The sequence below is a fragment of the Melospiza melodia genome, chromosome 6 (genome assembly GCF_035770615.1).
Source record: "Melospiza melodia melodia isolate bMelMel2 chromosome 6, bMelMel2.pri, whole genome shotgun sequence".
In the NCBI taxonomy this organism is placed as follows: Eukaryota; Metazoa; Chordata; class Aves; order Passeriformes; family Passerellidae; genus Melospiza; species Melospiza melodia.
The window spans coordinates 64,417,039-64,701,783 of record NC_086199.1 but is presented as its reverse complement, the minus strand read 5'-3'; the positions used below and the strand labels follow the sequence as shown (position 1 = coordinate 64,701,783).

At 45.3% G+C, this 284,745-nt stretch overlaps 5 protein-coding genes, 1 long non-coding RNA gene and 1 other non-coding gene across 18 annotated transcripts; 3 read left to right on the top strand and 4 right to left on the bottom strand.

The window, feature by feature from the left end:
- The first annotated feature begins 38,805 nt into the window (after positions 1–38,805).
- KMT5B (lysine methyltransferase 5B) lies at positions 38,806–66,184 on the top strand. 6 transcript variants are annotated; one of them, XM_063158746.1, is made up of 10 exons: positions 38,806–39,380; positions 46,023–46,259; positions 46,909–47,056; positions 55,723–55,888; positions 57,095–57,204; positions 58,963–59,129; positions 59,779–59,798; positions 59,959–60,095; positions 61,829–62,025; positions 63,375–66,184. In XM_063158746.1, exons 2-10 carry the CDS (start codon positions 46,106–46,108, stop codon positions 64,838–64,840), a joined length of 2,565 nt encoding a protein of 854 aa, XP_063014816.1. In that variant the 5' UTR covers positions 38,806–39,380; positions 46,023–46,105; the 3' UTR covers positions 64,841–66,184. The 6 variants fall into 6 exon arrangements, with proteins under 6 accessions (XP_063014816.1, XP_063014819.1, XP_063014817.1 ...); XM_063158749.1 differs by having other exon boundaries at positions 38,808–39,380; positions 61,829–62,016; XM_063158747.1 differs by having other exon boundaries at positions 39,365–39,380; positions 46,020–46,259.
- A 17,006-nt stretch (positions 66,185–83,190) lies between these two features.
- Positions 83,191–95,422, bottom strand: LOC134419864 (uncharacterized). Its single transcript, XR_010028179.1, has 3 exons — positions 95,342–95,422; positions 89,929–90,013; positions 83,191–84,819 (listed from the first exon to the last, which is right to left on the bottom strand). It is a non-coding gene; the product is annotated as an uncharacterized LOC134419864 (long non-coding RNA).
- Positions 95,423–95,666: 244 nt separating this feature from the next.
- Positions 95,667–118,016, top strand: CHKA (choline kinase alpha). 2 transcript variants are annotated; one of them, XM_063158744.1, is made up of 12 exons: positions 95,669–96,020; positions 99,300–99,411; positions 106,299–106,352; positions 110,070–110,183; positions 110,807–110,940; positions 111,193–111,297; positions 111,659–111,717; positions 113,754–113,841; positions 114,748–114,856; positions 115,333–115,439; positions 115,773–115,854; positions 116,625–118,016. In XM_063158744.1, the coding sequence occupies exons 1-12, from the start codon at positions 95,710–95,712 to the stop codon at positions 116,682–116,684; spliced, it is 1,335 nt and encodes a 444-aa protein (XP_063014814.1). In that variant the 5' UTR covers positions 95,669–95,709; the 3' UTR covers positions 116,685–118,016. The 2 variants fall into 2 exon arrangements, with proteins under 2 accessions (XP_063014815.1, XP_063014814.1); XM_063158745.1 differs by lacking the exon at positions 106,299–106,352 and having other exon boundaries at positions 95,667–96,020.
- A 24,673-nt stretch (positions 118,017–142,689) lies between these two features.
- On the bottom strand, positions 142,690–155,520 carry RNH1 (ribonuclease/angiogenin inhibitor 1). 2 transcript variants are annotated; one of them, XM_063158742.1, is made up of 10 exons: positions 155,383–155,520; positions 151,933–152,038; positions 150,153–150,323; positions 148,120–148,290; positions 147,302–147,472; positions 146,362–146,532; positions 145,695–145,865; positions 144,593–144,763; positions 143,683–143,853; positions 142,690–143,480 (listed from the first exon to the last, which is right to left on the bottom strand). In XM_063158742.1, exons 2-10 carry the CDS (start codon positions 152,016–152,018, stop codon positions 143,393–143,395), a joined length of 1,371 nt encoding a protein of 456 aa, XP_063014812.1. In that variant the 5' UTR covers positions 152,019–152,038; positions 155,383–155,520; the 3' UTR covers positions 142,690–143,392. The 2 variants fall into 2 exon arrangements, with proteins under 2 accessions (XP_063014812.1, XP_063014813.1); XM_063158743.1 differs by lacking the exon at positions 155,383–155,520 and adding an exon at positions 153,604–153,649.
- Positions 155,521–160,820: 5,300 nt separating this feature from the next.
- TRNAA-AGC (transfer RNA alanine (anticodon AGC)) lies at positions 160,821–160,893 on the bottom strand. The gene has a single exon. It is a non-coding gene; the product is annotated as a tRNA-Ala (tRNA).
- Positions 160,894–160,995: 102 nt separating this feature from the next.
- Positions 160,996–236,737, top strand: LOC134419488 (USP6 N-terminal-like protein). Of its 5 annotated transcripts, XM_063158738.1 has the most exons (17): positions 161,050–161,070; positions 168,484–168,658; positions 173,074–173,155; positions 206,102–206,382; positions 211,426–211,499; positions 212,027–212,112; positions 212,954–212,993; positions 213,731–213,811; positions 221,627–221,734; positions 224,737–224,846; positions 225,432–225,480; positions 226,536–226,656; positions 227,526–227,620; positions 229,128–229,193; positions 230,576–230,675; positions 231,891–232,043; positions 232,234–236,737. In XM_063158738.1, exons 5-17 carry the CDS (start codon positions 211,434–211,436, stop codon positions 233,571–233,573), a joined length of 2,415 nt encoding a protein of 804 aa, XP_063014808.1. In that variant the 5' UTR covers positions 161,050–161,070; positions 168,484–168,658; positions 173,074–173,155; positions 206,102–206,382; positions 211,426–211,433; the 3' UTR covers positions 233,574–236,737. The 5 variants fall into 5 exon arrangements, with proteins under 5 accessions (XP_063014807.1, XP_063014808.1, XP_063014810.1 ...); XM_063158737.1 differs by lacking the exon at positions 168,484–168,658 and having other exon boundaries at positions 160,996–161,070; XM_063158740.1 differs by lacking the exons at positions 161,050–161,070; positions 168,484–168,658 and adding an exon at positions 161,977–161,999.
- A 7,193-nt stretch (positions 236,738–243,930) lies between these two features.
- On the bottom strand, positions 243,931–283,740 carry HRAS (HRas proto-oncogene, GTPase). Its single transcript, XM_063158735.1, has 6 exons — positions 283,538–283,740; positions 254,199–254,352; positions 249,503–249,681; positions 247,121–247,280; positions 246,287–246,411; positions 243,931–244,234 (listed from the first exon to the last, which is right to left on the bottom strand). Exons 2-5 carry the CDS (start codon positions 254,307–254,309, stop codon positions 246,292–246,294), a joined length of 570 nt encoding a protein of 189 aa, XP_063014805.1. The 5' UTR covers positions 254,310–254,352; positions 283,538–283,740; the 3' UTR covers positions 243,931–244,234; positions 246,287–246,291.
- Positions 283,741–284,745: the final 1,005 nt, after the last annotated feature.

Sequence of the window (284,745 nt, the reverse complement as noted above, 5' to 3'; positions counted from 1 at the left end):
AGCGATATTCTGTCAGGATTTTTTTGTTATAAAACATGTATCAGTATGTATTTGTTGTTTTGATTTGCTTGATTTTCCCTAAAATAATTATTATTGTCATCATACTGGTTGAAAAACTTTGCCACAGATAGAAGTTTTGAGAAATGGTAACAAAACTGAAGTAAATTACAGTATATCTGTAATGAGCAACTGTAATTGTAGCATTTTGCAAACAGTGATGGCTATATTATGGGAGGAACTCTCATGATACTGAGTTTATATGCATTTATTTTTAAATGATTAACTGAATACCTGCTAGGTTTGTGGCCATCATTAGATTTTGGGATTAATGGCTGCACCAAGTGCATGAGTGGAAGCTGGGGGTGTGAGGTGGGATGTGCAGATGCCCTGGCTGTGTGCAGCAGTGTCCTGCCTGCTGCTGGAGCCAGCAGCCAGCTCAGCACAGCAAACAGCCCAGCTGCACAGCAGACAGGACGAGATGGGAGCTGCAGATGGTCCTGTCACCCTGTGATGGGTACAGAAGGTAGGAGACATTGCTGCCCTAGGGACACTGAGTGATGAGATGTCCCTTTTCTGTCACAGTGCAGAGCTGCACTGTGTCTCACCTGGGCCAAGGAGCCCCAGGTCCAGCGCTCCCATGGTCACAACATGATCCCAGAGGATGAAGTGCCAGCCAGTGCCTGTGATGGGGGAGAAGGAAGTCTGCAAGGCAATTTATGGATGAGTAAGAGCCCTGCCTATATATTCCTGTGGAGCAAAGGCAGTCGAGGTTTTGTGTGAACATGTCTCCTCTGCAGGGCCAGGAAGTCAGTAGTTCATTTTTCTCTCTCAGCTCCTTTTTTATATGTATGTATTTGTTTAATAATGTTTGAGAATTAAAAGCAGGAGAAACCACAGTCCATTTTCTGCTGCCAATGAGCCAGTGACTTACCTGTAATTAAAGAGGAGGTAAACTCATTTATTTGTTGATTCAGGTTGGGCAGGGAGGAGTACATTGACTCTTCCCTGCCCAAAGTAGAATTGGGTAAACCTCATTCACTCCAGTGGATAGAAAAATCACTCTTATATCTTCATTTAAACTGTAAAAACACAACCAGTCCCATAAAACAGATAACATCTAGGAAAGCTCTGAGTAGAAAAATTCTACTCTTTGCAGCATTAAGTCACAATGTGTTGTTTCTTCCACCCTCAGCAGGGGGGGAAGTCTGCCCTACAAATCAAAATTCTTACAGGCTTAATCCTTAATACCACAAGGCAGTCTCCATCACGTGAATCTTTGGTCCAAGGAATATGCAGTACTGCAGATAAAGACAGAGAGATCCTATTAAAAGTTAAATCCCCTACTGTTCCCTGCTGTGCTCTGGGTAGAGGACATGCAAAGTGGCAGCAGTGTAAGTGGACAAGGCTGAGGCAGAATCTGGGGTCTTGAGGGTTCATTTAGGAGAGGGTTAGCAAGCAGCCTTTGGGACTCAGAAGCTCCCTTGTTCTCTTATAAGCTGTCAGTGTAACACATCAATCCATGATTCTTCCCCCTGGAGAGCCTGACTGTAAGAGGTCCTGGAAGGTATAGTCAGGAGGCTCAGGTCACATCACTGCAACCTCCCCATTTCACTGGAAATATGTCCACCACTGGAAAAGGTTGGAGAAGGCTGGTGTTGACCAGTTCTGTCAGTTTTGGTTTAGAGAAAAAAATAAATCTTGTATATAAACACTACTGCTCTGTCTCTCCCATTCCTGCTCGTGTTTCCAGCTTTGAATGGAGCACACCTTTCTCCTCAATCCCCACACATTCCTGTAAGGAAGGCCACACTGCAGACCCAACCCAAGAACATGCAGCAGGTGGGTGTGACAGATGGGGGAGAGCAAGGGAACAGTGAGATAATTAGGATTAGAACCATAAACAGCAGCGGCGGCAGACACTATGAGAGACACTTGAAAATTAAAATTGGATGTTTGCTTATGAAGAGTTCATTGCTTCCTGCCTGTTTTCACCAAAAAAACCAAGTTGCTTTGACATCACAGTTAGTTGCTATGGAAATGCTGATGCTACCAAAGATAGGACTGCGCTGGAGGGCTATAAAAAGTCCTGGAGACCCAGCTGAGTCTGTACATATTTAGGAAAAGCCAGCACAGCATTTATTTTTGGCAGTGGCACAACAGCCCATTCATGTGACAGAATGTGACACCAGAAGTGGATAAGGGGACATCACAATACAACAGAGTGCCATGATGCTGAGGTGGGGAGGGAGGGGTCAGAGTTAGGCCTATGGGGAAAGTAGAGTACTTAAATCAGTACCACCCTGGCAGTAAAGAATAAAGCTCCCCCAAAAAATACAAAGTAAATTTTAGAAAGAGGAACTGCTAGAAATGGAACTTCTCTGTTCCCACAAACAGTTGTCATAGGCTTTAACAACCTTGTGAGAGATATCTCCCAGTAATTTTAAATCTCAGTAAACACAGAATCATAGAATCATGTAGGTTGGAAAAGACTCCTGAGATCATCAAGTTCAAAGCTAATGCTGCCAAATCCACCACTAAACCATGTCCCTAAGTGCCACAAGTACATGTCTTTTAAATACTACCAGGAATGGTGATTCCACAACTTCCCTTGGCAGCTTGTTCCAAAGCTTGATGACCCTTCCAGTGAAGTATTTTTTCCCTAATATCCAATCTAAACCACCTCTGGTGCAGCTCCATCCTGGAGGCTGGATTTACATTGTGTTATCACTTGTTGCCAGGGGGAAGAGACTGGCCCCCACCCAGATACACCCTCCTTTCAGCAGTTGTAGAGAGTGATGAGCTCCCCCCCAGCCTCCTTTTCTTCAGGCTAAAGAACTTCAGCTCCCTCAGCTGCTCCTCTTAAGATTTGACTTTGCTAACAAATACTATAGCTGTTGTTTGCAGCTGGGATCATCATCCTCCTCATCATCATGAATAATTATACACCTGGTTAAATTTTTTTTTCCCTTTTCAACCCTCCTTTTTCTAACTCAATTTTTTTTTTAACAATAGCTGAGCTTTTCTGCCTCTCAGTTGTTGAAAAAGGAGAAATGATAGCCTGAGCAAAATTTATCTGACATCGTTGTCATCTCTCTGAGGGAGATGGATACAGAAGCATTGTCCCTATGAGAGAAGGACTTCACCACAAACCAGCTGCTCACCAAGATTGTTAGGATACAGAGTTACATCACAGGCAGAATGGACAGGTCCACCAGAGACATTTCTGTGCCCAGGAGTCTCTCCCTGTCTGCCACACTGCTGAGGTCTGTCTGTGGATGACAGCTGGAAGCATGCAGGAAGTCTCTGGGGCACTGCTCTGGCAGGCCAGGTGGGCTGTGCAGTGGGTCAGCTCAGGTTTCACTTGATGCTTTTGAAATCTATGTCATGATTGTGGCTTTCAGTGTAAAACATTTTTCAGAGGAGCTTTGACTCCTGGCCAAATGCTCCTTTACCCACTTGGTAAAGGCTTCATTTGGGCTCCTATCTGTATTCCTGTTCCAGAAACCAAATGGAAGATTTGCTGCCACAAAGCCTAATGCCAGCAGCATTTTCATCCTCCATTAAATACCCCCAGGCTGTGGATATCAGCCAGTAGTAATGAGTGCTCCTTCCCCTCCCAGCACAGCTCTAACACTTCAGCAGTCACAGAGTCTTTACTCATGTTGTACTGTTCAGAAAGCAGGACAACACTTTCTTCAGACACCACTCTGTCCAGCACTGAATGAAAAGGGGCATAAGAACAGAAAACACTCCTTGGGCTTGCAAGCACTGTCCCCAGTTTCACAGGCAAATCCATCACACCCATCCATACTCCTTTTAGGCTTCCTTTAAACTAGGCAAAACCAGGGAGAAATGCTATGCTCACAAAGGATGTTTTTGTCATCCATAAAGCTACACTGTCTGTGATGTGACTGAGCAGTTATGATAGGGACGCTGCAGAAAGGCTCCTCTGGTCTTCCCTTTGCTTTGTTTGATGCCACAGCAATTTAGCAAGGGCAGAAATTACTCTCCACCCCTGCAAGCTCAAGAGAGACCTGTAGCACTTGTATAGAAATGGAGAGTCTGGGGGGAAAAAAGGCAAGAAGAAAACAAGCTAGATTAAAATCCAGTTTCTTCATTTAAGAAATTGTTGCATCAGTCTAAGATGAAATCTTGTAGAAACAGAAGTCAGAGAACACAAATTGCTCCAGTGCATGTCTTTGCTGGTAATGTTTTAGGACATGTGCCCTCACTTCTCAGGGAAAGACAAATACTGCCTTTGTTGTAGACTCTGGAAAGAAAAGCAAAGGCTTTTATTCTAAAGCTGCCCAGCAGCTGAGACATCCCTGAAACAGCTAAAAGCCTTCTAACTTCTTGCTTAAATTTAGACATACTCCTATATTCCCAAATAAATGTGTTAGATTTTGTACCAACATGTGTCATTATTTTCTCTCTTCTCAGTTAATGCATACATAGATGCAGGATTTACAGATAGGAATCATCTCTCTTCCTCCATTCCTGATTACCTAGCTGAACAGCCACAGCCTTTCTGATTTATTCATGTAAGAGAGGATCTTCACTCCTTGATCATCTCAGTAACCTTTTCTTGTGCACACTCATTACAGCCTGAATTAATCCTTCTTGGGAGAGTGGAGTGGTGGGGGGACTGTGCCTTCACACAACTGTGTATCTTTCTTTGCTTCCTGCACCCTTAGAAATAACTGCCCAGGGATCAAGAATCACTCTCCTCACCTTATTCTAAGGACTGGAATGTTTCCAAGCCAGTCACACCACTTCTTACAGGGGCAGGTAAAGATTCCTGGTTGGGCAAAGGCAAACGCTGCTGGCAATCATTAGCCACAGATGTGCTGTCATGATGATTTGGTGGCATAGACAGACCTTATTTTATTGCTTCTGTTTCAGAATTGCAGTAAATCATTCAGAATGAAAAATGGGAGGGTCCTGATTTAAGCAGGAACCTGTATCACTGAAGCAGAGAGAGAAACAGGTCTGAAATGAAGCTGTGAGTTGCAGTGGTTTTTTTCTCCTCCACTTTCTCTCCTTTCCCTGTCCTGTTGACCTATGAATTACAGAATTACAGGATATGCAGAGTTGGAAGGGACCCACAAGGATCACCAAATTCAGCTCCCATCCCTGCATAGCACCACCCCCAGGAGTCACAGCATGTGCCCAAGAGCATTGTCCAAAAGCTTCTTGAGCTCTGTCAGGTGCTGTGACTGCTTCCCTGGGGAGCCTGTTCCAGGGCCCAAACACCCACTGGTGAAGAACCTTTTTCTAATGTCTAAACCAAACCTCCCCTGAAAATTCAGGCCATTCCCTTTGGTCCTGTCACTGTCACCACATGAAGTCACACCATACAAGTCTATTTATTGCTTGGTCCCATTTGCTGTCAAGCCTTCTTGCCTTTTAGGTGATGCACAAGCCAGGTAACAGCATTGCAATTTCTAAAGTATGCTTGTTTAAACAGGAGCAGTAGGAACTGTCAACTCAAGAGCAGCTCAGCCAAGTGTACAGCACCTTGTCTACCCCTGATCTGGCTGGCCATAATCTCCTCACCACCAGGTCAGGCCCAGAGGCTCCAGGGAAAGCTGCAGGACCCCCTGCCTGCTGTTAGCAGAAAATTCATCTTCCTAACACAGTCCTGAGCAACTCCGCCCATCCTGGCAGAACCAAACCACACGCTTATATTTACTAAGTCCACACAAAGAAATCCCTGAAACACCCAGCAAAGACAGCATGGGCTCCCTTTTGAGGGAAAACTCCCTGCAGAAGCAGCACACAGGGGGCTGCTCTCTCCAGCAGTGGCAGCCCTTCCGTGTCCCCGCTGCCAGGCACGGAGGGCAGGAGGAAGGGTGTGTTGGAGATACAACCAGAGGCTCTTTCCAGCAGAGGAAGGGCTTGCAACTCCACCCATGCATCTCTCGTGCCAGAGTTTTTTCTGCAACGAAGCACTAAACAAGATGCTTCTTGTGTCCAGTGTGGATTCCTACTCTCCAAATCTCTCTCAACTCCCCCTTGTAGCTCCTTCTGCCTTTAGATGGAGAAGTGACCCACGTCTGGTGCTGCTAATTGAAAGGATCTCCCAGCTTTGGCCAAAAAGAGGCAGGCCTTTTTGTCTCAGAGGCATACAGGGATGCACAGAGTAGGCAGAGGAAGACACTGTTCAGCAGGCTTATGGCTCACTGATCTGAGATAGGCCTAAAGGATCCTAATTTAGGGATGTACAATAATTTTCTTCCAGCAATCTTCACAGAAATCCAAATACACACACACACACCATTTACATGATCAAATCTTTATCTTTTAATATTTACTTCTGGTACCTCGTGATTTGGTTATTTCATACAGAAGCCCCCTGGGTTTTTTTTGAACAATGCAAAAGTTTCTTATGTGTGTAATGGCCATGTTGCTATTGCTTCTGCAATTCTTTTTATGAAAAAATTTGTGCAAGTTTTACCAGCAGTAGGGAAGTGTGCCTTACACCCTGGCTCCCCTGAGAACCAGAAAGCTTGTTAACTTCATCCTGTTAACTTCCACTCTGCTGTTCACAAGGTATAAAGATATAACCAAAATAATTCAGCTTCACAAGTTCAAGAACCTTTAATTCAGCTCCTTGGATGTGAAGCTTTCTTTTTCTGCAGCTTGGTGTGTCACACCATAACAACATAAAGCTTTAGAAAGGTAAAGTCCTAGACGGGAAATCTGACATCATGCAACAGCTCAGCAGCCCAGTGTGCCAAGCAGAGCACATAAAAATGCAGAGAATTTCACCAGAGAGAGCCAAGTGAGTCTCAACAGGCTCTTTTAAAGTCATTAGCACTGTATTTCATGGTGCACAGACCCCAGTACTGTGATGTTGAAATGTCACAAGTGATGTTTGCTTAACAGACAAGACTGATCTCAGATGAACCTTTAACTAAAAGTAGAAATCACATGCAAAATAAACTAACAAAAACTTCCACCAATTTTGTATTTAAAACTTGAAATGTGTTCTGTACCTCCCCAGTCTTCCCTTGCCAGCACAAGGTTTTACCAGATTTTCAATCCCACGCTGTCCTGTCAGCATGCAAAACTTCCCCCCTCAAATCAGGTTCCCCACCCACCCCTTAAGTGTATAACACAATACTTGAGGTTCTTGGGACAAGCACTTGCCATTGTGCTCATGTGTCATTGGTTTTTGTCATTGTGCCAGGTCATATGAAAACAAAGCAATTTTAAGTACAGTGGGTGCAATTGTTACAAAAATAGTTGAATGGGCTATTATAGGCACAGTGGTTTCTTTTAAAATACATTCTTGAGATACATTGTAGGATGTTTCTAAATTTGAGGTGATTTTCCCAGTCTGAATACGTGGGAATATGTTGTGTGGGTTTTAAAGAAAATAAACTGATAATGCTTTGCAGCCTACCTCCTGATGTCTCATAGACAACAGATTAAAAACTAGTGTTCTATAACAAACCATACCACTTTTTAGAACCCATTTGAAATTTCCTTTCTTACTTAAAAACCTGTAAAGATAGCAACCTGTAAAAGACAAAATATGGTAAGCCTTCAGGCTGCTCGAAAATCATGGTAAGTGTGGCACTTTCTGGAATTTCAGTCAATCTTACTAAGCTGCTGTTATGTAACTTTTTTTTAGATAAATCCATACTAGCAACAGATTGTTCAGCTTTGGAACTAACAAGGAAATAATTCAGTGAATAATTTCCAACCTCTGAATCTGATCTCAATTTCCTTGTCCTGGGCATGCACTCACATTGTGTAGAGTTCATTTTTTCACCTTTTTTTTATGACTCTGAGCAAGAGGCAAGGGGCCACATGAGCAAGCTGATATCCATATGTCTGTTGACAGTATCTGTCATTCCCAATACTGGATGTGACTGCCAGGGATAGGCTGGGCACATATGTTGTCTCAGGAAGAAGACAGGCTCTTACACACCCACTCCTGGCTGACCTGCTGATATGTCTCAACATCTCCAACATCTCCTACATGTCCTCCATCAGTCAAGTGTCATCCACTCCAGTCCCATCCCATGGTCTCTCACAAGATACAGACACAGGGTGGTCACATCCTCACAAAATTCTAACTTTCTCCCTGAAATTGAAAATTGTCCACTGAGCAATCTCAGTCCTTTCTCCTAAAATTCTCTGCTTTTCTGGGCTGGTCCATACTTTATGCTTGTCTTGCATTTCTGTTGTGCCTTCATTGATCCATGTACAAAACAGAACTTCTCTGCCTCTTTCTTTCAGATATAGTAATTGCTCTTCTGCTTTTCAGTCCAGTAATTTCTCATCACATGACCAGAGCAATCAGGGCTATCACAGGATATTTTGGCTGCCAGTTTAGTGTTGTGCTCTTCCCTGACAATTAGGCACAGGAACAATCTCTGAACATAAATGGGGAAAGCATGGTCAGTGCCCCTTGGCCTTCCTTGAGGGTTTGTGCACCTGCCTCTCATTTTCACAGTAGAAAAATGAAAGATTAAGGGGTGAAGCCTTGTCTCCTTTCTTAACCTGTAGCACACCTGAAGCCTTTTTATTTCTACATGATTCACACTGGAGACCCCTATGGCCAGAGAACAGAGATACAGTGGCCTTATCATGGGTGTGAAATGTCTGATGCACACAATGTGATTGTGCACTGACAGATGGAGCATGAACTGTCACACATAGTTAGGTGACTTACATCACCACACTAGATGATTTACATCTTAATTTTCTAACCTTTTCCCTTTCTCAGGGCATGCTCTGCCAGCTCAGGCACAGTTCTTCCCAACAGGAGTTCATTGCAGCTTTCTTTGTAACCTTTCCATTTTGACATACACCTCACACTGACCGTGACATTGCCAGTAATGGTATGTTTGCAACTCTTAATTGAAAAATCCTTTTCCAGTTTGATGCACTGTGTTACAATCCAAAGAACATCTTTCATGATGTAGGAATCTCTATGCACAGTTTTCCTGTGTTTTGTAAATGTTTTAACAGTGACCTGGGTCTGTTACAAGTTCTACACATTTCTTGCATCATTTGCACTGATTGCCACACCACTGATATTGTTTTCTGCGTCTCATATTTCTGCCCTCCATCAAGTTTAATTCTGTTAACTTTTTCCTAATACAGACAGTTATGAGCATCAAGTGATCTTTTCAGCACCTTTATCTATAGAAAAGACAGAGCATCCAGCATCTATTCAGTCAGTAAACTTTTTAATATCCCTTAATGATAGAAGTAACCTCTTAGTCCTGAATAACTCACTGTATTTTTTTCCCTTTGCTGTCACCTTGAGTCCTTCCATGGTAAATGACTTTTTTTTTTTTTTTTGGCAAGAATACTTTAGCACTTCCAGACTTTTCACAAAATGTCCTGCCTTGCTTCCACACTCCATCACGCAGTGTGGCAGTCTCATGTCACACATCTGGGTCTGCACTGTTGAGCAGTCTTTCCTGCTCCTCCAGATCATTGTCACAGAAACATTTAATTTCCATTTTCCACAACCACACATCGTTTGTGTATCCCATGATTCTCAAGGCTGCTCAGGCTCAAGAGTATCTTTCAATATTACCTTTCTTTCCAGGTCTCTCACATTTTGTACTGCTGCTTTCTTGATGAGCAAGACAGGTTTCATGATAAATCCTTCATGACAAATGAAAACAATGAATAGAATAAGATTTTTTTTCAAATATCTGCTCTTTCCTCGATGTAGACTGTCACCATACTCTGTCCCTGTGCTCTTTAGTTTGACATTTAGCAGCCTGGTGTGCTAAGAGACACACTTGAAGCCTACCCATATGCCACAGCTGGATCTCTGCAGAGCTTGTCATCAAACATGTGCATCTCATTAAGTTTCAGGTTTCAGTGCAAACACACTCTTTCACTCGATTATCTGAAACCTGCTCACTTTCAGAAGCTTTTGGCTTGATTGGAGTGATAACTTCAAGTGAAAGTAATGAAAAATTTGAAAGTTTTGCTTGGATTTGCCCCAGTTTGACCCCCAAAAGCTCAATTCTAGGCTGAATCCTAAAGGATTTAGGATAAAGCACAGTCATCTGGACTCATGTGACATTAGAGATTTCCAGTAATGGAATAACACTTGAAGCTTCATCATGTATATGTCACTGTAATTCTGCTCTCCTCATGTAGTTGCAGATTGCTTTATAACCAAATATAAACATATACATTTTCCAGCAGTACTTAATAATGAAATTCTGAACTGATAGCTCACACTTGAAGAAACTGTTATTATCAAATGACTGCAATTCTACCTTTTCAGATTGACTATTGGGACTGGCCCTTGCAATATTGTGCTCAGCCAGTTCATCTTGTTGATATAAATCTGATTTCACTCAGTGACACATCCACTGACTTTGCACCCCTCATACACAAGAAAGAAGAAAAAAAATCTTCCATCTTTGAGACTTTTTTCTATCTTTGCTGTATCAAATAGGTCTGTGTGTCAGAGTGTTCCATGAATAAAACCTTCACCCAGTGCCATCCTGTCTCTGTTTAAAGTCAATATCTACATGCTCATGGCTAAGGTCTCCAGGAAGAGTGCTGCCATTCTGAACACAGTTTGCAGCATCAAAAGATTTCTGCATGGTTGAAAATTTTCTCTACTCCAGGAATTTTGTTGTAACACAAGTGTGGATCTGTCAAACCAGCTCTGCCTCTCCTTTAGCATATCAGTGTCCAAACACCAATCTTGGTAAAATACAAGCCAGTGTCAACAAAGCTCAGAGCTGAAGAACTAGCCTTCCTCCCCTCATCCTGGCCTGCAGCCATGCTACTGCTGCCTGTGCTCTGGTCACACACAGTTCTGTGTCCTCAGGAGGGGCAGCAGGGCTGCTAACTCACACAAAACTCAACTGCTGGGGAGCCACAGGGGTTTTGTGGAAACAGGGGTTTTTAGGCTCAGCCTATGTTTCATTCCCTGTGAATTTCACTCTCCATGTAATTTCCATTTCACTCTACAATACCAATGACACCAAGTTAAACAATAATGAGGGCAATCTTTTAGTCATGCTGAACTGGATGAACAGTGGAGTTACTAGAGATCTCATGCCACCCTTACCAATGGAGAGGATTATCCCTGGGCTACAATCAGTCCCCCCATTGAAGTTGGCTTCTGCTTCCTACTGTCTCTCCTGCTCTGGTATCTTCATTTCCCCATTTACAAATCTGTGTGTAACACTGAGGGTCCAAGGAACACCAGTGCCAGGGCATTAGTAAATCTGTGTGCAGGAGGAAGGGGGGGCAGAGCACTTCCAATTTCCAGAGTGCTTCCAGATCAGTGTGTGGCAAGTAAGATGTACATTTAACACTGCTTATATATGCACACATATGTATGTGGGCAATCCTGGATGCACAGACAGGCTGGGAATGAGAGGCTGCAAAGCAGCACTGTGGAAAGGGCCCTGGGGGTCCTGTTTGTGGGAAGCTGGATCTGAGCCAGCAGGGCCCTGGCAGCCAGAAGGGCCAACCCTGTCCTGGGGGCATCAGGGGCAGCATCACCAGCCAGAAAAGGGAGGGGATTGTCCTGCTCTGCACTGGGGCAGCCTCACCTCCAGTGCTGGGGGCAGTTTTGGGTGCCACAATGTGATAAAAATGACATGAAGCTGTTAGAGAGGGTCCAAAGGAGGGCCATGAGGATGGTGAAGGGCCTTGAGGGGAAGCTGTGTGAGGAGCAGCTGAGGTCACTTGGTCTGTCCAGCATGGAGGAGACTGAGGTGAAATTTCATTGCAGTTTCAACTTCCTCCTGAGAGGAAGAGGAGGGGCAGACACTGATCTGTTCTCTCTGGTAACAGTGACAGGACTCAAGGAAATGACCTGAAGTTGCATCAGGGGATGTTTAGGTTGGAAATTTAGAAAAGGTTTTTCACTCAGAGGGTGGCTGGGCACTGGAACAGGCTCCTCAGGGAAGTGACCACAGCACCAAACTTGACAGAGCTCAAGAAGTGTCTGGACAATGCTCTCAAGGTCCATGATGGGATTCTTTGGGTGTCCCATGCAGGGCCAGGAGCTGGACTTGATGACCCTTGGGGTCCCTTCCAACTTGGTATATTCTGTGATTCTGTGCTGTATATGCACATACCTGAATGCAAGGTCCATATCCTCTCATTTATGTGGCTATTCTCATCTTCAGACTATCTCACAGTAATAAAAACATCCTTCTGAGTTAGGACAAAGGGGCATGTTCCCTTTCTAATATGCTACAGAACATAGAGGTATGAACTTTATCTACAAGGATAAGTCTCCCCAGCCTAATTTGTAAGTATTGAATGAAACAGAACAATTAAAACCACTGTAGAAATTTTATAGAGGCAAATTTATGGACTCAGGTGAGCAAAATTGATGAATTCTTCCTGGGGCAGCCTACTATACCAGCATGCTTAGGTTTGTGCTAGCCCTGCTGCAGCAGGAGCACACCTTGCAGCACAGTTGGCAGAATGGGAGAAGCTGCCAGGTGCTGCAGTTCATGGACTCATGTCTCAGTTCAAAGTCTCCTTTACCCGTGGCTAAAGCTGAAATGTTTGTCTGTGAACAAGGGGCAGATATACACTCCATGCCTGCATTTGGGGCAATGGACAGTCCCATCCAGCAGCCACACATTCAGAGTTAGTGTTCTCTGAATCCTGTGTGGGCAAACATAGGTCAGGACCTCATGTGGGATATCCATGATGATTAGACTCTGGAGCTATGCTAGAAGCAGGGTGTTTCTGGACACCAGATTGGACTGTGATCCATGAGGACCTCCCATGGCTATCCCTCAGGGCAGGGGATTTTCACCAGGCAGCATTATGAACCTCTCTGGCTTCAGAAAACTAGACAGCTGGACTTCTGCACTGACCAGCTCTGTAGAGTAAGTTATTTTGCACTTCACTGCCACGGTTTCCTTACCTCTAAAGCTAAGTGCCCCTCATGGTATGTGCTGCCAGGCAGACAAATACACAAATACACTCCTCATTCACAGCTCAATGCAAAAAGTCAACAGCATTCTGGTTGTTGCATCCACATGAGGACATAACCACAAGCAACAGAGCAGCAGCCCCACCTTCCTCCTCTCCCTTCCTCCCATCTAACTGTGCTCAGTAATAAAATTTACAGTCTTAGTATTTGGAAAGGCCCCAAATGCCTTTCCCTTGGATATCACGTGCAAACTGAATTAGTTTAAGAATGTTGTTAAGAAATTTAACAGCTCTGCAGAAACAAGTGCAAATCACTCAGTTCCTTCTTTCCCCAGTCATTGGGACAGTCATAAAAGTACAAGTACATGAAGAACCAAATCTGCTGTAGTCCCTCTGGATGGAATTCAAATTTTGGAGACAACACTTCAAAAATGCAAAGGCTTCATTAACCAAGGAAGACTCAACAAGCAGGGATGAGCGACAACAAGATCCCCATAGCTAATGATAAGGTTTGTGTTTGGAGATCACTGGTGTAAAAAGGAGCCCAAAGCCCACATTAATTTTTGCACAGCTTGCACCTGACAGCAATAAGGGATCAAACTATGGCAATCTGCTTTTTCACCTTGGCTTCCTACTTGTCTGCTAGAAAGTCTCTGTGGCCAACAAGAGCTATGATTCAGGTTGTCCCCTGTTCCCGGAGAAACTTTTTTTGGAAGCCTTTTGGGCTAGGGCAAATGAGTCCGTGATTTTTCTGTCATCCTGTTAATGATAAGAAGTGACAGAGCCAATCCATGGATTCAAATTCTTAGGTTTTCAAGGCAAGGTTTTAAGGCTTGAGTGGAAATCTGAGCATGCCTTAAACTGCCATGGAAACTCAACAACTTGTCAGCTCAGGAAGGATCACTGCTACTGTGTGGAGGCTGAGCTCGTGCCTGATGACATTTATGCTGCCTGTCCATGAGTAGCTCACTTCCCAGAGACCCAGTCCTCTCCAAATCCCTGAAGGCACGGGGATGGGCTGAGTTTCAATGAGGGCTGAAATAAGCACATACTTCCCAGCTCACCCCAAGGGTCACTGAACTTTCTGAGGTTTGGCACAAACCGTCGCATTCCCGCAGGTAAGGGGAATTTACATTATCAACTTCACCTTATCAACTTCTTAACAAGGAACACCTCTTTGCAAAGGGCGTTATAATATGAGATTAATATTTCTGTCTGAGGGCCCTGAAAAAGAGAGTGAGTCACACATCCTTTTTCTATCATGCTCTGCAAGATGATGCAATATGACTTCAAGCATCACAAAAAAATACTCTTCTTTCTCCTCTTAAAGAAAAATGTTTATTTTTCTTTCATAAAGAAGACTGAAGCTTTGGGTCATGGCAAGCTGAGCTCCTTGTGAAAAGTAAGAGGCCAGCATGACTGTTTTTCAAAGGATAAAACTAAACCCAGTGTTAAATAAAGTTTATTGCTAGTCCTAAAACTAAAACCATGTTAGTCAATGCTCTGATTTTGTCAATGAATAGACTGTTTTCCTACAATGGTTCTCCAGGTTAGATTGATTCTGTAATTGAAAATAAAATGTTGCAGAGAAAAGTCAATGACTCATCTACAAGGTCTGGTACTATCACCACCCTGTGTCAGTCAACACCATTTTGGTTTCACCGTTCAGTTAAAACTGGGATCCTATTGGCAGAGCTTGTGTTGTCTAGGAGTGTTCTAGGAACATGGCTATGTGATTTTATTTTTGATAATGTGCAAGGGAAGAAGAAGGCTGGAATATGCCCCTGGGCCAAATTCAGTTCAGTCATTTTCACCGCAGGCACAGCAGATTTCCCTTTTGCCTAGAAGACCACACATGTTGGTACTTGGGAAGATTTTGAACTTGTGCACACCTGTGAAATAAACTCCAAAAGACTATGTTGCAATCAAGATATGTCATAAAAATACTAATAGAGTCTAGAATTGCTGATGTTCAGAGATTCTTGAAAGAATAATGCTTTTCCAGTTTAAATATTAAAATAAAAACTCAGACCTTGTTACCCACACAGGGCCAAGTGGTGAGATGACTTTGTTACATGAAAAGCACAGTGCAGGCTGCTGTGTGCACCCACAGTCATTCTGCAAAATAGGGAGTTCCAGGTGCAGCATGTGCTAGATGTGAAAATGGACAAAAACCTCCTACCTGCACTTTTCAAGGGAGTGAGGGGTTATTTGCTTAGGACAGATGTTGTGGGTAAGTCTGCACAAGGTAAGGATAGATCATAATGTGTACACTGGCATGATGGACTTCAGCAACTTCCAGATTTTTATACTGAGATCTTTATGCAGTACCATTCCTGTTTCTTGTCAGGAAAAAGCTCATGTCAAAATCCAAAATATTATGATTAACACCCTATCTACAATTTTGCAAGGAAAATATTATATCATTTGCCTTTGAAGTGTTAATTACTTTAGCACCTAAGAAAATATGATTCTAGGGAAAACACACTGCTGATCTGATCCAGAATTTGTTCTGCTACCCTCTCTTGGTGGAGACAGGTATCTAGGCAATTCTATTCTTCAGCCAAAAGTTAAAAGATCTAACTCAAGACTTCCAGCAAGAAGCTTTGTGTCCTCTGTTAGATGGGAAAGGTGGAGCTAGGCAATAACCGTGATCCTTTCTGATTTAAGTTTGTAACTGTGCCTTTCTGCAGCAGCCCCATGGGAACAATCACACACATCTCTGAAAGCAGCAGAGCTCATAAAAGAAGAAGTAGTGGGAAGGCAGGATGATCCTCATGGCAGAGCTGACAGTGGTGGCGGCTGTTGCTTAGGAATGCACAGAAGCAGCAGAATTACAGAGTCTGGGAGTGCTTTCAAGAAAGCAATGGCTGAGGCCCTGCCACAGAGACTTAAAAAGCTGAATCCTTAGGGAAGAGGAAAGCAAACTGCTAGCATACACTAAATAAACCCTTTTATAAGTGGTTTTGGTTTTGAGGGGTTTTTTGGTTTGGGGGGTTTTTTTGTGGTTTTTTTTTTTTTTTTTTTGGGTCTTTGCTTTTGGTTTTGGGGGTGTTTTGGTTTTGTTTGGTTTGTTGTTTTTTGTGTTTTTTTTTTTTTGGGGGGGGGGGGAGGGTGGTTCGGGGTTTTTTTGTCATTTAAAAAGCAAATCGCCTGAGTTTTGGAGCAGGTGTTGTTCGTGCAATCAGGGAGCTGCTCCATCGGCAGCTCAGCCCGAGCACTACAGTGCAGCAACAACAGAGGACTTGAGGAGAAAATAGCGGGGAGGAGGCACAGTCTGACTGCACAGAGATTAACTCCTTCCCTCCACTTCCAATCTCTCCGCAAAATTCTGCCGGAGGGGGAAAACTCAATTTCTGTCACCTCCCCTCCTGTAACTGGCCAGGAGCACGCTATGCTGTGGCTGATATGGGACCTTCTATGGAGGGACCTGCTGGTCCCGTCCTCACCTCCGGACATCCTGCCATGAAACCGGTCACTTGCGGCGGAGATGAGCATGCAGTGCTCGGAAACACCAGCCGGGTTTTCCTTTCAGCTCTCATCTGATGCTGCTCGGTCCCCTTAATTCTTTGGGTTAGTTCCCGTTTTCATTATCTCTGCCTTTGTCTTGCTGATGGTGGCTGCATCTCGGTCCAGCTGAACCTGGGCTGCGCAGAGCATGATGCCATCCCAGCCACAAAGGTTTTGAAGTTGTTTCTTTCAAAAGCGGACAGGAAAGTATTTCTCATTCAAAGGAAAAAGCTCGGGAGGCGAAAAGCAGATCAGGTGATTCTGCCGTTTAACTCTTTTTCTAGATGGATGAAGAAATATTAATGTAAATTAAACACCAGTGTTCACACACACATCCCCACCCCAAGCCCACGCTTCTTGTTTGCCCTTCCTAAGCACTTTGTTCCAAAGGTTTTTGTTTAGCCGGGATGCTCGGGAATGGCAGCATTTCTTACCAATAGCTGCATACTGATACAATCAGAGCAGAAACAAAGGAACTGCCTCTTACTCTTACTAGAGTCTTCACGGATTAAAACGAAAACCCAAACCAACAGCTATCCAGGACACCCAGAACAGGAACAAACCCTCAGCTAACTGGTTATTTCCACAGCTCTGAATTCTTGGTCTCACTTTCTCCTGTCATTCTCCGCGCTGTGTTTTTTAAGAGCAAGTTTGCAAGAACAAAGCACTGCAGAGAAGCAGATTATATGCACATACAGTGCCTTCTACTTGGCACCCAAAACACAAGTTTTTCTCCAGGCTGTACTGGGATAATAGTAATGTACAGAGATTAGTCAACCCATGATACCAAAAGCAACTTGAACATGCTAAAACAACTTCCTAGAGAACAAAGTAAAAAGATAAGTAAAAATTGCACATTTTGCTTAACAGCTGCAGCAATAACATCAAACCCATCAGCAAGTATGAGATTTAATAGCCAGGGCATTATCTCTTTCAATAAGCAGCATGAATATGTATCAATTGGCAGGCTCAGGATAGAATTCCTTGAGTTGGGGCAGCAGGGGTCTAAAACAGAGGAAGGTCAGCACTTGAGCCTTCTCCAGTTGCTTCAGTTCATCTTGAGCGTAGCAATTCCTTATGCTGTACAGGCCAGATTTGGTACAGGTCCTGTGGGACCCAGGGTTTATGCAGGGCTGTAGATTATGCATTCCTGCCAATGATTTGGTGGGATTGCCCCTGCTGTGTTCCCCACAGAATTCTTCTGCATCATACTATTGAGTATAATCTGACTGCACAAGGCACAATTAAAGGATGGTATGAACCTTGACTACCGCACATTCAGCTTCAGCTTTCAATGTGTGCATGTGTGCAGGTGTGGGCTGATTTCTGAAATAAATGGAAAGTGAGAAAGTGCAAATAATTAATCACCATTTCTTGCCATTCCTGCCCCTCTGTAGGAAAAGTGATGCAGAACTAGGACCGCACATTTTCACTTTTTCCATATGAAAATCACAGGTCTCAGTGTAACATAAGAGAAATCTGAGAAGGCTAGAGGAAAACAGAAGAATTAGCAGGTAGATCCTGTGAGAAAGTGAGACCTTTTCTATCCTGTCTCTGTAATCTAGCTGGAGCATCTGCTATCCAAGTTGACATCAGCAGTCTGGCTAAAGAGAAATGCCTCCTGTCCCTTTACAGCTCCTGATGTGTTGCATCAAATGCTGTCAGTTCAAATTAAGCACTGCTGTTTTCTCCCTGTGCCCTGCTTGCTGCCTGACTTGTTGCACTTCTGCATGCATGCACCCTGGCAGAGGCTGGTAACTGCCCTTGCTCCCTCCATAGTTTGAGGAAGCAGCATGGCCAAGTTGGCAAATCACCATAGTAAGGATCAGACTTACTCAGCTCTGCACATCTCTGAAACTGGTCCTTTCCCTCCCTGTTTAACTCCCACGTTTTGTTTAGACAGAAAGATTGCAGTCTAGCAGCCATTCAGAACAGGAGCCTTGTGCTTGTGCAGCCCTCAGAAAACAGATTTCCAGACTCTGCTAAGTACATTGTCTCAAATGAAATGGAACAGCAATGAAAATAAGTGCAGTGCACCCAGCTTCTGCTGTACTGTATATTTAATAGTGTTCCATATGCAGATGCTTCTACTTTCTCCAAAGACCAGTTTTCTACTGAAACATCAACAGGGACCATTCAAAAAGTACAAATAGATATGATACTGAAGCAAGGATTTTTGGAGAAGATAAAAAAATCTCAAGCTGTGAAGATGTAAAATTATATTCTTCTGAAAACTGGAATATACAAAACCCGTATAATTTTTTTGGACCCTCTGGCTTGTCCTCCCCATTCTTAGCTTAAATATCTTTTTGGATCTGAGACTGTCATGAGACACCAGCTGGCAACTCAGCCAGACAGAGCCACTCACTCGATCCCCCACAGCAGGATGGGGCAGAGAATCAGAACGGTAAAAGCAAGAAAACTTGTGGGTTGGGATAAAGGCAGTTTAATAGGGAAAGCAAAAGCCACGTGCATACAAGCAAAATAAAAGGGGTAATTAAATCACTTCCCATGGGCAGGTGTTCAGCCTTTCCCAGGAAAAGAGGGCTCCATCATGTATAATGTGACTTGGGAAACATCATCCAGCCCTTCCTTGTTCTTCCCCCAGCTTTATGTGCTGAGCACAATGCCATGGTCTGGAATATCCCTTTGGTCAGCTGGGGTCAGCTGCCCTGGCTCTGTGCCTTCCCAGCTCCTTGTGCACCCCCAGCCTCCTCCTCCAGCTGGTGGAGTGGTGTGAGAAGCAGGAAAGGCCTTGACTCTGTGTAAGAACAGCTCAGTGATAACTGAAACATCCCTGAATTTCCAGAGCTGTTTCCAGAACAAATCCAAAGCACAGGCCCCCACTACCTATTGAGAAAAAAAATACCTCTACCCCAACAAAATCAGCACAAAGACCAAACACTCTTCATTTCCTCTCATCTCTTAAATGACATCACTGGACTGTTGAGCAAGAGAGACTAGATCACAGCAAACATAAATTTTCTCTCATAACACACTGAAGATCAGCTTTGACACCATGCCAGACTCTTAAAGGCTACCAAATTAATGTTCTGTTTGACCTCCACAGACTAGCCCTGGGATCCCAGGCTTTTAGAAGCCTTGTGGACAAGGTTTCACATGGACTACTTCAGGAAGATAAGTGTGGGTCAGAGAAAAACTTTTGCTTTGCTGTGGGTTGGAAAAACACTTTTATCTCTCCTGATTTTAGAGATCTTCCTTTTCCAGATGCTCCAATAACATTTTAGGGCTTCATCTGTTGGACAAAATGATTTGCACAGTCTAAGCTTTCTTCCTATGTTCATCCTGGAGATGTTGCTTTTTCAGACATCCTGCCTAATGTAGCCATTGACTCCAGCTGCCATTATGCCCCTAGGTCCATGGGGGATGGGAATGTCTTCCCTACACCCATCTCATTGGAGCAATTCCTTGCCAGGGCGTATTTTTGATTTGTCAAGACACACACTTCACTGCAGAGCTGTCCTTTGTTGAGCAATAAAGGAGGCTGCCTTCTCTTGCTAGTACAAAACAAGTGTCTCAGAAGGAAATATCTCACAATTTATTCAAAAAGCCTGCCCAAAAGAAAAACAACAGGCAGAAAAAGTACAAGTTTAGGTCCCTTAAAGTGTCCTGAGGATTATATATACTCTCAACTTGATTAGACTATAGTGTGATATAGTGGGAAACACCACTGGAGCCATAATGAACCCACAGGACATCCTGACAAGTTCCCAGACTAAACATGAAACCACAGTCTCCTGACTGTTTAATTTGTGTTTCTTTCTCCCTTGCATTTCTTCTCTGGTTCCCAGTGCATTAATTTATCTTGTCCACAGACCTGAAAATCTTCTAAATACTGTGAATACTGTGTTCTCTGCCTGCTGCCTCTCAGGCAGAGCATTGCCTTACTACTGAAGACTTCAAGAAGGTTTCTAGCCAGGTAAAGAAGTGCAACTGGCACTTGCTGGGACTTGCACATACAACCACACCCTTTCAAACCCTTTGGAAGGAGTGTCTCAGAGCAAGTTTTCCCACTGAGAGACATGATCTTCCACCTGTTGACCTCTGGAATGAAAATTAAGAAGGAATGTGTCTCAGTAGACCATGTAAATGTTGGGAGAAATCCTGCTCCTGATACTGCTGAGAAAATCCTCTACTCCTCTTTTCTTTCAACCCTTCTTCCCAAATGGAAGAAACACTTCTCATTTGACATGTCTATTAAATTCAGAGACACCCTGCTGCATAAGAAAGGCTGATGCAATGAAGGATTCTGCAGTCTCTTTCCAGCACATCACGGTGCTAAAACAAATACCAGACATTCACCATGGAAGATCAAACAGGTGAGCACAACCCAGCTCAAAGTGGTCATGCCACAGGGAAAACCTCACTTACAGCAACATGGAAATTGAAAACTGGTGGGCTTCCAATAACATCATGGCATGGAGCCTTAAAAAGAGCTGAAAACCCTACAGCATATGCAGCAGAAAGATTCATACAGGCTAATTTACACCTGCTGCTCTGCAGTTAGTTTGATTATCTCCATGGAGTTTTCCTGAAGGCAAACACAGAGAGAAAGAATGTCAAAAATTTAACATTAATTGCAGTGTTTACTATAAGGACGACTAACAGTGATCCCTCTGTGATCATACAGCAGAATAAATAGATTGAAAAGAGCAGTCAAGAAGTATTTGCTAAAGCAAAGAATCTATTGAACTTCATTCTACCCTCCAATTTTTGCACAGTTTTGGCACTTTTATGTAGCAAGTGTTGCAGTGCCTCTCACTGAACAAGAATTAGGTGTTAGAATAAGATTCTGCCAATAATGCTGACTAAACACTTGTGATGCTGAGCAGATGGAGGAATGCAGCTGAGTGGCATCCACATGCATTTTATTAATTTCCCTTTTATTCTTCTTTTACCCTATTCCTAACCCAAGTCTCCACTGCTGAAATAAAGATTGCTGAATCTACTGAGTCCTCCCCCATATAGGGTCAATATCCAATTGCCTCTGTAATATGGTCTACAGCTTTATCAGTCCAGTCTTACATGTGTCATAACAATGCTTTCCTCATTTTCTTTGTGAGATAATTCATCAGTCTCCTAGACAACATGACAGTAGTGCATAGGTCCGAAAATTAGGCAAGAGAAGCCGTATTCTAATTCCTCTGTAAGACATCTGGTAAACAAACCTGGCTCCACAACTTCTCTCTTCCCGTATTTCAACTACCACTAGATAGTTATCAAACCTCTGTAGCACAGCCAAGTTCTTCTTTCTTGAGTCTTTTTTTCCCCCTTATTGTCTTGTTTGAACGTAGATGCAATGCTGGTTAGACGCGGTAGCTGAGTACTGTCACTAGGTAATGTTTAGTGTTGTTCCATACACATTGAAGTAACCAAACATTTCATTTAAATCCAGATGTTCACAGTTCTTTATTGAAAGTTGCTAAGGTAGGTTTGGCACATTTTTCTAACCACTTCAAGTTGTTCTGTTTTCTCCTAATTTCCCGTGGAGATCTTTCTCATTGAATAAACCCCTTCCTGTGGCAGAATAAAGTATGTTGGATCAGACGTTCATTTTTTTAATGCCTGGCACTTGTCTTTGTTAGAACAGAAATCAAACAAATCCATATAGAGGATTCCTAATTGTGTAATAAATGGTCCTTGTTTAACCCAAGGTTGTTCGTACGAGCAGAGGCTTCTACAGAGCTGAAGCTGCAACATGCTTTAGTTTGCCAGTAACCACACATTTGCTGGAAGTCTTCAGTGACATCTACACGAAGGCCCAAATCCTATGAGTTTGCTTAAGCAACCAAGTGGAAATTAGAAATCCTGTTACTCATGGGTTTGCAATGAAATAACTCATTCAAAGTCATGACCAGGACATGCATTCAGCAACTCTGAAATGCAGCCATGCTCAGGAACTTCAGGCCAAACTCTATTATAAAACAGGGTGAATCCTGATGAATACAACTGCCTTGAAGGTCTCCTAGAGACCACTGGGAGCTTGCCACACCTGTGCAGCAATAATCAAAAGTAGATCCATCTTTGTCAAGATTTGAACTGGAACTCTGTCATATATGAAACTTGAAGTTAGTTGATAATTATTTCTGTAGGCAAACAGCAGTGTGTAAAAATTTTGTAATATGGGGACTGGAATCAACATAATAGGAAGAAGTAGCAACTAAAAAGAAAATTCAGCAAAGAATTTTGAGGGAATACCTTTTCTCATATATTACTTATTACTGAAAGAAATGCACCAGCACAGGCTGGGGGCTGAGCTCTTGGAAAGCAGCTCTGTGGAGAAGGACCTGGGGGTCCTGGTGGAACACAAGCTGTCCATGAGCAGCAGTGGCCGAGAAGGCCAATGGGATCCTGGGGTGCATTTGCAGCAGCATTGCCAGCAGGCCGAGGGAAACGATCCTGCTCCTCTGCTCAGCCCTGGTGAGGCACATCTGGAATTCTGTGTCCAGTTCTGGGCTCCTCAGGACAAGAGAGACTTGGAGCTCCTGCAACAAGTCCAGTGGAGGGCAACAAAGAGGGTTAAGGGACTGAAGCATCTCACAAGGAAATGCTGAAGGATCTGGGCCTTCAGCCTCAAGAAGAGAAGACTGAGAGGAGACCTCATCAATGTTAATAAGGATGTGAAGTGAGAGTGCCAAGAGGAGGGAGCCAAGCAATAGAACACAAGGCAGTGGGCAGAAAGTGATGCAGAGGAAGTTTATCTGAACACAAGAAGGAACTTCTTTCATGTGTGGGTGATCACACGCTGGACTGGCCAGAGAGAGTGTGGAATGGTCCTCACTGGAGATATTCAGGACCTATCAGGACACAATCCTGCGCCATGTGCCCTGCTTAATCAGGGAGGTTGGATCAGATCACCGTGGTCTCTTCCAACCTGACCCATTCTGTGATTCTGTGAAATGGCCCCAAACAGACAAATATGGTCCTAGACTTATGATATTTTGGATTTAAAGAAACTGAGATTCAGTGCTAAAGCATGAATCTGTAACACAAAATGCTTTTTAGGTAGAATTAAGTGCAATATTTTGCTAAAACGGGAAGCTAAGTGCCTGACTGTTAACTTTGAAATGTTTCCATCACCTTTTTAAGAAAGAAAATTTAATATCTTACTGATTCCCCCTACTCCTGAAACACTTTTCTTCTTATTTAAATGGGCCATCACTGCTAAATGCTCAGAGATGTACAAGGAATGCACAAAGTAAGAAATGGTGTAATGCAAGCACATGTTTTGTTCTCCCTTTAAAACATACTACTATTAAAGATAAGAAAACACATATCATAGTTTAGCTCCAGACCATTCAGAGATGGGTGAAAAATTCATTCAGAAATTCAGGAATAAGTTCATGTACAAGAGGGGAGAACAAATGCTGTTGCTGAAGGGAATAAAAAAAGGGAGGGGGATCTTAGATATAAAACATAATATTCCTCAGGCTATTGTGGTACCCACTTGTGTTAACATCCAATATTTCTTCTTTTAAATTGCAAATTGTATGCCCTGTATTTTAAGGCACCAAATTATACTGCCATATTGAGGATTATTTAAACAATCCCAGTAAGTAGGTCAGTCAGTAATTTACTCTTGGTTTATTAGAGGGTGCTAAAAGAGCAACACCGTTATTTGTTAAATGAACAGCTGGACCCAAATTGTTGGGGGAGAAAAAGGCATTAGTTGAGGAAGTGTTTTGCTAAGATTTCTAGCATAATGAAAAGTATGGCAAAACCTTTGTTTACCACAAAAATGTGTGTAGGGAGCAAACACAATTAGAGCAACCTCCTTTGCACAGCAGGTTGGATTAAGCATCAGGAGGAACAAAGCAAAGAAGAGTTCTGATGACCCAGGGGACCAAGATGGGGGATGTGTTTGGTCTTGTGCAGCCTCATTAGACCAGGTTTTTCCACAACCAGAGTGGAAAGACTCTAGAAGCTGCTACTGAGTGAAAAAAGGTGAAAAATAACTCAGTCAAATTTCTTTAGAATCACAAGCAAGAATTATTCAGTTATGATTTTGACATACACAAAGGCAAAAAATTGTTAAATTGTGCTTATGAAACCAGAACAACCTTCTGGCACCAAACCTCAGATATTTACTTGGTAACTAATCTCTAATTTCCCAGTGTTCCCACTGGAAATTCTCTCCAGTACTGTAATGCATCAAATGAATTCTAAAGAGAAGGTATTGATTTTGATGTGTGACTGTAGGTAATATATAAGGCTAGAATAAAGCTATTAAAAGCCACTAGCTGAAAGGCATAGAAGGGGTGAAAAGGGCAAAAATTTGGTCTTAAGGCTGATAGAACAAGGCCTTGACACTCATTCTTCCTTCTGAAAGCAGCATCAGCAACTCCTCCATGTGAATACTGTGTGGTGAGGGATTTTCATGGCTTTGGATAGAGATAGTGGTGATGTCCTGCCTGTGCATCATCATCCTCACCACCACCCAGAATGGGCAATTGTGTGCACTAATATGTAGCATTCATAACAGAGGTAAATGGTAATTTTTTTGGCTCAGTTATTTCACATCAGTATAACTGTGCCTGGGCTGTGGTAATAAACCAAAAGTTTTGCTGATGTTGGCCTCAAGAGCTTCCTTGAATGCTAGCTCTCAATTACAGTTTGTCTTTTCCTTTGCTTAGAAACCTTGCTCCATAAAAACAAGTTTTATTCATGAACCTAGCTCTAGCTGGCCTTCCTCAGTACAAGAGACTGATTTCAAAAGTTCAGCTCCCTTTCCCTCCCTCACAAAGAAATTTCTTTTCATAAGCTCTGAAGCAAAAACATAATTAAATTTCCAAATCACTGCTACAGGATTTTATGGGAGGCTTAACTTTCCAGAAGAGTCTGCAATAAATCAGAAAGGCTTTATTAAGAGCTAATTTAAAATATCCTGGTAATTTTTTTGCCCTTACAGAAACATAGAGATCAAGTAAGATCATTACATTGTTCCGTTATAGAAAAGAAGTCATTTGGGGCAGTGAACAAGAAATGGGTAGTCAGAAGGTCAGTACTGGGACAATCCCTGGTCTCTATTTAGTTCTCAGTTTTCTAAGTTCATAGCCTGTGGAGGGTAACAGGATCTCCCTATTAAATACTGGAGAATGTTAAGCAGTTACAGAATACAATTTTTGAACTTATTACAAGAAGCAGCTTTCCACAGAAGTCCAAGTCCCCACTGTTCATAGCACTGGGAAACTTTGGACAAATGCATACACACAGGCATCTGCATTTTTAAGGGCTCAGGAAAACAAGTATAGACACAAAATATGAACTAAAAGTCAATAAATTAGGGTACCAGCCTGATGGGGAAAAAAACATTTCATCAGAAATTCATTATGAAGGAAAACCCTAGATTCTTCTCTGGCACCTGTCTTGTGGCTGAAGAGTTCATTAGCCCAGATACCTCAGACAGTCTTGCAAGCAGCAGTATCAGTTCCTCTTCTCCAGGTAACCAGGAATCAATCCATTTTGGACATCATGCATCACATTTCATCTGGCAATCCAGAAGCCAGCAAAAATTGCACAGCACAAAGAGTTGTTTCCTGAAGAAAACACTCTGCCTACTGACTCTTGAAGCCCATGGCTAATCCTGAGGCACAAGCAGTGTGAAGAGCACAGAGTTCATGTGGAATCCTTCAGGTGGCACAAGCATGGACTGCTGTTTTCTCCAAATTCCAAACCTACATTCATTCCTGACACCTGTGGTGACCTGATGTGTGTCCAGCCCCCATGTCCTGTCAGCAGGATAATGACTAAACAAACCCGAACAAGAAATTCAACACGTTGCAGATGGCATGGCCTGCATGGTCTCACTGTTACCTTGAAATGGCTGTAGCACTGCAGAGAGGCTGACAGAAAAACTGACAATTCTCAATTCACTTTGAGGTGAGGAGGATGACAGAGTCAAAACAGGTAAGCCAAGCTTACCAGTGTCTTTTGCCATTACAGAACATGTGTGTCCCTCCCACAATGTCTAAGCATGTCAGTATTTCCAGAGTCAAGGGAATCAGAGAGAGATGACCCAAAAGGATCAAATGTTGACCACAGGAAGCCACAAAACTAATGCAGTCACCCAAGTTTGTACAGGGTACACAAACTATCCAGGCTCCAGAGAGTCAGAGGAGTCAGGCATCATGAGTGATGAATCACCTTCTTCACAATTCTCTCCTAAAATAGGAGGACTAACAGCAGACTCAAAAATAAGACTGCAAACAGCAGGAGAGCAAACAAGGATCCAGTAATCCCTTGTCTGAAAGCAAGCTTTACTCTGTGCTGCCCTGGCCCCCACAAAAATGGCCTTGTCAGTCTGTCCTGTCTATACCTACCATCTCACCACAAGAGGTTACAGACGCACAATGCATTAACAGACTTCCTCAGCAAAATTACACTTCAAAAATATTTTACTTGAAAAGAAACTGAAAATTCACATAAAAATTAGATCATCTGGCCCACTAGACAAGAGAAAACAATCCACAACAAGAAGATGAACAGCTAGACTAAGGCAGCAGGATTTTGCAAGATGCCTGCTCTATAATGTCTGGCTGATATAATGAATCAATAGATTACTGGCTTATGACCTGTGGAGTTTCCCCTCCCTTGCAGAGCAGAGAGGAATATGGGCTAGCACATGCTCCAGCAGAACAACTCAGTAATACAGCACTTAGGCATTAGCTACAAAATGCTGATGAAAAATACACCAAAAGTAGAGCTCCTCCTGGAAATTCCACTTACTAGTATTTTAACCAAACATATTTTTATGCCTTGAGTAAACAAACATATGAGGAAAAAATGAACAACTGAGAGAGGTTTGGAATTTTTTTTTTTTCATTTTTAAAGCAACAAATAGCTGGCTTCTACACTGATGACTTCTCATTTATGAGGTGCCATTTGGTTCTTAAAAGCTTCACAGAGACTGTAACTAGACCACTGCTGCTTGTCAGATTTGTAATCTAAAATTCCATCCCCAACACAAAGCAATTGGAAGAATGCAAAAAAGTGTTTGCATTTCTGTGTGAATGCAGAAGGTATGGCCCCAAATGCACACCCAGAGGTGCAGCAGCCTCGTGAGGGGTGCCCACTGCTCATGCTGAGCATGGCCAGAGCAGCTCTGATGCCATGCCGGGGGGAGGGGGCCTCACAGGGAAATGGCCTCGTTGGGGCAAGGATGGTGAGACTGGCCAACCCTGTCCTACGAGCTCTGCCTGCTGCACCTAATGGAAGGATACTGGATGAAAAGGGTAACAGTCTAGAGAACAGGCTAATGGTTATTATGGGGTGTAACTGGACTGCCAGACTGGGGATCATACACAGACTGTAGCCTCACAAAGAAGCTGAGGCAGGGTAGGATCTTGTAAGCTAGAATCCTGGAGTTTATTTCCATATTAAAAAAAAAAAAAAAAAAAAAAAAAAAAACCCACAACAAAATACATAATTGAAAGCATTTATCTGTTCTATGTATCTATACTTTCAGGACAAAAAAAGATAGCAGAAACCAAAAGCATACCTATATTAGATGTTAGGTGTTACTATGAAAAAGTTAAAGTAAATTTATATTATTTAACCATAATGAAAAGACCAAGACCTGTAAGGGAGCTATAATAAAGAACAAGTTCTGATTTCAGTTGTGGAATCCTTTAAAGACATTGCTCTTACATACCAGGTCTAAGGCTTTCTTGAAGAGAGGAACACACTACCAAAAGCAAAGTTGGATAGGGAAAAGGAAGGTTATTCTTCTGTACTTCTCAGTTTCAGCACAGAAGCTGTTTCAAAGCAAAGAATAAAGTCGCTGTATTTCTTGAGGCAGCTGAGGAAAACCTTCAGGGTTTGCTGTGAAGGTGCAGTAATCTCTGCATTCAGCACAACACTGCACATGCAGCAACATCTTTGGCAGCTGGGCCTTACACACTGTACCCTTTATGCACAGGAACACAAGGCAGTCCTTAATGCCTGATCTCAAGCCTGGAATTCTGTCCATAAGACAGAGTCTATCAGACTACTTAGACATTAATAAGACATTGCTCTTACCCTTAAGGTTCCTCAGTGAAACCAGGGCCTTCCCACTGACTTCAGCTTTCCCTGAAAAATCACTGCATCCTGCAACCACCTAGAAAGCAGTTCCCTGCCAGCCCCCTGAATGTCACCTACAGATTTGAACCTAGCAGCCTTTTCTTGGGACTAACTATTTATTAGCTGCCAGCAAGTAGCTATTTTGCCAGAGTAGTTGGGATATGAAGAAGCTGTATTGACAAACTGGGCTCTGAGGCCCTGAGAGAGCAGCCTCTTTCTGCTCATGGCAGGAGAGGCAGATATGACCTCTCATGCTGGCAGGCATCTGTTGGGGAAGCAGCTTTCTGACATGATGGCACATCATGTTCCTCTTTGTGTGAAGGAAAAAAAAACCAACACTGATTAGAAAAGCCAGAGCTCCTTAAAAGAGTGTTCCCATCAATATTCAGAAGAATCAAGAAAAATTTCCCTTCTCATCAGATGTTCTCTTGCATTCAGATAATGGGAATGAGAAAGGATAGCAAAGCAGGAGAAGCAAAACTGATTTGCTTTATGTAGATGCATCTATCTGATCACTCCATCCATGTTCTCACTAACTCTGAACAGGGATATTCCCTGTTTCTCCTGGTGTGACACTGGCCAAGTTTCCCTGTTTGTCTCCACCTCTCCTCAGAGGCATCTTGGAATTCTTCAAAGAGGTGAATGGGTTTGGCATTCAGATGACTGGCCTTCAGCTACAGACTCAGCACCTGAATCACAAGAGCCAGACCTCCCTCAGTCCTGGAGCCCAGGCTGATTATTTGTCAAAGCTCCATTAAAGCAGCATTTGCACACTGGGCCCCCCTTGCTCCTGCTGGTGGAACTGTACCCTCCTAGCGAGCTGATCCAGGTCTTCAAAACCCACAGGAATTTCAAGAAAGCCAAAATTGCCAATCAGCCTTCATCTTGCAAGACCTAGCACTGCACTGCCATGACCATGGTTACTTTTGGCAGAAGGCTGAGAAGGAATGTCAGAAACTTACAGCAAATCAAAAAGAACTTTTTTTCTAGCTCATCTAGAAAGCTGGATACAAGTTAATTCTTCCTCTAAATAAATGGAAAGGAGGAGAATGTGAAAGGCTGAATTTCAGGAGGATCTTTTACTTCACTACAATGCAATTTTTAAACACTCTTAAGTCACATAGCAAACCTTTGAGGTAGACTTCATTAACTTACTGATAGGGTATAAGAAAGAAGATTAGAAGGACAAATAACAGAGGGAGACAGGAGATTAGTGAAATGTTTCACATGCAAAACTAGAACTGCATTGAGGAATCTGTCATCCTAGCCTTTCCCTCTCCTCTAATGGCACCATTTCCAGTGAAGGAGTTTGTGTTTTCATTATGCTCCCTCTGTAAACTAGTAGTGAAGTGTTACAACTAAGAAGAAAAGCAGACAGACAGCAGTCTGACCAAGGGGAAGGTGCTGTCTGCAGAAAAACAAACTCAGGAGAATAGGCAGGCATGTCTAGAACACATTACATCCCTTCTTTTCTGATTCTATCCTTCTGTCATTTAAAAGTACTGGCCCACTCACCAACTTCAGAGCTTGCAATCCTGCCTCTTGCATCTACCACTTTATGGTTTCACACAAATGCCAAAGTCATCAGGATGGAGTCTGTAAAGGAGAAAAAAAAGAAAACAAAAAAACCCAAAAAACAACCAAACCAAACCCTGTCAAGCCAAAAAATGCCCTTGTTGCCAAGGCAAAGCCCAATCCAGATGTGTTGGTAATTTCTCACTTCCCTGTATGAAAAAATGACTACAGATTAAATTTCCATCTCTTGCCTTCCATTCTGCTTCCAGGAATAACACAGTCTTTCCATACCTTAGAATAGAGGCATCAAGCCTCCTCCATGAACATCCACGGCAGTAACCAATTTTTTTTCCATGCTTCAGTCCCAGACAAAGCTGAGAGGAGAGTGAAAAGGCTTTTTACAATAATATATTTCAATGTGCTTTACAGCCACAAGGAAGCAGGTCAATTATGACTGTTCCTGAAGTGATAACAACTGAGGCAGATTTACTGCATTGCTCTTTGGAGTCCAGCAAGACTTTCTATCATATTAAGGAAGACATCTTATCAAAGTTGTAATTCCATTGCACTGAGATACACATACCTATCACAAGCACACTGAGGGAAAGCCTCAATAGTAAGCACAGACAAATGATCTATTTTTCTTTCACTCTGAGTAAACAAATTATTTATCACAGAGACTTTAGCAGAACTCACCATTACATGAACAAAGTAGGCAACTGGGCATTATGACCAAAATTTTGAAAAGCAGACAGTGTCCACTTTGTGATATTTTACAGCGATCTCTGATTGCCAAAAGAGCAGAGCAACAATCTCTCTCAATCAGCCTAAGCTTGGCACTTTAAATGTATAACGATTTTGAAAAACCAAAGGGAAAGTCACTGAAATTCCACCTCTACAGAGTGAAATTCCCTTGGACCTTCACAAACCTCTCCTGAGGCTGATCAAGTAGTTTTAGGGCCAATGTCATGGCAAATGGTGTGACACTCCCATCTGCAAACTGTAAGGGTGATACAGCAAAGCAGGTATGATACACTCCAGAGTTGAATCACCAGAGGAACACCAAGGCTCCCGTATGTCTTTCAACATCAAATAAAACCAGAGTGGTTTTTCCCATATAACTGATAGCTGGTACTGTATCCAAATGTCTAACAAAAATTGGCTGGCTTTGAAAGAGATTTTTTCTGGCTTCCTTCCAAACTGCTCTCAAAACTACCTCCATAAGATGCAAGCCTCCAATGTAACAGACATGCAAGGAAAAAAGATGCTCAGTAGTTGCATATATTAAATCCTGAGACATTTTCCATTGTTGCAGGTGTTGATAGATCACCTGGTCCAAACTTAGCCCAGATTTTTTATTCTTTCCCAAAATACATAAATGAAGGGAAAAAGGACAGAATTTCTTTTAAACTCCTCATCCTTCCATTCCCAAAATTAATCTCTTGCCTTCTTCCAAAATGTGTAATCAAATGGTAGAAGACATTTTTCCCCTTTCTGAGCAAGTAGTGAACAAGTAGACTCCATCTTGCTGCAGAGATGCACTCATTTTTTGTCACTTTACAGAAATTCTCTAATTTTTCCTTTTTTTTTTTTCAAGAAGAGGAAAAATTCTTGTGCCAGCCCTGGGATATGAAACCAAAATTACAAGAACACAAATTATCCATGCCACTGCACCACTGCTGGGTAAGGCAGCCTCTCTGGAAACAATAGCTGGGGCTTGAGGTATCCACAGGGAAAAGAGAACATTGTGCTTGATTTATTGCCCTTCTCATGGGATTTACTCTTGGCAAAGTGCCTGTGTGGTTTATGTCAGAAGAGATACATGATTTGCAAGTGCATCCAGTGCTCACTCTGAGGTAACTCGTGCTGATGGAGCGTACCAAGAAAAAAAAAAAAACAAAAAACAAAACCCAACCAAAAACCCACCTGAGAACCATCCTCCATCAGGAAAAGCCAAAGGCCTGACAGACTCTGGTAAGAGAGGGAGAAAGATGAATACCCACAATATCTCTCCAACAAATCAAAAAGTGATGAGAAGAAATTACTGTTAGATTTTGTAATTAGATAACAGCAGAACAACGTGAGTGCATGAAAATCTGCAACAAGAACATGAAACAGGCACATTTCTGGATCATTTTTGCCCTTTTTCTGCTGTTTGGATCATTTTAGAAACAGACACTATTTTTTCCAGGTGTGTATTAGTACAAGTAATGTAGATAAATATAGATGGACAAATAACACTTTGATCAACATATTCAGGTGGAATCAGATCAGTATCCATCAGAAATATTCCATGGTCCTGTACATTTAAAAACAAAACAAACAAAACAAACAAAAAACCCCCTCAAAACGAAAACAACTCCATCCAAGAAAAGAAAAGCACTCACCCATTTTTTTTACAAGAACAAAGCTTGCAATGTGAAATCTGTGGTTTTGCTCTATCACTTGACACAAAGGTTCCTGCCGCTGTTCACTTGGCTGGAGACTGCTCAGTGACAGAACTGCACATATCATCTCTTTGGCTTCAGCAGTCTCTAATGGATGAAGGAAATTCCTTCCTCCCTTCCAACAGGTGTGGTCAGGCAGCCCAAAGAGCCTGCAGAGCAGAACCTGGTTCACTACTATTTGCCATGCGAGATAGTAAGCAGTCCATTGTTTCTTCTGGTGGCCACTCAGGGTTAGGTCAGCTGTAACAACTACCTCTGCTTTGTCTCTATTTTAGAGGGCTTGGGGGACTGACAGCACCAGGAATCTTGCTGTTGTTTGGGGAAGAAATTTTCTCAGAACTTGCAAAATAATCAGGATCTGTATCCTGTATCATAACTCTTTGGGACTCTGTAGTCTTGCACTGATTTGCCTGTCTGTGCAGGGAGGAAAAGGCTGATTATAATAAAAATATACAGAATTAACAGCCTTTCTTGTTGGTTTGACAAAAGAAAATTAAAAACTCAAGCCAATATAATGAATTTCTGAGTAACAATTCCTCCCTCCAAAGCATGAAAATCACAGAGATCAATACAGCCTAAGGGAGACACTTTCTAAGCTCTCAAAGTTTTTGCATAGCAGCCTTCATTCAAACTGTATCCAAAGTGAGCAAGCAAAGCAAAGACACACAGAGACAAGGAAAAGCAACCCCAAACAACCTAAGCTGAGTCTGAAAAAAAAAAAAAAAAAAAAAAAAGGGGATGGATTCAGGTCCAATTCAAGAATGCTTTTGCAACTGCCCTGAAAGTTGCAAATCATGGGCTGGCTGTGGTCCAGCTGTCACCTGCTGTATGTACAGCTCCTATGAAGCTAAAGGTGAGCCAGGAGAGTAAAGCTTCCAGAGATGTGCTACTATAAAATCATAAGCAATTTTAAAAGCAATCCAGCAATCTTTATTTGAAATACTTTTTTGATACCTTTCTGTACATTTGTATAATAACTAAATTTGTGGGTCCCTGATGTGACTGGGCTTTGTCCATGACACTGTAAGAGCAATAAGAGGCTTACTGAAATTAGTAAATTCATAATGAACTGGAAGGACTTTGCCTCAAGGCTGTGAACAATACCTAGAGCCTGTTTTTCTTTAAGTTCCAACCTTTGTTTTCTGTACAAATACCGCCTTCCTTCTACTGGTACCTCTTACACAGAGACAGGTCAGACAGACAAGGGAAGGGAAGCAGGAACAAAGCAGTATTTGCTCAATAGCAAATCAGCATTCCTTTCTGAGAACAATAACTGCAGCATTCTTCCAAGGACTGGTGAAATCCAACTATCAACAAACAAAACTAATCCCAGAGAAGAGAGGAAAGAGAGAAAACCAGAAGGTTTTCACTGGGTTCTAACTGGCATCCAAACGTTTGCTGGGAGTTCTCTCAAGAAATTCTGCATCTTTAGCAAATGTAATGTGCACAGTTATTTGCAAATGAATTCTGACTGTTCCTTCCTGCCATGCAATTCTTCATAATTTATTCTCATCTCCCTTTTCCTCTTCCTCTACAACTCGAATTACATTTTGGAAATGCATCCCTTGTTTGAGAAACAGGATTTAATATCACCCTAATCAGCTCCAATTTTTTGGGGAGAAGGAAAAAAGAAATTGAAATTATTATTGTTTCATTTGCTTGCATATCTTCATATATTAGAAGGGTGCGATAAATCTAGGATCCAGATTCAGAAAAATTTTATTTTCACCATTTTTATGGGAGAAAGGAAGGTTTTCTCCCTGAACATGCAGAACCTCCTCCCTGTACACAAAGACTTTTGGTTTCCAGGCACCTTCTCTAGCCCTCTATGTCCATTGCCTTCTTTCTAAACTGCAAAATCCAGTTATTATTAGAGATAGCAGTTCCAGTGAAACTCCTCAACCCTCTCCCAGCTTTTTGTGCTGGACACAGCCCAATGTGCACAGAGGCTGTGACTACAACACTGAGTGACAGAGGTTCCTGTACCTGAACATAATGACATTGTTTATATTTGATGGTGGGGGGAAACAAAACCAAAAACAGGACTTATGTAAACCTCTACAGATTAGCTGATCTCAAAAATAAAGAAAAGGGATGCTGTTGATATGCAGCAGTGGAGAAAATCTGCCTTTAATCATGGGCAGGCATCTGAGCTTTTATAGTCAGCATTTCTTCACCGTGCCCCCGTACTGGAGTCACAGAAGAGATCCCCAGAAGCATCAAGAAATTCAAATCTACACATTTTAGAAATAAAAATCTGCAGACCCTAAGTGAATACAAGGATGTAATTCAGCCTAGGAATTCTGCAGCTGTTAATAAATCACTCAAGCTGCACTCTGGCAGCTTATGACATCAGCAGATCCCCTCAAGTGAATTACAGCCATTAATTTACACAGAGGAGGCCATCTATCATCTATTATTGACCATCTGCTACTAAGAATACGTACATTTTTGATAAATTAATAAGACTTTGGCGGGAAACATCTTTTATTTTCTTCCTGACTAGAGTCACTTGTGAAATCCACCTTTGGGTTTGTGACTGTCAGTCAAAACCAACTTGTGGCATCAGCCAGAGGTGGTCACACCTTGATGGCCTGGGCCCACCTGCAGCACCTCAGGTAAGGCTCAGTGGCTGGTGCTTAACATTCTGCTCCTGCACAGAGGGAAGGGACCAATCCTCTCACAGCTCCCACAGCAAGGTATTTACTCACCCAGCACACAAAGGAAACAAATTCTCAGTGCGACCATGCCAACAGAAGAGTGTTGTTTGCAATGTGAAACCTGTTACCTCTTTGCACATCATTTCCTCCCAGTAGTGAAAGTGATGGCTACAGAGCAACTCCTTGCCCTGCACAGAATATAGAAAAACCACCATAAATGAAAGATCAGGCTCATTAAATCTGATTATATCCTTTGGCTCCTTCCTTGTAACACTCTCTGCTTCTGCACACTTCACCTCTACTTGCTGATACTGTTGGGCTCCTAAGACTGTCAGAACTCATGGTAAGGATTTGGGCACAGTGTTTCCAGTTTAGAATTCCAACACAAGTTTTACATTAGACATAGCACAAGTCATAGTGTGCTTTAAAACCTTTATGGCATGAGGGTGCCTCAGAGCCTGGCAGGCGTGCTAAAGAGCCAGAACATACATGACAACTCAGCTCTGACACTGGCACAGGAACACTCCCAGATGTCTGTGTCACAGCTGCTGATGCTGGGGCTCTGTAAAAGCACTGCACAATAAAAGTCAGAAATAAAACCCCAACGCCTGCATGGCAGAGCAGAACTGTCAAGCAGGTGATGGACTTTTCAGTCGTGGTTGTATGTTTGCAGTTCTCTAAATCACCCACTGCCACAGCCCGTGAATCAGGTTTGCAAATAAAGCCAGAGTGGGCACACAGGCACAGAACACCATTTGCTCAGCTAGAGCTGTATCTTCTTCAGCTTAAGCTGGATTTGGCTTCATGTCAATGGCAAGCTTTTGTTGCAGGGGTGGTTTGGAAGAGGGAGGCTCAGGGCTGCATTCTGACCCTGCAGCCATGGGCAGAGGTCTGGCCCACACAAAGCCCCAGAGGCCACAGTGCAGCAGCAGCTTCTACATGCAACTCAAGTCTAAAGTTCACCCTTTCCTTCTTAAAAGATATGGCTTGTACAAAGCCACTCATCACATTAATATTTTACTAACTACAAATTTCCAGTTAAGACTGGATGACCAAAAATGTTTATGATATTAGAGCTGTGCTGTCATAGCATATATGGGATGCTGAAAAGGTAAAAACTATTCCCAAAGTGGGAACACCTAGAAAATCTGCAAAAACTAGATTTTTTATAACTAACAATTTAGGAAGACTATTTTGGGAATTTAAAAGTACTGATTCTTTCCAATGCACACTGAAACATATGTGGGTCTTGGTAGATGCTGAAAATCTCTTGGTCTAATAGTACCAGAAAAAAAAAATCTCAGAAGTCACAAAATCAACACTGAGCTCTTTAGTAACATGTGACTGAAATTTTTACACCTTTAAGGATTGATTCCATCATTCCTATCCTTTGATAACTAAGTAGAAACAACAGAGGTTTATTACCTGAGATTTTTTCATGTTCTAATGAGGGTCTAGGCTGATGTGGTAACATTAACTTAGAAAGCAAGACTAATGTTGAAACTAACCTAAACAGTTTCTAAACTGAAGTCTGAACATACTACACAAAATGTAATAAATTACCCAAATCACATTTAGTGAGAGATAGTTGCCAAGTATCTGCTGGTTTCCAAAAAAATAAAAACAAAACACCCAAACAACACAAAACAAAACAACAAAAAAAAAAACCACAAAAACCTCCAACCCAACAACAACAAAAAACCAAAAGGCACATTTAACATAGTAAACTTATTCTTGAAGAATCCTGTCATAATTGGACCATGATTTGAACACCCAGCTTTCTTATTTTTAAAGACAGTATTTTGTTCTATTGAATCAAAGGCCTACAATGCAAAAACACTACAATGCAGAAGAAATAACAAACTGTAATTGAACTGGAAATAGTGATTATTTTTTTGTTAAACTTTTGTCATTGTTACCAGAAGAAATAAGTCTCAGATAAAATAATTCTGGGGGGAAAAAATTGCTCTTTCAGATGTAGCCAGAGCTTTGTCACCAGATCACCTGCTGGAAAGGATGTAAATAGAGGGGGTTTGTGTGCTGCTTTCAGCCAGGATTCACCAGCCATTGCCAGAACTATGGAAAACTCTTGTTGCCATGAAGACTGAAGCCAGTGTCTTCCAATCTAGCAATGTCCAACCTTCCAAGAGGACTGTAGCCATTCCCATAAACCTGCAGAGCAAGCAGGTGCACTACAAAGCAATATACACACGTTGTTACTAATATTATCACAGTGCTACTGCTTGCAATGCTGCTGACAGCCCATTCTGGTTTGAATTAAATATTTTAGACGTTTAGAATTCACCTGTAAAAGTCTATGTTAACCCGGTTTAGCAACTGGGCAGGCAAAATCTCAGCTTCAGAGGTAATTTCTTGTTATCAAATTAGAGTAAAATCAATTTGCCTAGCAATTTGGCTTGTTGAGACACATGGCATTTCCAAATATCATCTCACTGGTATTATTAAAGCAAAATTAAACAAAGTCACATGCAAGATTATGTTCAATTGAAAACCTTTAGCATCCTAGTATGCATAAAGCTGAGAATTTGGTATTCTGGGTGAGTAGCTGTTGACAGGATAGATGTTACATGAAAAAGCTTTCCTCTTCCACAGACGTTTCTGGTTAGAAACGAGTGCAAACAATATAAAAGCTTTGGGAAACTTATAAAAATAAAGCTCCTATTCGAGAATACTTTGTACTGCCCAAGCTTATTGTACAAGAAAATACAGAATACGCAGCATGAGACATCACGCACATCAGAGAATTCCTGAACTTCCAGCAGGAAAACGCTGGCCTCCGAGCTTTTGCAAGCCCTGCCACTGTGGTACCGCTCAACAGCTACTGCACTAACAAGCTTTTTTGCCTACAAGCGCTGTAATCCTGCCCGTTCCTGCCCTCGGGCGCTATCGCAGCCGTCCTTCCCCGCCCCGCTATCGCGACAGGGCGCGACAGTGGCGCCGCCGCCTTTGTTCGGGCGCGGGGGGCAGGGCCGGGCCCCGCCACCGGGGGGCGCTCCCGCCGCCACCGCTCCGTGCGGGCCGCGGCCACCGCCCGCCGCCGCTGCCCTCGGCGCTGAGGGGAGGGGAGGGGAAGGGAGGGAGGGAGGTGCCGTCCCAGCCCCTCCGGCCCACGGGGGCCATTTTTAAATGCCTCTGTCAGGCAGCGGGGCGGGGGGGAAGCAGGTGCCGGAAGAGCTGAGTTTGCGGTCCCACTCCCCTCTCACGCGGGGCAGGCCGAACTGTCGCCTCCCAGACCCCCCGGGGCCAGCACGGCAAGGCACTCGTGAGGCGCCACAAGAAACGCATCCCGGCTCCGTCCCGGTGCGCACCCCGCGGCGGGGAGTCCCCCGCGTTTAAAGGGCAGCACCGCGCGGAGGGATCCCGGAGTGGGACTTCTTCCCGCACACACGGCCGTGCGGGGCGGCCCGGCCCTCGTTCCCCTCCCTCGGCGGAATCCCTCCGCCGTGCCGGGCGGTCATGGGCCCCGCGGCCGCCGCCGTTCCCGCTCCGCGGGCGGACGCGCTGCCCCGACTGCCCCCGCGCCTCCCGCGGTGAAGCGGCGGCGGGAGGAGGCGGCGGCGGGGAGCGGCGCGGCTGGGGGCGGGCTGTGTTTCCCTGCGAGAGGTGTATCCTTCCGCGGCGGCGGGAGTGCGCGGCGGCGGGTGTCCGCGGTGTCCCTCCGCCGCCGGGAGCGCAGGGGCACTCGGCGTCTCCCCGGACGGGGCGAGGAGGTCGCGGGCTCCGCCGGGAGGAACAAGAAGAAACTTCGGGGCGCGGCGGCCAGCGCGGCGCTCGCCTGGCTCGGCAGGGCGGCGGAACGAGGGCTCCCCGCAGGGAAAGAGGAGAAGGACGAGGAAGCGGCGGCCGGTCCGCGCCGCCACCCCGCGGGGTCTCTGCGGGGGAGCCCGGGGGACTCTTTCTCGCGGGGCGCGGCGGAGGGATCTCCAGGCAGCTCTCCCCTCCGCCTCCCCTCTGCGCCGCTCGCCCCTCGGCGCCGCCATCTTGGATTTTAATCCGCCATTTTTTTTCCTCCCCCCACTTGGAATTATTTTTTATCACTATCGCCGCTTTTTTTTTTTTCTCCCCTCTTCCTTAGTTTTTCTCCCCACTCCGCCCCTCCCTGGCTCGGTCTCCACTTTCCCCCCTTCAGCTTCCTCCCTTTCCCTTCCCCCCCCCCCCCTCCCGCACCCTTGCCTTTGATGATTCATTTTCCCCCGGTGGCAGCGGGGGCAGCGCCGGCGGCGGGGGACCCCAGCGCGGGGCGGTGAGTTTGGGTCTCTGGGGAGGGTCTGTGTGTGCTCTGTGGGGCAGGGGAGGCGCCGGGGCCGTGAGAGGGCTGCGCCCCTGAGCGCGGGGGGGCCGTGAGGAACCGCGCCCGGGGTCCGGCAGCGTGCGGGGCCGCCGCGGGCCGGGCGGGGGCGGCCGTCGGGGCGCTGACAGCGGCGGGCGCAGCGGGGACCCGCGGGCGGAGGGGCGGCCGCGGGCGGGGCCGGGCCCCGGGGCCGGGGGCGGTGGGGGCCGCGCGGGGCCGGGGCGCGCGGCGGCGCCGGCGCGCGGAGAACGCCAGGGGGCAGCAGCGGGCGCGGGGGCGGCGCCGCCCGGGCCGGAGCCGGTCCCGCTCCCCTTTCCGCCGGGCCGGCCCTGCGCTCCGGGCCGGGAGTGTCTGCCCGTTCCAGTAGCTCTGCCTCTGGGTTGATGGCTTTAGTGACCCGCTCGATCTTGCCGCGGTTTGATGGAACGGCCAGACTAGTTGCCTTGGGGGTTTTATGGTATGTTTTTTTGGTGGGGGTTGTTTTTTGTGGATTTTTATCGGATGATACGTGCCATTAGGGAAGGAGTAAAAGGCACGTATTTGCCCAATATCTGTATCTGAAACTTTAAAGGGAAGTTACCTTTAAGACGTTATTCTCGGAATCGCGAAAACCGGTGAGTGAGAGGGAGAGTGCGTGGTGTTTTGTCAGGGTGTGTCCAGGCAGTGTGAGAACCTGAAGTGTAGAACTTTGTGGAGTTTTCTGGTGCGTTAAATTCAGTGCTGAGAAACATGTCTCAGGACAAGACGACAGTCTTAAGTTGTGCCGGGGGAGGTTTAGCTTGGACATCAAGAAGAATTTCTTCACAGAAGGGGTGATTAGACATTGGAATGGGCTGCTCAGCGAGGTGGCGGAGTCACCGTCCCTGGAGGTGTTTAAGGAAAGACTGGACGTGGCAATTAGTGCCATGGTCTAGTTGAAAGGGTGGTGTTCACTCACAGATTGGACTCGGTGATCTCAGAGGTCTTTCCCAGCCTAATTGATTGTGTGATATGAGACGGCAATATGATCAGTGTTTAATAGTGTCACTATAAATACACACTGGCAGGTTTTTATCAATGAGGTTAAAATTGTAGGATAAGTTCTCATAGAGCCATGCCTTGTTTCCATAATCTGACCACTATAACTACAGATGCAGCTGCTTCAATTTTCATTAATACTGAACTGTTCAGTTCTTTGCTTTCTTCCTTGCAAGTAACAATATGGGAGGAAATCAAGACTTACTTGGTTGAAAAGTTGGATGTTATTGTTTCTTTGTCAGGCCGTTTTCTTATTAGGACCAGATAGACACAGACATCTCTGCTTTATGCTCACTGGAGCTCACAAACTGGAAATTCAGACTTATTTAAAGCACTTGCTTAATGTATTGCATTTAAATGAATGAGTGGGATGATGTATCCTTGTATACTCAGTAACAGGACTGATTAGGCTCTTGAATGCTTTTTTTGCTCTGTTAGCACTGTCCTATTCCAGGACTACATTTCCCAGCATGCTGTTCCCTGCAAACGGCACATGCTTTCAGGCAACAGACTGTTGCCCAAGTCAGCATACTAAGTGTCAGGTGCGATACTCTTGTGCCAAAACAGAGCTGTGGTTTGAGGATGCAAAGAAGTCTCAGCTGAAGTACTCCTGACCACTTCCCTGACCTTGCGTGCTCCCTCTGCCCCATAACATCCACTCTTGGTTCAAGCCTGCCGGTTCAGATTTGTCTGGTAACTCCCCTGATTCAGCGACTGAATCATTCAGGTCACTTGGCTCTGCATTTGTTTCACTGGCACAGAGGGGGGATGGCATGGAAGAGGGCACAAGCAGCTGGTGGAGCAGCAGTGCTCCTTTTGGAGTTACACTGGTTTGGAGCCTTCATTGAACTGTTTGACCCAGCCGTGGTGGGGCTGCCCCAAACTGAGCCTGAACCTGTGTAAGTCACATAGCTGCACACACACAGAGCTAATTTGGGTCATGGAGAAGTCCACGGAGCGCTGGCATTGGTGGAAGTGTTTGTGTGAATTGGCAAGTGGGAGGAAGGAGGTTCTCCCTCTCCTGGAAGCAGCTGAGCTTTTCTATTGTCTCTGTGAGTGCTGAACGCTGGAGTCGTTGCAGTGACTTGAGGGAATCACACAGGCTTTGGGGAGCTGCTCAGCCCCACCCTGAGAGAGCACCCCGTGGAGGACACGGCAGAGCAGAGGAGGAGGGGCAGGAGCTGCTCAAGTGTCATTTGCTCTTTGTCACTCATTTTGTGCTGCTACTGGATTGCTGCTGTGCCTGTGCTGTGCTTGGATTAGTATCCAAATTGACACACAAAAATCGTGTGGCTGCACAAGAAAAAAAGGGGAATGAATGTACAGGCCAAGCTATTGGTGGGAGACCGGAGCCTGGGTTTGGGTCAGTTTTGGATCCAGGTGTGCTCTCCCAAACCTGCATCCTGGGGCTGCAGTTCTGCAACAGCCTGGACTGACCTGAGTCAGTTTTGACACAGTACTACAGACTCCCTGTGCCATTATTAATACGTGTCCAGTTCTGCACTGATCTTATTCTCAGCACTAATGAGCTGAAGAGAGCCACTCAAAAACATTTTCTGAACCTTCAGATTCAGTACTCTCAGGTCTTCTCAACAAGACTTGAGACTGTTCTGAATAGCTCCTTAAAGCTGTGCAAGTTTTCCTTCAGCTTTGATTTTGATCAGTCATTTTTATTCTGGTGATCCCATAGGAAAACTAGTTGCACAGTTTTGCTCTGCTTCCCAAATTCCAAGGTCTGTTTACTTTTTGTAGGGTTACCAATATTGAAACCTTTGTCTTTTCTCTTGATACCTCTGATTTGTCCAGAAGAGCTGAGACTGGGTTGTTTGTTTTTGGTTTTGGTTTTTTGGTTTTGTTTTTTGTGTGTGCATTTCTTATATTTGTTTTAGGTCACTGTCTTGTTGAGGAAAACTCTCTTGCAGCTATTGTTAATTAAAAAAAAAAAAAAGACAAGCAAGCCAAACTGTAGGTGTTTGAGTGCTTAAAAATAATTTTTTTAAAAATCCATAAGCTGTATTTTAAAGAAGGTCTGTTGTCTGTCTGTACTAATTGTGTTTGTGCTTCAGTTTTCATTTTTAAGGGTACTGTTGCAATGAAATGCCAGATACCTCAGTGAGAGGTACCAAATGCAATTGAGCTATATTTTGGCATTTGAGGAAATGTGCCTGTCAAACTAGCATAATACAATTGCTAAAGGCAGTGTGATTTAAAGAGTAGTGGTGTTATTAATAAAGGGTTAAAGCAGCATTGTGGTCATTTATATTGAAATGCCAAAGGTCCCTTGGAAGCTCTAATTGTGCTGGTAAACTTCATGGTCATAGTAAACCTGAAGTCCTAAGTGGTCCAGGTGCAGTGTTAGGTTTTGATGGCAGAGCTCTGTGGCAACAGTATGTGATGGTGTAAGTATATTTGAGTGTTTTCTTGAATGGGAAAATAGTGTTCATCTCCCTTTTCTCCCTCAGTTCCTAAAGGACTTGTCAGTATGAATCTGATGTAGAAAGCAGTGAGAACAAATCATGTCAGAAGGTATCAGTACCACACGGTGGTGGTTAGTGGTGCATCTCTTCCTTCCTTTCAGGTTTTCTGTTGGCATTAGCAGCTGAGATATTCATGGGGAAAGGAATCCTTGCTGTTGTTTCTGGCTTTTGGTATCATGTCTGGAAAGGTGGTTTTGGGTACTGGGAGAAGGAATCACAGAGTCACAGAATGGGTCAGGCTGGAAGGGACCTCAGTGGGTCCTCTGGCCCAACTCCCTGCTCAGGCTGGGCCATCCCAGAGCACACGGCACAGAGCTGTGTCCAAATGGATCCTGGATACCTCCAGTGAGGGAGACTCCACACCCTCTCTGGGCAGCCTGTTCCACTGCTTGTTCACCTGCACAGTAAAGATGTTCCTCCTTGTATTCAGGTGGAACTTCTGTGCATCTCTTTCTGCCCACTGCCTCTTGTCCCATTGAGTAGTGGCTGAAGAAGCACACTTGCAGTCTCTAAGTTTGTCATTTGGCTGATACTAGAAAATAGAGGCAGCAGTAGATTGAGACAGAGGTTTTCTTGCTCATTAGGCTGATGAGCCCAAACTAATAATGATTTTTTTAACCAGAATTTTGCTATGCATCACTAAATGGCCTGATTTTGTTTGAGGAGGACTTATGTTGCTGTCTATATCAATCTCTTTTGGAGCAGAACAAAGTGTTTTTCCTAATGTTTAGTACAGTTTGAGTATCATTCTGTGGCCACGTTGCTGCTTACCTTTGCAGTGGTCCCTTCCTTGTCTTTGCTGTTCCTGGGTAAGCAGAAGTGAGTGAGCACAGGCAGTACTCACCCTGCCCAGAGGGCCCTTGTGAGAGGTGCAGAGAAGTCTCTCCATGCAGGGAACGCCTTTCCTTCACCCACTGTGGCTGCTGCACCTGGGGACTGTCAGAAAGTACCACAGTAAGCATTTCCCCCACACTGCTGGATGCAATGCAGCATTCACCCACACTGACTTCATGGGCGTTTCATTCCCCTGTCCTGCTTTTGGGCTGTAGCCAGCACAGTGTGGAGTTCAGTCCTAGTGTACAAAGACACCGAGACTGAGTTTCATGCAGCTCTTTAATGTAGTTTCTGTTCTAACGCTTTTCATTACCAATGTTACGAAAGCATGGCAGAATGGGGGTTAATTAGAGTATATAGACCTGTAAAATTAATAGTTTGAGATGTAAGAAAAGAGAAGTTTGAGAGTTGACATCAGAGTCAGTCAGTGGCAGAGCTTCACAGAGTTGCTCTTCTGACAGGTGGGATGTTTAACAAGGAAGTTTAAGGGTGTTGTTTGGTTGTTTTTGAAGTGTTGTTGGGTTGGGTTTTTTTTCAGATGTATGATATGATATGATTATTATAAGTTATGATAAACTTACACGTGTATGTTATCAGGAAGCTCTGTGAAATAAAAAAAAGCCTATCCAAGGGTGTTTTGGTGGTACCTTGTAAAAGAGCTAGGTCTACCTATAGTTGAATGAATAGAATTAATCTTGAAGTTAAAGAAAATCCCTTCTATTACTGGGAGCAAGAAAATTCTTTGTCCACTGAAACTATTTCAATTCTTTTTCTTGATATTGATGCAGTAACTGAGCCAGTTTTTGCTCAGTGTGATTCTGTTACACTTTGTTGATAGTCTTTACTGCCCTTCTTTATCAATTTGTAAAAGGTTCTAAAACCTGTCCAGATCTGGGTGATATGTTCTGGTAAGATGCTTGAGCCAATGTGTCTGTTAATATACAACAGAGTCTTTACTGTGTTTCCTTAATTGCTTCAATCTTCTGCATCTTTGTAAATAACTTAATTACAAATCATCTGGCCATAAACATTTCTTTAGGTAGCTGGATCACATAAGTGGCTAACAGAAATCTAGTAATTTACTGCTCTTACCTGATAAAAAGCAGAATTTCTACAAAACACAGTATTTCTAACATCTCTTAGTTTGTTTTTCCCTTTCTTCCATCAGATTGAAATGTGTGTTGCAATGGCCTGTTACCAGCTGTGAGCAGAGCAGTGCTTTTTTATATAATTGCAGTAAAGTGAAAAGGCATAATTTATTTCTTTGTGAGGAAGCAGTAGGGAGAAGGGTGAATTAAAATCAAGAGAATCAATTACTAATGTGTAAGTGCAATTGTAAAATAATTTTGTAAATCGGATCTTTTCCTGCAAGTTATACATAGTGAGACACAACTGTGTACAAAAACATTATTAGCTTTCTTATAATTATTTATGTAAAAGACATTGAGACTACAGGCAAAAACTAGCATGTGCTGTGCTGTACTGTAAAATTGCAACTCTGCTTGTGACCCCACTTAGTACTGGCACGTTGAACCGGGTGTGTTGTGACTGGTTTGTTTTGTAAAATGGAATAGTAAGAATAGTAGCCTGGGTTCTCTAGGTCATCATTGAGGGTTTCTTGAGCTCTGATTTTTGAATAAAGATGTAAGATCTTTCCCCTAACCCCATTCCAAAAATGTTTATTTTGTGGTTGGGTTTTTTCCTTTGTTCTTCTAAACTGTGCTCATCTTTAGTTCTTGGAGGATGCATGTGAAATGGTCTTTGCTGTAGAGTTCCCAGTAGGTTATGAGTTTTATGAATTAGGAGATAGAATCTTTATTGGATGTGTATTTTAAAATCCTCTGGGTCTGGAGTCACATAGCTGTGGCACGTAAACCCACGTGTACGTATGCTAGTACAGGTATATCTGTGGGGATAGTCCATTGCTAATGGCAGCTTAAAAATGAGCTGCCATTAGCAATTGATCAGCTCCAGGATTCTGTCCTTGCTGCCAGATGCCATTGTAAGCTGTAGGACGGTCCTTCACCTGTTCACAGTTCTGTGTACTGATGCTAATGAATGGCTTTTCTTTCTTCCTGATGCAAATGCAGATTGCCATCTTTTCTCCCACCTTTCCCCACTTTCTCTTCGGGGGATGAGGGTGTGTTTCAGTTTTCTTTTACTACTACTATTATTATTGTTGGGGTATTATTACTATTTTTTTAACTCTGTGTCTTGAAAACAGTTTCCCAGTAAGTTCTAATCATGTTTGTTTTACTTCCAGTAGGAATTGGAACTGAATTTATTCATCCACTTCTCCACGCCTTTTGAAAAGTGACTAAATGCAACTGAGTCAGATTGTCTGTGGGTATGAAGTGGCTGGGAGAATCCAAGAACATGGTAGTGAATGGCCGGAGAAGTGGAAGCAAGTCGTCTAATGACCACGCACAGACCAAACTGCAGCATGCAGGAAAGGAGAATCCAAAGACGGGCAAAAATGGAGTTGAGAGAAGATCAAGCAGATGTATGTACATGTTTCTGCTGCTTAGTGCTATGATTCCCTTCCTAGTGTGCCAGCCAGGCTTCTGTCTTACCTAACTCATGAGGGAGATCTGCAGTCAGCATGGAGCTAACATAAAAATATTAGTTATTATGGGTTTTCTGGATATGTGAACTCCCTTCAGGAATATAGATTTCTTCAAATCACTTTAAAAGTCAAGTAAGAATAACTGGGTGTAAATTAATTTTGAACTGTTGTAATTATAAAATGCATGATTGGCACTAAGTGACAACTAGTATGATTTGAAGTGGATAACATCTTTTGAAGTCCTTGCCCAGCTTTCAGTGAATACACTTGTAGAAGTAAACCCCATTTTTTAATCAAGTCACATCATTAGCCATTCTGCAGCAATTCTCTTTAAAACCTTATAAAAGGTTTTAAGGAATATGGATTCTTATTTTGCTATTGGTCTGGGATGGAGGATTAAATGCAAATTAGTCCTTTATTCAGATGTCCTTTACAGTCCTTTATTCTGCTTCTCCAAGTACTTTGTTGTCTTCCTCAACTGTTCTGTATTTTTTGCCTCAAGCCTGTGTGTCTGTCTCTCCCCAAATGTAGCTGGGCTCTATAACAACCCTTAAGTGATATCTAATTTGTGCTCTCTTATTTGCAGGTAGCGGTGCTTCAGGATTTGAGGGACAAAGTCGTTATGTGCCTTCCTCTGGAATGTCTGCCAAGGAACTCTGTGAAAATGATGACTTAGCAACTAGTTTGGTTCTTGATCCCTATTTAGGTTTTCAGACACACAAAATGAATACTAGGTAACTTGTCTTTATTTTTCTAGAAAAGAATTCATCCTCTTAGTTGATGTAAATCAGCAAAACCGTGGAATTTTGTGCATGTTTTAAGAAAGTGAAAGAACGCAAATTTGTGAGTAGCTTCTGCCTTTAAAATGGTGTTGCATGTGGGTCTGGAACTCAGCACTACAAATGCAGCCTCTCACAGTGCTCCATCATAGGGCTTTCCATTAGTCTCGTGTATTTGTGCTGTAGAACTGGTTGGTAATAGGCACCGTTTTCTAGCTTAAACAGTAAACTAATTGTAAGTTTGAAACCAGTCATTTGAAAGTATTCAAAGGCAGAAGCCAGTGGTTGGTAACTCTTCTGTTTATTCCATGTGCTGGATGCTTTATTTTTCCTTCCTTACTCTTAAACAACGGAAGAAAGATGTAGCTCCTGAGCCAGTTCAGTGTTGGTGCTACTGGATCTGAAGTTCTGGCAGACCCCTGCTGAAGGGATGGCTCCTCAGATGTGTCTGTATGGATGAGATCAATGAGTGTGCCAGCTGGAAACTTGCTTACCAGAGTTGCCCCTACTTTTGCACTGTTACGCATCCGTGTGAATGCTTTGATTGTGAATTCTGTGTGGTCTCAGGGTTTAGCAGTTTGTGCTTCTCCCTCTGTTACAGATGTATCACTGATGATAACTGTGTTCTATAGATCTCTCTTAAGCTTGTCTGCATGTAAGATCTGTATTGATTGCACAATGGAGAAACTCTAAGTTTCTAAGGACTTGTATTGCAATAATACATAGTGCAATAATAAGAGCTGGAGTTTCCTGGCAGCGCATCACGGGAAACAGACTCTCAGCCCTTCAAACTGTTGCTGGGACTATTTTTAAAGGACAGTTCACCTGTGCAGCACAGTCACATGCATATAGTATCAGTTAAGCAAATTGCATGTATGCAATGAACTGATCGATTCAAAAATGACTGCTGGATTTATTTCTGTTGTCATATAACATAAATAGTTGTTGGTATAGCCTGAAAGCATCAGCTGCACATGAAATTGAAGCAGTGTGGTCCTAATAACTGTAAAGACTTACCCCAAAGAGATCTTTCCTTTTTGCTGGAGAGTGCAATATCCACCTTTAAGAAGAATATTGGAGTTTTTTCTCTTCCCTCCCTGCTGTTGGTTACAGTAGCACAGTCCAGGTAGATATTCTTACAGTTCCGCTTGAAGTGTCTTTGTATTTTCATCAGTTAATCAAGCTAAGAATATATGCTGAAAGGATTTTTTTTTGTTCTGTTGCATGAATGATAGTCTGCAGGTTTTGCACAGGTTGTTAGTTCTTAGGCTTTTTGTTGTGGAAATCATGCAGTCATTGTTTAATAGTTGGAGAAGCTACTTTCATGAATGGTGTTTTATGTTGATAGGTTATCTACTAAAATACTTATTTAATTACTATTTTGAACCAAAAAGCTACACAGAGGCCATCACGTATTTCTTCCTTTCTCAGATTTGTGAAACAGTCTTCAGGGACAGTAGTTAATAATCTTGGAGCACTATGGGAAGTACTTAGGTGAGGCTTCCAATTCCTACCAGATGCACGCCTTCTGCCTCTATCATACTGTCCTATTGAGAAAGTTTCTGATGTTGTAGTAATTGAAGTCCAGGCATCAGCATAGTTCTTGTTTATCTTTTTGGTGCAGTGATGACACATGCTTGTTACTGTGGCTGTGATGCTTAGATTACCTTTTTCCATCTAGTAAACTGTAGTCTTTCTAGTGCTCCTTACTGTTGTTTTAATGGCTTTGAGGGAAGGTGAGGGGAAAGCAGGTGTGAAAAAACTACTGCTTCCAAAATGCTATGTGCTAGTACCCAAATATTATGATGAAGTAGAATTGAAGATTTGCAGCTTATGTTTGGGCATCTTCTGCTTGAGTGCCATGGAGTCATATTAGTTACATAGTTTGTGTGTGGAGGTATGCTTAAAATACAACAGCCAGTTATGGTGGCAAGCAAAGATTTCCTGTTCCCTTGTTCTGATTTGTTTGAAGATGCCCTGTGAAAGTGTCTGTGCCACTGTTCTGCTGTGCTGTGTTGGAAACATGTAAGAGGTTTGCATTTTTGCAGCCCATTGCAGGTTGATGATCACTTACTGAAGTTCTTCCCCTTACCTTGGAAGCCAGGTCTGTACTTTTATATGCATGAGTGTCTTCTCTGTAAGTGCTTTTTCCCAGAGAAAGCAGGATGTTTTCAGAGTTTCCAACCCTTTTTACAGTCGCAGTTGTCATTCTTTCATCAATTTTGTAGCTCTTACCTCAACAGAATAGCAGCTTAGCAGTTAATAAAAGAAACCCCATGTCTTAGAAAGTATGTTCTTGTCAAGTATCACTGCTCTAAAAGGTTTTGTTGTTTTCAAATCCTGTTATATCAGCCTTTGTTAGTTTGTTCTGGTAAAAAACAAAACTCATTTTGCAAGCTACACTTCCTGGGTTGAAAGTTTACAAACACTAAAGATTAAAACTGACACTTGTAAAATGCCAAGTGAGTTCTTGCCTGTTTTATCATTTCTTATTTTTGGGTGCTTTTCCCGAGGCTGAGCACTGAATCTTGAAGTCACATGCCTTAGTGGCTAATCTGCTCTTTATCCTATCTCACATACCAAGGTGTTACTGTTCAAACCTGAAGCCAGACTCCCAATCATGTGCTCCTGTTACCAGTCAGTGTTGTTTCCTGGTTCCCTAAAGCACCAGCATCATGCTAGGGGATACTGAGAGCACTTCCAGTGCGTCTCCAGATCTGCAAATGGTTTAGGAAGTCGGATATGTTGTGCTCTGTTTGCTGCTCTTAGTGAAGTTACAAGCAGGTGTGTGATGTGGGTGGTTTTGTCTGATTACATGGGACTAAAGGACCAAGCCTTCAGAATTTCTGTTTTCCATTGGAAACATTAAGTGCTTGGGGATGATGTACAGGAAGCTGCTTCTCTCGACACTGCCTCAGGAGCAGTCACTGACTTAGGTGACCAAACTTGACAGGGTACATCACTTTTCATCCCTTAGAGTCACCACCAGGCAGTAGAGACAAAAAGCACAAAGCAGAAGCCTGTGCTGAATCTCCCCTGCGTTCTTCGGCTCATTTCAGTATAATAATTGAAGAGTTCAGTGTTCATCTTGAGTAAGGTCTGGAGGCTGAAAAAGTGATGTGGGTTCTGCTAATTAAGGTTATGTGGCCATACAGTTCAGCTTCAATGTTGTAGTGCTGTGGAGATAGTGGATTCAAGGTACACAACTCTTATGTAGTGGTAACCTGGTTCAAAGTGAAGCTTTTACATTCTTCAGACCTCAGTGTCTGTGTACTTTACAAAATTGTTTTTGACTTCTGCATAAAATCTGATGTTGCCATTTTTTCTAGATTATTTTCACCGATAGCTTAATTCAGTAAAGTCCTTTACCTTGCTCCTGATTGTCTTCCTTCATTGTATATAAATCACACAGTGATTGCATTGGAACCAACTGTTTTGCTGTTCCTGAATGTTTTTAATTTAAAAAAAAAAAAATCACAGCCAAAGAAACACACTAAACAACCATGGCCTGCCTCTCAAACCAACACCCACCACCCTACTTTTACAGTTTTTTACTTCTAGCTTCAACAAAAAGTGTTACATCTTCAAAACGTGGAATGGCTTGCATCCAGTGGTCATGTTAACTGCTAAATTAAATTTACCATGTGGAGTGGCAGAACAGGATTAGAGGACAGTGCTAGGTTGTTGGTTTGGGGGGTTTCTTGTCTTCCCCATATTTATTTTTTAAAAGTACTTCTTTGCTAAATTGTGAGAATTTTATTTCTGTTCTCAGCTATATTGGAATTTTGACCACAGTGGTGTGTGTTTAATGTCAGTTCAAGAAATTTAGTAATGTGGATTACCTTTTTCATTAAAAGTGCTGTTTTGAAATTTGGCCTTTAAAGAACATTAGTTTTTTTCTGTATGAAAACACTGGCAATAAATGCTGAACAAGTTGATCATAACTTGTATAACCAGCTCTGAGGAAAAAATGCTCACACTACAGGCTTGGGCAGGGAGGAAGCCAAAATCTATGCTAAGTAAGTTTATGCTTATTTTAAATAGATGATTTTCAATTCTTGTTCTGCTATCTTGAATGCTTAGCAGGCTTGCAGTTTCAGCTTTTGTGCTCAATCTCTGGTACTAGGTGGACATAAGCTTGCTGTTTTCCAGAGTTGCTTAAATAGAAATACCATCCAGACAAGGTGCCAGTTGTTCAAAGGCTAATGGGTTGATATGGTTTTGATAAATTCACTCTTCTTGATGTTCCCTAGTCAGAAGTTAAGAAAGAGGGTTTGGAAGTAAAACTCTTTATCATGCACTGATAAGCTGTTTGGAGTTCCATACTGGATCTCTTGCAGGACCAATTTATCCTTTTTGTTCAAACTCACTGCTCTCAGTGACTGAGACTGAGCGAGGTGCTGTGCTTCTGAACTTACCAGAAACTCTCCTTTAACTTCCTTTATAGGCAAGCATCTCACTGACCTTTGGCTTTATACCTTGGAGTTCCAAGAGTCTTTAAGTACTCCTGAGGTAAGAGAAACTTGAGAGAGAAAGAGCTTTGCTTCCCCAAGCCATTTTCCTACGTCTTCCTTTTTGACACCATGTCAGTTTGTCCTTAATTGGGACGAGATCTTCTATCTGATTTTGAAACTGCAGTGGCCGCAGCTTTATCAGATCTCGTTGACTAGGAAAAAAAAGTATTTTCTAGAGAAGTGTGAGAAGTTTCTGTTCTGCAGGTTGTCAGGAAGAAGGGCTGATACTGTTTCTTTAAAGACCGTGTAGTAGCTGAGGTTTTCATTCCTTGCTCACTTCTAACACCTGACTGTCTTGCAGCAGGCCTCATGTCCTGTGAGACCTGACCTGTGAAGCTGCTCGTAGGGTGGCTCAAGGAGTCTGTGTCAGTGAGCAGATTCAAACAGCAACGTGTCTTGTTCAGTTTCCATGATGGAATTTAATAAGGGTACTGTTCAGAGGAGGAAACCAAGAGTCTGGATAAACAATTCTGATTTTAATTGCCTTTTTTTTTCCCAGAGACTGGGTTGGCTAGTTTGTTCTGTTGGTTTCCTTGTGCTCTTTCTATCTCTCTTCTTTGAACTAGTCACTTGTTTTACTGATACTTAAAAGTCAGTTTCTTTGGCTCATTTTATATGTATACATTTAGCTGTGGGGCCTTAGGCTCTTTTCATGGTGGAGTTCAGAAACAGTGTATAGATTCTTCCAGCAGATGTATAGGTTTTTGGGTTTTTTTTTTTTAATATCATGAGTAAATGTGGAAGCCCTCTAACACCAAAGGGTAATATACAAGGTTGCTTCTCAAAATCAATTGGCATTTTGGCTGCAAAAAGCTAATGAATAAACTAATTAATTATACTCCTGGGAGAAATGAAGTATCTATCAGCAGACCCAAATTCTTAAGGAACATTGGACTTCTGGGGTTTCTTGGTTTCTTCAGCATCTCAAATGAGAAGGTACCTTTTAAAGTATATATGGAGATACACCTGTGAAAGACTAAAGCTTTCATGAGGACTGTAGTATTCTGAATTTGCTTATAAACTTCATGTGCTCTCAGTGCAACTTACATGTGCTGTTGAACTGTGAAGAGCCCTCCAGCTCAGGCTCAGAGTGCACAGTGTCATTCTGTTTCATATGTTTGGGAACCCTTGGAGTGAAATGTTAAACATAATATTGGTTTCCAGCATCTTTCCCTGAACTTGTGGATACTTCTTGCTTGTTTGGATTCCTGTTTATCTTTTCTCATTATCTCTGTCTTGTCACTGTGTAAGAACAACTTTTTGACAGAGGTGCTGCAGAGAGTCCTTGGTATTAATCTTTGAGCCCCTGGGTGCAGAGAGTGATGTTCTTTGAAAAACCTAGTTCCTGTTTGAAATGCCTGCCATGCTGTCCAGCATTCATCTGACCGTGTCATTGTCTTGGGGCTTCTACCATCTCTTCATCCCTTTCTTGGTCCCAGCCATCTTTTTGGCCTTTGAAGGTCTTGGGCATACACTGACTATTGTACCTCGCAGGAATGGCATTACAAAAGTTTCTGCTAATGGCTTAAATTAATTCCACCAGCAGTATGGTGCATGAGACAAGGATCCATAGGGACACCTGCTGAATGTGACCCTTGGAGGTGTGCCAGTGACCTTCAGGGGCTGGGGCCAGGTCCCAAGCTACCTGAGGTAGCTGGGCAGGTAGACATCGAGTCAACCTCTGAGAATGTGTTGTGAAACACCTAAAATATGAGCTCTTGGGGCTGTAAGGTTTGCTTTGAATTGCTAGAAAATAGAGCGTGTTGATTCTTTAGGTCTTGAGACACTGTTAAGCTTAGCATCTGCTCTCCTTTTTTTATCTGTATTTCTTTCCCACACTGGTGGTTCAGTTGGGATCCTGCTTTCTTAGCTAGCCTAGAGCAGGCTTCTTGGTGATGAATAAGTATGATGATGTCTATCAGCACATACATTACTGTCTCAGGTGCTAATGCAATTTTGAATGTGATGGCTTTTCCACCCATCTTTGCTCCAGCAGGTCACTTAGCTAAAAAATTGTGTATTTCAACACGTGAAATACAGTGTAACAGAGAGGGCAGTTATTCATGTAGCCCAGCAAGAACAGACATAGCTGAAGACCAATTCTAACTGGAAATCCTGTAGGTTTTTCTCTTGTGTAATGTTTGCAGATAGAGGTGTAAGCAACATATTACTGTTACATGTTTGTGCAGATTGGTGAGCTCTCTACTTCTTCTAGTGTAAGTGCAGTTGGCTCCTTGCTGGGAAAGTTGTTTCTGGTTGAAATTGAAAGTGAGTGTGGGTCCTGTTCTGAAGCTAGTCAGTTCAGTTCACACTACATGATTTTAAATTCTACTCATGCATGAGGAAGCTCTGTGAGTTATGACTATCAAATCTGGGCAAAGTCTTTCCAGTTTTGGGAGAGCAGAGATACTTGTATGTGTGACTGGCAAGTTGGGGAAGACTTTGATGTGCTGCAGAACAAAAATAATGATTGTGGCATCTCTAGTTTTAGGGGAGTTTTCTTGCATGATAAGGTCTCATCAGCTTGTTAGGTAGTTAGCTTTTTGGGATGACAGGACAAGTATAATCTTTATTAAAGAGCTTGATTTGAAACTTCACGGCATGGTATGTGCTACAGTTGTAAGCAGGCATCTGTTTCTTAAATGATTCCTGCTGCCTTGTTCAATGTCATATCCCAGCCAGAAGTGAACTGAACCTGATGTCTGCTCCTTACTCACCATGTCCTCTGAAAGCCCACAGGTTTATGCTGATAAATTTTGCTGGATTCAAAAAGGTCTAAAAGGATGCTTAGTTATTATGTCACAAGGAAGTGTTTCAGATGGAGATTTGAGAGATTTATAAAAGCAGTAGCATGGAACGCTGAGAACCTGCTGAAAGTGATTCTGGGCTTAGGAGATCTGTCTTCATTGTATCAGGTGCATAAATACAGTCTTCCTTCTAAGGAAGGAAACTGAATCCTCATGGTTGTTACTTAGTTCTAATTAGACCCTTAGTATTTTAGTGAAACAAAATCAGGAGGTAACACTTTTTTGTTTCCTTTATACGAGTTGCATGGAAGAGGCAAATCTTCTGTAGTCATATTAAAATAAGTTACTTGTAACATTCAGCGGTCTAAGGTGACAGTAAGCCAGTTCATATGGCAGTTTAAAAAACAGGGTATCAGTGAGTAAGTTGATTGAGGTTTCCTTCCATCAACTTCAAGAATTCTTTTCCCCCTTGTTTACTTTTGTAATGAAATACAGATTTCATTTGGTAAGTAAGAGGAAATAAAATCAGCATAGTAATGCACTTCCAGCAAAAAGTAACAGGACTTACTCTTACATGTTTGCTCAAAACTCTTAGTTTGTTTAGCACTTCTGTCATATGCTCTGTAAGCAGAACATTCCAGTTGTAAAAAGAGCTGCAGAAAACTGTTTCTCATGATCCTGGTAAATTTTTATCTTTGTAAAGAGTCCCCTGGGGTGTGGCATGTATTTAAGAATACCCACACCCCACCTCTGCCCTAAAGTAGAGCATATAAGGGTATGTGCTCAGTCAAAGGCAATTTATAGGGATTTGGCAAAATACCTAAGTGTTGCTTTCTCTTGGTGGTTTTGTAGCTCAAAAATGGAGCTTCCACTTCTGGCAGTCATGCAGGTTTTTTTCTGTTACTTTTTCTCACTGAAGATACGAAGGGTAGCTTTTCGTAAATCTCAAGCTTTGGGAAGAAGGCAGAATTCTCTGCTGACGTACAGGTGTTAGTTTTCATATTTACATGCCCAAGATTTCCTGTGTGGGGGGAAAAAAATTTATGATTGCACTAACTTTTGGAACCTTAATCTTCCACAGATGTAGCATCTGCCATGCGTTAGTATTTGTAGACACTTCTTGTGTTGCCATTAAGAGCTGTATTTTGTATGAATGCACATGTTGAGTTTGCAATCCACATAAACCCATGTAGTGAATTCATCAGTATAAAAAGACTTTGGGTTTGGCAGTGGTTGGTCAGTGTCTTTATGCAGGGAGTTAAATATTTATATGGGTAGCAAAAGAGCTGTGTGCTGTAACTGAGAAAGAATTGAGAATGACTGATGGTGGACTGGAATAGTTTTATTTTTTTTATTTCAGATTTCGACCTATTAAAGGAAGGCAAGAAGAACTCAAAGAGGTGATTGAACGTTTTAAGAAAGATGAGCACTTAGAAAAAGCCTTCAAGTCCTTGACGTCAGGTGACTGGGCCCGGCACTATTTTCTTAACAAGAACAAAATGCAGGAAAGGTTATTCAAGGAACATGTAGGTGTATTTGTAATTAATGTGCTTTTTCAGATGGTTGAAAGGCAAAGAAAAAGTAAAATTTTCTTAAGTATACTATTAGCTATAGTAAAGCAATCAAGTGCTCTGTTATATGTTGTTTTACTGTTTTTTAAGAGAAACTTCCTTTGATTTTTAAAGCCTAACTAGACACACCCTTCTTTTTTTCTCCCTTGTTAACTTGCATTGCTTCATTAATAGAGTATAGAAAGGAAGGGGTTTTTTCCCCCCTTCATCATTTGTTTGTATTGTGGTTTGTTAGGGGGTTTTGTTTTTTTGGGGGGGGTTTTGGGGTTTGTTTTAGGGTTTTCTTACTTACAACTGGGTGATGATCAAATTGGGTGACAAAGGAAGATAAAGGAAAAGGGAGTAGCCTTGTTACCTCAAAATACCCCATTTGTTACAGGTGTAGGGGCTATACCCATAAGGGTTGTTCCTCCTCCGCTTCCCACACCCCAAATCTATTTTGTATGTAGCATAACAGTTTTTGATTCTCAAAGTTGAAAGGAAAAAAAATCATAGTACTGTTTACTTAACAAAAAAAGCTGCTTCTTCAAGAATGAGTCTGTTGTTTCAAGGTACAACCAAAAAGAATGAGGCCTCCTTTAAAATGCACCAAATGTAGTAATGCAAGAAAGATTTGGCAGAAAAAGTTCTGCTTTGTTAGAGTAGTTTTTAGAGTAACACAGTCACACCTCAACTTAAAAAAAAATTCAGCAGTCCCTGAATTCAGCATCTAGGTTTGTTGTGGAAGTAATATCATTTTTCAGAACTTCAAACAATAAAATGGATTTCTAGAGATTATTAGGTCTCAGTCGTTCTTAAAGATATGAACAGATTTCTTGAATGCAGCTATTCAGTGATTTTAAGAAAAAAAATTATTGATTTTCAGTAGTTGGACCAATTTTGGTCCAGGTATCTTTAATTTTCTTAAACTTTTTGGATAATCTCAATACCTGTGTGAGGATTACTGCAAGTCACTGTGAAGAAATAAGACCAACATAATATGTATGGCTTAAATGTATAGAAACATTATAAAACCTAGAAATGCATTTCAGCAGACAGCATCCTGCTCTAGTATCCATTTTGTGTGTGTTTTTGTACAGTTCACTTTCATTATTTATATAAGAAGTTCCTCACTGCTTTCATTTTACGGATAACAGACAAGTACTGGGTTTTTCATTGCAGGTGTTTATTTATTTACGAATGTTTGCAACTGACAGTGGGTTTGAGATACTGCCTTGTAATCGGTATTCTTCTGAGCAAAATGGAGCCAAAATCGTTGCAACAAAAGAATGGTAAGATTACTGTTGTGTTCTGTTTCTGTGAATTATTTGAAAGAATATATAAAAATATATTTTCAAGTGTGATTTAAAATTAAAACTGCAACCAGTGAAATAGATAGCAAAAACAGAGAGAAAATTCACTTTTCAAGTAACAATACAAAACTAAGTACTTAATACAGGATCTATGCCTCTGGAAGGTAGTCCTTTGTATGTTTGGGTTTGTGCATATAGTGTTCATTATACTTTTTTTTTTAATCTTGTTTTCAGTCAGGTAATTTTTTTTCTCTTTTCAGGAGTTGTTAGACTTCCATGAGAAACATGACATTATGGCAGATTTGTGACACAGCAAATAATTGTGTGGGAAATGATTTTTTTGCCATTTTTAAACGAGTGTTGTTTGCATATTTTGATTATGCAAGATAGATCTCTCCTGGAAGCACAAGGCTGGAATCTTAGTGTGCCCCATCTCACTTTGGCACATCTGAGTTTCGTTATAAGCATGTGTGTGGCAGCACCAGCAGATTCTGGCTTAATTCAGATTTTAAAGTCACTTCAAATATAGACACCAATTGTATGAGCTTTGCTTTGTGGCAGTACCTGTTCATAGCAGCACACCTGAGGTGAGGAATTGAGGTTGTGTTCACACTGGGATTGAGTGGCTGGACACCCTGCTGGTAGCAGCACAGCCTCCGCGTGTTGTAGAACCTTTAAATACGCTGAGGACTCCAGCTCTTCATGACCAGAGCTGAGGGTTCCACGATCATGATACAACCCAAAAAATACTGATTGGGTTTTGGGGTTTTTTGGGTTTGTTTGTATGTTTGTTTGGGGTTTTTTTTTGTTGTTGATGATGTTGTTTGAGTTCATCCCTTGACTGATTCTTTGTGGTAGAAGCTTTGCATGTAGGTGTGTTGAAAATAGATTAACTTTTCAAGCTCAAAATTTAGAGTAGCCTGAAAAGTGAGCAAGACAGGAGGGCAGCATCTTAACCCTGCTGATATCTGGAAACCTGTCAAGAATCAAAACTAGAGATTAGAGTTCTCAGTGCTCTCTGTCAAAGGAAAAATTTGCACTTAAAAAGCTTTGCTTTTAGTTTGTGTCCTTCATATACATTTAGTATCTCCATGGTCATCTCTGTCAGAGTAATGTGGAATGGCCACTGAGCAGTGGAAACAATGCCCACGCAAGAAAATGGAAACTGTGCTTCCACTAGACTGAGCATTCAGTGCCTCTGCACTGCTCTAGTCATGATGGCACATGGGCTGTCTGCACACAAAGGCTTCGTGGTTTTTTTGATTTTTGTAGGTGTCATTCCCCCTCCTCGCTCTATTTTAAGGGCCAACTTCACGCTGAAGAACTACTCATGAGTGAACATCTTGCTTGAATTTCTGCCTTTGTTAGAGTCACTAGTGGGCCTCATTTAATACGCCATGGAGCTTTAAGCATTTTCATTATGCTGGGTTTTCCTGGTCACAGGAAGAAGTTTAGGAAACACAAGCTAGAGCAGCTGGAGGAAGTCAAAATTTCTCAAGTGGTGATGGGGAGGGAGTGTACACAAATGAAAAGATCTTGCTTTTGGTTTTAACAATTGCAGAAGCTGAAGTAATCACCTCTTGCAAGGAGCCTCAGGAAATTGTAGAAACAATGGTCGTAATTGTTTCTGACGTCAGATTTGATGTAATTGATTCTATAACAACTTTTCTTTCCATGAAATTGTTTTGTAATTTTGGCACGTGTAGTCTTATTTCTGCTACTCTTTTTACATTAAAGGAAGCGAAATGATAAAATAGAATTACTTGTGGGCTGTATTGCTGAACTATCAGAAATGGAAGAAAACATGCTGCTGAGACATGGGGAAAATGACTTCAGTGTCATGTATTCCACACGAAAAAACTGTGCACAACTATGGCTTGGTCCTGCTGCATTTATCAATCATGGTGAGTAGTAAGTATAGGAAGCTTGTTGAAGAGCATAAGAAATTCAGAAGTGTTGTATATGAGCCAAACAGCACAAGAACTTGGAGAGAAATGTCCAAATCTGGCATACTGTATTAATGTAGGACAAAATCATACTGGGATTTTCCCAGCCAGAGCTGATCAGTTGTGAAACTCAGAGAAGGCTCTAGGAAGCAATGCTGTCTTCCTTGAAAGAGACATTGGAAGTAGCAGCTAAATTAGTGGAGCATATTGTGGGTTACCTTGAATTCTTTGTGAACTCAGTCAGCAGTAACATCTTTATTAGGTCAGCTTCTTATGGCTTTTTAACCTTTTGCAGAAACTTAGCTGATTGTGTTGCATTTGTGTACCAAAGGAAGAGCAGGTAGGAATTAAGATGAAACTGTTTACTCTAAAGAGGAGGGAAACTGGACATTTGTGATAGCATAGGGAAGAGCTCAGAAATGCAGCTATACAAAAGCAGGAATCTTTTGATGTATGGCTTTGTGCAGTACTAACTTAACTCCGAGTATTTAGTTGAGATTCTACAGTCTTTGAAGTCAAAGTGAATCCTTACTTTAGATATCTACAACTATTCATGTTTCAGGTCTTATCCACAGTTAATTGACTTTATCTTTTGGACCTTTTTCAGATTGCAGACCTAACTGTAAGGTAAGCAAGAAATTATAAATAAATAAAGTACCCTATTTTTTATTTCTTTGTCCTTCCAACTTTTCTTCCCCAACTGTTTTAGTTTTATTTCTTACTCAGATACTGTGCAGCCTTAATGATTAGCCTTTTTTTTCCCCCTTCCTGTCATCTGCTTCTCCAGTTCGTATCAACAGGCAGAGATACAGCATGTGTGAAAGCTCTAAGAGATATTGAACCTGGAGAAGAAATCTCTTGTTACTATGGAGATGGGTTTTTTGGAGAAAACAATGAATACTGCGAATGTTACACCTGTGAAAGGTATGCATGGATGTAAATGGCTTTCAAATAGAATTGGGCATATTCATGATCTATTTTGTGAAAGTGAAAGTCCTTTATTTATGAATACTCAGATTTTTGGACACAAAATAATTGCTTCCTACCTGTTTGCTATAATGTTTTTTTGTGTTGTTACAGAATGGTGATGATCCCTGAGAACTCTTGTGTTCTCTTAATCTGTTGATTCTGTTCTGGAGATTAGCTCAAACTAAGGCAGAACAAAACAGGGGTGTAGATTCTTAAAAATACTTGTACTGAATAAAGTAGAATTGGAAAGAAAAGCAGTTACAGCTTCTGCAAGACCATTGTGAACTGATCCCCAACTTTTGCTCTTCTTTGCGCTTGATAAAGCAAATTCCATTAATGTTTTATTTGCGGACCTGAAGTTCTCTTCTGCTGAGAATGGGCAAAGTAGTTTCTCACTCAGTGTTGTTAGAACTTGGGGGTTGTGTATTTGTAAATGTCTACTGGTTTGGACAGTATTTGCTTCTCTTTGTTCATCATTCAATATTTGTTTTTCACACGTGCTGTCCCAACCTGGTTTCTTCACATCGGTCAAAAGAATTCCATAGTTGGTTTTTGCCATGTTGAAACTTCTGCTCACTGTGAGTAGGGAGGATCAGCATCATCTGAGAGAGCTTCACTCAGTTCCAAGGGGACCTGCACAGAACTCACTGTTCTGTTTGATCCAACTGTAGGAAGAAAAACCTTATAAAGGACAAAATATTGTTCATATTGAGAAATAGCCTAGTGCACCTGCATACAAATAGTTTAATAATCCTACTTTCATTTTTGTTGGCTACTTTGGTCACTAACAAATCTTGAAATTAAAGAGAAAACGCTCTGGCATGGGCCTCCAAGCTCATGTGATGTTATGTCATTCCAAGTGAAGGGTGCAGCTGAGAGCTGCTAGTAGAAAAGTACTTCAGTCCTGGAGATTGTAAAGTGTTGAATAAATAGGCACCAGAATTGTTCTTCCCTTGATACATGGAGTGATGTGGGGTTTTTCTCAAGTGCTTTTGATCATTGATTTCAGTGTAATATGAGCATACTTTCTTTTTCAGGACAAACTAATGTCTGAACATTTTCATTAATTTGTTTTTGTATTTTAAGTACATGAAAATGTTATTTTTTAAAGCTAATGTTTGGGTAATTCTAACTTTAGGCATCTGCTTTTCAGTTACAAAGCTGTAGCAGAGGCAGTGAAATAAATAAGATTTTATTTTGGGGGGCATTAGTAAGGACTCATTTTTTGCTTGTTTCAAGATTGATGAGGCAAGAGTCACTTTGTATACCACAAAAAATTAATATTTAAGTGTCTTCATTTTAACTGTGCTGTAAAGAGTGTTAATTTGCAATGTTAAAACGGTGGGTTCTAAGGATCTGTGGGTATGTTTGGAGCAGTAGGAGATTTGGCACAGTACAATTTCTTTCAAGCCTCCACAAGTCATCACCAGGAAGATTTGCATCTCTCTGCATATGTCCATGTACTCTTCCTAGGTGATCAATCCTGCTCTTCTTGCTGGCCAGCTGAGGCATTTAGGCACCCAAGATGACAGGTAGAAGACAAAACAGCCCACAAAATGCTAACCAGTTTTGTGGCTATTGGTATCATTGATCCAGACACACTTGGGATCCAAAGTACTGTATATGAAACAAAGCTCTAAGTTTACATGAAGATTTATTAATACCTTGTGTCTTCTTTTTATTTGTAGACGTGGAACTGGTGCTTTTAAATCAAGAGTGGGATTGCCAGCACCTACTCCTGTGATTAACAGTAAATATGGACTGAGGGAAACAGACAAACGATTGAACAGACTTAAAAAGTTGGGTGACAGCAGCAAGAATTCAGACAGCCAGTCTGTCAGCTCTAACACTGATGCAGATACCACTCAGGAAAAAGGTAATGCAAGTAAGTAAGGGGAAAAGCTTGGAGTCTCTAAAGGCTTCACAAACACATGGAAAACTTCCACAGTGATGGAATTCCTCTCAGTGTTGAGGTGCTTCTCACATACTAGTCACTAAAACTAATTTATTCAAGAATCTGAAGGCAATTTAAACAATAAATTCATGGTTTTCCACAAGTGTTTGAAGAACAATAGGTGGTATGTTCTTTTGTTTTCTTTTTTTTTTTTATATCAAAGGGAAATATTTATAAACACGTCAGTTAAAGTCCTGCCAATAATTTCTGTATTTCAAAATGCAGTAAACTACCACAGGCAGTAGTATGGTTTAGGAAAGATAACTTACATAGTTTGAATTCTTAGGAAAAGAATTTTTAAGTAAATACTCTTAGTAGATATTGCTAAACAAATAGTTGTTTCCTTTAGACATCTTTTAAATTGAGCAGCTCTTCCCTTTCCACATCCAGAATTGATAGTTCAGGCACCTCTTGTGCAGTGAAAGTGCACAGTTAGTAATTTCAGAAGAAGAAACTGGAAAGGATTTTTGTTTGTAATCTTCCTGCAAAACTTCTCTCCATGGAGTAGGGAGTATGATTTATTTGGTTTCCCCACCTCCACCAACCTCAGTATGGGCAAAATACAAATAATTTAAACTTTGACTTAACTGATAAACAGGTTTGGAGCTATGTAAAATACTGCAGTTCCGTCTGTCTCCTGTTTGCTGCTGTGACATTAAAATAATGAAACACAGAAACAAAACACAAAACCCAACCAACCAATGGAAAAAAAACCTAAAAAATGTCCCTAAAATGTCCCTAAATCTTTTTAAGATCGCTAATTACCAGTATTTAGAGTTGCACCTCTGCTGAGCAGACAGAACTTCTTTGCTTGCCACAGTATGCAGTAGTTTCACCTGAAATTGAAACCATTACATTAGATAAAAGTATTTGGGTTTTTTTTCCTCCTTCTCCATGAAAAAAATCCTGGAGATAATGTTAGATCATGCTGACCATCAGATTTTATTGGAATAATACTCAGCAAAAGCTGTGGATAATGTCAAAGAGATTTTTTTTTTAATTGGTAGAAGAAGAATTTCAGTAAAAAGACAGCTTGGTATACTGTGGGTAGAGAAGGGGAAGTGTATCTGGAAATGCTGATGTACTTGTGGCCTGTTTAGCAATTCCTTTCATGTGTTGAGTTGCAAGTTAAGCAGTCTCATTCCCTACTACATACTGTCTGTTCTGTCTCATGGATTATTTTGAGGTTCCCCAAATAAATAAAATAACTGCAGTATTTGGGAGTGGGAAATTCAGGATACAAGTAGTATCGTAACAAAACTGCTTTTTTTTTTTTTCAGCTAACAGAAAATCTTCAATCGGCGTAAAAAAGAACAGCAAAAATAGAACATTAACCAGACAGTCTATATCAAGAATTCCAGCATCATCAAACTCTACCTCATCTAAACTAACTCATATAAATAATTCCAGGGTACCAAAGAGACTGAAAAAGCCTGCAAAGCCTTTACTTTCAAAGATAAAGTTGAGAAATCAGTGCAAAAGGCCAGAGCAAAAGAATGCTTCTCGAAAGCTTGAAATGGGAAATTTAGTTCTCAAAGAGCCTAAAGTAGTTTTGTATAAAAACTTGCCCATTAAAAAGGATAAAGAATTGGAGGGACCAGTCAAAGTTGCAGTCTCTAGCGGATGCTTAACGAGGCATGCAGCGAGAGAACATAAACTGAATTCTGTGAAAGGTGCTTATGAGCAGGGTGATATTGCACCCTGCACGTACATCACGAGGAGGTCGATGAGAACAAGGATGAGTTTGAAGGAGACCTCTGACACAAAGCTTGAACCAAATACATTGGATAGCTATAAGAGTAACTTGACTGGAACACAATCGGACACTGCAGAGCAGCAGTCTCGTGCGTTAAACGACAACGATGTGGCTCACGGACCATCACATAAAGGAGAGGGTCGGTGCCAGAAAAGTGATGCAGGCACATCAAAAAAGAAATCTCGACAAGGAAAGCTTGTGAAAGCATCTTCAAAAACAGAGGAAACTGATACTATGCACAACACGCCTATGAAGGATGAAGTACCAGATTTAATTAGTTCTCAATCAGAACTCGAAGACAGGAATAATGTGGTGGACACACCTGTTGGGTTCAAAGACTGTATCCCTGGATCTGGTGGCTGCTCCGTAACAACTGACAATTTTAAAGCAAAAGACAGCTTTAGAACTGCAAAAAGTAAAAAGAAAAGACGAATCACAAGGTATGATGCACAACTTATCCTTGAAAATAGCTCTGGGATCCCTAAACTGACTCTTCGTAGGCGCCATGATAGCAGCAGCAAGGCAAATGATCAAGAGTGTGATGGAATGAATTCTTCAAAAATAAGCATAAAATTAAGTAAAGACCATGAAAAAGATAATAATTTATATGTAGCAAAGCTAAATAATGGGTTTAACTCAGGATCAGGCAATAGTTCAACAAAATTAAAAATACAGCTAAAACGAGAGGACGAAAACAGAGGCACATACCCAGAGGACCTTCATGAAAATGGTGTGTGTTGTAGTGAAACTCTTTCCCTTTTGGAGTCAAGAATGGAAGTAGATGATTATGGTCACTATGAAGAGGAAACAGCAGATGAATCTTCATCAGAAGAGGACGATGAGGAGGAAGATGACTATGATGATGAATTTGATGACTTTATTCCTCTTCCTCCAGCGAAGAGATTAAGGCTTATTGTTGGCAAGGATTCAATAGATATTGATATTTCTTCCAGGAGGAGAGAAGATCAGTCTTTAAGGCTCAATGCATAAGCTTATAGGTCTTAAACTGACCTGGATGTCATTTCTAAAAAAAATTTAAAAATAATAAAAAAAAAAAATAGAAAACCCAACAAAAATTCCATTTGAATATTCCTCAACTAAAGAACTTTCTGAAAAACTTAGTGGCAGCACTTCTTTATTCACCTATCAGCGTAATATTGTAGAAAGTGTACAGCATACTGACTCTTCTTAAGTCTGATTTGTGCAGATTTTTATTGTACTTTTTAATAGCCTTCTTATGTGCAATTCCAAGTTAGAGGTAATGCTCTGTTGTAAAATAAAGGCTCAAGCAAAGTTACGAAATTGCATCAGATCTTTCCATGCAGGACAATGAGAATACAGTGTGGCTACAAAATTATTTTTGATCAGTAGGAGCGTTAGTTTGCTCTTACAATATTTGACTAAACAATTTACAAAATCATAGTAGCAGCATATTAAGGTTTTCTAGTATATGTTAACATCACCAGCAATGATCTACAGCTTTCCAATTTATTTGCTAGATGGTTTTTCCCCCCTTGGAGTTTGTCAGTTTTAACACTGTATGCTGTCCCAGACGTACTGTTTGTGGCCTTTGTTATAGTAGCAAACCGTTGGTTGGAAGTCAAATTGATTTCTTTAAAAAAAGAGAAAAAAAATATGAAAAGGTGTTGACAATTTGCTGACTTTTTAGTACATTATATGTACAAGGGTAGCAGTATGCAGAATAAAGTTTGGATATGGTGTATTTATTGCTTGTTACGTAAATTAAACACCTTGTATTTAACACTTTTCAATACTTTTAGATAAAATTGTTCTTTGCAAGAATGATTGGTGCTTATTTTTTCAAGAATTTGCTGTGAAATAATGTGATTACGACGGGCAACATTTATCCAATGAACTGCAGCTATCCTAAATTGGTTCTTCATATTTTTCTGTTGCACTTGTAAAATGCTACAAGGAATTTAAAGAAAAATCTATTCACTTTAACTTATGATAGTTTTATCAAATTAAAAACAACTAAGTCACAGCTTTTGTTCTGTGGTAACCTAAGAATTGTTTGTCTTTTAAGAACCAGTTGTAAAAGAATGAAAAAATATGTATATGTTGTAAATATTTGTGTGTTGTGAGAAATTTTGTCATAAGAAATTGAGATAACTTGCCAGAAAGGTTTTTAAGTTTAGAAATACATCCATGCCAATAAAATAGGAAACTGTAAACCTAGTTTTAAACTCTGCATCAGTTGGAGTTCTTTGCTCATACATAATTCACTTAATACTTCAGAGTCTGCTTTATAACAATGAAGAGCATCAGGGCGATCTTTGGCTCTTTGGTTTTTAATAAAAGAATGTTAGGAAACTTCTGGGCACAATGGATTGTTTGTATGTATGAATCAGCTTTCTAAGCCATTTTTTTCAAACAGGTCTGAAACATCAGAGTTGACATAACTGCGTATTGCTTTGGTCTGTAGTATTTGTATTTCTTCTCCACTGTGGATTAAGGTTTCAAGTTTTTGTGTCTAGGGATGTAGAAACACAAGTTTCATGCTAAAACAGCTGCTGTTGGCTCAGCTGAATCCACTGTTGGCTGCTCAGGATGTCAAGTCCAGCTCTCTCTGTCCTGAAGATCAAGAGCTTGATTTACACAGCCACTGTGTTACCCAGTGGTGAAAGCTTTAGTGGAGAGAATTAAGTGTAGAATTGAACCTAATACTTGTAACTTTGTCAGTCTTTGGGAAAGGCCTTGTGTCTTGCCAGGGTGTGTATGTTTTTAGAATGTGGGTGGGTCCCTCTGTGCAGTCCATGGCTCATACTGTCACACCTTGGCCTTCAGTTCAGGGAAGACCTTTAGACAGTGTGCTCACAGCTGTGGTGACTTATCTTGTGGGGTCTTTATTGTACTGTCATAAAATGGGTTAAAGGAGAGAGAGCTGCGTTAGTAAGGGCTTGCCTTAAAGTCAGAAGTGTCCAGGAAGCAGCTGTTGACAAATTACACTCTTAATAATAATACAGCTCTTGCTTCTAGAATTCACAGGCATTGTGACTGGATGCTGTGCTCTACAAGCATTTCTGGCTGAATGAGCAAAAGCTGAACATAGTCTCTGCATGCTTTTACTGCAGCCCTTCTGTGCCCTGCTGCTCCTGCTTGGAGATTCATACTCAGTGCTCCTCTGGCAGCCTCAGTGGGTGTAGGGCTGGGGGGTTGGTTTGCAGAAATGTCATTCACATGGACGTGTGAGGGAAAGGGAGTCCACACAGCAACTAAACAGTGCCCACCATTGTAGGCATTTATGATCAGTATGCTTGAGAGTGAGGTTAGAGCTTGCTAAACTAGCATCAACCAAGAAGAGCAGATGATGAAACAAGAAATCATAAGTGAATCCTGCCCTTAGGGGAACAAGCTGTTTTCCTGGAGTGGATGATCCTCCTAACTTGTAGTTCAGCCAACCACTTAATGAGAGCTGCTTTCCTTTTCCTTTAGTGTGAAGGTAAGTACAAGTAACTCCGAGCATCAGCATCTCTGGGTTGGTCTTGTTCACTGAACAACCTTCCTGTCTTAGAGAATCTGGAACAAAAGTTCCTAGTTATTTCCATGGTCCTGCTGTACAGATGTTTGTGTTGCAGATACCTTGAAAACAATTAAATGTGTCTCCCCAAGTGGGGCAGTTGGGCAGGGCTTCCACAACTCCAATTGTGCCCCCTTCCCCTGATGCTGAAAGTGGGCATTTTTTTCTTTATTCATCTATAGGTGAATTGGTGGATCTCAATGTTTCCATAACCTTAGTAGCAGGGGAAGGTGTATGTCTGTCACCTGCATGAAAACCTGCCAACCTGGCCGTGTTTCTTGTCTAGATTGCAAAGCACTGTGGAGCTTGTAGTGGTTTGACTGTCAGGGATCCTGTTTAGCCTTGACATCTCATTGCCCAGGATACTGGTTAAGAAAAGATGCCACAGCTGAGTAGGTTTGGGGTGACCACAGCACCTTTTAGCAGATTGAGGAACTGGAGGAAGTGTATGAGCTTTGGCAGCTCATTGTGTGTTACGTGTAATGGGTTGTTCAGCTATAAAAGAAATGTCCCAACCACTCTGAAAATGACAGGCTGGCTGGCGCAGATTTGGGAGCGTCCTGTCACGTGCAGTTCTGCTGCCAACCCCTTACATAGCCAAAGGATGCTCATGTCTCCTTTTGACTGGGTTTTTTTTTTCTGGTTTCTTGTGCATTTTGCCTAGTACTGCCAGTTTACCTCCTTTAAAATCAGCTCAGAAGCAGAATTTCTTTGCTGCCCATATTTGTATGGTTCGTTGCCCTGTTTAGAATGAAAGGTTGAAGGCTTGGGAGCTGCGCAGAATGAGACCTACTGAAAGTCAGCTAAATTTGCACTGTATCTTCCAGTATCATGCCTATTCCTAAATCCCCCTCCCCTGTGAGTATTCTCTTGTTTGGGTTGGGTCTTAAGTAAACCTATGGCCTCTACTGTACTGTCATAAGATCCCACCTGGAGTGCTGTGTCCAGAGCTGGAGTGCTCAGCACAGGAAACAGACAGGTCCAGAGGAAGGGCACAGAGATGTCAGAGAGAGACCATGAGGATAGGCTGAGAGAGCTGGGGTTGCTCAGCTTGGAGAAGAGTCACAGAGACCTTAAGCACCTTCCAGCACTGCAAGGGGGCCTGCAGGAAGGCTTGACAGGGACTTTTCACAAGTGAGAGGATAAGGGGCAATGGCTATAAACTGCAAGGCAGGAGGTTTAGATTAGATGTTAGGAAGAAATTCTTTACTGTGAGGGTTGTGAGACACTGGATCAGGTTGCCCAGAGAAGTTATGGATGCCCCATCCCTGTCAGTATACTCATGTGTTCATGCATCCTGCCCCTTTGGCAGGATACTCACACACTGTTTCTTTCCAAGAGAATTCTTACCTTGCTACAGAAATATTTTTCAAAATGCTTCTCTTTTCCTCCTTTGAGTTTGCAAAGAAACCCTGAGGTGAATAAAACTCATGACAATAATGTCTAAAATTCCATAGCCAACTTGCAAAAACATTCCAAGTGCTAAAAAGATAAAACTTAACTGATCAACAGCAGTGCAAAATATTTGCAAGTGACTTTGAAATACAACTTTTTACAAAATAGTAACATCTCATTTTTTAATAAACTAACAAATAAAACCATGAGGCTGACTATGCTGAAGCTCCCCTAAAACTCAGTGTAAAGAAGCAGGCATTTTCAGAAGTTCAAATTTGACCAGATGGAATTTAACCCATCTTTAGAGTAAAGTCTCAAAATAATTTTAAAAGAAACAAATAAGAAATTCAAGCCCTGCTTTTATATCCCCCAAGGAAGCCAGCTGGCTCGTCTCACCTGAGCATTGGTTTAGGATAGCAGTATTTTGCATCTGGAAATTGCTCTGTAAAATGCTTGTTGCATTCTACTGGTTCATCTTCCACACCTGCACTACGTATGGGTTTACCTGTTGCAAACCAGGCTCCAGAAGGCATGCCAGTAATACTCAGCAAAATTTTCCTGTCTGAGATGACACCATGTTTCTCCCTGGACTTGCCTGTGCTGGCATCTGCCAGCTGCAGCTATGTGTGCACAGTTACAGCAGAGGTGTGACTCAGAGCCGCTGTCTGGGGTCAGGGCAAACCTGCAAAAGTTGTTCGCTATAGCCCACCCGTCCCTTAATAAAAGGACTCTACAGCGGGATCTTGGGAGTAGTGCTGGTTTGTACCAAGAGGAAAGATCTCCAAAAGCCCAAACACTTAATGCAGCTTTGCTCCAACGAGGGCATCTCCTGCCCTTTCTCTCCTTCACTGTTCTGGACAAGCTCTTTTATCCATGACTGTTACTGTTCCCAGCACAAGGTGGCACTAGGATTCCAAGAGAGGGACTTCCCAACCATGCAGCCCTGCTCCCGGTTACGAGACCAGTGTGCATTAGTTTCAAGTTGTTTGGCCATTTATTGTTTGTATGTGAGGTATCCCGGAGTGCATCTGAGCATTCCATGGGGGAAGGAGACAACCAGCCATGCTCGGCAAGGACAGTTTGGGAATAACTTGGTGCTGAATGCTGCCGTGCTCTTGCCGGTTTGAATCGTTTTGCCTTCCACCAGGAGTTTCCCCTTCAGCATTTTCCAGCCTTCTCCATGCCCGTCTCTCGAGTTTCCTCTGTTTCCATTGGTCAGAGCAGCTCCTGCCAAGAGCAGGCATGTGCTGCTGTGCCCTGCATCCTGCTGGGAGCCGCTTGCCACTGTGTTAAAGGTCCTTGTGCAAGGGGCACTACAAGCACAGGAGCAGTGGGGCATGAGGGGAAAGGAGTGGAAAAAAGCAAGCAGCGTATCATCCTCCCCTTGTCCCCTGAGTCTATAGGAATTCTTTCTTGGTCGAGATCCAGTATTAACACTTGCCTCAGGAATGCCATAAGGGCTCTTGAGGGGGAAGGGTTGTTGGCTGGTCTTGCAGCTCCCAAAATCAAGTGAGAGTAAGTTGGCTGCTGCCTGTCCTGTTGCTATGCAGTACTTTTAAATTAGTGTTAGCTATGGGGTTGTACCTCCATGCTATGTGCCAGTAGCTGCAGGAAGATCCTGGCCATCTATCTAGGCAGCATCTCTTTCTGGAATACTGAACTCTCTCATGTTTGGTTTTCTTGCTATTCTCCCCCACACAGTGAGATATTTATTATCTGAGCAGACGTGGTAGAATAATTTCTGTGAAGTCTTAACAAAAATGATGGATGAATACAAAAAATGAAAAATGTAGCTGAACACTACCTGACCTTCCTTCAACCTAGGCTATGCGGCCGGTTTTCTTTGTTCTGCAGCCCTGCCTTGCTGCTCTCAGAGAAACCATGGGGTTTAGTCTACAGACTCTTACTTTTGCCCATACCTTTTTTTAGATGAAGAATTACCCAGAACAATGCAGCAACAGTCTACCACATATCCCAAAGGTCTTGAAGGAGATCAGAGTTACAGTTAGCAGTTAGTTCCTTAAGGGAACAGAGCAGTGACACATCTTGAAATAGCATTGATCTCCTGAACACTGATTAAAGTGCAGAGAAAAGACATTCTGTAGAGGTTTAAGAATTCCCTGACTGACTGGGACATCCAGTCAGGGGTGACAATGGTCAGGGATGCAGGAAATCTTGGTTGGCTGTTATAAGTTGCTTGTGTGCCTTTGAACTGGGTTCCAGAATCAAAATTTTACTTGTTTAGTAAAAGCAGAACAACATCTAAAAGTCTGGCTTAGGTTGAGTGCTCCAGAAAGTCAAATTGATTCACAGAAGGGAAGGTGAGAAGATAGGAGGCTCTACCAAATCTATAACATCTATCAAAACAGCATATTAAATGCTTTTAATCAGTGACTGAGTAGTAACAGTTATCAGTGGGTTAGGGGCCCTGAGAACTGAGTTTTTCCACAACTTACTGGGAAATACCTCTGCCAGAGCTAGCAAGCTGGGGAGACAGAAGGGGATTTGCCCCCTCACTGCAGCCCTCCCAGTCTGCACACATGATCAGTGGTCAAGGTGAGTTGGTGACAAGCACAGTGCTGTGCACTACGGAGTCTGAGCCATCCCATGCTGCAGTCCCAGCAACAGAGGGCAGTCTCTGGAGGAAAGGAGCAGTTTGTTTGAGTGCCTGGGAATCAAGACCTCTTGGCTGCATCGCTCAGGGAAGATTGCAATGGGTATTCTTTTGTGTTGTCCTGAATTTTTCCACCTTATTACTTCTGTTCTGGTGCTTCCTTCAGACTCGCCTTACTAGACTTGCCTTACACATCACCAAAGCATTTTAAGTCTGGCTCCTCATCTGTGATCTGTCTGCAGAACAGAGATGATCTTGCCCATCACCTAATAAAGCCTCTAAGTCCAATAAAGCCATAAGCTCCTCAGAACAAGGACTTTTCCTAGTTATGCAAATTTTGATGTATGTAGTATGAGACTTGAATTGGGTACCTGTATCTCACATAGTTAGAACAGTAAAATTATTAGAACACCTCTTTTTTTTTTTTTTAGATTGTAGAAGATATAGGGCAACAGTGACTTTCCTACACTCCTTTTTATCTTTTGGAAAAGCTGTTACCTTTGCCCTAACCTACCATATCTGTACAAGTGAGACTTGCACCTCTTTTATGTTGCCAAGCAGATGCAGCTGCAGCCAATAAGAATCCATTTAGACTAAATAAATGTTGCAAAGCCATTATGGTTCTCTTGTTGGCACCCGTAGACACAAAAAAATTATGTGCCCCTTACAGGGTCTGCCTTATGGCAGGGCTTCCCAGTGCTTGGCAGGCAGGAGTGCAGCTGCACTTGACTTCAAAATGGTGTAAGAAGGAGGAGTCTTGGCTGTGGAAAGCAGCTGTAAAGCCAGGAGGAATGGCTGCGTGTCTTGTGACCTTTGCTGATTGCGTGATTGCCTGACGTGGTATCATATGATAACTCTCAGGGACCATTGAGAATCAAGCAAGGTTCTCTCACCAGGATAAAAGGTTCCACAAAGCTGTCACAGCACGTGCAAGTACACAAGGTGGATGACTTTGGTCAAACTCCAGGGATTCAGAAAGTGTTCTTTTGTTTCTTTTTCTTACACCCTGTCACTGCTTCTGTTTACAGGCAAGCCTGTCCCCCTCTCTGTAAAATGGAAATAATTCTTTTCTCATTTTTAATTGTGTGCATTTAAATCATCACTTTTCCACACCACTACTCATATCTCAGTGTCAGCCAGTATGGTATATACTCATGAGCTGTTACGCTCAGCAGAGCCTTTCACCTCTCTAGGGCTGGTTCATGTGGGTATTTACTGGCTGCAGTAACATGCCATTTTTCACCAGCTGGTTCTAATCTTATTGCAAGATCTTCTGAGCTAGCTTCACTGCAAAGATTTTAACTGGACTTTGGAATCCTAAAGCAGCAAAGATTAAGTAAGTGGTGAATATTTCTCACCATGAGAGTATGTTTCAAGGTCATTCTTCCACTTCCTCACTCACAGACTCTAAAATTTATTGCTCTGGCTAGAAATTGTCAATCCTTACCAGCACTAAAGACTGGAACTGGGGATTTCTGTCCAATTCCCAGCAAAGAGGAAATTGTACTCCAGCATTCACTCTGAAAAGGGCTTGCAAGCACTGTTCCCTGGATCCTTGCCTGCTGTGCCACTGAACCACTCCAGTGGTTTGAGGGTGGAAGATGGTCTGGGTGGTGCTTGGAAGCAGCACCAAGCAGGGAGAAGACAGAGTTGCTGTTGTCTGCACAGGCTGGAGCAGTGCTTGGCTGTGCAGGAGTCTGGAGGTCACAGCTGGCTTCACCAGCTCAGGCTCCTGTAGCCAGGACACAGACTGTTTGGAAGGGCAGCACGGGGGTCTTGCACCTTGCCCTCTCCAACTTGAACCTGGAAGCAGGGGACCTGTCTGCCTGTAAACTCTGGGGGTGCGTTGTTTGCTTAAGGACTGGTTTGGGTTGTGATTTTTTTTTGGGTCAAGTTTTCCCCAGGAGAGGGAGCAGTCCACACAAATGATGTCAAAGGGAATGAATCTGCTTATTCCAGCTCCAGTTTAACCGTGTCTGCTGTATTGCTGTCAATGCCTTCTTTCCTCATGCTCCTCACTATCAACTTTTTTTGTTTCACCTTCTGACTCCTCTGGTAACCTTGCAACAGCTCCGGCAGTGCTTCGAGGTCCCTTGGAGGCTGGCATTCCGGGCAGGAATTGCACCTCTCTGCTCTGTAGCCCCCCCTCCCACCACGGCACGCCCTAGGCTGCTCCCAGTGTCTGGTGCCGCAGCCCACATCTGCCTAACCGGGCCCTGAGTCAAAGTCACTTCGTTCCCAGCACAGCGTCCCGCTTGCCTCCGTCCCAAGCCACAGGGCAGTGGCTCGGCAGCAGCACCTCTGGTCACTATGGTGACAGTGGTCAGGCAAAGGAGGACATTGGTTAATTCAGGAATTCAGGGCTGCTTTGCTGACAATCTCCTTTTTATTCTAGCAATAGTAACTTCCAGAGGCTTGCTGCTGCTTAGATATCCATTTGGAGGTTGACTGCTTCCCTAGCAGATGATTATATTTCCAGTAACATATGCATAGAAAAACAGAGGAAAGTTGGGGGTTGTGGAGTTCAAAACCACTGCTGCCAAAGTTTCTGTCTTCATGGTGTCTTTTATTGTGTCAGGAAAAGTTCCAAAGCCCAGTAGCCTGGTTACCACTTAAGGAATGGATTGTGGTTTTTTGTTGACTTACTTCACTATTTATTCCTTCCTTTTCTTCTTCCTTTTTTAAATAACCAAGGTGGGGGATGTAACAGAGCTAACTTTGTGATACTGAAGCCTCTGCTGCATTGTATCCCAGTGCACCTGATTTAAAACCACCTATGATGCGTGCTGTGATTCTTAGCACTGCTGTAAGCTGAACCACTCTGGGAAAATTTCCAAGGAATAATGGGTGGAATTCTCAAGGACAAGATGAGGAGGACAGCACAAGGTATCTGTTCAACAGCATTCCTGGGAAACCAGTGTGCCAGGGAGGCTGTCACAGCACTGACTGGCATGAATAATAGTATTACTCTTTATTTTGGTGTGCCACTGGAAAGATTGAAGAGGTTTTGTGTATGGACGACCCTCAAATTAAGGGCAAAACTTGAGGAGGGGGTTTTGCAGCAAAGACTTGAAGTTATAAAGCTGTTAGGGGAATAAACTGTTTTCACTGGATGAGATCTGCAGCTGCCAGCTTAGAGATGGTCATCTCTGGTAAAGATATTCCCTGGGATAGATGCAGTCTTTTAAGAGCACATAGCTGCAACAATTGCATCTCTGCAGTGAGCTATCTGAATGTCTGATACAAAGACTACAGACACATGCTGTGATTTTTAATGCTACTGTCAGCTGAACCACTGGGAAATTTTCCAGGGAGCATCGGGCAGAGTTCTGAAGGACAGATTGAGGGCAGCGCAAGGTATCGGTGCTAGCAGCACTCCTAGGAGACTGCTGTTCCAGAGCCATAGCCTGAAACAGGGTAAACTTTTCAGAGTTTAGCCTCTTTTAAGTTGGTACAAGCAGCCATGCTGAAGCACCTGCAAAAAGCTTGTGTTGTGAGCAGCCCCCTCTACTCCCATTTAACGGTATGTAGGCCATGCTTATGTGCCCTTTTCTGTACATGAGCACAGTGGGACTGGAGATGTGAAGCTGTGTGTGCCCTTTCTTTGGGTGGAGGGGTATATTACACCTGAGCAGTGCTGCAGTTCATGAGGCACTGGGTGGAGTATCACAGTTTGCTCTGTCTCTGTTGGTGAGTGTTATCAGAACCATCAGATCATGTAGTTCATGTTGATTTTGCAGCCTGGAGGGTGACACTACACAACAGTCAGGGTAAACATTTCACACAGCAGCCAAAGTTCACTCTTGCAGGTCTGAGTTGTCATCTCTGTTTCCAGGTTGCATTGACAAAACGGAATAAAAAAGGAAGGAGGTAAGTGGAAATGGGTAAGGCAGTTTAACTCATATCATTGATGTGTCCATTCAAAGTGCAACATCAGTCAGCTGAGCATAAGTAAATTGCCATTTATGAAGGCCTGACCTTAGACTCTGGACCTCCACAGCTGAAGAATCACTATAGGGCGATAGAATTACATTTTTATTGAAAAAAGCATGAAGCATGATATGAATGTCAATATAAATACTATCTCCACCTCATCCTTGTAATGTGCTCTGAGATAACAGCATGTATTACTTCATTTTGCCATCTCAGCATAGACCTGTTGGCTGGTACCACCCAAGGGACAAGACTCTTAAAACAGTTTATAATCTCAGTTTTATAATCTTTTCGTTCAGAAGACATCCCTAGGCAAGGAATTCCTGCTTCCTGTTAAGGCTGGGTGTGCAGCAGATTTTGTCTGTTGATGTTGGCCAGTCTCTTTAGGCTTAGAGTCTTTTTAGCTCTTTGCTTCCATGCTTCATTACTTCAATTGTGTGTCTTAAGTTTTAAAGTTATTTTCAGATGTTCCTTCCACTTGCTGGCATTGCAGTGCTGGGATATGTCTGTATGCAAAAGCACAACAGTGATGCCTAAACTGTGACAGTCATGCATAGTGGGTCTCCCAGGATTTTCATTGTGTCCCTTTTTACTTGAGTCTGGGTATTTATTTAAACATGGAGAAAAACTACCAAACAGGATAGGTTCTTGCAAGAAGCCAAGTTCAACTGAAGTTTTGGATGTGGCCTTAGATGAATTCTGACAACTTTTACTCGCGTAAAAATCTATGTAGGGAAGTTCCTGTTTAAAGGGTTGTGATTTTGTCAGTTTGTGTAGGAGTCTGGTTAAAGGGCACATTCCCAAGTGCTATTAAGAAGAAGGAAGAAAAGGACATCTGTTTAGATAGCTCTTCTCTACTGCCCATCATCTCCACAGTGCTGCAGATGAAAGATTTTTCAATTCTACTGTGGGATAGAGAAAGCAGCCCAAGTTCACAGAGCCCAGGGGTGGCATTTTTCAATAGTACCAGCTGCTTCACAAGCCAGCGGCTGATTCGACCCTGACCTCCATGGTAGTGGCACCAGGCCAACACTGTATGCTCCAGCAAATCATTCCCTCAGGCTCTGTAAATCCTGTGCTATTGTCCTGCTTCTGGGGCACTGAGAGGACACCCTATGTCACTCATGCACTGAGAGCAAACTATGCAGCAAGAGTGGTGACAGTGCTTTAAGCTGCTGCACTCAGCATGCAGGGATGGAGCTGAATCCCTAATTTTGGAATATGAATGGCCAGACCACTGCCAGTGAGTGAGCATCACTTGTCTGCTTTGGCATTTGCAGAAGTGCACGTGCCACGCTACCTGCTGAACATGTAGAAAACAGAGGCCTGCTGAACATGTGGAAAATAGAGGCCTCCTGAGCTGTGAATCAGAAATAGAGCAGCTGACACCATGGACTGCCCTCATTCCCAGCTGGAAGTACTATTTGCTGCAGTTCAAACTGACACAGCCTCCCAGCCCTTCCTGCTCTGCCTCTCCTCTGCCCTTACAGTCAGCATGTACAAACCTTTTTGTCAAACTGAGATGCTGTGTGAGAACACAATGTCTTCACCCAGAGCAGAAAGGCAAAGTCTCTTTGCAAAGACTTCCACTTATGAGGGACAGCAGAAACATTGGTCCTGTAGCCATTTTTGAAAGCTGTTGTTTCTCCTATTTCTACCAATGTCCTGCCTTTCAGCTGCTCTGGAAAGGGATAAAGACTATATGAGTTAGCAAGAGACAACAGAGAAGGTGAGTGGCATTTGCATGAAAGATGGCAACAAGAGAAAGGGGAAAAGGTAGAAAGAATGGAACAAGCACAGAGGTAAGAGTGACCTTGGCAGGAGAGAATAGCAGACAGTGATGGCCCAGGAGAAGGAAGGGCAACAGACAGTGGAAAGGGGAGACCTTGGAAAGATTAATGAGACTCAACTGTGCTGAGGCAGAAGGACCTTGCACTGAGATTTCCAGACAACTGTGCAACCATCTTCTCATGCAGTGAAAGACATAAACAATCACACCATGTGGTAGAAAGCAGAAATACAAGAGTAAGGGATTTTTCTGTTTCCTCTCCCAGTTTGGTGAAAAATTTTGCCCTTTCTCCACAGCTGGGCTTTCTTCTAGAAGCCATTTCCTCAGAAGACATGATGAATTTTGCAGTTCCCCAGAGTCTGGACTTTAGCTGTACATACAGTATAATGCACTGTTTGAAGTAGTGTCATGCACAAACAGAAATCTGAGATTTTATGAGTGGTAGACTGATAATGATTTAAAGGAAATTCTTCTCTCTGTACAAGTTAAGACATGTTAAATTACCTCCTCCTCTAACATTTGTGGCACCTTCCATGCAAACTAGTCTGAGCAGGTAACATTTTTCCTCTTCTTTGAAGTTCTAGTCAGTGACAGACCCACTGAGAGACTGAGTGAAATTTGTCCTACCAACTCCACCACACACTTGGCAGGTATGTTCAACAAAGCCTGTAGTGTGGATGTCAGTGCACTGTTGAGTTAATAAAACCTTGAAACTGCCCTAATTTTGCTGATGTAACTCTCTCTTGAGCCCCAGAAGTGGTATGCAAGAGCTCAGGTGGCTGTTTCTTACCTTTATCTTCAAGTTCATTCCAGTGTACATGGAGGACAGGCCCTACTTTTCCTTTAGCAATCTAGGCAGGGCCCCATTACTCAGCTTTGCTTCAGCGAAACGTTGAGGATGGATTCTCTTGCCCACAGGAGTACAAAGTGAATAGGAAGCACCTGACTGGGCTCTGCCCATCCTGTTGCAGTTCAGAGCTTCTCTAGATGTGTCCTTGGCATATGGGTTTCTCCCTTTGCTCAGGATTTGTGTGTGACACTGGGTCCCAGAGGAGTAGCTGCAGCACAACAGTGGTGCTCTCTGTGCAGGGCATGCTCTGTACAGTCTGTCTCTGAGTACAGCATTTGGGAAACCTGGCCAAGGCAGCTTGCCTGGCACACTACAGTCCTGGATGTTCCAGCTGGCAGTGCCACCCACCTGTCAGCAGTGCTGGGGCTGCAGCTCTGTAGTCTCTAAGTGCACACTGGAGGATCCCCAGCCCCATGGCTTTGGCAGAGCCCCTGTCCTGCTGAGCCCCAGGCAGCAGCAGCTTGTCTCAGGTGTGCTTTCACGATCCTCCAGTGGAGGCATCCTATCCAACAAGCCTTTCCAAATGCCCTACATGCCTGGGAAGGATTGAGCTGCCCTCTGCTAGTGCTATAGGTCAACAGTGACAACAATGGGTTGAACATTGGAGGAATCTCTCCTTTGAAAATCAAGATTATTGGATTTTAGTAGATTGCCAGCATAGAGAAAATCAGAATTAAGTAAATTTATTTCTCCTTTCCTCTCATATTTATATGTTAAATTAATATTTTATATTCAGCAAGTCAATTGACTGTGCCTTCAACTGTGTATGAAACACCAAAATTTGCTTTAATTCTTCCTTCAGAAGACTCTGCACATCCTGCCTGTGTACAAGATATGTACCTACAGCTTACTTAGGAGACTTTTATTTGCACAGGGTGACTAAAAAGTATTTGAGAATAGCTGGTTCAGTTGTCCCTGGTCATGTGTTCCTAACTCAAATCTCATTAATGGGGCAGATGGTGGTATAGAACCTCAAGTATTTGATTTGGTTGGTGGCATCTTGTTTCAAGTAATGCAAGTGAACCTGGAGACAAGAAAGGAGATGTTATTGACTGGTGTTTTTCCAGAGGTTTGCACTGCTAAGTTGTCAACTAGCCCTGCCTTCCTTTCCCCTCAAATTGACACCTCTACCCTTCCTGTCAATTTAAGTGCCAGCTACAGTGATTTACATTCTTCCTTTCTAGAAGTGAAGTTTCTTAACCAATTATGAATGAGCAAAATATGTTTCTTGACAGTCATTTTATCTGTTCAGAAATGATAATAATTAATTCAATGGACAGAGGTATTTCACAGTTAAATAGTTCAGGAAGGTTTTTAGGATGTATTAAAGAGGGCTCCATACTGTATCTCCTTTCCCACAACAGCCCTAGACACTGGAAAGAAAGTCCTTGATATGCTGGGCTGGTGATTAGTGTGGTAGGGACAAAGGTCTTTTACCAAGCACTGGTTTGCAGAGTTTTAAAGATATGGGAAATCAGAGGAGTGTTCATCAGAAAATTTAACTCCTAGTGTCTGCAAAGTGTTTCAGTGTTGGATAAGTAGGGGAAGATGGAGACAGCATAGGAAAGATTATTACAAAAAGCAGAGATGGTCTTTAAATGATAGCTTTTCTTGCCTGAAACAGGTAGATGAGCAACTTCTTTTTCTGGCTGTTGGAAGCTGTTGGGTTGAAAGCAATTTGGCCCCACAGCTATGGAGGGGATCATTCTCTACAATGATCCAGGCTGCCTTCCAAGGTTGTATCCACACCCACAGCATGTTTAGAAAGACACTGGTATGTTGCTGATTTGTGGAATTTTTGTTTCCCATGGTGATTTTGCCTCACAAAGGGGAGCTGGGGTTAACACTGGGGCTGGAGAGAAAATTTTGGTTTGTGCGGGACTTGGAGGGGAGAAGAGGGAGCCCACTGTTACTGTCTCAGAGGGGCAGTGGGCTGGGGGATTACTTCTATGAGAAGTGCAGGCATTTCCTAGAGAAGGATCTCTGAAGTACCTGCTGACTGAAACATTCCAGGCATTCCTGCACTGTGCTGCTAAGCTCCCACAGCAGCAGCTCATGCTGCTCAGGCTGCAGCAGCCTGGCCTCGGCAAGCACGTCCTGCTCAGGGACTGACATACAACTCTCATTAGTAAATTTGCTGTGTGGAGCAGCACTGTAAGTTGTGAATCTGCAGCTGCAAGAGAAGATGGATGAGATTTTAGTGAGCTGCTGTTGTGAACAGACCTGCCAGGAGCAGGTGAAGGGCTTGCAGTGGGCTACCAACCACGGAGTTTTCTCCAAAGATTCCCTGGGTGCTTTGTGCACAGGCTGGGAACTGTACTTCTCTGCAGCCCTTACCCTTCCTGTAGCTGCTCTTTCAAGTTGTGCTTGCATCTCTTGCATCTACTTAAGGGGCAGAAACTCACACCATCTCAGTGTCAACAAGCTTGTAAATCATCTACTTAATAGTCACAGGTGAGATAACATATTAAATACTAAAGGCACTAAAAACCTTTCCCACCTCACTCACCCTCCCCTCCAAGTACTGAATCTTGTCCAAAGCTGCACAAACAGGATTCTAAGATAAAGACCTTGGGTAAGAATTACTAAAACAAACAGAGCGTGGCACGGTTTGTTAAGGGACTGGCTTCTCAAGGCCAAAGGGTGGGTGTGCACACCACACACCTCTCAGAGAGGAAAGCTAAGAACATTTAAAAAGTACATCTTGGAACACAGCCCTCCTCAGAAGTCTGTAATATTTTAAGTAAGTTGATATGGCAGGGGAGGAGAATCATACAAGTACAATGCAAAACATATTGTCTGTGATTTCAGTAGCTAGCAGCACAAAAGCTTTCTAAGAAGTAGAGGGATTCTATTCTGCTGAGCATGATGCAGTGGAGTTATTCAGTTAATGCAGTTCTAGCAAGGAAACTACATGCTCCAAGCTACATTTCTGTGTTTCCTTGAAGAATGCTTTGAAAGACTTTACCATTCAGCTGCCAACTACCTGATTCTGAACATAAATAAAAGAGCAGTAATTTCCCAGCTTACTTCTTGCCTGCCCTGCCATGTGCAGGAAACCTCTCCATAGCAGGACAGCTCCTGGGGGCATGTTAGATCAGCCACCATGCTGTGCCTGCCTATTGATGGCTGGCTCAGTGTCAGGGTTTCTTTCCTATTTTTGTTGTTGCACTGATGAAATCCACTGCTAGAGCATTATCTGCTATTGACAGGGGATACATTCTGATCTAAAGGCAAAAAACTTCATGTCTGTGATCCTGCTAGCCCATGCCCAGCACCTGGGGGAGATATTTGAAGGTGGAATATGATGAGCCACAGGACTACAGTTTTAACTGAGTAACACCTCAAAACTTGTTCCTTTTGCAGGTTGACTTTTTTCCCCAGAAGAAAATTTGGTCTATAACTTTAGTCAGCACCTAGGGGTAATGTCTAGATCCCCTTGACTCAAGGCCTGTTTAACTTTCCTATGCTCCTGCAGAGCTATTGTTAGTTTGCAGATAAGGAAGTGTTATCATTTTAGCACAGTCTAAGAGAAAATTATAGGAGAGAGAAATTAGATTCTCTCCTGTGTTACTCTCTATCTGGTGGCAGGGCTGTCCTTCACACTGATCTCTCAAATGTGGTAATAATAACAGTAAAGTTTTATTTTTACTGGTTATCAGCCAAAAGCAACAACTAGGCTAAACCAGAAAATACCATCCTTTCTGCCTTTACAGCATGTGTGCTCAATCTCTGTGCTGATGCTGATACTTCTCCAGCTCTTTTCTGAAGAAACAAGGAGACACAGACACCTTCATCCCTCCCCAAACAACCTGGTCTGCCTAATCCTGGCCATCATCTAAAAACAGGCCCTCTGCCCTCTTCCCAGCAGGCCAACACACATTCCCACCCTCCCAGTGCAAATCTGCAACAGCTCCCTTCTGTCCTAGCTTGCTTCTGCCATTAAGACATAGTAGACTTTTCACAGCTAAGTGTTGCTGCCTCTAGCAGCTGCCTCTTCTTCATCTGTATGTGCACGACAGTCTTCTCTTGTTTCCAGAGGGCTTTATCACAAACAAATTGCCAACTTTGGAACCAAGGAAGACAAATGATGTGTCTGACCAAAAAGCCCCTGTAAGGGCCAGAACTGGGAAAATACATGGACTGATCCTTTTGCCAGCACTTTGCATCTCTCTGGAGTGCAAATGCTCTTAAAGGACAAAACAGAGACTGTCTCACATAAGGTATTGAGGAATATACAGAATTGAGGTGGCTCTAATCTCATATATTTCTCCTTTAAAAGAAAGAAACCTTTCTGCAAAGGTTACAAACCAAAAGGAAGTTTGGCCCTCTTGGTGGAAAAAAAGAGCATTCTCCTGGCATGCTTAGCTTTCCCTTCATTTGTGTGAACAGTGAGAATATAATCAGGAGGGTAAATCCTGTTCAGAAAGAATTCAGAGTCACTTTGCATGGTGTACATCATCATTCTAGATATTTGTGAAGTAGAGGCGTACACCAAGCTAGCCACTCTGAGTTCCTTTAATAGCCAAAGGAAAGAAACTAGCAGTTGTTTGAAGAACTTTCAGGTTAAGTGAACCTTGCCCTTGGTGCTGTTGAGTGCCCACAGGAGTTTGGGCTGAGCTGAGACACAGGTGTCTGTGGTGAAATCCCACCCTTGGTGTAATAAAATCCCAGAGGAGATCCTAACACCCAAGTCATTCTGCACTGTGAAAGAAAGATGTAGATCACAATAAAACTCTAAATGAAAAACCTATTAAGAAAAAAAAATCCTTTTCAGGTTGTGACTCTACCAGCTTATCACAAAGATGGATGGTTTTTCAATAGGGAAAAATGGGGGTAACATGGGTGAAGCCTGTAGGCTTCAGTGTGGGAGACTAAACATTGCAGGCAGCAAGTCATCCATTTCAGGGCTGGCTTGTTGGACTCTGTGGCCTTACAAAACTGAGGCTCCTGTGAGGCTTGCCAGTAGGTGCAAATGATGGAAATTGAATTTTCTAGGAAGGCAGGTGATGACTGCAGAGCACTTCTATTTTTGTTTTTTGAGGTCACCCTATTTGTTTTGAAGTCATTCTAATCCAGGACAGGAAGGGACCAGGAGCTGTTTTTTTTTGGCTACAAACTCAGATTGAACTTTAACTGAGCAGTGTCTTACTGTGGCATGCAGCCATGCAGCCACCAGGAGCAATTTTGAAGGGCAGCAAGAGGCAGGATTGGCAGCAAGAGGCAGGATTGGCAGCGTCCCTCAGGCTGCACTGACAGACTGGTCATGCACAAGTGCCAGAATGGCCTGACCCAACCTGGTGCCATCACTGCTGGACCTCTGCCTCTCACCTCCTTGGGATAACAGGACTGCTGGGGCTGTGCCAGGGAACAGCAATGGCCAGGCAGGTAAGGGGACACTGGTGTCCTTCTAAAGACAAATATAGGATGTCCCAAGCCAAACAGGTTGATAACAGGGAAGAGGTGGCCTGGTTCTGCTCTTGTGTTGACACACTATGTGGCTGTGGTTTTGTTGTCATGTTCTCAACAGTGAACCTCCAGGAGGAGGGGAATTGTCCTCTTGTACAATTTTCTAGTCACAAGACAAGAAGATAGCTGCACAGTCCAAACATTCTGCATGGGGAGTACCTTCCTGACATCCTGCACACCCTGTCAGTGAGCTAAGCAACTTATCCATCCCTGAATCAAACCCTTCTTAGCAATAGCCTTGGCAGCCATAGTCTTGGCATGCACAAGTGAAAGAAGCAAACCTCTTACAAAGGTTTAAATAGGCTTTTTCATTATTCCACAAGGAAAAAAAAAATCTTATCCACTAGCTCTTCATTTAGCATAAATGCAGGTTTCAAAGAGCCTTGCAAAACAATGTGTGGCAAAATCTATGTGTAGGAATAAGAAAACAAATTTAGGACTGTTGTTTGGAAGAGCTTATTCTCCTTTGAATGCTCTGTAAATAGTCCTAAAACCTCCGAGTGACAGGAATCTTACAGATATTGTACTTGGAGTCAAAATTAAGTAGGCCTTTTTCCTGTTCTAGTGCAAACCTGGAATTACAAAAATTTTTGCTTTAAATGGTTGATGATCTAGAATTATTTCTCATAGCAGAGCCAATTGCTGAGATAGAGCATTTTGATACTTTGCATGCCCAGAAGGCACACTACTCTTATATGCTATTGTTGAGAAGCTGGGAGAAAATCCTCTACATAAAGTAATGGTTGTGTCACTGGTGCAAAATTGCCCGCTTGAACCCAGCACTAGAGAAGGGGGGAGAGGAAATGACACAACAATCAATCACACCTTGCTTACAATACTTTCATGGCTCTCGTGTGGTGCTGAGAAATGCAAAGCAGCTCAGGAGATCTTTTGTTTTTCTCAGCAGAAAAGGTGCACATGGGGTCCAGAGCAGCACTTCCTGAAGTTAGTTCCTAAATTAGTTGTTTCAGCATTTGCCTAATGTAGCTGTGATTCTATTGGGTACCATGCAGCTTTGGTTCTCCAAGCTGCTGCTGAATCTGCTGCTGGCATTTCTCCAAGTGGCAGCACAGCTTTCCCAGGCGCTGGGGCACAGATCCCACAGTGATATGCAGAGGAATGAGTGCTGTGGTCACTCTCATCCTCCTGCCCAGATGCAGCAATGAATCACTCCATGCACCATCAGATGTCTGGCTGTGAGGCACGGCATGTTTTGATGAGCTGTATAGCTGAGATTCCTGATGTCCTACTGGAATTCGCGACAGAGAGGTCCCATATGCTGCTGCTGGAGGTCCTTTGCTCTTCCAAGGTGGTGGGTTTGCCAGGAACATGATGAAGTTTCAAGAGAAGCTCAGGCAGATATCCACCTGGCCAAATCCTGTCCCAAAAAGGAAGCTCATTTTGAAGAGGACTGGCAAACTGAATTCCTGTGACTGATATAGGGGAAAAAACATGACTACAACAAGCTGGGAACCACCATGTTTGTTTCAGCTGCAGAGGCTGGATTGCAGTGGCAAAAATGACCCTTAACACCTCACTAGTTTGTCAACCAATGGACAAAGGAACCGATTGTGCAATTCGTGCATAGATATTGTGCAGAGCAATCTCACAACTACACTTGTAAGGAAGGGGTTTAAAATTGCACAACGTGCTGAGGAATGATACATGTAGGCATTTTGTCTTACAGCTATTGGCAATTAGAAGGAATGGAGGGATAACTGAATTTGCTTTGTTCTTCATTCCATGGAGTGTAGGGAGGCTCAACCACAGCAGATACTGCAGGCCAAAAGTATTCAGTTCGGCATGCATGGGATGTGTCCATGGCAAGGAGAGTCTGCACAGAGTTCCAGGGACAATTTTCTGCTCAGTGCTATGGCACTGTGGAAAGCATATCACAGTAAAGATGCCACCTAGAGAATGTTTTGTTGGGCTAGTTAGATATTAGAAAAAATTTTTCACTGAAGGGGTGCTTAAGCACTGGAACAGGCTTCCCAGAGAAGTGGCCATGGCACCAAGCCTGTTGCTACTCAAGCAGCATTTGGGCAACACGCTTAGATTGTTCAGCCTTTTTAAAGGTTGCTCTGCATGCAGTCAGAAGTTGGATTTTATGATTCTCATGAGTCCCTTCCAGCTCAGCATATTCTATTATTTTAATTAGCCTGAATTCAGTGACTAGTTAGGTATTATTTACTTCCAAATGTTATAATTTTCATTGTGTCTTATGTGGTGCAATGCTCTAAGCATTGATTCCAACAGAGTTGTTAAAAATATTATTAAGAAAACAGTGTCAGTCTGAAAGCCACGATAATGCATAGAATTATTTTCTGTGCCTTTAAATAATAGAAACAATGAGCTATTCTAAGAGATAGAAGTAGGCCAGGTTGAGCTGTTTTTATGTAAATGTACCTATCTGAAATTGCTCAGAAGAGGATCTTCATTTTTGTGTTATAAACCTTTTTCTTAGCAACTTATTTAGTCAATACTGCAATTACAGAGCCACTCTTTAAAAGTGTATCTACAACACATGAAGATTTAGAGCACTGGCTTATGTTATTCATAGTCCACTGATTCAGACTGGTTTGAATGGAATATACATGCTTTTTCCTCTAACTGCTGCCTAAGGACTTGCCAAGACAGCAGTGCCCAAGAGACTGGGGAGACTGGGGAAACTCATTCTCGTTTAGATCTCTAACTGTGAAACGTATCCAAAAGGATCTGTGCTTGCCCTCCTCAGAAGAACAATTGGGACTCAAGGCTAAGCAAGGGAAACCACTGTATTGCAATGGAAGAGCAGATTGTCTGTGTAGATGTGACTCTTGTTAGAGTACCTCTTGTTAGAGCAAAAACCAGTTGGATGCTGCACTCCTTTTCCCTTCCAACTGCTTGGAGCTTGGAGCTTCCTCCAACTGATGAGAGACTCCTATTTTCCAAAGTGTTGAAGGTAGTTTTTCATTTTGATGTTCAATGTTTTCTTAACTTCACATTCCTTTTTCTGCTTGTGCGTTTGGTTTTGTGTAGCAAAACATATAAGCAGGAATCTATAAGCAGGAAAAGGTACCTGCATGTCCCCGTCCCTTCCTGCTTTTAGTGCCCCGTAAAGAATAACCTCTTGTGTCTCACTCTCCTCTTCCCAGATGTTACATCTCTCTGGAGTGTAAATAACTGAATAACTTAGTACTTAAACATGATGTGATAGCTTTGATTTTAGCACATCAAAACTAGGTTCTGATAGAGAGTGTCAGTATCAAAAGTGAAGGCAAACGCTCTGTTCTTGTGAATTCAAACTGAAGTGAGCACTTTGATGTCAATCTCAAATGAGCATGGAGGGAGCAATCCCCTCTGAAGTGGTTCAGTCAGCACCTGTAACCTCTTCAACTGCAGCCCCTATCTCTCATGGGAATCAATATTTGAACCAATATTGACTTAGGACTCAGGCATGATTTATATGGCAGTCTTGGTGTTGCAACAACTGCTGTGTTACTCAATCAGATTCCCAGATGACGGGTTAATACATAACAAACCGGATTTGCAAATTCAGTCAGCACGTGTTATCATCAGAATGGAAAGGGGAAATTCATTCTGTCATGTTGCATTTAATTAATAAATCTGTCAAATACCTGTAACTGAGTACTATGTGCTCTGCCTAAAGAGGCAGTGGGTTTCATTCTGTTTTCAGAGGGTTTCTAACCTGGATTAATGTCTTGGTGACCAGTACTTCATAGTTATCATGAGTAATTGTTATAATGAGTGTTTCAAAATGGAAACAAATTAGGATTAATTTAGTTACTTAAAAAAATTCACATTAAAAAGCTCTGTAGTGTTCAGCACTATTCTGGTAATAATTAACAGTCAGCTTAATTCTGGGGTCAAAAACCAGTCTACAGCTGTTACGTTTAGGTAGTTTAGGCATATCATCACAATAGCACTCTGGCTGTCTATGAAGTTACCCTCACCTCCCAGGCATTATCAGTGACTGCTTCTGAAGGAAGGCCATTCATCTGAATGATTTTGAGTGCTTCACACAAAAATCCACTCCACTCATTTTATGCCAATATAGCAATCAAATATTATTGAAAGTCTAAAGACCTGTACAATAACAAGATATTGTTAGTCAAAGATACTAGGTCAGAGGACTGACTTTAAAAATGTTATTTGCTCTTTTGAGAGAATTTAAACTTATATATATATAAAAAATAGATGAGCGCAGAAAATTTAGAATGATGTGTTTCCTCCTTTAAATAGCAATATGACTTACACCCCATCAGATAGCTAAGAAATTGTCAGTGTCTATGTAAAACAGACAAGACCTGTAGTTTTCTAGGTTTCAGGCTAGCACTGTGTGTGCATGTGTGTGAGGAAGAACACGGCCAGCCCCTGAAATGCTCAAACCTCTTTGTTTTGGTGACCCTCCTGTGTTTACCCTGTCTGCCCTCCACGTGTGCGCTCCAAGTCCAGTGACCTAGTCTTTGGCAGTCAGTTCACCATGAATAATCACACTGCGTCTATTTGGAATAATTTTCCAACTCAATGACCTTTCTTTAACCTGACACTGCTAATTGTTATCCCTGGCAAGGAACAAATGGGTCTGAGTGAGGTGAATAGGTGAAGCTCTTGCCTAGAACATGTGTCTTGCCCCAGGCAGAGTTCCACTACTACCACTGCTGCAGGCTTGGCTCCCCAAAGATTCCAAAACTTCCCTCTGCCACCTCCTTATGCTGACTGTTAGAGGTTTAATGGCCCATGAGGAAATAACCAGCTAGAAACCATTCTTTGTCTTAAATGGGAAACTGCCAGGATGCCATAAATGCAGTGCCAATTGCTTAAGTATAATCAGTACCTGAGTCAAAACTACGGTGTCTGGAAACCATATCTGGAATCCATCTTTTTACATCCTAACACAGGGGGAAACTGCACCTTGCTTGAATAACCAGCAGTACTGGAGTTGCAAGTTCCATCACAAATCAGTTATTTCAGCTTGCTATTAGTCCATTGCTATGCATGCTTAGCATAGTGAATTGTTGCATAACAAGCAAAAACAGAGTGGAAAAAAAGATATTTTAGAAGTCCAAATCATTCTAAGATTAGTCAGTGACCTACCTCATCATTTGGATCAATAATAAATTTTGAAATGTTTTAGAAATGTATGCACATTTCTATTTTACTACTGGCTGTTGTTCAAGCAACATATTGATGTGGGTGTGTTCTGGAATCTTTTTATTGTGTTGTACTTAAATATAGAACATTTACTATCATGGTAATGGCAGCTACATGAAGATGAGAAGGAAGTCTTCTAGTTGGCTTGCTCCTGCCTAGTCTGTCCCAGTCAATGCTTTTGGGTCCTTCACACAGACTCTGAGCATTTAACCCAAGCAGTGACAGTGCCTGGTGCCTTGTAATAGTGCACTACCTGCTCTGTCCTACATGATTCTCTGCAGCCTTTTATGAGTGGCCATAGCTACATCTACAGTAGTTATTTCTGTGGCTTTTTTCTCCCTCCCTAGTCACCACATCATACCCTCCTGAGCCCGCTTGCTGTCAGGGGAGCGCGCCCCACCTTGTGCAGGCAATTTGTCCATGTTGCACAGGCAGAACTAGAGGTGGGTCTGGAATGTTATTCCTTGCAGCAGGTTTGTTTGGCTCCCAGCTATACACTTCCACAAGGGAATTCATAATGCACAAAAGTATTAGTCTAATGCCTGGCCACAGCAGACATATTGGAAAAGATACAATTTAGCATAGTTTAGAATTTTCTCAGTGTTCTCCAGTAATTTTTAACCCTAGGAAGAGTTGCAAAACTGTGCTATCAAAGAAAAGAAACTGTATTCAGTTTCTTTTTCCACTGAAATGTATCCCAGTGAGGCTACAAAGGATGTGCAAGGAAGGTACAGAAGGCAAGTGGCAGGTCTGTTCTTGGACAAGATAGCAGTAGGGTTCCAGCACAAGCTGGGGCAGGAAGGGGAAGCAAAGCGCCTGTCCCTCTGCAGCTCATGTGACTCTGTCACAAAGGCCAGGGCTGGCAACCCTCACACAGGACATTCTTCAGCAGGCAAAGTTTGCAAGCAAAACCACCTGATGGGTGAGGACCCCCTGCCCCCACCAGTGCCTTCCACACATTCCTCCAGCCTGCAGAACCAAGCACAGCCCTGACCTGACAAGCTGCTTCTCGCTCAGAACTAATAAAACCACAGAAGATTAAGAGGGTAGAGAGAGCCAATTCCGTGCAGGTAGAGAACTGGTTACTATAGCAACTCTTCTTCTTTGAGCATAGGCTGGGAGGGACTCCCTCGCAAGGGGATTTCTGTGCAGTCCCCAGGCTGGGGAGGGAGGCTGCCACAAGAATCTCGTTTGACAGAGGTTTCGTGGCTGCACTCTTGAACTCTGTTGGGATCGTCGGGGGGCGGTGCTGGGATAGGGCCGTAGAAGAGTTTGACTCTTGTCCAAAAGTGAAGCAGATGTTGGAGAGCCTGCATTTAAAAGTGATACTCACGTCATGGTGCATTGTTCTGTGGGTTGCAGCTACATCTGAAGCCGGTGTTGCACCACAGGACATGTCACAACCAGGAGTTTCCAGGCTACAGTTGTTAAAAGACATAAGAGAATATTTAGCTTATTACTACTGGATTTTTAAATCTGAGATCCTAAGAAAGTTTCCCAGATATATTTCTTCAATAAGCCCAAATTAGTGCAGAGTAAGAAATTAAGCATCTTGTAATATAATAAAGGCTTGGTCAATTTGACTCTGGGAAAAGTCATCTGGGACTAGGGCCAGGTAATGTTATCTTAGTGTACTGCTGGAGTACCTGGCACTGTACAAGCTCTAGATCTCTGTGGTTACCTTAGACCAACACAGCAAATGAATGAGCATATTATCCTTTCCTAGGGCTGCTTTCTGGTGGAACACACCCCTTGCATTCACAGGAGACACAAACAGCAAGCAGTGCCTAGGGTAAATCCCTCCCCTTTACCCTCCTTAACCCTGTGTGCTCTGGCAGGTATACTTCAAGGGCCAAAGCTACACCTCGGTTTTTTGCTAGTATTTTGTGCTGGAAACTAAAAAACACAGCAGGATAATGAAACAACCTATGATTGTCTCAAATTTAGTCCTGAAGTTCTCTGTCTCACAGAGTCAAAGCACAGAAGATGCATATTCTTTTGGGAAGGGACAAGCAAAGGGGGATTTGGGTGAAATATTATGCTCCCCTATTCTCCCTAGATTGCTTATTTTCTACTTTTCCATGCACTATTTTTGCAGGAGACACAGATCTAGGAGAATGTTGTCTGCCATGATCCCACCACCCTTCCTACTGAGGAAGAGGAAAGGGGCACAGCTGTGCAGCCTCTGTCTTGCAGCTGCATCTTGTCTAGGTGTCTAACACAGCTGCAAACCTGCAAACCTTCCAAATCCATGTCTTTCAAAGCAGCATTTTTTTGGCTGTTGATACAGGGAATAAGAAACAGCAGCCCTCAATTTTGTTTTAAATTCAGCAAGTGTTTTACCAGATGTAGAACCAAGGAATTGAAAAACAAAAGCAGGCTCCCTGCTCCAAGTGCAACCTGAATGCAGGACTAGTCTGGGAGTACTTTGTTATGGCAAAGTGCACTGAGGAGGTAAGCCAAGAGGCAGAGGGACTCAAGGACAGCCCCAAACTCTCACCCAGACTGGAACAACTGCACAGTTGCCATGTCTAAGTCTTGGGCTCAGCCTAGCTTCAAAAACTGAGTATCAACCTGCTACTGGTCCATAAAGAATCAACAATTTATCAACAACTACCATTATGATGCCTGCAAGCTTTTCAGCTGAAAGAAGTATCTGCACTCTGTCATTCTCTCTATGCCATGTGGCAGATCTGGCCTTAGATGGCATTTGATCTTGCCAGTAAAATCTGCTGCTGCTTGGAATAAAAGAGAGAGACTTGTGACAGAAAGTTGAGTGCTTTATGGGTCAGAATTGTAGACTTAGCTTTTTTGTGAGCAATAAGAAATATCTGCTGTAACAATGCAATTGATGTGAATAAAATCACATGAAATTGCATCAATCCAACAGCAGTTCCCTTTGCTGCAGGTATATAAGTTTTACAGAAAAAATGGGGAAAAATATTCCAATAAGCTTTACTGAATTACAAATTAATAAATTAACAAAAGGCTCATATTATAGTGTCATAGACAAGAGACATGATTGACTATTTCCTGAGATTAAGGCCACACTCACAGGCAATGAAAACTAGGAATTTCCTTCAAGACTTGCAGAAGTGTCTCCATTACTTCAAAGGACAGAGTGGATTCACCGACAGTTAAATTCTGTTCAGCCATTGAAGTAACAGATTAAAGGCTCATGGTATGGAGTTGAAGGCAAAGTAAATGACAGAGAAAGAAAATGTGTTTTACTGTGTGAGAGGAGGAGATTTCTGTGATGAGCACTTTTGTCTCCCTCCATGCTGACAGCAGAGGTCATACAAAGTCTCAAGGCTCTGCTTACACAAGAAGAGGGAGCTCAGTCCAGCCTGTGCCTTGCTTACAGCCGAATCAGTCATTATGTGTTTGTCTGGAGCCTAACCTCCCTTATCTCAGCTACTTCCTGCACAGGCTTTAAAGCCAGGTTATCCAGGGGATACAGGCAGCTGAGGAATTATTCTCTTTATAGGTCTCATTTATTAGATGCTACATCAAATCAACCTATGAGATTGAGGTAGAAGTTGAACATAAATACAGAACACACGTCTGCTACGAAAGTGTGCTAATGCAGCTTGGTTGCCATGGTGTAAAATGCAACATAAGGATCATGAAGACACGTTTGCCTTTCCCCATTACTGAAGAAGATGGCTGAGTGATTGACTAATCCATGGGATAGGATATTGCATTGGTCCTAACAACAATGTGCTTCCAAATGGAAACAGACATCAGACATCATTGCTGCTGAGAATGTAGGTAATCAGGCTTCACGAGCCCAAGTTCAGTCTTGGAGCTTCTGAGCCACTAATTCAGTACTTAATTCTCTCCTTTAAGGTTTTTGGGGTTTTTTGGGGTCTTTTTTGGTTTTTTTTTCTGATGTCTTTTAGGTTTCAATACATTCTGAAGTTAGCAGAAGCCTTGGTTTTGTTAAATTTGATTACAAGTATTACCTAAGTGTAATTGATTCCTCCTCAGGAGCAGAAAAATATTGCACATATAAGTAGAAAAAATGGTTTTGTTTTCTTTTTTTTTTTTTTCTTTTTTTCCTAACTGTTTTATTTGAATGTGGACTTAAAACTTAGGACAAGTACATGCCAGTAGGTCTCTAAGGAGAGTACTCACTTTGTTGATCTGTCTAATGCATACTGCACTAAGAAGAGCAATATAAATTTCTGGTGCATTGCCCCTCCTGAATGCTTTGAGCCAAACTGGGGAAGTTCTTGGATAACAGCAGAAAATTTTCTTGGATAAGAGCAGATTTCTTTTCCTAACTTTCCACATACTCTGCTGAGTTTTGGATCATGATTTCAGACCATGGACTTCATATCTCTGGCACTGCTGCCTAGGACTTCAGTCAGAGCAAGCTTGTGCCACAGGTGCCACATTGCTTCCTGCCCACTCCAGCCAACCACACTGGAAATGTACAATGCAGGGTACCTGGCTAAAAGAACTCCTACCCACAATGTAAACATGAGCATAATCTTAAGCAATAACCAATATTTACTTTTAGACATAATGAAATAAAAATAATTTTGGCAAGTAACATATCTATTTGCCTTCAGATCAACTAAACCAGCAGTCTCTTATGATTATTCACCCTATGCATGTCACAGATTCTCTTAGGAGTATCTTGTTCTCTCTTAGGAGTATCTTGTTCTTGCCTCTGTTGTGCTGTCCACTCTCGTGGCTCCCCAGGAGAGAGCCCGTGTTTGTTGGAAAACACAGCCAACTGTTTTCAAGTGAGTTACACCCTTTCTGCAAAATCAACAATGAATGGCTGTGAGCTGCTCACTGCTAAGAAAACATGAAACCAATAAAAGGTGTCATGAGCAGAGCAAAAGTCTAAAGGGAACACGCATGTGGCCCTCACATGGATCCAGGGTCCTTATCAAAAGGGAAGTCATTAAAGGACTGAAACCCGAGCTAAACTTACACTAAGAAAGGGTGTGTTGTAATAAAAAGGTTATTAAAAATTGTTCATAATTTTCCTATCTCCTTTTAAATTCTCTGATATATTGGAAGAGATTATTGGAGGTTTTGAAGCAAAGCTTTTGGACAACTGTCAGTGAAATGGCAGTAGCAACAAGATGTAGTTTTCTTGTCTAATAAAAGTAGGTAGATTTCTCTATATCCAGGAAAAACAAATGTTTCTTTTCTCTGATTTTACTGCCTTTTCTTTTTACTGTCTGTTCTGATAGTAATCTAGAAAAAAAAAATCAGTCAAATAACTCTAATTAGGAAAAAAACCCAAGTCTGTTATTCATGCCATCATGACAAACCAGTGTGAAGCTCGAGCACTTGGAAACAGAAGGGCCTGTGTGTAAGGCAATTTATTTGCTATTTTCACCACTTCTTCTCACATGTTATTTTCTGTTTAGCTATTCAACATCAGTAATGTTGACAGGTACTTGAACCAGGCCCTGAAAAAGAAAGGACTCCTCTGCAGTCCTGAGTTGCCATCTCCAGCAGTAACTGCATGTCTCCTCTCCAGCATCCTAATCTGTGCCTGAGTTAAAGGATTTTATTTCATAAATGAAGAGCCGAGGTATAAAGACAAAAGAAATCTCTGTCTTTTCTGTCCCACCTTGGCATCCCTAACTCATACATCACTCTTCCTCTTAACTAGGGTCGGGTATACCTCAGCCAAACAGCTTTGGTTATGCTGAAGCTGCTTTGCCAGCACAAAACCTGTTCCAAAGCCAGTTCTGGAGGTTTCCTACCATTTCCTAGAAAATCCATAGTCTCCTTGGGGGTTTTCCAGCACTAGAGTGCTGAAGAGAAGCATGCAACAAAATGAGAGAAGCATGCAACAAAATGAGAGAGCAGCCTGTTCGGTGAAATAGACTGGGGAAGGGTGAGGGAAGGAGCCCATCAGGAGCTCCCTCACAACCCAGCAATCCCCACATTTAACAATGATCACCACAATAACGGCAACTTTTATTACAAAAGGCTGCAAGTCTCTCGCATACAGAAAAAGACCGTCAAGGGTGAACAGTCAAAGGGAAAAAAAAAAAATCAGGGAAGCGCAGAGGTAGTTCAAGGCTTGAAGGGATTTATTGCTTTACTGCTCATTTATGACGAGGTGATATAAGATATTAGGCGACAATCCCAGCCGCTCCGCTGGAGGGGCGGGACAGCCGCGGTTCCTCCAGCGGGCGATGACATCAGCGCTCCCACACTCGGGTGCCGCGGGGGAAGGACCGTAAGGCAGGTGCTGGCGTTTCCCAAACAGGAAACCGTATTTCCAATGCCAAAACGATAAGGAACTCAGCTCGGAAACACTGCATGTAGACATTATTCTTGCTCCCGTAGCTTTACCCTTCTGTTCAGGCGCGATCCTCTCCCGTGCCACGAGAGACCAGTTTACCATGAGGGCATGTGCCGGCCTTCACACAGTAACTAAGTAACTCGGTAACTTTCAGTAAGGAGCGGACTTTAAATAAGCGTATTGTTGGTTGCCGCGACCCACTTCGCACCGTGCGGAGATTTCCCACATATTTTGGTGTCACGTCACGGAGCGAATAACACCGGCGCGTTGCGCAGCCCTAAGTAAGGGCAGCCCTGCTTGAGGGGGTGCCGGCTCCATCCAGCACCGCATCACCGCGGGCCCAGTGGTGGCAGCTCCACGGCACAGAGCACCGTGAGGTGTCCCCTCTCTCCCTCTCTCCTTTTTTTCGTTCCTTGCCTTTCTCCCTCCCTCCTTTTTATCGTTCCTTCCCCCTCTCTCTCACCTTCCCTCAGCGCTCCCCTCAGGCTCAGCCCCCGCCCGGCGGGCGAGCGCCTCGTGCTCCCCTCGCGTGCGCGCACCAATCACAGACGCCCGGAGGGGCCGCGAGCCGGGTGCGCGCGCCCGCCCTCTCCCTTTCCTACCCACCCCCGCTCCAAGGGCGGAACCGAGAGCCCGCTCCAGCCAATCACAGGCAAACGGTCCTGAAGCGTGAGGCGCGAGCGGGCCCGCGTGCCGAGACGCCGTATAAAAAGGGGGCCGGGCACGAGCGCCGGGCTCACTCGCCGCCGGCGCTGACGGCGGAGGGACGTACGCGAGCTGCCGCCCCCGCCCGCCGCCCTAACGGCCGCCGCGCCCCCCCCACGCCGCGCCATGAAAACCAAGTTCTGTAACGGCGACGCCGACCCGTCCCCGCTCGGGCTCCTCCTTGGCCGCGGGTCCGCCGCGACCGGGCAGCCGCCCTCGCCGCTGGCTCACCCCGACCCCGAGGGGAAGGACCCCACCGTGGCGAGTAGAGTCGTTGGTGTCGCGACCCCGCCCCCAGCGCTGCCTCCGCCGCTCGAGGAGGAGTCGCCGCCGCTCGACCCCCGGACGCGGCGCCGGGCGTATCTGTGGTGCAAGGAGTTCCTGCCGGGGGCCTGGCGGGGGCTGCGGGAGGAGCAGCTGCGCATCAGCCCCATCAGGTCAGCGCGGAGGGGGAGGTGGCCCACCCAGGGGGCGGGGACGGGGGCGCGCCGCGGGTCCGAGCCCACACCGGCGGGGGAGGCGAGGGGGCTCCGTCTTTAATTTCATTTCATTTCATTCTTTTAAATCTCTCCCGGATTGGGCTTAGTGGGCGGCGGGAGCGGGCCGGTGGGTGCGGGGGTCCCGGGGGCGGCGCGGGCTGCGCTGCCGCGCCCCCGGCCCGGAGCGGGCGGCGGTGCGGGGAGGCGGCGGCTGCTGCTGCTGCATCGCCATGGCCCCGTCTCGGCCCGCGCCGGGGGAGGGGCCCCGCGCCCGGCCGGGAGAGGGATGGAGCCGGCAGGGACCGCTGCACCGAGCTCCCTGCCGGGGAAAAGGGCCTGATGGGCTGGCCCTGGCTGCTCCGCACTGAGAAGTCATCAGGTAAACGCGGTGTACCGGCGATGTGAGTCATCTACAGCACACAGTAACGAGTGCTTGTGACTCAGCACGTTGGCAGCAGAAATATGTAAATTGGGGACGTTCTGGAAGCCATATGATGTAATGTGTTGGAGATCTGTGCCTTCTTTGCAGAATTAAATAGCATCTTTATTTTGCTCTAACTAAACCAACGTTACTTTAGAGTTTCCCCTTTATGGACTGCTTGTCTCACATCTTCCAGACCGATCGTTCTACTTGATCCAACATAGAGTCGAGGACAATTTCAAAGGATACTGTTATCAGTTTGCTTTTCCTATCTTTCTACTTTTGTCCTACACAAATCATGCACACGTGTACCCTAGGTACCTAAGGGAGCATACACAGTTGACAAAGCTCTGATGTGTAAAAGTGTGGTTAGAACACATCCTGCTCATTTCTAAATTTATTTTAAAAGCCTTATTGAAAAAACTTAGACACTCACTGAGACCCAGTGCAGGTAGTATTGTTTTTCTAGGTTGTTTCCCCTCACTTGACATGATCATAAGGAGTTAATGAAGGGAGAGAACTTTTTACAAAACCAATACAATTCCTAAACAATAGACTAGTCTGATATGCCTAGTTTGAGTTGCTTAATTAAATTTTCATCTGTATTCACGTGTGTTGCTGACTTTGGTTCTTACTTTCTAAAGCCTTACATTTTAGCAGTTATCTTTGTATTTCTTGGAAACCTCTCATGTGAGACAACACTTCAGAATGGCTTGGGGGTTTCCACATTTGGCAGAAGAGCAGATGAGCTGAAACTTAAGAACATATAAAGCCATGCTAATTGGTAGTTGGGATTTTTTTGGCAAAAGTCTTCTCACCACTTTCATTTCTGGAAGATGCATCATATTGGTTTTGCTGATTGTGGTTTCACTCAGTGTGCATTCTCCAGTGTGTCCATTAATATTGCAAAATCATGCTCTTGTACAGCTGTCAGTTAAGTAGCTGTATGTGTATGAGTGAGATGTGCCCTTTTGACCTTTAAACAAGCTGTTGAGTCAACTGACCTTCCAGAAGAACGGTGCCTTTTATTATGCTCCTGTATGGATTTCCTTGATAACTTTTCCAGGTAACCTTTGAAGTCTTAAATGCTATAGTGAACTTAATCTACAGTGAAACTTCTGTTAAATGGAGTTCAGCATCACTAAGGCACTCCACTTAGCTTGTCTGGGCTTTCACATGCTGTGCAAGCTGAGCATTTAGGTCATGTAACTATACAGATTCTTGAGCTTTAGTCCAGTATTTCTTGTAAAGTATTGTTCAGTGTGCTTAGTTCTTCTCTTTAATTATTTATATTTTCACCGAAGTTTCTGTCAGAGACTTAGAAAAGGCAGCAAATGTTTTTTGTTTTGTTTTGTTTTCCACAAAAACCTGTCTAGCAGAGTTCAGATAAAGCCAGAAGTGTAGTTAGTATAACTAACCAATTTTTGGATTGTCTTTGAGAGCTGACTCTGCTCTTTCTTTGATATCCTTTCCATCTGTCTCTTGGGTTTTTTTCCAACCTGTTCACCTTCATGGTTCAAAGTTACTTCATATCTTGTCTCTAAATATCCTTTTTTGGGTGCCTGCCAAGCCACCTGGTTCTTTTCTGTCTCCTTTCTTAAGCATATTGTGCAGCTGCTGTTTTACCCTGTTTTCTTGAGATTTTTTTTCTTCTCCATTGTTGACTTTGGGTATGTAGGCCAGCCCCTGTCTCCTTCTTGGAGCCTTTTTTTCCAGAAAGTTTTTTCTGCTTCCCCACTGTGTTGAAAGAGAGCCCAGAAGAATATTTGAAAAAGCATTGAAAGGAATGTCAGGTTAGGACTGAGAACTGCAGTTTAGCCACTACATTTTGGATCTGCTGTGGATTCTTGTAATCCAAGATCACTGCAAGGTATTGTATCTTATAGGCAAAATCACTTGCAGGAGGAAAATTTGAAAATTTCATTCATGAACATAATGATAATTAAAATATTGCAGAAAGGCAAAGCAGTAAAGAAAATGTGGTTTGAGTGGATGGGTATTCTTAAGAGCCGCAAGAACCTCAAGAAACTCAGCATCCCATCAAGATAAACACAAATTAGGGTAATCTGTGCTTCAGTCATTCAGATGAGACACAGGCATGCTGAGTTTTTTACATAATTACTGTTTAACAACAGCATTTTTACAGGAAGAAGTCACAGCATTTATTTTGATGTCCACAGCTTTATAGATCTAGATAGATACTAGATGAGAGAAACTGAGTGTGATTTGAGATTTGACCAATTCATGAGCAGCTTATTTCAAATAACTGCTTTAACTGTAAAATTCAAAATTGAAAATGCATCCCTAAGAAAGATAGCAGAAGTGAGACTTCCATCAGCAATGCTGTAGCACAGGTATTCAGGTTAAAACTTTATAGCTGATTTTGTAGCTGCCAATCCCAGTGATAGCAGCTCTTAATTCAAGTTTGGAGTTTTATAGTCACTGCATGATTTTCAACTTTTTCTGCCATTGCTTTGCTTGTGCAGCCAAGTCTATCTGACAAGACTCCAGCCAGCATCACTGAAAATAATTTACTTAGCTCTACATAGTTGTTTGTTGCATTTTACATCCATTTGTTAATAGCTTGAGCTGTAATTTGGATCAATAGCTCTGGGTGGTGATCTGTACACCAAAAAGCACGAAGCTGCCATTTCTTTATCGAAGCCTTATATGAGTTATTGGTACTGTTGGAAAACTTTCTTGTTAGACTAGACCAATTAATCACACCAGAAGGATGTTTACTGCACCTGTAATGTGTTGAAAACAAAAGGTGTGCTTTTCCAAGTTAGCTAATCAATGTATTTCTGTGTCTGCAGAGGGGGCCTCAGCAACATGCTGTTTCAGTGCTCGCTACCCGACACCATTGAGGCAGTTGCAGATGAGCCACGGACGGTTCTCCTGCGTCTGTACGGTGCAATCCTGCAGATGGTGAGTACATACAGGGCTTTGGGAGTGGGAGGGCTTCTGTAGCTTCACTCTCATGTTTGGAGTTCTTCATTTGTGACACTATGCAGCTTTCTCCTTTAGGGAGTGGTTCTGTGGTGGGGGGTAGATTGCAAGTTGAAAGCAGTTTTCTTTATGGTTTGTTATTGTCTAGAACTTACACTCCTTTCTACACAGATCCCGACTGGCGTGAATTAGCTGAAGGCTCATTTGCTGTTTGTTTGGGCACTAATGTGTTGTTTATGGTCTTAAGTTTGGACTGTGGTGTTTCAGAAAAATATACTTCTGTACAGAATATAGGACTTTGACATAACTAGCTAGATTGCAAGAGACTAAACTGCTTAATTTTAATCTTGATAGCACTTACCAATCTTGGAGATTAGTTGAAGGTTTTGTCAACCTTATACACTGCTCAAGCATTTTATTAGATATTATATGGGTACTTGTGCTGCTAGAAAATTTGATCTGTAGTTTTAGACTAAGAATGAAGCGTGAACATCAATACTGTACAGTCATCTCATTCCAAAACATGCTTTCCTCAATGTGTGAAATGCCTTATAGCTGGCACAGAAACTTAACCAGATGTTTTGTTGAACTCTCTTAATGTTACTTTTATTTGGTTAGTTAAATGTAAATAGTATTGAAATTTGTCACACCTTAAGTGAAGTGGTTGGCAAATCTGTTTCAAATAGTAACATTTAAAAGCAAGACTATTTTGTAGTCTTGTAAAGGTCTCTTCTAAAGCTGACAGCCTGTTACTCTAGCACTGTACAGCAGATCTTCTCTTATCCATCTCTGCTACGTACTTGATTATATTGTAAATAAGCGATCATAACGTAAGTGTTTAACCTTATGAAAAATTGCAGCTTCATAACATTACATCTGTATGTTGGCATTTGTTTCTGTTTGACTTAGAGGGTCTGGTTTTATTATCAATTAATTTTATATTTTCCAGTACTCAGTCACTTGCTTTGAACAACTGATCCAATATCTGCAGAAGATTTTCTGTTCCTGAAATTTCAGCCCATTCTTCCTGCTTCTGCTGTCTTGACCAAACTTACTGTTAAAAGTCTCATTAGATACTGTTGCTTTACTGACTTTGAAGTGCTCCTTTATTATGTTGTGTGAGTTGTTAACTTTCCTGTGGTAACAAACTTTACCAGAAATATGTAAAATATCCCAGTGGTTTGGAATAGCATGAATTGCTTGGCTACAGCACCATATGTGTGTTGGGAAAGTTAAACAAGAAAAGTGTGTAGAAGTTCAGTAATTTAAGCTTAAGTAGTTTTTAGTTTCACTCTCAGTAAAAGCAGAGTGAAAAAAAGGGGAGTGTGAAACTTTGTTTCCAAAATGACTCCTAGGATTGATGCTAAGTTGGGGTTATTTTTAAGAATTATTACTGCTTTCAATTAATGCGGAGTTAATATAATATGTAGAAAGCTTGAGTAGGAACATGGGCTGTAAAACTATTGTAGTGGTAGAGCTTCTGTTTCCCAAGAGCTGTAAAGAAATATGGCCTTTCCTTTATTTTTCAAAGTGAAAATAAAATGGACTCTAGAATTTGGCTGCCCTCTTCTTCCCTCAGGATATTTTTTAATTTGCCTCTTCTCTGCCCCTATCCACTGAAGAAATCAAAATAAATTTTTGGGCTCTAAAATCAGAACTAATTTGGTTTGAAAATTGAAAGTGTGTTCATAACTTTCTAACCTTTCTGCTCTTGGTATTGAAGGATCTTTTGAGATGTCTAACTTCCTTTATTTCCATAGTGGCAGTGAAATGACTGCTCTTGTTGGTGCAGTTCACTAATGGTTAAGTAAGCAGAGAAAGTCCCAAGGTAAAACTTTGATTGCATTGAGGTTCACAATTTTTGTCAACAAACATTTGTCTCTTCCAGCCCCTATACCTTAAATGCAAGTTAAAATATAAGCAAACTGTTTTATTGGGTATTTTGAAAACCTCACATAGGATTTCTGAGTTTCTGGGTGGCATAAGCAGAATGTTATGACAAGCCTGTTAAGTGGGAGTAATTTGATATTTTTAGTGAAGTTGCTTAAGTTAAAAACCCTGTAGGAATTAAGGAACACTGCTTAAGTAAGTTGAGTTTTGAGACCTTATGCTAAAATCACAACTTAATTCCCAATGACTTTATTGTAACTGCCACTGGGTATTAGTAGTTACCACTTGTTTGTTTGAGCCTTTGTAGCATGTTTTAACTCTTGTCCATTTTACTTTCTGTTGAAATTGGAGCACAAACCAGTGATATCAGTTCTTTATCCCGGTACTGTAAATACTGTGTATCTATAGCAACCTGCACCAAATTATTGGATGTACAGAAGACAAGTTTAAGTTAAAATTTTGAATACAAGTGAAAAATCCATCTCTCATTACTAACTTAAGAAGGAATGATACTGGCACCATAATTCTTTGAGCCACCTTTTAAAGGAACCTTTTTTGCTGTTTGAAAATAGCTCCAGTTTGCTTATTATGACTCTTGGAAGACACAAATGTCAGTACATGAAACTCATCCAATATAAACCATGCCAGCTGGCTAAAGCTGCCACACAGGGAAGGCTTTGTGCCTTCCTCTGTCATAGCTGATATGTTTAAGCCAATTTTGTGTGCATGACTGTTTTGGGGGGAGCTGGGTGGAGATAAACTGTGCTGGCTCGGCCATTATTATGAATGGTCGCACTGGCATGGATGTTTATAAATCAAGGACTTCTCTTGAGTATATCCTTGAGCAGAACTTTTTTTTTAAGACAAGTATTGTACTTGTGACAGGTTAAAGTACTAACCACATTAAAACTCCAATGTTTGAGGCACAATGCAGATATGTCCTACACTGAAAAAAGGGAAATGTCTTACTCTGCTTCACTTACTCTTGCTCCAGCTTAGTTGCTAAATTTAAAGGGGAGCATTGAAAGTAAAACTTGTGGCAAAATATCTTTAACTGTTGATTGTATTAGTGTAAACAACTAAAACTAAAGGTTATCCAACAATTGCCATTTAATGTCCAGATTTTAAAATTGGTTTTCATATTCATATCACTAAAGTGTTTCTACTTAAATTCAAAATAGCATCTTGAGAATGCTAATAGGATTTCAACATAAGGTGCATCAACACAAAATAAGCTCAAATCAAGGTGAAATTTAAGTTCACCCATCAAAAGGTAACTTGGATTGATTCCCATTCTTTTACACGTGTTAAAAGACCCTTGAACTCTGACTCACTGGGACTCTGTTACCTTTACAACAGCCAAAAACAAAATCTTGTATACAAACGAGGAAAAACAAACCAGGATACCTAATGTTCCTTTCTGGTCTCTCAATTTCTATGTGAACAGATGCAAAATGATTATAAATTATAAATGGCTGCCACGGTTCTGTGGTAAATCTTTTTCCATACCTGCCTTGCTGCCTTTTATTTTGTCTAACTAAATAAAATGCAGACTGCTGTGTAACTGTAATGATCAACGTCTTCTGTGGTTGTTGGTGTCCATGTCTGTTTGTAGCATGGAGTAACTACAAATCCCTGGCACTGGCAGACGGCTTGAAAGAAACCAAGCACCTCTTACGGGGATATATTTGTGTTGGGTGGCATTAAGGGTGTTCTGGGGTAATGTACCACTTTAGTTGTATATGCATGTGTTCTCTGCTGCAGGCTTGCCCATGCGATCGTGCCTAGAGCACTCTGGTTTCCAGGTGACAGACACGATTCACGGTATAGTATGAGATCTCTGAAGTGGAGCATTCTCTACAGCTTTCATTTTCTTTAGTCCTGGATTTCATTGTTTAAAAGTAAGCCTTAAGTAGCACCAGCTACTGTCTGTGCATCTGAATGTTTACAGAAATAACAGAATATCAAAAACTTGTCCCTTCCTTTTCTCTGCTCCCTCATAACAGAATGGTAACTTGAAATGTAGAGGATTGGAGTTGTGGCTTTTGTAGAGCTTGAATTGGGAATTCTTCACATGCTAGATTTTTAGGACTTCAGCAAATTAGCATTGGTTCCTTCAGATCTGACAGGGATAAGTGATCAATGGCAGATCCTTAGAAGCAGCAATGGTTATTACTAAACCTAAAGCTGGTTTTGTTCCATACACTGGAGTTCAAATTGACATCTGCCGATGGCTTCTAGAAAAGTTTCCCCTGCTCAGGTCACCTCTAACCTCTGAGGCAATTCATTGTGATGTTGTGATTTAAGATTTGAATTCTTAGGGATTTATCTGATTCAAAGTATTGCAGTATTTTGATTGAAAACTAAAGCTGAGTAAGCTCAGGAAAAATGAGTTATATTTTATTTAAATTTGTGAGCAGAACTCAAAAGTTATATATGAAAAAAAAAGTTCCTTTTCTGTACAGAATGGTCAAGCATCAATTGGGTTTTTTGGTGAGACACATGATCTTTCAGCTACAGAAGAAATTGGGAGCATTAGGAAGAAAATGTTGAACTCAATTTTCTGTATCAAATTGCCAGATGTATAAATACTGTCTGGTCATCTGAGCAAAGATCAATGTGTACTGTTTCCCATTCAATTTACATGATCACAAATTAGACTCTAAACAACTTCTCTTGAGTATAGTTGTCCTTCCTTACTAAAACTGTAGTGAACTTTCTCAGGGCTTTGAGAATAAATCTTCCCACAATAAAAGCTCTGAACAAATATTTGAAAAAATCTTGAAGCTGTAGAAGACATGTTGTTTTCTAGTTAGCTTCCATGTAGAGAGAGCAAATTTAAAAGCTCTAGCAGTTACTCAGCGATTCTCTTTTTGAGGTAATTGAAATCACCTCATTTTTGTTGATGTAAATAGCTCCCAGAATTGGACATTAGTTGGAGTGGTATATTAAGAGTTATGGAAAAAGTGAACTTGTTTGATTTCACCAAGAACAAGTGAGTTAAATAGGTTGATCAAATTATTAGACGCCTTATTTTGAACCACTGTTCTCAGAGGTGAGTGTGGAATCAGGAAATAATCAAATTCTACTACTTTAATCTGTTAAACTCCTAAATTTCTGATACATAATATTGCATCCTGCAAACTTTGTTCTCCTTGCCCATGTATAGTGAAGAATTTCCTAATCCTAGGCTGTGTACATGGCCGCTTGTGAAGTCTGATCCTCTCCAAGCTCCCATTCATATTTGCAAGTTATTTACATATTTGTATTCATTTTCTTCTGGAAACTAATGCTTCATGCTGAGGGAACAGAAAAGAGGGAAGGGATGTTGCAGAAGTCTCCTCTTTTGATGACTGCAGTAAAGCCCTAACTGTCCCTTTCTAATGGCAGAATGCCAGATGCCATTAGGCTGTCTCCAACACCGATTTGAGGTGGACTTTTGGAACTGGCTAGCTCTTTATACAGTATGACCTCTGGAAAGCAGATGCCAGTTCAGGTTTTAGGGAAAAGTCTAATGTGCTTACCTTCTGATTGAACTGAACCATTCTGAGAGCACCATTTATCAGGAAAGACTCCTGAATGGTGAGTAACTTTCTGACTGTTTCAGAAAAATCTGAGTGGTATTGATGTAGACCATGCTTGTTCAGAGAAGCCCTTTCTAAATGATTTTAATGCTATTGAGTAGTTACACATTTAGCTGTCGTGAATATGTTTGGACTTCATTAATTTCCTTGAAAGCAATATAAAGTAATAGTAGTTTCCATATTGTCTTGTTTTAAACGCACATAGTAGTGTTATGGGAAGTACTTGCTGCAAGACCATGGATTGTTGTTAACTACCCTTCTTCTATAGCTTCTGAAATACTGTAACTGCAGAGCTTGTTGTACTGTACTTAAGGCAGCTGGTGTTGCTTAACTGTATTCCATTAAGTTCATATTTCCACCCTTGTTTTGGACATGTTAGAGCTTTGGAACAGGAAGGTGTGCACATGGTTCTGTGAATGCAGTGTTTGTGTTCAGAAGGTGGAGATGCAGGCTGCCTTTATGGGCCTCTAAAGCTAGTCTGGTTTAAACAGTCTATGGTGGAATTGCAACATAAATAGCAGCCACAAACTGTCACTAATTCTAAGCAGATATTTGCTTTCTCTTCTCCTTACCTTCAAGCCCTTTAAAGGACAAGGTTTTTAATACATCTTGTATTTTTAAATGTGCAGCTCTATTAAAAGCATGTGCCATTGAGGGTTCAGTTGCTGAGGGTATGGTTTAATGTTCTGTAACTGCTTTATAATGACTCTTAACAACCCTAGCACAATATGTTATGCATGGAACTTGTTAAAGTTTTGCTGCTATACTGTGGTCCCTACTGAGACACCTTTAGCTTACATGGGCAATTCATTCCAAGAACAGTCTTGGATTTGCACAGCCAGTGGTACACTGGACATACAGCCAAGACAGCACGCTCTAAATAAGAAAATTCTAGCCACAAGACATTTGGAAAATAAGGTAATAAGCAAACAAAAGTGCTTTGCAACCTTCATAACATGACTCTTCCAATAGTCCTTGTAAGACTTTTATGTAATCTGTAATGCATCTCAAGTGCTTTGGCTGGAAGAATCTCATCCCAGATGTCATGCAGAGGGACTTAATTTTCTCTTAATTAAAAACATTCCTCTGAGCTTATGGTGCATTGAAATCTTGTTTTGAAAGACTGGGAAACAATAAAAATAAGTGAAAATCAGGTATTTACATGAGTGGCTTGGTCTCAGTGGCACATCCTTTTGAAAGATTTTGGAATTGTTGGAAGTGTGGTGGTCAGAGGTCAGATGGATACTAGTGCTGTAGCTGTCACAGGTCTGAGACAGTGTTGAGACTTTTAGTTAACTGTAGCTGGTACTTCTACTCCCTTTGTTCTGGTGGCTGCAGGTTAATAACTTGAAATTTCATCTTCTCATTGTGTTTGCTTTTTCTCATTCATAGAGGTCCTGTAATAAGGGGGAGTCTGTACAGTCTCAGAAGGAAAATGACTTGCAAGTGAGTAAATAAATTTGCTTATTTCACAGAATTTTGTAGATTATAGGGAAATATGGTGATCCTGCTTGTTTTAAACCAGTAGTTATTCCACCTGGACTATGTCTAGAAAATGTAAAAAGTAATGAAGGAAAGAAATTTATTTGCTCACAGAAGCATCATTATGTGAGTGTCTGGACAGAGTTTGGAAAGGTTCAAGCATTCCACATTTTGAAGCATCCCCAATTCTACCCCAATTCTACCCTAAACCTAAATGGTTTCTTATCATTTTCAATATTGGTATCAGTACTGCTATTTCTAGTTTTAGACTCTTCTTAAGTAGATGAACATCAGTTCTCTGCTTTACCTAATCCCTAATTTTTTAATACATTGATGAACTCTGAGGAAAGTACATGGAACTGGAGAGAACTTGCTCTTGGACATGAAGTGTTCCGGATTAGCACTGTGCTTGGATCATCTCTGCTCTGCAAACTTTCAAGTTCTTGCATTTGGAATAATTTCTTCTCCTGCAGCATAATGTTTAGCTGAGTGTATCTTTTCCTAAAGTCATCTGAACAGGATTTGGTGATTTAGATTTCCATCCTGGCAGTGTTTTTTTCAGAAAGGGATAACAATGCAGCATGCTAGCCAGATGCCTTGGTTGTTATGTACTGTTTTCAGCTCATAATGATTTTGGCAGTGACTAGGGAAAAGTACATTTTACTCAATTGATAAGTGCTGCTTTTCTCCCCTTTTGTTTTTGCCTTCTGGGAATGCCATCTGAAATGTTTTCAAGCATTTGTTTGGTTTTGTTTTGTTTTCTTTCCTAGTGAGTTGAAACTGGTTTTAAATTTTTTGTTGTTGAATGACTGCTTTTGAAGTTTTGCTGAACTTTGTTTGGCTTACTGGAAACAGCTTCAATCAGTTGAACCAAGATTGAACTGAAAAATGCACTGGTTTGATACCTCAATTTTTTTTTCAAAGATGAAAAATGGAGATGGCTTGATTTCTCCTCTACCACAATCATGTAGAAAAAGAGTTAAAGTTCTAAAAAACCCTGAAAGTCCAAATGAGCCCCACCCTGGTGACAGAAGCTCATAGAAGTTTTGCAGTACAGGAAACAAGGTTTTGAACTTCAGAACTTCATTTTGTGGTATTTGTTGCTTGAAAATACTGATTCTCTGCTGATAGGTTTTCTGCTATTAATCTCATAGTGCTGAAATTTCACTGTTGAATCAGTGTTTTCAAGAATTACTGTCAGGATGGATTTGTTAATTCTCATGTGTCTAGGTTATGGGAGGAGATGATATTCTTTAGAGACAATAAAATTCTCTGAGTTCACTAACAAAGTCATTGTAGCTTCTGAGCTGCCTGGTGTGTGACAACTGTGTCCAGACATTGGATAGTCTTCTGTCAGCTCATAAGGCCTCTTGACAGGAATTTGTTTTACTTTGGTTTTGCTATAATTGGCAGTAATTTTCCTTAGAATATGACTACTTTATGTATTTTACAGTTAAATTTTTCTTAAGGCAGAAAAAAAAGCAGAAGCTTCAGTTCCAACTGAAGTGTATAACGGCTCTCTGTATGGGAGTTGCATGCTGGGAAAGTCTTGTAAAAATGTCTATAATTGCTAGGTTTGAAATAAAACATTATCTCTTAAGTATTCATTTAAAAACATGAGTGGTCCAATCTTTAGAAAGGTAAATACAAGTGCTTATGGATTAATCTCTGAAACTGGTCAAAATTGAGAGCTTTAGAACTTAAAATATTGTCTTGGCACCATAAGTATATTGCAAAGTGTTTGAAAGCATTGAGGTATGTAATGTCCTTGGCTACAGTGCTTGATCCTTTGAAGTCATCAGGTGAGCATTAATCTGAAGAGTCATGTACCCAGATTTGTTCAGTGTCCATATGAAGTATGCTATAGAATTTCTGTCATGTCTCCTTTAGTGGCTTATTTCCACACCTGCCCTGTGTTTGACAGTAGTGTATGGAGTGGAGACTTGGTAAAAGGTCCCTTGGGTATTATGAAGGAGAGGCCTTTGTGCCTGAGATTACATGGATGGTATTGTTCCAAAACTTATTGGTCTTGTGTTCAAATAACCATTTGGTTTCAGTAGAGGAAAGTTCTCCTAGTGCTTGTCACTTCTGATGCATGAAGAGATGTCTTAATAAATAACAGGGGCTTTTTGTACTTTGCTATCCAAGAATAGCGAGTTGCTTTTCAGTAAGATATGGAAATAAGGAACTGATACCTTAATGGGAACAGACCTAAAAACTCCTGGTGTTGTACCAGGCACAGTCAAAGTCAGTGTTGGTTAATAATAGAGTGGACATTCAGTAGCTTGTAACTAATTTCCTTCTTGGTGTTTCGCATTAGATTTCAGAACTGAATGGAAAGAGTTCAGACCTGTGATGGTGAGGGCATGTGAAATGATTAAAAACATTTTTTTGGTGTGTTAGTGGATAAAGCATTTGATGCTTTGAGGAACTGCGATGAAAAAATGGTGGAGAACATAGATGCAATACTTTAATATGTAAATTGTCTTAAAGTCTCAGTGCTGCAGAACACAGTTACATGAGTCTTTACTACACTTCAATATGAAACATTAGAATTTATTGAAGATCTCAGAATAATGTGTGGGACAATAATAAAAATAATTTATCATTGGTGCTGCCTGGAGTGTACTCAAGAGTGGAACTTTAGTATAGAGTTATATACTGTCTGATATTGTGTTGACTGCAATAATGCAAAAGGATCTGTGGTCAGAAATACCTGAGAGGTTTCTTAATGTCGTGATCTTCACACTTAGACTTTTAAGTGTTATGGGCCTGACTCTGAGATGAACTGCTCAAAAGTAGGCAGATGCTTGGCTGGTCTTTAGGATTTGAGTAGAGCTGGATTCTGATGAACATAATTGCTAGAAGTAGATATTTATAATGTGACCTCTGTACTTACTTACAGATAATCTTACCCATCCAGAAAGCTACACTTCAGTGATTTTTAACTGTGTTTTTAAGACTAAATATTTCATATTTCTATTAACTTTTAAATTCATATTAAAAAGTTGTCTGCTTGTTGTTGCTATGAACCAAGCCTATTGATGTATGAAAACCTTAGAGAAAAGTTACTGAAACTTGAGGTATGCTTGGTGGTAGAAAGGGAAGAACATTTATTCACACACATATTCCTTAGCAGGAGCTTAAATTACTTCCTCACTTCAAAAAAAAAAAAACCAAGCAACTTAGGATTTCCTTCCATTAAGCACATTCTAAGTCGATCTTCTAAATGAGAAGTGTTGTTCAGTTCATTCACTTGTGTAGCTAAAATGCTCTTTTGAGAGGTAGTGTTCTGAAGAGTATTAAAATAGTTGATATAGGATAATATTTGTAGTTCCTGTGTTGTGTTTCAGTGGCATGAGCTTCTCCAGGAAATGAATTTGCAGAGTTCTCGCAGGGTTAGAGAGGAGAGGGTGTTTTGGTTTTTGCAGTTTTCCTTTGACCTGGCCCACCAAAATGAAGTAATACAGGTTTTCTTCCCCAGCTTTAAACTTGAAAGCAAAATATTTGTATTGCTCCCATGCTGACTAAAAGTTATTAGTCAAGAAACTTTGATTAGTAGAATGTCGAGTCTTTTCAAAGCTAGCCCTAAAATTTCTCACTTGGTAACAGTTTAGCTGTTGCACACACCCACGTTATTTGCTGTGCCAGCACCAACTAATGCTTTGATTTCTTTGGCAGGGAGCAGAAGCCATGGTTCTGGAAAGTGTTATGTTTGCCATTCTTGCAGAGAGAGCGCTCGGCCCAAAGCTCTATGGAATCTTCCCACAAGGGCGACTGGAGGAATTCATTCCCGTAAGTCCTGCTCACAATTAGTTACTGGGCTGCTGGAAGCTGTTGTAATTGTTCATGACAAGAAGGTCTCTGGACTGCCCAGAAAAGCAGGGATGTGGGAATGGAATACTTGGCTGCCTGTAGTAATTGCTGTCTGTAATTTGATACAGTTAGAGTGGGTGTTGGAGAGCCCCATTGTAGCTCTTGCCAGGGGGAGATATCTAAAAACTCTTCGACTCTAGCAGAGGAGAATAAATGAAGATAAAAAGCCTATTAGATACCAAACATAGCATGGGGAAGCTGTGGAGTAACACTTCCCTTTAACAGCAACAAGAGCAGACGCTTTTGATGTTCTTAAATATTTATACTTGATCTGCTCTGAAGATATTCTTAGTGTGAGATGTGATACTCCCCAGGTCTTGAATCTAGAAGTGAATTGATTAAGTTGTTAGTAGGGCTGGCTAACAACTTTGTAAAGGCAGCAACTTTGTAAGTTCATCTGAGAGCAAAAAAGGGTATTGCTTGAGTACTACACTAGTATTTCACAGTAAACTGCAAGGAACCTAATGCTGGTGTTTATAAATAATCACAGTTCTGTAACGCATCAATTAACTGTATTGTAAGACTACTGTATTTTATTACAGAGCAGGAAACTGAGCACTGAGGAACTAAGCATACCTGACATATCTGCTGAAATAGCTGAGAAGATGGCCAGATTTCATGGCATGAAAATGCCATTTAATAAGGAACCTAAGTGGCTTTTTGGAACAATGGAAAAGTAAGTTGTGCAATACTTTATGGGGGAAAAAAAGGTGACCCATTGTAATTTTGATAAGCAGATCATTCTTCCTGAATGTCTGAGAACACAAGCTTTCACTGTACCCAGAAACTATCACATGAAGGACTTCAGTTACCTTGAAGAACAGTAATGTTTTCTTCAGTAACTCTTTCAAACTTCCTTGATCATAGTATGGGAAGAATAATATACTTGTCATTACAAATCCTTTATTATTGTGTCTTCTCTTACCAGGTATCTAAATCAAGTGATGAGAATTAAATTCACCAGAGAATCCCAAACCAGAAAACTGAACAAACTTCTCAGTTACAATCTCCCCCAGGAAATGCAAAATCTAAGGTCGGCTTACTTTGTCTATTACTATCTTCTAATCTCCACAGTTTCTGGATGGATTTTTATATACTTGTTCAGACATGTTATACAGTATAACACTTCATCTTACTTTGCAAGCTGGGGGTTCTTTTTGGTTCTGTGACCAACCTGAGTCTCATACAAATACAAAATTCTATGATGAAACTGCTGATCTGATGTACTGATCATGAAATCAAACTTTATTGTGCTGATGTTTTGTTCCTAATTAAGAAAATAGGCTGTTGCTGGGAGGAAATAGTGTTTCAAATTCTTACAACAAAATTACCTGGAAGTGGAACTGAACTTAGTGATTTGTTACTTAAAAGATGCTCTGTCGCTTTTTTTCTAGAGCTATGCTTGAAGCTACTTCTTCACCAGTTGTATTTTGCCACAATGATTGTCAGGAGGGTAAGCTGCTAATATTTCCATATTGCTCAGTCATTTACTGTTGAGCCTTTTCTGGTGACTTGTTGGCTTCTCTGAGAGGTAGCCACGTTGTGGAGGTACTGCCCTGACTGGTGTGCTCCAGTACCAAAGCAAAGTATGGGTTCTGCAGCCCTTCAGGCTTTTTCAGAGAACTCTGGTGTTGTGACTGGGTTAAGCCAAGAATGTACTCATGCTCTGGTAGCACAGGTCAGTTGATGATGGGAGCCTTATGTGTTTTGTGTTTAGACCATCCCTTACTTTGCTGCAATACACATGATCAGAGTAGGGTATACTGGAGTCATTCTAAAAGAAAGATGCCTAAGAAGTGCAGTGAGTGGTGAAATGGAGAGTAGGGCAGTTTGACATGGCAGTTTTTAATTTCTACTGATAAGAAACATTAGGAAAACCTTATCCACCTTATTTTAGTGTTGTCTGGGAGTCATGGAAGGAATAACAATTTTCCTGAAAAAGATGAGGAGGAAGCAAGGCTGAAGGTGTGTTGGGTATGCTGTGTCACCTGAACAGTGGGTAAGCTGGGCTGAGCTGGAAGGATGCTCTAGTGGGACTGTGTGCAGGGCTGTTGTTGTCACTGGTCCCAGCTTTGGCTGAGGAACTGCCCTGCAGGGTGGACACAAGGATAGGCAGCAGAAGTGGAAAGGCCACTAACCTGAGATGTCAGTGGAGGTCTCCTTGCTGATGTGGCAAGGTGCACTGCTGGAGGAGTCAGAGCATAATAGGGCTGAGGCAAGATGAGGAGCCTAAAGCTCCAAGGGGTTTGGGGGATGTGTGTGAAATACTGTGCTCTGTGCTGCTGTTTCTGTTGGTGCAAGAGTGTGGCATGGAGAACAGATGGACCTGCAGAGTCTCACTCCTGCAGAACTTGACATTGCTCTACATTTGTTTACTATCTGCTACTTGACAGAGGCAGACTTGATGTCTTTTAGATGAATCATAGTGACTGTGTGACTTGAAAGACACATAAGCAATTGCCTGAACTTTCTATATAGATACTGGTTGTGCCACGTATTAGAACAGCGGAGTGATCAAACTGCTGAAAAACAATTTCTGTCCCAAATGTTGCATGATCAGTGATAGTCCTGTGCTGATTGGAGAGATGCTGTGAAATTTATAGATCTCAAGCTGTGCAAAGAAACAATGCAGGAAGGACCGGTAAGGCTGACAGGACCACCTGAGCCAGCTGCAAGCTGAACTGGGCAAAGAGGATCCTTGGGAGAACAAATTTGCCTCTCCCTGTACAGAAAAAAATTCCTTGCTTTCAGCTTTACAAGGTAAAGCTATATATCTCAACTTCCAGAGAGCTGGTGAACAGCCAGTGCAACTTGGCTTTAACTAAACCCAGCTGGCAACTCAGCCCCACAGAGCCACTCAGTCTTCCCAGTGAGATTGGGAAGAGAATTGGATGGGTAAAGTGAGAGCTCACAGGCTGAGATAAAGGCAGTTAATTAGGGAAAGCAAAAGCTGCTCACACAAGCAAAGTAAACAAAGAAATTAATTCACTGCTACCCACAGGCAGGCAGGTGTTCAGCCATCCCCAGGAGAGCAGGGCCCCATCACACACACCAGTGACTTGGGAAGACAAACACCATCACTCCAAACATCCCCTCTTCCTCCTTCTTCCCACTCTACATAGTGAGCATACAGTATGGAATATTCCTTTGGTCAGCTGTTCAGCTGTATCTCCTCACAACTCTGCCTGCACCCTGGTCCCTTTTTGGGCTGGGCTGTGAAGCAGAAAAGACCTTGACTCTACAGAAGCACTTGCTCTGCAATAACAAAAACATCCCTGTGTTATCAACACCACAAATCCAAACACAGCCCTGTGCCAGCTACTGTGAAGAAAGTGAACTACCCCTGCCAAAGCCAGCACACCTATAACTTTTCAGTGCAGATATAAGGGATAACTAGGATTAGCTAAACAATGTTCCTTGAGATACACAGTATTGCTTTTTTCTGATTTTCCTGCATTATTAAATATGCAGTATTATCTTAATTTTCAGGTAATATCTTACTTCTGGAAGGCAGAGAGAGTTCAGAAAACCAGAAGCTGATGCTCATTGACTTTGAATACAGCAGCTATAATTACCGGTAAACACTTTATTTTCTCTTCAGCCTGGGAGTGTGTTCCTTTCTGCATGCTGCAGGGAGGCCAAGTGCTGCATTGCTGATTGCTTGTCTGTTTTAGTGAATTGTGTTCTGCTTTGATAGTGGTGGTTAGCAAATATAACTAATCAAAACAGTTCTGTTCTGATGCTGTTGAGTTTAGCAGAGGCAAAGTTGTTGTGGCTTCTTGATTGTTCAGATTAGAGGGTTTGTTATGCACAAATGGCTTCTTGCTTGCATGTCAAAATTTCTTTCTAGTGGGAAGCTGAAAAAAAAGGGTAGATTTTGTGTGCATATGTATGTAGGGCAGCTTTGCTTCATGTTTATTTCTGTCCTTTCTAATGGCTTTTTCATCTAAGCCGATGAGAATACAAGTTTTTCACTACATGGTTATGCAACATGCTTGTTTTTCTTCCCTCAGACATGTAGTTAAGTGTTTTTAAGGATGATCTAAGTGTATATAGTCACTGGGATTAAACACCACCATAGCAGGAACATAATAAAACAGTGAATTCCAATAATGTAAAAGTGGAATATGTTGAAAACTTTGAATATGATCTCTTTGCCTGCAAGAATGCCAATGTTAGAGATGTCTGACTTCATACTGACATGTACTACATATTCAAGTATTTTTCCTGTGTCTATTGGTATAAAGTTTGGTAGCAAAGTCTAATATTTTCATGTAGCTGATAGCTTTCATTCTTAACTGCCCCTCTTTGCTGTTTTATAGTAACTTGCAAAAAGTTGTTTGCTGGTTATCAATTCTCTACCTCCAGGAAAACTGCAGTAAATTCTGAGTAGCGCAGTGCTTTTAAACTTGATTTTGGGTTTGCTTAAAAAATACCCAGATTGCTAGTTTGCAAATAATGAGGTACTTTGTTTCTTTTTCAGAGGATTTGACATTGGAAATCACTTCTGTGAATGGATGTATGATTATTCATATGAGAAGTACCCATTCTTCAAAGCCAGTGTTCTTAAATATCCTTCGAAGAAACAGCAGGTAGACACAGAAGTCATAGTTAAATGCCAGTGTCCAGTCTTCGTATGCTGACTCTTTTTCAGTTCCTTTTTGGACTTACTGAGTCCCAAGATATTTCCTCCATGACTTCAAGTGTAATAATTTGTCTAATCTTGACTAGCTTTGCTTTAAAAATCATAGTAACTTAATAGCTATTCAGGACAGAATATTTACTATGTGTGGTATACCCATCTACCACAAAAAAGTCCAGTAGTTGTAGACTGCAGCTGTGAAATTAGTTGGCAGTAGCAATATACTGCCTGTCCTAACATGATAACTTTTCTTAAACCAGACTTTGAAGCAATTGTTAGGAGCCCCATTAATCTTAAAGGTAACTCCAACACTGGATGGTTGGAAAAAAATAAATGCCAATTTATTAGAAGGTCTGCCTAGGCCTGAAAGAAACCAGTATATCTTGAGATGAAAAGTTGTAACTCAGTTGTTTACTTGCCTTTCAGCTTCATTTCCTCTCCAGTTACCTGTCTGCATTCCATGATGGCTTTGAAAATCTGAGCAATGAAGAGAAGTCTGAACTAGAAGAAGTAGTGTTGGTAGAAGTTAACAGGTAACTTGCCTTGCACAACTGTATGTTCAGACTTCCACTGTGGTACCTATCCTTGTACATACCTCACTGGTGAGGAATTTGAGCCAAGAGAGATTGAAAGCTGTTTATATGTGCTAAAGAATGATCTGTCCACTGTAACATTAGATATGTGATATACACTAATAGTGAAGTAAACAGAATACTACTCAATGGGGCATTATTTTTGTAGAACCATAGTTGAAGAAAAAGTGTGGATATCCCCAAACTAGGGAATAATGTTGTAAGAGGATATGGAAATAAGGTGGTGTGACTTAGCTAGACATTTATTTCAATAACATAGCCTTGTAATTTCAGGTTTGCCCTTGCATCACACTTCTTCTGGGGTCTGTGGTCTATTATACAAGCAAAGATCTCATCCATTGAGTTTGGGTACCTGGTAAGTTTTATAATTGTAGTTTTACACTACTGAAAACAAATAATCTAAATAACCTGCAGTACATTGTTGAAAATGCAATGGAATGGCCTCTCACAGCAACCAGTATCTTCTAAGTGGTGTGAAATTTTAAAAAATCCTTTTGTTACTAGTTTGTGCTCTTTCCTTAAGAATGTACACAACATCTAAGATCACAAAAACTTCATAAATTGTTCCCATGGTTATGTAGGAAGTGTACAGCCTTGTGTCCAGCAGCATTATTCTGCAATAAGACATCCCAGGCAAGAGAGAGGCCAACATGCAGTGAGAATTTCAAACTAGGTGCAAACTCAAAGTGCACATGCTGTCCCTTGGTGATGTTCAGTGTGCAGCAATATCTGTGCCAGGTAGCAGCTTGTACTTGAGAAAGGGATCAGCCCAGCTCTTGGTCTGTGCTCAGTGTACTGCAAAGTGATAGGACTGGCAGGTAGATGGAATACCAAACTGGAAGTGTTGCAGGAGCCAGCCTTTTCAGTCAAGTCCTGGCCTTTTTAATAACTGTTTTTTTCTGACATTTTGGCAGCAGCTAATTGTGTTAGAGTGGAAACCAAACTGGAGGAAATTTTGAGAAGCCAGAACACCTCTGTAGAGATTATCCTTCTGAATAAAGCTAATTAGTGCATTGAGATGATGGATTAGGAAAGTAACACAGTTAATACCTCATTGTTTCCCCATCCCAAAAAAGAAAACAGCTGTTTACTGTATTGAATACTGAATGTCCCTTATTTCTTCAGGAATATGCATTATCCAGATTTGATGCCTACTTTGATCAGAAGAGGAAGCTGAAGGTGTGAATGTGGGAGGAGTGGACTGTTGGGTACTGTATGAAGAGGGCAGCTGAACAGAACTTTCACTGTGCTTAGGCTACTGTATCTCTAATGAAGGTGTCACTGAATTCCAGTTCCTGGAAATGCAGGTGTACAGTACTGAGGACTATAAAAATTACTTGTTTACAGTTCCATAAATAGTTGGAAAGAGACTGGGAGGCAAAAGTAAAATACAACCATGCAATATCTTTAAATCTTTTCAGTCTAGGAGCTATTTTGTATTATGGGAGAAGCTTAAAATTAGGTGTCAATACCACATGCATCAGAGCAAACTTGCTGTGGGTACATTTTGGGGGGATGTTGGCATTCTGGTTTGTGTTGTAAGCAGAACAGCTGTAAAAGCTGATTTGTTGTAGGCACTGCCTCTTGAGGAAAAGGAGAAGTGAAGGAGACAGCTGCTAAACTGTGAAGTAGGCTTAAGAACTTACTGTGAGTTTAGGTTCACCATGCCCCAAGAACACTATCCTCAAAGCTGCTGATACCTTACACCACTTTAACCAGAAGCAACTAAACACATTGGAGCAGTGTGCTTTAAAGTGTGAGTGACACACACATGAATGTTTCTCTAGGCTGGTGTGCCTGGGAAGTGAAGTATGAATGAGCTTTGAACTGGACATTCTGAAGGAGTTTTTGAACTGTTTGTTCCATGTCATTCAAGAACATGCCTGGTTCTCTTAAAATGCTGTGTCCTGCACAGGGAGTTCTGTGGGCTGGCAGCACTGGGAAGAGTGCCTTGAATTGCTCTAGCAGCTCCCCAGATAACTGGATTGGCATTGACAGTACTGCTAATTGAGGCCCATCTCTCTTCTCACGTTGCCACAGTATATGGCTATAATAGAGCCAAAGACTGTGGAGAGCACTTCAGGAAATTGCTGTTCTGCCCATCCAGTTCTTATGTGGCTTGAGAGGTGCTTTTCTTGCACCTTCAATTCTCATCATGTTCCAGGAATCCAGTAAAGTGGAGCATCTTGTGGGGAACAATAACATGTATATTGAAACTTGAGTATAATCTCTGTACATGCCATCTAAAGACTTCTTTTGATTTTTTGGGAGCTTGTTTATTTTGAATGTTATTTGTTTGTGCTTTCTAACACACTGTATTATAAATAAACTTCTAAGTTTACCCTTTTTGACTTGTATAGCAACTACTGTTTGAAGCGGCTGAAAAAATGTGCAGCATTTCATGTACTGTATAGCAGAACTTGTAAAAGCTGTCATGTTACTCTCTTGTACAGAGAATCATTTTCCATACATTCAGTTATTAATACTTTATAATAAATATAAAGCACTTAAAAACACTGTTGTTGAGATTCTTGAGTCTCTGTTACAGCTGCAGGATAAAGTAGATGCCATTTCTGGCCTTAATCTCTGTTGAGTCCTTGCAAAGGCAGACTGAGATACAGGCTTAGTGCTCTGGGATATATCTTCTACTTAAATGTGTCTTCAGCATGTATTGTATAATTGAATTCTAATAAGAAAGGTATTTAAAGTAAGCAATGAAGGGCAGACTGGACATCAGTTTCTAAGTCTATAGCTTTAGAGGTGGGAAGAGTTTTGGTTTAAGCACTTCACTCTATCTGCCCTATTGACTACCCTCAAAGAAAAGCTAAAAAGTACCAGCACACATGGAATTTTACTACAAACACTTCATGTGGTGTGCAAGTGTGAACAGTCAGGTCTTTTCTTTAGGCTGCTGAAGGCTTCATTTACAGTATTGCTGCACCCAGCAAACCCAGTGGAAATGGCAGTACAGGGAAAGGGGTGGGAACAAACAGTTCAGAATGAGGCTTTGCAGATAGTTAAAAAGATTATTGATATGTAATAGGTGTCTGGAAACTTGGAAAAGTAGTCCAAGGGTAAATTCAAGTTCTTGAGAAACCACCCATGAATACCGACTCATCACTTCACATTTCTCAGAACCAAATAGGGAAGGGGACTCAGTCACACTAGTGCTGACTGTAATTGGAGGTCACCCCCCTTTTTCAGTCTTGCCTTCTGTTTTCTTGGAGAACTTAGAGTAGACAAAGGACCTGGAGTAAAACCTTCTCTTACTCATAGTCACTGAATGTTGAAGGTGATTTATAGGCTGATAAAGCAGCTATTTAAATGTGCTGGCACTTCATAAGACCTAGTTAAGGTAGGTAGTTAAGTATTAGTTTTTCTGATTTGCTTTTCAGAAAGGCAGTTTAAAAACTACTGATTGATCCTCCTTTCAGCTGATTTGTAAAAACAATTTGTGCTTGAGCTCTTCTTGCCTGAAACTGCTGGGTTTTATTTCCACTTTGTGAATTCTTGTCTCTGGACCTGGTATGAACTGGTGAAAATGTGACTTTTACTATAAGAGTTAAAAGAACATTTGTTACTTTTAAAGGATTCTGTTGTTTGCCTAGCCAGACAGCTCATCTCAGCCACCACTTGGAGGTAATTCAGTGGGTAATTGGTTTAGTGTGTATCCCCATCACTCCTACAACTACTTACGTGCTCCAAGTGCCTCACTACATCTCTTTAAGGATTTTCCCTGCACAGTCTTAGGGGCTTCTCTTAACTGGAAAAGCAGGTATTTCTGGGCTGAATTGCATACAATCAATCAGTAAATTAAACATCTTTGAATGACAGTAGTTTTGGAGTTGCTGTTCTCCACAGAAGTGATAAGGGAAAGAGTTTATTTCCAGCTCTTCCTCAGGGTACACACTCAGCAAGGAGAAACTGGCAAAAAGCAACAGCAGCTTTTGCTCTCTGTGACTCTGGGCCTTTCCACCAAATGCAAAGGTACTTGGCACAATGGGAAGAAGCTGAGATTTACCAGTATTTTGATCTTGCTGCTTGAGTACTGCTGTGTTTTCAATGCTAGGCTTTGTCACTTATGGGTCAGAAGTTACTTTGGAAAGCCCCTGTTCCCCAGCACTGAACATGCTTCTGGGAAAATGTCACTGGGATTGTTTGGTGTTTTTCTTCACAGCAGCTTGGAGAAGTGATGTGTGTTCTGAAAAACATGGAAATGTGCAAATCAACTCTCTTTCACTGAAAATTTGCTACTATCAATAAGAATTTCTACTTTTTCCTGCATATTGACTTGGCTGAGGTTGCACTGCAGCTTCAATGGAATCAGCTGGGTTTCACTCCTCGAGGTGGATGTAATTATTTCTCCTCAGTGATTATGGCTGTGGAAGCCCCTCAAAGGCACTGGGGCTTGCAGCCATGTTGTTCAGGAACCTAGTATGTCCTGCAATTTTATTAGACATTTTGATGGGGAGGCAGGAACCTGGCTTAATTCTGCAAGAGTCTCTAGGACTTGGAACTGAAGAATGAATCCTCTGATTTGCCATAGAAAATGAGAAAGCAAATTCATTCCCAGAATAAAGAAAGATGATTGCCCTTGGCCCAAGTGCCAGCACCTCAGCTTTGTACATTCTGCTCTCCAGCTGCAGTGCTGTGAGTTCCTGAGGTTCAGCTGAACCTGATGAGTGAGGCTGTGTTAATACACACTGAATCTGCTGGTGTGTCAAGACACCAGCCTTGTCTTGTCTGCAGACTACATCAGCCAGTCATCACAGCTTTTCCAGGCTGCTAAAATCCCAAGTCCTGCAGTCTCTGCTGCTGTTTCTCCACCCCAGTTCAGCTACCCCACTTGATACAGCCAGCAACTTCTGGGCAGCACAGCCTTGCATTCTTTCTGTGCCTTCAGAAAAGCAGGTAGGTGAAGGATCACTGTTTTCTGGGCCTTACCAAGACAATAAAGCTTTTGAGAGTTCAAATCCTCCCCTGAAAGATCCTTGACACACTCTTGGGCAAGTTCCCTCACCAGGCAGGGAGGATTGTCCCTGATGCCAGCCTGGGTCTATGTGAAGCAGCAAATGGAGCACTTCTGTGCAGATGGATAAATGGCCATAATGGCTCTGGACTGAAATAAAATACAGCATACTCTTACAGGCTCCTGGCAAGAAGCAAAAAGGAGCTTCTGTACTTGGTACCCAGGCAACAAAGCTGATCACTAAAAAACAGGCTACTTGTTTTTTCCTAATGCAAGATTCACTTTCTGTGGCTTTCATTTTCAAAGTATGCAGAGCTCCTATTACCTCAGCATTAAGTGCTATTGTATTATAATGCACAAACAAGGTTCTCTGTGTGTATATATATATACATGACTTCTTACCAGTCTCATTAAACAGGGATTAGCTAATAAATTCTGAATGCAGTCCAGTCTGCCTTGCATGAATACACTGAGTCCTGCCTTTGGAGGAAACATCCTGAGCAGAAGCTGTTTGAGATATGGTACCAGCACTGGAGTGCTTGTCTGAGGAATGGTGCTAGAAAAGGCAGGAGAGCAAGCAGAGGTGAGGGGTTTGTTACAGGTCACAGGCATGCTCTGGCAGAGCCAGGAACAGCACACAGCACTTGAATTCCAGCCCAGCATGCTGGACTAAATATCTTCTCAGAAAGCCATACAGATGCTGCCTCTGCTGCCAGTCCTAGGGGATGTTACTTTTATTTATTGTTTCCTTCTTATGAAAATAAAATATGCCTTGGGAATCAGCCATCCTTCCTGATTTTCAAAGCTGAAACAATTCTGAAGGTCCTTTAAAGCCAGGGCTGGCAACTGCTGTCTAAAGAGTTCTGACATTCTGTGAAGGCATCCATAAGAAACTCCCAGCTCCCACCAAGTGAGAGATAAAGCAGAGCCAAAAGGCACAGCCTTGAAGAGAGCTGAAGCATTACTAGCTGCCTGTGCCCTGCCTCAAGATAGAGATCTCCTCCCCAGCAGGACGCTCAGCCTTTGGTTGGGCAGAGGAAAAGCTCTGCCTGCAATCATCTCAAACATTTGCTGACCTCTGCTCTGGTGTTTGCCATCTGGAAACTCTCAGAGCTTCCTCTCTGCTTGTGCTTTTTTCTCCCTGCTGCTGCACTTCCTCCTACAGCCTGTGTTTGTCTACATATGTGTATTGAAGGCAAAGGGTATTGCAGTTTCTGTACTAAAACCCGAATCTTCCATGCTGAATAATCCCTCCAAGCTGTGTCCTTTGCTTCTTGCTGCATCTTACTGAAGAATAATACACTGGAAAGCAGCAGACTGTGGCCCTAGGAACCCATTGCAAATGTACATAAAGAGAACAAGGAATGGAAAGGAGGAATGAAGCCTGCTGTAATTACCCAACATAAAGAACACTAAATAATACAATCATTTCCTCAGGAAGAGATTATAGAGGATTTTGTGTAATGTCTCAGGTCTGAAGGGTTTAAAAATTCACCTTAGAATGAAACTCTAATTAGGAGACTACAGCTGCAAAGACAAATGGTTATTTCACAAATCCCTCATTAGAGTTGTTTGGAAAAATACTAGGTTGTCTTTAGAAATAAGATGAATCATTTTCTCATTTTTTAATCACAATTCATTTACACTGAATTATGTTTTGGATGAAGGCTCAAGACAAACTTCAGATTTTGAAATTCTTGGAGGTCTTTTCAGTCTGAAAGCATGAGCAACCTAAAGTAAAATGGAAGTTTATCCTAATGTCTTCATTTATTTTCCTTTCTGACCTCTGCCAACTAGATTTGATTTTTTTCTATATTTTTGCTTAATTTAATTAGAAATGTGCAGGCTTTTGTAAAATATTTATATTAAAAGTATTTGTACACCTATAAAAGTATTGAGTAACTGACAGGTAGTGATGCTTTCTGAGGAGCAAGTGGATCTCATGGTTATGATCCCTTCTACTGTTCAATTTAATCAAAAGACAAAATAAGAACTAGTAAGTTATACTTAAGCAGAAGTTTCCATGGTTGAATGCTGTGTTATATGTGAAACCACACTTGGTGTCACAATTTCTGTTCTCACTTTCCAAGAAAGGAAAGACAAAAAGAGGAAGAGATGGAAAAGAAAGAAAAAACTGGAGAGGTTGTAAATAGCAGTTTTAAAATGCCCTTGTTGCACAAGTCCCTGGTTTTCGCTGGGCATCCTCAGGGCCTTGCTCTGCCAAGGCCCCCGCAGGGCACCGTGAGCTGTGCTCTGCACCAGAGCAAGGTGGTAATACAGAAGCATGGATCTTTCAGGGAAGGGGCTTCCCAACTCAGCTCAGGCTGCTTCTGCTTTTGCCTGGCTGCCTCATGGCTCACAGCCTCCCATGCTGTGAGCTGGGCACTGTGCCAAGAGCTGCCAACAGAAGAGAGTGGCTTCAAATGAACCTGGGATGCTGGAGTGGGCATGTCCAGCAGAGGTCCTGCAGGCAGGAATGGCCTGAGGAAGGGGATGCCAGCACCCTCACTGCCTTCAGACACCCAAACCAGGCCTCTTGCTTTCACTTGCTGCTCAATGTAAGAATGCAGCCCCCAGAGCACTAACAAAGCTGCAGTCTCCCACTGAAATATTTATGTATTGCAAAGAGTTCCTATCTCAGATGTCAGACCTCCTGGTAATGTTTCACTTTTATCTTCACCTGTGGGAGAGACCCAGGCTTTCAGAATTCAGCTGTAAATAAAGTCTCTGGATACAGCTTTTTCAGTTGGACTCCTCCAGTATGGGTTTGCATCAGACACATTTTAGCACTCCTGCCTTTGGCATAACAAGCAAGTTCACACTACCTTGAGAACCTTATGTTCTTCTGTCAAGTCTTGGACTCCTCATGTCAAGTCTAAGCCATCACTGAACAGTGCAGTGGACTAGAAATCTTGGCAGACATCTGACCAAATCTGTAAGTTAATTACTTTCTGTTCTCCCAGAGTATTCTGCTCCAGGACTAACCTTACCTCCAGTACTTGTGTGTCACAGGTTGCTTCAGTGGCAGTGCAAGGCTGGCATTGTGCATCTACTGAACAAGTTTTGTTTTGGAAAGCTGCTGGTATTGCATCACTGCATGGGCTCTGGAAAAACTGGATGCTCTGTGAGTACAAGCTTGCTGACCTCTGAAAAATGTAATGGAATGATGTGTTTGGCTCAAGAAACACGTGTGAAGTTGCAAAGGCACTGGGCAGGAGATGCAGGAAGTGGGGCTTTAAAAGCTCATCTCCACTGGGTCAAACCAGAGATGATCCTGTGGATCTTGGTATGCTGCCAGCTGAAGCAGCAGTTGGTGACAATTCCTAAAGAAGCTACTTTAAAAGCTCTAAGTGGTGTTCACCAGAACCTGACCTGAGGGAGCAGGACTCAGGGTCTAGTGGAGCTCACTACTTGGTTTATTCTCTTGTTGTAGAAGAGTTCAGTGGGTGAAGAGCATATTTACACATTTTTGACCCAGAAATTGCAACATAACACTGCTTATCCTGACTCTGATCCTTCCCCAGGGGAAGCTTTAGTTATAAGCTTCTCTTACAGTTCCCAGAGGCTTTCAGGTCACTGGGAGCGAACTCATTGGTCGTCTCTGCATCCTCCCTGAAGAATGAGGGGTTCCCTGAAAAAACAGGACCAGGCAGTTGATGTAAAGGCCAACTGCCCTTTGTGTAGGATTTCTAATCCTACAGAAGGATAATACAGAAGATGAGGATGTCACTCAGAAAGGGAAAGGTTATTTTAATAGTGCTTTGTCCTCAAGCCCTAGCTAAATTACAGATTTCTTGCCTTAACTGTTACCTGCCACCAATACAGAGCAGAAGACTGGTCACTGCCCTTGTCACCAATGCATTCATATTTTTATTACATCAAGATTTCTGTGAACAGTGCAAGTACTGATGAGTTACTGAAAAGCTGTTCAGCCCTGTCTCCTCTTTCGAGGACAAAGTTGTTTGGACACTGCATTAAGGTATAGGGAAAGGACTGCACAAGCTCTGTAACCATATGATAAAATAGAACATTTCTGGCCCAATAACCTGAACCTGTTATTCTTTCAGCTCTTGTGTGCCTGGTGATGGCTGCAGACTTTGCCTTTTCTTTTTCCATGCCAATTTCCCCCTCCTGTTGCCGGAAACCCTGGGAATCTTCCGTTGATGGCCCAATTTTGTTTACAAAGCGTGTCCTGTGTACACACATACATAAAAAGAAACCAACCATCTCTTTCCAGGCCATTCAGTACCTGGATGTCCTTTTCAGCAACTGATTTTGGCATCATTATTTGAAAGCAAATACTCTGTTTGTGGAGCGAGCCCGACCGACTGGACCCGGAGCGTTTGTGGAGCAGCTGATAAAGACGCTGGGCTGACAAAGGGAGGCGATCAGGCCCTGGGGCAGCTGCCTTGCAAGGCAAACCACCAGCGTGACTTCTGTGCCTCCAGCTCGCAGTGGCTCCCCTGTGCTCAGCCTTAAGGAAATCAAAGCAAATTCTGCCTTCCAAGGCCACCTGGGTTTCACTTTTTTCACACAGTGCAGCTTCCCTACACTTGCACAAGGCTACTGGAATATCTGACTATATAACAAAAACAAACACCAAAACAAAACCCCCTCCACCAACGAATTAGCTTGGGGATGCCTTGATTAAAAACTTCTTGACTTTTTGTGAGCCTAGTTGCTCCTTTTGGGGTTGACCTGAACTCTCCCTCCTGCATGCTAGAGAGCAGATCTGAAAACTGCTGAACATGAGAACAGCTCAGCAATGTCTGGATGCTTTTGATTAAAATGGGATGATAGGAGGAATCCAGGGGAGAGAACTCTTTTTAAGCTGTAAAGAGGCCAAACTAAAGGCCGCCTGGGATGTATATTGGAGTTCAGTCCTGTGCTTGCTGCAGATCAGTGACTGGGGGGAACACCTTCAGTCCATGTAAGCAATAATACAGCATGGGCTGTGAGTGGTCCCTGCTCAGCGCCCTCCCAGGCACTGGAGCTGAGATGTTTCCTGATGGCCCTTAACGAGATCTCCATCTAAAGCCCTGCTCTCTAAGCTGCAGGGAAATTGTGCAGTTCATGGTTAATGATTAAGGTGCTCTTCTGGGAGCCGTGACTCTGCTTGGAGGCACTGGTTTGTTCATTAACACACATTTAAAAACAGATGTCAAGGACATTCCCCAGAAGGCACACGTTTAGTGTGGTTTTGACCCAAAGACACAAGTCTCTATTTCTCTTAGGGAAGGAATAGTTTCACTTCCAGTGTGTGAGAACAGCAAGTTTTCAGACTGCATTCTGAGGGTATTTTCTCAAATTCCCAAAATGCATCACTTAGGAAAATGGCTCAGTACCACACAGAGCTATGAAGGAGATGAGAATGATAAAAGGGACATCTCCAAAATGTCCCTCCAAAACTCCTGAACACTTGAGTCCCCATGCAGAAAGCCTTTTTAAAAAGGCACAAAGGTACCATTTCCCTATTAAACAACGTGGAGACTGGGATGATAGGGCTTAATCTTAAGTAAACAAAGAGAAACTATTGCACAAATTGGGCAGCAAACAATCTGGGGCACCAGCACCGTAGTTATTTCTAAAAACTTCTATTTCTAAACCCTGTGTGCACACAGGGCATGCTGCAATCTGTACCACCTGAATTCATTTCAGGATTCCTCTTATTTATAGTTTTCAGTGCTCACTGAAATGTGAGCATTTCCAACTGCCAGTCTTGCTTTACTAAAATAAAAAAAAAAAAAAAACAAACTTGTTAAATTGCTGCCCTTGAAAATAAGGGTGCAAGAAACATTTGCAGGCTTCTTTTGCGTTAGAGTAAGGAAAATTCAACATACAGTCAGATGCACAAACATGCCACTCTGGTGGGGCTTGAGTTTTCCAGGATGTACTCAAAATTTGTAAGAAATTAGGTACCCTTATGATGGGATCTTTAACTGCTGGGGCACCAAAAAACAGATTTAATTTTTTCTCTCACCCGTGCCCAGCTGTCTCTGGATGGCAAAGCTTCCCTGTAGGAGCAGAGGTGGCTCCAGGAGAGGGCAACAGAAGGGTTTGTTGCCAAAGGCCTTTGGGTCATGGTCTGGGTGAACCAGTGTTTTTATCTCTCTTCAAAGAACAACAGTGAAGTCAGTGCTTGGCCGGATCCATGGCACAAGAAGAAGCCCTCTCCCTGCAGACTCATTTGGCTCACCATAGCATTTCCTCCTTGTGCTTACATTGCTTCTTCCTCTCCCCACCTCAGCCCCCACACGTGTCTTTTTTCTAGTGCAGTTTTTCCTGCCACGTTGTTATCCCCATCGGGACCACAGCAAGATACAGCTTGAGCCAGAAGCTGAATGGTGCATGCATCCCATTCAGAAATCCCTTCCCTTTGGCCAGAGGAGATGTTGCCCTTGTTGTCTGAGCTCCACTGTGCTCACTGCAGCCAGGCAGGGCCAGCAGGGCCGTCTGGAGGGCGGGTGCTGGGCTCCCCCTGCCTGGGCAGGAAGAGGAAGCTGCGGGAGTGAGTGTGAGATTTTCACATCGGCGCGGGCAGAAAGCCAGACTCGGCTCACTGGGGATGCTCACAGTGGCTCCTCAGCAGAGAAAAGCTGAGCCTTGGCTCTCCTCAGGGTGGTGTGCAGGGAGACAAGGCTACAGACTGAGCAACATGGGCCAAGCAGACTGCCCTTGATCCCTGTGCCAAATCTTAGAGGCATAAGGAACTCAGACTTCTGTTTCTCCAACCTGTTATTCCCCCTGCCACTTTCCCAATCTCCTGGGTTTTTTTAGAAACCCCTAATTTTAACCCAGGATTGGAAATGTTATGCTACTACCAAGTAGAACCTTTCATCTCCTCATTTCTGCCTCAGCCACAGGTGGTTGGATAAAATGGTTTCCTAGCAGGGTCTTTGGAGAGAAATGGTTTGTAGGGAGATGAGCTGCACTACCACATGGAGTAAAGCTTCTGCCTGCAGCTAATGAGCAATACCAGAGCTCCACAGGTTTAAATTCTCTTCCTTCTTTACAGCAAGCTTTCTAGGTGAGTTCAATCAATGTGCCCTTATCTCTAGCATGAAATAATACTCACCTCCCAGCCAGTTTGTTGTAAAAGGTAAATCAGTCATGAAGCCTCTTAGCTCCAGTGATGAGAGCCTTGGAGAAGGAGATAAGTGCTGTGTGGGGAAGCAGATGCTTATCTAGAGCCAAGCAGACCTCGGAGGCTGCCGGGTCAGGCTGCTGCTGTGTTCTCCAGGGGAACCGACTGCTCCTCCTTTGAAAGGTTGTTGTCTTGGTGATGCTGCTGTAGGCCCTGCAAGAGCTGACACAGTGACACAGCCATGACACCTGGTTCCCTGCCAGATCCCTGCAGTTTGTTTTTTTAAACACATATTTGCATTTTGTTTCTGTGGGGTAAATACAGGGGGAAGGAGGCACAAATTCTGACTGCTGGCTGTCAGTACAACTCCCGGGTTTGCTTGCCTGGGTGGGCCCTGGGCCGCCACCACCTGATGAGACTGGGTGAGGATCATATGACAGCAGTGTGACATCACACGAGGAAGCAGACACAGAGCTGTCCCAAGCACACACTGCTTCTGTACTTCTGCAAGCACAGAAAGAATCTTAAAACGCACAGAGAAGCTCCCAGAGGGATCATATCCCCATGCAGAGTGTGTGAGTGGTGTATGGGGGGACACAGCTGCATGGGGGCAGGCAAAGCTCGGGGTGCTTCCTGACTCCCCGTTTTTGACCTCTCACTGCTTGTGAAGGTTTACTCCTGTCTGGGACTCCAGTTTGAGTGGGAGATGTTGTCCAGCATCAGGCCCTGTGTGTCAAAGGCAAAGTTTGGCATTTCTGGAGAAGTAGGGTGCTGTATTCATAGGAAATACCTCTGAAGGAATATTGGTGCAGCTGAGAACGGTTGTCAGGGACAGCAGCTTCTGTCCAAGGTGATCAGGAACATTCCTGATGAGGGATTGTTCTTATCAGGACTGCTTTGGCTAGGTCGGATTAGAAACAATCCCATGCTCGTTACTTCCAGAGAAGATGCATCTCTGTTCCCAGCAGCAGCCACCAGCACACAGGGATGGTGGGGAAGCCTGGGGACAAGCAAGTGGGCTGCTCCACCTCACCAGCAACCACCACTGTACCATCACTGTCATGATGCTCATCCAGGAAGGTTAGAACCATCCTGGACTTGATTTTTCAAATCAACAGCAAGGAAGAAACAGCAGCCAGATCTGGTTTGGTCCTCAGGAGGTTTCACCAGCTCCTGAAGATGCCCACCTGTGCTGGGGAGGGTAGCTGAGGGTGCACAGGCAGGCAAGCAGGGCAAGTCTCAGCACTTCCGACTCCTTCCCATGAGAGCCCATCACAAACTGGCACTTTGAAAGATCCCCACTCCCCAGTCCAGCAGCTGCCACTGTCCCCAAGGACAGCTGCACAGGCCAGGAAGGGGGGACCCCAGCAGGGGACAGGGCAGGGAGCTGCCAGCCTGGCTGCTGCAGGCAGGGCAGGGAGGACTCACATTTGGCAGAGATTTTGGGTGGCTTTTGTTTACCCAAAGGGCCCGTGTGGGGCATGAGAAGCACAGTCAGGAATGACTTTAGGGTCATGGTGGGAGAGCTGCCAAAGGCCCAGCGGTATGGAGAGCATGGGAATGGTGGGGGAGATGCCTGGGCTCGAAGCACAGCTCATTTTCTGGGCAGCTGCCTTTTGTCTCTTCCTTTCAGCTGAGGAGACACGTCTGGAGAGCAGGACTTGCACTGCACAATGACTGGGCTGGCAGGAATGGGAGAGCCAGGGCTCCACTCCCTCCCTTGCCATGGAAAGCAGGTGCTTAGAGAGCAGGAGGGAGGGAAGGGTGGGTGTGGGAGGTTTGCCAGGCACCAAAGCAGCTGGGAGATCCTGGGGAGGAGACACGTGGCACGTGTGGGCAGATTAACAAGTTGAGCCGATCAAAGGCTGCTCAATCCTGCATCCATGTGCCTGGGCTGGCTGCCAGCACCTCTGAAATTATTTTTCCTGGCCAGCATCTCAAGGAAGGTGCCATTCAATGTGGCAAATCCATAACAATTTTGTTTCTACCAGCCAAGCCTTGTCTGAAGACTCTCCTGGCTGAGACCAAGTCTTGGATGCCAGAGCTCTCAGTGTTCAGTGGCACCTCCTGGCTACCTTCAGAGTTCTCTCCATGGCAGCACAGCACAGGACACTGTGGCTTAGGGGACTTGTAACTAAGTGCTGAATTGGTTTGACCCCAAAATTTGTCTCAAGAGATGAATCTCAGATTTACCATAGTCTGAGGAGATCTAACATGAGTGCAGAACAAAAGGGATCTAAGAACTTTGGTGGTCAAGTGTGCTTGAACTGGACACAGTTGCTTCAAGTCCACTTACATGGTGTTTTGCCAGGGCCACATAAACATTAAATAAAGAAGGTCCCTTCAGGCTTGTTTTTAACAGAAAAGCAAAGTGTGTGACACTTCTGTCCCTCAGGCAACTACAGGAACTCAAGGTGAGACATCTCCCTCCCTCAGTCCCTCCCTCCCAGCTATTTGTAGGGAAGAGCTTGTTTTCATTGCAATGCATGAAGTCTCTGGAGAGAAACCCTGGTGCTGGGGGCTTCTGCTGGCCCCAGGCTGAACTTGCACTGGGCCCCTGGAGCTCCAGAAAAGCAGCTGTGCATTGAGCTCACACAAATCTGCTGGTACCTGCATGGGAGCCCAGCACTACAAAGCCAAGTTTGGAGAAGGAAGCACAAACCCTGGAAAAGGTAATTAAGGCCTCTTGCTGAAGCAACCCAGATCAAAGGGAAAGCCTTCACATCTCTATTCTGTGCTGCTTTCAAACAGTTCCCACCCCCTGTGTGTTTCCTGGGACTCTCCAGTGCATCACCAAAACATTTTTTGCTATTTCAGTAGGGCATTCTGCTTTACAATCCCAAGAACATCATTGCCTGTAGTTACTACAGGCAGGCAGGAGAATCTGTGTAAGGACTCGACCCTGCAACTCACTGTCAGAGCTATCCCAGGCACTCCCAAAGCAGTTGGACACAGCCAGGACAGGCAATTGTACAGGAATGAAGCTCCAATTCACATTAATAGCTCCCAACCTAAAATTGCCAGAGGCTAATTATGGAAGCTTTGAGACTTTGAGGAGTAAAATTATCTTAATAGTTTAACTGTATAAACACACTGACTCATTATATTGAGGGTGGAATAACAGTCTCCTGAGAGTTTTCACCTGTGAGCCAAAAGCTGGCTTCTTCTCCACACCTTTGCCTTGAGATAGGGAAATCTGCATCAGGAAGAAAGGAAAGTTATGGCTCTGTGGTAGTACTTTGCTCCAGTGATATTCTCCTGGCAGATTTTACAGAGCTATTTGCCCAACTGTCTGTACTTCTGCCCGAATTTAAACATTTTTTTTTTTATTACATAACAATATATATTTATATAGAGATACCAGGTTTTTAGTTATAAGCCTCTTTTTTCTTCCTCAATTCAGCATCCCCTGGCTGCATCTGGAATCATACCTGTTGCCCATTCATGCTCACTCATGTGAAGGCAGCACAGCACCAGACCCGGGGAGTAAATTTCAAGTGAAATCTAATATTCTGTGTTTGGGAGAGAAAAATCGTCCACTGTAGAACACCTGAGCGAGTGGTTGTCTTGGGGTGATGAATGGTGATGATCTATTCCATGACCTGCCGCTCTGTGCCCCAAAGCGGCTGTCGGACCTTTAAGGTGTGCGGCCGGGGGAGGCGGTAGCCTTGAGCCTTACGGCGGCTTTTTCTAATCCTCACTCCCCAAAACCAAAGTGCGGTGCAGTCTGCTTTTGCTTGCCTAGCTTGGTTTTGTTAGCCCAGGCAAGAAGCTTTTCCCTTCCCTGGCCCTGGAGAAGCAGCAATTCTTCAGCTGTCTGAGGTGAACTGGCAGCCCGTCAGTCCGAGGGCAGAGACACGGCACTGCGGCACAGGGGCCGCTCCGCTCCGGCCCCACACCGCGGGAAGCCGAGCCGGGGAGAGAAAGGAAACCAAGAGGCTCCAGCCCAGCTGCTTCCTCTGCCGTGGAGAGGAGACGCTAGAGAGTCACCAGGTTTTCATCTGTTGCCCGCACTGCTGCGTGAAGCTCCTGTTTGTTTGGGTTTTTTCCCTGAGGGAGACGCCGGCGCCATCTTGTACCGCGGGTCACCTCGTGAGCAGGTGCTTTCCCTCGCACTTTGGGGTTTCGTTCCGGTGTGTGGGCGGGGGATGAGATCTGACAGTTTAATATCTAGCATTTCTTGACTTTCTTTTTTCCCTTGCCTTTTGGGCATTCTGATTGTTAATAATTGTTGGGTTGGTTTTCTGCTCCCCACGTTCAGCCATTAATATTCATTTCCTGTTGGTGGAAAGGGATTGTTGGAACCTTTTAGAGAGACGACTCATTCGAGACTGTCTTCTCCTGCACTTGTCTCTAAACTCAGACAGTGGTACATCCTCAGAGAGGCCAGAGAAAGCCTCTGCCCCAGAGTGGCAGTCAGGGTGACGGCCATCAAGGAACGCTGCTGCTCCCTGGACAGCTCTGGAGATTGGAGCCTACGAGGGCTGAAGTGGCCATGGGTGAAAGGAGGAGGAGCCCAAAGATAATCAAATTACATTTGGCCTCTGCAGGAGGGGGGTGGACAGAGGATGACTGAAAGAGTTCTTACTTTCTGTTTTCTCCTTGCAGCTCTAAATTCCTGTTTACCTGGAAAGCTTCCACCACCCAGGAGCCAACCTCCTGCAAGCAGCCCTGAGCTGTCACCCACCACCATGGCCCTGCCTGGCCTTTGCACCTTGGAGAGCTGGACACTGGGGACACCTCAGCTCAACTCCAGAGAGCTGGACACTGGCCTCTGGGGACACCCCATCCCAGGTGACACAGCCCCCTCCAGCCTGCAGTGCACCACAGCCTTCCTCCTCAGAGCTTCCTTCTTCCTGCCTGCACAGGACCCGGGAGCCAGGCCTGTGCTGCCACCCAAAGACATTCTGTAGGGCAAGCAAACACGAGAGGAACTCTGCAAAGATGGGGATGGCTGCAGGGTCACCCATTTCAACTCAGCACCTCCCCTTCCCTCCCCTTTTCCACTGGCCTCCTTTTACTTGCTTTCCATGCCAACATAGGCCTCTGTGACCTTACTCTTTTATTTTTGTGATGCTCTATGCAAAACCCATCCACGCATTTAACAGATTTCTCAAAACCCATGCATACATTTAACAGATTTCCTGGAAGGTGAAATCTTATATGTCTTGTGACTAGGGCATAGTGGCAGGATTTTTAAGCAGTGCCACTAAGAAAAAATGCAAAACAAAGGAAGACTGGCGTTCCAACCCACATCTCTATAGACAAGTCAGAGGATGGTTCTTTTATGAGGGAATCTGCCACTTTGAAAGCCTGGGAAATCAGTCACAAGACAGGCTGGGAATATAGGAAATGATAAATGGGTCTCTCTTATCACATCATGACAGTGAAACAGGTGAAAGGAAATTTTAAACTGTGGAAATCTATTTTTCCTAATTTATTTTTCCCTATGACATGAAATAAGCGTGCCCCAGAAATTCCTGAGGGCATAGATACATCAAGATTCAGAGGAAGACTAAATAGATACAGACAGCAAGAATATCAGGATTCATTAGAATTAATGTCACTAAAAATGTCATCAGGTGTATTAAACTCCCTGCTTCAGGGTGCAGAAAACATTTGAGCCATTAGATCTAGCTGGAGTGGGGAGAAGAAGGGTGGGGAGGCAGATCCAGCTGCAGCCCTCCCTGCGGATCCATGCCAGGTTCCTGCAGCAGGAGGAGGATGTGACATAGGCACATGTCTGGTGTGTCTCACACTGGTGTTCCCTTGGACAATTTCATTTCAATATCTCCAGTCTCTGTTTTCACTCTTACTGTAACAAATTTGGAAGTCCTAATAAGCCAAGCCTGGCAGGCTAGTAGGAAAAAAAATGGTGATGGCTTTCTGAGCTGCTGGAGAGGATCTCAATAGGAATTCAAGCTCCCAGCTACATTTCTTTTTGAGATTAGACAAATCAATCTTTTAGTGTCTTTTTGTCTCCTTATTGTGCATCCATATGGTACACAGCTGAACTCATTCAAGGGATGCTACCTGCCTTTAGGGCCTGTGTTCATGTGTTTCTGTTCACAGTCATGGGCCTTTGGGGAAGTCAAGATTGGGCTCTTATGCTAGCAAAGGGGCTGGTGTCAAGAAGGGAAATTCAGGTGCTTTCTTTCAGTGGTATCACCCTGAAAACCTCTTCTGCTGTGGTTCCACCTACCTCATGGCTAGTGCTTTTGAACATCAAGTGGCATTGAGTCACCCTGTCCCCTTTCTCAGACTGCCCTGAGCAGGCTGTGTGGAGGCCATGACCCCTCTGACCTTGCTGAGTCCTGCCCTTCCTCCATGCAAGGTTTGCCAGGGCTGTGTGGAAGGCTGGGAATGCTGGAATTGCCTTGCACAAGGGCATGAACTCTGCCAGCTGCCCACACTTGCTCTGTGGTGGCTTGGGGCTGTCACTGCACGTGCTCACACATGGCTTCAGCCCTCAGTCACCTCTTTGTGTCCCCCTCCACAGCTGTTTCTCCAGCATGCAGCCATTTCCCACATCCAGTCCAACCTCCCTGGGTTTCTGCTTGCTACCCCAGGAAAACTTAGGGGTCAAATCAAAGAGGCTTTGAAATAATATGCAACTGAACACTTGTCAAGGAACATGATATCTGTGGCAACAAGTGGGAACTGCCACTCAGGTTCAGAGCCTCGAGCCATCCAGTCCAGCAGCTCTTTCAGGACCAGTAATTGCTCCAAAATTGCCAGCAGTTGCTGGCTGCTCCTGCAAGGAGCAAATATGGCTAAGATCAGAAAAGGATTATGTGGGCCTAGGAAAGCCATCAATCCTTGGCTGGTTACACCCCTAGCTACCACCTGGAGAACTGTGAGCTTGCACCAGCTCTGTAGTGGCAGCTTGTCTTTATCCTGCTGGTGGTGCAATGTAGGGAGATACAGTATGGCTAGATGAAGGTGGCATAGAATGTAACCTTATCCCCTAAAGAGTTGCAGCTGAACCAATTACCAACGATTAGGAGCAGGCCTGATGTTATCAGGCCACACCTGTAGCCAATAAGAAGAGTGTTGTAAAAGAGTGGGTTGGTGGGAACTGGAGTTAGTTGGCTACTGTGAGGATGAGTCAGTGCCTAGAGGAACTGCCTACAAGAAACATCAAGGAGGTACAAAACTCCAGGAATATGGAACCCTTGCACTATAATGACAACAGTGCAACTCCAGATTTCTGGGTGACCCCCTTCCCTCTACCTCCACCTGAGGTCCTGGGCACCATGGCATAATGTGGAAAGGGCTTCAAAGTACAAAGCCTTCAGTTTCATGTACTTTCTTATTTCTAGCCCATGATGTCTGCAGATTGTGTGTAGGGAATAGCTGGTTAAAAAATGAAACAGATTTTGGGAAGATCAGTTCCCCCCCACTACAACAATAATGCAGAGCCCAAAAATAAAATGCCCAAGAAGTTGGTAGGGTACCGCTTTGAAAGCTAAAACATTTTGGGGGTTCTGGGCTATCTGATTGGTTCTGAGTCTTCTGATTGCTGATGGCAGTTTTGGGGTCTTATTCATGTTGCAAAGGGCCAGCCTCTCATCTGGCTGTACTGTGAGGCCTGGTGACTGCCCCACTCTGTTCCTCAGGTGGGTAAGAGAAGGAGTTGTCTCCAGAAGCCACTGCACATTTCTTCTCTGGGCAAGGCACCCTTCCTTATGGCTACTGAGCTCACACCCTGTCTCACTTCCCACTTCAGAGTGTTTTTCTCTATCTTAGCATCCTGCAGGGAGCACAGTGATCCCAAAGACTGGTCTGCTGCAGTTCATCACCATTCATTTTTGCCCTTCTGGACCACACACTGGAGTCTGGGGATGTGGATGAGACCTGCCTCAGCAGCTGGATCCAGATGGGAAGGCCGGCAGGAAGGGTGAGCTGGTTCTGGTAGTAGGGCAGAAGTCCTGGATTCATGCTGCTGAGGTTCTTGGTCCTGTTGAAGAAGGAGATGGAGCAAGAGCATGGCTTGTTCAGCTCAGTTTGTGACAACTCTACCTAAGGAAAATGAACACAAGAGGAAAAGAGAGGTATGGATCTTTCATAGTCTGGTCGTGTTGAACTTCTCTTCTGTTCCTACAGTGAGAGTAAGAAAAGAAGGTTTGTTTAGACCTGGTGCCTTTGCAGTAGAGCCAGGGGGGTTATGAGGGGTTGTGTGGTACAGCCAGGACTCCTGGCATAACATAAGCATCTAGTCCTGGTTCAGGCAGTGGGAAGAAAGAGCATGGCCTTGCTCAGGAGCTGCGTGTTAGCTCAGGCTGGGCAGTGAATAAAATGCACAGCCCAGCCTGTGCTGCAAGAGGGAGAGTAAGCATTGGCTACTTCCCTCACCCCCGGCCATGCAGGACAGGCTCTTTCAGATTTAATCCCCCTCTTGCTGTGCTTTTCTTTCTGCCCCTGTCTCTTAATCAGAGAGGAGCAGCTGCAGCCCTCTAATAGCCTCTAATAGTTTGTCTTAGCAGCTGTCAGTGGTATTTTGGTGCTGCCTCCTCTCTCCTGTTGCTGAGGTGGCTATTTCCCCACTGGAGAGCTGCTTGCCTGGGCTTTCTCCTCCCCAGTGGGCCATGGCCAGCTGCAGGAAGGTCACTGGGGACTTGAGGAATTAATTTTACTGGAAACCGCATCCAGTAACCAAGACAGTCTGGAGTGGGAGAAGAAACTAGATCCGTGTGGTCATAGGGGAAGAAAAAGTGTGGGAAAGGTTTGCAATTGCTTTTTCTCAGTGAAAATTTAAGATATGGGTAAAGGAGAAGGAAGTAAATTAAACTCTGGATAAGGTGAGAGGAGGGATTTTACAACAGTTTATCTGGGAAACTTGTCTGCTAGTGTTTTCACTTCTCTTAGTCTTGTACTTCAAAAGCTCTGGAGCTCCCCTTAATGCACAAGGAAACAAACCAAGGACCCTGTCCCAAGCTGTGATACCTCTCCACCATGTTTTGCTTGCATCCCAAAGAGCTCATCTCCTCACTTCCCTGTTGTGCATCACTCTGACTGGTCTAGTCCTGGCCCCAGTGCACACATGGGAAGACCTTTTGTTGGATTGAAAAACCAAGATTTTCTGATACTTGGATATAAATGGAAGTGCAATGCTGCATGTAAAATATCTTGTGTTGTGTTTTGCTCCGTTCTGTTCTAGGTAATTCTATTCTACTTTGCATCTCTAGTATTTTTGGACTCTTGCACAGGTGGTGCGCACCTGGGAAGAACTTCTGCTGGAGTGAAAGGGGAATATTTTCTATTACTATGATATAAATTGAATGTAGGAAGGGCTTATATTTGAGGGAAGGAGGAGGATTTGATATTACTGGGATAGAAATGGAAGTGAAATGTTCTGTAGAAAATATATTGTCTTGGGTTCCTCTCTTTTGAGAATAAATTCCAGAAAAGGTCTGCCACTTGACTGTGTGCCAAATAAGATGGTAACTTTTGGGTTGTGATAAGGTGGTTTAGTAAAGCAAAAAAAAAGGGAAACAAAAGTTTTCCTGTACATAAGCAAAGGGAAACATTAATCTCTAATTCCCATCAGGGAGGATGGTCTGGAAGGCACACTGTAGAATAACAATGCCCCGTATTCCTTCTCCCTCCCTTAGCTTTTATATCTGAGCTGATGTCATATAGGTATGGGATATCCCTTTGGTTGCTTTGGGTCAGCTGGCCTGGATGTGTCCTCTCCCAGGACCTTCATGGGGAAGAAGGAATGCCACTGGGGCAGTGCTGCTCAGCAGTAGCCAAAATGCAAGTTTTGTCAACTCCCAGCTCCCATAGCCTCTCTCATTCTCTGGTAACTCGTATGGTGGTGCTTCTTGGACCCAAGCTACCTTCTCAGGCACTGTTTCAAAATCTCAGCCTTCTGGCCAGCTCCTAATCTCTTCTGGGATTCCTAGGAAATGGGGTTTTCCCATTCGGGCTCCTTCTGTAGTCAGTGCTACCCACTTACTCCATCTAGCGCTGGTTATGTGATGTGTTGAGGGCATGTTTCCTTGGAACATCCATTGTAGGACAGGCAGTTGTGGTGCCAAAAGGAGATGCTTCTGTCCCAACAACTCCTGAGGTGGCTTGAACTCCCTCATAGGCTGCTAATTTCTCTTTTTTGGTGGGAGTATAGTGGGCTTCTGGTCCTCGATAACTCCAGCTCCAAAACTGTAATGGTTGACCTTGGGTTTCTCCTGAGGTCCTTTGCCAGAGGCCCCAGGTAAGCCCCTGCTCCCTGGCTGCAGTAGGGTGTGTTTTGAACATCTCCATCTCTGCAGCAGACACTTTCATTCCAAACAAACTCATTAACTCACTGTCATTCACCAGAGAGAAGTCACTCAGCAAGATGGGAGCCAGTGTTGATGAATCCAGGTCAGAACAGGACAAACATGGGGAAGGAACAAGGTGGAGAGGCTGCTGCTTCATTAACTCCAGTTTTGGGTGCCTGCTTGGAGAATCCAGCTATCAGAGTCACAATGAGAGCTGCTCCATACCTGCTGCCTTGCAGGTGCTGGGAGAGGCCCAGCAAGCACCAGGCAGGACATGAAGGAAAAGGCTGAGCTCTTGAGGGGCTTGCAGGAGAGTAATTCCAACCCCTTGCTGGACTTGGTGACACCAATCCATGGTGACTAGTGAAGTCCTTCCAGTGCTGCAAGCCCTTCATGGGCACAGCAAAAATGAATACTCCAAGAGTATGTGCTTTCCACCTGCTTTTGCTTTGCAGTTGTTTTAAATCTGCTTTCTCTATCCAATGCAGAAGGGTTTGGTTTTTTGTTAGGATAAATATATCCTGTAGCAGCTTGATGCCAGCAGTGAATACTCTGTAATCTTTACACACACACTTCTGGAGCTGGATCCATAGTCTCAGAAGCACCAAAGCCATCCCATACCCTTTCAGTTCTGCCAGGCCTAAAATCCAGGAACCTAGAAAGGCTTGAAATGCTTAGCAGCAATGAGCCATCTGAATAGCAGGAATAGTTCTCTCTTTCAGAAGATGATGCTAAATTACATGGAGATTACAGGGCCAAGAACTCTGGAGGGAGGTGAGGAAAGATAGAGAACACCATCCTCCAGTGCCTTCCTTCCTCCCTTATCTGGTTTTCACTCCTTATCCCACCTGGGCTTTGATGGACTTCCCTGAGAAGTCTTGGGTTGGTCCCATTTTCTCTCTCCAGCCTTGGAAGCTTACTTGCTTTCTCTCAAGTGATCCAAACCCAGCCAGATTTCCTCCCCAGAGCATTCATTAGGTGACTCTCACCCATGTCAGTGGAATTACAGCTATCTTTGATCCTGCTGTAGTTGGGAGGCAGGGCTGCATGTCGTGTAGTGTGTCTAATTTAGATTTGCTTTGCATCCTGTGGCACTGAACTGGGAATGGATCCCCTGGGAGCCTGATGTGTAGAAAGCAACAAGTCCCCACTGGAGTCAGGGATGAAGAAAACAGTTTTCTTTTCCCTCTTTATGGGAAGTGCCATGGAGCAAACTCTTTGGTGCTTTATATTCTGATTATCTCCAAGTGCAGCCTCGTGCCTTGGTTTGCAGTTGTGGCACATGAGAGGTGAGCTGACCCCTCTAACCTGACTAGGAGGAGCTGGTTCAGCTGAGCTGCACCCAGAAGTGATGGAGGCAGGCCATACTTCCCAGACAATCCCAGTGTGGCCTGCAGAGCTCTTCTGTACCCAGGAGCAAAGAGGTGCTTTAATCATCTGCCAAGCATAATTGGGTCTGAGTGTTTCTGTGACTTGTAGGCAAGGCAGAAGCAACACAGAGGGGATGGAAAGGAGTTGGGGTGGGCAGTGCTAAGTCTGTGCATTGTGCCCATGGCACCGGGCTGTTCCTGGCATGTGATAATCACCAGTGAAGTAGGAAATGGAGCAGCAGGAGAGGATTTGCCTGAGCTGCATGTAGGGGTGCCTGTGCAAGTGACAGCTGTGCTGCTACTTTATCTCCCTCTGTGGATATTATGGGCTGCTGTGCACCAGCCTGAGGGCAGCACAGCCTGGCTTAGGACTTTTCCTGAGTGTTTGCTCTGGAACATCTTCCAGGGCTTGAGGAGGTGCCAACAATTCACCTCTCTCACTGCATACCTGCCTCTAATTGCAAACCAGATAGGCTCTGACACGGTATTGGCCAATTAAAGTTTCCATACCCCCCCAGCCACATGGTCCTGCACCCCACATGCCACCGATTTGCCCTCTGGCTTGGAAAGGTTTATCATCATCTGTGCAGTCATCTGACCCAGCACAGTTTCTTCCTCTGGCTGGGGGCTGTGTTTCCTCTCAGTGGATGCAGCTGGCTTTAGCTGAGAGAAGCAAGACTAACCTCACATATTCATCAACCTGCCAGTTTGCAAGTCCTTGCCAAGCTGGGAGCACACTGGACTGACTGGTGTTTGTGTGTGAGTGCCAGAGGAGTGGGCATCACTCAGGAGGGGCTGTGATGCTCTGCCCCGAGAGGAGAAATTTCCATGGCTCATTTGCAGCTGTGGGGAGGGGAATGGGTAAAGTAGATCCAAATTCTTCTCACCTTATGGGGAGAGGGATTTTCCTGCCTAGTGATTTGTTTGGGGTTTTTTCCCATGTTTTTTCCCCTTTAGTAAAAGATGAAATAGAGGTGTAGTGGAGGAAGCAATGACTGATGAAATCAGCACACAGAAAGGAGAAAATATATTGTAAATGATAGCTGAAAGTCACAGTGATCTGTGCAAAAGAAGAATTCAGGAGACAAGTAAGTCCCTTTTAGATTATTTTAGTAGAGGTTTGGGAGTGACTCAGATGGCAAGCACTGTTTTCAAAGCAGGGAGCTGTGTGTGGTTAGCTCTTCAAACACAGTGGGCCTGACTTCCCCTTTCAGACTCAAGTGGAGCTCTAATTGCTGGTAGCATCACTGTTATTTGAAGCTGGTACCTGGGGCCTTGTTGTGCTGGAACTCCTTTCCAAAAAGCCCAGGTACCAAGAGAACAGACAGGATATCAGGGCAGCCATGACTTGATATTCCAAAGCAAGTAGGAGGTTTGGTTGGGGTACAAACTGCAAGGACAGTAATATTTGTTTAACTGCTTCTGGCAATGTTAACTGGAATGCTGTGACCTCCCAGCTCAAGATCAGATGCTGTGATGAATAAAAAATTACATTTCATGTAGAATCTGAAACTACTAGCAGAAACCTGAAGTTTTACTATACCCTAAACCACTGTTGCTGTTACTGAAGTCCAAAATACAAACCTGTTTTCTCTGAATTGAAGATCTCTGGGACATGTCTTTTCAAGTTCTAGTATTTGCTTAAAGTGAAAGTCATACTTGAATTTCTTAATCTTCTATTTTGGCTGCATAATTTTGTCCTAAATCTTCACTATATGAGGTGAAACTCAGCCATACTTACTGGTAGAAAGTCAGTACTTGCAAACCACTGAATCAGGGGGTCCAAGTATTTGCCCTGAGAACCAGGATGTGACTGCAATGTCCCAGGAACTGCTGAGATCTCCAGCTGTGATCTTGGTATGAGTAAGGCTTTGCCCACCAGCCTACTACCTACTCCACATGAAAGGTTTGTGACTCAGTTCCTGACTGCTTTAGTTTAAAATGCTGGCTGCCCACACATCTAAACTGCAGAAGCAAATTCCTGTGTCTTTCAGCTCTCCCAAGTTCACAATTGTGACAAGGTTTGAAGTGAGCTGGACTAACAAATAGATGAACAAAAAAAAGTTTTTAGGAGTAGAAATCCTTGCTTGAGTCTTGTTCAGGAGCACAAGTGTCTCTTGCTAAACTGGCTTGCTCCTGGTTCCTGGGATTTCTACCTGCATTTTAGAGCCAAGCACAGGACCTGAGGTTGTCTTAAAGCACAGCAGAGGTTCTGAGTGCACAGATTTATCCCCATACTGGGGAACTGTAGAGCTCTACCAGGCTGGCCTGGCCTGAGATGCCCTGAGCTCATGAGGAAGCAAAATATGGCTCTTGTGGTTTTCCTTGCTGTGGCTGGCAGCTGAAGAGACTGCCATTTGTGCATTGTGGCATTTGCTGCAGAGACTTTTCCAAGTTCTGTCTGCATTCTTGGAAGAAATGCAAACCACTCTGGGATCAAAGGCAGGCATGGACTTCACCCCTGGTGGGAGCAGGCTGTGCCAGGCTGAACGCCCCAGTGCAGCCATGGTGGCAGCAGATCCTTCCCAATGCTCATCTGCTGAGGGGAGGAACAGGAGCCATTTCCAGGCATTGCAGCTGCAGTGCAAGAGCAGAGTGCCCCCCCTTGGGTAGCCAGGATGGGGAAAATCCACTTCTGTTTGCTGTGTCTTTTTACAGGGCTGGTTTTACACCCTCCCAGATGCCTGATTTTTCTGGCTCTCCCTACACATCTCTTTGCTCTTTGGAGCCCTGTCTCCTCCCCCAGCATGAAATTAATCTGGGCACCTGTGCATGCCAAATCCAGGACAGACCATGAACTGAAAAGTCTGTTTATGAGCCCCTTAGAATGGGTAAGTTTTTAATTCATGGAGAAGACCAAAGCCAAAAGGAGTGGGTTTTTAGCATTTTGGGTAGCTATGAGAGACATGCCTTTAGGGAAAAAAACAAATCCTGTCCTTCACACCTGCCTGAAGACACAAGTAAACTATTTCTCATGCACCATTTTAGGTTTGTGAAGGCTACTGTAGAAACTGCTGAGGTCAAATCTTCTAGGACAAAGAAAAGCCAGCTGTGACCTCTACAGGATGAATGTGAGCAGCAAAAAGCAAAGCCTAGAGAACACCTTTACCCCTTAGGTGCCACACAGAATTTGCCAGTGAAGGAAACACCAAGTAACCACTTCAGGAAGACACGTTGGGGAATGGGATTTTTTTTGGCATTCATCCTGCAAGGCCAGCCAAGGACAATGCCAGGCTTGCCTTGTCTATTTTTAAATCCATATTCATTCTTTTGTGGTTTAGGTGTGCAGCAGCTGCATTTTCTGTAGGAACAAGGGTTTGTTACAACTCTGGGCATGAAACCCCAGTGTCCCCTGAAAACTGAAATGTCTTCTAGGCTTGTTCTTTACCTAAAGCCTTGACTAAGATCTTCTCCTGGCATGTTTCAGCTAGGGACTTACCAAAAACAAACAAGTAAACCAAGGTGTTGGTAGTGTTGCAGTTCACAAATAACTACATTGGTCTTAAAGGAGAAATATACAGATATATTTATTTTTATAAGTAGAAAAATTAAGTATAAAGTTCCTGTAGAACTACTCTTTGCCAGATCAAACATATCAATCATTAAATCATTTCCCATACTAGCAGAAATGCACACAGCATCTTTTGTTTGTAGGAAAATCACTTTTCAAAGGACATGAATTTTGACATTGCACAGCTGAACAGCTGCTCATTTCTTTTTTCTCTAGTGCCTTGGCCACCACTGCTTTTCCAAGAACTCTTTTAGGGAAAGACAGGGGAGAGCTCAATTTTAGATTAAAACATGTAGGTTTTTTTGAAAGCCTTCCCCAAAGACCTATCAAAAGCACCACCCAGTAACAATCCAGTGGGTAGTTCTCTTGCCTTGGGAAGGAGCTCTCTTTAAAGCCCAACTAATTCGTTAGAAGGGATTATAGGATTAAAGAGCTCCTAAGGGCTAGAGACCCACTTCTACAAGACAGTAATTGTTTATTTCAAGGCTAGTGATGCTGCAGCTTTCATGGGTCTCACAGTTAGTACATCCAGAGACGCAGAGAAGGCTGATCAGCTCCCCAGACACCCACTCAGGGAATCCACAAATGGTTTTGGTACAAGAAAATTCCCTATTAAGTTAATTAGTTTTACGTATGGAAAGTTCAGATTAAGAAGAGGACATTGCTTTGACGTTGTTCTGCAGGCAGTCACCACTCATGAAATGATCTTCACTTCAGGCTTGGACTCTTCCAAGGCTCTCAGTTCATCATCCACTTCAGAACTCCACAAAATGTCATACAAACTACACCAAAACAAAAAGGCAAGCGAGATTTAGTGAGCATCCTCCTGTTAAGGGAAGAGTCAGAGGCACAACTGGCCAGGATGGGAAGGTCATATGCCAGGCAGGGCCCTTCTAGCTTTAAGAGCAGCCAAAAATTGGCTTTACAGCCCAGGACCCCCTTAGTCCCTGACCAGCAGCAGCCAGGGCTACCACCATCACTCACATTAACTGCTGCACATTGCAGCTGGGCTTCTTCAAGGCTTCGCAGATCTTCCTGATGCCTTCATCTTCCAGAGGGTTGTAGCTGAGGTCCAGCTCAGTGAGGCACTGCTTGGTGGCCATGACGGTGGCGAGGGTGGCACAGCAGCCTGCTGTCAGGTCACAGTTCCCCAGCCTGCAGGGAGAGGAGGGAGAGGCCAGCACAGTGAGCCCTGGCTCCAGGAAACCCTGCCCACACCCGGGCAGCAGGTGTGGACATCCCAACATGGACCAGAGATCCTGGCAAAGATGGCATCTCTGAGACATCAGCAGGGGCTGGCCTGTGGTCTTGCCACAGAGACAGCTGCCCTCGTGGTGACTGCTGAACACCTCAAAGGCCTCCCTAAAGCAGAACAGTGTGTGGCTATGGGCACAGGAGGAACCCACTGAAGTTATTCCCAAATTCACCATCATGCATCATCTTCTCTTATCACTATACCTGAGACTTGCAACCACCTCTCTAAAGAGGGCAACTGAGCCCTCTCAGTTGATGACCAAGTAGCTTTAAGTGGTCAAAAGACACTTTCTGGGACAGACTTGTAAGTCTTACTGATGTCTCCCATGACCCATCTGCTTCATTCACTCACTGTGAATTCAGGCATCAGAGCACAGCTCCAGCTTCTGTCCAACAGCATGGAGAGAACAAGCACTGAGCATCACACAGCCCAGAGGTGGGCCCAGCTGGGAAGGGAACAGGCTCATGGGGAAGGCAAATTCCACCCCAGGGCTGGAGGTGATGCTCCAGCTGGCTGCCTGCTCCTTCTAGTGAGGCTGGACCAGCACTTGTGCTGGCACCCATAAGGACCATGGAAGTAGAAGACAAAGGGTGAATTCAGATAGCAAGAGAGAAGACAACTTCTGAGAGTGCAGCTTACCAGAGGGACTGGATGTTGCAGTTGGGGTGCATCAGCCCTTCACACAGGAGCTCCACACCTGCATCTCCCAGCTTGTTCTCACCTATGTGCAGTACTTTCAGGTGCTTGTTGGTGCTGAGGGCAGAGCTGACAGCCTTGCAGCAAGCAGCGGTGAGCCCACACTCCCTAACCCTGCAAGGCAAAAGTGAGATGAGATCCAGGTGGGTCACCTAGAGACTATCAGGCACCGTTCAACTTCTTTACATTTGTTTAACAGGAGCCCAGACAGTGGGAACAGAGGAACCAGGGCTTTCCTGCAATCACTGTACTCCTCTCAATGTCTGTCTGCTCAGTCCTTTCTAGGCAGCACCTCTCCCACTCTTTATGTGGGATGTCTGTCTTGGAGCATGCACCTAGGAAAGGCACCTGCCCAAGAAGCACAGGAACAAGCAAGGATGAAGTGTGCTGCTCTAACAGTCACTGGTGGCTCCACTGTGCACTCCTGAGGCACCCCATTGACTTCCAGGCCACCAGGGCAAGAACTCAGCTAGGGGCAGGAGCTGAATCTGCAATGTAGGAAAATTCAGGTTCTAAGTGAAAGAACAAATTTCCCCTCCTATACCATCCTAGCCTAAAAGGTAAGAAAGTTAACAGGACAGGATGATGAGAATTGTTTAATGTCACTAGAGCTTTCTTTTGACTCATTAGTGAGAGAGTTTAGCTCCAGTGGAGAACCTGAGATATCTGATCACAGCACTCATTTTGCTATTTCATCAGGCCTTTCAGACTTCAAAAGTCTCTTAACTGTCATTTGCTGCATGATAAAACAATTAATTAGAAGCTCTGCAAGTGATGCTTGGTCTCCTTTCAGTTGTAACAGGATAACTGTGATGGGGCACATCTTCAAAGTGTCTGAGTTTAGAAATACAAATCCTTTTAAATCTTTAAGTCTAGAAAAGCCCTTTTTAACTCTATAAATCCATTCAATAACAACCAGCAGGAGTTGCTTATGGAACCATTGCAACTGAGGATCTATGTGGGTGGGCATTACTTCACCTTACATCGTTCTTCAGTGAGGCCTCCAAAGAAGGCAGTAGATATGTGAAACTTGACAGCAGCTCACCATAGCTCCTGAAGTTTAGATTTGGGATCCTTGAGTGCCTGACAGAGCATTTCCATCCCTGAGTCTCTCAGGTTATTGTCTATCAGACTGATCTCTGTGAGGGTCTCCTTTGTACTGATGAGTCTGGAGAGATCTTTACAGCTAGCACTTGTGAGATCACAATCCCATAACCTGCAGGGAAGAACAAAATGTTATTTTCTCCCAAGAATGACTGAGATTAGAAAACAGAGTCCTGTTTTAGTATTCTGAATTTCTGGTTACAATGTCTTATTTTCTTGTATCCTTTCATACATCATACCACACAGCTTCCTCCTTTCCTTACTTTCCACTTGCTGCACCAAAAGTTCTGCTTGTAACACACGAAAAAAGAAACAGAAATATGCAATTCTAGTAGACAGCTAACTCAACTGGAAGCCAAGACAATGCCATCATAAACTTCAATTTGCCCTCTCACCAGAATTTGATCCAAGCAATTTCAGTGTGGTCCTACTTGTTCATGGTGTTCTCCACCCAGTTTTTGGGAATGAACTGATTTGCAGCTGAGACTTTTTTTTTTTTTTTTATCATAAAGGGTAAATGAAAAATTTCCACTTTGGAGCAAACCAGCAGCACAACCTAAACCTCAGAGGCTGCAGAAGGGATATAAGAAACCTCTGCCCACCCTTACCACAACTTCTGGATTTTGCAGCTAGGATGCATCAGTCCCTGGCACAGCAGAGCCAGACCGGAGTCCCCGATCTTGTTGTCCCCCACAGAAAGATCCATCAGAGATGACTTGTTCCTGAGAACAGCACTAATGTCCACACAGCTGTCGCTGGTAATGCCACAGTTCTCCAGGCTGCAGGAAAAAGCACAGGTGGAGTTGCTGCTCCAGACCCACCCGTGTTAGATACACCCCAATACCCCAGGTCAGACTGAGAAGGGTCCTTGCTGCAAACCAGTGCAGCTCAGCCAGGCACTGCTACATCCTGCAAGGTTAAGAGAAGATACAGATATCCAAGATGGGAGTATGGGTGAGGCAACACACTGCTTCTGCATTTCATGAGGCTGCAGGGCACTTTGACCCAGCCATTCATATGCATTAATGCAAGGATGATTCTTGCCAAACTTCCCTTTTGATCAGTTATCCTTTTTAAGAGGAACTTTTGGCAGCATCACACAGTGAGTCCCTGCTGAGCCAACCCCTGCTGAACCTCAGGGGCAAGATAAAATGAATTGTGCTTTTCCCAGAAAGCCCTTCATGGGCTTTACCACAGAAATGAGGCCAAACCCAGCACCTTTGTTTTGAAGCAAAAAAGGGCTCTGAATAAGTATACTCAACAGGCTGGTAATTCCAGTTTAAGAACTAGAGCCACTGAGGGTGATTGTTCCTCTGCTCTGAGACACAGGTGAGCAGTCTCCCTTAGTAAGTGGTGGTTTAACCTGGAGTGCCAAAAACCCCAAAACTGAAAGCCCCAGACCTTTATGTGCAGTTTCCAGTTACATAAATCTGAGCCAGCCAAAAACCTGGCCTACATTTCAAGCACTCCTGACAATTTTTCCTGTCTATGGATGGGGTGACTAGCAGCAGCACTAGCTGCCATTGGAGATGAGCAGCTCTTCCTTACTGTAGTAGCTCCAGGTTGCAGCTTGCCTCCACCAGGCCCCGGCACAGCTGCTTCACAGCTGTATCTCCCAGTGTGTTGTTGCTCAGGCTGAGCTCCTTCAGGGTGGGCTTGCTTTGCAGAGCAGCATTGAGAGCTTCCACAATATCAGCTGTGAGTTCACAGTACTCCAGCCTGCAAGAAGAAAAGAAGTCCAGGCAAAAAGACAACCCTCCTTACACATCCTGCTACCAAGAACAATCAGCTGAGCCTGGTGTGTGTTAGCCAGGGCAGAAAACGTGCCAATATGAGTTGAGATCAGGCAATGCATAAACCAGACATAACTGTAAGCTTTTAACAGCATCTCTCTGCTCATTCCAGGAAGCATTAATTCTTAAACTAGATCCCAGAGGACCCTAGCAAGACCAATTTTTACACTAGGCCTCCACTGAATCAGTGTACAGGCAGCTTGGAGCACAGGGCTGAGCTCTGCACTGCAACACCATCAAGAGCCTCAACTCTGGGCCTGCCCAGGGGGAGCTGGGGGCTGCAAATACACCCAGGTCCTGCTCAGTCATGAAATAAGGACCAAGGGCAGCAGAATCTGATGTTCCCTGGGCATCTGAGAGGTCTTGCATTTACAGCCACCACTGCCAGAAGGGCTAAACAAAGCCTATGGGAACAGACACCTGACTTCTAAACCCACAAGATCCACCTGCATGAATAAATATGACAATTTCAGGTAAAACAAGAACATATCCACACCTGGCAGCAAAACTCCTGCTTGTGCCAAGGGAAAAGCAAGCATGTATGATGACTGAAAAAGCCCAGTGACTACTTACTGCAGCTTCTGCAGCTTACAGCTGGGGTTCATCATGCCTTGGCACAGCACCTTCACTCCAGCAGTTCCCAGCCTGTTATCCCCTACATGCAGCTCTGTCAGGGATGGCTGGGCACTGAGGACGGAGCGCAGGGTCTCGCAGCTGGCACTCGTCAGGTTGCAGTTTTGCAGCCTGCAGGAGAGAGGGAAATGCACTCAGAATTACAGAGGTTCTTCTCAGAGAGCTTTATCTGCTGAGGTTGGAGCTCAGAAAGGACAACACAGCTCTGATGGTGTGCAAGTGGTTTGTCCAGGTTAAGTACCATTATTTTGCAGGTGTGTCATAATATTTTATCTACTACACTATGCCATAAACAATAGCTTGCATGCTTCCTTCAGAGTAATCACTCCTACAGCATCTCCAGCAGAATAAGGATTCATCCTAAACCACTTATGGAAGTGGTTTAAATATCAGGAGGCTGACCCCAGAGGTAAAGCAAAGGCATCTTATGATTTCTTGCCCCCTCTAGAAATGTGATCCAGAGTTGGTAGAAGTTAAAATCTCATCCAACCATGGATATAATTTAGTTTAATGGTATAGTACAAGAAAGATCTATGAAGGTGATCCTTCAGCACTCAGGCTTGGAGACGTAGCATAGGAACTGTGCTGATATTGCTATGGGTTGTTTATAGAATTATTGGATAAGACTTTGGAGCAATACAGAGATGTTGTGCAGGGAGGTTTGACTTGGGTTTGCTTGCTCTTTTAATTCCTCTTATTCCTCTTATTCATTCCTCTTTATATTCCTCTTCCTTTTATTTCCTTTTTATATGATTTCTCTTTTATTTAAGGCACCTTATCACAATACCAAAAATGGACAATGTTTTTCTACAGAACTGAAAACCCCAGGCTGTTACTTGAGCATATGGAGAAATCTAAAGCCTAGGGCAAACTCTCTGAAAATTTACTTAAGTCTTCCAGTACAGAGTACCACAGTTACTTCTTGAAGGTCCATCAGAGAGCTGCAGTTTCATCAGCTTCACAGTCAACTTTCTTCCTATTTGCCTGATTCCTCATTGCAGGCGGCACAGGGACTTCAATATCTGAACCAAAAGTCATATTATTCTTACAAGTTTGTGTTTTGAGGATCCCAGATTCCTCTTGGGAGCTGGAGGAGTCCTGTACCCTGCAGAAGAGATGCTGAACAGAGAAGGCAGAAGCCCTCTTTGAGGGCTTCTGAGGAGCACAGGCAGCAGCCACTGGCTCTGACTACAGCTCTTGCACCAGGGTTGCTGAGGGAAGCCCGCTAATGCTATAGTGTGGTGGGGTGCCTCCATAAAATGCCTCCCAGAGCCAGGGAACCCTCCAGTTTGCTGCATTCTGAGGATCGCTGAAGGATGACAGATCCTGGGCTGGCACCCCCACTGCCTGAGGTTCAGCCTCAAAGGCACCTGATGTGAGTCCTTCATTGAATTTGAGGGGAATTTTCCACAGGTGAGCACCTTGTACATTCTCCTTTAGGTCTGTGTGCTTGTGAGTGGGAATATACTGTACCAAGTGGACTGTGACTGTTACTGTCCTAGATTATTAAGTACTTTGGACATATAAGTTAGGCCTGTGCATTATAGTAAATTCTATATGAACCTTTGTTAAATTGTTTAACCCAAGCTATTAATGAAGTGCTGTTAAGTTTAAGTGCTGTTAAAACTTTAAGGCCTAAAGTATTGGTCCAGTTCAGAACTCAGTTTAGCAAAGATTCTGAACCTTGAAATTCAAAAGGACTGTCTTCTTTAGTCACCTTTTCCTGTCCTCACCCTTCCCCCTTCTCCCAGCCTCCATGTAGATAATTCTGCAGTTGACATTGGTTATTGACTTTAGATTTTTGTTTGCTTTTTCTCTATGTGCTTTAACCATCTAGTAAGTAGTAGAGTGAACCTTGTCAACAAATTGTTGTGCTTTCACTTTTATAGTAAACCTGCCTTTGATTGTTTAAGAGACCTCAAAACACTCATCTGTGACAGTATGATAGAGCAAGACAATCAGGGGAGCTTTACCATAACTTCTGTAGGCTACAGCTTGGGGTCAGCAACCCTTTACAAAGGTATTCAACACCTTCATCTCCCAGCTCATTGTTGTTCAGCTTCAGCTCTGTGAGGGATGGATTTGTATTGATGATGGAAGAGAGATCCTCGCAGTTACTGCTGGAGAGATTGCAGTCATCCAACCTGAAAGACAAGGACAGAAGGAGCACTTTAGTCCTCAGAGTTGCTCTGCTCTCCTGGGCTGGAGCACTGCTCATGAAAGCAGAGTGGGCAGTGCTCCTGCAGTTCCTGGGATGCCTCCATAGTATGTGCAGGGCCTGCTGGGTCAAACCAAGATGTGTTCTGGGCTGCACCACAGGATGGGCTGGAGGGCAGCTTCCCAAGCCTTGCTCCTCCTCTGTGCTGCACAAAAGTGGGCACAAATCATCCTCCTACAGCTGGAGGAAGCACCTCCACTAAAACAGTGACAGTGACAAACCACCTGCCAGCTTACAGGTGTCAGACTGGTTCTGCACTGAGAACTGCAGCCAGCCCAGAGACACTCAGCAGCAGGTTGGTGTCTTGCAGGTGAGTCATGCTGGTTTGCACCATCTCCCTCCAGCAGGAATCTCAGCACACAAACCCTGAGTTTGCAGTTTGGCAGCAGCTTCCCCCACAGGATATGAGCATTCTTCTAGGTGCTACTAAATGGATGAGGATGAATTTAATTGAAAGGAAAGCAAAGGAAAGGAGCACAGGACAGCCAGGGGAGGTATAGAGGGAGGCAGAAAAGAACAGAGCAAAAAGAAGGTGTCATTGAGAACCATACAGTCCCAGGCACAGCCACAGCCAGGAGTGCCAAAATTTGCCTGGTCATTTCTCCTTACACAACAGTAGGAAACTGAGGCTCTATGAGGGTTCTCCTTCCCTCCCCCAGCAAGAAGAAATGGATTCCAATGATATCATGCTCAACACTGATGAAACAACCCCTGCAGCAGTCAGCCTTATCCACTGCCTCTGGAGCAGCCGGGCCTCTGCCAGGAGACAACCATCCCACTGCTTTCTGCCACCCAAGGCAGGCCTTGGGAAGTCAAGGCCAGGCCCATGAAGCTTTGCCTGCTTTGCAAAACAAAAGGAAGTTGCCCTCACCAAATCCAATGCCCTCCGAGGCACTGCTGGCATGAAGTGGCCCATCCTCTCCAGCCCCAGCAGGATGATGCCATCCCATGAAGTGTGAGTTCCCAAACAGGAGAGGGGAAAGATTGCAGTAGCAACTCTTCTGGGCCCTGTCCTACACCTTAGACCCCAGGAGATGGTTCCCTCCCATTGTTTGCTCAACAAACAAGGCTGGTACTTCTGAAGATCAAGTGCAGAATTAAAAGCTGATGGCACACGGCTTGTACCTGACTACTGAAGCCAAAATCACTTAACAGCATCAAGCCTGCAACCCAAAGAGTGTGCAACCCAATAAGCACAGAGAGATGTCTTCCCCCTCTTGAGAGGCAAAGGCAGAATAACCAAAATGGTGGTCAAATATTTAAATCACATTACCTAGCTGAGCCCTATGGCACACCAAGAAACAGGGCAACATTACTTCATAACAAAGGATATTTATCTGTAGTTGATAAAGCTTTGCAAGAGGATGGGGATTTATTCACCCTTTAAATTAACTTTCTGGACAAAAATAGGTAGACTCATTCCTGTTGCTGTGCAATTTCTAAGTTCCAGGTCAAACAGTTCTGAAGATGAAAAGCACAGGAGAGAAATGCAACAGTTCTTACTCAAAAGAGAGAATACACAACACTTTACTTACCTGATGGTTTTGCAGGATTTCATTGTGGTCAGAAGTTCAGCCCATCTAGATGGGCTCATCTCTTCACACTGGATGTCAAGCTCCATTTTGACAGCTGAGATAAGACCTGAAAATTAAAACAAGATAAAATCACCTTTTTTTTTTTTTAATTGACTGAGAAGCAACAATGTTCTTCCATCCCCCCCAGCTCTCAGCCATAAGCCATACTGTGCAAAGGGGACAGATTATAATTTTCCAAAACCTGCAAACACCAGTACAAGGTCAGGAGAGTTGGTTTTGTCTGGGACTTGGGAAGGCCTTCCTCTGAGAGGAAAAAAGCACAGGAATCCTCAAGAGATATGGCAAAAGCCTGTTATCTGGAGGCTGCTTGTATGAGAATAAGACATTCCCCTTCCCCCTCCAAGGGAGCTTAACCAGAAGGAGCTTTATAGAGACACTGGTGCTACTCACTACTGCACTGCTGAGCCACACAGACACCCATTCCACCAGCATGGCACACCTGACCCACTGTGGACCCTCAAGCTGTACTTAAAACTGGGGTATTTTTGAGGGAATTTGGGTGAATGAGGATGATGAGCATGAGAACTGCCTGGGCTCAAATTAAAAATCCTGCTGGACATGTGTCTGTATGTGAGAAGTGAAACTTGCATGGATGGGAGAAGTGTTCCTCCACAAATTGATATCCAAGGTTTGAAAGACCACTCTGGTTGGGCAAATCCAAGTACAGACAAGCTGGTAAGCAGATTTTTTTTTTTTTTTTTGTCTGCAAACTGCATTTCTGAAGTGATGTAAACAGAGTGCTGTGCAGAACAGCTCCAGACAAACGTGCACAAAAGCATGCCAAGGCTGAGCCCTAGGTTTACTCTACAAGGGATGGGGTTAAAGAAGGCAGCGCTGTAGTAGGTGACAAAATGCAGCCTTGGTCGGCTGGTTTGCCCAGCATGACTCAGACTACGGAGCATGAAAAAGAAATAATCCCTGAGCTATCCCATCGGAATGTGAGCTGCAGGCAGTTCCCATCGTCTTCCCTCCTCGCAGTCCCTTCGTGCCGCCGTAACATCGCGGGGACCCCAAAGCGGCGTTTCCCGGCGGCCGGCCCGGTGCCAGCGCTGCCGTCAGGTCGCGCCCACAACAAACGCGGCACCCACGTGGGGCGGGGCGGGGCGGCCTCGGCAGCGGCGGCCGGACCGGGACACGGTGCCAGCGGCACCGGGAGCTCGGGACGCGCTCGGCCGCTGCCCTTCCCTTCCCAACGCGAGCGCTGCCGGGAATCCCGGCCCACGGCCTCCGTGGGATCGCACCACAGCCCCACGTGTCGCGGGGTGATGGGGATCGGGGCCAGCGGCGACACGCGAGGGGACAGTGGCAGCCGGACTGTCACAGCCCTCCCTCCCCGCGTCGCTCGGGCACTCTCCCGTTCTACCCCCGCCCCCATCGACAGAGAGTTCTTCCCCCGGCCCCGAGTTCTGCACCTTCCTGCGAGCCAAGGGGGGATCCTGTTCGGAGTCCCGGGCAGCGGCCCGGTCCTATCCCGGGGCACCGCCGCCACCGCCCCTGCCCGGTTCCCCCCGCGCCGCCGCCTCCCGCACCGCCAGCAGCGCTTCTCCCTCCCAGGCTTTCTGCCCTGCCTGCTCCCCCCGGCCCGGCCCGGCCCGGCTCCCCAGCTCCTACCGCCGTGCCGCCACCGCGCAGCTGCCGCCGGCTCCGGCCCGGCTCCGCCTCGTATCGCGGCGGGGAGGAGCAGGATCTGTCCCTCCTCCCCTTTTTCCCTTTCTTCCCCCTTTTCCTCTTTCTCTCCCCTTTTCTTACTCTTTTCCTTCCGTTTCCCCCCTCTCCCTTTTTTCCTGCCCTCTCTGACACTTAACGCTTTTTACCCTCTCTTTTCCATTTGTCTTTCCCTTTCTTAATTTTTCCTGACTTCTCCCTGCTTCCCTCTCCCCCTCTTTTCTGATCTTCTTTCCCTCTTTCCCCTTCTTTCTTTCCCCCTCCACTCTCCTTTATCTGTTTCCTTCATATCTCCTTCCTTTTTCCTCACTTCTTTTTTTTCTTTTTCCCTTTTTACTTTCTGTTTTCCTCTAATTTCCTTCCTTCCTTCCTTCCTTCCTTCCTTCCTTCCTTCCTTCCTTCCTTCCTTCCTTCCTTCCTTCCTTCCTTCCTTCCTTCCTTCCTTCCTTCCTTCCTTCCTTCCTTCCTTCCTTCCTTCCTTCCTTCCTTCCTTCCTTCCTTCCTTCCTTCCTTCCTTCCTTCCTTCCTTCCTTCCTTCCTTTTTCTACCCTCCTTTTTTCTGCTATCTCTCCTCTTACTCTGAATTTCCTCTTTTTCATCTCACCAGCTTCTCTATTTTTGTCCTCTTTTCCTCCCTTTCCTTTTTTCCTATCTCCTGTTGCCCTTTTTTCCACATCCACCCTGGTCTCCCTGATGCTCTTTCCGCTGAGCAGGAGCACTGGGATACACAGGAAACAAGGCAGGAGAAGGAGAAATCCCTGTAATGAGGGGATGCATACAGGGTGGGAGTATCAAACATAAAATGAGGCAGTGTACCAACCTCTGCTGTGTGCCGGGACCTGCAGCAAGATGGGAATGCAGGCAGGTCACCCGGGGCAGAGGCACCGGGGCAAGGTCTCTGCTAGGGGAGACGGGACTTCCCCAGAGAGCCCAGAGCTAGGAATTGTGTGAACTGGAAACAAAAATATCCTCAGTGGTCTCCCTGACTTCCAGTTTACAGACAGCTGTGCCTGGGGGCCAGCTTGGAGGGCCTGGGAAGTGCCTGCTCCCTATCCCTGTCACCAGTCCTATCCAGGACGCGTTCCCTCCGTAGTGCAACACGCCGGGCAGGGAGCTGCACGTCGCTGGCACAAAGGCCCCTCTCTCTTTCTGAGCTCTTTGGAACGGAGCTGTGACAGCAGTGGAGGATGGGCGCCCCGGGCCTGTGCAGTGCCAGGCCTGCTGCCCTGCCGGGCTGTCCCCGTGTCACCGCCCCCAGCCCACCCCAGTGACCAGCGGCTGTCCCCACAGCCGCCCCAGGCAGGGCGAGGGTGGCAGCGCTTGCTCAGGGCTGGAAGGCATTCGTCATCCCTTGGCTCCCTTCCTCCTCCGCCTGCCGGCTACTCCCTGCCTCCCTCCCTATTGTTCCCCGGTAGTTTTAGCCCCGGTAAAAGCTCATTCAGATTTTCACAAGACGGAACAAAGAAAGGTTTTGAAGTGCCGAGAGGCACTAGGCAACACCCCGACTTGCCTTTCTCCCTCCACTCCCAAAATCTCAGCATCTCCCCCAGATTTTTCTTCCTACCAACACCCTCTTCCCATAACCCTGGCTCACACAACAGTTCAACTAAGCTCAACCAGCTGTTCCCCACAAAGCACGGCTTTAAAATGGTTCCGTGCTCCTCCCCGGGCAGCAGGAGGGAAAGTTTCGGGAGTTTCAGAGCCGCCTTTGCCGCTGGTACGTACCTTGCTGTTGTCGGTTCTGTGCGGGAGCGAGGGGGCCGAGCTGGCGCCTTCCTGCTGCCGTTACCACGCAACCTCTGCTGTCGTACACACGGTGCCTGCTAGAGGGAGGGAAACAGTTTTGGGCTCTGACGGCTTTTTTCCTCCCGTGGCAGCTCTTCAGGGCCTTGCAGAGCAAGCGCTGTGCACACAATTGTGTCTGGCTTGTGATGAAGCAAATGTTGCAAAAAGCTCCTGATGATGACAAGAGGCAGCTTTTACTTCTCACACCGGATCATGTGGCCACTCGCCATTGTTTAGCCCAGAGCAAGGGAGTAGTTGCCACTGAAGGATCCATCTGAAAATGAGGCCACAGCAGTGTTGAAGTGTGCGTAGAGATGATGGAGTTTGTGTAGTCTCTCCATTCTCCAGGCAAGCCTGTCCTGCCAGGCCCAGGAGTGATGCTGAGCACATTACTGCCTACCTGTCACCTTACCTGGGGGTTCTGCATCCCTCTTCCCAGCAGGGGCTGGGACACAGGCAGCTCCCTGCTTCTGCTCAAGCTGAATGCTCACACTGCCTGAAATGGTCCCTTGGGCACAGCCCTGGTTGTGTCTCCCTAAAACTGCCCCTCAGCAGCAAGCTTGGACCTCACTCCTATACCTCCATCTCCTAAATTCCCACTGGTTCTTCTCCTGCTCAAGGAAAACCCTGCCATCACTCCAGCTGCGTTGCACAATAGCTGTGGGTTGAGGTAACCTGCCTTCTTCCCCCATTCTCAGTGGTGTGATGATGAATTAATGTTTCAATAGCCAGCAAATGATCCAGCAGCAGGACAGATTTGTCTTTCCCTCCTGTAGCTGCAGATGCTGACAGAGATGATGGTAGAGTGATGACCTGGGAAACAGAGCCTTTGTTGAGCCACAGGAGAAACACTAGAGGCTCTCCCTCCAGCTGCTTTTATTACCCTTCTTCTGGAGGAGATGGGAACCAATCACCAGGAGAGCCCAATGAGCAAAAACCCACCTTTCTCAGTGCCCAGAAGAGAGTTGAAAGCCAAAGAATTCACCTCTTCCCTATTCCCTCTCAGGGAAATCCACACAAAGAATTTGCTAGAACAGTCCTTGTGCTTCTGGGTCTGACCTGAAACCTGCTGAAGCACGGGCAAGATCTTGGGGATGGCCCGACCTCCTGGCTTTGGTGTTTGTTGGATGCTCCCTGGCAGGAAATGAAGGGGATGCTGAGGCTGGTGCAGGATGTCTCTGCCCTTTTTGCTTGGCACGATGGTTTCAGGAAGACCACCAGTGTTAGGAAAAAAGTTTATGCTGACAGGAGATCTCCCAGTCAATCAGGCAATTTGGAGTCGATGCCTGTCATTCAGCCCAGCAGCAAAGGTGTCATTGCCTATCCAGCCACTGCTGGCATCTCTCTGCTCTTGGTTCCCGCTTCACTGCACTTATCAGGAGTCTCTAAAGGCCAAAGTCTAGTGTTTGTTAGAGATTTCAGAGAGGTTCATGTCACGTGGGCCTTCTGTAGACCTCCTGCCCTGGGCAAAGCACCCAATACCCTCTGGTCTGTGTTGGTGAAATATTAGATTTATAGGCCAAACAGCCATGCCAAAAGGTTATGTGCTTCTGTCTCCCTGTCAACCCTTTGGCTGCCCTCACTGTAGGGACAACAAAAAGCATTTCTGGAAAAATCTATTGCCCTTTTTCCAGGTAGCAGGACAGGCCATCCTGCTCATTGAGATACACACAGATCCAGAGGAAATGATACAAAATGGGGCTGAGAAAGCCAACAGCAAACACCAGTAAGAAATACCTGTGTGTGTGTTGCCACAGAAACAGTGGAAGACTCCTGGCATGGAACCATGTGGTTATTTGTACAGACTCAGGCTGATTCCTTAAAGATGCCTTCAGGAGTGTGGCAGTGACATCTGCCCTGTGCTCCCCTCTTTATCACAGTTTCCCATTATCCTTTCTGAGTTCATTCAAATTTATCTCCTCTTTTTTTAGATCCTCTCCCTCTTTTGGTCTTTGTAGCAGGGAGGGAGAGCACAGTGATGCCCATCTTGCCCCTGCTGCCTTTGGGCACAGCTGGCTTGAAAGCATGGAGTGCAGGTCCTGGGATCTGAGGAAGTTGACATGTGTCTCTGCATTTAAGATTACTTCATTGTAAAACTAAATTTATGCACGTAACTCTAGAGTAAACTTACAAAAGAATACTTAAATTAAGGCCATTAGTGTAAACTGAAAACTCTGCCTCTTCCCCTTCTAGTAGTTTCCTGTTCTGTCCTCTCTGCTCTTATGATGCCTCTGTGCATATACTTAATGGTAATTAAAGACAATAAACTTCTAAGAGTAGTGACAGATCTTTTTCTAACTTGACTCTGTGATCTCTACCAGAAAATTCATTCCATAAATTCAGCTGTGGAGATCAAAACAGCAAGCTGTAAGCATGTGCCCAGCTCCATTTGTTGCAGTGAGTGATTTGTTTATATCCTACTTGATCCATTGCTGGAAGCCATTTGTTCCTTGAGCTTGTGTGCAAACTTGAAGTAAGGCTTTGTAGGGTGAGGAAATGCAAAACTTGGGTCATTCCTGAAGAGTCAGTGGGGTGATTAAGCACTGGGGAGCAAAGTATCTGTGGAGCTAGAGTGGAGAACCTGACACTGTGGCTTAACTGATACTTCAGGAGCTAAAAAAAAATATTAAAAAAAATATAAAAGGAGGTCAATAATCAGGTGTTGGTAGCAAGCCGTTAGTGAGGTGGCTGAGCAAGGTTTGGGTTTTTCAGCAAATACAGGCAATAGCTCACCCTGACTTGCATGCGTGCACACACACATAGGGATGTTCCATACTGTGGCACGTCATTATAGATTCCCACAAGAAAACCATTAGGGAGGAAATTCTTACTGTTCTGATGTGGTTGCCTTGTTCTTGTAAGAGAAAAGCTGTTGTTTCCATGTTGCACTGGTTTTGTTGTTTTGGGAGTGGAGAGGATTATAATGAAATAGTTCTGTGAGTGTATGTGTAATATTTTATCCCTGTGGATACAGTCTTTCACCGTGGGTCCAGCGAAAATGGAGCCCCCAAAAAATGGAGCTCCCCAGATATGTTCATCAACCAACACACCTGCAGAAAAAATACTGTCAGAGGAATTTTTCTCACATCCCTGCTTTTCTTCACCTTCTGTCTCAGCCTGCCGCAGTGTTTGCCTGCCCGTCTGCAGAGGGCGATGCAGCATCAGTTTGACCAGACTTATGGTCCTCTGGTTTTCCCTCATGCCGAAGTTGCCCTTGGTCACCAAGACATTGCAGGGGTTGAGGGCTGAGATGGGGCCACAGCTAGAGGGAAAAACGAGAGGAGCAGAGCAGAAACAAAGGTGTATTTGACAGCACAGTCTCTTCATGCCAGCTGTGCAGCAGCTGATGAAATTGGAGACTGCAATGGTTTTCACTTTCCTGTTAAATCCTGCTGCACAGGAAGACTTGAATAATTTGCTGAAACTTTGAAGGCCACTGTAGGGACAGCTGGTTATTTCATTAGTTTGTATAGGACTCAGAAGTGTAAGTTTAAATCAGCTTTAAAAGGCAAGAATGAAATCTTGAAGTGAAAAGAACCCCAACAGCCATATACTTATCTGGTTTTCAGACTTCAGTTTGCATGTTAGCACATATTCCTTTTTGCAGAAAGGAATAGTAGATGTCCTCTGCCAGTTAGAGGCATCTCTCTCTAATCTCCAGGAGAATACCCATGAGAATTCATGGGTATTTGCACCCCAAAAAATCACTTTGTATCCTAGAGTCGCGATGGTTGGGAAAGACCTCAAAATGATCATGTAAATCCATTAGCCCAGCATCACCGTGTTCATCACTAAACCATAGCTCAGAATTACATCCACATGCCTTTTGAACACTTCCAGGGATGGGGATTCCAACACTTACCTGGGGCAGCCTGTTCCAATGCCTGACCATCCTTTCAGAGAATAGTTTTTTTCCTAATATCCTATCTAAACCTCCCATGACACAACTTGAGGCCATTTCCACTCATCCTCTAACTTGTCACCTGTGAGAAGAGACCCCTTCACCTCACTAAAACTCCTTTCATGTAGTTGTAGAAGTGATGGGGTCTCCTGAGCTTCATTTTCCCCAGACTAAACAACTCCAGTTCCCTCAGCTGCTTCCCATAAGATTTGTACCGTAAGGCCCCCCCCCCCCCCCCCCCACATCCTCTCTTTAATCCAGTTCTTCCTTGGATTATCAGAATTAATTTGCTGCAAAGGCATGGGGGTGGGATATTTTGGAGTCTCCTCAGGTATAGGCTGGGGTTGGTGAGCAGTTGAAAGCTGAATTTCGTTCTTTGTCATTGAAATTTGCCAGAAAGGTAATTTCCTTATGCATGTAACTGAGGAAAGTGGTCAGAATTGTTTTATTCCCAGTTCAGTTTGTGGTAGGGATGGAAATCCTGCCAGTTGAGTTTAATCCTGTTTTTTTCCATGATACACGATCAGTTTTTAAAAACAGCTTCTCTTTTTTTAAAAGCTTTTGGTTGTTTGTTGTGGCTTGTTGTGGTAGAATAGAAGCAGAATGTGAAGCACTTGCTTGAACTTTGCACCTGGATAAATTCAGGGAGCAAGGTCTCGACCTTTTTGTTAATAAATGGCACCTACATCAATGACTCCTTGAGGTTTTTTGATTTTTTCCTAAATTTACAGAAGACAAACAGGTGTTTTGGCTCTAGCAGAGGCCTCCAGGTGAAGCGATCTCCAAATACTTTCCTGCTCTGGGTGGGATGAGAGAGAGAGGGCTGGGGCCAGAGCTGTGGGAAGAACTGGATGCAGTGGGTGCTGCTCGCTGTCGTGGCCTTGTCCAATGTTCAGTAAGGAAACAAAAGACCCTCTTGCAGTGCCAGGAATACACAGGCAGTGTTCTGCCTGCCTTAAGCATGGGATGGGCAAAGGTATCTGTGTAGCTGTACGGGGAGCAGGTGAGGTCACTCCTCCACTCTGTCGAGCCTGTGCAGTTCCAGCTTTCTTGTGAGGGGAAGAGGAGGGGCAGACACTGGTGTCCTCTCTCTGCTGCCCAGTGACAGGAGCCAAGGGAATGGCCTGAAGCTGTGTCAGGGCAGGTTTAGGCTGGATAGTAGATAGTAGATAGTTTCCCTGGGCACTGAAAAGGACTCCCCAGGGAAGTGGTCATGGCACCAAGCCTGACAGATTTAAAAAAGCATTTGGACAATGCTCGGGGGCACAGGGTGTGCCTCTTGTGGAGTCCTGTGCTGGGCCGAGAGTTGGACTCGATGATCCTTGTGGGTCCCTTCCAACCTGGCATATTCTGTGGTCTTTAAAAATGTCAAGGAAGCAAATAAGAATATGAGGAATTTAAAAAGGCAAAACCACTACAGCTGCGGCTTGCACTGGAAGCAGGGAGTGGGCTGGCGACCGAGGCCACGAAAAGAAACTGGAGAATGCGGGCATCGATCCCGCTACCTCTCGCATGCTAAGCGAGCGCTCTACCATTTGAGCTAATTCCCCGCGGTGGCTGTTTTGCTACCCAGCGCAGACATATTGACTTCTCGCGAGACGCCGTGCGCCGCCGGCTGTTACACGTCCCGGCCGGTGGTCCCAGTGCGCCTGCGCGGGAGCGCGACGGCCGGGGCTCGGCGGCGGGCCGGGCTGGGCGCGCACCGGGAGAGGAGGATGCGCCCCGCGGTGAGACATGGAGCGGGAACGGGGCGGGAAAGGGAGTGGGAACGGGAACGGGAACGGGGCGGGAATGGGAACGAGATGGCAGTGGGAACGGGAATGGCGAGGGGCTGCCAAGGGCTGTGTGTTTGGCGGGCAGGATGCGTACGGCTGTGTGTGTGTGGGGCGGCGGTGCCTGCGGAGGTCAGAGCAGGGGCTGGAGCGCCCGGCATGGGCTCTGCCAGGGCCTGGGCTGGTCTTTGAGTGGCGGCGGGGCTGCGCTGAGGTCAAAACAGAAGGAAACAACAAAACAAACCCCCTCTCCCTCCGCCCCATAAATTATGGAGCCCCCAGCCGCCCCCCTGCTGATGAAGGGCGCAGGAGCTGCCCGGATGAGCCCGGTCACTGCCCAGGGACGCTTCGCCTGCCCGGCAGCTCCTCACGGCCCTCGGGGCACCGAGCCCGCTCTCCCCCTGCGGGGGCTCGGGGTGACACTCGGCCTGGCCGGGCGGCCCGGGAGCCCCCGGTGCCGGCTGCCATCCATGCTGGGACATCCCGGGTTGGGCCCTGAGCGTGACTGCGACAGCCGGGATGCCCAAGAGCCTGGGTGAGCAAACCTGCTGCGGGCAGTTGGTTCTCCCCGCCTTGCCTTGCAATGTCTCCTTTGAAAACAACACCCACAGAAGGGAAATCTGGCACCGTGGTGAATTGTGAGGTCTTTTTCTCCAAGAAATAGTTCCATTTGCTCTTGTGCTCCAGCTGGAGTAGAGTTAAAGGCTGGACAAGGAAAGAGATGCTGGCTCTTGAGCAGGGAACTTCAGGTGCCTGTTGAAATGGCAGATGGGGGCATGTGCTGGAGTCTTCTGGGGAGCTGCACTGACCAGATGGGATTTTGGTGCCCAGTTTGGATACAGGAAAAGGAGATGCCCTCAATCAAGGGGTGCGTAGCAAAGCAGGTGAGAGCATCGGGTCATTTCTCTGTGAGCGCTATGCTGAGGAAGACAAAGCTATTGGTGGGCTTGCAGTGTTTAATTCAAGCTGTGTTCAGCAATAGCAATATCCAAGACTCAGTCAAAAACCTGTCATTCTGGTAAATATCTTCCCTTGTGCTGGATCACACTTCTTCCCCTCTGATGATGACGAGACAAAACCCAAAAAGCATTGATGGCCAGTGCAAAATACTTTCTGAACCGAGGTGATTACAGAATAACCTTGTTGTATAACCTTGGTGGTGGCTGCTTAACGCCTAGCTGTGTGGAGAGCAGCAGAGTCCTGCTGAGCTGGCCGGGCTGCACGCAGTGATCCTGGTCACCAAGTCACTGCAATTCACTGAGCCAGCAGGGAATTTGGTGAAAGTGATGGGATTTGCTGTGGCTTTTGCTCTGTCGAGTTCCTGGGTGCTTTACACGTTGCTTTCCTGCAGTACTTTTCTGCTTCTACCTTGGTTGTGTTCAAGCCATCGTTCTGTTGGTTTCAAAACCATTCCCTGCTCAATTTTACACCCTTCTTGTGGGATTTGCCTTAGTTCTGCCTGTGAGATACAAGTTACTTTTTCTGGATGAATTTGCTGAGCTATCCTCCTCCAGACTATGAATTTCTGATTAAACACTCCTATATATCAACAGCTTTGCAAATGAAATAGGTGCAAAACATTTTTTATTTATTTCACTTGACAGGTTTTGGGCTCTGTGAATGAGGTCTGCTTCTTGCAGAGTTTGCTTAATAGGTTCTCTGAATGATATTTTATTGAAATATTTGGAATTTTAAATTTACTCCTCTTTTGTTCTTTTTGATGTGTTGCATCTTACTTTAAAGGGCCAGTGAAGCATGACCTCAGAACTCTTCTGAAACTCTCCTGTCTCTCATTTATCGTTTTCACGGTTGTGAGCTTCCTTCTGTGGAGGTTTTTTTTTTTTTTGTCAGAGAGAAGATTGGCCAACAAACATGTTCTGAAAGACATGTTTATCTTTAAGAAAAAACCCAACAGCAACCAAACAAGCAAGCAGCCGCACCCATCCAGCAGTATGATTTCTTATCTTGGAGCTTGACTCATAATTTTGATGGCTCCTTACCCTTATTGGTTTTTTTGAAAAGAAAGTAGTTTTTGTAGCTATTCCCCTGGGTGCCACACTGGAGAGCACTGCACTTGTGTAATTTTTTTTTCTTGTGTCCTCCTGTCTCTTTTACATTGCCCTGAGCTGCAGAACCCCACAATCTTACCCTAACTCTCTTTTTTTTTTTTTTCTCCCTTTTTTCTGATATGGAGTAAACCAGGAGATGCTTGAGAGTCTCTCCTGCTGAGGAATCTTACCTTCAATGCACACTACAGCGTTTCAGCAGCTTGCCTTTGCTAAGTATCAAGCTGGCTCTGTGGAGCTGGAAAATGTGTTTCAGGCTGTGTTTTGCATAGATGCTCTCAGATGTGAGGTTTCACTGCCTGGGTGTTATATGTGTTTTTCCTGTCACGGGGCAGTCTGCCTCTGAATCATGTTGCTGGGAGCTCCTGGCAGAGCAAATGCAGGGGCAGGGGGAAAAGAGGCTTGTCTTCAGCCTTGCTTCATCAACCCAGCCACAGCCTCCCTCATTTGTGCCTTGTTTGGTTTAATAACGGGGTTGTACAGCAGCTTTTCCCACAGCAAAACCTCTTTTCTCCTTTTCTTTAGAACTAAAATCGCTGCAAAGAATGTGTGTCAAGGTGGACTTTGACACTCAAAGCTTGTCAGTCCTTCACAATCATGCTGGAGTAATTCCTGTGCTTTCCTCTCCTTCATTTTAATTACAGGGGAGAGTATTCAGCTCCCACAGCTCAAGCTGTTGAGGATATGTCTGTGCTCTGCAAATAAATAAACTTTGTGCTTGCTTTCCCCCTTCTGTCTTCCACTTGCTTTGGCAGAGCTGTGCTCCTGAACAATGCTGGGCAAGTATTGTTCAGGTTTTGGTGGATCTGTTTTGTCCTTGTGCTCCATCCATGCTGAGATGATAGAAGTTGCCTTGCAGGTGACTGGGAATGTGGCACCTAGAGGAGCCTACAGCTGCTCTGTGTGAAGAACAGCCCCCAGAGATGCTGAAGTTGCAGAGCTATCAGTGCAGCTTTGTGGGAGGTTGCTGTATCTCCTTCGGCTCTCGGCAGCCTGGGACGTCCCAGCTGGCCATTTTACTGGGTAGTGCAGGGGTTCTTTAAGGGGCAGGCTCATGCCACGCTGCAGGTAGCTCAGCATGGCCCTGCAAGAGCTGCTGTATGGTGGAAGGCAGATTTCTAGAATGTGCACGATACTCTGGTGTGCTGAGGGTAGCAGTCTCGGCTGCTCTGCTACCATACAACCTCCCTGTTTGAAGCAGCAGTGGGTATTTCTGAAGCAAGTATTCAGACTGGAGTGCTTGCTCTGATTTTCTAGGTGGGTGGGTGCTCTCTGTAGCTGTGGGTTTGCTTTGACACCTCAGCTGAAGGTACTTGTAGAGGGCCTGGTGCGGATTGTCCCTAAGTGTCCCTTAGTGCCAGGCGGCTCCGCATCCCGCCGGGCTGCTCCTGCGCGTGCCATCCCCCCCTGCACTGCAGAAGAGCTAAATCGGGGTTGCGAGAAAGCTGGCGGGAAGCCTGGATGTTCCTAGAAAGATATTGATTGCCCTGGACAGTTCGGGGTTGTTCCTTTTGTTTCCCTGCCTCTCGTCACGGGGTCGGGCTCGTTCGGGCGGCAGCTCACTGGAGGATGGAGAAACAGTGCCGGCTTTGCGGGCTGAGGCTGGAGCGGCGCCATCCCAGCCCGCCTCTCTCAAGTGTTAAGTCTGAAGCAGCCTGCCTGGTAATTCCATTAATGAGAGCCTAGTGCCAGAGAGATAAATGTAATTCCACGGTAAAGCTAAGGTCGGGCTCAAATGGAGAGGATTTGCTGGTTCTGCCGTGTGCACTGCTGTGACTAATGTACTCCAGTATTACCCACAGACCGTGTTTAAAGTCTCCATGTCGCTGCAAAAAGTGGGCAGTGATAAAAAAATCTGCTGCTAAATCTTCATGTGAGGAAATCCTTGGTTCTAGAGTGTAGCTGTCTCTTTGCAATGGGTTTTACAGGGAATAAAAGTTTCCTGCTTAACTCCTGACATGCAGGATGGCACCGTGCTAACCAGCCAGGAGACAGCTTGCATGGGCTTTGGCCAGAACGAGCTCTCTGTGTGTAATCAGTGCAGAACAGAAATTATATACTCTTTGTGTGTCACACCAGAAAGCTTGCAAGCATTTTAGAGCCAGCCACCACAATTGCAAGTAGCACAAGCTTCTCTGCATTTTTGGCCATGAGGTCCATGCTTGAATTCAGAGCTTACAGTCCTGGCTAGCTTGCTTTGATTTCTTTTTGAAGTAATTTTTTTCTGATTTTTACTTTTCTTAGTTTGATTTGCAGATCACCTCTTCTTGTTTGCAGTTGTATAATACCCTTGTGGCACATCATCAAGTCTTGTGTTGAAAAGAAATGGTTAATTGGGACATTTTTAGCTCTCCTTGTGGCTTGGATCCTGGAAATCAAACACAGGAGCCAGCACCATTCAGCTTCCTGCAGAGGAGTTCCCTGCTGCAGGCAGCAGCTGAGCACTTGTGTCTGACAGGGTGGGAGCTCACAGTGCCAGTGAGCCCCAGTGCTGTGGTGCCCCAAAGTTCAAGCAAACAAATTACTTGCTTCATCTTTTGGAGCTTAGTGAAGGATTTTCCTTGTCATTAGTCCAAGGTGGGGAAAAAAAGTTCAGTGAAGAAGAAGCAGGTGCTGGGGATGCTCAGCCCCTTCTATGTGCCCATCACTCCAGCTTTGCCTGAGTGTCCATCAGTGGGTATCTGATCTCCTTAGGTAGGACTTGAGCCCCTGCTGGAGTCCTGACAGCAGAACTGAAGCCAGCTTGCTCAAAATGCTGCTTGTTGGTGTGTTCAGCAGCTTGCTGGTGCCTCTTGCTGCGGGAGGTGTGGGGACAGTGGCTGGTGGAGCACAGTGAGGTGTGTGCTTTGCTGGTGACCCAGCAGCAGCAGGGACAGCAGCCTAAGTCTGCAGCCTGCTCCTGCATCTCTTACTTCTCTTTGCAGCAGCTGTGCAGACATGCCTGCCTTCTTCTTGCACATGCTGTGGGCCAATTCACTCTCCAGAAATCAGGATCAAAAGCAGATTGTCCTGAGTTTTTAAATCTCCTGCCTCCCCTAGCCTACAGTGCTGTCATTAATCAGTGAGGGCCATGCGTGTGAGAGCCGTATCTGCCGCTCACCACAGCCGTGGCAGGATGTTGGGGGGATACAGTATCAGTCACAGCTACTGCAGTTGCTCTTTAAAAAAAAACTTCTGTTTGAATCATAGCTGACTGCAAAAGTTTTAGCTTAGTAGTGTGGTTTTCTCACCCCAAGTTAAATTTTTTGAGTGTCTCCTTTCCTTCTTTTAAAGCTCTGACATCTGATGGGCTTGAGTGGAGCAAGGTAGCACTGATAGTGAGTTATGTGTCCTGTCAAACATTTCAATAGAGTAGATGAAGGAGAAGGTAGGAAAATGACCTGCATATTTAGAAATTCAGTTTCTTGAAAAACTGTGGTGCCTTGTACTTACAGTATCTCTCCTCCCTCCCCCTTCAGTTCCATGAGTCAAAAGTGATCATGAGAGTGTTGATATACGGCTGGGGGGATTTATCAGGAAGGATGTAATGTGCTCGTTCCTCTGGTGGTAACAAAGTGGGTCAGAAGTGTTACCTGTGCTGTTGCTGCTGCTAACCAGATCAACTGAAATTAGTTCAAAACCTCTCTATTTGCTTTGCTCCATACTTGCTGTATAAGTTTCACTGGGAAACCTGTATCTGACCTGCAAGGCATTAATTTGTTTGGTGGCTCTTGTGGCTTAGAGTTGAGCCACCTTGGTGCTGCCAGTCTAGGTGGTCTGGCACTGGATTTTTTTCTTTACCAATGTATTTTTGAGCCACATCTGCATTGCCATCAGGTTTGCTGCAGAGCTGACCAGGTTGACAGTAGCTATGGTAGACAGACACCCACCACTTGGCTCCCTTGGACAAAGGGCTGGTGGGATCATCACTTGACCTCCCAGAGATGCTCCGAATGTCTGGAGGCTGAGCAGAGCCTGATGCATTGTCCTTCTGCCTGCCCTGAGCTTATGGTGTAAATCCCCCAGCAGTCTCTGCAGGGTGACCCGATGGCTGTGCTCTGATACCTCTGTGTGGTACAGAGATCTGGCTGGGGTTTGCTCAGGGCTTCCTGTGCTGGGAGAGAAAGATGCCACGGGGTGCCACGTGTGGAACTTGAAGTTGAATTGGGAGTGGGAAGGGGGCATATGTAACATATAGCTGAGAAAACCAATAAGCTTCACAAGATCTTAACCACTGAAGGGGCTGAACTTGTTTCCCGTTGATGTGATTAGTCACCTCCTAAAGCAGGGTGCTGTAATCCAGTTTCTGTGGAAAAAATTGCACCATACGTGTGTCAATACAAGGGGCGGACTCAGCAAGTGTGTGTGCTTTCAGGCTGGTCTATAAATCCCTTCAGTTGTTCTAGCCCTCTATAAACTTGTGGGAACTCAGGGAGTTTTCTTTCCTGCAGCCTTGCCCTCGCCATGATTTTAACATCTGAAAGTCTGGATGGAAATTGTTGTCATCTCACTCTCTTGTGTCCCAGCACTCAGTCAGATGGCTGGCAGAGGCTTCATGGCAGCCAGAGCTTTTCCTTCCAGCAGACTGGAGGGAACAGGAGGGAGAAGGGGCAGGGGGCTGTTATCAGCCTCCTGTGTGTCCAAGGAAACAGTTTTTCAAGGTTTTTGTCTGGATTTTACAGGGATCTCTTCCCTTACTGCTTTCCTGCCTTGGGCACGGATGCCAGCTGAATTTCCACTGACCTCATCCTGTGGCACATCCAAGCAGATCAGTACTTGGGAGACTGCACATCACCTACAGCAGGGTGCTGGATCTGGCGTGGGGACAGCTGAATGGACAGAGAGGTCCATCCCCAGAGAGGCTGGCCAGGAGGGGCATTTGCCCCTGGGAAATGCATCCCTGGGCTTTAGTTTGTGGCTCAAACAGTGTTTCTACTGCTGGAAATGGCAGACTGAAATGAAAAGATTGGGTTAGCCAGTACCCTGCCAGAGCTCAGAGAGAATGAATTTAGCTGTTCTTGTTTGATTTCAAGAAACTGCAGTAAAATGAGCAAAGAGGCTGTGCACCAGAGCTGCTTCCGCTGCAGGCATGTGCTTGCAGAGCTGTGTTGCAGAGGATTCCTGCTGGTGCTGCAGAGCTGCTGGGGAGAGCAGAGCTGTGGCACAGCCAGGAGAGCTCTGTGGAGCTGCAGCTGAAGGGCTCGGCTCGCTTGATTGCTTTGGCAGCTCGTCTCCACTGAGAAACAGGTGTGGGCAGTGCTTGCATCTGTTGTCAGTGGTCACTGGTGTCTGGGTGAGTGCAATGAGCTGCTTTTCCCTGCAGGCTGAGGAGCCATGCTCTGCTCCAGGTCCCTGCTGCTGGGAGGTGGCAGACAGCTGGAAGGTCCCCAGCCTGAATGTTGGATGTGTGACACGATGGACGTGATGGCTCTTGTGTCCTGCCTCACGTGAGCTCTGTGGTTACACCAAGCTGCAGCTGACTTCTGAAGCTCTTCTTGGTAAAAACTGACCTGAATTGATCCGTTGTGGTTTGTTTATTTATATTTAAACTAAGATGCATTTCTGCAGAGGTGAAAGCTTGAGCTTTATTACAAAGTCCATGATTTTCTTAAGGATGCTTTGGGATATTTGGGGGGTGTGCATGTGGTCTGTGTGGTAACAGTTATCAGAAAAACTGGGAATGGGTCAGTTGGAGATGTGTAGCTGCTTAATTGGTTTTAATGCCATGGAAATTCAATTCGAGTAACTGGGTGCTTTTCCTGGTGGGGGGAAAAATAGAACTGTGTTAAGTGGAGGGGCAGCTTTGGGTATTTCTGTGAAACACGTGTAAAGGAGGCTCGAATGTGAGTTTTTGAACTGTGCTTGTCTGTTCCTGTCAAGAGTTGGTAGTATAAGGGGGAGCACACAGCAACCATGGAAGGCAAGGCTTGCCTGGGGGCCCTGGGGCAGAAGCCTGTGTGACTAATGTTGTGTAACTCAGAAAAACAAGGCAGGATTACTGTACCTCCTCCCCCTCTGTAAGGAGCTAGTGCTGGGGAGCTCTGTCAGACTGCTGCTGGGATGCTCGGGTGGGACCTCTGGGCAAGCTGATGGATTGGCTCCCTCCACTCAGTGCAGCTTTGCAGCATGTACTTTTCAGCTGGGGACTGTGCCTCTTGCTGGTGCTGGAGGTGAGGTGACTGGCTGGCATGTGAAGGCTGGTGCTGGCAGCCCCTCTGATAGGTACCCTGAGCTGCACCTGTGTCTGCTGTAGCCCCTCCATCCACACCTGTGCCAGAGGAGAGGCACGGTGGGGGCTGAGGGCGCTCAGGCATCCCGGTGCTGGGGACAAGGCAGCCTGTGGGGACCATGCAGGGCTGTGTTCTGCTCCCCCTGCACTCCTGGTGCTGTTGGAGTTGGTCACGTGTTGGGATGGAGGTCTGGCTTAGAGTTCAAGCCTGTGCTTCTACTTTTCCATCATTATTTTCCAGGGTTTCTGTGCAAGGAATTGGAAAATGCCCTCTGTGGGCTGCTGTGACAGCCTTAGAGCTATCCAGATGGATTTGAACTTCGGTGCTGCAAAGGGCTCTGCGTATTTATTTTCAGCTTCCTGCTGTCTGCTTTGCTTAAGAGCTTTTGCTAGATCCTTTGCATATGCTTGTCCTTGCTCCTCTGCTCCTTGAAACCATTTGAGAACACCCTTCAGCTGTGACAAAATACCCCCCTCCTCTCCCCCCCAAAAAATTCCCAATCCTCTTGGAGGAATTTTATTTTACTGCGGTGCCTTGGTAAGCTGCAAGGCTTGCACATCTGTGGTGTGTTGCTTTTTGGGTGCATCAGCCTGGTTTGGAGACCTCAGAAGGCAAATCACTGGGCTGTTTTGGATGGGTCTTTACAACAGTGAGTGACAGAGCATGCTCAGTAGTGAATGGAGCTGTTAAACTGATTTTACATTACTTACCCCTGTGCAAACACAAATATATGACAGGTTGAAGCCTCATCTTGGTTTCCACATGTACCACTGTGCCTTTCTGAGGTCATGCTTTTCATCAGCTTTAGCTGATCTCAGGCTCTTCTCCTGCCAGAAATTCTTCCCCTTTATTTTCTTATTTCTGAGATGGCTTCCAGTTGAATTAAGCAAATGATGGTTGCTACCTCTATTGTAGAGATGTGTAGAAGTGAGGGGAGAGAAAAGGTAGGACTGCCTGTTGTGGCAGCAGAGGGTACTTTTGGATCAGCCGAGCTGATAAGCCTGTGGGAGTGGGCATGGCTTGCTGAAGAGCAGCTGTGTAGCCCCTGGTAGAACAATGTCCTGCTTCTACTCCAGTTTCCTTCCATGTAAGAGGGTGGCAAGGATTGCTAAGTGCATTAATATTTCTGGGAGGCTACAGTGTTGGAAGAGTCCTTTGTGGGGCACTGCTGACTGATGGCTTCGTGTACATGCTGCCAGGGTTTGGCTTCCTGCTTAACCCAGGGGAGGTTTCCCTCTCGGAGGATTTTGAGCTTTTAAATAAAGCTTTCTGCTGAATGTATCAAGGAGAATATTAGATTGAATATAAGGGAGAAGTTTTCTGTGATGAAGGTGGTGACGCACTGGAACAGGTTGCTCCCAAAAGTTGTGGATGCCCCATCTTTGTAGTCACCCAGTATCACTCAGTCCTCTGCTGCCTTGCTTCATAACCTTTTTATAAACTCTGGTGAATCTTTGTGTCCTGCTTTAGATGAAACAAAAGGTTATTGTGTTTCTGCAGCACTACCTCAGTCTGCAACAAGCAAGGAGTCATCGTGGCCAAGGCCACAGAGGGTCTGCTGGGGTGGTGGCACTGAGAAATAGATATTTTGGTGGACAAGTTGGAGCTGCAGGAAGGCGGCAGAGGAGCTCAGCTGTCATGTGTCATCCGTGCTCTGCGTTGCCTGGAGCCTGGTGGTGTCTTGGGGAGGAGCAGCCCTAGGACAAGTGACTGCTGGGCACTGGGAGAAGGAAGTTTGGGAACCAAGGGAGAGGCTGAGCTCTCTGATTCCCTGGCACTCCGCTGTGTTTCCAGTATATTTGTCTGTTGTGGGACAACATGCTTTTTCTGAGAGCTGCAGTTGCTTTGGGAGGGCAAGCAGGCCATCTTCATATGGCTTTGATTAAATCCAGCAGCACTTAAGAAAGCTTCAGGCATCTCTTTTTGCCTTGCTCGGCAGTATTGGGAAGTGAGGACTTAGAACTTTGCCAGTGATGTTTCTGCAGCGTTGTATAAGAGTAGGAGTCGAGTTGAGAAAGTTGTTAAATGGAAAAGGAACTGGAGGAGGGAGGGAGAAAAGGTTCTCTGTATGGCTGCCATGTTGATACTCCCCACGTGCTGAGCCCTGGTGCAGGCATGGGTCAGTACCAGTGCAGATGAAGTCCTATGAAGGTAAGGCAGCCCTCCTTCAGATTTAAGCCATGTGAAGTTAAGGTATGAATTCCCTTTCTTTCCGTACCTTGATATGTAAGCTACCACCGAAGATTATTGGCCAGGTTGGATTTGTCCTGTTACTTCTGTCCTTGTAGAGCTGCTGAATAGTGTTCATTTACTGGCTTCAAAAGAACAGCAAAAGACCCTCCTGGAGGTACATAACAGAAGTAAGTAACTCCTGTGTTTTGGTTAATGTAGAGCAACAGGGTGATGGGAAATTTGTGATTGAGGCTGGAGTCCAAGGTCTGTGCTGTGGTCTTGTGGACTTCAGCATTTTTTTCATGCTTAGAAATGCCTTCAGCCCTTCCTTAATAGGAAAGGAGAGAGGGGAAAATGAGTGAGAGGGAGCCACAAATGGATTAGACTTTTCTCAGTTCTTTAAATACCAGTTGGCAATGACAGTTTGCTGAATCACCTGCAGAGACTGGGGAAAGCAAGCAAGTCTCTCCTCCTCAGTCCAAGGTAAACTGATGTGCTGCATGAGTAAGTTTTCTCACAGTACATAATGAGGTCCAGTTGGCAGGAAGCACATGAGACATTGTCAGGCTGATTCTGCACCTTCCTCTTGCTGGTTTAGTGTTTTGACTAGAGATGTCTCTCTATTTCCTTACCTCCCTCAGCTTCCAGATGCTCTCTGTGTTACAGTGTGTCTGAGGATGGTCCCTCAGCCACCATGTTCCTTGCTATCCCTGAGCCATTGCACGAACAGGATGGAAAAAGTAAAATTACATTAGATGTGGTGACCTTTGCTTCAGTAGTATTATCAGAAAAACTTCTCCTTGTGGCTGCTTAGAATTGTTTCCAGTAAAACATTTCTGGTATCTTTTCTTTGGCATGCAGCAGGCACTTCACGTGTCTGAAGTGAGGTGTTTTTGTAGCCTGCAGAGGTGACTTTTGTCACAGCTCTTTCTCAGTGCTGGTTAAATGTCTTCTGTGTGACTGAGGTACAAAAGCTTTATACAGCCATCAGTGGAAATTATAAAGCCTTTTTTGTTATGAAACTATAATGATTAATCAATGATGACGATGAAGAAATGGAAGTGGCCTGGCTCTGTCATGTGGGATTTGCCTCCTCTGCAAACTAGAAGAAATTGCCCAGGTGCTGTGAAGCAGATCTTCAGCAGCATCTCAGGGAGCACAGCAGGGGCACTGTAGGTGATCCCTTCCATCCCATTTACCAGCCTCTTTTCTGCCCCTGCATGTTGGTGTTATCTTCATTGCACTGGCTGTTGAGGAGGCTTTACTGGATGAACAGCCTTGGTTTGGGACTCATCATCTTGTCTTTTGCTTTGGCTTCCTTCTGTGATTTTGGAGAAGTCCCCTGACAGCCTCATGCCATGTACCTCTGCCACGATGCCAGGGCTGGCAGGAGTGTGTTCAGGGCAGGGACCTACCACCTTCCTGATTCTCGTGAGATTGCTTTGGCATCCTTCCTTTTCACCAGGCAGCTCATTAATGGCACTAATTGCTATTCTCTCTAATGCTTACAGGATTTGCCAGTTCCTGTATGCCCATGGGAATCGTGTTCTGGCTCCTTGACAGTGCTAGAGGAGAAGCTGATGCCCTGAGCAGGTATGTTTGTCACGTTCCTGGTGAGGGAAAGAGGGGCTGCATATGGCCAGGGTGAAATGTGTGCAGGGTTTGCCTGATGGGTGTGGAATGGATCCTGTGGTGCAGACTGCTCTGCAGTGAATAGTTGATTTTTCCATGCAGAGGTTTTGTGAAAACACAGGCAGAAGATAAGGTTTGCATTTAGCCTTGCTGACAGCCCTCTGAGGAGAGGGCTGGAAAGCAGCATTGCTGCAGAGCAGCCCGTGGGAGGCCGTGCTCCCTGCTAGCACAGGCACTGCCTTTTCCTTCCCGGAGCTCCAGCTGGGGAATCCCGGCCGCGGGGCTGCTGTGCCTCCTGCTCAGCCGCCCTCTGGCAGCTCCCCCGCGGGGAGGGAGGGAGCTGTGTGCCTCTCGGTATCCAACCATGAACAAATCTGCTGTTGTTTTCTTAATGGATGGCAAGAACGGCCTGTAGCAGCTTATTCCTCCCTGGATAATTACTGCTCTGCTCTGCCACTCATTGCTCTCAGGAGCAGTGGAGTAGTGCCTCCCCTGCGCCGCCCTGTGCATCCTTTTGCCTGAGTTATTTGGTTTGTTATTGCTTTAAGGCATCAGTGCTCAAATGAAAAATCTAATCTGCGCTCTTTGCAGCTGTTTGGCATTCTAAGTGCATTGCCTAAGTCAGTTGAAGTCCCTGAGATGCCAAACGTGCTTTCAGTGATGCCCCTTGCTATGCTACAAGCAGATTTCAATTTCAATTTCTGGATTACTTTGAGGAGGGAAAAATATAGGAGTGGGTTGCAGTCTACTGTTGTATTATCTGGAATTGTGTTCACAGCTGATCAGGTGTGTGTGCAACTGGAACTGGAGTGGAATATTCAGCCATCTGTGGTTGCTCGGGGGAGGTCTGAAAAGCAGGTGCATGATCCTGCTGTGGGAGTGTTAATGGGCAAGGAGGGTTGGCTTGGCACGCTGAACTGAAACCTTCAGCTTGCCCTAGGAGCAGAAGCAGCTCCTTCTGCAAACATCTGTCCCTCGAGGATCTCATAAAAATGGCATTGCCGTGCATTTAACTTGCCTGAATGGCCCATGTGATTGTATAAGGATATAATCACAACTTGCTGCATAATGCTTTCTTGATTCCTAAAATAAAAAAGTGAAATGGATTCATTATGGAAAGGTATCTTTCTTGAAAACCTGGTTCATCCAGGACTGTCTGGGTGGTGCTGCAGACGTGTAGAGGAGTAGGAGTCAGGGTGGAGCTGTTTCCACCTAATTCTCCTGTATTTCCCAGGGTTTATCACAGCAAGCAAGCAAATGTGCCCTCTTTGGATCTAAAAGCACAGCTGCTTAGTTGAGCACTGCCTGTGCTTCCCAGGCCAGTCTTCTCCTTATGCTTTCCTTTTCTTAGTTAATTTTCTGCTGTAAAAGGCCTCTTCTTAGAGGGAAAACCACAATAAGAAGGGGAACAGCAAAGGTAGGAGTGCCTCTGTTTGCTAGCAAGCTGCCGCAGGTGTGTCTGAGTCAGGAGAGCCAGCACTGAGTCAGTGTCCCAGACTCCTGGTGACTCAGGTGGCAAAATCCCAGATCATTCTCTTCTCATGCCTGAATTGCGGTGGATTTCCTGTAACAAACTCTCACCTTCTGTAGTGACCATGCAGGGAATGCCATCCCCTCCCTCCCAAATGGGTTATGACCAGCTTGGTTCACCGGGGATGCAGGCATGTGGTGATGGTGGCACTTCTCTTCCTGCCACCACAGGTGGAAAGTTGATTTATCTCAGCATCCTCAACCTTACCTCACTCCTTTCACCAGACACCCCCCCCTTCCCTTGTTCTTTGTTAAGATGGGATAAGTCACAGGAGTTGCAGCTGTCTATTGAGCTTGAGGAGATTCTTATGCAAATCTGGAGGCTGTGTTCTCCTGGCAGATCTGCATGCATGCATTATCCACTACTTCATTGTACTGGAAGGAGGTCTATTTTCTGAAACATGGTTTATTTTTAGTCAAGATTTTCCCTGTCTAACTGGTAAAAGTTCAGCGTTTGCAGTGGGATTTGCAAAAGAAGCAATTTTGCCAAATCCTTGGACTGGGGGAAGGGAGAGGAAATGTTACATTAGCCAGCAAAAAAGCTAAATGCTGACTTGAAAAACAGCTCAGGATACTGCTGTGAGAGCATAGGGGCTGGGGCTGGGTTGCTCTTGCTTTTCCTTTTGATGGCTGCCACAGAGGTTAACCAGCAGTGGGTGGGGAGTGCTGCTCAGGGGCAGGTGGTCAATGAGCCAACCTTTTGAGCTGACCCTGAGCAGTGAATTGGCAAAGTCACCTTATCCACAGCATCCATGGAAAAGTTCTGTCCCTGCAGAGCATTGCACTGTCCTGTTGCAGCCCCGTTTGGGGCCACTGCAGACTTGCAGAGGGTTGAGCTTTTTGATGATGTGGAATGTATCATGCCCGTGTCTGAGTGCCCTTGTCAGATACCCTGAAATGAATAGGGTGGCACATGGGATGTCCTGGGGCAGTGCTGCAGCTGTCCTCTCCTCTCTTCCCCAGCTGCTGCTCCAGGGACAAACTGTCTTCACATGCCTCATTGCTTTCACCAACTGCTTCTAACTACTCTGGGTCTTGTACTGGTTTCTCACATGAGCAGCAACCTTTCAGGGGTGAAGGGCTATTTTCTTCTTGGTCTTGCATCTCCTCAGACATTTCCACCACTCCTTTTACAGAGTAATCTTTGTTACCATTAGCTGGTAGTGCTGCAAGCACCACACATCAGAGAATGAGCCCAGAGAGTCAATGACTGTGCAAAGCCTTTGGTACTTACTCCTCTGAAAAAATGAGTTGATTCCATATGTGAGCCTGTAAATTATTTGTTTCCTGCTGCAGGTTAACTCCAGCAGTTTGCTTTATCTTTCTTTTTCTTCCTGCCCCAATTCCCCAACAGACAATTGCATAGCAACTTTGTCATGGTTACATTAAGAAAACAAGGAGAAATACTTCCAATTTTTTTTGAATGTTTGGAAACCAGAAAAAAAAGAGAGGAAGTAATACTAAGAATTTAGGTGTATTCTACATTTGGAACAAGTGGGTATATGTTTCTTGCAGGTAACAGACCTGCAGGTCTTTGTGAAACGATTGGGGATGAAACAAAATTTTTAAGTGCTATTTCAGTCATTGGCATAGAAGCACCATGAGAATCAAGGTAGGAGTACTCATCATCTGCCTAGAGCAGTAATCTTCCTGAAGGAATTAATCTAATTTAATCTGATAAAAGAATTTATGCAGTGGAGGAAGTCTCTACCATTTCCTGCCAAGCTTCCTGAGAAGTCTAGGAAAAAGTAGAGTGCCAAAATGACACTCTTCTCTCCATGGGGGAGAGGGCTTATGTCTTCCTAAGGCCTGTTGTATCTTTCTGTTAAAAACCATCTGTGTTAGCTGGCAGATCAGGATTGTTTTAGCTATTCAATTTTCCCTAGTTCCCTGGGGACTTCCTAGTTGCAAACCTATTTGCAAATCCCCTGTCCATCTGGGATGCAGATGATCTTGTGTGCCCCAGTGTTTATGCAGAAGTAGGCCCCATGCTTGCCATACACCTGGTGGCCTGTGGATGTAGAGACTTCATAGGTTTGAAGCTGTTCCTTAGGGAAAGTTTGTGGGTGGTTGGGTTTTGTGGTTTTTCCTTACATTGTTAATTATTTCAGGGAAATTCCTATCTTATTAGTGCTTTCTCCCCAAAAGCAATTCTTTTCCTCTCTGTCTCTTGTTCTCTGAGGCTGGAAAAACACTGATATGTTAGGAAAGCCAGTCTCTGTTTTAAATGGCCTTAAGCATGTCAATATTCAGCTCAAATTCCTCTTAGAGCGGCTTGCTAGAAAATGAGCAGGAATCTCAGGGCACCCCTGGGTCAGCTTTCTTTCTGATGCTCAGGAAGGTTTTGTTCCAGACGGGTGAGTTCATGGAGGAGGAGATGTCCACCTCGAGTTTTGCGGACTCTGATAGGAAAATATTTTTTCTATCAGTGAATTTTTGCTGATATCATCGAACTATGCTTGAAGTATGTGGGCATATGTTGTAATCTGCTGGCAAAGACACTGAAAATCACTGTTCTGGGTTGGCCCAAAGATTCATGTAAACTGCTAATGTCTGAATCAATACCCTGTCTCCAGTGGTGTAACAGGAGCTGCTCTGGAAGGGCTTGGATAGAGGCTGAGCAGCCGAATTGAGCATTCCATCTGCTCTAGCTTGACCCTGTGCCTTGCAAATGTGCTGTTTTAAGCAGGCTGAGAGCTGAACTTGGCTGGCAGCCTCCAGGTCCTGGGGCAGGTGAGGAGCTGCCGTGTCTGTGGCTGAGTGCTGGAACCCACATGTGCACGGGAGGGTGCAGCAGTGGGAATCCCAGCAGTCTCTGGGTTACCTGCAGCAAAGAAAGAAGCTGACTCCAGACTGCTGTTTTAAAAACCTCTCTTTGGTGCAGGTGAGCAGTTCTGTGGGCATTCCACAGTTGGTGCTTACCCAGCCCTCCTAGCAGAGCTGTGCCAGGGTCCTCAGTTTGGTTTCACAAGCAGAGACCTCATGCAGCCCTCATGGAGGGTCAGCATTTGGTGACTGCCTGAACTGCTGCTTATCCCCAAAGGTGCTTCTGCTCTGCTTTGCTCTGTAATCGCTTGCCACACGTTGTGTCCTCCCCAGCAGCTTTCCCCATGGTTTTGAAAAGGGAAAATAAGGAAGAGTGGACAGATGGACATCTGGGAGGACTGCTGGTAGTGGCAGGGGGAGTGGTTTTAGCCCTGGTACTTGCATGCAGCATACTCTCCAGGCAGATCCCACTGTGATTCTTGATGAAGTTTCCCTTTTCTTGGCTGGCTCATTGGAAAACCCTTTTCACTCCAAGTTTTGTTTGGAAAGAGAGATGCCCACACAGATGGCTGCTCTTCAGTTGTCATTCATGTTGGGATTTTTATGTTCCTTTTTGCATTACCCTCAGGTGAAATCCAGGCTTACAAAAAAAAACTTATCCCGAATTTAGAAAGAAACTAAATGGTAAGAATATTCTGCTTCTTCTCTCTAAGCTGGGGATGCAGTGGGCTATCTCATATTTTATCAGTTCACAAGAGATTGTGTTATTTTTTCTTTTTAGCTGAGCTTCCTTGTAGTTCACTTGTTAGTGTTCCTCAGAGAAAAGGTACAGCTTTCATTAAGGATGGTTTTGGCTATGTTTTGCTCCTTCCTTGAGACTGTCTGAGTGGTTCCACTTTTTCCAGACAAGTACCAACGCTCTACTTTGGAGTCCTGCTGGTCTCATCTGATAAGGATTGGAGTGTTTTTTCCTCCTAAGGGCTCTCAGAATTGCTAGATTGATAAATAATAAGTGGTTTTAGGTCATTGAGATACTGTGGCAGAGGGGAAGGGGAGGAGAACAATAGCATTGCTGGAAAACACGGGTTTGGTATGCTGGTGATTTATGAGACTGAAGTTACAGCCTCTTGCTTGGACCCCTTGCTGGGTTCCAGGATGCTGTGGATGGTGCAGTCCATAAAACCTGAGTGGTCTTGCATTGCTCCTGGCCTTTTAGCTGTAGAGAAGAAGCAGAGTTAAGTCACAGCTGGCCATTGTGCAGCTATGGTTGGGCTTCAAGTGCCCTGGAGAGGATGCTGGAGGGTCCCACACCAGGGTGCAGGAAGAAGAGGCTGAGAAAAAAAGGTAGAAATGGCAACCTGAAATGGCAAAGGTTTCTGGTAGGTTTCTAGAACTGTGGCTTGCTGTCCATTTCCTTCGTTATTTATCTAACCTTGCAAAATTGCTGTGGCAGGGCTGGTGGTAGGCTTTGGGAGGCTGGAAAAATGCCAGTACAAGGAGGTGGCTAGTGCTTCCTTCCAAGTGTATTAACTCATTCCTGAAATATGCATTTCTTCTAAAAAAATAATTTCTAGGGTAGCTGTTTTTGGAGCCTCAGTGCTCATGCTTTGAGTGGAAGTGAGACTGTCAAAGGGTTCTTCAGGAGGGCAGGGCCAGGCACATGCATAGCCTTCAATGGTGCTGACAGTGCTGCCCCACGTTTCCAGACCTCCATGTTGCATGGAGCACACCAAGGAGAAGTGTGGTTCCCCAGGGATTTAGCAGGTTTTATCTATATCAAAGAGGATTTTTAAGGGATTGACAAGCAATCCTCCACTCCTTGTTTTTTTGCCCTGGCATGGTGCCAGCAGCCCAGGTGTGGTGGCTGGGCTTGTCGTGCATCCAGGTGGAAGCTGTGGGAGCATTGCAGTGGGGAGGATCAGGGGGTGGAACCCTGCATTCTGTAAGTGCCAGCAGCTGCCAAAATCCCTGTGCCAGTTTTCTACTCAGTGCAGTCCTGGATTAAACTAAGTAGAAACCAGGCTAATGGGAGCCAGGATAAATGGCTTGACCATGGTGATTTTCTTTTAGGTCTTTATTTCCTAGCATGCAATTGCTGTAATTCTTCTGTGTTACTTTCATAATTTTTGACTTCTGAAAGTATGTTTTCCTTGTTTTGTTCTTTTCCTGAGGGTTTTGGGCAGTGTTTTCCTAAGCTATTGTGGTGGGTATTTCCCCTTCTCTCTCAGAAGCAGCTTTCATTTTGGAATGAATAGCTCAGCATTGTTCACATTATATCCATTTTTATGGGCTTTTTTCCCCTTTGGACTTTGACAAAAGGGGAAAGCAGTCTCCGAAATACTTCTGAAGTCTTTTGGGTCACTTTGCAGAAAATATTTCTTTCCTGTTATAGAGGGCCTCATATTCAAAAGCTCCAGGCAGGAAAGCTGTTTGCAGCACTCACATTGGAGTTTCTGAAAGCGTGGTTCTTGCATAGCTTTTGCTTGGTTTTGGCCAGTTTCAGTTAAGATTGTGCTGAATTCACCTTTGAGCAGGACTTTGTGACCTTGTGGGAGTTAACTTTCATTGAAACATTTCTAGCAACATAACCAGCCACTACTGGTTTCTACAGAGCATCCCACTTGTTAAACCTGTTCCACTCTTCCAGACCAATGCCTGTTTTCAAACTCCCCCAATTCCCTGCAGAAATACCAGGTTATTAATAGGATCTTTATGCATATGTTTACCAGGCTTGACATAGCTTTGCACCAAAGTGTCTCTTTACCTACATTGCACTCAGAAGCTGAACCCTGTGGTCAGCATGGTGTACATCTGCAAACCTCCCTTGGTTTGTTCAGAGCACGATGATCTGGCTGTGCAAACACTTAAATTTGCTTCCCTAATTTAAAATGAGTTGCAATAAAGAATTTATCCACTCAGGTTCTTATGGAACTAAATACTGTTTATTTGAGATGGTGATTGGTTTGCATTTTTGGGTTTTCCCCCTTCCACTGCAATAGCAGTGAACAGCTTTGGGTTACATCAGTCCTGGTATATGGTACTTGTAGCACAGCAGTGATGTCTCCTAGGATGTGTCTGACTTCTTCCCCTCTCTTTTAATGATCATTGGTCTTGTTGAGTGGGCACAAGGTCTCCTGGCCTGTTGGGTCCCAGGAGTCTGCTGATCCACCAGCCAGAGGGCTGTGGTGAGCCAGCTGCAGGGGCAGGATGTGAGGCACCAACCACAGCAAGTCACTACGATCTTCTCAGCTGCCACTGGTTACCATGACCTTGCAGCATCTGCAGTGTGTGATCTGATGCTCAGGAGATAGGTTTCCTGAGTGCTAACTGCCTGAACATGCAGTGCCAGGATTTGCTGCTGCTGACCAGCCAAGTTGGATATGCTCTGACAAACAGTCAGAGCCATAGTTCCCCTTTAGATGGTGGGGGGAAAATAGAGGGTGGAGGCAGAGAATGGAGCACATGTAGAGATTAACAGCCTCTTCTCAAGTCCTTGTCCTCTTTCATCCTTTGAATTAGCTTTTTTCCACCTAGTGTGACAACAGAGTTTTGTAATAAAATCCACATGGGAGAAACCAGTGGTGTGTTTTCTAGTCAAAACAGCCTCCATGACATCTGACTATTCAAATGGCAATAGAGAAGTGTTTGGATTAAGAGACTAGAGGTTGAATGCATGTTGAATGAATTAGTCTCTCCCCTTTAATGATGTAATGGTGATGCTGTTAGAGAAACCACAAAAGAAGAACGTTTCTCAGAGCATCTTTTCTGAGTTTGTGTGTATAAACTGCAAATTCAAGTCCTTTTAATCTCAGTTAAAACCGTTGGGGTTTTTTGGGAGATGCTTTTTCTTGGTTGGTTTTTGTGGTGGGACAGCAGTATGTGCTTGCTGCTGGCAATGGGTTGGTCTCAGAGCAGAGGAGCTTGTGTTCCTTTTTCAGCCCTTGTTCTCCTTTCAAGTCATGCCATGCTGTATCAACCCCTCTGAGGAGATTGGTGATAGATGTGGATGGACAGTAATTATTTATCTTCAAAACAATGTTGAAGTATGAAGTACAAAGAAGACAATTTTCTTCACAACTGTTTGCTTATGTTGACCTGGAGTAATATTCCAAGCATGGTGATGATTTTTATTTCCATAGGAAAAGATGCATTTTCTTTCCTTCTTTAATTCAGTTTCCCTTAAGGTTGCTTGAAGCAGCTGTTCCTTTGGCTGTTTTCAGATACCAGCCAAAAACACTGGTGTTCAGCCTTCAGGAGGCTTTATGTGTAGGTTAAATGAAGGGGTAATTTACTAAAGGACCTAGCCCTGGCATGGCAGCATCCCTTAGGTAGGTGTAGTCATCATTACCTAAAAATGCCTAAGGTATAACAAGAACTTGGTGATGCCCCTACTTGAAAAATCTGGTTAGAATTAGAGGTCAATTTAGAAAATGTAATTTTCAGAAGGCCTCATATTTTACATTTTGAATATTATTTGTGAGTGAAAATGCTGTTTCCTTCTCTTTCTGGCACTGAGAGGGAGATCCCCTTCAGGCCTCCAAGGCAAGAGGACTAGTAGCCATCTCCATGCTGCAGTGGTTTCTCTCTTTGGCTCTTTTTGCCTGGTGTATTAAAATCCCTGCAGATAGCCTGGGTTGTGTTTAAATTAGCTTATTCTCTAACTACAAAGCTCTCTTGAATATTTTTACTGTTAGTACTGAGAGAGAATGTTTCTGTAAGTAGCCTGATGCCAAGGCTATCGGTGTGTTAATTGTGAGTAAAAGAAAAAGGAAAAAAGGTCTGTGGACTATATGCTTGAGCTTTCCAGCCTTGGAGGGTTGGCAGGCATGTTGTGAAAGAGACTCCTGCTTTCCTATGGAAACCCTTTGAATTAACTTGCTTTGAGTCAAGGGACTTTGTATGTCTGTGTATATATGGAAAAGCCTGCGAGTGTACTCGTCTCTCGGCGTCTGTGGAAAAACCAGCTGCTGTGTCTGCCTGTCAGTGTTTGTCCTGGGGATCTGCCCAAAAAGCTGTTTTTTCCATTGCTTGAGCAGAATATCAGGCTTGGCACACTTTGCCATGCAAAGTGATACAGATAGGGTTGGCAACTGGCACAACTTTTAAAGAGCCTGTTATTATAATCTTGCCATAACTCATTAATTATGCTGTTGAGGTAGTGGTAGTAATGGTAATACTAGTCTAGCTAAAAACAGCTCCTATATAAACCAAGATTCACTTTGGTTCTGTCCTTCCACTTTTGTTCTTCTGTACTTCCTCCCCTCGTGTATTGGTTGGTATTTGTTATAAAATAATCCCATGCTGTTCCTAACCAGGTTGCAAAAGCTGCAAGGATGATGCATGGGAAAACAGACTTGGTGTTAATAATTTAGCAGCTAGATCATAGAATCAGAGTGGTTTGGGTTGGAAGAGACCTTAAAGATCATCTCATTCAACTCCCCTGCCATAAGCAGGAACACCTTCCACTAGACTAGGTACAAGATGCCTAATGCTTTCTTAATAGTTGCAGTTGTACACATGAAAATATGATTAATGTATTGATAAGAATACCCTGCAAAATTTATACAGTGTGAATTTTTACTTCTGTAAAGCTTCACTTGTAGATGTAACTGTTCATATTTATACCTAACTATGAATTTATCTAGTGAAGGATTAGATATTGGACTGCACTTGAAAAGTCACAGTGGTTATGCTTACTGAGAACTCTAGAAAGCTGCATTGCTCTGTAAATTGGGCAATCACCTCCTATTTTTGTGGAAATGTGACCCTAACAATGAGGTAAGTCTTTAGATTAATTTCAGTTACATACTGTTTTCCTTCCAAATCTAGAATTTCAATTTATGAAAGTAGCAGAAGAGCAGAGGCTTATTTGATGTTCTTGGAAGGATTTTTGGGATACCCTTTGCAGCAGAGAGGCAGGAGCTGTCAGCTTTCCCCCTTTGCTGCACTTGTCCCCTGGTGTGCTCTTGTCTACAGAGCAGATGCCGGAGGGCACCAGCTCAGTGCAAGCTCTGCACTAAAACACTCTGCTGGTCTGAGGTAAGTGTAATTGCTGTGTCTCTTTCCTGGGGGCTCAGCTATTCACCTTCCCTGGAAATGAAGAGGAGAAAAATCAGCTGTATTAGCAGATCAAAAAAGAGCAATCTGCCAGCCTTCCTAATGCACAGGTCACACCATGCCTGGAGCTGGGCTTTTTGTTAAGAGCAGCTCAAATAAGAAAAGCAAGCAAACCTCCGAGCAAAACAGAAACCAAAACTAACAAAGGAAGCATCTGCTATTCAGATGAACTGATAGAGGTGAGGTAGGAAAAAACAAGTCATCAGAGACTTCCAAAGGCTTGCTGCTTCGGCCAGGAATCTGCAGCTTGGAGATGGCAGGCACTTTATAGTTTGATGGTGATGCAGATGGTTCTATGGTGCTATCCTAGGCAGAAGCAGGCTGGGTGATGAGAAGTAGGTGATGATGATGCAGCTCTGAGGATGCAGAGACTACAAGGCCAAGACTCTGGTCTTGCTCTGTTCAGAAGAATTGAGATGTGTCTCTCCAGGGCAGCTCTGGTTCTCTTGTGGGCAGGCAGGAAGGAAGGAAGGAAACTTTGTCCCAGCATTGGCCTCTGTTTTCACTTTGCATGTTAAAGCAGAGTGTGGCACTGGTTTGTGGCAGTGCTGAGGGACTTGTTTGGCCACTCTGAATGAGCATCTCTCCATGGCAGCAGGAGAGGAGCCCTGGTCCACAGGGCACTTCAGGCTGAAGTGAGTTGGTTCATTTGAACGTCTGGCACAAGGCAGTGATGCTCAGGTGACTGTTTTTATTACCATAGCATTTGGAATGCTGGCTTAAGGATGCATCCCTGCAAGCACAGGAGCAGGAGGATTGTTTGTTCTGGTTACACTCCCAGTTGCCAGAAGCCCAAGGTGAGAGAAGAAAGAAGAGAAAGGGTTGTTGTAGCTGGATGCCAAATCCAAAGAGGGGGTGTAATGTGCCCGCAGGCTGCATCGTCGGCACACAGACCTAGTGAACAGGAGAGAGGACAGACTGCTTGTATTGGCACTGCTGTCAGCTCTCATTTTCTCACAGCTGGGGGATCATGAATGCACAGACCCCATTGATGGGATGTCCTGGTTTTAACCTTCTCAGCTGAGGCATTTGTCAGCCCCAAAGCATAACATGTTTGTGTGTGCACCTTTCCAGTAGCAAAGGGTTTCACATCCTTTGCTGAGTGTCCCTTCCAGCCCCAGAGCTGGTTAGTGCCATATTGCTTATCTGCACTTCTCTGTGGAGCACACAGAGACAGGCCCACATTTTCTAATTATGATCATCACTCTCATTATTACTGTCTGCAATGTCCACAAAGCTCAGTTTTCTATTTAACCAGCAACTGGTGAGAGAATCCTCATGAAATTTTGCTAACTTATGATTTTAGTTCCTTAAAATTATTGGCTTCTTCTAGTTAGAAATGAGTAACCTGGTGTGAGAGTACCTCAGTGCTCTTAGTGTGCATGAACACTTGAAGCAGCTGCCTAGGATGGGAAGCACGACAGGAGCAAAAAGAATCAGAAGCATTTTGTCAGCCTGGTTGGAAAGTAGCTACAGCAGTGAGCAAATGATTCCTTTTATGTGCACATGCAGAGCCTGACATCCAGGCAGAATGCTGACAAGCTGCTGTGGCTTGGAGGACAAGTTGAACGATCTGGATAAAGTCCTTAAGATTTCCTGTCCTAAAGCAGAAGTGGCTAAAAAGCCTTCAGAAGAAGAGGCCTGTCTGATTTTGTTGTTCATTTTTTCTGGAGGGTTGGTTGCCACAAGGAGAAGGATCTCAGCTCCAGGTTACTGGTTTTGGATCTGCTCCTGGTTCAAGGAGATAGAGGTGTCCTCTGTGTGAGCCTTCAACCTGTTTCCTGCACCTTGCATTCATGCATCTTCTGACAGACAGCTGAGCCTTAGAGTAGAGTGGATCAGCTTCCTCCCTGCAGTGAATGTTTGCACTGTTAATGAAAGATAGTTTTGTTTTGGAAGCAAAACACACCCAAAGACACCCTGGCCGGTTTGTTTGTGCCAGGTTTTGACTCAGATACTTAGTGAAACAGAGGAACAGCTTTGGAAACAGTGCTCTGGTCTGAGGAGAAGTACAGGAGTAAAGTGGTTTAAAGCTCCTTCAGTTCTGCAGTGTGCCCAGCACTGCCTTCCTGTTCCTTGTGAGTACACTGACTTTCTCAGCCTGCCAGCATCAGCTACCAATTAATGCCTTTGAGATGGTGTGCTGTGCCTGGGAAAGCTGTGGTGACAGAGGTCATCTTGCTGTGTCTTCCTGGAAGTTTGTCATGTCTGGTGGTGCAAGAGGTTTGTAAGCATAATCTGGTTGTTGCAGCATCTACGATTGAAGTGGTCTGTGTGGCAGCAATGTCTAAGCAGATGGAGGTGCCTCTTGCCCTCAGATTTCCTCTACAAAGTTTGTGGCCCATTAATCATGAGGCTGTGTGTCTTTTCCAATGGGCTGATGGTGGTAGATGCTGGATAAATTTTGTGTCACACATTGGGGATCTCTGTCCTGGAGTTTGAGCTGCAGCTTTGAAATGTGAACACTTGCAGCTTCTGTTTCAGAGTGATGTTATGGAGAAGACAGGACATGCTGTATCTCACTGCTTGGGGCTCTACACCAGAGAGAACATTTCCCCTCTGAATCCTCTGTCTGGGAAAGATGTTCTCTGCAAGAACAGTTGGAAGTATCTGTGATCCCCTCTTCTTCTGCTTGTATTTCAGAGCCCTGTCAGAGACAGTCTCTTTAGATGCCAGGTCAAAGGGTTTAAATGCTGGAGCCCAAACCTTTTCCAGCTCTGCTGCAGTGCCTGTGTGTGGTAGCTCAAGAATGGAAGACCTGCCACACTGGCTCCAGCCAAGGTTCTGATTGGCCAGTGTCCTTCCCTAGTGACAAACAGAGTGAATCCTCAGGGAAGGAGGAGTCTCAAGATTTAACAGCGGCACCTGTGTTGTCCTCCTGCAGTTTCCATGATACTTGGCAGACTCTTTCTGTAACTCACTCTGAGTAGCAGAACATGCCACAGCACAATTCTGGGTCATTTAGAAGAAGTGTTTCCTCCTTCTGGTTAACTTTTTTTATCTGCTGTCTCATGATCTTTCACTGTGAAGAGTTGTTTTTTGCTCCTAACATGGTTTGTTATTACACCAGTGGGTCCTGCAGGTTGTTTTCTTTCTTGCCTCAGTACATAGGTACTTTTCTTTTGTGGTGCCCCAGCTTAATATTTCATGATGATCCACTGTCTGCTTTGACTGTGCTACTCTGGAGTCTGAATTCAGGCAAATGCTTTGTGGATGCTTTGGAGGGGATTAGAACTGACCTCTAATTGAAGGGAAAATGGAGTAATGTCAGACTTAGTTGCAAAAGCATTCTGTGCTTCTATCTGGAAGAGTTGTTGAACATACTGAAGAGAAGGAATTTCGAAACATGCCCACATGACCCCACATCTATTACTCAGCAGGCATTTTTGTTGCACATCTTGCATTTATTTTCTTGCTAAAACTTCAGGCAATTTATCAGTGCTGCCATTCTGTAACTGGACACCCCTTTGCACTGTCTGCCTCTCCAGCCAAAAACAAAGTGAGAGTGATGTTAGCTAGCAGCATGATCTCAGCAATTCATCTAGATGAAGACAGAAGTTGGCTGCTCTCTCCATTTATTCACTTATACTGAAAGCCACAAATGAACTCGCTTCAGTTTTCCAAATGCTGTGATAAGAAAATAACCAGCCCCATTTTCTAAAATTTTCCAGAGCTGATGTCCATGCACATAGAAAAATCCAGCACATCCAAGGCCTAACTCACAGGTTCCTGTACGAGAGGACCACTGCTTCAGATGGCTTGATGGAAATAATGATGCAACCAACAAATTGATCATCATGTTCTTCAATAGATAGTACACTTAACAACAGCCTAACTTCCTGTTTTATCTGTAGGTTTTTCTGTCTGCAAAGATTTGTATTTAAATGTTTATGGATTTCTGCGTTGTGCATATTGCTTGGTATGGACTTTGGGGGCAATGCTTTGCCAGCTCTTGCTCCTGGTGAGATGAGGAAGGGAGCAGCCCAGAAGTTAAGCCTACAGATTTCTACTTCTTTGCTAAGCCTTGTGTTTTTTCTGTGCTGGCCCATGTTGGAGGATTGGAGATCCATCAACAACAACAGAGTAAAAACTGTGTGGTAACTCGTTCTGGTGAAACTTTCCTGTGTGTCTTGGTTTCTCTTTCCAATGAAATTTCCTTGAAACTCTCTCCCCATCTTCTTCTCCTGTTCCTGTGTCAGATTGAGAACAGCCTTTGTCCATGGCCATGGCTCCCAAGCACTAAGATGCCTAATTGATGAGTCTGAGCAGAGGAAATAGCTGCCTGCGTGATCAGGTGCTGATGGCTTGGCAGGAAATTTCCTCTCCTGCTTTTTCAATGGTCCCACAGTCTGTGAGACTTGTATTCACTGTGCATGTAGGATTTGTTCTTCACCTGTGACCAGAATGTGATTGTTGTTTCTTTAGGAATAACAGCAGCAGAACCAGGTAGCTGTCATCTGCTCTCTTTCAAAAAGTGTTTTGTTGCTGTTTTCTCTTATGCTACAGCAAAGCACTGCAGACTTCTCTGTCTTTTGCTTCAAATGCAAGTAGCATTCTTTGGTCTTTTGTGTTCCTGAAGAGCCTTGTGGCAACATTACACCAAAATTCTGCTGTTCAAGTTGAGTTGTGCCATGGCCATATCCTTCCCCTGAAGGGAGGAGCAGAGCCTGGGCCACAGGTGACAGGTGTTACACATTACACAAGGTGACTTGCCACAGTCTTATCTGGCATCAGTGGTCCTGGGAACTAAACTTTTGTGGGGCTTGGTGTGCCCATGTATCCTTTCCACTGTGAGATGAAACTTGGCACAGTCTGGCTTTGCAAAGCAGAGTGAAATACAGTTGGAGAGCTTACTGCTGACCCTCTGCCTTTCAGCTGGAGCAGAGCCTGCAGGAGAGAGGCGCAGCCTTTGTCACTCTGAATTCAAGGGGCTGCTGTCCCCCAGGGTGCAGGGCATGGAGAAGCCTTGCAGCAGGTTGGGAGCAGGGAGGGTCTGTGGCTGAGTGAGCGTTCTGTGCTCACGTGGCACAGTGTCTGTCAGGGCATGGGTTACAAACAGAGGGGCGCATTAGTTACTGCAGCCGCATGCTGTGCCAGAAGGCCCGGGCTTGGGGATGCTTTTGAGCAGCTACTTGAAGGAGGAGGCAATTGCTGAAACATTCATAAACTTGCCTGTGAGCAGACTTCCCAGTTGTCTCATCCTCAGTGGAGACAAGGGAGTGCAGCCAGGAGCTGCTGTACTCATCCCAGGAGAGATGGCAGGGAGCAGCAGGCTTCAGAGGTAATTCTCTTCATTAATTCCCATAAAAAATTTCCGCCTTCAAAAGCCTAAATGAGCAGAGGCCTGCCAGAGCAATACCCTGAGTGGTAGCTTTTCCTATTTTTTTCCCTCTCATCTTGTGCAGTTCATATGGAGGAGAATGCTCTTGGAGTCTCAAGAAAAATAGCAGCAAAACAATGCTAAACATTGGCTATAAAAAACCTACTTATTTAGTGCATATGTTGAAATGTGACAATGGGGGCATCTCATGCAAGCCCCTTGTTATTTTAGCTTTTACTCTTTGTCTCATATGTAAGTTGTAATACTTTTTTAATATTATTCCCTTATATTTGGAAATAAGGATACAGTGGTTTAGCTTCCAAACACCTTCATTCTCTGCATGTCTCTCAAGGCAGCCAGCTGTGCTGTACCTGGTTTTATGGCTCTGTCTCACACAAGCTAGGCTGACCTAGCTGGTTGAGAGCATTTTTCCCACACTGTTTTCCTTTTTAAGTTTTCTCCTGTTTTCTTCCTGAAAAGTAGTAGTGGGTGGTGTGAGGAGCAGAGTCAGGAATTCAAGGATAACTGCTGCACTTGTCCTCAGTTCACCCTCTCACGTCTCTCACCACCACAGCCTGTGTTAGCAAAGATGACAGTGAGTTAGCCAGAAGAAATACATTTTTGCTGTTTGAGGAATTGACTAATCATTACATGCCTCAGTTTCCCCATTTAAGAATGTGTTCTTTAAAACTGCCTGTTTTCTCCCAAGTTTGTATCGCTTTCAAACAGACATGAATTTTGTTATAAGTCCTCTGCAGCAATACTGCTGTGAATCCAATGCTGCTTCCTCCAGAGAGGCTCAAAGTGCTTCTGTGCATCAATTAGGGAATGGCCTCCATAACAGGACAGAACTTGAAAGGAGTTCTTTTTGGTTTTTGGTTTTTTTTTTTTTTTTTTTTTTTTTTTTAAGGTACTTTTGCAGATGTTGCGGTTAAAGGCTTCTGTATTTAAAACCCTAAATCTTGGAACGGGGCTCCATAACAGTACGTAGTGGGATTTGGAAAAAGTCTGCTAAAATTGTATCTAAGGAATAGAGAAACAGTTAGGTCATGTTAAAGTTGTTAGACTTTCTGGTGCTAGTGCATGTCTTTTGGGTTGTTTTTAATGAATTTTTTTTTTTAAATACAAATAATGGACCTTCCATTTCAGACAAATGTCCCTTTTTTTAGGATGGTGATATTTTTCCTCGTAAATGGCTTTTTAGTGGGAGCTGCCTTGCTCTTTCCATCTGATCTCCATGCCCACATCTCTGAATGTTTCCATAGCAGAAAGGAAGGGGATTTTGGTGCCAGCAGGCAAACTTCAAAAGCTGCAGGGCAGGGAAGTTCACAGTTCTGAGGCATTTGGAATGAGCAAGAAATAAAACAACACCAAAACCCTTTAAACTTTTACTGCCAATCAAAAATAACAGAAAAACTTTTTTCTTGGTTCCTGTAGTCCTTGTCATGCTGAAGTACTGAAATGGAATAATCCTGTCATCCCCTAAAATGAACCTGAGATGTTTAGGAGCACCCAGTAGCTTTTAAAGGAAATACAGTGTTTTACCTGTGGAATGCTGCAGTTGTGCTGTCACATTTGACTTAAAATGGGACTTTTGGGTGCTGTTTAGATGCAGGACACAGGTAATGGCTCTCATTGCATGTGGGGACATTGACTGTGTTTGCCACAAACACAATGACTGGTGTTTGTCACAGCACAGACCCCAGTGGTACCCGGTAGTTGTGCTCACCCCTATGCCCAGCACCCAACTCCAGCCATCCTGGTGGAGCTCAGTTTGGATGAGGCAATATTTTGCTATCCAAGCCTTCTAAGAGGCTATTGAGAGGGAAGGGGAATGGCTTTTCTTTCCAAGAGCAGCTGAATGCAGTGCCCTAGTTACCATGGTTTTTAAATGGAGTACTTCAGAGGATGTACAAAAGCATCTTTAGTACTTGCAGTACAAGGAGAATGAAAGGACCTAGATTGTGTCAGCAGTGTAGCAGAGGCTTAAGTGAGTATCATTCATTTATTGTTAGAAGATGACCCAATTTGGATTGTATTTATGGAGTTGGAGGGGAGAATGGACCTGTTTCAGATTACTTTTGAGCCTTTAAATGTACTTACAGGCTTTGTGTAGGAATTGCATTGGCTCCCGCTGGGTAAACAGAGCCTTTCCCCGTGAGGAAACAACACGAGGGTGTTCCCCATGTAGAGGAGCAGTGATGCATCCTGGCTTGTCTTGTGCTGCCAAAATGAGTTGATTAATGCCACATCTCTCCACATGGCAATGTACTGGATGGGGAAAAAAATGAATTGTCAGACAGAACCTGCCCAGTTGATTTTTATTTATTTTTATTGCATTTTCCTGCAAGGATTTTAAAGCCTCCTGTTACTATATAATTTGCTGGCTAGTTCCAGCTAAGCAGATCCTTAGCTGAAGGCTGTGGCCCTGCAAAGGTCTGGTGAAGGTAATAGGTTGTGAAGTCTGCACACAGTGAGATGCTTCTTCTGGTTGGGTTTCACCTCCCCCCTTCCTGTAAAACAGTGGGTGGTCTGTTTTAAATGCTACCTGTGTCATGATTCATTGGCTCCTTCTTTTTACCTGGCTGTGATGGCAATATCTGCATCTCCTCCTGGGAGTCTCCTACTGTTCTTTAAACTGTTTAGGTACTGCTGAGAGGAACGTGTCATCTGCAGATCCTGTGAAGGATGTAATTTCTTGAATTAATTTTTTTTCTCCTGCATGGGTTTCTGTAGTCATTACATTAAACTCAACCCTGATGATGCAAACTGCTTTCAGAAGAGTCCAGAGCAGAAGCTGCAGTGCTTAAACCCATCTGCAAATTTGAGAGGGGGAAGTGAGAAGATGAGCATGGAAAACTCATAAGGAACTGAAGCTTGGTAAAGCTCAGTTTTTTCAGCAAACACTACAAGTTAGTCCAGATGGGCCTTGTGTGAAGAGCAGTGGAAATTTGAGTTGCATTGTCAATTCATTAGCAGCATTCACATTCATTTCAGTGGAGCCAGGGTTGCAGTCTCCCACTAAGTGATGCTTTAAGTCTGGAGAGGCACATCTGCCTCACATCCTCTGCAGCCTGCTGTTAAAGGGAGCCCTTTCCCCATGGAGAGCAGGAGAAATGCATCCATCCCTTCCTCCAGCTGTCCCAGCCAGCCACAGTCTGGTCTGCTCCAAAGGGGGGGGGCTGCATTCCAGCTCTGGAGGTGTGTGGCAGGGTGGTCACTGGGACACCTGCAGGAGCAGGAGAGGCCTGCAAGCGCTTAGAGACACTCTGGACTTGCTCCTCTGAAGATACCATCAGCTGCAAAGCCTGGATGCATCCAAGCAGCAGTACATCCATGTCCAGGCTGTGCTGGCACCACTTGGCTGCTGCATGAAGGAAGTTGTTGCTCTGTAAGAATCAGCATCCAATGCTTTTAGGTTTACAGAGAACATGCTGGCTGGAAAAGCTTTTTTGTTTGTGTGCCAAGGTACAAAAAATATGTTAAATGCAGGTGTAGTGCACAGTTGGAGGTGGGGACTGGCAGGTGGTCTCACAGAGTGGGGTCCCTGGGGTCTGCCAGCACACCAAGGTCAGAGCAGCACCAAGTTGCCTGCAGCAACTGCAGAATTGAGCATGTAGGGGCAAACTGGCATTTCCTCCTTTTCCTGGCTTTCTCAGGAGTGCAGATGGTAGGTTTTGATAACTAAAGGCTTAGTACAGAGAGGTCTGTCTAGTGTGGGATATGTAAACCTCAGTTCAGGCTTGGATATGTTCCTTTTCTGTCAGTAGGAGGTATAGGCTGATTATTCTATTCAGTTCCTTTTTTCCTTCCTGTTTGTTTTTAATTTTTTTTTTTTTTATTTTTCACTCCAGTTTCATAGTGTGGGTCCAAGTAAAGGGTAATGAAAATTAAGTGACTTGGCCTGCCTCTTACACAGCTACTGCCATGTGTAGTTAGCAATTTAATGAGAAATGAGGCAAGGCAGAGCTCATTTTGCTCTCCTATAGCCAAACTGGCTGTGTAGGACCTAGGAGCAAGATGGGATAGTAATCGAGTGTGATGTTGTGGTATTTAGGGCAAGATCACAGGAAAAGCATTGTATTCCTTTGAACAGGATGGAGCCTTTCACGTGACTTTTTTTTTTTTAACTTTAAATCTGTAATCTTGATCTGCTATCTAAGAGCAGGAAGACATCCTAAATTTGGAAATGTATTTCATCTCCTTGAGGAGCAAAAGATTCCATCTTGGTCTGTCTAGGGAGCCCTGGTGTCCCCCTGGTGTGGGGCATCTTGTTTGGCAAATGCTGGGGTTTGCTGTGCCCAGATCAATGCACTGAGAGACCTTTAAACTTGCATTAGGGCTGGAGGATTTTTCTCTGTTGCTGTTGGCTCACCTCCAAGGTATGTTGTGGGCTGTGCAGTGCTTGCCCACACAAATGTCCCTCAGACTTCCCCTTCACTGTGTCTCTCATACTTCAGAAGTCACTCCAGAGCAGCTCTTCACTGGTGCTTCCCACTAGGTGAAATCTGCCTGTGTGGGTTGTCTGTCATTGATCTGGCCTGACTGGTAAGCTCACTCCTTGTGAGCTCACTGGAGTTCCAGAAGAAATAAAATAATAGCTTTAATGTCAGTAGCCTTGTGTCAGGAGGATTGGTTTATCCTGCTAGTTTTTCTCCTAGACTTCTTAGGCATGTGTGGATTATAATTTAATTTCCTCTTGAATTTAATAACTTTGAAAGGACTAAAATCAATAGCTGTTCAGGGTTGTGACTGAGGATGCAAAAACTTTCATGCCTTTCTCTTCTACAGCAGATAATGCTTCAGGTGCAAGGGGAAGCAGAGGGCTGTCCTGTAAAGCAATCTGCTGCATGTCTGCAGCCAGAGTCCTGTTTCAAGCCCTATGGGGCAATGTTGGGATACTCTTTTAATCCCATGTGTGACCCTCAGCTTCTAAAGAGCACAGCTGAGCCTGCTTTTTTACCTTGGCAAGTTTGAGTCCCATTTGCCGTGGTCCTCAAACTTGGGGTCCAGAGAGTGCCTTTTCTGCCACTGCACTTCTCCCTGATGCTTTTAACCTGGTTTCAGTGTAACATCCCTGTCTGCTTTCTCCTAGTAACCTCTTGCCCCATTTCACCTCATGTGTATGGAGTAGAAACTCAACAGAGCTTATTTTCTACTTTTTGGAGAGATGTAGTCTTAAGTTAATTGAGGGATGGGACCTGCCAGCTTTTTGTATGCCAACAGCCCATCAAGGGTACAAACTAAATGTCTGATGGCTTGCCAGGATGAGTTTGTTAGTGTATTGCCCGAGGGTGGTCAGGACTCGGGGGACAACTCCCTACAAAGTTGGGCTGCAGTGGGCAAAGTGCCCACAGAACAGATGGCACACACGCCCCGCTCTTTGGAGATTGCTGGCTGGTGCAGCCACCCATGGAGGCGCTGCCTGGCCGGACTGGCCGCGGTGTGACATCCCGAGCATCCCTCCGGGGCTGGGGCTGGAAGTTCCAGCCTTGGCTTGCTCATCACCTGCCTGGCTTCCACCGCTGCATCCTTGAAGCCCCGGGAGGAACTGTGAGCTCTTTTCTTGAAAGACAAAAGGCAAAGTGCTACAAACCACAACAGCTTCCACGCTAAAAATACCATAAAAGGTTGTGTCCTTAGGAGCTGGGCATGGGAGCAGTTCCCACCCACATTACTGCAGCGTGAGTCACCCGGCTATTGCAACTGCTCTCCGTGTGGATGCCCGGCTGAAGAGGCACGGCAGAGCAGGGGGAGCGAGGGGAGCTGCTCCGTAGCGCTCTGGAAGTGGTGAAGAATTAGGAAGAAGAGGATGACATGCGGGCATACGTGAACACTTTGCTTTCCTTTTGTTAGATTTTTTTTTTTTTTTATAATTATTTCGTGCGGTTTTCGTGGTTTTTTTTTTTTTTGTTTGTTTGTTTGTTTGTTTGTTTGTTTTTTGGAACTTCCAGCAAATGGTATTTGCTGATGATTTGAACTTAAGGTATTTGCAGCCAAGAATCTTCTGAATATGCAGATACCCCCAGTTTGCTTTTAGGAAGCACAGTAATTGCCACGTGATTAATATGAAGCTGGAAAACCCCTCTGACATGGAAGTACGTTTTATTTACTCTCTTTAAGCAAAGTTTTTTTTTTCTCTCACTATCCTCTCTCCTCATCTTCATCCTTTAACCCCTTACCCTGATGCCAAAGCAGGTTGTGTGTCCTTGTGACAGGAGGTGTAAAAGCGCATCTCCCTTACATTGTGCCCTGCTCTTCCCTGTGCTCTTTATCCAACAAGCAGGTATTAGGGAGTAAACTTGTTTGGGTTTCTTTCCTGAGACACCACCCACCTGTCCAGGCCCCGACAAGGCTATGGGTATTGTTTTCCCTTTTCCTTCCCTTCTGCTTGACGTCTTGGCCATCGGGGTTTACCGGAATAAGTTTGTCAGTGAGAAATTCTATAAAAAGCTTCCTTTATTTAGACACCAACCCACTAATGACATCATGAGGGCATGGTCTTCCAAGTTCCTCCGGGCTGAGCAGACAGAGGGAGGTGGTGGCTGTGAATCTGAGCCCTGCCCCTTTCCCAGTACAGTCCTGTCGTTGTGTTCAGTGGCTGTCCCTCAAAATAAGCCCAATCTTTCTCCTCCTTTGGGGACAGGGCAGGGAGGCCCCCCCAGCACACTGATGCATATTTAGCAAATGTTTTAGCAGTAGAATATAGCTGTGGTGGTCTGTCTTCCTACTCATCACTTCCAGGTTAGTCCTTTGCAGTGCTCTTTGGTGGGTATTCACCTTGGCTTCTCAGGGAAGCAGGAGGCTTGCACACCCAATCTCTTTGATGCTACCAAATTTTGCATCAGGCCAGTTTCAAGTAACTTTACCAGGGAAGCAGGTGAAGTGAAGTTCAAAAAGCCTGCATGCACAGGCAGAAAGCAGTGGGAATGGGCACATAGGAGATCCACTGCTTTTTTTATGGTGGAGGAAAAGAGGCATTGGGTGGGGGGCAGCAGAGCAGAAGTTGGCCACCAAAGTAATCCACTGTCAAAATTATTTTGTGAGTGATTTCTTTAAAAAGTATTGGTTTGAGTATTTCTGAGTGGTGGAAAGGTGTATATTTGTTAAGGGTTAAAAAGTAGTGAGTGTGATCTGGGCAAGGTTTGTGGACCTTCTGGAAAAGTTATTCCTGGGTTTCATTTACATCTTTGGAGAAGAAAGTGTGCTATGGTGTGCTAAGCTTCCCTTTGTTTGTGCTCAGTTTGTTCAAATGTTATCACAGGTGCTTTCTTACTGGCCTGCAGTAACTCCTGGGTGATTTTTTTTATGTGATCAATAAACCAGAGCTTATTTAATCAATGGCAAGTCTGTGCTGAGAGAGTTTAACTGACTTCCTTGATTCTGCTCATCCTACTGTTGAAGTAAGCCCTAAGGCTGACATACATCTTGGCTATTGCTCTTTAGATCTGGGAGACTTTGAGCAGTAGGCTTACTAATTCAGTGTATCCATAATGCAGATTTTCCCAGTCCTGTCTAGAATTTGGGTTAGATGAGCAGAAGTTTCCCAGCTCTGTGCTGATACCTGCTCTGCATTGCTGCTCCACTTATTCTTCCCATATTGACCTTCTTGATACTCTGAAGTAATAAAATCTCAAAATAATCCATATTGCACAAATACTCTGCAACATTGTATGAGTGGCCAAAATACTTTGTTCTCTTTAGAAAATTATTTTCCAAAGTTAGGTGGTGTTAAAAGAAAATACAAATTTGCAGGTGCAAATTTGAGAATGTTTCAGTCAGGTAGCACAGAAAAGTGGGATCTGTGGGGATACTTTCCTGGAGTCGCTTGTTGTGGTCTCTGGCAAAAAAAAAAAAGAAAAAAAAAAAAAGAAAAAATCCAGTGTCCAAAATACAACCTTAATTAAAAACCAAATATGTTTTTACCACTGGGAAGTGTCACCTGATAATGTTTTCTCTAAAGATGGTGTGTAGAGATTGGATATTTTTAGCTGTGGCTATTCTCAAGTTGTTGTTTTGTGACCTTCTTCTAATAGTACATTTCTTTAACACTTTCCTTAGAGTTTTTTAAGAAGCTTTTTCAGGCAAAGATGGGGGAGAAGAAAAGGGAGCAGGAGAACTATGGAAATCTGTGTTCTGATGGATATTGGTGCCTAGGAGGGGTGCAGTGTTAGAGTTGGGTGTACCTTGTGAAGGACCTTTCCCAGGTCAGAGAGATGCCTTGGCATTCAGCTTTCCCTCTGGCTATAGCAGCTGTCTGATTGACACTGCCCGCTTCTTAAAAGCAGCTGAAAACATGATCAAGGTTTAAATAGCTGAAAGAGGAAATCTTGGATAGAGGAATGATGTGCAGATAGAGATGCTATAGTGCAGGAATCCCATGGAAGGACAGGTGTAAGAGATGGCAGCTTAAATTTCAAGTTTTATGGTTTGGGGTTTTGGGGTGTGGCTGACTGTCTGGAGTCTCTTGGGATTTACCTGCAAATGTTGCTTTTGAGATAAGAGAGTCAGTAAATTCCCATGTAAAACCTAAAGGTCTTCATCATCCAGCAGCTTCTGGGCTTCTCCTCACCTCTTGCTGACAAACTGGAAAGGAAGCACAGATCTTGAGGGACCAGTGAGCTGATCCTGGTTTTTTGTGAACATCAAAGGTGCTGTGAAAAAAGTTTCTCAAAGAGAGGTGATATGAAAGATAGGAGAGAAGAAGCATTTTCAGGTTGGGTTGCTGGCATTGACTGTATCTCAGTAGCTACCCATGGAAATGGTCTGGCTCTCCAAAGGGAACAGCAGTTATGTGTTTCCCCAGGCTTGACTCTGGTGGAATTGTGGGAAGAAAGCATTAAAGCTGATGGTAAATAATAAACACATGTGAAAGCAAGCTGAAGGAAGGGCTGGCAAAAGTGGTCTGGCTATGCTGCATCTGTGGTGTGCTGCTCCATCTCAGAGGGCATCAGGAAAGTTCTCCAGGAAGAACCTGATGGTGGGGCTGGAGAGGTGTCTGGCTGAAGGGATGAGGAAGCTGTTTAAGTGGTTGTTTACTTGTTTATATAATTTTTTTCAGAACCCAGATCAGTGATCAGTGGTTTCTGCTAATTGCTAATAAATTAAATGAGCTGAGGCTGTTTTGCTTTCTAGCAAGTCCTTTTATGCTGTGGTGCATTTTTATTGACCAGAGGCACAGTCAGAAATGACAACCTAGTCTACTGGAGGTGTTAGGACCACATGTCCAGCCTTGGATCTGGAAAAAGAAAAAGGTTGATGCTCCCCAAAATACCGAGCCCACATTGTGGGCCACTGGCTGGGGAGAGTGGGCTGTGTGGTGTGGGGTGCCTGCAGGTCCCACACTCTGGGGCTGGGCAGGGCTTGCCACAGTAAAGGGGATTTTGCTTCAAAGAGGTTATGGGTCATTCAGCATCAGAAATGTGCCAAAGTGGTCCTTTCTGCACCACTCTCCCTGCCCCCATGTTCTTGGACCAAGAAATTACTTACTTATTTTGAAGCTCATATTTTTGAAATCTGACTTCAGCATAGTCCTATGCCAAAATGAAGGCCAGAGTTAAGGCCTCCTGGGAGCTTTCATCAGGAGATGGTGCAGGGCTGGTGCTGAGCTCCTGTAGGTGCTGGTTGTGCATTTTCCCTGACATCAAATTTGGGACACAAAGTGGTTGTCTGGGTAATCCTTTCATTGCAGGGAACCCTGCCTGTGGATGAAAGCTGTTTGGGTTTGGCATTGGCAGTCACGGGCAGGTTTCAGTCATGAGTCTGCAATGTGTCAGCTTGGGTGGCCAGAGTTGAGCATTACTTGGACTTTTGGTGCCCTTCTTATGTTTAGGACCTGACATTTGACACTCTGGTTGCCTAAAAAAGATTAAATTAAATATAAAGAGTGACTGAGTAGTGCTTTTTTGGGAACTGTAATCTTGGTGCCCTGTTTTCGTGTCACACCTGGGTTTAATTCATCATAACTCATTAGCAGAAGTGCCACAGGCTTAGTGCCTGGTGTGAGAATGCTTCCTTTGGTTACTGAATAAAGGAGCAGCACCAGCAAGAGTGGAAGCTTCGTCTGTGTCGTGTGGGGATGAAACATGGTGATAAGGGATCTGGCAGGAAGGAAGTGCAGTGTGTGGTGAGAAGAGCAGGTTCTCAAAGGAGCGTATTTAGAGTACAGCGGATACTTGGGGTGGGCACAGTGTCTTCTGGGGATGGTGTGTAGCTGGAGAACAGGGGCAGCCACTTGAAGTGGTGCAAAAGGGGCCCCATCTCCTTCAAGCCATGCTGCTGGAACATCATCTTCTCCTCAGGACCTGTAAGGGGATGGAGGAGGTGCTGGATGGAGCTGGGAAGGGCAGCATCAGGCTGTGCCCAGTCTGGGCTGGATTTGCTGGGTGGGCTCTGAAGGGCCTCTGTCTCAAATCACCCCCTGCTGCTTTTTGTTGGGAGTGAGCTGTTACTCTACTAAAACCCTTCTGAAACAAGGGGGGGCAGAAACAATCTGGGAAAACAAATATTTTCTGATAACAGTGAGCAACAAGCTTTTGTTTGCTGTCAATGGAAGGAAGTGGGAGAAACATGTAGTAGCTATAACACAGCACAGGCTTTACTGCTGGAAAAGAGATTTAGTGCACAGATTTCTTTAGCAGGGGAGATATCTTTGAGGAAGGGCTGCTTAGAGTGAGTGGGAAAGGCATGACTTTTGTTTTGCTGCAGCAGTGCATCTGCTAAAGGAAGGTCTGTGGCCAAGATGAAAATCTAGATCCAAGCTTTTATGTGAAGTGGGAAACAGGGAGATGGAGTCCTTAATTTGTATTCAGCCAGGTCAAGATTGAAGCAACTGCACTTTAAATTAAAGGGAGTCCCCTGTACTCAACTTACAGTGATGATAAAGTGTGAACCAGCTCTGATCTCTGTTCTCTGGAAAGATCCTTCCTGCTGAAGAACTTGATACTTTGTTTAATAAAAAGGCAGAAGCTCCCATGCAATTTTAGATTTGAAGTCTTATCTGAAGGCCTGCAGGCATGTTCTAACCCAAGTAGGCATTTTATACTTTGTGTTGGATCCATTTTTTACATTAGGGAAAAAAAGTTTCTTTCTTATCAAAGGGCACTTCACTGCCCTTAGATGCTTATTTATTTGCAATTTCCCTTTTCCAAGCTTTCTTGCACAGTGCAGAGTCCAGCTGCCCTTTAGTAGGATGCATTGTGGTCTCCCAGGTTTTGATCTTGGAACAGGAAGATTCATTTCCCAAGCTGCTGAGGAAATCATCATCCTGCTTGCAAATGCCTTTTGTAGCAGGCAACTGAATTTTTGTGTGTATAAGTGAACTGTTTAAAGTGAAATGTGTAGTTGTTGCTTTGTGGGGTAAATGCTGAAGCATTTTTAAGGTAAATGCACCTTTCAAGTTCAAAGTAACTTTTTTTTTTTCTTCGACTGAGAAGAAAAAATGTTTTCAGCTAAGTAGAGCTGCATCTTGAATTGCAGGTGATACTTGAGTTGTGTTTGTTTGTTTCCTGGAGAAAACAGCATCTGCTGCTGCTTTTCTGGACAGCCTTGCATGGGCCTCCATCATACCAAATGCTTGTCTTTATATCATGGCGACAAGCTCTCATGTACTTCTTCATAAACTTCCCTCTCTGCTTTTTTAAACTTTCCTCTCTGCTTTTTATCTCATCCAAGAAAAGGTTTTGTGAGTTTTTTAGTTCTTCCATTCAGACTGTTTAGTTCTTCCATTCATTCCATGCAAGCTCTGGCTTTCACTGGAAAAACTTTTCTCAAGTATTTCTGTCAATGGACTTGAGCCTGCTCTGGTCCCCTCTGACTTGCTTTTATCCCACTTCCATTGCTCTCCATTATTCACAGCAGAAGTGCTGAGGACGTGCAAAAAAGTTAATGTTGGTAATAGATCCACTGTGGTTCTGAGCTCGGGCTTTTCTGAAGTTCTTTGTGTTGCTTCCTCAAGCATGTTTGATCAAAGGTGCTGAATGCCTCTGAAAACCTAGAAATGGAAAGGTGCCATCTGGTTTGATGTCTGTCCATGTCACCTGGCTCCCTCAGTTGTACATCCCCTTGGATCCTGGGCTCCAGGTGGCAGGCATCCAGCACCAGCCCACCTGGTGTTATTCCACCCTGGGCATCATTTCATTGTACTTATAACTTAAATACAGAAACTGCTAGTGAAATAATATGGCTTGCTCCAAAGTGTTGGTACCATTTAATTTTTCCTGTCTGGAAAGCAGTGTCTGTCTGTGGCAGGTTTAGTTTTATATCAACCACAGTAAAATGCTAACAGCCAAATACACATTAATTGTGAGATGTGTTTTGAAGCCCTGACCAAATGGGACAGATGTTGATTTCAACACTGTTCAAAATCACAAAAATCCTTATTTTCATATTAACTCCTAATCTGAAAAGCTGCTTTTAACAGGGTATCCTACATGGCCATTGTTGTTTCATAACCTAAAGTATTACCTCTGCTTTACCTCTTTACCTGTGGTTGGATTCTATAAACATGTTTTCCACTTAGAGAAGAGGGGAGGACTTCTTGTGTGGACAACGCCCTCAAAGGGAGGCAACCACTATGAAGAGGGGTAACTGATAATAACAGATCTGGATCTGGCTTATGTACTTAGCAATTTCTTTGCTTCATTCTTCATTGGTAGTCAGGCTTTCCATGTCTCAGGTGGGAGCTGGGGGAGTGAAGTCCCTCCCAATGTAAGCAAAGAGCCACATTCAAGACCATCTGGTGAAGTTGAATAAGCACAAGTCTATGGGGCCTGATGGGATGCATTCCAGGATTCTGAGGGAACTGAGTGATGTGGTTGGCAAGTCATTTTCCATCATGTTTGAAAATTTGCAGTGGTCAGATGAAGTCCCTGATGACTGGAACAAAGGGAAGCATCACATGTGTTTTTAAGAAGGGTAGAAAGGGGGACCCTGGATACAGATCAGTGAGCCTCACCTCTGTGGCTGGGAGGATCATAGAGCAGATCCTCATGGAGGCAGTGCTAAGGCACATGCAAAAACGAGGAGGTGATCTCACAGCCAGCACAGCTTCGCTGTGGGCACATTGTGTGGCATTCTCTGGTGGAGTGACTGCAGCACTCAGCAAGGGAAGAAAACCAACTGGTGGCATCTACCCACAGATCTGTAAGGCCTTGGACTTGATCTCAGATGACACCCTCATCTCCAAAGTGGAGTGATAGGGATTTGAGGGGTGCACTGCTGGGTAGAAAAGAAATTGGCTGGCTGGAGGTAGTCAGAGAGTTGTGGCCAGTGACAAGTGGTGTCCCTCAGGGTTCTGTCTTGGAGCTGGCTCTTCATGAGCCAGCAGTGTATGCTCATAGACCAGAAAGCCAAAGCATCCTGGGCTGCATCCAAAGCAGGATGAGGGAGGGGGTTCTCCTGCTTTACTCTGCCTTGGAGTGCTGTGTCCAGCTCTGGAGCTGTCAGCATGAAAAAGTCATGGACCTGTTAGAGTAGGTACAGAGAAGGGCACAGAGATGATCAGAGGGCTGGAGTACCTGTCCTGTGAGAACAGGTAGAGAGCCCAGAAAAGAGAAGGTTTCAGGGATACCTTAGAGGACCTTCTAATACTGAAAGAGGGCTTAGAAAAAAAGAGGGAGAGTGACTTTTTACACAGGCACATATGGATAGGACAAGGGTGAATGCTAAAAGAAGCTAAAAGAAGAGAGATTAAGTGTTAGGAGAGATTAAATGTTAGGAAGAAATTCCTTACTCAGGGGATGGTGAGGCACTGGAACAGGTTGCCCAGAAAGTTTGTGGATGCCCTATCCCTGGAAGCATTCAAGGCCAGGTCAGATGGGGCCCTAAGCAACCTGGTCTAGTGAATTCCACCCAGTCCTTAGCATGGGGATTGGGAATTAAACGATCTCCAGGGTCCCTTCCAACCCACACCATTTTATGATTCTATGATTTTTAATAAAATGTTGCGTTTGCACATACATGCACAAAAAAAAAAAAAATTCCTGTATTTCTTAAGCTGGGGTGATTTTAGGAGTTAACAACAAGCAGAAAGAAACAGAAAAGTTACGTTGTGATTAAAAAGATTCCTTTCACGGAACTTAAAAAATAATGTATTCTAATGCTGTCCTGCATATAGTTCCAGGGCTGTTAAAAAAAGCTTTGGGAGACGTTTTCTCAGTACTTTCCGGTGTTGTATCAAATACTTCTTGTTTCCCTCAAGTTTTCTGTTACTGGATTTGCTTGCATGGGGCTTTGATAGAAGAAAACAAGTTAACAAAAGCTCGTGCATTAGCATCTGGAGATGCTGTTTGAAGGTAATGTAAGTCCAGGATACTGCCAGTAAAATGGTCAGGGAGTGTCCTCTGCAGAGGCTGCCAAAGACAAATAATTTCCTGCAAGGGCTCTGTATTTGGAGGCAGTGTGAGCTGATTAAACTCATTAAAGTGATTGAAGGAGTGAGGGTGGCTCCTAGGGGCTGGGCTTTAGTTGGGGTCAGGCTAATGGGTCCTAAAGATTCTTCTCTCCTGAAAAAGAGGTGAAGCCAGAGGCTCTGGAAAGCAGTGTAAGACACACAGTGTCAGCCTAGGTCTCACTTCAACTCACCTTATGTATCTGCAGCATACAAGTAATTTGCCTCAATAATTATTTTGGACAAGTTTTTCACAGACAAGCTGCATCTTGTTAGTGGAGTTTTAACTTCATACTCTTTTATTTCATTGGTTGCTGTACCAGCAACTTTATATAACGGCACATTTGTTATTTCCTTGTGTGTGTTTAAAAAAGGATGCTGCATGTCTGTGCCAAAGAGAGCACAGGGTGCTGGCAGCATGGTACCTTACGTTTGCATCCTTGTTCCTTTGGTTTTGGCTGGGGAACATCACTGACTCCACAGTGCCCAGGGTGACATCCTGGGTACCAGCCAGGACACGTGTCCTCACCCTGCTGCTTTGGGCACATGTTGGGGGTACGTGGCCTCTAGCTGACTGTGCCCTGCCATGCCAGAACCAGGGAAAGTTTGAAATAGCAAAAGGAGCCTTTAGCTTACCCAAAATTGCCAAGTATAGCTGAAGGCAAGAATGACAAGGGAAGAGTAGCGTGTCCTGTAGTGTTGCTACATGTACCATAAAGAATAAAATACAGTGTTTTAAGAGGAATGCATGTTCAAATGGAGAATGACCATCATTGTAGCTTCCTTTAGTTTATGGTTAAAGAAATGCAAACTGCTTTTCCAGTCTTAAGCAAACAGAAGAAGCCTGTTACTAAGCTCTGTGTTGATATAGTTCCCTTCCAGGTCAGTGCATCACCCGAAAAAGAGAATTTTTTTTTCCCCCTCTGGCTTTTTCTTTTTTTCCCTTTTTATAGACACTGGAATAAAAAAAAAGGAGGGAATGCAGAGAGAAAATTAATCTTCAATTCATCAATTCCCAAAAGAAGCATGTGGACCTTTGCATTCTTCAGTCTGCTTATTTTTTTCAAATGAAAAATAATTTAAATAATGATGCTTTTAAAAATAACTCGTGCATCTTTGATTTTTGTGCAGTCCTTTGTCTGGATTTTATTTTTTTGGCTATTGTTGTCTCTAGAAGATGAGCTTACATTAAAAAGAGTTTAAAAAATACTTGGGTGCTCCTTTATTCCCTATGAGGTCTAAAAATAGAAGCTGACAAAGAATTTGCTCATAGACTCACTGCTCTGTTCAGAGGGTTTAGTCTAAAGCTGCATCTTCTGACTTTGCAACAGCTGAGCTGTGCAGAAGCACCAAGGCTGGGCTCACTGAGCATAAGCAGGGAGGAGACCAAAGCTCTTTATCAGCCCTCCTGTTTATCTCCTCCCAGCTCCATCCTTGGGGAGAAGAGCACCAAGGCACAGCACCAAAACGTGTGTGAGAGTGAGAGCAGGGTGTAAGTACTGGGAGCAAAGCAAGAGGGATGGTGGGGAGAGGGTTAAGAGAGGTTTTTATTTATTGCTAGTGCTGCTCATGTTGAGGGGGTGGGTAGCACATAGTTGCAGGCTTACATGGCTTTTTAGTTATTTCTGTAACTAGAAGACTTGGCTAATTTATTTGGGTTTTTTGATATTGCTGTAGTCTAGCAGCAGTCTTGTCACCACAGCTTGCAATTGTACTGTAAAAGCTTGGTGCAAACTGGGAGAACAGAGGCAAATGTGTGTAATCTGCCTTGAATGTGTGTAAGACACATTACAATATACTAGGTGATAACATATAAAGTATAATCTGTGTAATGGATTGCTTGGTTATAATGGTGGCCACCTCTGAAAGTGTGTGAGGCCTTCTGCACTTTAGGGCCTCCAAGTCATTGTGTCTGAGTGCTGGAGAGGTGACAACAGGGAAAATCAGCACAGGACAGCTCAGGGTTGTGTGGAAAAGTCCATTTGCTGGTGTTTGTGAGGGGGATTGGAAGAGAGGTGGTGTTATTAAAGTGGGAGCTCATGACAGAAGTGAGCTGTGCTTCCTCTGCCCAGTGCTTGCTGATTTCAAGCAGTGTGTCATGCATTGGGATGCTGTCTTGATTTCACACTTGTGGAATTACCGTGTTGCTTCTCTGAGTTTCTGAAGGTGAGAACTAAAAAGTTGGCTTTTGTAAGTGATAGCTCTGTGTTGGGCTCTGCTGTCCTTTGGACTGTGTAGCTCTTTGGATGTATCAAGGAGAACTGCCAGTGCTGGAAGGTGGCTCAGGTGGCACAGCTGGTGCCAGCTCTTGTACCATGCAAGTCAGTCCTGTGTCTTGGTCTTAACCTGACCCAAGTCCTGAAGGAATGGCCTGAACCCTCCATTGCAGCCCTTCTTGGGGGCAACATAACCTTAGATTAGCTGGAGTAGAATGTAATACTGTGCCTTTGGCTTGGGTGGGGGGCATCTTCTGCCTGCTGAGCTACCAGTGCCACATGCCTGCTGGTATAAAGGTGTGTTGGGCTCTGAGACCGTCACAGGAAACCCTGGGACCTAACCTGGGTGGAAAATGGCAAGAAAATCCACAGCAGGGTGTTTTTGCAATGCATACAAGTGCAGTTTACTTTCTGCCATTGTATGCCCTGTAGTTACACCCTATTCCTTCCCCACCAGCTCCAAAGGAACCTTCCTTTCCTCTGTGTTCAAAGACCCCTGTGTTGGTAAAGGATGGTGCCTTTGCTGTCCCAGAACTGGAAAACTGATCAACTTGTTATTTCCTTTGCAGTGAGCCTGGGGGACAAGAGAGTGTGGATTGCCTCCTGCCTTGCCTCTTCTCCCAGCCACCTGTGGTGAGCTCTCACGTGGCAGAGGACGAGGGTGGAGATCAGCCACGTGAAGCTGGGGCCCTGGGGGTGAGCCAAAGGGCTTTTGGCTGGTGGGCTGTGGCAACTGGGGGTCCTCACCACCCTGCAGCAGAGACCACTGCCTCCTGCCACATAGATGCCTTCAGGGGAGTGGACAACTCCAGCTGAACTGATGAATCTTGGCACCTGATACAAGGCTCAGGTAAGGGCTCATTGCTTGGAGCTGGGTTATGTTTTCATCCTGTCTTTTCCAATCTTATAAACTGGCTCTGGAGCAAATGAGAATTGCGCTGAGGGCTGTCATGTACGGTGGTTACACGTGCTAGTGCATCAGCAGGGTCTCATCTACAATGATGCTGGATGCTCTGGTTTGTTGGGCTAATTGCTGGTGGCATCAAAGTGAGTTGCAGTGGAGCTTCTCTCTTGGTGTTCCCACTACCTCTGCTGAGGGAGGTGACTCTGGTTTTATCCAGCCCAGCATCCAGTGCAGTTTCAGATACAATGCAAGTTTACTAGGACAGGAGATCATTTGAACTTTCTGTAGCACATCTGTGATTCATCTAAAGTGATCTATGGGCAGTCATTTTCAAAGACCCCAAGACAGTTAAAACAAACCTTCCTGCAATTCAGCTGGCTTAGTGCTCCTTATGCTCTTAAAACAAACAAACAAAAAAGCTTGCTTGTGTTCTCCTGGGTCGTAGTCAAGGAAATAAATATGCAAACAGGATCTCCTGTATCTTGGTTCATCCTGCTGGATAGTAATTTCATTCCTGAAGCTGTAATTCACTTTGTGAGTGCAGGTCTTGATTTCCTTTCTGCTAGCAGGGATGTAATTGTGTGCCGGAATTGAGCTAAGGTCAGAGATGCACAGTCCAGTGAAGTGTTTTGAAGCTGATGCTGGCCAGGATGTTTGCAGGCTGGGTTTGTTAATGAGAGAGAATCTGCACAGGGGGATCAGCAGAAGCCCTTGATGCAAGTGCACTGAATGTGTTGTCTGGCTTGGAGTAGAAATTTACAGGTCTAGTAAAAAAATGCTGCAGCAGCTGCAACACTGGAGATGGGGATGCTGGCCTGTCTTGCACCACGGCCTCAGGAGCAGGTTGACTTCTGCCTGGGGCTGGTTCTCACAAAGCAAAAGCTCTGCCTGCAGTCAGCAGCACGTGGCCATCTCTTCCTCCTTGGCTTGTCACCTCATGGGCACACAGCCAGGCATGCCCGGGCCCACCTGTAAGAGCCCACAGACCCTCCTGGGTGCCCTGGGGGGCTTTGAGGTTTCCTCAGGCTGTGGTGGAGCAGTCCCAAAGCCATGATCGCTTTGGCTGTGCATGGTAGGTGTGTGCAGTGGTGTAATGCTATGGCTTTGCTTCTGAAAGGCTTTGGGCATGTGGGAAAAGAGCCTCTGATGACAGCTTCTCTTGGCTTGCAGCTGCTGACTGTCCCCCCGCGTTCTACCAGGCAGCCAGGATGGGCAGGTTGCTTCAAGCCCTTTGCCTGTGTGGTTTGAAGTGTGTCAAGGTGCCTGTTTCATGCGCTCAGAAAGCCCTGATGGGGCTTACTCAACTTCTCACAGCTTGCTTTAGTTGCTTTCCCTGCATGGCCAGGTTTATTCCAGGGCGTGCCAGTGTGTGAGTCACTGTTACAACTAGTAGAAGCTTTACAAGTGAGTTGTTGCTTTCAAAGTGCTTTGCTGGGAGGTGGTGCAGACTACAGGTGTACCTTGTGAGAGGCTTTTGCCTCTTAGCAGATGTATATAAGCATTTTCACTTGCATAGATGTCTATGCTTTTCCTTTAAAACTGTTCCCCTAAAGCAAAAATTGCAGGCTGGTACCATAGATGGCTAAAGACATAAAATGCTATGTTTAAATGTGCTTTTAAAATAGAACATGAAACAGGAACGGTGACTTGTTGTGTTTCAGCAGTGTAGTAAGTAACCTTTTTTACCTTATTCCACAGCAGCAGTTTCACTCTGATAGAGGCCGGAGTGGTAGTGAAGTATGGTGTGTCAAAACTTGCCTTTTTTCTTCTCCTAGCAGCAGTCTCTATTTAAAGTTAAGTGGACATAGTCAGAATGAGAGCACATATTCACCTAAACCCATTTCTGCTTTTTCAATGACCTTCCACCAAATAGAAACCAACTACAAACATGTAGTCTTAATCTCAAATGGCTTGAGTAGATACTGTTCTACAGTACAAAAGATATAAAATCTGGGTTCCAGAATATCCTCAAATCCAGGCTGAGAGTGAGAACATGTTGCTATGCTGTGTTTCCTAAGAAGAGACTTTGCTGATATTTTCATTTCAAAAGCCCATCTGTCAAGCCCTGGCAGGGTGATTGCTGATGAATTGATAAGTGAGACATGGTGTTGTGGCTGGGGGTGGCAGGGGACGTGTGTGTGTCCTGGGCTGTGTCACAGGGAGCACTGCTGCTGGGCCGTGGGAAATGCTCAGCTCTCCTGGGCACTGAGCAGGGCTGCAGAGCTGGGCTGGTGGCTGCTGGACAGAGGTTCCCCTCTCCCAGCCAGGCTGCTCCTGGCGGGTGCAATCCCATGTGGGGCAATGGGAGCTTGGCAGATCTGACTGGAAAAATACGGGGCTTGTGGGAAAGGTATAACAGTAAATCTGATTTATGGAGAACAATTTTAACATGAAGTCTTAGATTTTTGATGCAGATACTTTCTTCTTGCTGCCAATATTTGAGATTCCAGCTGGTGAATTAATTCAAGGAAAGTTGCTTTCATTCAAAAATTGGGTATTTTATTTCAGGTTTGTTGATAGCTAGATAATGTTTAATGTGGGTTGGCAGTAAAGTGCATTTTCATTAAACATTTTTAGGCTTACTGTAGTTGGTAATAATTTTTACTTCCTTAAATCATAGACTGGAAGCTGCAAGTGTTAGTGTGAAATGACAGATTGTGGATGTTTTCACATCATTCTTTTTAAAAGGAGCTAGTTCATAACTTTGTTTTGGGGTTGAATTTAAATGTGCATGGTTCAGGGCTTTCTGTTGCTTTTATCCTAGTTAACTATCTAATACCATTGTTGCATAGTTCACATTTCTGTACTATTCCTGTTCATAGCAGCTTCATGTTGTGTGTTTGTCATGGAAAAAAAAAAAAACTCTTTGCTAAGAAAATACAGTACTCTCAGGAGAAAATTGGGTGGCAGGGTTGAGAAAGTAGTTTGAGTGGTGTATTAAAAAAAGAAAGTATGCAGTCATACATAAGTATATGAAGAAGCATGGCAGGTATAGTACAGCCTGTTCCTATTTGTAGGAGGCCTGTTTACGTCAAGTAAAAAAATTGTGTTTCATCAAATCCTTCAGAAAATAAATCTCAGTAATTTCCATGTACACAAGGTGTCATTTCCCTCAAGCAAAGGCTGTATAACATCATGATGTCAAAACTACTCTGGAGTTTGAGCACATGCAGAATTAAATAATAAACATACCCTCTTCAATATCTGCTGGTACAGAGCTAAGCCATGTTCTGTTCCCTCTCCAGAGCACTTTGCCAACCCCCTCATTGAGCGCAGCGCCGTCTCTGTGCTCTCCAAGCAGCAGCACTGTGGTCACACCCCAAGGCTGCTGAAGCCTCTTGCCATCTCCAGCCTTCCCACTGCCATCAAGCATTTGCTCTGCTTTCAAGTTTTTTCCTAAATTTGGTCTTTTGCAGTTTTATAGAAAGAGAAAACAAATATGCATATTCCAGGGATGAGATTAAAAACTGGCTCCTTTGCAAAAGTCTGGTGTTTCTGGCTGCAGAGAGGCTTTTGCAGAGGTGAATGCCAAAATATATATGTTCTTGCTGTGTAAATCCTCCCGTGGTACCAAGCTGCTCTTCCTTTGTTATTCTTTTAGAGTGTGGTCAGAGATGTTCAGAATAGTTTTCACTTTATAAGTGTCTTGAAAAATTGACCATTTAATCTGACATACAGTTTATTTTTCCCTTGTAGCCTGCAGAATATTTGTATTTTTAGCAGCATGTAAAAGACATCATTGGAATTTGTTGAAACAACAAAGTCAGAACTGGGGGAGTGAAATTGCTTATAAGTTTCACAGGAGATGTGAGAAGCAGGAGATGCAGAAGTATTAGGTGACATGGTGAGACAGTTACTCAGACCTTGCTACATTGGAAAATTAAACTTTGATTAAAATGTAGTTCACATTTGAAATAGGAGCTGCAGCTTGGAAAAATAAAAGAACGAAATACACTTTAATATTTCTGTCCTTGCGCTGTTTTGATTGTGGAGTCAGTAAGAGGGAAAGATACACCCAGTCCTGGTATGAATTTGAAGAATTTGCATTTTTCCAGTGTCTGAATGGATGAGTGTGAAGTGGTGCCATGCCTGTGCTGCTGTCTGATAGCAGGTCATGAAAGAGCCCTGATTATATAACCCCCTTCCCTGGGGGTTTTGTCTGCATACATTTTCTCCTTGGTGTGTTAGTTCCACCTTTGGTGAATGAGGAACTAGTTATGGCTTGACAGGGAGGATGCTTCTTTGGGCTTGCACAGGACGGCACTCAAGTTGTGTTTGATGAGGGAACTTACCTTGCTCATAGGTATGTGTATGGATGAAGCAGAGCAGTGGGCACAGACCCCTGGGACCTGGACTGGCTCTTGCTTAGACCAAGACTGGTCCTTCTCAGCATAGGTGGGGACATCTTGCTGCTGTGTTGTTTTCTTTTGGAGTTCTGTACAGAAGGTAATCATCTAGAGGCCAATTCACTTCTCTCATGCACACTTCAGTAGGCAAAAACTTTTTTCAATTTCTTCTTTGAAGTTAAATCTGCCTCTGGATGCCCCTACAGGGCACCTCCTGGCTTCCCATCCAGAGCCAGTGGTTTGCTGTCATGCATGTGGGTGCTGTGCCAAGCAGCGCCCGGCTGGCGCCTGTGCTGTGCTGGGCCAGCGCTCTGTGGCCGCCTTGCGTGTCTCCATTTAAAAGCCATGTCTTCCACACTGCCATGTGTGTGCCTGGGAACAAAGGCAAGCCCCCCTTGCTCGGGCTGGGCTGTCCCAGTGCAGGGAGCAGGGAGCTGGCAGTCCTGCTGTGTGCAGGCAAGCTCCACAAACTCTGTGCAGCACTGTGCAACCTCAGCCTAATTTTAGCTGTGGGATATGGCTGGAAGCTAAAATTGTCAGTAAACGTTTTTTGTATTAGCACTTTCCTAAAATATTTCACATGCTGTGTACACATTTACTTATCTCCTTTCCCCTCCCTCCTGCCTTTTTTTTTCCCTTACAGCTTCTGATATGAAGAAGGATATAGAGTCTTTAATAGCCCAGGAAAAAGCAGAAATCGTCGCCAAGTATGAGAAGGTACCACCTCGTGCCCCTCCCCAGCATGCTGGCTGGGGCTGAAGCTGTTTAATCTATTAGGAATGCATCAAATAAGAACTTTTGCCTCCCTGCAGGCATCGTCCCAGTAACCCTCATGCCATTAGGCTTCATGCCAGCTCTCCCTTCCTATACATCCCCTCTCACTACATCCCTGGAGTTTACTGAGGGTCCCATGTGTGCTCAGCATAGATACTGAAAGGTGCTGAGATTCTGATGCTTCAGTGCTCCCTTAACACCAGGATGGCTTATGCCCAACAACACTGTTTTTTCTGATGTACAGCTTTTCCCAGCCTCTAGCAGAGGCACACATGGAATGCTGGATAGGCTGAACTTGGCTTTTTTCTCTGCCTTGAATTTGGCTCTTTAGTGCAGGTTTTGCTCTCCTGGTTCTGTACCTTTTATCATTCAGGAGAGAGGGATGTAGCCTACAGGCTTTGGGGGCAGGATGCAGGCACTGGGGCATTCCTAGTGCTGGGACAGCTCACAGGTATCCTTTCTGCTTTCAGGGCAGACAGGAAGGAGCTCAGATTGACCAATGGGAAGATGCCGATTTCACTCTCTACAAAGTTACAGACCGGTTTGGATTCCTGCAGTAAGTGCTCCTGCCCTCTCCTTTCCTCTCTGACCTCTCTGTGTGTGTGGACATCCTTCTGCACTGAGCATGACTGGGCCAGCATCTGTCCCATAAGCTGCTCTGTGGCTTGATCAATCCCAAAGGCAGGAGGAAAGACTAAATGGGCCTCCTTCCTTAACTGTGCATGTGCAGACCCTGATGCTTTGCATCTGCTGCAAGACAAGGCTCAGAAATGGCTTCCTACCACAAGCCTGGCGTTAGAAGGTGCAGGCTGGTGTTCCTGTGCCTCTGTGTGTGCCACAGAGATAGAGACCCTTATGTTTGCACCTGATGATTCAGGGAGGAATAGGAAGAGACCAGAAAAGATAGCTGACCATCTTTGGTTCCCTTAGGAAACCTTTTCTTTAGAAATCTCCATCCTAACCAAGGCACACATGAATTACAAACCCTGTGCCTGGGAAAAATGCTTAAAAATAACTATTTTTATTCTGATGCTTAACAGAAGTTACAATAGTAGGTGTTCTGTGTGTAGGAGGGAGGTTTTAAGCAATTGCTGTCTAGAAATTCTGCTTCCCCACCCTTTAAAGTGCTGATCATGTGTGTATTGAAGAGGAGATATGTGCCCAGGATTTCTAGTTATGTCCAATGCTCGATTACCCCCTAGAGCTCCTGTTGGGTGGTGGGATTTTGGATGATGCTTCCCCTGCCTCTTTCATACTGGGGACAGGTGTAGGAAGGGCACAAAGTCCCCAGGACATACCCCCTCAAGTGTCTGAGGTGGTCCATGAGCTGCAGCAGCCTGTGCTCCCCCACAGCCTTTCTTGCCCATGGAGTAACCAGTGACCCCTTGCTTTTCCAGCGAGCAGGAGCTGCCAACCCGCACCGCCTTGGAGGAGAAGGTGAGAGCTGCCAGCTCTGTCTTCATGGATGTGGCATCCTTTTCACACCAGCTGGGGAGGGAATGTTTTTTGAGGAAACAAGTGAGCAAGTAAGAGCAAAGCAGGCAGCCAGCACCCACTGGTCGCTGCTGCTCACCCAGAGGTAGGGACTCTGCACGATGCCCAGCTGTTGGAGCTTTTATTTTCCTTGGTCAGACAATTTTCCTCCTCCACATGGCACTGAAAAAGCAATATTGGGCTCTTAAAGCAATATTGGGCATTTCCCTCTGCTTTGGCACAGTGCTCAGCAGCTGTGGCTCGTAAAGGGGACTGCATGTGCAAGGGAGGATGGTGGAAGTTGTAGGTAACCATCACTTCCATCCTCATCTCCCCTGAGAGGTGAGCATGTCCTCTGGTAGAACCCTGCTAAGTGGGACTGAATCACATTTCTTCTGATCTGATACAGTGATAGGATTTGAGTCTAGCTGGACCTGCAAAGATTTTTATCGTCAGGAAATACTCCTGGGAATGCTTTCTCTATGTTAAGCCTCTGTGTCTTGTCATTTTCACCAATGCTGCTTTTAATTACCAAGTGCTGAAATTAGCAGTTTCTGCACGCACCTGTAGATTATTCCCATCCCTGATGTGAGGTCTTTGCATAGAAGTTTAAACCTAAGAGGATGAAGTTTTGTGTTTTCAAGAGGCATCTCCTGGGGCTTTTTTTCCTTAAATTTGTCTTTTCTTCTCCCTTGTGCCAGCAAAAACAGCAAGAAATAGAACGTGTGGACAAGTGGCTTAAGATGCTGAAGAAGTGGGGCAAATACAGAAATAGTGACAAGGTAAGGAGGAAAAGAGTGTATGTCTGGAAGGGTGGGTGTGATGGATCCTTATGATGAGTCAGGCTTTCAAAAAGTTGACAGAAAAACCAGAGCTGTCTGGAACATTGCCTGATTCTACTTGTTATCTTCAATATTTTAAAGCTTTCCTAGAAATTTCTGGGTTACCAGTTGAGGTAAATGTCTTGTTCTGACTTACATGGCATTAAAAAGGTTTTCCTAAATGCTGATGCCATTTTTGCACTTGCACCTGTGCAAGCAGAAGCACAGCAAGGGTGCTCGTGTGCCCAGCTGGCTCCCTGCCTGGTGAGAGCAGAGGGCAGTGCACACCAGCAGTTGCTTCTGTGTTTCCACCTGCTGGAAATGATATGGGAGCTGTGACTGATACAGCCCAGTTGATGTTCCTTGTACTTCTCCCTGGGGGAAGAATTATTTGTCTAGAACAATGCTTAGATTTTCTATTTTGCTCCTAGCTGTGCCTGTGAGAAGCCACTTAGGTTTCATATTGTGTACCCCTGTCTGGAAATCAAGGAGGGAGACACCAACATTATGTCTTGCTTTGGTGTTAAAATGAACTCTGCACCAACCACCACTTCAAAACTGAATTGCTTTTAATAAATAGTATCTGTTTTATGTTCCTCTTACAAACCTCTTGAAACAAAAAACCCTTTGAACTTAATGACAAGACCCTTGCTGTGTGAGGAGTGTTGTGTCTGACCTGCTCTGCTTGCAGCACTTTGCACAGGAGAGGGATGAAGCCTGGCATTGCCTTGTTGCCATGGCCTCTGAAGCCTTAGTGTTTAGCAGGAGTGGGGTGTTTGGCTGGACTGCTTCTAGCTCCTGTTGGGAGTCCTTAGGAGAAATTTGAGCTTGGTTAAAAAGGCTAAGTGGAAAGAAATACCTGAAGAATATTTGCATAGCTGTAGGGACAATATTGAGCAGAGCATCCTCCTTGCTCAGCTGTCAGGAGTCACGTCCTGTTCAGCCAGCCAAAGATGAGTTCTAGTCTCGCTCTTCAAAAAAATAAAAAAAACCAAAACCAGAAAAAAAATCATCTTAATGACAGCAGGGATGGGGTGGAGGTGGGCTTGGGGTTTTATAATCCTTCTGTTCACTTCAGGGTGGTTCTAATTACTTTGTTAATCAGTGCTGCTCCACGGGCAAAATCAGAGGCTCTCCTGTGACTTGGTTCTTTCTAATTAGAAGTTAGCACTAATTGGTTAGTGACCTTGTGGATAAACCACCAAATTCCAGCAGGGTACAGGGAATTCCTTCAGGTCCTGGAGGGTGTTTGGGGTGGGTGATGATGAGTGGTTTTAGCACACCTTGGATTTCCTGGGTCAGATGGTGAGGACAGGCAGGATCCAGCATGAGTGATGGGGAGCAGTAGCAGTCTCTGATCACTGTCTGTTTTGGGTTTCCCTTGGTAATTATTGGGGTGTTAAGCACACTGTAGCTGGTGTCACTCAGACCTGCTGGCTGGCAAAGGCTCAGACTGACAAGTGGGTTTTGGGGGTCTTTGGGTTAGAAAATGAGAAAGCTCTTGTAGTAGAATAAAGGATGTTATGAATAACAGCCTGTAAATGGTCGATGACTCTTGCACACAGAGGTGGCATTGTCCCCTGCTGGGACACCGGAAGTGGCCATACCCTCTCCCAGCAAAGAGAGAAGCAGTGCTTGGCCCCAGGCGGGGAAGGAACAGTCTGGTGACCCTGGGTAGTAGAAAGGAGCTTTGGTTTCAGTCCTGTCCAGCCTAACACCCGTTGCCTGGCACCAAGGCAAGTGCAGGCTGTAAGGTCTGTAGCAGCCACACACCATTAAATGCAAAGACACTGAGAAGCACAAAATTGTGCCTTCTTTTAATAAAAAAAATGTAAAATCGGGTTGTATCCTACACCTAGATGTGAAACCCCATGTTCTTGTGTCAGGAACATAGAAGCTACTCAGATATTCCTGCTGCCACAGCTGGATGCAGTTCAACTGTAGCATTTCAAAGACCTTATGCTGGGATTACAGTCATGTCAGAGGCTATGTCTTTTGTTCTAGCTAAAGTAAATGTGACAAGCCCTTGATTTAATTTTTCTAAAGCAGAGTGGGTTGGTTTTGTTCCTTCTCTGAGTACTCAGGCTGCCACATCTGCCTTGCATGTTTCCTTCAAGTTTGTTTTCACCACTTGGCTGACATGATAAAACTCAAATGTCACAAGACAGCCACTCTGTGTTATTTTAACAATGACTAAGGTGTCATCTTTGAAAATATCCTCTTATTGAAAACAAGAACCTTCCCTTTGATGTTAATTTTGATATGCTGTGCTTTATTAGAGGGGAAAGAAATCTTGTTGCAGGAACTGCAAGCAGTTTCACAGGGAAGTTGCCCTGACTTTGACTCTGCTTGAATGATGTAGAAACCCATCTTATTTTCCAGACTGAGACTTCCTGGACTTAAGGCCCAACCTTTTCAGTCCCTGTTCATGTGCTGGAGCTGGCAGACATCTGATCATATCTAGTGCTTGATGAAGAGGGACTTAGCAAGCAAGCCTTTGTGTTTTACATCATTTTAGTATCTGATCGAGGCTTAGGTTGTTGTCTCATCTCCTGTGTTGTGAAATGCCAGCAGGAGTGGTGAGGTTGTGTATCCATCCTGAGCATTGACCCCGAAGCAGCCACCTGTCAGTGGGCAAGCAAGCAGCTTTTCCAGGCCCTTGGCATGAGCCACCACCAGAGAGCAGCAGGTTTGGCTTTTTTGTTCCCCCACCTGCAGCCTGTGGGCATCCTTGCATGCTGCTGATGGCAGTCTGGGTCTCGTGATTGTCACAGATTATTGGAAACAAGGCTGAACAAAAAAATAGTGGGACCTTTTACAGTTCCTTGACTAGAATGGCCTGGCTAGGAACTGAAGTAATTTCTGGCATAACCTGTTTCAGGATGAGCAACAAATAGGATTATCTTAATTAAAGTAATGCCCTGGGGCTCCCTGTGCTCATCATTGCCTTAGATCTGTCTTCATGTCTGTTCTAGACACATTTTGTAACAATCTGATTTAATTTCAAGATCAGCAAAGAGTGACACTCAGCACAATTCCTAATATGGGTGGGGTTAGAATGATGCAATGGTGCTTTTTTCTGGCTGAATTTCCACAAGGGAAAGGGTACAAAAATAAAGGAGTCCCTGAAAGGATGACATTGTTTTGCAGAGTTAAGGTATGTCAAACCTGCAAAGAAGTGCTAAACTGTGTTATTCAGGATTCATCACAGGGAGGCTCACCTGTCTCCTCTTCACTCCTGATTTGAACCCAAGTTTAAACACCAGCCTGACTTTGCTTGGGAAGGTCAGGAAATGGCTGGTGCCTTGTAAGAATCTACACAGTTCAGGCAGCACAGTTTTGCTGGTTAAAAAAGGCTGTGCTGTGTGTGGTGCAACAGCGGAATAATTTATTCATCATAGCCCTGAAATGGATTTCAGCCAGAAGCATCAGTCATAGCAGGAGGATATGACCTCTGCATCATTTCCAAGCTGCATCTTGCCTGCTGGCCATGTGGGATGGGACCTTTAGAGAGGGATGTCTTTGGTCATAGATGTCTGGTTTTTAGGCAAAGCCTGCCTTTGTGCAGGGGGGAAGCCTTGCCTCTGCTAAGGTCACGGGAGTGCAGAGCACTTAATCCAGTGCATGCCAGCAAAGCGGTTTAGGATGAATCGGGGATCTGTATGGACTGACACAAGCCCCAGGAGTGAACTGTCTGCTGATGCCAGGGACAGCCAGCAGACATTTGTCGTGCCAGGGCTGGCTGAAGTCAGATCTCCTGCCTCAAATGCCATGGCAAGGAAAGGGGGTTGTGTCTGGGAGTTGTGGCTTTGCCTTTTTTTTTTTTTTTTTTTTCATTTTGGAAAGGCAGGTAGCATTTTCCTCTCCTCCAAAGGTAGCCTGGGCAATAACTGTAAATGCCTGCCCATGCCCCACCAGTTTAGGACTTAACTTTGCCCCTGCTTTGCTGGCATCCCATCAGGAATAGCTGCATAGGCTCCAGCTGCAGGCACAACAGTGGAGTTGGGAGCAATCATTAACCATATAGAAAGAAAGCCATGTGTGCTGATGTCCAGACTGCCAAGCATCCTGCATCGCCACATCATCAGTCAGCACGTTTAGTGGTACTCAAAGGAAATCCTCCACTCCAGGTGAGGATTTGCACAGCTCAGTTCCTCTGGTGCATCACTGGTAGAGGATGTGAAGAAGTCCTTTCTCTTTGGAAGGATCACTCTTTGAGTCCTAAAGGAATTGAGGAAGGCGATATCCCTGTGAAGCCCTTCCATATATCCAGCATATGTCTCCAACACTTTAAGGTGTTGGAGATATTGCCATGGATACCCAAAATTTGGGCATTGCTTCTTCAGTCTTTTCCTAGTGATCCATGCACATGGCTGAGAAGTTAACAGTGACAGACTCCAAAGTGTGAAGGTGAACTGCAATGTGTATATTCTGCTTCAAAAACCAACCCACCTGTCCCAAATCTTTGAATTTCATTGTCTTTACTACTGCAAAAAAAAATGTTCTGTCTTTAAAGGCAGTGACTCCAACCCTCGTATTCAAGACCTGGAACAATGGTTGGGTACTTCTCAGAGGAACTGAACTGTGCAAATCCTCACCTGGAGTGGAGGATTTCCTTTGAGTACCACTAAACCTGCTGGTGCAGGAGGATGGAGCTCAAGTCTGTACTTCCATAGTCTTCCCCATCCCATCTACCTCAGAGAAAATATGTGGGCAGGGGAGAGATAGGGATGGGGTGATGATGGCCTCTGTGCCATGAGCTGTGTATGTTAAAGCCTGGAGAGGGAAGATGATCCTGTGGCAAAATCTGGAGCAAGTTTTAGACACTGTGGTTTCAGTCCTTGGCTGACACAGCCTTTCTACAGTGTCTTGAACCATTGCTTTGACCACCAGCATCTCCTTTTGTGAAGCAGAATGGTGTTTGTTATTCTAGCCTGTGCATTGGTCTGTCAGCCTGCGTGGGACATGACCCAGGTGCTCTCTTGCCATCTCTAAGCACTGAGTGGTTTAAAAGAGAGTGACCTTGAGGGCTGTTTTTGACTGCCATGTGGTACAGGAGTTATCATCACATGCTGTCTTACCTCTGTCTTTTCATCCCATCATAAATACCACTTGTATGGTAACTTCCCTGTTTTCCTTCAAGTTTCATGATGAAGAAAAGTTGCTCATTTTTTTCTGGATGACTCACAGCTCTGAGGTTTTATCACTTTCGTGTCTGGAGGTGGTGGGAGGAGGAAAGCCCTTGGGTAAATAAAAGGAAGGCATTTCATTTCAGTTCCATCTCAGCATGTTTTGTACCTCCCCTGTTCCTTTAGCGCTTGTGCAAAGAAAATCATTAGACATTACTATATGCCACTGAGGGTTACACTTATTAAAGTACAACAACACCAGCTCTGTAAATTCAAAACAAAATTATTTCCTTCCCACAGACCTGAGTATCATCATATGCCTTGGCAGCTGTCAGTCAGTCTCTTGTATTCCACTGGAAATAAGTAATCTTTTCAGAATCAGTGTTCTTGTCAGAATTGCTATGTATTCTGGTTTGTTGATTCTGCCCCAGCTTTTGCTTCATAAAGGCATGAGTGCTTGCAGGAGCCAGGCTTTTGTGTTTACCTACTATTTGGGGATGTGGTTCATCTAATCCTGTTGTTTTGTGTCTCTTGATGCATTGCTCTTCTTTCATCGTGATTTAATGACTCCTGGGAAATGGGGATGAATCTGCCCCACATGGTATGAAGGTTTGCTGTCCTTAGAGCACCTCCTTATGTGAGCCTTTGGGTGTCCAGATGGTGAATTAGTGATGTCCCACTTGAAATGCAGCATGCAGTTGAACAGGATGGTGGCTTTCCATGGGCATGTCTGCTGGTGAGGTTGCTTTTGGAGGGCAGCTTTTATTTGGTGCATACAGAGAGAAGGGCAGGATCTGGTAAAGGATTTCTGCAGGATTTCATCATGGCTATGCACTGGACCTTCACAGCTGGTGCTAAGCAATGCTTGGGGCAGAGCAAGCATTTGGGGAGTTCTGAGGATGGCATTTTAAATGTTGAATTTCCATTATACTTTCAGGATCAGGATATGTTGCTGACACTTTCTCTGTCAGCAGAAGTACTGAAATATTTATTGTAATGGAGTGGAAAAGCATTCTCATAAACATCTGGTTCTCCTGGTCCTACAGACTACAGTTATTTTATATATTTTTTTTTTACTGGGATAGTGTTAGTTCTTTGCTGTGCCGTAGCCTGTCTGCTTGAAGCCCACCTCCTGTCTTACCTCCTGGTCTTGTAAGTCTTTGGGACAAGGACCAGCACTCCTGGGTTTTGCCCTCAGTAAACACAGTGCTGCCATGAAGACAGTGAGGAAATGATGAGTGTCAGTTTGTGTTCATGGAGGCTGTGAGCCAGCACAGTGCCATGGTTAAAGTCTTAATGTCCTTGTGAGAGGCTGACCTTCAAAAGTCAGGTTGGAAATAAAAGAGAGCTGGTGGTGCAAGGTGGGTCTGAAAGGAAAGGCAAGAGAAGCAGGTGTTCAGTTGGGTGTGGCAATGGCAATGTGGCATGCCCACATCCAGAAAACCTTCTGCTAGGATCTTGTGCTTCCCTGAGGATTGCAGTTCTTCTCTTACATCAGCATGCATTGCATGAAGCAGAACACCCTATGGAAAAAGAAGAGAGATTTTGAAGGTGGTTGGCATTTGTACCAGGCAGTGACAGTAGCTCCAGTTGATTGCCTGATCAGGCACTGCCCTTCTTAGCTCCAAGCTCATTCTTATGACTGGAAATCTGGCACCTCTGTCCCCTCCCAAGGAATTGCCTGGTTCTGAGGGAGCACCATAAGGCAGCATAAATATCCTCCATGACTGGAGCTTGGGCATGTGCCACAGGTCCTTCAGTGTACCCAAGGTTGCTCAGGAATCTGGAGGAGTGCTACTGTGGGTTTTGTAGTGCAGCTGCAAGGCATTTCACAGGTGGGATGAATGAAAGGAAGGAAAGTATTGAGAGGAAGATATTTTTCTTTCTTATGAAGCTTTTTTTTTAATGGAAGTAGTCAGCAATGGAAAAAAAAAGCTTTTTTTTTTTCTTTTCTGTTTTCCACTGAAATTTAATGGGGGCTTTATTACAAGAAAAAGGGAAGAAGCATCTGTGAGATGAAGTGAACAAAGACCTCTCTCCTATGAAGACATGTTGAGTTGGTCAGCCTGAAGAAGAGAAAGCTTGAGGAGACCTCAGTGTGGTCTTCCAGTACTTAAAGGGGGCTTGTAAAAACAAGGGAGAATGACTTTTTACACAGGCAGATAGTGATAGGACAAGAGGCTACAGTTTTAAACTAAAAGAGGGCAGGTTTAGATTACATGTAAAGAAGGAATTCTTTACTGTGAGGGTGGTGAGGCACTGGCACAGGTTGTCCAGAGAAGCTGTGGATGCCCCATTCCTGGAAATGTTCAAGGTTCAGGCTGGATGGGATTAGGAGCAGACTGGTATAGTGAAAAGTGTCCCTGTGCTTGGCAGGGGTGTTGGAACTAGATGATCTGTAAGGTCCCTTTCAACCAAACTGTTCTATGATTCTCTGGTTCTGTGATTTTGACTAACGGTTGTCTTGGATGGGTGCAGATACTCAGCTCATCCATCAGATCGGAGATGCCCTCTCTGTGCCAGCACAGGGAGAGCAAATGATTGCCTGGGGTGTCTGCTCAGATTATTTGCAGCAGCAAACCATGCAGAAAATGTGTTTGCCACCAGCAGGACCCAGCTAACCTTGCACATGTTTTCCTCCCTGCAGATGTGCCGGCGTGTGTACAAAGGGATCCCGCTTCAGGTGCGAGGCCAGGTCTGGTCACTTCTGCTGGATGTTGAGAAGATGAAGAAGGAGAATGAAGGAAAATACGAGGTATGAGCTCTACCTGCCAAAGACAGCAGGAGAAGGATGATAGAGAGGTTACATTGGTTGATGAAGCTGGTTTGGTGAGGACTGAAAATGCAAAGGGTATCAACTCTTTGTCCGTGGGTTTATATTAAGCTGGAGTCTTCTAGCATGATAGTTGGCTGCTTTCTATAATATGCTGTTTCCATTTATTCTGCTGGAAGCTGGGAGCAAAGCTGCTGTCAGCGTTACTGCTTCTTTAGAGAAAGATGCAGGGAAGAGTGAGGGTAAGCTTTCCATAGGCAGCATAGGGAAGCCCTTGGTGGATAATTAACTTATTTTCCAAGCCTATGTTATGATTTATTTTGCATCATGTACCAGGGTGAGGATCAAGGTGTTGTGAAGACAGTTATTTTTCAGAGGCAGGAGGCTGAGTGCTGCTTCCAACAGGTGTTACTAAAATTCCCTGCCCATTAAGCAGGGTGATGCTAACACTCATTACTGCTGGCCAAGCGTGGATGTTACTGGCGAGGTGCCGCGGGGATGGAGGCACATGCAGGGGCTGGGGGAAGGCAGGCTGGGCTCGCCACACTAAGCACAGATAAGGAGGCTCTCCCAGCATGCAGATTAAAATTGTGCTCCCTCCCTCAAAGCTGTGCTACACAGGCAGGGAAGCAATCCAAACAAATGAAAGTCACAAGGAGTTATCTGTGCTCCAGAGGGGTCTGCGATAAACAGGAGCTTCAGGGCTAATAGGCTTTGCTGGATGCAAACCCTCTTCAAGATCATCTTAATCTACCTCTTCTTTGGTGCTGCCTGCCACCAGTAATTAGCTCTCCCCTAATTTCCTCCAGGAGAAGCTCAGTGCAGGTCCTGGATGAGGGGTTTTGCTTTCAAGAAGGGACTAAGCCTCAGCCTCAGACTTGTGCCCTGAAGAAACTGGTTCCAAGGCCTCCCCATTTCTCCCTGGTGTATAGCCCATGGCACAAAAGTCTGAAGGCTACCATGGGACATTCCACGCTTGCTTTTCATGTAGGTGTGATGCTCTACCTCCCCAGGATTTATTAGCTGCAGCCAGAGGGCTTGAGGGGAGCTTGAGAAGGCAGCAGGAGAAACATTGGCCATGGGGCAGAACAGAGGCATCCTGGCTTTTACCCACTGCTTTGCACAAGGTCTTTGGAATGGGACTTCCAGCTTTCTAGCCTCTGCTCTGCCACCAGCTTGCAGCACTAATGAGCTAACAGAGCATCTGTGGAGCTCCCAGGTTATTTAAATTAGGGAAAAAAGGAGAATAACCCATCTTGTGTTTCTTTTTTAATGTCTGCACAATTAGTAAAGCCTCCTGGGTGCATGGAGTTGACAAAGTCCTGTGTGACCTACCTGCCATTCATGTGCAATGATTTAAAAATACCCAAAGTAAGTTATTTACTTTGGGAAATTTCTGTGTTGTTCTGGCAGGGAAAACAAGAGGGCCTTTAGCAGGAAAATTTGAACTGAAGTGACCCAGTGCACATGAATAGTCATATTCTCTCAGGTAGTCTGTCTGCTTTATAGAGGGCAAGGAGCCATAGAATACAGAGACCTCACTATTTACAGCAGGGAAACTATGTTGTTCATCAGATCTTCATTCCTTTACCACTTTATCCTCACTTGTCCTGTGTAGGCAATAATTCAAAATAGCCCCTTTACTATTGCTCCTCCATACAGCTGCTTTCAAGGTTGAAGTTAATATTCCCAAGATGCTGTGATCATCCAAAGTGTTGGCTGTGCTGGGCACATGTGGGTGCTAATGACCTTCTGCTGTTCGCCAGAGCTGATGTGGCCACCTTGGGAGGTCAACAGCAGCCTGGAGGTGCCTGGTGTCAGGCTGATAAGCATTCATTGGATGGCAGCTGCTGGAGCAGATGATAAGTATCTGTGCAGATGTTCTATTTTCTGTCTCCTCTGTGAGCCAGGAGGGATCCTGACCCTGGGCTCAAGGCAAATTGGGCTTGCTGCTCATCTCTGCTGCCTCCAATCTGCTGGGGAATCTCAGTGTGCCTGAAGACAGTCACAAAATGTATTTTCTTCCTGCAGTTAACCCTGGAGACATTAAAGGAGGAGGGCATGATCACTGGTGGTATCTAAAGGCTGTGAGATGAGATGCTTAGCTATAGCATAGTGGTCCTTGCCTGCAGTACAGAGCTGAATGGTGGGTTGCAGATGGGACTGCCATGAGATTTGTCCATGGAACGTCTTCATCTTGAGGCTCTGAGAGCACAGTTGGATGAGGTAGTCATAAACTTTCATTTGAATTTCCATTCTTTTGCAGTGGCCTTAAATCCTTTTACTGCGTGATGCTGCCTTAAATGATTTGCCAGCCTGGGGGGAACATGGGGATTCTTGGCTTTGAGTTTAGCTTCTGTTCTAGACTCTGCCAGTTTCTTAAAATTTGTACCAGCCCAAGAGAATATTCCAGGACTGCTCTTCTGGTGGAAACTCCTTAAACTAAAGAGGACTCTCTTCTTCAGGGAAAGTAGTAGTTGGAGATCACAGAGTCTGTCATAACAGTTTGGGCTTTATTATGTTTGAGCTTCTGAAAAGCTGACAGTGCTGTGTACATCTGTGTATTGGTTCCTTAAGGATCAACAGAGCTCTCAACGCTTTATGACAGCCAGCCAGGCAAAGAAATCAAAATAAATGAGAATTTATTGAATTGTAAAGGTTTTAGATTCTGAAAACTCAGTATCTGCATTGGAAGAGGGTGAAGGCTTGAAGGCTGGGTTGACAGCTGCTGCTGTCTTAGGATGTGAGTGTAGGGTCATCCCCTTCTCCCTGGGCCAGCAGCACAGACAAGGGCTCAGGGGCTCACCTCCAGGCTGCAGTTCATTGCTCACTGCAGGACAGCAATGTCCCCTGCTCTGGATAGCTCTGTGCAGCTCCCAGGCTGCCACTCCTGCAGCAGGAATCCTGCCTTCTCCCTGATGGAGAGAGGTACAGGATGAGATGGTGTCTGATTCCTGCCTCTTGTCTGCCCCTCTCCCTTCCAGCAAATGAAAGAACAAGCCAAGAGTTTTTCATCAGAAATCAAGCAGATAGATTTGGATGTTAACCGCACCTTCCGAAACCACATCATGTTCCGGGAGCGCTACGGAGTGAAGTGAGTATGGAAGGTGTCTGTGGCTCATATGGGCAGTCCTGCCAGTGCATGTGTGAGGGATGAGATGGATCAGCAGCCAGCAGTCCCCTGGCTCAGAGCAAAGCCATCTTTGCCTTCTCCTCAAACCATCACCACACAGTGTGACCCACAGGTGCTGGGCTGCTGATTCTTTCTTCAGAGAGGTCCACACTGGAGCAGGCTCAGCACCAGTTCTTGAGCCAAGCAACAGCCTGTTGCAGTGCCTTGTCCCCCAAGGCTCACAGTTGCAGAAGGCTTGGTTTGGCATGGCTGGGATGATGGGAGGTGGGCCCATCAGGATCTGGGAGGGATGGGGTCTTCATGACCGATTGGGTTGGAGAGGTTTGACCAAGTGACTTTGTCACTGGGGTAAGTCATACCTGGCTACCCTTCCCAGTCTCCAAGGAACAAGCTTTCTGGTTCTGTGAGCCCTGCTCCTTGCAAAAGTGTTGAGTACCAGCTGGTTGGGTGTTTTCAGAATCTTTGCTCTCTGTGTGTATGTCCTGGTGTGTTCATGAAGCGGGAGACCTCATGCTCAGGTGTTTTAAAATCCTTCTTTCTCCCCAGGCAACAGGCACTCTTCCACGTCCTGTCAGCATACTCGGTTTATAATACTGTAAGTACTAACTCCAGTTAACATGAAGAGCATTGTGCTTTATATATTTATATATGTGTGTGTATATATATGTGTGTGTGTGTGTGTGTGTGTAAAGATTTAAAGAAAAGCTTTATATATGTGTGTATTTGTGTAGACTTACATATTTTCACATGTAAATATATGTAATAAACACACACTTATTTAGCCGGTGGTAATTCCAATTTTAAGTCCTAGTACAGAGACCTGCAAGAATCTCTGGCAGCACAAGAATCTTTCCACAGTTGCTTCATTCCCTTGTTCATTTTGTCACCTGGTAAATGACATCTGGCAGATTTAGAGTGTCAGCAAAGAACAAGGGATTGCCCTTTGGCTTTTCAGCAACACTAGTTTTCTGGCAGTCTGTCATGTTTCTGACTTCTCGTCTTACACCAAATGGTATCCTTGTTGAAAACACTTATTTACTACAACAAACCAGTAATTTTTAGCTGAAGGATACAGGCAGAATAAGCTGAAATTAGCAGCTGAACCTACTGTCTCCACCTCCAAGAGGGGACAGTTAGAAGATGCTCAGGGGGTTAGTTGAGGAGCCTCCCTCATGCCAGATAAATGTTTACCAGATTTATTTACTGTTTAATTACTTCAGTGCTCATATGGCTGAAGGAATGCAAAACAGCATTGGAGCCACATGCTGTTTGTCATCCCAAAGATAGATTTACCATAAGGAAAACATTTTTTAAAATGGTGAGGCATGGAAATAATTGCTCAGAGAAGTTGTGGATGCCCTGTCCTGGAAGTGTTCAAAGTCTGTTTGCATGGGGCTTTTAGCAACCTGGTCTGGTGGAAGCTGTCCCTGAGGAGGGTTGGATGAGATAATCTTCAAAGGTCCTTTTCCAGCCCAAACTACTCCATGAGTCAGTGACATGGTAGATATGGGAGCTGTGAATTTGGACATAAACAGTAAAGACTTTGAAATGGGACAGACCTTGGAAGAGGAGAGGGAAGTACAGGCAGCTTTAGCATTATGGTAGGCTCTGCCAGCATGGCAGCACGTGTGCCCCTGTTGACTGTTGCAGGAAGTGAGCTATTGCCAAGGGATGAGCCAGATTGCAGCCATCCTGCTGATGTACCTGAACGAAGAGGATGCGTTCTGGGCGCTGGCGCAGCTGCTCACCAACCAGCGCCACGCCATGCACGGTAAGGCTGGGCTGGGCTGGGCCAGGGTGTCTGCCACAGCAAGGCAACGTTGTTCAGCTTGGTCGGCAGAGCTTTGTTTCTCCTTACATATTGGTTTAATTAAAGTGGGTGAGGTTTAACTACTTGTGCAGCCTGACTGGGGAGCTGAACTTCACTCTTGGAGGCAGACAAGCTCTTATCAAAAAAACCTGAGTTTTATCCAATTGAGCTTTAGTGCTCAGTAATTAACACTTTCACAGAAGTGCTGTCCTGCCTCCAGGGTTCCTTGCCCTTGGCAATCAATTAACTCAAGGTTATGAGTTTGTAAGTCTCACAGAAGTACATCCAAGAGTATCCACGCTAAATGTAGATGTAACTCCACTAAATGTGTGATGTATTATTTTACTTCAAACACATTAGAGATCCTTTCATCTTACTTGTGGTTAGCAGTAATCTATGCACAGAGGCTTATTTCATGGGCAGAGAGCGAAACCTTATGGCTTGATAACTTTGGACAGTCTTAAATATGTGTCCCACTAGATTACAGGGCAATGAACATGCTTGTGGTGTTCAAACATCTTCAGCTTTTCTCTGAACCTTGGTAAGCACTGAGGATTGTTTGGAGAGCTCTTGGCCAAGCCAAGTCGCAGGCAGGCAGTGGGAGCTGGGTGAGAAGGACCAGCTGGGCTTGGTCTGAGGGTCCTTGCCCAGATGGGGTGAGGGGTGATCTCTGGAAAGGAGGGTGAAAAGGAGGTAGCTGGGCACCCTGTTGTTCAGCCAACTTCAACAGGTGATGCAAGAGATGTGTTTATAGAGAATCAGGCTATCCCTGTCCCTGCTGCAGAACTTACCTGATTTCTTTTTTATTTCTCTTGTCTTTTCTTGTTAAGGTTTTTTCATTCCTGGATTCCCAAAGCTGCAGAGGTTTCAAGCCCACCACGAGCAAATTTTAAACAAACTGTTCCCCAAGCTGAAGAAGCACATGGTATCTCTTTACTGTCAGTCTTCCTATAATAATGCCACATTTTAATGAAAAAGCAGTTCATATAGTGTTCTGCCAAACAGATGCACAGCTGGACATATTTCTAACCATACAGGACTGCTTCAGCTGCAGAGGCAGGCATTTATTAAATGGGTTGCCCAAATCTTGCTAAGGTGAATGGTAATCATTTGCTTGCTGATCATCATTAGTGGAAGGACTGCTAAAATGTAAAGGCTTCCCAGGAGAGCCAGGAAGGCTTACAGAGCCTGCAGCAGTATGGCTGGACTGTGTGCTTGCACCAGCTGCAAGGCCCAAAGGCTGATGCTGGTCTGTCTGGAGTCTTATTTCAGTAATTATTAGCTCCAAGTGCTTTGCTGTTGTTTTAAGTCAGGAGGCACATAAGATTTGCTGGGTGTTTTGTTGCTTGGGCATGTCCAGTTGCTTTTCTCTCCAGCAGATGGTACAGGCCCATTTGGTGGCTGCAGGAGCATCTGCAGGGCACACCAACTCCAGTCTTCTGTCCAGGCCACTATTTTACTGCACCTGCTCTCTCCCTTTCTTTCCTTTTGCCTTGCCCCCCTTTGCATTTGGTGTAGACAGCTGGTGTTCAGTGGCCAGACTCCTAAAGTTCTCTTACGCTCCCAAGAGGCTTGGTAGCCCCCATCTCCAGCAAAAGGTGTTTGTATTACCATTATCTGCACAGCTCTTGCTTCATGCTGCAAATGGCTGTAAAAGTGAAACAGAGCCATGATAGGTTTTCACTTAATTATAGTCATGGGCAGAGGAGGGGATGGGAATAACTCAGAAAGCTGCTCATTCCTCCTGCTCCTGAAGGCTCTCTAGGCTTGCAGGTGCACAGCACCAGGCAGAAGCAAAGGCTGGAGCTGGCCATTCATCCCATGGGCTTCTTTCTCTTCCCATCCCCATTGCTTCATTGGCTTTGCAGCAGAGGTCACGTCAGCTCTGCACACATGCCAGCACTGGGCACCAGATGGACAAATGTTAGACCAAGGTGGTGATGGTGAGGTTTTTAAGAGTTTTCCTTAGCCTGTCAGGCTGTCCTGCTCCTGCAGCAGCCATGCCATGTAAACCAGGTGGAGCTTCCAAAGCTGCCTTGACTGTGCTCCAAGAGGCTCACATGGGAATTGCTATGGAAACAAAAATGGTAGTCTGCAGGAGTGGTTTGAGTTCCTGGAAGGTTTTTATAAATCCCTGGAGTAGGTATTAGGCCAGAAAAGCTTCTCCCAGAAATCCCTTTCCAATACTATGGCTGAAATCTGGCCACATCGAGGACCAGGTTCGGTGGATGTCTTGGGCAAAGGACCAAAGCAGGGCTTCAGCACTGGTGTGTAAAGCAGGGGCGTTCTTGGGAGATCAACTACAGCCAAATCCTGCACTCACATCCCAGAATAAGTAAACCAACCAACTAACCTCCCCCAGAGCCTTATGAGCTGCTTGAACCTCCAGTAACCAGCCTGGTGAAATGCCTGTCTTTGCTCTCTTCCCCCAGGACAAGGAGCAGATGACCACTGGGATTTACACAACCAAGTGGTTCCTGCAGTGTTTCATTGACCGGGTGAGGATGCTCTGGGGGTTTTTTGCTGCGCTCCTGTTTGCATGTGTGCTTAATCTGCCTGTGTTTTTTTGTAAATCTTATACTTTGAAGAAGCTGTTAATATTTTATAAGGTGGGATATTATGCACACTCTCATAAAGGAAAAAAATTAATAAGGGAGAAGGTAAAAATAACTGCATGTCGCTGATGAGAAGCCAATTCCTGCTGCCTCATCACAAGCAGTCGCAGGGAGATGGCTCAGCATCAGCAGTACAAACTTCAGAGTCAGGAGAGATCTTTCTCTTGCCCACTGGCACTGCTGCAAAGGCAATTAACCTCACTTTGGCTCTGGAGACAACATAGAAAGAAGAAGAGATGGGGGCACAAACCTTGACAAATAGCAGTGCAGCAGCTGCAGGCAAAGGAGTGGATTGGGACTGGAAAGGTGGAACTGAGAGAAAATTACCCTGCTTCATCCAGAGCTAATTTGCTAGTCCTGAGCCAAGACTACTTTATTTTTAGGATCAGCATTGTGCTTACTGGACTTGAATGCAATGTCCAGACTTGCTGATATTTAGGACATCTGTGTGCTCCAGTCTCAATTTTCTGCTGCCCTGTCTTCTATAAAACAGTGGATGGCTCCTTCCCCTCGAGAGGGAACTTGCTGCTTTTTGCACGGAAAGCTGTATAAAATGCAAAATCCCTTTAACTGCAGTAGCATGTGGTAAAAGCTGCAGTGGTCAGTTGTGCCAAACTCTGGAGAGTCTGTGCAGTATCCTAAATTAGAACCTAAACATTTCAGTAATATTAATTTCTGTGTTGGTGAGGTACCTTAGATCTTTGGTGGGAGGTATGGGCTGCTCCATCACTTTGGACATCAGTTCAATCCTGTTTGTCAGACTGGGTCTAGGTGCAAATTAAAACCTTTTTCAGAGGTATTTTTACAGGCAGAAATAAGCCCGTATATAAGGAAAACCTCTTCTTTGGACACCAGATGAATGATTTTTTTAATGCTTAGTGATGCATCATTGGGTTTTCAGACCTATCCCATAAATAGCCCTTTTGGGAAATCTGGATGGATACAGGAGTTGTTTTTTGTGCTCACAAGGCTGAAAGATGATGGTACTCTCTCTAGGGTAGGGGTTATCCACATGCTAGCATGCTTATGAGGGAAGTTTCTCTTTTTTCTGCATTCATGGATGGGTCTTAAGTATTTCCCCAGCCACCCAAGTTCATTAGCTTTAAGGCAGAGCCATAGATGATAAAAGACATTTTTGTGTTTTAGATGAATTCCTGACTTGCAAAGCCTAGCCCTGTTGTGTGATTTGGTGCAAGGTGATGCAGTGATGGCAGCAGCCTCTGTTTCATCATGCCATTTGTGACTTGTCTGTGTGTTTGGAACAGACCCCATTCACGCTGACCTTGCGGCTGTGGGATATCTACATCCTGGAAGGGGAGCGCGTGCTGACGGCCATGGCTTACACCATCCTCAAACTGCACAAAAGTAAGGTCCCACCTGATTGCATCCCCTGTGGCTCTGGTGCCACTGTGCTGGGCCACCCTTGTGCTGCTGACCTGAAAAGCCCTGCTGGCCACTTCCAGCCTCTGGGTGCCTTGCACTGGCCACAAAAGGCACAGTCCAGGGGAGGAAAGGAGATGCCACAAGGATTGACTTGCTGTGCTCAGCACACAGAAACCACACCTGAAATGCTCCCTGTTGCCTCTTCCTATGTACTGTGCCCCACAAATTGCTTTTAGGGGCAATACAGACAGCAGCCCATCTGTCTGCAGAACTTTATGTGGTGACTCAACTGAAAAGTCTGTAGAGGGACAAGTAAGTCCACTAATACACTTCTAAAATGATCAAAACCTGGTTGTCTTGCATAACACTAAGGCAGTGATGTTTCTACCTCGAGATGTTTGTAACTTTGAACCCCTTCACTCCCATAAATTGATAGTCCTGTTGTGTCACTCTTTTGGCCTTCATCTGGGGCAGGAGTGTGTGATGAGAACCTTTGGGCAGCAGAATTTATGGGACTGCATGTGTTGGCTTCTGCAAACAGCCACCCTGTTCTTCCCTCATTTAAATGAACAACAGGCTATCCATAAATAAATCTTGAAGTATCCTATTTGTCTGCAGAAAATGAGAAACTGGCAGGCAGGCAGATGTTTCAGTTTGGTTGTAAAATCTCACCTCCCTGAGGAATGTGTAGTGTGGGTTGACATCTCTTCCTACAACCTGTATTTTTGCCTGTATCCCATCCCTGTCTGCAACCTTTGGAAGGGCCAGTGCCTCTTCCTGCTTCCCTGCCTGCTGGTGCAGGTTGGCATCCTCAGCTGGTGGTGGCAGCTGCCGCCAGTGGCTGTTCAGCCTGATGCTTCGGGCCTGTCTCATGGAGCTTTTCCTCCTCCTAGAGGCATTGGTGAGAACTTCCAGAAATGGTCTGAACCCTGCATCCTCATCAGCACAGCTCCCAGCCCTGCCATTGTCCTGCCACTGGGAAACTACTGCTCAGGTGGCATGGATATATACATGTATTGATGACCCTGAGCAATAGTGGGAAGGTGGGAGAGAGGCAGAAGCATTCAGGCTGTCCCACTGTGGAATGGGAACAGCAACAGAATCCCACATAAAACCAAAGCATGGGTGTAACCCACACTTGTGCTACCCTGAAATTTGTCTGTGCCACTGCCATTACTCCTTTCTCCCATCCCCCAGAGCGCTTGCTGAAGATGACACTGGAAGATTTACGTGAATTTCTTCAGGAGAAAATTGCTGCTTCCCTGCAGTACGAGGACGATGCTGTCATCGAGCAGCTGCAGGTGTCAATGACCGAACTGCGAAAGATGAAGTTTGACCTGCCCCCACCAGGTGGGTAGAGGGGAAGGTGGGCAGCCCAGCAGGGACCAGAGCATCCCACTGGTGTGGCTGGGAGCCAGGGCAGCCCAGAAGGGCTGGTACCTGTTGTGTGGAAGCATCTGTCTTCCTTACATTCAGGGCATGCAAACATAAACTGATGCATAGTTTGGGTTTTATTTTGTTTTCTCTGCTTCCAATGCAGCAAAGCCTGAGGAGTTTCCAAGGAAACCCCTGGGCCTGGAGCTCTCCCTCAACCCAGTAGCCATAAAGGAAAACACAGCAGCCAATGGCCAGAATGGCCAGGTGGGTGAGCGCACTCCAGACAGGGAGCCCCAAACCGACAGAGTTCCTGGCACACCAGGAGGAATGACAGTGGTGGAAGCGAGGATTCTCACCTTCCAGGGTAGTGAAGCAGCTGAAGCAACGAACGCGCCTGTTTTGGGTGGGCGACCACCGGATGAGGAGGGTCAGGTGGAGCCCATCATGGACGGGCAGCCATCATCTCTTCTGAAGGCAAGCGAGACACAGGCCCAGCAACACCTTCTGCCCACGGTCCTGCCTCCAGAGCAGCCCCTTCTTGCTCCTGGCTGTGCCGTGGTGGACCATGGAGTCTCCCTCCATGCCCCAGCTGAGCACAGCTCCTTAGACTCCTCTCTCCAAAACAGGCTGGCTCCTCCCAACTCCAGCACCGCTGAGCCTTCTGCTACGGACCAGGCAGCGTGGCAGCCAAATCCCTCTGCCCTGCCAGCAGGAGAACAGGACCAGGCAGCATGGCAGCCAAACCCTGCTGCCCTGCCAGCAGGAGAACAAGCATCTTCCCTGAGCAGAGGCACAGTGCTCGAAGCAGCCCCCTATCCTCTGCCAGCCGGCTGCCAGCAGCTGTCCCAAACATCGCAGAGCCATGGCTCCCCCGAGAGCGAGCGCGGGGAGGAGGCGGCGGATGACAGGCACTGCAGGGCGGTGCTGCCGTACAAAATGGGCCTGAAGCGCTCGGCATCCAAAGCTGCATCCACGGGGGAGCTCCTCAGCCTGCAGCACAATGGGCTGGGCAGTGCCACCAGCAGCACGCGCTGGCCCGAGGCCGTGCTGCCCGCGCACAGGCAGGCAGGGGGCAGTGTGCCCATCTTGTCCAGCAGAGAGCCGGAGGCAGCAGGGCTGGCCGAGGGCTGCCCCACCCAGCGGGCACCGTCCCCTGTGGTGGAAGGGAACAGCCCCTATGTCGTTATCAAAACCACCACTCCCCTCCACCTGGCCCATGCGACAGAGCAGGACTTCTTGAACAGAAAGCAGGTGGCATTGCCTTTGTCAGAGACTGGACATCCTCTGCCTACCGCCTCCATGCCACCACCTCTTATGCTGGACCCAGAGGAGGCAGAGGTCCAGAAAAGCCTCCAGAAACCATTAAATGCACTGAAAGCCCCACGACCCCCACTGAGCCCCAAACCAAAATTACCACCACAGGTTGCCAAATCCCGCTCAGAGAACAGTTTCCTTTCAGGCTCTCCTTCCCTGGCAAAGCTGCCCAAATCGGTGACGTTTTAGTGGGGATGGGGAAGGGGAAGTTAAGGGAGAAGAAGTGGGTTCTGGAGAAGCACCCTTGCCCCATTTACAGGATTCCCTTCTGTCAGCAGGGCTGTCAGGGTGACAGCACAGCACCATCGCACGTCACGCTGTGCTTTGGTACGAGTGCCCAGTGAGGAGATGAAGCGGTGGCCACCAACACTAGGAGACACCAGCAGATTGGATTTGCATGTTTCCTATGGACAAATTGGAAAATGCTTTCAGTTTTTGCTCCTCAAAGCTCCCCAAGTCTCATCACTTGGGGGAAGGGGCAGGGCTGGTGAGTTCGTTGCGTGTTTTCTCCTGCTCCTGTCTGTGGGAACCCACGACCAAGCAAGCAGGCACAAGGTGTCGGAATCCGAAACGCTTTCTTTACAATGCCCCATCGGCGCAGCTACAGCATTGCTTTCAAAGGCCTTTGTAGCAATAGATCTTTATTTCATTTCCCAGACCTGCAGTTGTAGGCAGCAGAATTTCCAGGCAGTGCCATGGCATCCTGGCAGGACACAGGCAGCCCGCTGCCCCCTCTATGCAATTCCACAAAGCAGTGCCCAGCTGTATCTGGCTCCTGCTGCTGTAGTGGATGGTGTTTAGGAGGACAGATTTAACAGCTGCTGAGTCCCTTGGACATCTCCTTGGTGTCAGCCCAGTGGGGGGCTGCCAGCAGAGTGGTCCTTTCCCAGGTTCTCAGGGTGACAAGGACAGTGATGAAGGTGGAGCCTGGTCTCTTGGGCCCAGTGCCCTTTCTGTTGGCCTTTCCTTCCCAGGGCCAGCACAGCGAGCAGGCTCGCTGCCTTTCTGTTCCTCAGACAGGAGAAGGGGCTGCTGGCTCAGGAAACCCGCCTGCACTACCCAGCTGCTGGACGCGTGATGGCATCTAATCACAGTGCCGCAGATAAGTCCACTTTTGCTTTGAGTAAGTTAAGTGTCAGAGTGGAAAGGGCATAGGAATTGGGGAAGGGGGAGCACATGGCCCAGAACCTGATCTTAGTCCTTCTGGTTGAGCCCACAGAGAATTAACAACAGGAAGTTGCATTAAGTCCTAAAGGTCTGTCCATCTCCTCCCCATCCCAAGGTGCAGCTGCTGCACAGCCCAGGCCATTGGCTGGAGATGTGCAAGGATCTGGGGAGGCATCTCATAGAAAGAGCTGGTCCAAAATTCTGATTCCAGTATCTACTTCACCCTTAGAAGGGACTTCATCAGGAAGGCAGATCAGTGAAAAAGCAGGAAGTAGTCCAGATATGCTGGATTTGACTTTGCTGTCCAGAAGGGGTAGCTGCAAGTGCAACCTTAGGTGGGACTGCAAGTGGGATTCCCATTCCTTCAACAGAGATCCTGAGCAAAAGCTCCTTTAAGTTCTAAGGAGACTTTGAAAACTAATTTTTTTTTTTTATATCTCAAAGGCTGCTTCAATTGCATAACCTGATCTAAAGCCTACCTGAAAGCCCAGCAGAAAACTTCCACTAAATTACTTTGTGGGTTCCAGGAGCTGGACTTGATGATGCTAGTGGATGCCTTCCAGCTCAGCATATTCTATGGTTCTGTGATTTATCAGGGTTTATTTTGCCTTGTGTACGTGCGGTGGTTTATGTTTGCAGCAGGGAGTGTCAACGGGAGCACTGGATTTTTGTTTGGATGTAGCCAGCCCCACCACAGCACCCTCAGCTTTCATTGGAACCCCAGCTCTGTCCCAGACCCCATCTTCTTCCACTGAGCCTCCAACCTTGCCCATCCTCTCCCTCTGTAGAGCAGGGAAAACCCTATTAGCTACCTCGCAGGGGTGTTGTGAGGAGTCAAGCATTGCTGTTTGAGGAAAAGTGCTCTTTGAATGTTCAGTATTTGTGTTTTGAGACACCACAGGTCCTTTCTAGGACAATGGTGCTTGAATTGTTTTTAATTTAGAGTATGTTTTTCCATAACTGTGCATAGTTAAATGTTATTTGTGCGTTAAAATACCTGAGCAGTATTTCAGGACAGATATCCATTGCCTTTTGCTAGCAGCCCACTGGCCACAGGAGCTTACTGGGAAGCAACAGGAAGCATCTGAGAGCTGTTGGTCACATCTTGACTTCTGTAGCTTGGGGCTCTGTCCTCTCCTTGAAGCCCACACAGGACTCCTAATGCATCTGAGCATCACGCATGCAAGAGCTGAGACCTCTTTCCCCTTGTTTTAACCCATTTTCCCTCATTTCAGGCACACAGCCTTTGCACATCATGTTTCTTGTGCACCCAGACTCCTCACACAGTGTGTCTGGGATGTTTTGCAGTATTAACATTTTTAAAAGGTGGTTTGCTCTAATTTTGGAGAGCTGTCAAATGTACAGTACTCATTGCATGGCATTTGGTGCATGATGTTCAATGTGAATTTTGATGGGGAAAGTGGTGGGAGTTGTCTTTCTCTCCAAGCCCTAATGGGAATGAGCAGCAAGGTCCTCAGTCATCTTCAGGCCTGGGGGAACCACCAGCAACATGCATCGCTGTCCTTGGTGTGATGCTCTCACTGGAACACATCAATGCATGATCCCCAAGGAGATGCCCACTCCTGTCTGTCTCCTCTTGCTGCAACAAAGCTGCAGCCATGGTGGGTCTGCAGCAGCATGGCCCAGCCTCAGCTCTTTTGCAGGAATAGGAAGGGAAGGAGCAGGATGAGGGTGGCAGCTCAGCAGGACATATTACCTAACCAAGCCACTTGCAGCCCTGCCCAGCCCCCTGCAAGAGTCTTGACCCCTCAGCAGAAACCACTCTTACTGTGAGCAAACATGGGAAAGGAGCTCCCCACATCCTTGTCCTTGCAGCCCTGACACAATGGGGGCCTTGCTGCCTTCCATGCAGAGGTAAGGACCAACGTTGTGTGTTTGGGTTTTTTAGGTTTAGTTTGTTTTTCCTTGTGTTGTTTGTTTGTGATAGAGCACTTTGAGTGGCTGCAGCACTGGCAGAGAGCAGGAGCCACAGGACCCAGCTCCAGCAGGGGCCAGAGGCTGAGGTTAGGGTTTCTTGGCCATGCACTTTGAGAGCCTGGCTACCGTCTGCTTTCCTTTTTATTTGCTCTTCTTGTTTACAGCGTGGAACGCTTCTTTCATGACTCTTTCTAATGTATTATAATTATTACTTTTAAGAAAAAAAAAAAAGTTTTTATGTCTGTTTTTTTGTTTGTTCAGTTTGTTTTTTTTAAAGGAAGGGTTTTTTGGAAAAAAAAAGTCAATCATTCCTTTTTATGCTGATCCAAACTGTCCAGAGTGTTTGATGCTGTATTTTACATGGTTGTAGTAATAATGGTTAAAGAAGTTTAGCACAAATTCAGACTCCACAAGGTTTCTTACAGGAACAGAAGCTGCACCAAGACTGGTTGTCTTCTCCTGATGACTTTTAGCTTGATCCACTGTGTATGCTTCAGCTGCAACAGGTCCATCCTGCTCCATCTCTGCTTTCCTCCCTGATTTTCTATTGTCATTAAATCCAGGCATCCCCGGCAGCAGTGGAAAGCAAAATGCTCTTTTCTACTTACCACCATCCTCTCCCAGCTGAGCAAAGGGCAGCATCCCTTCTCACACGCAGCTGCTGATCAGCAGCACTGCTGAAGCTTGTGTTTTGGCCAAGATTTTGTGTTTGGAGTTTGTTTTCCTGCCTGTAGGCAGTGTAGGGAGGCTGGATGGGAGGGGGAGCGGGTGGACACAGCTCCTGGCACAGCAGGTGGGTGGGTGGGTGCGACTCACACTTGTGAGTCAGGGCTGAGCTGAGTCACGTTTACAGCAGCCACTGGGAGTGTGAGGTGGTGCTGCTGACAGCTGAGGATGCATTTTAAAAAGCTGTGCGTGAGCAGTACCTCTGACACACCCCAAGCCAAGGCTTCCTGGGCTTAGATGACGATGGTACTGCTGCCTTTGAGGTGTTAAATGTGAGCAGTGTTGTGGCTCCCCTGAGAGAAAGCTGCCTGTTAGTGTGAAGCAGCATGTTTATGGTAAACACAGGTCTGTCTCTGCCAGAGTAGTGCAGAGGGCACAAAGAGTGACAGCAGATGGAGGGGTCAGAAATAGCTAAATGGCACCCTTGGATTTAAGAGCAGTGCCTGAAACTGGCATCCCCATGTGTCTGTCACCCACTGAGTGCTGTAGGCTGGGTTTCCTGCTTCTGTTACTGCCCTGCCACACATGAGAGGTCCAACAGGAACAAAAAATTGTTCTCCAATGCCCTTAAATTAGCTCATTTATCTTGATTAGGTTAAAACCTGGTCTGAAACACCACAGAAAAATAAAAAGAAAGCCCCAGCACCACTGAACACCACAGTGTTTACTGTCACAGAAGCAGCATGAGGATGCAGCTCTTGGCACATCTCCTGTGCCATTTCACTGGATGCCAGCATGGGGATTGCAGCACTGTGACCAAGGGTGAGATCCCCAGGCTGGAGTGAAGCAAACCTCATCCCTCTTATGTTCCAGGTGCTCACAAACAGCCTCATTGCACAAGCTGCTTTGTGTCACCTCCCGGCCACCAGCTCCCTGAACCCTCAGGCGGTGCCAGGTGGGACCAGGTTTGAATTTCTGCCACAGTTACTTACGTGACAGGCAGTGCAGGGTTTAGAAATGGCATTTATCCTACTGCTAAAACAGCATCCCTGTCAAGGAGAGAGCAGAAATGTCCAGAAGGGCAGCTTCCCCAAGGGAAGGTGAGTTGTGCTGGGTTTGAGGGTTGTGTTCCTCCATTAAACAGCTTTGGTTCATGTGGTTGTTGAAAAAAACCGGAGGAATATATTGCTTATTGGTATCCTTGATCTCCAGGCTCCCTGCATTTGCCCAGTTGTGGCCTTGTGGCTGTGGTACTCTCATCCTGTCCCTGCAGTGACCAGGGACAGGCATGGCTCCACCACCTCCTCTTACAGCATCCCTCCAGCTAGTGCAGGAGCCACAGAGGTACCCAGCCTTGAACTGGTGCTTGATGGGGTTCTCAGGTATGGTTTTGGGGTGCCAAGCACCCACTGCAGAGAGTCCTTCCCCTCCTGTCCCCCTGAGGGCTTGACTGCTGCTGGCAGGGGACGAAGCTTAGGACAATCCCAAAGCCCAAGGTTACAGATACCCACTTGATGGACAGCATTGGCACCAGCAGCAAATGAGTGTCATAGATGGTGTTGAGGCTGCTGCTTGAATCCTAGTGGTCTTATCAGCCAGGGACAGGTCCTCCCACTGCCTCTTCCTCTGCACTTGGTATTTGCCAGTATTATCATCTCCCTTTTCCTGTGGAGCCACTGCTGTCCTCACAGCAGCTCTCCAGCTCCCAGGGCTGGTTCCCAAGGCAGAATTGCAAACTCCCCAAGCTGTGCTCAGCTTTATTACCCTGGCAGCCCCCTGTGGCTCCTGTCCTTCCTGGCTCAGGAACAGCCAAACCAGTAGGCCCAGGAGCTGGGACAAGCAGGAGAGCAGGTCTGTCCTCGCTGCTTGCTGCCTCTCAGCCAAGCCCTGGCTGTGCTCATCACCATCCCTGCCCACCTCCCACGACACAGAAAGCTCCTCAACTGCTGCATGCCTCCACAAGGCTTCAGCCACTTGGCACTGAATAATTGATGCTAAGTGGAGCCTGGAGCAGAGAAGTTGAGGGAGGGAGCAAGGCTTTGTGCTGCCTTAGGAGGCTCTGCTCCCCGATATAGCAGGGAGAGAGAGATGGGTGTGCAGTTTTGTGCCCCAGCCAGTTTGGCAGAGGCAGCTGGAGTTTGGCTGGGCCTGGGAGCATTCCTCTTCTTAGCCTTGCTGTGCTGCTCACCTGCTGCTCACATGCTGCTGTGTCCTCCTGCCATGGTGGTGCTGCTGTGCTGTCATTTGTCACCTGCTGCTGTGGCACCTGTGGGAGCTGCACGCTGCTGTCATGCTGCTCTCATGCTCCTTGTGTGCTGCAGAGGAACCATGGCAGTAGTGGATGGGACTTGGGGAGCAGAGCAAGGGCAGACCCAGCAGCCCTTGCTAGGGCTGGTACCATGGCTCTCCTAAGTGACACACCCTGTACTTAACCCATAGCAAGAGCAAAGCAGTTGCACATGGGGCCAAGCCCATCTGCCTCTTCCCCTTCCCACCAGTTGCTGGTGGCCAGGATGGTGGCTGTCACACCATCCTCTGAGCAATGTCATCCCCTTCCTACAGCACATCCCCAAGTATAAAGCAGTGTATGGAGAAAATAACAGCCTGACAGTTTAAAGAGGCAGGTCTGACCACTTCCCAAACCATCTCCCAAATCCTACTGCCTCAGAGGCTGAGGAGGCACACACCAGCATCCTCTTCACCTAGAAGGATGTGGACACCAGAAGACAACCAACCCAAAGCTGAAACTTCTCACCAGGAGATGCAGCAGGTGCACCCATCCCACAGGCATCCTTACTCACTGGCAGCAGTTACAAAAGAGCCCAAGATGGGGATGCAGAAGGCTTAGAAGGCACACACGAAGACATAAATCCAAGGGATTGGAGTCATTAAAGCCTAGCTATTCTTCCACATAGTAACACAGGCTCCTCCTAAGACACAGAGCAAAGTAAACTAAGAAACCTCCAATTTTGTCCAAAATTGGTATGAGCTCCCTTAGAGAGGTACCTGTGGCTACATGGGATGCAATATCACAAGACCCACTTCCAGCCATCCCATTAAGAACCTGGGCCACTCCGGTGCCCTGGAGGCCACTCAGCCTGGCCTCACATCAGAGATCTGCTCCTGGAACATCTAAGCCTACAGACTTGGGGAACCTGTTTCCTGAGTAGCTTTGCTTACCTTTATGGTGAAGGCAAGAAGTGATACACAAGTACTGCTTAGGCTGGAAAGGTTTGCAGCAGTGGTTGTAGTCCAGAAGGGAAACCTGGCCTGCTCCTCTACCCAACCACACAGAGGCCAGCATTTTGCCAGAGCTGCTCTGTAATACTCAGCCTTTCATTCAGCTGCCCCCACCACCACCCTCACAGCTCAGGTCTCACTCCAGCACTGAGTAATTGCTGCCAACTCCTGCACAACGCAGGTCTTTGCCAAAGCCCTTGGCAAGCACCATGCACTCACCTGCTTTGGAGTCACCCTCTGTGCTGGCTTAGGAGAATGCTCCTGTGGAAGCCCTCACAGACCAAAAGGCATGAGATCTGTTCCAGCACTTGATCAGCATCTTTAAAGACTGGTAAGCAATTGTGGTAGTTGACTCAGCTGTGATGTCTCTGGAGCCCCAGCCCCTCTGTAAGAGGGTGTGAGGCACTTGAATGATGTGAGAGAAGAACATGTATTATATGCCTGTCCTGAGACATCTGGACCTGACCAGACTAGAACAGACCTTGTCAGCTATTCTGTAATTTAAGTGTGGGTTCAAAGGTGGCACTCCTCCATCATGGGATATGCAGTCTCAACATAATCAGTAGGAGACTGACTGAAGCCTTCTCAGAGCTGGTTTTCACACTGGCTGGAGATCCACAGCACAAGTTTAGTTCAGCTTTGTCATGACCAGCTGAAGAGATCACAACAGCCAGAGATGAGCTGACGTACTCAAACAGTCCACCTCTGTGGACTCTTTTCCAGCTTCAGCTGTACAACAGGAATAATCAAAACACATTCTGCTTGCCTGAGCTAATGCCTCTGAAGCAGAACTGAGGTACACAACAGACTCCTTATCTTCAGGGAAACAACTGCAGTGTCTGAAGACTTCATCTTCCAGTCCAGGTACTTCTAGAACAAAAGTGCCTTGAATAACTATGGGGAAAATCAACTCCAAACCCCTCTGTTTCTTCTCCAAACCTACATTCACTCCAGTGAAACTGTAATCCTGGGATTACTTTCAGACTCAAGAAGTTCAGCTAGCACATCAGAACACACTGTGAGCTCATGTACCGACCTCCTGCCTGTCAGGGGCCAGCAAGATGATGTCCTGTCCCCAGATCATCAGCACCAAAGCAGCAAAAAAGCCACGTCAAGAGTAACAACTCCACCTGAGAGAAGTGATACAATCTGGTTTTTGCCAACAGAAAGATCAGACCAGATCACAGCTGATGTATCTTGATCTGTCATGATTTTCCTCCTGGAACAAAGATGCAGTATGACAATACACAATTAATATGTGGTTTTTGGAGATCTGTGGTGTCAAGCTTTTAGCACCTCCTTTTGCTCCTAACCTACCTCCAGCTTTTAGCAGGGACTTGAACAATGACCTGAGTCTGGATTTCTTGTGACCCAATTACAGCAAAAAACTAACCAGCTCCCGTGATGGTCTGTTACTGACCAGGATAGTCTGACAAGCTTGAAAATTTTACCCTGAGTGCAAAACCTCTCTGAAAGGAAGATGCTCTTACTTCAGCTTCCTGCTCCTCACCAAACTCTTCTAAGTAGTTTGTATTCTGGCCAGTGCTGTTCTAGCACATCCTCACCAACATGTGCCAGTTTCTTGGTACTGCACCTATTGCCTGCCCTGTGAAGAGACCTTGGCCCTGGCACTCCCTGGAGCTCCTCAGCTTCCTTGACTGCAGCTCCCAGTACTTGACTGTGGCATTTGTCTCCCAGCCAGAAATGAGAGGAGACTCTCAGTGGTTAGAGCCACCCAGTCCTTGAGAGAGCACCAGAGTGTTACTTCTCCTCTGAAGGCCTCCAGATAGATTTATCCTATCCTTCACTGGGGAAGAAAGGGCAAAGTCCTACTGCATGATGAAGAGCACCAGGTTCCAGTGCAGTAACACTACCAAGCAAGGGTCCCCGTGTCATCTTCTAGAAGGACAAAGTACTGCTGTCCTGTGGCCAGTTGTGTACAAGATGCCAACTTTAGGAACAACCCCCATTCTTCCAGTCTTCACACTTGAAACAACTCAGAGTGGGAGGTTTTCTGGGTGTCTCTGTTCAGTCCCACCATGTAACACTAGGTTCAGCATCTTCAGCAATCCTCCAGCACAGGGACAGACTGCTGTAAACAGCACACCCAGCTAAAGGCAGGGCACTCTCCCCTCAGGCAACTTCTCCCACTCCAGGAGCTGGTATCAGCCCTTCTGCAGGAACAGGGTGCCAGGCAGCTGCAGCCAAGGTGGGGGCTGGGCCCTACAGCAGTTCAGAGTAGGCATTTACAGAAAGCAAGCCATTAGCACAAGTCCTCTCTTGCCCAGGCCAAAAGCAAAGACAGTACCCCCAGGAGCATGGGAGTAGAATTGTGTTGCTTTAATTCTGCTGCTGCCTGGCATGACAGAGGATGGGGAGTGGGATGGGAGGTTGCTTGCAAGGATGCTGGGAAGCCCTGGGTGGGCTGTGGCTTTGTGCTGGAGGTGACCAGGGTTTCTTTACTGGTTTTGTCATGTGACTTACACACCACCCTCACTGCTCCCAACCCAGACCAACCTTGGCTGCCAAACCCAGCACCTCTTCAGGCCTGGGCTAGCCCATGCAGAACTGCTCCCTGCCGCACTCAGCTGGATCACCTTCCTTCTTTGATGCTTCTAATTCTGGATGCCAGGTAAATTAGCCTGTGCAATAGCTTGGAAGAGGGAAAGCTATCCACTGCACTGAATGCAATGCCTTGTCTCGGGGCTGCAAGTAAAAGGCACGTAGGTCAGACCTCAGGCAAAAACCCCAAAGGAGCAGAGCTGGGCGAAGGCAGGGTTCCCAACAGATTAGCCCTAATCCAAAACACTCTTACCCACTTGAAACCCAGGAACTGGAAGCTTGAATCCTTTAGTCTTAGTTGCTGAGCAGCCAGACAGCTTCTGCAGTGCAGGAGAGTCCTTCTCAACATGCTCACCAGTCAGGAAGCCGTGCACTGGGCAGATGAGGATTTGCTTACCTGTACATACTGGAGCAGCCCAAGGTGTATGTGCTATACAGGTGTTAGCATAGCTAGGGCTGGAAGGGACCAAAAAGTCCCAATTCTCCTTCTAGAGCACCACACATGAGGGAGGTCTTGTGCCACAAAAAGCTGACAGGAAAGGAATCAGGGAAGCAACAGACTGGTACCAGCTGAGGTGAAAGCAGCTCTTGAATCTCCTTGCTGATGCTTCTTCCCTTCCAGGCATTGTATCTGAGGCCATAAATCCCACAAGGATTAGGCTGAAAGCAAAGCACTCAAGGGGCGCCAAGGACAGGCTTGGACTGGTTACACTCTTCCACCCTCCCAAAACTTGGGGCCAGCAGAGTTCCAGGTGGGCTGGGGAGGACACGACAAAGACTTGCTGGAGACAGAGACAAGCTGTCTTGCCGTGAGAGCTTCTCTCCCACCCTGATCACCTCCATCATCTACAGCATGACCTTGGTCTGTGGAGAGAAAATGTCAGCACCCTTTCCTCCCCACCATCCCACCAGCGATCCTTCCAGAGCACCAGCAGCAGCAGCCTCTGGAAGGAGGACACAGCCATCAAGGTGATTTGTTGAGACGATCAAATAATAATTTACTGTGATTCAATCTGTGGCTTTGTACAGTTGCCGGGGTGGGAGGAGGCCAAAGGATGAGGGGATGGGGATAAAAAAAAAAAAAAAGAAGTTGTTTGCCACAGGCTTGGGTGAAGTGCGAGATAGTCCTTGGAGGGCCTCATGCTCCCCCTGTCCTCTTCGTCCTGCTCCTCTCCCCCCCAGTACTCCTCCTCTGAATCCGTTTGCTGCTTCCTTTGCTTCACCTCTTTCCTTGCACACTGCACAGTGGGAACCTCGCCAAGACACGGTCCAGACAGCTGAAACAGAAGAGGACACTCATGAGCGCTCATTCCCCATCAGAACAAGCGGGGCTGTTCCCAGTACTCTCCCCTCACATTTGGGGATGACCCTGTTAGTGCCCACAGAGCAAAAAGGCTACACTGGTCTTAGAGGTCTGGGTCTGTCTTAGCAAAGCATCTGTACATGTGCTGAAGGGAATGAGTCTTGGAGTCGGTGGAGTGATGGGTGAGCTTTGGGCACCTCACCAGAGCTTCTGCCTCTTTCTGAACCTCCTTGTGGGAAGGGGCACTGTTTGGCAAGATCTTTCCACCTCCTCCAGGGATGATGGGAACCACAAAATGAGTCCAGGGCAAATGCAGCCAAATTTTGTTGGCCACAACACCCATCCTTCTTCTCCCCAAATCCCAGCATGTCTTTGCCTCACTTCTCCTTTTGTGCCTTGATGTTCCTCCCTCTCTGCTCTTGGGCACTGCAGCTAGATTAAGCTGGGATGTCTGGTTTCCAGTTTCTGCCTGAGCAGAAAAAGACACAGGCAACTTGCAGGCCATGTTTTCTTAAGTGAGAGGAGTGTTTCCAAGTGACCCTTTCCCAGCCCTTCTTGCCCAAGCTGGTGCTGCTACTGGGCTGTGCCAAGGATTGGGCTCCTGGCGGTCGGTGTAAGGAGCAGCAGTCCCTGCCAAGCCCGTGCTGTCAGCTGTGAGCCAGAGCAGGAAACAAGCCTTGAGCTCATATCCCCATCCGGAGGAAACGCTCCTGAACATCTGGAGGACACAAACATCTGGAAAATCTCCCTTAGCAGTGATAAGTGTGCTGGGCACAGCATTCAGCTCGGCCCCCAGCCGACCTCACACGCCTGGGCTGGGAGGGAGGGGTGGGGCTCTGGGGTGGGTGTTTGCTCATAGGAAGCAAACGTTGCCAGCACTGTTTTGTTAGGTTTTTTTCCCTGGGAGTGGGGGGCAGGAGGAAGAGCTCTGCTGTGCTCATGGCTTCTAGCTCAAAAAGCATCACAGGAAACCTGCTGTTCATCTCCACCTTCAGGAGACCCTCTTAACACCATCTCTAGATACAGTGCACTTCTCTTTAGGACTCCAGCAGCTATTTATAGGGATAAAGGGCCAGTCCAAGTGCTTGAGAGAATCCCCAAAAGACATTAAGGGCAATGTTCATGCATGCATTTGTCCCAGATGTCCTTAGATATTGATCTCCTTGGTGGACTCATCCCTAGTTGCCCCTCTCTAACTTTCTGCCATGAAGGAGTTGGTTACACAGACAGATGTTCCCAGGCCTTTCACTTAAAGCCAGCCAGTACATGCAGGGACAACAATAGGAACTCTCCCTGACTGCTATCCAGCAATGTTTTAAATAAACTCATAATTAAAAAAAAAAAAAAAAGAGGAAAGAAAAACAGGCAAGTGAACATAAACAATCTGAAAAATACTGTTTCTGGCTCCAGCACACACAATTTATAAAAGCAAACAGCCCCCTTATGGCTAATTCTCAACATTGCATCAGCTCCACATAGCCCAGGGGATTTATCTAATGGGGAAAACTCTTCTGAAGAACACAGGACTTTTCACAGCAAGACAGGTCTGCTCTAAAGCTTTAGGATGAGGCAATTTATGTGAGTGCATTAGGAGGCAATGCACCCAGCCAGCTCTTCATCTGAACCCTTCTAGAGTCAGTCTAGGGAGCATGCAGTGATCTGTACACCTTCAACGCCAGCTTAACTCCTCTTTCAGAACAGCAGCATGGGAAAAAGCTTTCCTGGGGAAAGCACAACAAATTATTATTTTTTAAAATACTCAGTTGTATAGAATTTTGTTGCACAAAATGAGGGGGAGAAATAAACAACCCTTTCCTGCCACATACTTCCTCAGGGAAGTGGGAATTTTCACTTACCTATGTTTTCACAGAAAAACGCTCTATCAATCTGAAAGGTGTTTCATTAAACAATTCCTGCTGCTGAAATTGATCCTGTTGCACTTGTTTGGCTAGTGCATCTGCACCCACCTCCTGTCCCACTTCCAACATTTCCCCACTGCACCTCATGTGCTGCTTCCAGCACTTACCATAGTCACGATACCACACATTTACAGTTCATGCAGCCGGGGCCGCTCTCATCCGGGGGATTCAGCTTGCGCAGCTTGTGCTGCCGGATCTCCCGCACCAAGGTGTAGAAGGCATCCTCAACGCCCTGGGGAAAAAGCAGGGCTTGAAGCAGCTGCCCGCTCTGAGGAGGGACAGTGGAGAGAGGAGAGGGCTCTGCTCCCCAGCAAGGTGTCCCTAACACTGTCCAGGAGTGAAGATTGTAGAGGTAAAGGTACAGAACCGAGCTGGGAAGACTAACAAGGACCTGAGTGTGGCCCTCAAACAGAGAGCAAAACTGAATGAGCAACCATCAGGATAAGGATCTCTGAAGTCCCTGAGATTTATCGGCTCTCAGCAGTCTGAATGAGGTCTACCACCCAAGAGAAAAGCCATCACTAGGCCACTGAAGGTGGCAGTTCCATTTCCACCTCTATGCTCTGGGAGCTGCACATGGTCCTTTCAGCACTGGTATATTTTGCTAAAATAGACCATGGATGAGGTTAACCAAATGACCTGAGCTTAGCTGACTTGCAGTGACTATGGAGGTTATTCCAGAGCCTTGGAGAAAGCCCTGGGAAGGCATCTTCTCTTCACTGCTGCCACAGCATGATGATGCACTTCTTGTGATGGGAGGCTCAAGCCTGGACTGGGAGGGAACATCCTGAGGGAGGGAGCATTTAGCCTTGAGGAAGCAACTAAGCCCAGCCCTCACACCCATCTGTCTGCAAGGTGGTGCCTGCCTATTCCTGCCCCTCCAGGGCAGCAGTGGAGGAAAAAAGAGAAAAAGATCCTTTTGTTCTAAAGTCTCCTCCTACCTGTCTGGTTTTGGCAGACGTTTCTATGTAGGGGATCCCGTAGCTCCGGGCCAGGTCCTGCGCTTGCCGGGTCTCCACTGTCCGCGCAGGGAGGTCACATTTATTCCCCACCAGCACCATGGGGACATCATCTGAGTCTTTCACCCTCTTGATCTGCTCTCTGCAAGAGGAGGAGGCGTGAAGAAGCAGATCCAGAACACTCCCTGCCAGTTTTTTAGTTAGGATTTGACAGCTACCCCTCGCTGCTGTTGAATGCCTTGTGTTGAGCTTTCAGGAAAATGTAAATAACTATGGCACACAAGTGAGTAAAATAGCAAAACAGTTAGAGCACCTCTGGAAATGAAAACTAAACATACTTCTGCTCTTTAAATGCAGCTATTTACAAAACAACTTGAATTATGACAGTCTATATTAAGACATGAGCTTAAGATAGTTTAGGTTAAATAAAAATTAATTCTCAAGCAGTTACCTGTGCTATTTCCAACATTTTATATCAAGTAATCCCCCCAAAATGGGGGAAAAAATAAAAAATCACCTGCAACCAGAATTTGCTGAGCTGATAAAGCAGCTTTTGGCAGCTGTAACCTTTTGTGCAGATGCACAGGCAGTATTTGCTCCCTTTCAGTTTAGTTCAGGTCACTCAAAGTTGAGAAACCAACTGGGAACTAAAAAAGCTGTAATGCTCACTTCTTCATTCCAACATTGGATCTAAAACTAGGTGGGCGAGGATGAGATCTATCACTCCTAAAAATCTTGAAGGCCATTATGACCACAAAACTCCATTCAATTCCCTTCTGATAGATAATAACTCCCTTTGCTTAATAAATCATTTAACTTCAGATGTAAAACAGCTTTTTTATTTTTGCTCGTGGGTCCAGAACATTTAATATGGTTTTAATTTAACAAATAAAAGATTTAAAATGCCAATTTCTGCATTTTAATTGAATGCTAATCTCCATCCAAAGGCAGCTGGACATTCATGCGCAGAAGAATCAATCATCTTTTTCTAATGTAGTAGAACATAGAAATGAAGTCTGACTATGTGCATGATATGCCATAAAGCCATTTAAATGTTCTGTGTAACATCCTGATCAGCAAATGCAAGTACTAAATTTAGTGCACAGGCTACACTTAGCTGAAAAGAGATACCTCCAAATGGTTACTAACCAGGGACAGCGAGCATTTCTCTGGGGAATATTCTTTTAAAAGTACAAACACAAAGAGCACAGGCTAAAGGAGATGAAAGCTAGTGATTTACATCATGATGGCTTGAAATCAAGCCATCCTGCAAGCAATTCACAGGCACCAGCCCCAGCACAAGGATGAATGCTGCTCAGTCCCTCAGGTGCTTTAGGAAAATCCCATCCTTTGTCCTTTGGTTCAGCTGAAAGAAGCCAAATTAGTGCACCTGTGCAGCTATTACACTGAACAGCCTTTTGGATGAGACTGAAACATCTCAGCAGCTCCAAGCAGCACCTCTGACTATGGAGCAAGGAAGGGATGTGCCTGTCCTCAAAACAACAGGATTACTAGGACCTGGTTTATGATGAGGGACAGGGATACACAGTCCCTTGTGGGCAGTGACAGAGCAGGGACAGGCAGAGCCATCTCCCGCATCCTCTGCAAGTGCCTGCCATCACAGCCGAGGCTCAGAAAAAGGCGCAAGCAGAGTCCCTCCCTAAAGTAGCATTGGGGTAAACAGGGAAGATTCCTGCTGTGTTTATATCACCCCCTTGACTCTTCAGCTCTGCAGGGATGACATCAACAGAGAGGAGAATTGGGATGGTACTGGGATGGTGTCCCTGCTTCATCACCACTTCCCCATACATCTGCTTGGGCAAATCACCTCACTGGAGCCCTGACTCTCCTGCTCCATCTTTGCCCTGCTTGAAACCAAGCTCCAGTGGGGCAGGAGTCTCTCCACATGTGTGAAGCTGGAAGATCACAGCCTGGTCGTGCCAGTGGACAGCAGGGCAAGCAGCTCTCCCTGTCCTTTCCAGCCTCCCCTCCCAGCTCTGGGGCCAGCAGAAGTCGCAGAGATCGATTGCGCTAACAAAGCAATTCCACTAATTAGGGAAGGAAGGGAGGGGGGTCATACAGGATCAGCTCTCTCTTTAGTCACCATAAACACTTAAACATTACATTACCAGGTCCCCAAAGGCCACAAGCAATCCCTCTGGAAGGGTTTTATTGGAGTCACTGACATTAGCCGTCTGCGCTGTCTCTTCCCTGGGGAATGGCCACTTGAGCTAATTGTCTTTGCTGGCAGTCTGTGCTTCCACTATGGGGCCTGATCTAAAAGGGTGGGCAGGAGAGTGCAGCAGCAGCAAGGCCTCTCCTTCGCACAGGGCAAGAGGGAAAGGCCCTTCCCAGGATACTGACCTATACTGGTGAATATCTTCAAAGGACTTGGTGTTGTTGATGGCGAAGACACACAGGAATCCTTCCCCCGTTCTCATGTACTGGTCTCTCATGGCACTGTACTCCTCCTGCCCTGCAGTGTCCAAGATGTCTAACAAACAGGTCTCTCCATCGATGACTACTTGCTTTCTGTAGGAATCCTGCAGGCCAGGAGAGGGAAAGGAAGGAAGGAGGATGCATTAAGGGAGGGCTTGGATCTGGCTAAACAAAGGGATGCAACGAGTGCATCCCTAGGAAGATGCCAGGTCATGCTCTGCCTGTGTTCAGCTTCCATTAGAGACAATTCAGTCTCTTTCAAAAATGGGAGGGAAAAGAAAAATAACAAAAAAAAAAAAAACAAAGGAAAAAGGGAGCAGCTAAGCAGGTTTCTCCTTGTCTGTCAGAACCACAGAGAAGACAGCTCCCAGCATGCTCTCCCCATTCCCAGCCTTGCCGCTGGCAGACCACGTGCAGCTTTGTCTCTATTATACCACATAGCCCTCAACAAGTATTTCCTAAGATTGTTTAGTCTCAGCTCCAGTTCCTTCTGCTGGATGAGGAAGGACACTCAGGAAAGGAGCTCTGGCCAGCCAGGGCTTCCAGTGACTATCTGTGATCTGCAGGCCTGGAAGGTGGTTAAGATAACCTGGAAATCCAGTGCCTCCAATGCATCTCAAATCAGGCACCAGAGGCAATACTGCCATCAGTAAGATTTCAGACTGGGTTTGATGGTAAACCTCTTCTTTAAACATGAGAAAAAAATAAAATAAAATCACACCATGAACAGGGTGTTTCCCACAACCTGTCTGTGCCCAGAGGGCTCCATGAGAGGTAAGAAATATACAGGCAGGTCCTTTGAATTTGGGGGTTTTCCCTGCAGCAAAGGCAATCACAACTTGTCATAGATGTGAGAAGGTCTGGAAATCACCCAGAGCACCCCTCAAAAGGTTTCATTTTCACAGCAGGCTCCTCAAAGCACAGCTCCTCCCCACTATGCTTCTTCCTGAGCTCAGTCTCATCAGCAGTGATGCTGTGGGGCAGCCCTGCACAGAGGACATCCCCTGTGGACAGTGCAGCATCCTCAGCTGTCAGCAAGAGAAGGAAGCCAAAATGAAAGGTATGAAAAAGGTACAAGTCAGCAGTACAACCACACCGTGCTTTGCAGCCACTCGCAGAGGCCATGGCTGCAGTTTAAATCAATTCAAATGTCAGCTGCTCTTCCAACGACCACAACAATGTTATCAGATGAGCTTTGCAGGTCTGCAGACAAACAGCTGATGCAGCAAAGGGCACCAACAGGACCGGCAGCAGCACAGAAAGGGAACAGGGCCAACATGGCCTCCATCCTTTGGTTCATTACAACAACGTCATTTGCTGGGGCTAATTAAAGTCTTTCCTCACCTTGCAGAGAGGGCTGTGAAATCAGAGATGAGATCTGCTCTGCCACGACCTTCTCAGCTGTGCCTTCCCAAAAAGTGGACTGCTGACCCATCCAGAATAAGCATGGAATGAAAGGCTGGCTTTCAGCCAACTGCTCTGAAGGTAACTGGCGGGCTGCCCTGCAGGAATGTGCTCCCATTTCTAATCAATAATGTATCTGGAGCCTCCTTTGTGCAAGGGGACCCAAGTGCCTTCTCTGCCCCGCAAAGCATCCTCCCACCTCTGCACCTTGGCTTGGGACAGAGGACCAGCCTCTCAGCACACATGTTCACAGTGAATTACCAAGTCTCTAGTCCAGGATGCTTCACCAGCACCCAGGCATGCCGACACAGAAGAGATCCCACACCTCAGCTCAGGTCATCAACAGGATACCCATAAGGTCAGCCAGCTGGCTTACAAGGCAGAGATATAAAACAATCTTGCAGAGGAGGCTTTGCAAAGGAAGGGGACAAGCTCTCCCCATCAATTCTTTGTGTACAGCTTCATTAGATCTCCCCCTCCCCAGGAAGCTCAGGATGGCAGCTCAGCTGTCCCTGCCACACGACCAGGTGACATGGCTGCCACTAGCCCACAGCAGCACCCTGCAGCCTCAGCCCTTCTCTGCAGCCCTGCATGTCCCACCCCACCCTGAGCAGGGGGGAATGCAGCCAGACCCAGCTGTGAAGTGCCAGGCAGCAGAAACAACATCTGTTTGGGGTTCAGACTCAAGATCCCAGGTGGATGCCAGGAGCATCCCAGCTGTGCTGGAGGACCAGGCCAAGAGGCCCATTTGCTAAGCACTACAGTCAGGACATGACCAGAGGTTCCGGCAGCCCATTACTAGCTAGCTGCCAAGAGCTGGAAGATGAACCAAAGAATTGCTCAACAGAGTGAAACTCTTTATTCCATCCCTGCTTATTCACCATGGGACAATGCCAGTGGCATTCTTTGCTGCCTTGGCCCTCCTGTTCCCAAAACAAAGGTCCTAAGGCTCCCTGGCAGCCCAAGAGCTGGCCTGTGACAGTGTGCTGTACTGGGGTGACAGCGTTGAGTTACAGAGCCAAACATTTGCACTGGCAAATCAGGAGGGTAGGAGGGGAGCAGACACCCAGTCAGGGTCTCTACCCCAGACAGGGGACAAACCTGCACACCTCCTGCTCTGGGGAACATCTTCTCAGTGCACCCCAATCTGCTTGCACCCCCCTTTGCAGCACAGCCTGTGCTCAATCCATGTGGGCAGCGGGCAACGCCTTTGCTCCATGCACATATCATCTTTGCTCCCCCCTTTTATCCTGCTCTTTTCAGCACTGCTGTGCTGCTTGTTAGCTAGCTGAACAGTCATAGTCAGCTCCTGGGCATGATCCAAAGCAGCTTAGTCACAGGAAGGTGGTTTGTTGGTCACATTTGGATGGCTGGCAGGTAGCTCTTGGTCTCTTAAATCCCCATAAAATGAAGCATAATTAAAAGGAATCACCGTGAAATGAATCAGTAGTTGGCTGGGGTAGCAGGGAAAGCAGGGTACAACCAAGGGAGCTGCAAAGGCATCAGGGCTGGTGGTACCCACAGGTGGAAAAGTACCAGGGGTGAGAGGGCCGAAGAGCAGCTTGTGGCAGCTTTTGGAAGAGGTGAAAAACAGAATGGGGCCGGAGTGAACAGTGGAGGAGAGAGCAGGCGTCTCCCAGAGCACTGCAGAAGTGCGTAGGGTGAAGAGGGTGTGCTGGGAAATGCCATGCAGGGTTTACATTCCCTGCTGCCTGTTTACATGGAGAAAATTCCCTGCAGGGTACACACAGGGAGCAGGCAGCTGGAGACAAAAACCACAGGATGCCAAAACCCAACACATCACTGGGTAGGAGTTGCCTCTGCCCACCTAAGGTCCAAGAGAGGATGCATCCTTGCAGATGTCTCCCCAAGGAGGGTGCGCTCCATGAACACTCTTTTAGCAAAAACAACTGGAATGGGTTTCTGAGAAAAGTATGCAATACTACTGGGGCCAGCCACATGAGGGGAGAGGAGCTGGGGACAAAGGCAATTGCATTCATAATCAAGGAGACTCGGGAGCCCTAAATTAAATTCCAGTCTCTGCCATGGACGTTTTAGGTGACCTTGGCCAAATGATGTAATAGCACGTGCTTTTTAAGTGCTTTCTCTCCTTCCCATCTGTAGGACTGTAAGACTATTTCTGCCTTTCTACCAAGCCTTGTCTTGCCTTGTTTATGTAAGTTGTAAGCTCTTCAGGGTGGGGACTAAACATAAAACACCTACCAGAATAGATTTCTCCTCCCAGCTGGGGCCTTTAGCCATTATGATAATAATAACTGCAGAAACCACAGCTGCATTTATACACATCTGGTAGAGAATCCTTTAGGACTGCAGTCAGGGAGGATGTTGTCCAAGAGAGAGAGAGAGAGAGCTGCAATTTGCCTTCCCAGGGTGGACTTTACTCCTCGTGCAGCGCAGTGGCTACTGCCTACGTCTCACCCAACAAAAGTGTAAGTCATGCAGAGGCTAATTAGCACATCACTAACTATGGTGAAAGCAGATGGAGAATGGAATATATCTTTGAAAAATTAGAAAATAATAATATCATAATGGATATTGAACACTGAATCCCCCTCTGCCCCCATAGAGCCTGTGGCAGGGTGCTGAGCTAAACAGGTCAGTGCTGCCATCCACACCGACCGAGACACACTCATCAGCCTTTAACTCCTTGTGAAGAAGCAGAGGCAGCACTCTGGGAGCCACAGCAGTTCAGCTGCTCAGCACGTCCTGCTCAAACTGCAAGACATACATAATACAACCAAGCTCTGATAAAACCTATTTCATCAATAAAGCTCAAAACATCCTGCAGAAAACGTCAATACATTTACTCTGATTTCACGGGAGGAGAAATGGAAGCACAGGCACAAAATGGCTCTTCAATTCTAAACCTTTAATCCCTCCCTACATTGTCACCTCATCAGAAAGGAAGACTTTTGTGCTGCCTCGCAGCCCCTGCCCTGCTCTGCCTGTCTCTGCTGCCTCTCATGTCACCTCTCTTCAGCAGACACCACTACTCTTCTGCAGGAGATGTTAAGTCAATCTCTGTGACCTCTGAACACACACATAGTGACTCAGAACAGCTCTGCAAAGCAGAGGAACATCCCTGCTCAAGTTCAGACTTGAGACCAAACTGAGCATGCTCTGGGTTGGAGACAAGGTGGAGAAAAGCAAGTCGAAAACATGCAGACAGACAGACCCCATGCCCAGAGCCACTTACCTCTATCGTGGGGTCATACTCATCAACAAAATGGTTCTGAATGAGCTGTATCGTCAAAGCACTCTTCCCAACACCACCTGCTCCCACCACCACCAGCTTGTATTCAGTCATCTTCCAGCTGACCCCAGCTCAGCACTTCCAGGAGCACCACCACCTGCAAGGACAAACATGGTCACTGTGCTAAGAGAGGTTACTTTAAAATAATCCATCAACCCAAATACAAAAACTCTGTTCATCCTGTGGTCTGTTGCAATCCTTCAGCCTGACCATCTGGATGCAAACTTCACAGGTTCCTTGAGCAAACTTCAAGAGGTAGGAGAGCATTACTGATGAGAAAACAAGAGGTACAGGCTGTGTACATCAACCCCTGAAGTAATCAGTTTAAGAAGTCTGGTTTTACCTTATCTCAAACTGATGATCTGAAATCTTTAGATAGACTTGAAACCCTTGGCCAACGAGGTTGGAATGTCAATTCCCACAAGAGCAGGGGAAAAGGTCCAGCCCTGCCCAAACATGCTGTTACCTCCATGTCTTCACCCTCATGGCTGTGTCAAACCTCAAACCACAAAGCAGGCTTGAGATGGTGGCACATCCACACCCTCTGCCTGTCCTCCAGCTAACAGTCCTACTATTGTGACAGGAAGGACTGCAGAAGGGGCATCCCTGCTCCCTGAGCTCAATCTGGCACACTCAACAAGGGGGAAAGAGATGCTGTCACAAAAGGTGCTGAGTGACAATGATAGTTAGGGTGAGGATGAGCAAACCACACTTCTGCAGTGCTGTGTGCCTCCCATGGCCCTTCAGCAGCAGAAGATTCACATCCCCCCAGCTCCTCCCTTAAATTTCTGCTCCAAGTCTGCTGAGAAAGAGGAACTAACTCAGGAAGATTACAAAACCCCAAAGGTTTAAATAGAAATCCACCCTCATTGGACTGCAGCCCCTGCCCACTGAAAGTCACTCCAGGGTCAGATCCTCGTTCTCAGCCACCATCTGCAAGCTCAGGGGAAGCCACCCAAAATGCAGCAGGTAGCAGGAAGACAAGCTCACAGTTCCCCTTGTCAGACACCCTTCAGTGTTCACAGGGATTAGAACCCTCTCCTCCATCCTCCCACCTCAGATAGTTAAATCACTCCACCCTCCTCCCCAGGCTTGTCAGCCCTGCTCCTAAACTCTGGAAGCTGCTACAAACTGTGCCAGCAAAGGCTGCTCTAGACCCAGACCACAGCTGATGCATTTGCTAACACAGCAAAGATCTAATGGCAAAGAAGCCAGAACTTTTTGCCTTCAATCCCCACCTGACTGTAACCCTAAACCACCCAGACAGTTACATCTCCCTCTGGAGCAGGGAGCAATCAGACACAACCACCTCTTGCCAAAGCCCTTTCTTGAGCTGCTGTCTTGATAGCAGAAAGGGAAACAAAGCTCAAGCCCTTCTGAGCATCCAGAATCCTAAAGAAGGGCAAATGAGGGGTACAGAAGAGCAGCCAGGTGACAAATATGATGCCAAGCAGGACCTCTGGTTTGCTGTGCTGGAGAAGCAGTTAAACACGATGGAAAAGTGGTGATGGTGGGGGGAAATGAAGTGCAAATAATGTCATACCCTAGGTGCCTTCCTGAGAGTGACACTGCTTCCTCTGAAAGTCCAATGTGCCTCTATTCTGGCAGCCAGGGAAGAGTTGGAGATCAAAAGCAAGGCTACAGGAGAGAATCTACGTGATCTCACTAATTGACTGTGCACACACATTGCTCTGCTCCGTTAATGCGTGCCCTCCTGTACATGTTGTTCTCACATGCACTGCTTCTCAGGGACAAGAGAGATCCCCATCCCAGGCTTCTCATCTCTCTGGGAAGAGACAGGGTGAAAAGTGGACTGAGGAGCAAATGTGGACTGACCATCTCCACCAGCACAGCTGTTGGGGAGGGAATCACTCCTTCAGCAAACAGTTTCACAGCTGAACATAGAGGGGTTCTGGGGGTCTGAAGAAACACTGCTCCCACCTTTCACTACAGAGCAAGGAGATCTCCATCCCCCAGCAAAACACATGGACTTTGCTCTGCATCTGAAGATGAAGCAGGTGCCATGAAGATGCTCAAGGAAAACGGCCCAACTGCCCAGGCACAACTGCAGGACTTGCTGAGACAGTGAGAAAAGCTTTGACTCCCCAGGGAAGGAGAAGACATAAGTTCTCTAGGAGGGGGTTCTCCCTCAAGACCACCCCAGTGGAAGGCACTGCCTACTCCTCTGGAAGGTTCCCACAGCCATAGCAGCTTTATGGTGCTCACTGCAGCAGGAGGTGGGGGACAAGGTGGTCACCCACATTAGCTTGAGTGTCTTCCCCTGGTCCCGACCCCAGCTGAGGTCCATTGCACAGCAGAGGGGCAGCCACACACCAGCAAGCCCTGCACATCACCACCTTAGCACAGAGTTTTAAGGTCTGGCTTCTCCACAGAAACACAAACCCACATCTTCTTTTCCCACACACACCCAAGAGGCAGGGAAAATGAAGGGGGCGAAGAAGCCATTGCTACTCCCCACTTGTGGCCCACACATGGACAGTTTAATGCAAGAGCTCTGCAATGCTGGTGTTTGCTCTCTGACACCATCCCTCAAAGGTGCTGTCACCTCAGCTAACTCTCCACTGCTCTGCCATCCTCGCCCCTGCAGTGGCAGGAGAGATTCTGCAGCTCGCAAAGGAGGGCAGGTCCAGCCTAGCTGCTCCACACCATTGCTGTAAAACATGTCCTAATGCAGAGTGAGAGCATGGGGAATGATGGACAGCTCTGGGCATGAGAGCTGCCCCAGTTAATGTGGGCTAAAATCAATGCTGAGGGGAGCTCACTTCCTTTCCCCACTGCAAGCTCCTCCAGGGCAGCATGCAGACCCAACAGCACACCAGGCCATGGGCAATTTCCATGGAAAGAAGCAGCCTAGCCAAAGGCTGCAGGGAAAGCAGAGATTTCAGTATGGCCAATCTCTGCCACAGAGAGCTGGGCAGCTATCCTTAAGCTTACCAAAACCATCTCATAACTCCCCCATCACACTTTTTACTCCTGAACATGGGAAGAGCAAGGCTGCTCTTCGATGCACCCATAGTGCCAACACAGGGGTGGCTGTTCCTCAGTGTCACAAAAACATTATCACCACCACCACCACTATAAGGGCTGGTTCAAGGAAAACCATCCCAAAAGCAACGTTTCTGGCTTCCTATAACACAGATGCAGGGAAGAGAGAGTGGGGTTCCTTTCAGAGAGACGGTAACAGACACCCCAGTTTTCATGCTGGTGACACACCGGATGGAGGTTCACAGCCTGTTGGTGGTTGTGAAAGCTTCTCCTGATGCGAGGATTTCCAGTTTCTATTGCTCAGCAGCCAACACAGAGCCCACACACAGCTGACCACAAAATAACAGAGTGAAACACAAAAGCACAGCCTCCCAGTCCCACACAGAGCAGGAACAATGCTTCTTCCATCTTCTGCAAGCTCTTCAAGATCTGAAAGTCTGATCCAGGTCACCATCTAGTGTTTCCCTATCCAAATTTATCACCTCTGCAGCACTCCACTACTACACCCCCCAAAAGCCACACACAGGGCTTTCAAGCAACAGTTGAGAGACAGCGAGGAGGAGAGCAGTTCCAGGAGCACCGTCTGGAAAGAGGAGGGCTGGGATCCGCGTGCCAAGCCAAGAGCCCCAGCGTGGAGCTGGAGCTGCTGCTGCTCTATTTCCCGACCTCGTGGATTTGCTCCTGTAGCAAGAGGGCTCCTGGCTCCCGTTCAAAGCTGTCTAGGAAAGCCTCGCCGAGTGCTTCCGCCTGGCAGCAGCAGCTGCTCCCAGCCCAGTAGCCAGAGCCACACAGCTCCAGCAAACAGGAGCCACCTGCCAGCCTCAAGCAGGAAGAGCAAGCACCCAGCCCCAGTGGACACCAACATCCTACCTTTGTCTCACAGGGAGGGGATGGAGGCGTGGGTGAGGGCAGAGGGCACAGCACCTCCCCTGCCTGCACATGCTGGGTGGCAGCATGGAGGCCCTGCCTGCAGAAACGAGGACCAAGATGCTTGGCAGAAGCTGTCACAGGGCTAAGACCTAAAGTAGGTTGGAGCATCAAGGCTACAGCTGCTACCCAGAGATCCAGCTGTGTCCTGCAACAAACAACCTGACCTTCTTCATGAGGCAAGGAACTCAAGGGGCTCAGCCCCATCAGTACATCCCATCTCACCATGAGAGTTCCCACAAGAGCTCAGGCATCAAGCAGCAGGGATACACAGTGGGTTTCCAACACACTCACCACAAGGGAGCCTCTGACATCCTTCCAAACAGAATAACTAACTGAAAGATCTTTGTCTATGTCTCTGTTTCTTCCCATCGCTTTGTTTCCCTCCCAGGACAGACACCAAGCCAACTGAACAAGTCAAGAGACAGATTTTTGCACAACGCTGCTGTAGTAAGGCCAGCCATGCCACAAGTTTTACAACTGTTCATTACTGAGCATTCACCATCACTGCACATGCCCACTGGGAGTTTCTGCATTTAAAGGCATCAGAAGTCAATTTCAACTCTGGAAATCTCTTTGGGCTCATGTTAGACCAGGCACCCTTTCCTCCAAAGCCCTGTCCAGAGGAGCCATATGACCACAAATGCCACTGTGTTTGCTTCTATTTCCCTTCAGCACAGACACCCTGCAGGCACAAATGGTCTGCAGTCCTCTAGGAGAAAAACACTCATGCCAGTCTTCTACCAGCAGTCATCCACACCCACACATCAGCAATCCTACTCAGTGATATCTGACCATTGATAAACAAACCTTGTTGGCTTAGCCCAGTGACTGTCCAGTCTCCTCCATTTGCTCATGCACAAGACTGTTATCAACATCACAAAGCACAGCCTGTGGAGGGACTGAAGGAGCCTCTCCAGTGGTGTGAAATGCCACCTTTTGTTTCCACTCAAGGACCAAAATGCTGATGTTCTCTGTGGCCTGTCCAGCCCAAAGAGATCATGGAACTGAGGCAGGCAAGCTGATGCTCTGTTATGAAGCCTATCCAATGCTTCATTTTAATTTACTTCTTGCTTTTTAAATCAACAAGTGAGCTACAAATCTAACCAATTGTGCCTGTTGTTGGCTTGCTTGTATACCTGCAATCTCAGACAGTGCACCTCACAGAGTAAAAGAGAGAAAGGGATGCCAAAGAGAATAAAAGTTGCAAATACTGGCCCTGCTTTGGAGAGATGACTTGGAGATAATAAACGTCTTCCATTAGGGGAAAAAAAGAAAAAAAGCCAAAAATGAGCAGAATGCCTTCTTCCATCCTCTGCTAGCTCTTCAAGATCTGAAGCAAAAGGCAGCCTGTCCCAAGGGACCGAGCACAAAAATACTGCTGCAGAGGAAAGGAAGAAAAGGGGTAAGGAATGACATAATGTAGGAGGCTCAAAATACAGATGCACATTCAAGGAGAAACCTGTGAGGAAGAACAGCAGAAAGCATGCAGGTCCGAGGGATAGGCAGGTCTGGAAGGGAGGGATTGCTCTCCACAGCAGCCATAAACATCTCCCAGCAGCAATGTGCAAGCCTCAGCTTTGCACAGATCCTTGAACAGGCATGGACTGGTCACTGCACCAGGCCCAGCCCTCACAGTTTCATCAAAGCACCTCTGGCAGAGACTACCCAACCACAAAGGGCTTGGGAAAATATGGAAGGGCAAAGGAAAACAAGACAGTATCATCCTCTCCAAAGCTGCTGCCGGTTCTCTGCTCCCTGGTTCCTGCTTCAGCTGTCAGACCTTTAAGGAAAAGACAAAGCTGTGCAATCATCTGCTGTTGGCAGTAGGAGAGTGCAACTACACTGTTCTTGCTTTCCCTCTCAAAAAGTAAATTTTCTTTAAAAAGTTCTTTGTTGGCAGCTTATTCCAAGAAAAACAACTGGTAGGTAGCTATAACTACCCAAAATAGCAAACAACCTAAATCAGTCAGTAACACAATAAACCCAGAGAACAAACCAGCTACACAAGAGCTTTCCTCTGGATGAAGAAATTGCTCATGCACCCCACTCTCCACACCCAGTACAGGCCACCAGAATTACTATTTTCCAAGGAAAGATGAGCAGGCCCTTTAGCTCAGAAACTTGTAAGTCAGGACTGCTCATGGTCACGTCTCCAGCATCATGAATGGGGCACGAGGAGCAGCATGGTCAGGAAACTCTGGAAGGTGCTGGGATATGCTTGAGAATCATGGTGGGACCTTCACCTCCCACCACCACCACCACTACTCTATTTGTCTCCCTGATACCAAGTTACTCATCCCACCACAGTCTCTGCAGAAGAACCAACCTTCCAAGCTAACTTCCACAGAGGGAAATCACACTGCTCTGTGGGTTAACTGCTGCCAGCCCACAGAAAGGGTGAAAGAGACATGCAAGCAAATTATACCTCCCACACCACTGCTGAACACAGACCCTTAAAAAAAAAAAATCACATGCAGATGGGAGAGACCACCTGTGCTAGCACCCAAGTCACAGTTCTCTGCATCTGGCAGGGCCTGTGATGTGAAAAAAACTGAAGTCAGTTTTTAAATTACTCTTGTGATTTATGATCCAACACTTCAGTGCTCTTTGAGACTCTACATGAGCAAGAGTAACCTGCATAAGGAAAGAGACTGGAGTTTACACTTGTCTGCAAGTTGGTAAAGATGGATAACAAAGGCATGAAGTGCAGGACAGGACAATGTGAGACACTTCAAAAGCCTGGGCTCCTATCTTGCAGTCAGGACTCAGGGCCTAGTGTTGAACATACCAACATGTGTGGGAAAGCAGTGTGAAGGAGGAAAAGGAGAAGGAGATGCAGAAGGCTGCAAACTGCCAGGACTCCTCCACTTTCATCTCCTCTCCAGTATCCCAAGGCTGAGCAGGTGGTTCAGAGGCAGACACTTCCCTGCCTGGGTTGGCAACCCTCCACCTCACCCTAGAAAAGAGGCTTCTCTCAGGCCTCCCAGCCTTTTTCAGAAAAACCAACGGTACTCTGTACAACAGAGCTCAAGAGAAGAGGCAACTTTTAACTTTCCTTTACATTAAAATCCCACCTATAAGCACTAATGAGATGCATGAAAGGCAGTGTGGTGTATCTTGAGTGTATAAAAAGATAGACAGGTACCCAGGAAACTTTAAAGCAAGACCCACATTATAGATGACAGTACATGTTAAGTGTTAAAACACGTGGTACACAACCATGAACCCAGGCTCTGAACAATCTCTTGGCTTGCCAGTTTCAGTACCAAATTGTATTGATTTTCCCACAAGATATAAGGTGCAATGAAGTAGAAACTTGGAGCAGATGAGTATGCAGCGTCAGTGTAAGTGGATCTCTGTAATTACAGCTAATAGAGAATATCAGACTTTGGGGAAAACACTGCCCAGTAATGGTGCGGAATTACAAGAGGTGCTGTCTCCAGGCTGGTTTCCTAAGGTACCTGTATGTCCTGCCTGGTCCTCCTGGTGATGAAAGGAGCAGCTGCTGGGAAAAGGTCCAGCCTCTCCCATGCCCAGTGGTCCTGTCACCATGCTAGGGCAGGTTGCAGCCATCTGACTCTGCTGCAACAGCTCAAGAAGGGACAGATTCAGATCTTACTACTAAGGTGCAAGCAATGGAGCACCCAGTGCTAGAGCTGGAGGCGGCCATGCATGAACAGAAACACCATCCTACTCACTGCAGAGGCAGGCAAGGGGATGCAAACAAGCCAAGGGGCTGGCCCAAAGCCATCTATGGTGGTAAAGGTGGGAACTAAATTCAGGCAATGTGATTTCCCATCTGGGGTTTTCACCTGAGACAAAAAAAAAAAAAAAAAAAAAAAAAAAAAACCCAAAAAAACCCAAAAAAACCAAAAAAAAAAAAAAAAAAAAACAACAAAAAAAAAAAACAACAAAAAAAAAAAAAAAAAAAAACAAAAAAAAAAAAAAAAACAAAAAAAAAAAAAAAAAAAAAAAAAAAACAAAAAAAAAAAAACAAAAAAAAAAAAAACAAATCCCAGAAGTTTTGGATGGGAAAGCTGTTGGTCTCCTGCTGAGTCTTTGTGTTGGGCTGTCAGAGCTGGCAGCTCATCCCCAGCTCAGCCAAGGTACATCAAGTGGGAAAGCACAGAATACTGTAAGAGAGGCCCTGCTCTCCAATTATCCTGATGAAATCACAATTAGGTCATGGGCACAGGCAGCCAGCAGAGTGGCAGATGCTCTGATCCACAGATCAGCACCCAGAGATGCAGGTAGGGCTGAGAGCAGAGGGGCAGGCTCTGCTGTTTTCCTCACCTGAAGCCCAGCTACAAGAAAGGGGGAAGTCACTGGTATAAGGTGGCCACCTACATCACTTAAGAACAGGGCCTCCCAACCTGAGCACCACTAAGGCACAGCAAAAAAAGTACCCCAGAGTCAAGAAATACACTCTCCCTATGAGCTTTCTGTTCTCCTTCCCTTCCCTATCCTTCCTTATTCCTCCCAACAACTGTTGACAAAGAAAAATTAGGAAACCAGTTCCAGGAAATGCATACAAGCCCTTTTCACTGAGAAGAATTTGCAATGGAAATAGGTATGGTTGTTCAACTTCCTGCTGGCTTTAAATCCTAACACATGTATTTTACCAGCAAACACATGGATAAGAAAACAGGGTAGTTGCATCTGGGAAGTTTCAAGAAATCTTTTGATAATGCTTTTAGGTGATTGGTTTTTTAGCATTTAATGGTTAAGAGATTCTTTGAAAGGTCAGTTTTTGGAGCAAAATAGGATTTAAAACAGTTTGAATTGGTGAACTCTAGTCTCCAGGAATGGAATGGTTCACACAGCACATGTCCTATTGCACCACAGCTCCTTCAGCAGAAAGTTCCAGATAGCCAGTGGCATTGGGTTTGGGTGATAAAAGGTGGAAGCTGTTGGCCAGCAGCATAAAAGCAGACAAATGAGTATCCTGAGACAGTAGGAGCCCAGTCTGCTCCTGCCCATGTGGCACTCACCCTTTGGATGGCTAATGAGCTTCCACAGAGAAATAGGGTCCTCTCTTCGGGAATGGTTCAAGTCCCCCCTAGAAGAAGGACTACAGAGCAGGAATAAGAGGGATCCCAAGTCCTGGCTGCTTGGACTCAGGCAGATCTCAGGACACACTTTGGTTAGTACCCAAGTTGGCTTCCCCAGCTTCCCTGGACAGCACTTAGGATCTGGTACTGAAAGAAGAAAGGCAGAGCCAGCCCCCATCCATCCTCTCTCACATGTGGTATTTCACAGGCTGCTAATCAGATCTTACAAAATTTTATCTCTTCCAGGGAAAGGTGGTACAGCACTTTTCTTCCTCCTCGTTTTTCAAGATAGAGGGTGAAGCAGCACAGGTGCAACAGCATCTTCTCCACAGGTGAGTTGTGGGTGAGGGACAGTCCATCTTGGGATGAGGGACCAAAACTGAGTTTCCTTCTCACCCTTCCAATCCCAATGGGACACCAATAAAAGCTCATTCAAAAACAGAACTCAAAGGAACAGCCAAGACCAGATACTTCCAGAGTGCCTTTTTATTAGGAGGCCTTTTTAATTTACATGCTCAAATATAACAATCATCCTCCCATGTTTAGTCCTTGCAGGGCCTTTGCAGGTACACACCTTGATTTACTAGCAGAGCAGGGATGGAAGGGAAAAAGGCACCATAACAAAAAGCAAACCTGCAGGGCTTGCTTTAGCACATCTGGGAGAAGCAGCTGGGGAAAATACACTAGAAAAGCAAGAGAGGGGGTATCTTAGGGAGCCAAAGACAAGGTGGAAGCAGAAAGAGGAGATAAAATGAAGCAAGGAGGCACCAGCTACTGGGACCCTGTCCCTGCTCTCCTTCTCACCAAGATACATTATATTAGCAGGGTGACAACATAGCAAACATGAATATGCATCAGTCATTATGCAGCAGATATTCAGGGGCACGCTGCTGATTTATGGACCTGGCAGCTGCAGCATCAGCCAGCTGCAGCCTAGAGGGATGGGGACAGTGAGCACTGCTGGCAGAGAGGTCCACAGAAGACCTCTAAACCCAGCCCTTCAACAGCCATGAATGAATTCATCACAACCAAGTCTGTAGCCATGCAGAACCAACCAATGCATTGTGTGTGCAATGCTGGGAAACCATCATACAGCCTGACTGAAACAGAAACATCCAAAGGTTACAGTGCAAGATTTTAGTTTCGATCAGCAGAACTTTATTAAGTTAGAGTCCTGAATTACCCAAACCTCACTTCACCGCTTATAGTAAATCTCAGCCACATCAGATTTGTTGATGTGATGCTCATATCCCCTCCCTCTGCACAAGTCTGGATTTAAAAAAAAAAATCCAAGCAGTGTTGCTGTGGGGGAGTTAGGTGCATCACTGTCAATCACAGATCTGCTATGAAAAAGACTGAAGATGTGAGGATTGCAGCTCTCCACACTGAAAAGGAAGCCATTTCCCTTTTGGCTCTGGAGCAACAAAGGGATACTGTCCAAGGACTCATCCTGCCTGTCTTGCAAGCATCACAGAATGGACACAGGAGACATGCTCCTTCAACTCTGAGTGGCCTCCAGACAGGTTCATATATCCCAACCCTCAGCAACACATGACTGGCACAGCAGATAAAGGAACAAGGAACTCCACCCTGCAATGAAGAACTCGCAACAATTAAGTGACTTCCTGACAGTCACAGAGGAAACTTATGGTAAAGCTGGGGATTTCTGTTCTCCCACATTTAAGCTTTTGCTGTAAAACATGTGCTCATCAGTGGCTGTGGTTGAGTGTGCAGGGCACAGGAGCACAAAGCCTTCTCCACCACCTTCGTCACAGCCTCCAGCATCTGCTGGCAGACCTGCACAATCAGCAAAAGCCAGGGGCAGTTTCCTTCCAGAGCTTCCTTGGGAGTCCAGAGCAACAACGACAAGCAGGATTTGGGTGGGCTCACAGCCAGCATCTGCAGGCCAAGTAAAGCTGAAAAGAAACCACAGAAATGCAAGACACCAAGCCTGTATCAGATGTGGTTCCTCAACACTGGAGTTCAACAAGCTGATTCACAAATAAGAAAGCCCTTGAGAGCAGAAGAGTGCTTGAAGTCCCTCTGATCATGCCTAAAGGTTAGATGTACCTACATCTTTGTGGAAACCCTCAACTTAACTCCAGTCCCTCGGACAACCCTGGTACAGGCAATGAGTAGATCCAGATCTGGCTTTGGTACTGCATTTGACATGGCCATAAAACTCCAAAGGCCCTGCCCAACTGAGGTGTTCCTCTACACAGATCAATAACTGATGGAGCAAAGAGCAACACTGGCCTCAAGTCCTCACTTGCAACAGGCACAACAGAGTGGGCAAACACTCTAGTCACATGAACCAGACTGGCTTGATTGAAAGAGGTACAGATAGGAAGCAAACCATGCCCTGAGCTTCACGGATGACATCTTGCTGTGGAAAAGAGTGCCAGAAAGTCCATGAAGTGAATAGAAAAAGAGATGCAAGGGAGCCTGGACACAATCCCCTAACTGCAAGCAGAAAGAAGAAAACTAAGTCATTAGACCAAGAATGTCTTCAGTAGACGTTGGCCAGAGACCAACACCTGCATGCAATTGGTACTACCCTGGCAAGCACCTGGTGACCAGACACAGCTGACACTTGTAACATCCTGTCCTTATCATCAGATTTATCCTGAGAGCACAGAAAGAGACCATGCAAAGCACAGCCCAAAACATCTGAAACATGAGCTGCAGGAGTAACAGCTTGGGAAAAGTAAAACAGGGCAATGTGATCCTGCAGGTGCCCTTCTAAGCTGAAGCATCCTTTTGTCAGGCATGACAATGCAGTCTCCATCACAGATCAACCTCTGCATGGTAAAGTCCTCAGGCAAATCCCATGCAGCAGCAGGAAAAGCTCCTGTGCATTTTCACAAAAGCCAACCAAAAAAAACCAACCCAAAAAAACCCCACCAAAACCAAACAACCCCCCCCCCAAAAAAAAACCCAGAAAACAAACAAACAAAGCCCCCAAACCAAACAAACAAACAAAGAAAAAAGGGACTTCTGGACTTTGAACTGTATTGCACTGTAATTCCTGTAATGTAACTTCATTAGGGCAGTGTAAGCGATGGTTGGGCATCAATTAGATCACTGGGAATTCTCCACTGCCCAAAACTTTCTTCTACTCTTTTCAGTGGAAACCATCTCTAGTCCCAGAGCAGGGTCTCATCCTGCCAGATTATCTGAAAAGCAAAAAAAAGAGGCCCCTACTCCAGTTTTCTCTTTGGAAAATGTCTAGCTCTGGTTATCCCTGCTGTCCATACAACACTCAAATCTTTATCTTCTTAAGCCACTGATTTCCCTAACCCCTTTCAGAAATGAGATACCAAAACCATAAACATCACTTGTTTTTACATGCATATATATGGCTTCCCATCTTCTTCCCTGGTGTCCAGCCATCTCCCCCCAGCCTCTCATGATTTTCTGGTGCTGCTGCTCAAGCACAGCTCTGCAACACCCGGGAAGCACACATTGCAGAGACATTTAGAAACACAGCGCATTCATTGGATTAATTCTTGGACTTTATGAGGCTCATACAAACAGTTCTGTATTTGACCTGAAAAAATAACCACAGAAGGCAAACTCAGAACTTCAAAGACAAATTCTCCTGACAGCCCTAAGCCATTATCTGCATGTAGTATGGACAAGGTGCAAGTGTTTATAGCTTCCCAAAGGAAGGGAGAGGACAGCTCAAGCCAAGGAGTAAGAACCAGACAAGTGAGTCCCACAACTGAGATCTCACCTTGAAGGTTCATTTTAAGGAAAGGGCAAAAAGTAGAGTCCTTGCACGAATGCCACTAAAGCCAAGACAATCGACACTGGTTGAGGATCTCACTTGGTCTATTTTAATTTTCAGCCTTAGCCCATTTGGAGCACTTATCCCTCCCTGCATCTTGAGATAGCAGCAAGGCAGACTGACATTACCTTTGAAAGCACAAATACGCCTTTGTTCAGCCAGGGAGGCACGCAGAGTGCCTACAGAGCAACTATAAAACTCAGCCATCATAAAGCAGAAGAAGAAAGGAGGTGGCAGAGTTGTTTCCTCCTTCCTGGCGATCTGGCTGCCATGAGGAATTGCATATGGTGCTGGCACAGAGAACTTGCTCCTGGGATCAGCAGCTGAGTGTTTTCCCAGGACCCTCTGCTAAGAGGCTTTCCCATACCACTGGCTCTAAGCATACACAGAGGCTCCCTAAGGAGTTTCTGCAACAGGGTGACAAAAATAAGTCTGCAGTGTCTGGGTTCATCCAGCCTTGTGTGGCTACAGGCATCTGTTAGACAATGCCTGGGGACCACGGCACAGGAACTCCAGCAGTGAAAATCACACTGATTCACAGTTCTTTGGCTTTGGTTGAACATATAATAAATAAATAAACCAAAATCAGAATCTCCTTTCAGCCCACTGGGGAAAATCCAAGCATCTGCCTTCAATTCCCCAGCGCATAACCATACAACTTTATTATTACAAGTAAAATTATTATTATATTTTCTGTATGCTGTTCTATATGCTGTGTGTGTGAAGATCTGTTACATGGCCTGCATCACTCTGCAAATCCCTGACTGCTGGGAGTATTTCATGCTATGACCCTTTGCCATCAGCCCCCAGCAAATGTGTCCTGACCTTTTATTCAGCTGGTCATCTGTGCCCTCACAAGCACCAGCAAAGTGTGCTTTGAGACAAGACACAAGAACTGAAGCTCTGATACTTAAGCCATGATTTCTGGAAAGGGGGTTGAAAACTGGACTGAAAAGCTGATGCAACTACCTCTTGGGCTACAGCAAATACCACTAAAAGCAGCTCCAGGCAGGGCTGGGAGGACATAGAGATGGGATGTGCACCAAGAGACCTAAGTTTGCTCATACTGGTGGCTGCATCATCCCTTTTCACACCCTCAGGCTTTTTTTGGTCTGCTACTATAAATACAGACTGGAGGAGCTAAGAAGGCACTGTTCAAGTAGTGGGAGCCTGGTCTTATGCATGATCTGAGGTTCCTCTCCAATTTTGCTTGCCCACGCCCACAAAATTTGCCCTTTGCTGACCATTCAATATTGCAAGAGTGTTTGAGTAATGCTTAATGTCACAAGGCTGCTAGAGTTTTATTTCTTTTCCCAGTGGTTTGGAAAAAGCAAGAAATGGACAGGTGATGTGAACTGGCACTGCCAAAGATGATCCAGTCCAATAAGATCATGTGAACTTCCTGGCTCTTGTCATGACCCCATCTGTCTTGTGGGCTTTGAGCTGGATTAAAGAATTGTGCACAAGCTATGAAAATGATCCACCTGAGGAAACAGTCACTTGGAACAACTACAGAAAATCTTCACTTTTGGACAAGAACCACTTTCAGAGTTCTGGTGGTTTGTGCTCTGGCTTTTTTTCCTTAAGGGAGGAGAGAACCACAACAGTATCTGCAGTAAGAGGCTCTGCTCTGTGGATCCATATCTCCTCAGATCCTTGGTATGACAAAATTCTCTTTCCTTAGAAGAATAACTTCAGAGCTTAAACTTGAACTCTGAATTTTACACTCTTGTCAATATTGTGAGATCTCAAACATGATCATGTACCTTCAAAGGAGCCTGGCAGAGACAAGCCACCAGTTAGATTTTGAACAGGGGTGATGTGCTTATAAAGCTCCCTCTTCACTTAAGGGTAGTAGAGCTCACCATGTGTTGTTTTTCAGGGCTCCTAAGTAACACACAGCAGTCTCTCACTCTTGTACATCATTCACACCTAGCTAGAAATAAACTGCTGCTTGGTTTCTCCCTTAAAATCCTCTTCTTTTCAGAAAGCAACACCCTGAAGACCATGTGTGTCCCTGCAATGAACCTTCAAGGCCACAGCATGGTGTAGTGGATACAGTTCCTACAAAGCTTTCATTGTTCCCACACAGGAACTTCAACTGAAAAAATAAATTAATTCATCAAGCGTTTGCAAAAAGCTTGTTCTAAAAATGGAAAAATCCCACAGAAAACCTTCATCTCACAGGCCAAACCAGCCAACTTCAACCTGAAGCACCACTCAAGCAAAAAGACAAGCTGCAGTGTTTTGTAATGTGAGCATATTAACACAAGATAATTCCTATTCCAACTGCAAAGAAAAAATAAATCTCAGAAGACTGAAAGCTTGTCAACTTAGCCTCACAATCCATCCTTAAAAACAGTAGAGCTTGTCTTGCTCCTAATCAACTGCCTCCATCAAAGGCTGATCAGGCTCTCGGATTTACCATTATTGCCTTTCACCTGTAGACTTAAGATGAGGACAGAGAGGTTGAAGACCTGCATTAAAGGAAAATATATTGTAGGTTAATATTTCTTGCCCAAATGGAGAGCTTCCATAAAGAAACTGTTCCAAGTGGTGGTGGCTGTTCCACAGGCTTCATTTTCCCTCACTTCCTCAGTTTTCATCAAACTCAGGACATACTATGTCAACTCCAACAGGAAATCTGATTTAAGCTAACAGTCAAAACCCTGATCAGATATAAAAGTTTGTGTAGTTGGCCTTTTTTTCCTCCTTTTAAGTGGCTGCATGGTCACAAGACAACACCAGTGTGACTGGCCAAGGTCATTGTGAAACACACAGCCAACAGCCCAGGCTGAGTTTTATATGGTGACCACTCCTCCATACCACTTTAAGCTAGTGTTTTATTCTTTATTCTACAGCCTCAAAAGGAATTGTTACTTTTGCAGAGCACAAAACGAATGCAAGTTCAGAGAGTATTCTGAAAAACACAATGAACACGGATTTCATGAAGTTCACTCAAAGGTTTTCCACTATACCTAAACATGAAGTGTGCTTTCTAGGTCTAAACTAGATATCTTCTTTTAAACCCATGGAGGCAATTTGCCCTCTAAAGTAGCCACTTTTCATCCAGTAGCTCAGCAGAGAACACACAAGATATCTCATGAGCTGTGTGGGTGCCTCACAGAGCCGTGACAAGCACACTTCATACAGCCCTCTTAAGATAAGGCTGCCATAGCTAAACGAGGCAGAGAAAAGGTATTTACTTGAAGCAGGTTCTCATTCCTTTGACAACATCCCATGGTGTGAACTTTGCTGCTCTTGCACGGTCTGGAGCAAGGCAAGGACTCGCCTCTCCCAGCCACCACCAAGTGAGTGTGGGAATGCAGTGGGAAAGAAGGATTCTGCCAGTGGGCTGGGCTGGCATCCCCTGCAGCCAGACCAGGCTGGCAGGCTGGGCACCTACAGCACCACGTGTTGTCTGTGCCCAGCTTGCAGCAGCTGCAGCGCCAGCGGACAAAAGCTCCCACAACCTCTCCAAAGCTGAATTTGCAGCAACACGTCGCTCCTTAAGGAAAAAACCACAACATGCTCTTTTCAAAGTAGCCAGCTGGTGAAGAACAACAACACAGAGAGAGGAAAAAAAAAACACAAACCACTTAGCACCACTTCCCTTTATTTCTCTCACACGGAGTTGAGAAGCTTATATTAATTGCAAAGCATGAGAATCTGAACAAACACCCTCCTTGGGCAACCAGGGCCAACCCCAGGAAAATATTTGCATCTATGGGATGTGCAAGTTGTGCGACCAGCAAAATATCAAGACAGATAAGGCAGGGACCTTTTGTTAGGATCTACAGAAACTTCCAACTCTGTATTGCTGACTTAGGCTAAGACAAGCTACTTTAGTTTTCTCTCCCTTGCTCTAGCCTTCACAGGGGAAATACCAGCCAATTTCACATCCAGTCTGAAGCCACTAGACAGTATTTGCAGAGCTGAATCAGAAACCAAAGCAGCCTTTGGTGGACTACCAGAGGGAAATGAGTTTCCTGAGATGGGAGTTCTCTTCCCACCCTTAAAGTAAAATCTTAAGGAAGTTCGTGGTGCAATAAGGTTTGGTCTACCATGGACACAAAAGGCAATTTGATGGTATTACACAATTTCCCATGCCCACAGCTTGATATGGCCTTGTCTGCCTAGATTTAATTACACATGTATGTTATTAGGGAGTCAGGAAAATTAGTTAAAAGGTCATATAGTTACAAAACCTTTGTGAAAGGGATGGACAAGTCCTGGCTTCTCCCGCCAGCTTTCAAAGACTTGCATGTGCACCTGTTCAACCAGGAGAGCAAACAGCTGAGTGACACTGCTGCAAATTTTCCAGAGACCTATAAAACATCTCCTGTTGACAAGGCAACCAGCATGCTGTCAGTGGCAAAAATTACCAAGTAAAAAGTTCTGTTTTGTCACGGTACATCCAGCCAGCAGCAGGATGCTGCCAGCAGAAGGCCGGCCCTAAGCACGTACCCAGGAACGCACAGGAGATGCAGGACCCGATGCTGTGCCAGGTGCCTCCCTGTTGGGACACTCTTCAAACACTGCTGGCTGTTTACTGTACCAAAGGTCAGAGGGAAAGGACAGCAAGGAAAGTATCAGAGAAAAAACATATGGTAACTGCAAGCCCTGATATGCCTTCCTTACTGAATTAAAAATCTCCTGTGAGTTTTCATACTTGCACCCTCTGTTTCCTAGAAGCATGAGATGAAAAGCACAAAAGTTTGTGGTGGACACTTGTAGCCAGGAAAGACAGCAGGGAGAGATCAAATGCATTGTTAAGTGAGGAAAATACACCATATAATGGAAATTGAGGTATTTTTTTGCCTTTTTCTGTAGCACAGTATGTGTGTTTCCCACCTAGGACCAGTCAGAGATTTCACCCCAACAGACTTCCCACTGTTGTACAGTTTGAAGTGACTGCAGTGCACACACCAGACAGACTTGCCAGAGCACCATTTAATGGGTGTCTGAAGTGATGGGAATTATAGCATGAGTATCAACAACAAACAAAACTGGGGTATAAAACTGACTCTTTCTTCAGGGTTATAGCACTGAATCATGCTGACAACACAGGCATGAGATGGAGGGTAAAGACTGGCATGGCACCACCCCCTACTGAGCAGGCTTGCAACCAGCTGTTGGCACAGGGACTCAGAGGCTGAGTTCAAGCTCTGTGGGCTCCTGCTGCAGACAGGTTTCCCACTCCCAAAACACCCAGTATACTGCATTTGTGCCACTGGGCTAATTCTTCCCCAGCAAAAGGCATGATGGAACAAGTGCTCCAAATCAAAGGGGAAACGCAGCCAGTCAAGAAATCCTCCCCGGGCTATGAGGCTTTATTCCTTTCAGTTGGCTCAACTTCATTTTTCTAGTTCCTTCAAGAACAGCTCTAGGTCTCCTTCAACCTGCCCTCTGCAGACCATGCAGGGGTCTTTAGAGAAACCATAAGGTTCAGGTCAAACAGGATACAATCTACAGAAACTTGCTCCATCATCCTCAAAGCCACAATATGGCATGTAGCAGTGCTTCAGTGCTAGGAAAATTACTCTTTTTCCCCTAACAGAAAGAGTTTTACCCAGCAATCCTAGAACACCCAGATGTGCAACCTGTTTTGAGGCACTGGAGGGCTCCGGCTGCTATCACCTGCTGGTTTGCAATCTGAAGTCCCCATGCCATTGTTTCAGCTCTAGATACAGAGGTCTTGTGACTTCTCCCACTCCAACACAATACCTGTGTGGGCACATGCAGGAGGTCAGGAGCCCCTGAGAAGTACCTGAGTAATCCCTGACCGATGTTAGCAGCTACTTGGCCACAGTATGAAAGGATGAGCAAGGACAAAACTGTTCCATTCATACCTACACTTTCTGCCTTCACTTGATTAAAATATCCCTTGGTCCAGAGCTGGGACAGGACTGGAGCTCTGTCCTAGGAGCACTTCTGAGAGGTGTTTAACTCAGTCTTCCAGTTGCTGTGTGGATGGCATCCCTCTCCTCCACTCTTGGCCAGCAAGGAATTAAAGTGAAGGGTAGCTTCTTGACCAAGGAAGATGAACATCCTTACCAGATCAGAGAGCCAAAGACAGACCACATTCAACAGTCTTGCCTCCTTTGTGTGCTACCCCAGCATGCTCAGTGCAGCTAGACAAGGTGGGGGTCATCTCACCTACAGCACAGATATGTCCACAGGAGCCCATCACCAGAGCCTCTCTACCCTCAATGAGCAGAGACAGGCACAGTCTGTCTGATCTGTTTCAGGTATCCACCTGCATTACGATGAGGTGGAAGTGCTCAATTCCTCTGCTGCCTGTATAGGGGGACTGAGGGGCTGGGATGTTAGATGCCAACATCTGGAAAGGGGAATTGCACCCTGATGTTCCCCATCTTGCACATGACGGGGAAGCTTTTCAGAGAGTATCTCACCCTGCACCTAACACAAAAGCACTTCAGTTACTAAGGCCCGAGGGTTACACTACACTTCAAGTGGGAGATGAGAGGCCCAAGCCCTTAAGTGTTTACCATCAAAAAAACTTCACAACACCTTCCCTGTAATGATGTTCCAAGTGGATCCAAATAATTTTTGGGGATGGCTGAAGAGAAGGCAGAGCTGCAGGTCTCAGCCTGCCTCAGTGTTAGCAGGTGAAGAAAGGAGAACATCCCAGGCACCAAACACTTTGTGCTGTGAGAACCCAGAGAGCCTGCAAGGCTCACTTTGTGCCCATCAAGAGATGCACATGACAGGCAGGGAAGGATGAACACATGCAGCAGGGCTAGGTCAAGGACAAGGACATGGGAGAGGACTGCAATTTCTTCTAGCAGAGAGACTTGGGATTTACAGGCCAGCCTTGAGGACTCTTCTCCTTTTCATGACTTCTGATATACAATCTTTTGAGGCAGGCAACACAGGAGCTTGATGCAGACAACTGCAAAATAACGAGTCCAGGGGAAGGAAGTCAAAGCAGATGGTGCACACTAAATGGAGCTGTCATGCTGCTGGGCTGGCCAGGGGAGAGACGGAGGAGGTATTCTGAGATCTGTGAAGCCATCAGCCCTCGTGCTACAGAAAACAACAAAATGAAGCTCAGACAGGGATTGTAGGCAGAATAACTTCCCTGATAACATGATGCATGGGGGGATAAGTTGCTACAAAGGGCCCTCAAATCAAATGGGGGAAAAAAAGCAAGCATGGAAGAGACTGCACAACATTCACCCACAGTGGGACTGAAGGATTCAGAAGAAAATGAGAAGTTTAATTCAGCTCCCTGAAAGTGTGACTTACTGTTGGCAAAGCTTTTTCTTTTACCCCAGGATTCAGTTGTCACCAAGCTCACAGGCTCCTACCTCAGATTTAAACATTATCTCTTTGCATTCTAATCCCAACAGTATTTGCTCCCTATGCCCCAGGAGAGCAAGCCATGCTGAGAAAGTGTGACTGCTGATTGTCCACCTCTTTGCAGCAGCTGCCAGTCACATCCCAGTTCCACAACACAACCCATTTGATTATTTTGATCTGTTCAGGTGGTAGTGTTCTTTTTCTCCTCCTCTGGGATTTCTTCTGTAATTGCTCTAAGCTGCAAATTGAATAAACTAATTCCGGGCACAGATACTTTGAAACAAAGGAGATGAAAACCTGAACTGACCTGAGAGGTGCTGCACTGCCCCTCAGCCCAGCCACTGCAGTCAATAAGGTTCAACCACCTTCAGTTGAACCTGAACAAGACCTCACAACCCTGTTGCAATGCAATTGCAGGGCTTGCCAAAAAAAGCATGTACTTAGTAGCATGCTCTGAGAAAGCCCAGCCCTCTCCTAAGCACTCAGCTTCCCACCTCTTTACAAGGAGCACACTTCAGATAAGCAACTCTATACATGTTTTTTTTTTAAACTGTACATCTTCCACTAAAACTAAGGAAGGCTTTCCTTAGCCTTCTCAAGAGCACCCTTGTTCTCCCTTTCCAAGGCAATTGCCTTGTTTTTTTCTTTAAAACAGTAGAAATTTCAAGCCAGCTTTCACAGCTCCGTTTGCATCCAGGGACTGGTGACTACAAAATCCAGCTAGCTGCCCCGGGCCTGTACAAACCCCCAGCCAGGGACCTGTACCTTATGGGCTGTAATCCTCCCCCGTTTCATCTCTAAAGCTGGCTAGTACCAGAGGCTCTTCCACAGAGAATCACCACAAAAACCTCCCTTGTTGCCACAGCAAGGACTCAGCAACAACTGCCCTGTTTAGAATATTTGAACAGACTACAGCCCCATTAGAATCAAAGGAGGAAGACAAACCTAAATCCCAGGAATTACACCTCTGCATGGGCAGTTTCATCTCAGGAGCTTCCCTTTGCTTACCTCCTATCCTGAACAGGTTTATCATCCACTCCATGGCTGCTCTGAATTACCCCAGAGGTGTGCATATTTCAGCAACAAATTAAAATGTCATGATACATTCCTTTCTACACCGTTTTTTAAAACACATGAGCCCTGGCTGCCAGAGATTTGTTTTGGAAAGATTAGATTAGGTGCCTCAGAAACTGCTTTGTAAAAAAAAAAAGTAAAGAGTTTTTGCTTCTTGAAGAAACCCACCCTTTTTTGTTTTTTTACCCCTTGGGAAGTTTGTTTTATTTTTTAACCTCAAAAATTTGGTCAATTAACTACACCTTGTTTTTTAAATCTTTCCACAAAAAGTGCCTTGGTGCAGATGACCAATAGGGAGATTGCTCATTTTGCAATCATCTGCCACCAACAAAAATTAAGATCCTAAAACCCTCTGATTTTTAAAACAATCCCCATCCAGGAGCCTCCAGCATTTCTATTCAATTGACCAAATCTTCTTACTGTTTTACCAGGGGATATCTATCCATTTCTCGGACACAAGCCCCACTTTCAGCCTGGAAGACTGACATGCAAAGGACTGCCATCCAGCCCCCCACTCACATCACTTCTAAGACCAGACACCTAAAATATTAAAATAACAGTCAAGACAGCCTTGGTTGTAATGATAAAAGGAAATAAACCCCCACCTTCTCAGGGTTCATTGTGATAAGAAAACACTTCTCTCATCAGAAAATCAGCTTAGCAACATGTCAATAGCTGGATGCTGAATCTTTTGACACTCACCAGTTACCAAAGGAAATGGGAAGCTGACCTTGCAGTCAAAGTGCCAGACTAGGACAACAATTTCTGTTCTCAGCTCTGCTCTGGGCTCCTCCTGTTAATATGAATCTTCATTCCCCAGTTCCCAGCTGTAAAACAAGGGGTTGTAATAATGTGTCTCCTCTCCCTGCCCCAGCTATAGGCACTGGTAGATGCTTGGCAATTTTTCATTTTCTAGCAGAGACGAGGGGCAGCCAAGGCTGGGCACTTCACAGATTGGAAAAGGGTGGCTGCTTGAGATGTACCCCAGAGAGGAACAGCAGAGGTCTAAACTGGTGTCGACTGAACACAGACTAATGTGTTCATCCTAGAAAAAATGTGAAGCAGAGGACATCTTGTCCAGCCCCTGATAATCAGGTGCAGTAATTGTGGGGTCAGATGATTACAATTTGGTCATGAATCAGAGACTTCCACCCTCATCCATCTACCTCTCTGCTCTGCCACAGACCTGGTGAGACCCTGCACATGTCCCTATGCCTTTGAGCCACATCAGTACACAGCCTCATTTCTGTGGAAAAGCAGGGGCTGAAGCACTTTTCCAGGTCTAGATCTCACTCTCTCACACCTCTGTTTTCTACCTCCACCATGGTCATGGTAGTAATTTCTTTCCAGTGGATATGTTTTGAGAATCAGTACCTTGATATTTGGAAATTATAGGGACCACCAGAATAGCTGCAGAGCCATCAGCTGCAACTGAGCAGCGCAGAATGGAGGAGATGCAGCTGTGCTCTTTAGAGGAGAGCGAGCAGATCTGACTCTCTTAGACTTCAGTACAGCCACCACACACCCCAGGAGAACGATGAGGCAGAAAGTGAGGCAGGGATTTGTGTGCACCCCCTCATCCATCAGCAGCTACGCTGACTGCCAGATGGGAGGAGACACCACCAACCAGCACAGCGCTGTCCTCCCCCTGCCTAGCCCCCAGCACTGATCCTCACCCTGCCTCCCACATCAGTGGAGCAAGAAGCCGGCACATGCTCGTCAAAGCAGGTCAGGGAGCAGACCACTCGCCCAAGGCTGCCTGCGTGGAAAGTGGGACAAGCCCTCCAGAAAAAACCGACTGGCCTCTTACAATAGCATGCAAATCAGGAAAAGGCCGGGAGATACAAGACTGGGAGAAACCTTGCATGACCAAGGTTATATTGTAAGGTTATGTATTCATCCTCTGCACACAAGGGGGGAAGCAAGGGCTGTACATGCACACACCAGGCAGGAGGTACCTCCTGCTTTCACCGGCATTTACTAGGTTTGCATTCTACAAAGCAGAGTTGTGCTGTTCACAGCAGGAGTCCAGCAGAGTGGGACCAAAAAAAGAACCATTGCATCTACAGACAGAGCTCCAAGGGGAGACAATGAAAAAAAATAATAACAGAATTATCATACACACATGCCAGGATCAGTCCCAAACAAGAAACAGTCATGTTTTATTTACTTAACATAATCAATTACTGTTTTATCTATTTATCATATCAACTAAAGCCTGATTTCTCAAGCCCAGCCTTTTCCTGGAGAAGGAATTCCAGTCCCTCACATATCATTAAGCCCCTGACATCCAATGCAAAGCCATCAACAGGGAAGGAGCATGGCTGCTACAATCACTACAGAAACAGAGGACCTAGTGCCACACCAAGAATACTGCTCTGGCTCCTGAAGTGGCTATCTGGGGTGGGATGGAATCCATCATTTGAAGGCTCCAAATTTATCAAATTTATACATTCAAGCTTATTCTCTACACATGGTTTGAAGCAGGCTGAATAGAGCTGGATGTAAGCCACAGAATCGCTGAAGATAGCACAGTGTCAGAGCGCTCAACGTGATCCTGGAGCAGGCAGACACGGTGGCTGCCTGTTACCCCAAATATCTGCTGATGAACAAAGCTCACTTCTCAGCAAGCCTCTAAACAAGATCCCAGCTTGCCTCAGGCACAAGCACTTGCTGGCCACTCTTTGGAGATTTTTCACTGCTTTGCCTTTCTCGGGGTATATGGCCCCATGCACTTCCAGCCAGCCACGGTTCAGCCCTGACCAGCAGGAGAGGCAGTGCACAGTCTGCAAAGCAGCAGACTCCACAATGCTTTTTCCACTGATCTCCTCCCTGCTTCTCTCTGCAGAGCCTCACCCAGACAGAACAGGGCAGCCTGGAGCAGCCCCCGCTGTGCACACCTGCATCCCTCATTGCACTCCTACTCCTTGGCTTTTTAGATCTTGCTCCTCTTCTCCCAGTAAGAGCGTGACATCCTCTTCATTTCACAGGCCACAGTTTCTCCTTCACGTCTGCTGTTCTCTCAAGGATGCTAAACAGCAGAAGACATACAGGCATCTTCCCAGAGACATTGCAGCAATGTCTCTTTTTTGTATTCGTCAAGTTATTGCTCCCACACACACACATTTAAACTCAGCTCCACCAGCTCTCGAATTTAACTTGCATACGAGCAGTCTGATCTATAATGGATTTAGCTAAGCAAAAGGAAAAATCCTCTTCAAGTTTGGCCCACAGCACAGCACTATACAAGCACCTGGGCTGCCACTGCCTCTGCATTATCAGAGCGCCTCACCCAGGGCATCCTACCCCTTCAGCAGATAGGCTGGGTATTTGCTGGTTATCTGCTAGGTCAGTATCCCTCCTAAAGAAAAGTTCAGTGAAATAAGCAACCAGCTTAGCCAAGACCAGATGGGGAGTCAGGACTCCCCAGTTCACAACCCTCTGGCTTTAACCACAAAGTCATCTTTCAGCAGAGATTAGCTGTTCCAAGAGCCCACACTGCTGTCAGATGGGCACCACAGGCAGGTCATGCATTAAGACAGTAAGCATGGAAAGACTATTCTCTCTGTAGGCATTCAGGTCAGGTAGCACCACACAGAGGAAGCTATAAAACCATACCCCACTGGTGAGAAATTGATAACGGGGTTTTGGTTTTACTGAGCTGGTCATTAAACAGTGCTGGTCCCACATTACAGAGAAATAGCTAGAAACACGCAGAATAAACCAGATCATCCTGAAGTATTTACCTCTGGATATCTGTAATTATAAACCAAACATCACCAGCTTCTCTCTCTCCCTGCAGTAAATAATTAACTGCAAAAGAATATTCCTCTTGGCGCCATCCTCCCCAATCAATTCTGCTTTGCAACAATGTGCTGCCTGGATTGCTCTCTGTGTCAGTGCACCCGAGCGTTCCCCAAACCCCCTCAGAAGACAGAGGAGAGGTGGAACTGTTCACTTCAGTACAGCACAGACCTTTCCTTCAGGGTACAAGGGGCCATCGTGGCATAACTCCCAGTACTTCAAGCAGTCAGCTATGACATACACAGCTTAGCTCATGCACTGCTGCGACATCACTGCAACCATCAGCAGAGGCAAATCACGCACTCTGAGCGCTCCCATCACACCCCTCTGGACTGCCTGAGCTTTACTGCCAAGGCAGAGCAAATTTCCTCCCCTGAAAGACAAGGTTTTCTATTCCTTTCATTGTTTTTGAATTATCCTCCCCATCCCTAGATCTCATCCAGGGGTAAAAAAAAACCCAAACAACCAAAGTCTTCTTTATAATAGAAATGTCATTTCTTAAGAGACTTTCATTTTTGTATACTAGATCAAAGCTAAATATTGTGACTGCTCAGTCATGCACTATAACCTGCACAATGACCTGTTTACCTCTTGCCACCTACCCTCATCAACCTGAATTTCATACAGACTCTGCAAGTAATAGGTAAACCAGAAAAGGTCCAAGCACCCATTCCTTTTGCCCTACTGAAAGGCACCTCCTGCCTGTAAACCCAGTGGGGAGGTAGGATAATGCCAGGAGGAAAGGCAAACTGCCTGGCAGGAAGGCTGGGTTTGGTCGGACGGCAGATGGAAGCAGGTTGCATACAGATACAAAACCAGGGAACAACACAAGGGCTGCCATTTGATCCTGGTTGCTTTCTTAAGATACAAAGTCAAATTCACTTTTGAAAGAGGCATAAGGAGAACACAAGCAAAAATGACAGCTGGGGAAAACCTCCAGAACTGCAGGAACACCCTTCCTGCAACAGCCAGAAAACGTGGGGAGAGGCAGAGAAGCATTACCACCAAGCAAACATCTTCATACTCAGACACAGTCTGGCTTCAGTTTTACGTTTTTATGGGTTTAAAGACATACCAGATTTAGATGAGCTGACTGTGAAGCGCTCCATAAAAAACTCCACCAGGAAGGTAGAGAAAAAGAAGAAAAAAGGCTAATTTAGACTCAAAAAGCATGGAAAGAGAGCTTCAAGAAAGAGACAGAAGAAACAATGGAAGGAAAACCATGACACAAAAGAGATAAATGAAACAGATACCAGGGACAGTTCAGGAAAAGATCAACCATGCAAAAATGGAATGAAAACTGGAAGAGAAAGATAAGAGAACAAGGAACATGCCATGACAGATCAGCTGAACAGCAGTTGACAAATAGATCATTAATTTCATCTCATCTGTATTTGTCAAATAATTTGTTTGATTAAGACTATTTTGTGGTCTTCTGTCAGGTATAGAGCTGATCAAACATCATGTCATTAATGTTATTAGATTATTACACGTAAAATTCAAATACATTCAACATTTTTATCTGCTGCTCAATAAGTTCTGGTTCTAAGTTTACAGTTCAAAAATGTTGAAATAGAAAGCTGGGGATAAATTACAATTAAAGATTACTTGAAGCACAACCATTTGGCTTTTCCTAGACTGACAAAAATACAGTATACTGTAAAACTCATCTTGAGAGACAGAAGAGAATCACCACCCTCCCACAAGGAATCCCTCTCTATAGGCAGTACTTTTTGTCTTGACTTTATTTTGTTGAATGTTTTCCCCAGCTTTTCTACTCCATAAAGGTTTTTCACCTCAAGAAAATCTGGTGAGCTCCAAGGGCAGCCTAATAGAAAGGTAAATTTGGGGTGCACTGGTAGCAGGAGGGAAGGCAGTGGGAGCCATATCCAGCCTGGAAGCAAATGCTTATGTTTGAGCTGACCTTTTCTCCTCTTAAATGGAAGTCAGGTGAAAGATGAACAAGGATGTCTCAGGATCTGTACTCTCACAGGGAAAAGTCTCCCACATTATCAGCAGCCTTTTTCAAACCTCCCTGGGAGAACCAGGGGGAAAAAAAGGTCACTTGGCATTTTTTCAGCCTGTTTTTATCTCCCTCCCCTAAGACAATAGCAAGGTCCCCTTGAGAATTGTCAGACCATGGGGTGAAAGCCATCAAAGGCAGGGCATCTCCACACACGTGGTGGCAGGGCTGCCAGGGAGCCCTGGGGAGCAGAACCAGGCTCAGGAGGAAACCGTGGCCATGGCTTTCTAGGCTGACATCAGAGGAAGACGAGGCTACTCCCATTGCTGTTCTACCTTCACCACTGAATCAAACTCACCACAGGAGAGAACCACAACAAGGGCAACTCCCTAGGGCTGGAAAAGTGTCCCTCAGGTCATAAGTCCTGTTTAAATATCTCAGCAATATACCAAACTGAGATAATTATTGCTAATTACAAGATCATTTTAATGTAAACACGAAGGGTATTACCACGCATACTTCATCTCTTTTTAATTAAAAGAAGTAAGAGGTTCGCTGAGATAAAAAAAAGACATGCTGACAGCTCCCACCCAAAAGCAGACTTTTCTGCAGTGATAACACCCATCAGCTTCCAGACCCACCGAGAAGACTGAACAGGGAAATCAATCAGCATCAGCCTCCCCAGTGCTGAAATGAAGCAGTTGGCACATTATTAATCACACAGGAAAGACATTTTATGAGGAGAAGGAAAGGACCAGACAAACAGAAGGGTGATACACATGAATTCAGACATGGCTGTCTTAAAAACACTTGGGGAAATCACACAAATCACCAGATGTAGAATTAAAATACTTCAGAGCCGTGAAGGATGAACATATCAGCAATTCTGACTACAGCAACTCTTTAGCTGAGCACACACCAAACCTCATGTGTTTTCTTTCCTCCATTCAAAACCAGTTCCTGCTCCAAGCTGCACATCCTACCCACGCCAACCAGACTGAAGTACATCTTGACACAGCCTCACCAGGAGTTCGTACCCCTTCTGCATTTCAAAGACCTACCCAGAAGCAACTTGCACATCACAGGCTACAACAGATATGACCATCCAACTTAGGACACCGGAATATCAATGGCTTGACTTGCCATGCAATGCCTTAACAAGCCATTCCTGCTGCACAGTCCTGTTTCCAGCTGTCCTAAGCATTTCTCCAGCAGCTCCAGAGTTCGCCAGTCCACTCTGACTTCTCATCATCTCTTTTGTCTCCAGGCTCTCTCCACTGCTTGAGGTAATTTTTAAACACATTCCCACTCGGGACCTGTATGGGCCAAGCGAGCTACCAGATGCACCTTCACTTGGGGTGAAGATGCTGCAGCCGCGGACTCCGCGACACCCTTTGCAGGGCAGCAGGGCGCAGGAAGCCTCGGCACGCCGCAGAGCCCCGGCAGCGAGCGTCCCTAGGAGGGAGGGAGGGAGAGGAGGGAGGTGTCACCAGCTCCGCAGAGCCGCATGCTCGCAGAACGGGGACCTCGCTCCCTTGCTCGCAGCTGCACACAAATACCTGCGCCTCCGCCACCTGCCTGCCCCCTCCGCGCCTCGCCCCGGGCCTGGCACCGCCATGGTGCTGGCCTCTCCCGGGGGGTGTCAGAGCCCAGCAGGCACCTGCTTTGGCAAACAGTGGGGAGTCTGGGGCTCGCCCTTTGAAGCATCACAGGAGCAGTGTGAGGGATGCAAGGGGATGAGGGAAGACGGGTGCAGTGGGCTGCAAACTGGGGGCGCGAAGAAGAGGAGGGGAACACGGCTGCAGCTAAGGGACACGGAAGGGAGCGGGACGGCAAGGGAGGGAAGGAAAAAGGGCTGCAGCTTGGGAGGAGAAGAGGAGGAGTGCACAGTGGGTGCAGAAGGAGGGCAGAGAGCAGGGAGGGGAAAGGGGGTACAGAAGCTGCCGTTCGGTGGTACCCCACCACCCTCCCACCCCGGCGGCCTGCCGGGGCTCGGGTCGGCAGGCAGCGCCCAGGCAGCAGAGTCATGGCGCGGCCAGGCGAGCAGGTGGGTGGCCGCCACCGCCCCCAGCACCCCGGGCCCCGCCGCCGCCCACCGGGCCGAGGGGCCGTCCCTTTCACCGCCACCCCGGGCACGGCGGGGACAGCCGGAGCACGGTGGGAGTACGAACTTGGCGGCGGTGGCGGCGGGAAGGGGGGGGGGGGGGACAGCCCCGCTAACAGGTGGCGGCGGCGGCGCTGCCGACCCGTCCCCGCTGAGCCGGTGGGCGCTGCCCCTGCGCGACGGCGCGTCCCACCCACCGCGACCCGCGCCATCCCGCTCCCGGCGGTCACTCACCGGCTCGCCCACCCCGCCGGGCGGGATGCGCGTCCTGGAGAGCGGAGCGCGGAAGTTTAAAGCCGGGTAACAGTATTCGCTTTTGCCCTTCCAATGTAGGAAAAACCAAACTAGACGAGGCGCCCCCCCAGGCGGGCGAAACCCCGCTCCGCTCCTCCCCGCCGGGGGCTTCAGCCGCGCGTCGGCCCGGCGGCGAGGGGAAGTTTCCACCGCGGTGGTGGAGGCGCCCCCGGCGTGCCGCGCCCGCCCCGCATTGGCACGGGGCGCCGGGGCGCTGTGCCGCCGCCGCGCCCGGACAATGTGCGTGCGGGGAGAGCGGGAGCGGAGCGGGAGCGCGCCCCGCCGGCGGCCGCGGCACACGCCCAGCCCGCGCCCCGCCCTCCCGCCGCTCGGCGCCCGCCCGCCGCCCCTGATTGGCGGCCCCCGCCGCCTCCGCCCTCCGGGTGGGCCGCGCCGCCTGTCAGTCACCGCCGCCGCCCGCCCGCCGCGGCCCGGCCGCGGGGCGGTCCCCGGGGCGGCGGCGGCGGCGGCGGCGGCGGCTGCTGCGGCGGGGGGGCCGGGCGCTGCCTCGCCCCGGCGGGTGACCCCTGCTGCCTCCGCGCCCCGGGAGCCGCCGGGATCGCGTCCATTTCCCCGCCGGGACTCGTCTGCGCTCCCCGGCCCGCGGCCGCCCCTCCGCAGGAGCGCCCCGCACCCGAGGGGAGGGGAAGGCCTGGCGGCCGCCGCTCCCGCAGCCCGCCCTTCCCCGCGGGACTGCCCGGGGCTGCGCTGCCTTTGTCGGCGCCCCACGGAGGCGTTCTGGGGAGGACGACCGGAGCCCCCTGAAATGTAGCGTTGATTGCCGGTCACGGTCCTGCCTGATAACGCGATGCGCTAAACTGGGCTCACAGGGTGCATTTATCTGGCCCCTGGAAATGCCTAGAAAAATAGATGACTCCAAATTACTCAAGTGCAATTAAGGCCACAAAGGAAAGACGCCTGAATTGGCTCTGTTTAAGGCAGATGGGGTTCAGTTAGGCTTAGCAGCAGAGATATGCACGGTCTGAGCAGAATTACTGCAATTTCAGATGAAGGTCCAAGCATGTCGAAAGGCTGTCGTCTGATCCTATTTGTGTGCCACAAAGAGCACCACTGGAGCAGAGCTAGTAAATATTGAGGTACTCAAGCTTCATGTCCTGAAATCGGGTCTGTCAATGAGGTGCGTCCCA

Excerpts from the sequence above, each read along its gene's own strand:
- HRAS (XM_063158735.1), bottom strand. The coding sequence starts at position 254,309 with ATGACTGAATACAAGCTGGTGGTGGTGGGAGCAGGTGGTGTTGGGAAG. Across the intron at positions 249,682-254,198 it reads AGTATGACCCCACGATAGAG|GATTCCTACAGAAAGCAAGT; the intron begins GTAAGTGGCTCT and ends CCTGGCCTGCAG. Across the intron at positions 247,281-249,502 it reads GAAGATATTCACCAGTATAG|AGAGCAGATCAAGAGGGTGA; the intron begins GTCAGTATCCTG and ends CTCCTCTTGCAG.
- CHKA (XM_063158744.1), top strand. The coding sequence starts at position 95,710 with ATGAAAACCAAGTTCTGTAACGGCGACGCCGACCCGTCCCCGCTCGGG. Across the intron at positions 99,412-106,298 it reads ACGGTGCAATCCTGCAGATG|AGGTCCTGTAATAAGGGGGA; the intron begins GTGAGTACATAC and ends TCTCATTCATAG. Across the intron at positions 115,855-116,624 it reads CCATTGAGTTTGGGTACCTG|GAATATGCATTATCCAGATT; the intron begins GTAAGTTTTATA and ends TTATTTCTTCAG.
- KMT5B (XM_063158746.1), top strand. The coding sequence starts at position 46,106 with ATGAAGTGGCTGGGAGAATCCAAGAACATGGTAGTGAATGGCCGGAGA. Across the intron at positions 59,799-59,958 it reads ATTGCAGACCTAACTGTAAG|TTCGTATCAACAGGCAGAGA; the intron begins GTAAGCAAGAAA and ends CTGCTTCTCCAG. Across the intron at positions 60,096-61,828 it reads GAATGTTACACCTGTGAAAG|ACGTGGAACTGGTGCTTTTA; the intron begins GTATGCATGGAT and ends TTTTATTTGTAG.
- LOC134419488 (XM_063158737.1), top strand. The coding sequence starts at position 211,434 with ATGAAGAAGGATATAGAGTCTTTAATAGCCCAGGAAAAAGCAGAAATC. Across the intron at positions 212,113-212,953 it reads GACCGGTTTGGATTCCTGCA|CGAGCAGGAGCTGCCAACCC; the intron begins GTAAGTGCTCCT and ends TTGCTTTTCCAG. Across the intron at positions 221,735-224,736 it reads AGAATGAAGGAAAATACGAG|CAAATGAAAGAACAAGCCAA; the intron begins GTATGAGCTCTA and ends TCTCCCTTCCAG.
- RNH1 (XM_063158742.1), bottom strand. The coding sequence starts at position 152,018 with ATGGAGCTTGACATCCAGTGTGAAGAGATGAGCCCATCTAGATGGGCT. Across the intron at positions 150,324-151,932 it reads AAATCCTGCAAAACCATCAG|GTTGGATGACTGCAATCTCT; the intron begins GTAAGTAAAGTG and ends CTTGTCTTTCAG. Across the intron at positions 147,473-148,119 it reads TGTAAGCTGCAGAAGCTGCA|GCTGGAGTACTGTGAACTCA; the intron begins GTAAGTAGTCAC and ends TTCTTCTTGCAG.